Source organism: Hemicordylus capensis, chromosome 1 (assembly GCF_027244095.1).
Source record: "Hemicordylus capensis ecotype Gifberg chromosome 1, rHemCap1.1.pri, whole genome shotgun sequence".
In the NCBI taxonomy this organism is placed as follows: Eukaryota; Metazoa; Chordata; class Lepidosauria; order Squamata; family Cordylidae; genus Hemicordylus; species Hemicordylus capensis.
In genome coordinates, this window is record NC_069657.1 from 277,743,216 (window position 1) to 278,031,573 (window position 288,358).

General features: G+C 44.7%; 1 protein-coding gene and 2 long non-coding RNA genes across 7 annotated transcripts; 2 read left to right on the top strand and 1 right to left on the bottom strand.

The window, feature by feature from the left end:
• The first annotated feature begins 39,781 nt into the window (after positions 1-39,781).
• Positions 39,782-150,471, top strand: LOC128340423 (uncharacterized). Of its 3 annotated transcripts, XR_008313704.1 has the most exons (4): positions 39,782-39,858; positions 93,938-94,050; positions 149,158-149,263; positions 150,203-150,471. It is a non-coding gene; the product is annotated as an uncharacterized LOC128340423 (long non-coding RNA). The 3 variants fall into 3 exon arrangements; XR_008313706.1 differs by lacking the exon at positions 93,938-94,050; XR_008313705.1 differs by lacking the exons at positions 39,782-39,858; positions 93,938-94,050 and adding an exon at positions 127,483-127,621.
• Positions 150,472-151,556: 1,085 nt separating this feature from the next.
• LRATD1 (LRAT domain containing 1) lies at positions 151,557-153,854 on the bottom strand. Of its 2 annotated transcripts, none has more exons than XM_053308807.1 (2): positions 153,714-153,854; positions 151,557-152,889 (listed from the first exon to the last, which is right to left on the bottom strand). In XM_053308807.1, exon 2 carries the CDS (start codon positions 152,850-152,852, stop codon positions 151,986-151,988), a length of 867 nt encoding a protein of 288 aa, XP_053164782.1. In that variant the 5' UTR covers positions 152,853-152,889; positions 153,714-153,854; the 3' UTR covers positions 151,557-151,985. The 2 variants fall into 2 exon arrangements, with proteins under 2 accessions (XP_053164782.1, XP_053164874.1); XM_053308899.1 differs by lacking the exon at positions 153,714-153,854 and adding an exon at positions 153,349-153,489.
• Positions 153,855-156,555: 2,701 nt separating this feature from the next.
• Positions 156,556-180,237, top strand: LOC128341036 (uncharacterized). 2 transcript variants are annotated; one of them, XR_008314157.1, is made up of 4 exons: positions 156,556-156,612; positions 159,576-159,659; positions 171,658-171,814; positions 180,067-180,237. It is a non-coding gene; the product is annotated as an uncharacterized LOC128341036 (long non-coding RNA). The 2 variants fall into 2 exon arrangements; XR_008314158.1 differs by lacking the exon at positions 180,067-180,237 and adding an exon at positions 172,067-172,186.
• Positions 180,238-288,358: the final 108,121 nt, after the last annotated feature.

Sequence of the window (288,358 nt, forward strand, 5' to 3'; positions counted from 1 at the left end):
ACTGTGCTCCCAGTTGATGGAATTTGCGTATTCAAATCCTCGATTATGGGTCTAGCCAATAAACGTATGCTACAATAAATGTATTATGCTTTAAGTGCTGAAGGACTATTGTTTTAGCCATAGCAGACCAACATGGCTACACTTCTGGAATAATTCAAGAATAAAACTGTCTTGGTTGAATAATCTGGAACTATTTGCTGTCTAACTATGGCACATTCCAGTGAGCTGATCCATACATATACATTAGCCTTATTCACATATAGCATATTATGTTCAAAACATGTACAATCGGTGTCCAGTTTACGCATGTACAGATTTGCATGCATGTGTAGTTAGTCACACAGTATGTTCAAAGCATGTACATCAGTACACTTCCTATTTCTACCCCACATTTGTGAGGGCCTGTACTCAGGCTCAATGCATGAATAGTCATTCACACAAAAACATGTACATGTGTACAGACACCTGTATGCATGTACAATGTAATGTCTGAATAGGCTATTCATCATTCTATATCTCATCACTTAGTTATTTGTGTGACCTACTTCAACTGAAAATGTGATGTGCTGTTTCACCATCAAGTAATTGCTGGATGTTGCAATAAGTGTATGATGAACATGGAGGTATGAATCACCCCAACGTCAATATGAAGCAGAGAGAGAGAGAAAGAGACCTTGTGATGGCTCTTTTAGCGGTGCTTTGGACAAGATTGGCTTTTTGTTCCAACATTTGTTCCTTCCAGCTGTTTGAATAAGATCCTCTCAAGCTGTAAAAATGGACTATCATACATTTCTGATAAGGTTCATTGTTGCATGGAAGCTGGTATCTTTCCATCAAAGGGTAGATATAGATCGTTTTGTGAAGAAGAACAAACCACACCTTCCAGCCTTTATGGATGGCCAAGCAGAAAACTATATCATGCCTTCTATTGCGCGGCAATAGTTCTGAATTTGCTCTTTGGAGATGACAATGTGTAAAATGGAAAGTTGAAAGTAATTTATCTCCCTTTGCACTCATTTGAGCTAATAACTTGTTCTTGCCAACTTTGTGGTTGGAAAAATACAACAGAGTTTCATGGCTTGATATACTTTCCCCCATTTTTCTTAAAATAGATGAATGTTTCCTTCTAACATAGCTTAGAAGACATACCAGACCTTAGATGGTCATTCATGTCTTTGTATATTGCTACTGCCTTAAAGTTAAACCTGCCTGCTTCAGAAAGATATGTTGGGTAATATTGTTGATGCTCCCCAAAATTGATGAGCATACTCAACAATTTCTCATTTTGCTTTTCTCTTGAGAACCAAGCTTGTCAAAAATATAAACTTTGTTTTAACAATAATAATATTCACTTTTTCATTTTTGCTGTATTCATGTTCTTCTTTGAACAAACATCCCCTCTCCCCCAGCACTATTCATCCTAGCAATGGAGGATGTGGGAGTCATGGTCACCATCCAGCTAACATTTAGCATGTGCTTAGCTTTCTCCCAATGGAATTAATGGGGCTTAAGCATATTTGGCAAGTTCAGTCATGTCTTATATGTTTTATTGTTTTGTAAACATTCTCTTTTTGAACACTTTCATTGAACCACTTGGAGGAAAAAAATCTTTGTCCTGATGCAAAATCTATGATGTAACATTCATTACGTTTCATGCTAAGTTATTCTATTCTGTTATGTTTACTAAGGAAAGAGCCTTTAATTAACAGAAAGGAAAACAGTGCTGTCCTCTTCAGCCAGAGATGCAGGGTTGTATGTCCAGGGGCAGATTAATATTTTGGCTGGCCATAGGCAGTCAAAGATTTGCTGCCCCAGGGACAAGAGTAAGGGGGCTTGTGGGGGGAGGGAAACTTATTTCTGTCTTTTACCTTTAAAAATGCTGCTATGTAGTGGTGGAGGCTCAACCCACCTCCTAAACCATCACAGGAGGTGAGGTTGGGCACTGGAGGAGGGCAGCGAAAGAGGTCCTCCCTCAAACCTGGCTTACTCGCAAATGAGACAGAACAGGCAATTTCGGGCCTCTGCGCATGCATGTGCACTGTGCAGAGGCCCAAAATCACCTGCTCTGTCTCATTTGCAAGTAAGCTGGGCTTGAGGGAGGACCTCTTTCACCACCGTCTCTGCTGGGATGGGGCCGCAAGAAAAGCATCCCTCCACCATGTGAACTAACTGCAGGAGACTATGGGATGGTAGTCTCCATGCACTCCTCACCTTGGCATTGGCATGAGTTGGTCATTAAGCCCTAGGCAGAGTCTGGCAGCGTGCCTTCAGGTTCAAGTGTCAACAAACTGAAGAAGGATGTGCTTACGCCTCCTCTAACGGAGGTAAAGCTGGCTGAATAGACCTCTTGAAAGCAAATTGTTCTGGGAACCAATACTCCGACCCCTGAGATGGCAGTTGGAATGCCTTGCAAAAGAAACACAAATATGGTCATTTCGCACCCCATTAAAGCTGATTAATTGATTAACAAAGATAAGGGATGAGCCACTCATAAGCCAATAGAAAATGTGCCTCTTGCACCTGGGGCATCATGGTCTTGAGACAGCAACCAAACTTAGCTCCATTATCCTTATACATATGGGCATTTACATGAACCTGCCTTGCCTTTGTCCACAACTGCAATGATTCATCCATCCCTCAACTGGACACTTTTGTTTTGCAAGGATCTCCCTGCCCCACAAGGTGGGATATCTATCTATCTATCTGATTTATATACCTTCCTTCCAAAAATGGCTCAAGGAGGTTTAAAGGAAAAGTGTGCCATCGAGCTGATGTCGACTCCTGGCAGTCACAGAGCCCTGTGGTTGTCTTTGGTAGACTACAGGAGGGGTTTACCATTGCCGTCTCCCACGCAGTATGAGATGATGCCTTTCAGCATCTTCCTATATTGCTGCTGCCTGACATAGGTGTACCAGTGGGGATTCGAACCGGCAACCTCTGGCTTGCTAATCAAGTCATTTCCTCGCTGCACCATTAGGTAGCTTCAGGGTGTTTCACATCAAAATAAAAAACAAAACAATTACAATCAAAACTAAACCAATTAAACAATTAAAATCATTTAAACATTAAAACCATTAACATTAAAATCATTTAAAACCAACATTAAAAATTTAAAACCATGAATCTAATTAAAGCCTGGGTGAATAAATGTGTCTTCGGTGCCTTTTAAAAAGTTGCCAGAGATGGGGAGGCTTTTATTCCAACAGGGAGCGCATTCAAAAGTCCAGGGGCAGCAACAGAGAAGGCCCGTACCCAAGTAGCTGCCAAACAGCTAGCCACATGATTGAATCAATAGTTGCCCCAGGGCACGTTTTGCAGTATATTTGTCCCAAGAGAGCCACATGGAATCAGAATCTGTCAGACCTTTGGAGGCTGCTAGCTACAAACTCTTACACACAGACAAGTTGCGGCTGCTACCCCTCGCCTCTTCTCCCCACTGCATCCCGCTCTCTGCGCATGAGGAGGAACCTTTCCTGACCTTCATGCACTGGATACTCCGAAGAAGGACAGGTCATACTAACATCTCCTTCCATCTAGCCGTAAGCTTCCTCGCCTCTTTCTCTGCTTCCCTCCCTGCTCTCCAGGCACTCTTTATTGCATGCCTCCAATTAGACTCTCTTCTAGAAACGCTAGCCAAACTCTTTTGCCTTCTGTATTTCCCCATTTTTACCTTAAATAAAGCCTTGAAACTAGAACTAGGCCTCCTCATTTCCCCAATACACCAGACTTGCCTAAATTGGATACTGTGACAGAACTGCATTTGAGAATTTGAGTTGATTTCCCCACTTTAGCCCCAAAGCATAGCCAGAGCACCTCGCCAATCACTCCTGTGCAGTCCTGCTAACAAAGGATTCAGACTGAACAGCCTGGATTCCAGGTGGTTTGGGGGTACCAAAGAGAGGGATTTGGCACATTGATGAGCATTTCCCACCCCCCTAGCCATCTCTATAACTTTATCCAAGGTAGATTTCAGCTCCAATAGGAGTTTTTTCACCTGGTTTGGAGCAGTTTGTTTTCATAACAGTCTAATCCATGCTCAGTTCATCAGTAAAGTTAGCAAACTCATAGGTTACACTTAAGGCATGCAATGCTGTGACATATTGATTGATAGATTCACCAGGCAGTTGGGCCCTAAAATAGAACTTGTAATGTGCAGCAATCACATTCAAAGTAGGGTTGAAATGATCATCTAAGGCTTGTAGAGCAGCTTCATAAGAATTGGCATTCCCTGCCAACTTGGCAGGAAAGGGCAAATGATTATATATTATCTGGCCTTCACGGCTCAGGCAGTGAAACAATATAGCCGTCTGCTTTGCTGGAGTAAGATCAGGGTTCTGTATAGTGAGGATGTAATTGCAGAAATAGGCCTTCCATTGTTTCCAGGGAAGAGCAGTTTCTCCTGGGGTGGACAAGAAAATGGGGGGTGGGGGTGGGATTTGAGCCATGATGCAGTGGGCATCCAGTGAACAACAGCATTCAGGACTGGGAAGGGAAAAAGTACCTTCAGGTGTCGTGTAGGTCAGGAAGCTGGAGAAACAATCAGCAGAAGCAATAGTAGAAAGCAGGGCAGGAATGTAGGCCCAGTGATACAATAAAATGAGGTTGCAGGAACATTCACAAGTTTTGCAGGCTCACATGCATAGTTCAAAATCTCATCCCCAAATGTTTACAGCTGCTTCCCTCATGCACACAAGGACATCTTATGTGGATTTAACTAAAGGTTTATACAGCAACAACTCCATTTTCTCCTTTTCCTCCCTTTTCCTTTCTGAGTCTTCCCCCACACTCTCTACAGGATCCCCTCTGGGACAAATGTCCAAACAAACTTCAAAATATAACTGAATGGGATAAAATCACATCCATGGCTGGTAGCAACAGCTCTCTATTGATTCCAGGCCTGCTGGTTCTCTGTGGCTTCTAGAAAATGTGAAAGGACCCACCTAGCCAGAAAAGCAAGGTTGAAGAGGTCTTTTCTCCTCCTACCTTGGTTAAGAGAATGGTACAAAATCTGGGGTACCCTGTTTTCAGCAACCTGCATTGGTGGGATTTTCATGATTTCACACAACCATGCAAACCAGGATACAAGGCTGATTGGCCTTATTTGTTCTTAAGATAAAATAAGACCTTATTTGTTCTTATTTGTTTGGCCTTATTTGTTCTTAAGATAAAATAAGACAAGACATGTTAAATATAACAAGGGTGAATATAAAATGGAAGAATGTCTGAAATGGAGAACGCATCAGAAGTGGGAAAGAAATTACAAAGGCTAAACATTCATTAGTTTTAGGGCATTATTCAGAAAGTTGCAGTGAGATTTGTATTGAATTATTTAAAGGTCTTTTCCATTGTAGAACCTAAGATGTATGACCTCAGTCCTCTCCAGCGTTTGTGTTAATTGACTATAAAAATAACTCTCTTTACTGGGGGAGAACTGAATCACTTCTTCCAAGCAGGTGCTCCTCTGACTGCAGCAGGATACAGATAGTAAAATCTTCTTTCAGGGTAAAGAGAGAGGAGGCGTAAAGGTTTCTCTATAAGTAGTGCATATTAACAATGATCTGATGCAAACCAGCTGCTGCCATTTTCTTGTAGATAGTCATGTGGTGGGTAATGTAAGGATTTATTCTGATTTAGTGCATGGGGGTTTGCAGTCAGTTTCAATTCTTACTTTCTGCTCAAATTCAATGCTGAGGGGGTCTACCCTGTAGCTGCAGTGCCTGTACTCAACTGGGTTTCCTCAGGTTGCTTTTGCTCTAGAAAGTGTGTGATTTTACAGTAAGAGGGAAGAGAAGATTTTGTGACTTCTCTGTTCCACATTTGAAGTGGAATAATCTAATTTGGGAAGTTTTACATATTCATTTTTTTTTTGCTTCTTTAAATACTCTGATCCCAAGCCATTTAGTGCTTTCAAGGTAATGACCAGCACTTTGACCTGAGCTCAAAACCAAGTGGAAGGCATGACAGATTGATGCTAGGGATCTTACAGAATTCCTCTCCTTCCAAATTTGCAATGGGGTACGTTATGGGGTACAAGATGATGTTGGAGATGGACTTCCAGTGCATCAACCTTTTGCACCAACTGTCCTAATGACCACTAAGGGCAGTGAGTAAGGGTCTCCCTATCTGTCCCTACTCTATGACCCCTGAGTTGACTCTTCCGCATTTCCTGTGCTGAGTCGCAATCCTTCCTTTTCTCCTTGAGAGCAGATGGAAACATCTCTCTCTCTCCTTACCTATCCGTTATGTAGTCCTTTAGATTAGATATAGGTCTTTCCTATCTAAGTGTATTTAACCAATAAACAGTTAGTATTCAGTTATACAAGGATCTCCATGTGTTTTCTCTAAATAGCTGCAATAACTAAACCATCCTCTGCTACCCACTCTGTAACTGGAGTGTGTATGCTCATTCCTTAATGCTCTGCTGTTTTACCTATTGAGGGTAAAAATTGACATCTCTAACAGATGATGCCTTCTGAGAGCCAATTCATGTTACCAGTACAGTGTGATTGCTGCTTCCCCATGGCAGGATCCCCTGCAGCCAGCTGGAAACCTTTGCATTTTTAAAATGAAAATGGCAGGGCTATATTTGTTTGCATGTGGTGGCCATTTTACAGATTGCTCTGTGCTGATGCATATTCTAAAATCAAGTTATTCTGGTGGTTGAGGCAAGGGCAGTAGTCAGTGCCTGTGGTGACAGCAGATGGAGGGAGTCACTGGCTGACATCCTGATAAATGAAGCACTGGTGCAACAGGAGAAGCTTCTGAAAAGTTCAACTTGTTGCAGAGTGTGTTCTGTCTATGCAGAGTACAGAGACCAGAGTTCAAATCCCCATTCAGCCTTCATACTTTTTGGGTGACTCTGGGCCAGTCACTTTTCTCTCAGCCTAATCTACTTCACAGGGTTGTTGTGAGGAGAAACTTCAGTATGTAGTACACCGCTCTGGGCTCTTTGGAGGAAGAGCGGGATATAAAATGTAATAAATAAATGAATAAGTCACTAAGAGGTCAGTAGTACAGAACTTGCTCACTCATACACAAAGAACAGGATCAAAACAGGAACAGGAAGAAGAATAGAAATTCCTAGCTAGCCCAACCAATACAGAAGAAAGTATAGTGCCCCCCTGCCCCATCTTTATAGTAGATTTCATGCAAACTATACAGCAAGCTAAACTGAAGCTATTGCATATTCCCAACACAACTAATTGAGTTCCACTGCTGTTCAGTAGTGAGGATAACTTCCTCTTCCACAGGAAGTGCTCTATGCCACCCAAAAATATGTCCCTGAGGACATATTGTGCAGCTCTCAGGGTCATATCTTCAGGTGACACAGAGGGCTTCCAGGGAAGGGGAGGCCATTGCAATTCCCCACATGCACATGCAATTCCCCACATGCACACACACACACAGGCACAGGCACAGGCACAGGCACAGGCACAGGCACAGCATTACTTTAGAACGCTCCAGAAGTACTGGTGTTTCTCCTGTTGTACCAGTGCTTTGGTAGTCAGGATTTCAGCCACTGACTATTATACAAATGCACTAATTGCAGGCGTGCATTTAAAATTAGGGTGGTGGTAGTTCTGGTGACGGAGGCAGAGACAGCAGCCCAAAGCAATGGTGGGAGCCTTCAAATGCCAGGTTGGGGAGTCAAGCACACACAAACACAGCCATCCTTTAGCCCCAGATCAGAGACCTTACCTGATGCTGAATTTATCAAATTATTTTTCTGGGACTTAAATAATGATTACTAATTTGCCATGGATTCAGGATTTATTTGTATGTACTTTGGGGAAGGAGATTGAATTTCTAAGATCAAAAGGGCAGAAACCAGACAGTACACAATTTGTCTTCCTCTCTTCCATCGAAAGTTTAAACTAGCCCTAAGATGAATGAACATTGTAGCACTTTGTGGCCATTCAGTTTAAGCAATTCTATTTCCGATTCTTTTGTGAAGAAGAAATCATAATATGGTTCAAAAGGATTTTTTTTTTTATCAATCCATTTGTTCAATTGGCGTTTGGTGTCTGGATAATCTGGAAATTAATTTGTTTGTTCTCAAATGTGGCATTTGCAGCCCACAACAATGTTTTCTGGAGTTGATTTTCCAACTCATCTAAATAGATGAATGGCTGCCTTTAAGGTGAACTCCACTTGATTCATAGGTAGAGTGTCAGCTTTCATGAAAAGAATGGCAAGGGAGTCGGAGCACCAAGGATAATTGCTCTGAGATGGGTACTCGACTCCAAACTTGCTTTCAGAATTCAAAAGTAAAGATTAAGTCCAGAGGGGATAAGAGAGGAGAGTCACTGCATACTTGTCAGATAGCATAAGCTCGTTTCCCCTCCAAAAGCTAAAAGAGTGACCTCTAAAATACAGGTGAACTCCTTGCGCTGGGAGCTTTCAGATCAAAACGCTACACTAGTGCAGAGGCAGAGAAGCTGCAAGTTAATTCATCACTAAGAAAGCAAAAGTTGCTGAAATCAGTGTGGCAAAGGACAACATATGCCTGCTAGTCCTTTTCAGATGTTAAAGAACCAGGTACAATATACATATGTAGAATGCCAATGAGAACATGCTGCCAAGTCCTGCTTCCTGCACCAATCTATTCCTTTACCACACGTCTGCTCCCCATGCATACAACATTTGTCTGCAGAGATAAAGACTCGGCTCAGAGAGAGATCCTCCCCATGACTTGGAATGCTGGGCATGCTTAATTACAGGCTAGATCTTGCCCTGAGTAAGGCTGGTCTCTGTAAACAAATACGGTATGCATGGGGATTGAAGGGGATCATGGCTAAGGAGCACATTGGTATGGGTACAGGGCTTTCTATTGACACCATATAGAATGCCTGAAAAGTGCTATTGTCCATTAATTAAGCAGCACTCAAATAGTTTGTGAGCTCACAGCACTTTCTCCATTAATCCACTCCAAAGAAATCCTGACTTGTACATCAGAGAGGAGAGTTGGTCTAGAGAGGAGAGCTGGTCTTGTGGTAGCAAGCATGACTTGTCCCCTTAGCTAAGCGAGGTCCACCTTGGTTGCATATTAATAGGAGACTAGAAGTGTGAGCAGCACTGTAACATATTCCCTTTAGGGAATGGAGCCACTCTGGGAAGAGCATCTAGGTTTCAAGTTCCCTCCCTGGCTTCTCCAAGATAGGGCTGAGAGAGATTCCTGCCTGTAGCCTTGGAAAAGCCTCTGCCAGTCTGTGTAGACAATACTGAGCTAGATAGACCAATTGTATATGGCAGTATATGGCAGCTTCCTATGTTCCTATAGTTCCATTATTATTGTTGTTTTATTAAAATAAACATATCCCATAAGAAGAGAGAAAATGCTTAAAAGAAAGAGAAGAAAGCATAGCAATTGAATAAATATTATAATGTTATTCCAGTAACAGATTAGCATTGAAGTTCTCCATAAATGTGTCCAAGAATCAGCTTACTAGCTGTTCGAGATGCATCTCTGATGGTATTGACTCTTAGCACCAACAACCCTATTGACCACTAGGGGCATTGGGGTAGAGATATGTAGTTAGGGCCTTCCCCTCTGACCATGTGTTCTCTACTCTGATTCCCCTTTGTTAGATTGATAGTCTCCAGTTTTACATTGAGAGAGAGAGACTTCCATCTTCTCCTCTTCCCCACTTCCTGTGTGTACCTAGCAACCATGCATGTAGGTCTTATCTATCACCTGATGGATTTCCTAAATAAACTACTTTATTTAGAATGTTAACTCCATATCTCCAGACCATATTAATTAGCAGTGCTCTGCTTACCTGTGCATTTCTGCTGCAGCTGGGGTAGATAAAGAAATCTCCCCTCCCAGCTCTTCCATACTAGCATCTATATATTTTGTGCAATACGAAATAGCATATAATTTCTGTTTATATTTTTCACCTTTATCTTCTCTTTTATGAGGAAGGATGCTTCTAAAGACACAGTTCTGACACTTCCCTAATTACTAACTGGGGCATAGACTGAGAAAAAGATTAAACACATTTCTCTGGAGAAACCTGAAGGCCTCTTTTTTCACAGATGCTATAGCCATAGAAGCATCTTGGTGAAAACAAAACAAAAGGAGAGGAGAGCTGGTCTTGTGGTAGCAAGCATGACTTGTCCCCATAGCTAAGCAGGGTCTGCCCTGGTTGCATCTGAATGGGAGACTTGATGTGTGAGCACTACAAGATATTCCCCTCAGGGGATGAAGCTGCTCTGGGAAGAGCGTAAGGTTTCAAGTTCCCTCCCTGGCTTCTCCAAGATAGGGCTGAGAAAGATTCCTGCCTGCAACCTTGGAGAAGCCGCTGCCAGTCTGTGAAGACAATACTGAGCTAGATGAGCTAGACAGACCAATGGTCTGACTCAGTATATGCCAGTTTCCTATGTTCCTATGTTCCCACTTTGCATGTGTATGCTTCTGAATGGTTGGGAGCTCTAGCCAGAAGCTGAAGAGCCACTTTCTCCAACATGAAGCTGCCCACCCACTAAGGTTACCAGTGGAGGTCCTCTGCTCTGTGTCTCACCCAGGGATGGTCCAAGGTAGTGTGGTATATGAGGCAAGCTGCAAAATGCTGCCTTGCTCCATGGCCCTGGTGGAGGGGGGAGCCCCCTTTCAAAACAAATCCTTGCAGGCTTTGAAAGTGCATGGAGCACTGGGAGGAGGTAAAGTTTATAGCCACCTCCGCTTCTTTTCTTGTGTTTCTTGCAAGCTTTGCAAGGAGTGTGAAGAGAGGCACTCCTGCCAAAGTTTGCATAGAGTAGACCCGGTTGGTCTGAAAGAACTGCTCTGACGACAAAAGCAAGGGGCACCTTGGTGCCCTAATAATCTTATGTCTGAGATGACTGCCTCACTTGCCTCATGAAAGGTCCCACCACCATCAGAAGTATAGATGGTGGGGGCATAGGACAGAGACCATTCTTGTCATGGCTTCCAGATTCTGGTGCTCTCTTTCCTGTGGCCTGTTTGCCCCTCTTATTCTTTGCCTTTCAAAACATTGTGGTTTCATTCTGCCTTTGGCTTGGAATAGTTTTTCATCACGGCTCAAATGATGGTAACTTTGTGCTGTTGACCTGGTTTTTATGCTGCTAAAATTTTGTTTATTTTTATCAACATGCTTAATTTAATTCTTTTAACATACTGATTGTTTTAGTAAATTATATTTTCATCATTCTGTTGTACATTGCTTTGGGGACCCTTCTCATGCAGAAAAGAATATGAATTTAAATATAAATAAAGCTTTCACCAGATGGACTAGTCATTCCCAACCAATGTGCTTGGAGCGTACACTAGCATGCTATGAGAAATGGATCAATTAAATAACTTAAATTCAAATGTAAGTCATCACAATGGGCGATGAAAAGAAATGGTAACACTGCTTTACAAAAGACAAACAAAATCTTCAGATAAAAATGCAGCAATAGCTGGACAGAAAGATTGGACTAGCAGGAGGTATATTGACAGCTAGTGTGGTGTAGGGGTTAGTGTGCTGAACCAGAAGTGCAAAAATCCAGGTTCAAGTCCCCATTCATCCATGATGCTTATTGGCTGGCCCTGGGCAGATCACTAATTCCTAATCTAATTTACCTCACGGAGTTGTTGTGAGGATAAAATAGAGGGAGGAGAGCACAGGTTGACCTCTAGACTAAAGTATTCCCGAGAAATTAAAATAACAAGTTGGGCAATTTAATGTCAATAGTACTACTCTGAGTAATTTTCCACATCATGTCAGCCATTGAAATTAAGTAGTCATTGAGCATAAATCGTATAGTACTATTGAGTAACTTAGTCTGGGTGTTCACCACCTCTTAATTCCTTGGAAGTAGAGCAAGATAAAAATGGTGGTTGTTTCCATTATTGTCACCAAATAATTAAAAGCTCCTGTACTACCAAAGTCACTCCCCAAAGAGATGACTGGCCCCTGAATCTCTGCCTGATTCACTGTTCTGACTTTGCCTGCTTCAAACCAGCTTCTGCCATATCTTTGCATGCAGATAGATTGGAAAATGTAATCACTACTTATTCAGAGACATACCAGAATTACTCACTCACAGAAGAGGCTGCCCACCACTCCTCTGTATGAGTCCCTATCATGCCTAGGTTAGTGACTCATAGCAAGGGCAGGTAATTCTCCCTCTTACACACTCTAGGGTCAGACTGCAAATGATTCTAGAAGTGCTTCTGTCATTTTCTATACATTAAAATAATAGTCATAGGGAGGGCAGACTAGGATTCCGACGTTGAGGTGTATGGGGGGCAAACCAAAAATCTCCCCCACAAAGCTGCTATAAAATACATTAAATATTAGCATTAAATACCCCTTTCTCATACAGCAGAATCCTTCCCCACCTTGGTGGCTACATTAGTGAAAAGAAAAAGACATACTGTAAGTTCTAAAGATGCTTCTAGCACCATGTGTTGTTTGGCTGTAAAAGTAAATCTTTTGTGGAACGGTGGGGTGGGGGGAGTGATTGAAGTGTTCCTGCAATTTGAATATAGAAAACAAACAGACCTCACCTATCAGGAGTCTGGAAAACATGTAGTTAGACAAATGCTTGCAAGGCAGTCTGCCATATAAGATACACTTAGGTGTTAATTATATATAATTAATCATCAACATGACTAAATAGTATTATGTTAAAAAATCTTCCAGGAAAAACAGCATTAATAGAGCTGCAGCAACTGGCAGTTTGATGGAGAAACTGACTAAGATTTATCATGAGATTGAGGATTTGAAAACAACTTTGATGCCAATGAAATAGCCTTGCTGAGCAGCTGAATGCAAAGATTGCTTGCAAAGAACTATGGGAAAGAGCTTTCTATATCTTCAGAGACAGGCCTGAATCTGTAGAAAAGGAAAGTCCACAGAATCATCACTATAAATATTTTAATTTGTGCGTATGGAGCAGTGGATGACCATATTTCATGCCTCCTAGGCACAGGCTCCATGTTCTGCAATTGAAATGCATAGACTGTACATTGTAATGCTATGCTTTCTACTTCACATGCTCAGCTGCTATGGCTTTTGAATTAAACTACTGTAGCAATAATATCAGTCCCTGTGATCTTACACTAGAATCCCAGGAAACAGCCAGTCTGAACTATATAAAAATGAACCAGGTATATAACATGGCAAGGCCTTGGCCAGATAAAAGTATATATATGGACATTGTAAGATAAGATACATGTTTTCTCTTCATTCCTTTCATATACTCACTCCATGTTCCTGGTTGAAAAACCAAAGAGCTGTCTTGAAGTGGGGGTTTGGAGGTGGGGAGTGGTCAAGCCAGTAGATAAAGTATGGATGCCATGTCTCTTAGACAAAGTGGCATCATACTGACATACAGGCAGTTCCTCCAGCACAGAAAATCAACTTTGGGCTGCAAAACCAACAACAGCTGCTGAACAAATGGATTTGTCAAGCCAAAATGAATAAAGCTAAATTGATCTTCTCCCAGATAAAGACACATCCCAGAAGACTCAGAAAGAAAAGTGTTTGACCTGAATGACCACAGCCAAAGCAACAATATTTATCAGAGTTCAGATGTTAAACTAGGGATGGGCAACAGAAAACATGGGGCCCTAATTTAATCCCGAGTAGATCGCTGAACTCAAGGGAACCAGCCAGCACTATTAGGCTCCTCATCTGTTTTCACTGAAGCCGGCACTTAAAGCAAGAGGCTAGAACTCTGCCCAACCCACTGTTCCAATTCACTCTAGAGGGGAGGGAGAGTAACAAGCCCTTTGCCTGTTTCTTGGGTTGCATGGGAGTGGGTCAGGAGTCCTCTTCAGATGTTATGGCTGCTGCTGTGTACAGCCAAAGAGTGGAGGGTTCAGACTCAGACTGGGCAGAGTTCTTCTCAGTCACAAGAAGGATCTCTCCCTGTGTTCAGTGCTGCCCTCTGCAGACTCTCTGCAGTTGCTGAATGTGGGACATCCGGGGGCATGGCTAGCTAGCGGGCTCCCTTTTGCTCCTCCTCTGATAATTCAGGTGTACACAACAGCCATTACATCCGAAGAGGGCAGCTTGCCTCTTCAAGCAGTCCCAAATGTCACCTTTGCTATAAATTAGTTGCCTATTAGGGCCTCACGCCTTTGGCAGTGGCAAGATTCAATCTTGTTCTGCCCACAAATGGAGGGGACTATTGGGCTATTATCCATGGTAGATTATGTCCTCTTCCTTATAATCTCTGATATTCTGTTAATGGCTTAGGACTTGCTGGGCTGATGTTTTGAGAGAACGTGTCTCAGTGGGCATGATCCAAACACCACGGGCACTATACACAGCCCATAGAAATGTGGATGTTTGCAGTTTCCTCGCTGATGGTGAAAATTATGTTTGCAGTTCTGCTGGATCACTGCCAGTTGCTCCCAATCTTCTATCCTTGAATGGTAATGGCTCATTCACAACCCAATGCTGATGCAGCTGACTGCATCAAATGATGTTTTAAGGTGAGTGATTGTTACTTAGCAAACACATATGGCTAATGAAGTCATACAATGTCTTTTGAAGACCAGCGTCAGCATTACAAAACCCAGGCTTTCCTAAATGTGGAATCCCACAAAAGTGACTGTGAAATCATGATTTTAAAAAATAATAATTTAGGTAGGTAGATTTTATTTCCGTCATTGACCTGTAAATGTAAATAATTTAGAACTATATACCTTTTGATCTTGTCACCTGCTTCCCTGTAGTTTCAATAAAAATGTTTTCAATTTGTGATGGAAGCTTAAACTTTGACAAATCTGCACAAAAGTATTATGGACACATTGCTGTGTAGCACCAGCATTAGATACGCTGGGATGCAGCATTAAATCCATAAATGCAGCATTAGATTCAAAGCATAAGATGCACTAGTTCAGGGATCTTTCCTGTTTTTCAAGTGGGGGGTGGGTGTCAATTTGGCAAAGAAAACCTTCAGTGTGAGAGCCACTTCCCACAGTGCTGACCTCTACAGTACAGTACTGAGCTTTTGTCAGTGTTTGCGGGGCCCTTGAGAGAGACAGAATCTTTATTTATTTATTCACTCATTCATTCATTCATTCTGTTTCTATACCGCCCTACCAAAAATGGTTCAGGGTGATTTACACAGAGAAATAACAAACAAATAAGATGGATCCCTGTCCCTAAAGGGCTCACAGTCTAAAAAGAAACTTAAGACAGACACCAGCAACAGTCACTGGAGGTACTGTGCTTGGGGTGGATAGGGCCAGTTAAGAACTCTTAAGAGTTCTTCTCTTAAGAACTCTGTGTGGAAAGCACTGGGAAGGGCTACACTTCCCAGCACCCCATGAATGCCTTCCAAGATGGTGCAGGAGTTCAAGGGAGCTCATTTCCCCTTAAATGAGCCCCTGGTGGCGCAGTGGTAAAACTGCCGCCCTGTAACCAGAAGGTTACAAGTTCGATCCTGACCAGGGGCTCAAGGTTGACTCAGCCTTCCATCCTTCCGAGGTCGGTAAAATGAGTACCCAGAATGTTGGGGGCAATATGCTAAATCATTGTAAACCGCTTAGAGAGCTCCGGCTATAGAGTGGTATATAAATGTAAGTGCTATTGCTAAGTGCTATTGCTATTAAATACAAGTACAACAAATATTTATATACTGCTTTTCAACAAAAGTCCCCAAACTGCGTGCACTCTCTCTCTTTCTCGCCCCCTGTCCCCAAAGGGCTCACAATCTAAAAAATAAAAATAAGATAGACACCAGCAACAGGCTCTGGACAGTTGCTATGCTTGGGATGAAACAGGTCCCCAGTGCTAGGAATGTGTGAAACTTTGGCTAAAGCTGCATACTCTTGGCATCATGCAGAAATGACCATTGAGCATCAGCAACTCTTTCTGATTACCAGTGGTTTGAAAAAATGAATGATCATTTCTTTATTTTTAGAAAGAAAGCATTGGGGTTGCTGTGATGTCACCTTGGTCATGGCATTATATTAGCACACAGATTGTGGCACCTGACAATCTCCCTAGGGGCCAGGGCCAGATTAAGCTAGTGTGGAGCCTGTAGCATATGTTATAAAGGGGCCCTAAATTAAAAAAAAATACACGTAAATTATTTACTTGCACAGTAAAGTAATTCAATTTTTTCATTTGCTATATTTTGGAGTATGGGAGACCAAGCCACAAACTCACACTTACTACAACATTATATACCATTTTAAAATCAAAATTCTCAAAGTGGTTTACATAGAAAAATAAAGAGTGGATAGATGCTTCTCCGTCTCCAAAGGGCTCACACTCTAAAAAGAAAAATGTGGTAGGCACCAGCAACAGCCACTGGACAGATGCTGTGCTGGGCCTTCTCTTAAAAGGCACATTTAGCAGGAAAGGGATATTTTATCTAACATGGACCAAATAAAACAGGTAAAGTTTTAACTTTAATTCCCAGTTGGAAGCTGGGCGTGCGGGGCCCTCAAAAACACAGGGCCCATAGCAAATGCTACATTTGCTACTATGTTAATCCGTCTTTGCTAGGGGCAGATGATCCTTAAGATGGTCTATCCTTGGTGAACATTAATCTAAGTAGTTTAGTAATGGATGTTCAGGGCTATTCAGTAAATGCCTAGGTAAATTCTTAGAATGATGGTTTGTCCTTGGTAATCAGCATAATAGTTCTCTGGAGTTGTCTGCTTTGATCTCAATGGAGTCCAACCCTTCCAGGGTAACTGAAGGCTATGAAATCGATGGCTAAGAGCCTAAGAGTGCTCTTGAGAAGTCATCATTAATTTCATTGGGTCTTGCATTGTGCCCTGAAGTCTAGCACTTCCAAGTGGAAACAAGGACAAGAAGCATTTGGTTCTCCAAGACATCAGCAATGGTTGGTAGTGATGTGAAAAATATTTGTTATGGCACAAGAGATTAAAATGCACTTTGGGAAGAGAAGGAAACAATGTATAAAACATTTTCTTTCATCCTCAGGGATTCTTTCAGAAAGACACAAACAGGGAGCACTCAGGAATGATTCAGATCTGTTCTTGACAAGCTATTTAATGTTGCTCAGGAGAAAGTGTCCCCATTACCTTTGTAGACTAAGAAAATATAAACATGAAGAGAAACAGAAGATGTTTTTTGGTGCTACCCACTGGCACACACTATTCTTCAGCAGAGATTTTCATGATGAAATTTCCCTACATTTTTGAGGTGCTATACAGAAACATAGAAATAAAGGAGGGGTCCTGTAAACTATCCGATTTACAGATACTTGATATTCTCAGTATCCTTGCTTGATGTGGGATATCCAGAGCTAGGGCATCTCTATCAGACGGTTGCTTGGCCTCTGCTTACAGACCTCCAGCGAGGAAGAAACCTCCCACCAGGTGATGGTTTTCCATTGTCAAAGTGCTCATACTGTTAAGAGGTTTCTCATACTGTTCAGCTGAAATCTACCTTCATGTGACATAAGGCCTCTTGGGCAGTGTTTCTCAACTGCTTCAAAGTCGCTCTTCTGTGCCCTGTGTGAAAATACCGTAATCACTACTAACTTGCCATTTTGTTGGTCAGATTGACCAAAATTTGGTTGGTCAGATATTGATCAAATTTTTGATAATTTGAAATTAATAAATTTTGATCAAATTTTGATCAATAACTTAGGATGCCTAGATGATGTTTTCTTAATGGGAGGCATTGATTGAGAGATCTCTGGAGCTCTCTCGAGGAATAAGCCATACCCTTTCAGAGATATCCTATGTAGGTCTTATCAGAAGTAAGTCCCACTAAGCTCTATGGGATTTAATCATGTAAGCGTTCTTGAGATTATAAGTTTAAGGTACTATTGAATTGATAACAAGGTATAGAAACTAACATACAACGTAGATTTTCAAGAACTGACACTTTAAAATGGTAAACTATGTGAGATATTGATTTTAATTGTTGGTGTTTGGGCAAGTGTTTTTTAAGCAAGTTCACAAAGTATTATTTTAATCAGCCTACTTTAGACCACTTTGAACAGTCTGAGTTTGAATAACAGCTCACGTATGACAAAATGAAATCTAAAGAATCTTGTATTCAGTGGATGGAATAAACATCCCCTCTGCACATGTACTGCATCCTCTGGGTATTCAAACATGGAAGATTAACTTCATACATAAATTAACGGAGCCATTTGACATTTCAAACAATCCCCAGTTGCCTTGCCTTGTCACTTCCCAGGGCATGTGTAATAAAAAATAAACAAATTATTAACTTGTTAGCTGAATTAATTGAAATGTTAAATGTTTTCTAAAGTTCTTTCTAAGTGCTCTGAGAATATCTCTATGTATTTCACTACATTCTGAATGATTCATGAGAAAACTTGCACATTTGATGAAAAAACCTTCCCATTTCCTTCCTTATCGTCATTTTCCTATGCATATGAGTGATTATAATGAAGGCTTGTTGTTATTGATATGAAAAGCTGAAAGTAAGTTGCACTAAAACCTCAAATTTCCTTTTTTAAAATGAGAAAATAGAAGCCTTTTAAGCTTTAAGGACATTAAAATGCAACAAGCTGGATTTATGAACGGGCTTGTCACTGACAAATTGGCTAAAATTTCAAATAGAGAAGAGCCTTCAGAAGCTATACGGAGGGTGGATTTACACAGTTATTTTCTGTTGATTCCTTGAAGCTTTGGAGAACAAAACATGATGGTGCTCAAAGGATTGAGAGAATCTATAGGGAATATGAAAACCTACTTCTGGTTAAATATAATACATAACAGGCGTTGCTCTTTCGTTTCTATAGGGAAGAAACGTTTCTACTTTTCACATGCAAGTTTGCTGATCATAATGAAAAAATAACTTGGCAGTGGAAACCAATGGTGGACAGAATATCAATTTATAATAATTCAGCCACATAGCCAAAATAAGGTACTTCAGGGAAGTTCAGGGAGGCAGTTATATGAGGCTATTTCAACAAATCCTGAGGTCTTCTCGCTCTTTCTTTCTTTCTTTCTTTCTTTCTTTCTTTCTTTCTTTCTTTCTTACATTTATAAACCACCCCATCTTAAAAGACATAAAACCCACAATTCAAACACACCGCGAAAAACAATATAAAAACAATTCAAAAACTGGAGTCTAAGCACCTGCTCTCTTTACTTCTTTCTGCAATAGGAGCAGGAAGGAGAAAGAGGGTGAACTTAGAGATGGGCTTCTTCTCCTATTCCCTTTTTTTTGTGTTTGGCTTTAAAAGAGGGAGCAGCTGGGTGCTAATGATCATCATATGACAGCATTCTATGAGGAGAGGTCATATGCTGGGTGCAGAGGGGACCTTGAGTGAGTCTGGGAGTGTCTTTCCACTTATATTGTGCAAATATTGACCATGCAATGGCTTATTTGTCCATTTTTCTGCTCATTGCAATAGTCAAGCCGGGAGGTTATCAGCTGATGCACCACTGTTTTGAGGTCATCCTCTTCAAGGAATGTCTCTAGGCCCAATTTTCCTGAGAAGTGAGAATGTTGATGAATATTCCATGACAACACAGCAATTCAGCCAACAACTTTGATGGGCTCTGTTCAGTAAAAGGAAATGAAACCATCTCTGTTTTAGAACTCCTTCCGCTTTGGATCGGAGGGGTGTGAAATCCCACCTCAGTAGAATGCTGCTGCCTTCTGTTGCTCTTGCCATATGAAGCTAAACATTTATTGAAAGAAATATGCAGCACTAATGGTGCTGATGGAGTAGATTCCTGGAGAATCCAAGTTGCTCCCTAGCGCATTCTGCATTGACTGCACCCCATCATTTTGGTAAAAACATTCCCCAGAAGATATAGTGGCTTTCTTCCCCTCTTTCCCTTTCATCCTGCTCATTTGGTGGATGAGTACCAATGAATCAAAGCTGTTGTCTCTGCTGTGACACTCACGAAGTAGCTGGAATGTAATACTCCTTTCCCCCAATAACACTACTGCAGGAAAGGGATCACAAGCTGTAAATTCTTCATGCAGATCTGCGTGGATGATAGAACTACACCAACATCATGTGGAAGGAGAGCTCACTGGCACAATTTCTAAGTCCCTTTCTATTTTGCTAGCACAGCACATAGCTGGTTGGTGGACCTACCAGACATTGAAATGTCAATGTCTAATTTATTCCACTAGATATTATCATTGTGCTAACACTGTGAAGGTCAGGATGACTTACCACAGTTATTACTCTGTGCTTCCCTTTGCTGCTTTGTTTTATGTTAACAAAGCTCCCCAACATAGCTTCAAGGCTGAATACTGTTGCTTAATAGGAAATTGATAACTACAGTGTGAGCAGCAGGTTCTGATTTTGAGAACTGCCCATCCATGAAGTGATAAGCAAAATCTACAATATCCCTACAACTAATGCAAGTGAATTCTGCTAAGGTTCACTGGGCTTCTGGTCCAGTGTGCAATCATTTTCAGATGTATATTGATGGGGAAACACACAGGGCAATGGATGGTTCAGTGATCTGTTTATGGAATATAGGCCAGGACATACACCGTGGCTTCCATTTCAAATACAGAACATAGTTCAAAGATTTGATACTTGCTATTTATCTGTAATCCTACATGAAGACGTAGCATCTTCAGCTCAAAGTTTTATTTTGCAGTGTTCCCTAATTAACTATTCAGCCAGCAATTTTAGGGATAAGCCAAATGTCCTTCAGATCCAAAGTATCCCCAAATCGGCGGGGGGGGGATCTAATATTGTGGGGCATTATTTTGAGATGGCCAACTATCTAATGTCTGTATCTCTGGACAATTTAGTGAGGTTAATGAGGTGTGAACTTGAGCATGTATTGTTATATTGTACTTGGTTGTGAAAAGTACACTTCATTTGAGGATGAAGACTAAGTGAGGGAATTAAGCAAGGGCTTTAATGAGCTAACTTCCTCTTCTGTGCCATGCACTCATGTCACTGTAAATACTAGGAGATATATTCCTTATACCACGGAAAGTGCCAGTATTTTTATGTAGAGTCAGTGCCACATCTAAATGGCACTCAGAGCCAGGACAAGGCATTTGTGCACAAAGTCTGAAAATTATGCCCCTAGTGAAAGTATGAAATGCACAATTTTACCTCCCAAACCAGTTCCTGTGCCTGTTCCCGACTCCCGCATGACATTCTCCACTCAGATGTCATCGACATTTGAAGTTGGGTGGAGAATCTTAGGAAAAAACCAGACAGCAGTTGGGAACCTCACAGGAACCAGAGGTTGGCAAGTTCAGAAGACATGTTTGCCGGGAGTGTGTACTCCCTGGGAACCCCTGGTTCCCATCCTACATATCTGCAGGTGGTTGTGTGAACCAACCCTATACAGTATATAACAGGATCCTGCTATCCCTTCCTGCCATAAACAGCATGTTTATAGTTTTCCAGAGAGTTTGACCGTGCATACATTTCAGGCTGTAGGATTCATTAAGTAGTGTTGAACGGAGGATGGGATCCTTGTTTCACACTGTAGTTATGTCCGTTCACCATTTGTAATGGTTCAGGTGGTTGGAGGCCCTGCTTCAGTTGCATCATCTGTTTGCACCTTCTATCCTAGTGACCACTAGGGGCATTAGGCATCGAGGTAGTGAGGAAGGATCTTCCTCTTTATTCCCCTTCTTCTTCTCTCTGCCTCTGCTCTGGCTTTCTCTGATTAGTAGACTGATATTCTCAGGGGTCTCTCACTTCCTCCTCCTTCCTCTCTGCTCTGCTGCCATTCTCCATTAGCCATGCAGCTTCTTTCTCTCCGTCTCTGCTCTACACTATGAAGATTGAAAGCTCAGGGACACAGGTTTTTCTATCCAAGTATATAACTTCCCCAATACACCTTACTTGCTTATTTGTTTCGCGTATCCACGGTAGGGTGATTGACACCTGACCTCAACAAGTGTGTGTGTGTGTGTGGGGGAACTGGACTCACAAGGGGTTAATTCTGCATACCCATGGAGGTTATTTCCAGCTGCCATTATGTGAAACGGAGCCATTTTGTGGTTCATTTACTTGAAAAATGAGCCAGCAAATGTGGCTCATGGAAAAATGTGGAAAAATGAACCTTGCCCAGCTTGTGGGGGGGACAGGCATTGCTGGATTACTGGAGGCCTGCAGAGCACCATAGGGCACTTTATTTTACTCCTTTAAACTTTTTTTACTTTTTTCTTTGCTTTGGGGGCAATTTTCGGACCTTCGGGAACCTAAACCCTGTGATCCCTCTGCCCCAATGACCTGGTATTCAGGGTTTCTGTATCTGTGGTAACTGCAGAGAATGGAACCCCCATAAATACTGAGGTTCTCCTGCAGCACTTAATAGTTAAAATTGCCATTCATTGTGCCCCTATGTGTGCTATGCCCTAGGCAGCTGCTTTCCCCGCCGACCCCATGTCCTGGCTTTGATGGCACTTATATATTCAGAGACGGGGTGTGCTTGGCTCATGCAGGATGTCAGACTCCACAATCCACACATGTGGGGTTTTTAGACTCTGAAGCCGTACATACTGCATAGTCCAGATGGTGAGTTTCCTGCTCTTGGCACATGGATGCTTGAGGAGGAATGGCACCTACCTTGAGCAGGGACTCTTGGCTGTACTCACTTGAAAGTGAGGGCCCAGCTGGCAGCTGCCTCTTCTATGTGCCGCCTTGAGTCTCAAAAAGCTCAGCCTGTGATTTTACAAGAAACACACAACAGGCAGTAAACACAAGAGTAGAAAGTTAAAATGTTACAAAGATGTAATATGGCAAACTGAAGCTTACTGGATAAAATGGAATCTGGGCTCACAGTAGCTGATCCTGGCTTGGGCCAGAGTAAGACTCCTCCTGCATGTTGCCTTTAGAAATATTTTCCCTCTCTCAACTTTTTCAGACAGAAAAGGAGAGAAGGAGAAAAAGTGAACCATACTTTGAAGAGATAGATTGCCATTGTAAGGCGAGGCAGGAAGAAGTGTTAATTATCACATACAAAAGAGCGCGTGACAACCTGTAATTTAAAATGAGGATAAATAGGGCAGCTGCCATGTCAGTATAGGCAAAAGGCAGAAGTGATCCTGGCTTTGGTGTCAGAGTGAGAATTTGTTTGCAAAAAAACCCACACACAATGATCTAGGAGAGAGAGAGAGAAACAGATTGGGCTTCTACTGTAAGGCACTTTCCAAGAACTCTGAAGAAAGTTAATAGAAAATGCAAATGGAGACCAGCAAAAATGGAGAAACATTTTGTCTGCAGGTCCATCTCTGCACACTTTCTCCATGGTCCTGTAAGCAAGCTCCATACAGAGAGACACCCAGATCTTATTCACAGATACTTGCTCACATCCACACAACCCATTCTCATACACACACCATTCACTTCTCCAGTTCTGCATTAACACGTGCACGCATGCACACACCATTAACACCACTCACAGCAGTTATTCACATGCATCCCCATGCCAATCACATGTTCAAAATTATACCCATGTTGCATTCTTACACCTACATCTGCTCCGTTAAATTCTATGGAAAAACAAAATAGTTAAGGAAAACCATAAAGAGTTTTGTCAGGGGCACAGTTATTCCTATTCCCAGACCCTGTGGCCCCAAACATATCTAGTGGCACCATAGTGTTCCTAGTTGTAGATCTCTTGCTCTATTGGTTTATGTAGAAGAAGAAAGGCCTACAATCAGGAAAACAATTGAGGGGAAATCGCACCGACTCTCCATCCCAGACCTCCACCCCTAGGCTGGAGCCTACAGATGATGTCCCTCTTTTGTCTTCCCTTGCTGGCCTCCCATTCTTGGGCACTCTGCCTGCCTTCCTGCCCATCTATCCATCCATTGCCTCCATCTCTTTTACTGTGGGGCAATTTCAGACAGGAACCAACATAAAACAGAGGATTGGTTCACACTGACATGGAGGTCACATGGCTGGGGCCCTGCTGAATATTTAAACTGGCTGACATGTTGCACAAGGCACCCTTGTTTCCAGTGGACATAGCACTGTGCCTGCATGCTATTTTTCACATTTGCAGCAACCCTGATGGGTTAGAAATTGGGATGTGCATGAATTGATTTTTTAAAATTTGATTTGTACTCAAATTGAATCACCCTCAGTTTGGGTCTGAATCACACACACACACACACACACACACACACACACACACACACACACCCATCACAAATTAATCTGAATCCAAATTAATCTGAATCAATTTGGGACAAAAAACGGGTTCCAGGGGCAGAAGAGTGGCGTGGGTGGTAGTTCCCAATGGGTAGAAGCTACCACCCAAATTCCAAAGAAATTGGCCAAAGGGGTGATTTTTTAAAAACCCATGTTTGAAGTTTGTGCATCTTTAAGGTTTTCCCCATAAGGAATAATGGGGGTTTAAGCAGCCAAATAACTCCAAGTGGATGGCACCAGGGTGGGCCAGAACAGGTTGTGGTGTAGTGCACATGGGGTGCCAGCCACCCCCCCCCCAAACCACAAGTGTATGGGGTACTGGGTTCTGTTATTTTCTTTTTTTGCAGCATTCTGAGTGGATTCTTTGATGCAAAATGAATGATAAATGACTAAAGTATCCACTGTCAGATGCATGTGTGTATGTGGTGCTTCAGTCACAATCCTTCCATGGGGGGAAAGAAAGCAAAGCAAAGTCGCATACAAACATTAAAGAAACAAGTGCAAAACCACATTACAAAACAAAATGCAAACAACAAAATCAAATCATCAATATCATATATCATATTCATCGTTTTCATATCAGCATCAATTCAATTAATCAATGAAATCAATTCTTTCATATCAGCATGCATTTTCTTCCCAGCCAAAAACAAACAAACAAACAAACAAACCAAACTCTCCTGCCAGTTCGTCCCACCACACCACAGCCTCTGATGGATGGGTGCTGCTGCTGGGCCATGATGGTGTCAGGCCACCACCCACCCCTGTCATGGGCCTCGTGGTGTCATGTGTGATTTTTGCAAGACAAATCAAACAATATGTAATTCAACATTAAAGGGAAACCAAACCAACCCCTCTGTAATTGTGCTCACATATCAGCAGAAGACACTAGAGCCTTTGTTTTAAATTTTGAGATGGGGCATATGTGACAAAATGGGAAGAGAGAGCTGGAGGCTTTTGCTTTTTAAAAACTGCAAAAGACTCTTTGGGCGGGGGGATTGGAAAACACAGATTTTTAAAAAAAAAAAACCAAACCACTAGGCTAGGCAACTCTTCCCTTTCCTAAACACCTAAGTACTTAGCTAATATGGGGATCCCTCCCACAGACAGAACCCCTGTTTAAACCTCTTTTAAACTAGGAAAATAGGAACTTAGAAAGCTGCCATATACTGAGTCAGACCATAGGTCCCTAGCTCAGTATTGTCTACACAGACGGGCAGCAGCTTCTCCAAAGTTGCAGGCAGGAAACTCTCTTAGCCCTATCTTGGAGATGCAAGGGGAGGAACTTGGAACCTTCTGCTCTTCCCAGAGGGGCTCCATCCCCTGAGGGGAATATCTTACAGTGCTCATACACCAAGTCTCCCATTCATATGCAACCAGGGCAGACTCTGCTTAACTAAGTGGACAAGACATGCCTGCTAGGACAAGACCAGCTTTCCTCTCCTTATACCAGATCACCTCTCCTAACTCAGCACAACTTTTAAAAAATGCAAGCCCTTACAATACCCAAGTCAAACCTCCCTCCAACCAGAAAAAACCATAATTAAAAAATACACAATTCAGTGTGTGTGTGTGTGAGAGAGAGAGAGAGAGAGAGAATGGGGTATTCACTCAGTCTAGGACTTCACTCACATTGTGTCCAGTTGTCCACTTCTGTATGGTCTCTGTTCTGTTCTCTTTAGTTCAGTCTTCAGTCTTCTTCTCTTTCAGTCTTCAGATGGGGAGCAGGGGGGCAGGGGCAAAACCCTGGGAAATAAAAACAATAAAAGGGAGGGGCTGGACAGATGGCCAGTGGCCACAGGCTCTGGGGCTGGCTGGCACAGACAGCTGGCACAGGAAGTCATTCTCTCAGCAGCAGTAAGGGGGTGACAAAATGATCTTCTCTTTATCTCAATGAGAAAAACAAGAACAAAAAGCAGAGAATCCACTCCAGGCAGCAGGCAAGCAAGGCAAAGCAATGCTCCTATGGTACACATTCTCTCTCCCCCCACCTCCCATGAGGCAGAAAGGCAGAATGGTGGCTGCCTGCCTCCTTAAGTACAATTGAAAATCCCTCCTTCGAGCTCCCCCCACCCTTGTCTTTTCTTTGACCCTTCCTCTAGCCAATGCTGGGTCGATCATGCCATGGCAACACAAGATTTGAATGGAAATGAGCCAATCTGGAAGCAGGGGGGAATCACCAGCCAATTGTTGCACATTGTAAGTCACCAATCTGAAACTTTGTAAGTCACATTGTAAGTCACCAATCTGAAACTGGAGGGCGGAATTGAGAAAAAAAATCCTGACACAGAATCAAGAGAGATCGCCACAAAACAGAGGTCTGAATCTATGAATTTGGGGGGTCTGAGATCCGGATTATTTGTTTTGGATCCAAATCTGGCCAGCTAGCAAAGGGGCAATTTGTTTTGTCCACAAATTGCCCCAAACAGGTAGATTCGGGTAGAAATTATTTATTTATTTATTTATTTATTTGATTTATATACCGCCCTTCCAAAATGGCTCAGGGCGGTTTACTATTAAAACAAACCACTAAAACAATAAAGAGCTAAAACAAATTAAAAGCAATATCACAACAATTAACAATTTAAAAACATTTTAAAACAACAATTAAACAATTACAGTGATTAAAAGCCCCAAAATCGGGTTAGAATATTAAAACAGATTTTAAAACCCTGGAAAGCCAGGCCAAACAAATACATTTTAAGGGCTCTCCTGAAGGCTAATAGAGAATTCAAATTGCGGATTTCCACAGGGAGCGCATTCCACAGCCCCGGAGCAGCTATAGAGAAGGCCCACCTCTGAGTCGCCACCAGACGAGCTGGTGGTAACTGGAGACGAACCTCCTCAGATGACCTTAATGTGCGGTGGGGATCACGCAGAAGAAGGCGCTCTCTAAGGTAACTCGGGCCTAAGCCGTTCAGGGCTTTAGAGGTAATAACCAGCATTTTATATTTTGTCCGGAAACATATCGGCAGCCAGTACAGTTGTTTCAAAATAGGCATAATATGGTCTCTCCGGGTTACCCCAGAGACCAATCTGGCTGCCGCATTCTGAACTAATTGAAGTTTCCAAACTACGTACAAAGGCAGCCCCACGTAGAGCACATTGCAATAGTCAAGCCTGGAGGTTACCAGCTGGTGCACCACTGTTTTGAGGTCATCCTTCTCAAGGAATGGATGCAGCTGTCAAATCAGCCAAAGCTGATAGAAAGCACTCCTGGCCATGGCCTCCACCTGAGAAACCAGGGTGAGGCCTGGGTCCAGGAGGACTCCCAAGCTGCGCACAGGCTCCTTCTGGGGGAGTGTAACCTCATCCAGCACAGGAAGATCTAACTCACTCTTCAGATTCTGAGCCCCGACAATGAGCACCTCCGTCTTGCTTGGATTCAGCTTCAACTTGTTCTCCCTCATCTAGCCCATTACTGCCTGTAGGCAGGCATTTAGAGAATGAGTGCCATTTCCTGAAGATGAAAGGGAGAAGTAGATTTGGGTGTCATCAGCATACTGATAACACCCAGCACCAAATCTCCTGATGACCTCACCCAGCGGTTTCATGTAGATATTGAAAAGCATTGGTGACAGAATGGACCCCTGAGGGACTCCATATAACAGCTCCTGCTTTGAGGAGCGACTGTCACCAAGCTCCACCATCTGGGATCTACCTGAGAGATAGGAACAGAACCACTGCAGAGCAGTGCCCCCTATCCCCAACTCCCCCAGGCGACCCAGAAGGATACCATGGTCGATGGTATTGAACGCAGCTGAGAGATCCACAAGGACCAACAGAGTCACACTCCCTCTGTCGATTCCCCGGTAAAGGTCATCCATCAGGCTGACCAAGGCTGTCTCAACCCCATAGCCCATTCTAAAGCCAGTTTGAAATGGGTCTGGATAATCAGTTTCCTCCAAAACCACCTGGAGCTGGTTAGCCACCACCCTCTCGATTACCTTGCCCAGCCAGGGGAGATTGGAGATTGGCCTATAACTATCCATCACTGCAGGATCCAGGGAAGGCTTCTTAAGAAGCGGTGTAACTATTGCCTCCTTCAAACAGGGAGGCACCCTACCCTCCCTCAGAGATGCATTTATGATATTAACTAGGCCATCTCCAACAATCTCTCCACTAGATCGAAGTAGCCAGGTTGGGCAAGGATCCAGAGAACAAGTGGTAGACCGTACCGCTCCAAGCAGCTTGTCCACATCATCAGGAGTCATGGATTGAAACTGATCCAACCTAACACTGCAAGAGAGATTGCGGGATACCTCCCTCACAGACCCTGAAGAAATACTGGAGTCCAAGTCGGCCCGAATACAGGAGACATACATTTTGTACCTGAATCGATTCACACATCCCTAGTCAGAAACACCAGTGTTGCCTTGAGCAACATGTTGGCTATTATCTCCACAGAAAGGTATCATGCTTAAGTTGAGTTTGAACAATATGAAAGTTCTGTCAGTGGTGATTAACCTGTGATGGCTCACTCGGACATGGAAGCCATCCCTTGATGATTTAGACAAAGCAAGCTCCTTGGTAGGAAAGAGGGCTTTGCCATCCTAGAGATGCATGTGTGATGCAGCACTTAAGCCTGTTCCTTTGTGCTGATTTGTCTAGAATAAAGGATTCTTTAATTTTGCTCACATTGGTAGCTGAGGCACATGATGCTGTCTGCCACCAGAGGTCCACTGCTATTCTAAACACAAAGGACAGCCCCACAAAGGCTCAGTTCCATGTTTGGTAGTCAACCACCCTGCTCCCAAATGATTGCATGCTCTGAAACATCTTTTCCAGCAGTCATAGCCTCCAAGTATCTTTGGCTGCCTACCAAACAACTGCTAATTCAGTAGTAGCATGTTGTCAATCAGCACAGGTTGTGCATTCCACTCAACTAGTCAATGCAAGCATAGTGCAGTCCTGCCATGGGCTCCTTCCTCTGCTAGTAAACCCAAGTGCACCAAGCCTAAAAACACTAGATTGTTCTACTGTGCTGCTAAGAACCCTGGATTTCCTCAGAATCTTATCATGCATCCTCCGATAAGAACAGAGGCGTAGCTGGGGGAAACGGCGCCCAGGGCAAGCTCTGCCCCTGAAATTGCCCCCTCACCCTGCCCCCCCCACATACCTGCGCCCTGGTGGCCGGAGTGAGCGCAGCGGTGGCGGGCGGCGGCGGATCGCGCGGTGGCAGCGGGTGGCAGATTGCACGGCGGTGGTGTGCGTCGGCGGATCGTCATTGTGTGCCCCGAGTGAGCGCGGCGGTGGTGGGCGGCGGATCACGCGGCGGTGGCGGGCAGCGGCGGATCGCCGAGTGCAGCAGAGCGACGCCGAGGCCTGCCATCTGGCCCGGCGTCACTTCCCAACTGCGAGGCGCACCTGTGCAGTTCATTCTATGAACTGCGCAGGTGCGCCTGTGCAGTTGGGAAGCGACGCCGGGCCAGACGGCAGGCCTCGGAGTCGCTCTGCTGCACTCGGCGATCCGCCGCCCCCCGCCACTGCTGCGCTCACTCCCGCCGCCGCCACCGCCGCGCTCACTCGGGGCACATGATGATGATCCGCCGCTGCCCGCTGCCGCCGTGCGATCCAGGGGGGGATCGGGGGGGTCGTGGCACTTTTTTGGCCCCCCCCACGTTGCCCACCAAAGTGGCGCCCAGGGTACGTGCCCTGCCTGCCCCCCCTATCGTTACGCCCCTGGATAAGAAGCCCAGTACTGGAGGACAAGCTTCCTTGAAATATGTCTCTGAAATTGCACAGAGCATCAGGTTCATTGGGCCATATCAGTTCCCCACATGAACTGAAAATGTACCCTAAAACATATTCCAGAACCCACTGCAATGTTCAGGGCTTCAGTGTCACTAAAGTTCCTCAGCAAAACTATGTATGTGTAAATGGTTATAACAGAGCTTGGGCACACAGTGCAGCCACAAAATGTCTTGGCTCAGCCTTGCCTAGGAGTAGAAGTGGAGTGGAGCTTCCAGGAGCCCTGCCTCTGTGTGTGTGTGTGTGTGTGTGTGTGTGTGTTTGCAGCACTGCTGTATCCATCTGCCATTCAGTGCCTCCACCACAGGTCCCTGCCTGCTAGCCTCCGTGGCCGCTGCTCACTGCCTCCATTGTGGCTAGCTTGCTTCCCTTTCTTGCCACAATGTGGTATAATGATGTCATCACCAGGCACCTATTATCCCTGGGGTGGACTTTGTGCCAGGGTGCTGACATCATTTTACCACATCGCAGATGGCAAAGAAAAGCCAGCTGGCTTTGTGGGTGGCAGTGAGCAGAGCCAGCCTTTGGCAACTGGAGCAGGGGCGTATCTAGGGTGGGGCAGGCAGGGCACATGCCCCGGGCGCCACTTGAAGGGGGCACCATTTTTAAAAATTAAAAAATGGCCACCAAAAACAAAATGGCCACCGTGCATGCTCAAATGGCCTCTGTGAGTCCCTAGGCCATGCCAGGCCTTGCAGAGGCCATTTGACCATATGTGGAGGCCATTTTGTTTTCAGCCATTTTTTAAATTAAATATTTTTTTAAATGGCCACTGCACATGCTCAAATGGTCCCTGCGAGGCCCTAGAGGCCAGAGGGGGGAGGGGAACCTTTGCAGACCCCCTCATGGCCTTTAGGAAGCCCCTCAAAGGGGCTACAGGTGATTTTTTTTAAAAAAAATTAATATAATATGTCACTGTACACATATTCAGATTGGCACTATGTACAGAGAATCAGGGCTTGTGAATACTGAGCTGAAGCTTATGAGCTAGGATTGTATTCATTTGCTCTTACTTTGCTTCTTGTGATAAGTGAGTTAAATATGATGTCTTAATAATATGGCTATTAATGGTGAGTTTGCCTTTGAATCAGTGTGAAATCCTTAGTTTTAAGGCCCACTGGGAGTTTCTTGCTCTCTTTCTCTCATTTTAACTGTCTGAAATACTAGAATATATTCCAAGCAGTGATACAGTTTACTCTGCATATCCTTTAATTATTTTCAGAGTATCTGGGAAAAGTCAAATTCTCCATTGATTTTTAAAACTTATGTAATAGTGATGCTACAGTGCATAGTAGAGAGTTAGATAGGCACGTCTGTTTAGTTTTCCAAGTATACCTCCACATAGTATTTGGGTATTTCATGAGCTCCAGCATACTGAAATTTGTAGTTTTCCAGCATTTTTTGGTCTGGCTATGTCCACTGCCATATAGTTTTTGAAAGATTAAAAGATTAACAAGCTTGACATGTATTTTTCAGCTGATATTATGGTAAAGTTATCTGAAAGATGGGTATCAGAATTTTGGACAGGGGGCACAATTTCAGTGCTTGCCCTTGGCGCTATTGTCCCTAGATACGCCTCTGAACTGGAGGCATGGTGGGTGAGCGAAAGACAGCAGAGGCCCTCGGCGGGAGAGCTGTGGTGGACGCAGCCTGCAAAAAAAATTAGATATGGGCTGCTGCAAGCATCGTTATGCCACTGGGAGAAAGTCTGCTGCCTTTGCTCTGCTGGATGCCACAAACAGAAAATGTGTCCCATCTAGTCAATGTCAGCCTCTTAAAAAGAAATCCCTATTATATTCACATAGATAATCATCACTCAGTTGTGGAGCTTCTTATGATTCACCAGAGCAGCCACCAGACCTCTGTACAAGCATGGTCTGATTCAAGCTGTTCTGATGAGTCAGAGCTAGCAAAACAAACAAATAAACAAACAGACAGACAAAACAAGCAAGCAACAATTTTCTACAAAATGGATTCCGTTCCATCAGTAATGGTGGTGATGCAGCAATAACGTTGGCAATTTTGACAACAAATATTTAGTGCTTTTGCTGTCTTATGTCCCAGTAGGTAGAAGAAAATTGGTATGAATAGGGGGGAAATATTTCAATAGAAAAACACCTACCACAACAAACAACTGAAGAGATTTGCAGATATCATAGGGAGTTATGTCCACTAAAGTCTGTTGTTTAAACAATCTTCCCAAGAGGTTTTAGAAAGCAATAAAACCAATGTTGGATGCACACAAGAACTCAAAACACTTTTATAGTACTACTGTAATTTTAACCATCAGAGATGGCTTAGGTTTGTGCAAAACAGTCTGTATATTCAGGTGCCTAGCCATACAATTTGTTATAGTAGCCCACTGACATGATGAACTAATTTTTGTTGGGGTTTCCTGAAGCGTTGTATACATGACCATCATTAACATCGAGAGACCCAATGTGTGTTTTAGGTTTCTTCCTCATGTTTGAAGCTTGTTCAGCAGAGATTCAAAGCATAGTGTAATATAGACATCAAATTAACAACAACAACAACCACCTCATCTGATGTCCACAACAATCCTGTGAGATTGGCTAGGCTGAAGTAGCCACTTGCCCAAAGCCACACAATGAGCTGTATGTAGATGAATGTGGGGTTTGGACCACCATATGTAAACCCAGCATGTCATTCTCCAAACCAGGGCTGCACAACTGTGGCCTTCCAGCTGGCAGCTGTTTTTGGACTACAACCCCCATAATCCCCATCACAGTGGCGACTAGTCCAGGATCATCGGAGTTGGAGGCCAGCATTTGCAGGAGGGCTGAAATTGTGCAGTCCTGCTCCAGACTATGAAGGTACCTTATACCAAGTCTGACCATTGATCCATCTAGTCCAGTTTTGTCTTCTCTGACTTCAGCAGCTTTCAAAGATCTTAGACAGAGATCCCAGTCCTATTAACTGAGATCTTTTAAAATAGAGATCTATTAAAATAGAACTGCTGGGGGTTGACCCTGGGTAGACCTTCTGCATGCAAAGCATATGCACCCACGGAGCCCGTTTCCACTGCTTTAGACCACCCGATATAACTAGGAGACACAAAATATCATGAGGCTATTCTCACGATCGACTAAGATTGGGCTAGGGGAGCCTAGCCCGATTTTAGCAGAACGTGAGAACCACCGGGATCGCCTGCAGTTGCCTCAAAGTGGGTAGCCTGCTTGCGAAGCCCTCCCCTTAGCCCAGGTTAGTGGAGCGAGTGCTCCGCTAACTGGGTTTTCTGGATCGTGTGTTGCCATAGTGTGGCTCCACAGCACGGCAACTCATGAGGAGGCCCCCGACTGGGAGGCTAAAAAGCAGCCTCCCGGCTCAGGGGTCTCACCAGCATGCTATGAGTGATCACGGAGAGCATGCTGTAACTTCTGGGGGCCGCATGGCCCCCGAGCTCACAAGCCCACACCAGAAGTCGGCAGTCATGTGGGCAGCCAATCCAGCCACCCAGGACTTCCCCTCCGGTCGTCTGCAGGGAGAGTGGGCTAAGCCCACTCTCCCCGCAAACCCGCTCTGGGTGAGTCTCACCGATCGTGAGACTTGCCTTCATATGTCATAAAAATGTTTTTGGAACTGTTTGTACTTGATCTTATTTCATGGTATGCATGATCTGCAAACTTGAGTTGATGTCAGTATATATTGCTTGTCCCCCTTCCTCATCTTGTTGGGTTGGCCATAAGGTTCTTGTACTTTCTTTACAAGGACCAGGAAGTTGGAAGCAGATCATTCTGTTACAGTGGCTAACATCCATAGCAACAGGGCACTTAACTTGGTCTATTAGCTTTTAAACTTTTATTATTTTTATTGTTTTATATTTTATAGTTTATTGTATCTATTTTGTTTATGTTGTGAGCCATCCCGAGCAGTAGTGTATTGGAGAGGTGGAGTATATATATTTAAAATAAAATAAAATTAATGTGGAATGAGCGAATTTGCACTAGTGTGAGAGGTTAACATAGCTGCACTAAAACAGGGGTATGTGCAAGATTGCTTCTGTGCTATACTGTTATTGTGCAATAGCTCCCATTAAGACACATGAAGTGTGCCACCGTTGTGCAACTGTTGACAGCTGTAAGCATGCTTGCAATAGCACAACCCTAGTCTGGAGCTCAAGCTGTTGACTTAGCACAACTAGCTAATGCAACGGTTTTGTGCTAACACAATGTCATCCTCCAAGAACTCTGGATATCAGCCACTGTATCGACAAGAGTGGAAATGTGTGAGTCCTATACATGGGACGTGTGCCAATGTGTAGCTTACCCATCCGATACGTACTGTACTGTAGTTGGTAGTACATCAGATGCACATCAATGCACAGCCAAGCATGATATACTATAAATAGCTGCAATGCTGCAGTTGCTATCTTGGTGTTTGCATTGTGCCAGGAGTTGCTTGTGTCAGGCAGCATGATGCTGTAACCATGTGGCATCAGATGGGAGACTCTTCATCTCCTTGCTGCACTGGAACTGTTGCTCCCAAAGATGCTGATACAACCTATGCTAGACACTCGTGTTCCTTGTGGTGGTGGTGGGGGGGCATCCCTCTGAGCCAGCTCTCAGTGCTGTTCTATTTTTCTTAGATTTCAGTGGCAACTAATGGTTATATATTACTCTATGCTCTTATTTTTAACTTTTGCGTGTGTTCGCCTTTTTTTTTTTAAGCCCAACTCCATCTGGGCAAGCTACGTATTGTGGCAGAGGGAGGGATGCTTAACTTTCTCCAATGGTGGTGGTTGTTTTAGTTCACAATCACCCAGCTGCTTTTTCACCTGAAGATGCAAAAACCCATGCTGTTGATCTTTTCTCCAGCTGAAGAAGTAGCAGTTTGAGAATGGTGATTTTTAGTCATTACATACCGGAGAGGAAAGGGTTAAGCAGGCTCCCTCTCTCCCTCCAGCCTTACTGCTCAGACTTGATTTTCTTCTCTTCTTAAAAAAAACCAAACCCAAAGCCACTGAATGTTCTTTGTAATGTGCAGGTGGAGTCTCACAAACAGACTTTGAAATAGTCCCTAGCTTGCCACCTCAGCTGCCAATCCATAAAACCCCATCATTCCAACCCATAAGGGTGCCGAGGAACATAGGAACATAGGAAGCTGCCATATACCGAGTCAGACCATTGGTCTATCTAGCTCAGTATTGTCTACACAGACTGGCAATGGCTTCTCCAAGTTTGCAAGCAGGAATCTCTCTCAGCCCTATCTTGGAGATGCCAGGGAGGGAACTTGGACCCTAGATGCTCTTCCCAGAGCGGCTCCATCCCCTGAGGGGAATATCTTACAGTGCTCACACTTCTAGTCTCCCTTTCAAATGCAACCAGGGCAGACCCTGCTTAGCTATGGGGACAAGTCATGCTTGCTACCACAAGACCAGCTCTCCTCTCCCAGAGGAAGAGGGTAATGTTGGATCAGATAAAACACGAGGCAATTGAGGAGCGGGGTAGCAGGTACAAATAAACAGTTAATGATTCAGTGCAATTTCCCCAGGCTGCTCCCTACTTTGTGGAGTTGCTGTGCAATCAAGAGTCATAAAACCAACCAGCTGTCCACTGGTGGTCATTAAAGCCTTCCCCAAACAACACTTGTGTCCAGTTAATGGTCAAGTGTGAGTAATAACCCCCTTTGATTTTAAATTAGGTTTCTCTGCCTCTCATGCTTTACTATAGGGATGCATTGCTGCTGTAGCCTGATAAACAGCTCCAATTTCTCAACACTTAAATGGCTGTGCTTAATTAATTAAGAAAATTGTTTATACTGAGATGATGAATAATGTGTAATGAAAAAGCCAACCTTTGTAGGTATCTGTAGTTCATTGGCATCCCCATGGCTTTATTTAAAACAACATTTTAAAAAATATCACACAGTGCTTCCCCTTCTGCACTTCACCTACAAGAGCGACAGGGAAATGTGTAGCTCAGTTGAGTGCACTTTTCCATTTAATTCAATTGGCAAACAATTAAATTCAAAGACAGCTGCTGAAGGCAAACCTACCCGGAAAACACGACCCCAGCCTTGGATCTCTACCAATCAATTTTCACGTGTGTGAAAGCAGACTGCAGCTATCCAGTGGTTAAAGAAAGGCACTCTGTGCATGCTACAATGTGCCGTCAAAGTCAGTTTTTGACTCCTGGTGCCCACAGAGCCCTGTGGTTGTCTTTGGTAGAATACAGGAGGGATTTACCATTGCCTCCTCCCACATCATATGAGATTATGCCTTTCAGCATCTTCCTATATTGCTGCTGCCCGATATAAGTATTTTCCCCCATAGTCTCGGAAACATACCAGCAGGGATTCGAACCGACAACCTTCTGCTTGTCAGTCAAGCATTTCCCTGCTGCCCCACTTGAGCTGACTGCTACATGGTATCAACCTATATATCACTGTACATGTTTGCTTCTCTGAGCTCTTTAGTTTATCAGAGGATGTACTAACAAACATATCTGGTTCAGACACTCACAGACCTGGTGCTGAAGTTCATGTACTGAAGAAGTACATAGGAACACAGTAAGCTGCCTTATACCGAGTCAGATCACTGGTCCATCCAGATCAGTATTATCTACACTGACTGACAGTGGCATGCCAAAGTTTCAGGCAAGGGTCTTTCCCAGCCCTACTTGGAAATGCCAGGGACGAAACTTGGGGTCTTCTGCATGCAAGCAGATGCTCTACCAGTGGACTACAATTCCATCTCCTAGGGGAATCTCTTACAGCAGACAGTGCTCACATGTAGTCACCCATCCAAATGCAAACCAAGGTGAACCCTACTTAACAAAGGGGACAGTTCTATGTCGGAAAGGATGGTGACCCTTTTCAGCATTCCAGTTTAGGAGTGTGGGCGGGCATGCCTCCCTTCCACCATACCTTATGACACAGGTGTTCCAAGGGAAGATTTATTTAGGCCAAGTACACACATCACATGGTCCCTGAGGTTGCTATGAGCTGCTGCAGCCCCTGGAGTATGCACAAGCCCTACTTTTGGTTGTGGTAATGATATGCTGAGCTTGAGCTTGACGTATGAACCCACCAACTCTGGCATATCCTACCCTACTTGTGGCAGGAGACCAGTCACTTCAGGTTGAAGTTACAGATGTCTGGTTTCTTGGTGCAAGTAGGGTAGGATATGCCTGGTGGACCTGTACTCCATGTCCAATCTCAGCATATCGTTACTGTGACAGGAAGTAGGGTTTGTGTGTGGTCTCAGGGCTGCAGCAGCCCATGGCAATGTCAGGTGCTGCATTATGTGTGAACCCAGCCATAGGCTTGTCAATTGATTCTACCCTCTCAAACCAGTGAGGAGAAAATTGCATTATCAGGGCTGTGTGTGGAGCACACTTTGAGGCGATTCTCACGGGCTAAAAAAAAAAGCAGGCTAAGGGAGTCTAGCTCGCTTTTTGGCGGTTGTGTGCTGCAACGGGAACCGTGCAGCTCCCAGCAGCAAACTCCGCTAATTCCCCCTCCCCTTAGCCCAGGTTAGCAGGGTGAGAGCTCTGCTAGCATGGGGTTGCTCTGCACTGCAGCAACTCATGAGGAGACTCCAGGGCTCGCACACACACTCACGGGGGGCATCCTGGAACTTCTGGGGGCCACGTGAACCCCAATCCCCGCTAGGAGTGTGCACGGTTTTGGTCTGGCACAATAGAAAAGACCTCCGGACCGGTCCGGCACGGGGGGGGGGACTGTTTCTTTAAGCGGGGTGGTGGTGGTAGTACTCCCCCCCGCTCTTCCCCCTCCGGCGCTCGTCCTTTGTAAAATCTTCTTGGGGCGGCAGAGTTCTTCCCTGCCGCCCCTGCCCCCGTCGTCTCTGACGCTGCCGCGCGCGCCATGACGTATGCAGTGCGCGCGGCAGCATCAGAGACGAGCACGCGCCGAGGAGGACGCATGCGCGCCGCTAGCGCTCGTCTCGTTAAAGCCTTAACTAACAACGACGGGGGCAGGGGCGGCAGGGAAGAACTCTGCAGCCCCAAGAAGATTTTACAAAGGACGGGCGCCGGAGGGGGAAGAGCGGCGGGGGTGGTGGTTTAAGTACTACCACCCCCCCCGCTTAAAGAAACAGTCCCCCAGTGCCGGACCGGGGGCCCACCGGACCATGCACACCCCTAATCCCCGCAGCCCCCGCTGGCTCCGTAATGGAGCCAGCACTCCGTAATGGATCCAGCCGCCGAGGTTTTCCTTCCTGCTCGTCTGTGGGGACAGTGGGCTAAGCTCGCTCTCCCCGCAACGCCCTAGAGGCGAGTCTCACTGATCGTGAGACTTGCCTCTTTATGTGCATGGCAGAAGGAGAGTTGGTCTTGTGGTAGCAAGCATGACTTGTCCCCTTAGCTAAGCAGGGTCTGCCCTAGTTGCATATGTGTGAGACTTGATGTGTGAGCACTGTAAGATATTTCCCTTAGAGGATGGAGCCGCTCTGGGAAAACCATCTAGGCTCCAAGACTTGATGTGTGAGCACTGTAAGATATTTCCCTTAGAGGATGGAGCCGCTCTGGGAAAACCATCTAGGCTCCAAGTTCTCTCCCTGGCATCTCCAAGATAGGGCTGAGAGAGATTCCTGCCTGTAACCTTGGAGAAGCTATTGCCAGTCTGTGTAGACAATACTGAGCTAGATGGACCAATGGTCTGACTCAGTATATGGCAGCTTCCTATGTTCCTATAGGGGGGCTGCACCCCTCAAACTGGAGCAGATGAGTGCCAATTCAATGTCTGAACTGAGCCACTTAGCAAATTTGTCCAAAGGTATTTATGTTGTCTTCTAAAGTGTCAACAAAGGGCGACCAGCTGTTTTATTTTTTAAATAGACAGAAGGTCTCTTAATGGGTGCATGACAGACAGAAAATCCACAGGTGATGTTTCACTTTATCTTTATCCTGGGAAAAGTTCTTCCTCCTCTTCTTCTGCCTCCATGCATGTGTTAAAGGGACAAAGCCCTTGCCCATAAACAGGTGGAGACCCATTCCAGCATACTAATTTAGGAGAGAGGGAGTGTATAAACCTGACGTGGTACAATAGCAGCGATCTCTCAGTTAACACTGTGCTGTCCTCTGCACTTAAAGATGAAAAGAAAGAAAAAACAAAACCAAAGAGTTTTATACAGTTCTGCTCACATCAGACACAAGCCTCATCTTTATCAATTTCCCCCCTGTTAATTGTGTAGTAAAATGGTGCAAAGTTATAAAAGCTTGAAATAAGGTCAATCAACTTTCTTAATGGTGCAGAAAATATCCATTTTCCACAGTGGGGAAAGAATTACCTGTTTTTACTATTGCTACGCTTTGCTTATGGAGCTAACTGGCTGCTGCTGCTACTACTAATTTGAGTGCAACAACTCTTTTTTTAATGGTCACTTGTTATTAAAATGTTGCAGCAGGAAGAAACTACAAATTATACTCTTCCATACTGAAGCTAGAGATGTGCACGAACCAGTTCAAAAGTCCGGTGGTTCGGCCTGTTCAACGGTTGGGGGTAACTTTAAGGAGCAGGGAGGGTGCTCTTACACACACACACACACACACACGCTGCACGAGCCACTTCTGGTCTGATGCTTACCAGGGCAGCAAGAGGGTATGCTGCCACCCTGAGTCAGCGATTTTAAGCACAGCACTGGTGGGGGAAACATGGTGGCCTTGCCCATTACCTCCTCCAGACAGGCATTTAGGGAGGTTATGCCCATAGGTGGAACTGGGGGGGCAGGCAGGGTACGTGCCCTAGGCACCACTGAGGTGGGGGCACCATGCCAGTTCCTGCCACCCCCACCCCATTGCCCACTTGCCCAGTCCCAGGGCCCCTCAGCCACTTGCCTCCAGCTCCGGCCTAGGATCGGAGCAGCCAGCAAACTGCAGAGCTCTTCTCTCCCCGCCTCTCAGCTGATCGGCGGGTGGGCAGGGCTTCCAGAGAGGCCTCCCTGTAGGCCTCCCTGAAGCCTGAACTCGGCAGGCCCCAAGAAAGGCAGGAAGGAGGCTGGCCGAGCTCCCTGCAGCAGACCAGACCATCCAGCACAGCCTTTGCAAGGTAGGCTGTGAATTCCTTTTTGTGGTTACCCCCATATATAGGGATCTGCTTGCCATAGGGCTTTGATATGGGGGGTTGGTGGGGCGAGACTGAGAAGTCTCTGAATATTTAATTTAAAACAGACTGAAAAATGTGCTGGCTTTAAAAACAAAAACTATCTAAGGCATATAAGTGGCTTGTTTCATGGCAGAAAATTACAAAAACTTCTGGAACAAATATTTATTTATTCATTCATTCTTTCATTCATTTATAAATGCACTTATGTTCAAGTTGTTTTGCAACCCAGAAGGTCTGAGTGAGAACTGTGAAGCATGTGTTGTGCTTTTATTTTATTTATTTTTTCTTGTGTGTGAACTGCTCCCCAATAACTTGCAGGGACTTCAGGGTAAATCTGGCCAACATGTGAATGCAGCACCTCCATTCCAGAGGAGATGTGTGTTAAAGGGCTTTAAAAGCCCCGTGTGAAAAACCTCCTGGAATCAAACTTGACTGAATTTGTTCAGAATTCTGAGAAAACAAACATAGGCTCACCCTGCATGGTTGAAAGTCTCCTTTGCTAATCTGCAGCGAGGGGGCCATTTTAATAATTAGCGTTGCTAGTGTGTTCTAGGCATTAAAAGTAGCACAAATATATAGTACTCAATGTATATCACTATATACTGTGAAGTGTGCATGTGTATTCAGTGAAATGTATTTCCAGGCATCATACTTATTTTGAAATCTCAGACTTAAATCCTTGGGGGCCTGGGGTGTGTGGAGGCCCTGGACTTTGAGGGGCTGGGAGCCCATTTTAAAATCTCATCTTGGCCCATTCCAACCTTGCTATGCCCCTGAAGGTCACTACACATGGGTTTCTGCACAACACCTGCACAGAAGAAACTTCCATGTAGAAAATGTGTCTCTTGTAAATTGACCCTGAATTTTCCATCCATGACTGGGATATCTGAGAGTCAGAGTCAATAATAAAAGAACAGCACACTGCTTGTGACAGGAAGGGGCAAATTACAATGATTTCTTAGTCTGGCAGGGGCTGGTTTTGGCCCTGGCAGAACTTGGCTGTCTGCTCCTGTTGCAAATGCCTCTGTCTAGTGTGGCAAACTAATGTATCCTGCTCTCTCTTGGTGTCAAAGTAAGCACTGGTGTGGTGAATGCACATATACCCCATCATGAGCCAACAGTCATCATAAGACAAAGGCTGGCAGGAATCATTCACTGGTATATAGACACCCCCCCCCACTTCTTCTTCCCCTATTTTGCTAGTGGCTATTTGGGCAGGTGATCCTCTAGGACAAAGTCATGTTTTTTAAAAAGAATGAGATGAGACAGAGAAAATGACACTTGGAATCCTCGCATAACTCCTGACTGTTGTTCTAAGTCTTTTATAGAGATGGCTCATGTTTTCAGGTTTTGATCAACAACCATGTCTAGATGGTACAGTGTTCCTTTTAACAAGGATTTCCAGATATTGTTGACTACAAGTCCCATTATTCCTGTTTGGACAGGGGCGCAATTTCAGTGGTTGCCCTAGGCGCTATTTTCCCTAGTTACGCATCTGGTTATGCCTCCTCCCGATGATGTTGACATGGAGAAGCAGATTTGGGTGTCATCAGCATACTGCTAGCACCCTGCACTAAATCTCCTGATTATCTCTCCCAGCGGTTTCATCTAGATGTTAAACAACATTGGAGACAATATGGAGCCCTGAGGCATACCATACAAAAGTTCAGATTTTTCAAAAGAACAACAGTCTCCATGTGACACCATCTGGAACCTGCCTGAGAGATAGGAGCAGAAACACCACAAAGCATTTATAATCTCTACTAGGCCTTCTACAACAACCCCGCTGCCAGATGGTATAAGCCATGTCAGGTAAGGGTCAAGAGAACAGGTGGTAGGTCGCACCGTTCCAATCTGCTTGTCCACATCCTCGGGAATCACAAACTGGATCTGATCCCACTTAACTACACAAGAGGAGTCGCTGGATGCCTTCACATTAGACACTGAAGTAATTGTGGAGACAGAATCTACGTCGGCCCGAATACGGGAGATTTTTCCAAAAAGAATTCATTAAACATGTCACAGTGGGTAATCGATGGTTCCAGAGTCTGATTAAATGGAGGAGGGGCACATACTAGCCCTCTCACAACCCTAAACACCTCTGCTGGACTTGAACTTGTGGATGCAATACGGGCAGAAAAGAATAGCTTCTTTGCCGCACGTATCGCCTGAGCATAGGTCTTCAAATGTGCTCTATGTCGGATTTGAGATGAGTCTTTTTCCACTTGTGCTCCAGTTGTCTACTTCACCACTTAAGCCCCCGTAGTTCTTCCGTATACCAAGGGGCCAATTTTGAAGTGGGTTGGAGAGGACACTTAGGAGCGGTCATGTCTACTGCACCCGGTGAGTTTGCTGTTCCAGTTTTCCACCAGGGCATCAACAGGATCCTCAGCAGAGCCAACATTAAATCCCTCCAAGGCTTCTTGAAATCCTTTTGGATCCAATAACCTTCTTGGGCGGATCATCCTAATAGGTCCCTCACCCCTGCAAAGGTGGGAAGTGACTGTAAGTCCAACCTTAACCAGATGGTGGTCCGTCCATGACCATGGGGAAATCACAGGAGTCCCCACCCACGGAACACCACCCTGATCAGAGTGAAAGACCAAATCAAGTGTGTAACCTGCAATGTGCGTCGGTCCTGGGATAGGCCCATAGTTGCCATGGCCGTTATGAACTCCTGAGCCACCCTGGACAATTTGGTCCCAAAATGAATATTGAAGTCCCCAGTACCACAAGCCTGGGGGACTCCAACACCAAGCCCGAGAGCAAGTCCGTCAGCTCAGTTAGGGACCATGTTGAGCAGCGGGGCGATTGGTACACCAGCAGAAGTCTCAGTCTATCCCTGGTCTCCAAACTTAAGTACAAACATTCGATATAGTCTGACACCTCAACAGGGATCCTGGTAAGGGATATATTGTTCTTATAGACCACAGCCACTCCACCTTCCCGCCCACAGTTCCTCACCCGCTCCTCAACAGAGTACCCTGGAGGGAGAAGCTGGGACCAGACTGGGCCACCAGCCTCCCCCAACCAGGTCTCTGTAATACGTACCAGGTCGTCACCTTCATCCAGAATCAAATCATGCATGGAGGGTTTCTGATTTGTTCTGGGCCGACCTGGCATTACAGAGGAGCAAGGTAAGGTTCCAAGGGTGGTCAGCACTGCTCCCCAAGAAGAGTGGGAGCAAAAAGCTCCACAAAGAGCTGGCAGGACAGCCTGAAGGGGAAACAGCTATTAGATTTCCAAGTCCCAATGGCCCACTGACCTGCCAATGTTACTTTTAGGAAATGATATGGTCATATTAAGTTCAATTTTAGTTTTAAATTAGGTTTTTTTTTAAAGAGAAGTTTATTATAGTGGTCCCCCCCCCCAGCACACACACACTTGTTGCAAATGAAAGGAACTGTGGGATTGCTGCTTTTATAGCATCTTGTCAGCAACAGTGGTGCCACCGATTCTGTCAGCAACAGTGCCCTGATGCCTTCAGTTGCTAGTAGGCTTGCATATCATATCGGTCAATATGTTTTATTACATGTTATACTTTTAAAAATAATATTTCCTATTCCCTGCTCCCCTCCCCCTGTGCCCACTGTTCCTCTTCCTGGCTCTTGCCCCTCTTTGTTTTCTTCCCTCCTCTTTCACTATCCCCTGGGCTGGAGCCTAGAGATGACCATCCTCTTTTCTCTTTCCTTGCCAGGCGCACTCTGCCTGGCTACCCATCCGCCTGCTGCCCTGGGGTCACCATTTGCTTGCCTGACTGCCCCTCCATTGCTCACTGCCGCTTGTCCCCCAGCACTGCACTTCTCCATCTCTTCCATCCAGGAGGCTTTACACACAGAGCTTCTACCCCAAATCTCCTTCAGAAGATTGCCTATGCGTTCACATACCAGCCAAACTTACCCCAAAGTCCCTTGGAGATCCTTGGACCCACTCCACACACAGACTGGGCTTTGTGATGCGAATTCTAGCTTATCTTGAGGTATGTCCAGGTTTTTAAAATGCTGGTTTTAAGCTACTTTTTCTGAAAACACATACAGATGAGAGAGGCACTGATGTAGAATCATTAGCATGATAAGGGGCATGCTCTCTTCAGAAATGCAGATCTATCTCTGCAGGAGCTCGCTCTCTCCCCCCGACATTGGCTAGATGGAAAACACAGAGTATGCCATGTGGACTTGTTTCAAAACAAAATCCGAGAGCAGAGAGGAGGGACAGCTTCCTTTAATGACGTGAGTGTAGTTCGAAGTGGCTTCACTCAACATTTACCCCAAAGCATGAAGCCAAGTGCAAATAAATCCCAGGCATCCCATAGGAGCTCCAAGGAAAGGACTCACAGAACTGCAGTGCTGGGGAGACAAGAGGCAGAGAGCAACAGAGGGAGGGATAATAAACAGGTAATGTGGCAATAAACTGTTTTACCTTAAGAATGGGCAGCAAAGCAGTACAGGCTTGCATCATTTCATCAGTTATCTTTGTAATAACATGACAAGGGATTGAGATCTGCCCTGGCCTCCTCCCCCCCCCTTTTCTCAGATCATTTTCTAATTTCACTCCTAATCCTAAAAGTCTGACTCAGTGTTATGTTGAACAGGCAGCAACCAGAGATTATAAGATTATGGAGGAAATGAAATTTGAAATCAAATGAAACTTCAAACATGACATTTGAAACTACCCCTTGGAGTTTGACGCAAGATTTGAGTTTGTAGGAAAAGGTGATCACATTCTAAACAAGTAAGCAAACAAAGCCATGTTGGTTGATTAGTTGTGAGCTCAACTGTTTTAGGTGTAGCCAGGGTGTCTGGCTGAAAACAAAAGCAAGAGGGGACAGCAATGCAAATAATAAATATGTAGACTGCTCCAGAGAGTGCCAGCCAATGAAAAAGGGGAGAAAAGGGAGGTTGGTGACAAGTAGGAGACCAAGATGGAAAAGGAGGGAAAGAGAGGAGCAGAGGAAAGGGAAAGAGAGGAAAAGAGGAGGAAGAATTACACCCTCTCACCACGAATGAGGTGGGGGGGGATTTGCATGGGGAAATGAAGAGTGGTTTAAAACAAGAATTATATCCTCCAAGGAGCCCAGAGTGGTGTACTACATACTTAAGTTTCTCCTCACAACAACCCTTTGAAGCAGGTTAGGCTGAGAGAGAAGTGACTGGTCCAGAGTCACCCAGCTAATATCATGGCTGAATGGGGATTTGAACTCGGGTTTCCCCGGCCCTAGTCCAGCACTCTAACCACAACACCACGCTGGCTATCAGTTGGAATGCTGTACATTTTTGCCTCTTGGATGTCTTTGCAACAGGTGGGAGTATGGTCTCTCTCATTTGTTTGTTTGTTTCGGTCTTAGACCAGCATAACAGCAATAAAACATAACGAGATAAATGACATAGTAAAGGCATATGATAGAGAGGTGAGTGACATATGGTAAAAACATATACAATCCATATATATAAGAGAATGAAACCCTTCTGGCTGTGCTACCCACTTCAACTTGTGCAGAGCACTCCCAACCACAGCCCTTATCCTTTTAGCAGCCATCTTTATCTCTAGTTTTGTGGTTACCTTCCGTTAATCACTTGATTCAATTTAATGGTTCAGGTTAAACATTGATTGTGTGGCTGAGAATAGTGGGCAGGGGGATGGAGACAAGTTCTTGATTGTTCTCCTCACTTGGCCTTTCACCCAAACATTTATGGTCATCCTGCCAGGCTGTGGAATGTGGTGCCACTACCAGGCAGGAGTGCTGGCCACAGTGCTAGGTAGGGCCATAAACTGCTCCCCAGCTTCCTCTTGTCATATCAGATGCAGGTTTGGTGCTAAATTGAGACTAATCTGATGTTTATAAGTATTCTAATAAAATTGGGTTAGGCTGCTGCCTGCACACCTTCAATCCGTACTTTGTCTCCAGCTGCTCATTTTCTCCATGCAAAAGACAGAGATGGAGAAACAGCAGTGAGCTTCTGTTCCTGACTGTAACAGAGAGTGTCTGTTTAGCCCAAACAGCTGTGAGATATCCAAACTTTTTCAGTAGTCAACTGTGAAGCAGCAGAGCAAAGAATACACATGCACACACAATTTAAACTTGATGTGATTGAAAACTGTGAGGATAAATACATTTGATCCGGTCGGGAAAGAAGAAAGGATCTGAAAAATATTCCATTTTCCACATTATTATTGTTTCTACAGGGAACAAGGGCTCCAACAGCATTTGCAATTTCCTTTCCGTTTCCATTTCTTGTTCATGTCAATGGCTGTCATGAGTAAAATTACTCAAAGTAGTCCCATTGAAATTAAAAGGACAATTTAGGTGCAGTCCTCAGGGACATATTCTTGCAAGTGAATAGACCTTTAGGACGGAGGTGGAAGTAGCAAAAATTGCTGCTTCCCCCACCCATCCTTCATTGCTGCTAGGCTGCAAAAGAAGGAACAAGCACTGTTAGTTTCTAGCCGCTTTGCATCCCTATGGGGCTTTTTCCGTTGTGGCACTGTGTGGGATGTCAGCCACCAGAATTTGAGACATTTAACTGTTCAGATGCCTTTTACTTTGCCATGGCATATGTCATGTTTCAACTATGATGTTGACTACATAATTCATTTTGACTTAAAATAAAAGCAAGAGGTTCTGGTAAGTACTAATCTACCTACTTTCCTTTCACTATAATCTTAAGTGATCATTATCAACTTCTGCCTCATACATTCATGCATCTGCCATCTTGAACTGAGGTAGATGACATCATCACAGGCATTGAGGTGCCCCTACATGTCCTTACAATTGTATCAAATTGAGTTCAAATTGGTTCCACTTGCACCTCAAACATTCACACGTCCACCATTTTGAATTGGGGTGGATGACATAATCACAAACTATGCTATTGAGGTGTCCCTATGTATCCCTACAGCAGTACCAAATTTGATTCAAATTGGTTCAGGCATTGCAAAGTTGATAGAGAGACACACATACACTCACATGGACACACATACATAAAGCTAGAGGACCTCATTAACTTACTTTCCTTAAGGAAAGTAGGCTAACAAAGATGATATTTGTGTTAGAAATGGCAAGGAGTCTGTGATGAGCTATAGATGTACTTTGGATTGTATAGAACATGACATCATACTATAGAAAACTTTAAAGAACATTAACTATCAACTGCTTTTTAAATTTATAAATATGGATTAAGCAATGGGCTAGAATACAGTGAGATTCCTTTTCTAGAAAACTGAAGGTAGTGTGGAAAAGCAAGAAGCAGCATAGGATTAAGCACTGGAGAATCTCATTTGTTAATGAATTCTCAGTGGAGACATCTGCTGGTTAAACTTTTCTCTCAGCTGCAGCAATTAGCATAATCACAGCAACAGAATGAAGAAGTACAGAATCGGCAGACATGTTGGTATAGCAATTCTGATGTATATCGGATTTCTTAATGAACTTTGAAGATTACAGTTGCTTCACAAGGATTTCTCAAAAGGGACATTTGGAAATGTAATTTCTGCAAGTGGGTTGACTCTGGTTCTCCTACATATATTTCAGACACTAGCAGTGATGTGCATATGCACATCTCTGACCTGGATAACATCCCTGACTCCCCTAATTTCTGTGCAATGGGCCTAACCCAGTGCTGCAGGGATTTTGATTTTGAACAACACAGTTTCATGCAGCAGGATTAATAAAACAGAAGCTCTAGCTTCTCCCAGTTAAGAAAATGACACTGAGATCACTTTTAAATATAGTATACTTCTTTGCCTTTTACAGTGTTTAATGAACTTTAGTGTGTTTTCAGTGAAGCTACTGAGTCTATCAGGTAATGAGTTAATGGATGTGGTGATTGGTTCCTTTTATCGTATTATGCTTATTTATTTGCAAACTTATGTGGGCTGCCATGCCTATGGGTTTTTTGAGATGGCAATAAACTGTGGGATGTTAAAAGCTTTCACAAAAGTTCCAAGTGCAGTCTTACTCTCTCTCTAAACACTGCAACAAGCTTCCATGTAACTTCCCAGCATGATTTAACCCTCTACATACAAGCCAAGCAGCGATATTATGCAATGTTTGCAGTGGCACCTGCTGGCCAGCTCTTGTATTCTGAGAAGAACTCTTTGTACCAGTCAAAAAGTAATGAAAAGGGTGTACTCTGCTCAGAATGCAATAGCTGGCCAGCAGATGGGGCTACAAAAATGTGGAGTATCTCTGTGTTGGGGTTTGCACGATCCAAAAAAATGCAGTTTGGCTCAAATTCAAATCAAATTTTGAATTCTGGTGCTGCCAGACCAGTTCGGTTGAACTGACCGGCCGATCCAGTCCGTTTGACCAAACTGGTTTGGCTTTTCAGTGGCTAATACTTGTAAATGGGGATCTGGTTAGGATTCTCCTTTACAAGTAAAGGGATGGGGGTCCTAACTCCTGTTAAGGGGCAGCTAGGGGTGGCGAGAGAGGTAGTTAAAAGGTCTTTTTACTGCCCAGTGCGGCTGCTGACACCACTGCTCGCCCTGCCCCCATGCAGCCCATATCTGAAGCGCGTGCAATTCTCCCTCTTTGACTAAACCACCTACATGGTGGTGGCTCCGTTCTGGCCTCCGCACATGCGTGGGAGCTGGAACTGAGTTGCCACTGCATGGGTGGTTTGGTAAAGAGGGAGGATCATGTATGCTTCAAATATGGGCTGCATGGCAGGAGGAAGCAGCAACATGAGCAGCCACACTGGGCGGTAAGAAGACCTTTTAACTATCTCTCTCACTGCTTCCCTGGCCACCCGTTAGGCACCGAACTGGTCCACCTGAACCAGGCTTTGATCAGTTCAATTGTGGACTGAACTGCCCTGGTTCGGTCTGCAATTGAACCTCCAAACTGGCCCGGTTCGAGGCACACAGGTTTGGCACCAAACTGTTCATGCACAACCCTGATCTGTGTAGACCAGGGGTGGGGAACCTTTGCCCTCCAGATGTTTTTGAACTACAACTCCCATCATCCCCAGCCACAATGGGATGGTGGGAGTTGTAGTTCAGAAACAGCTGGAGGGCCAAGGTTCCCCACCCCTGGTGTAGACAGAGGGTCAGCTCACACTGGGAAATAGCAGCAGCATGTGTTCGGAGAGGGAAATCGTGCTGGGAACCTGTGCATAAGCAATAAACTCTCCGTTTATTGCCATCTGGGAAGACCTTATGGTGGCGAAAGGGAGGTAGAGATCATTTAAAATAATAAATAAACTGTAAGTGCCTGCTGCACAGGGCTTGGAATCCTGAAGGGATCTGAGAGAATATTCAGGAGTTCATTATAAAATACAGGCCCTCTTAAATGATAACTGCCCTATACCTCTTATTAGCCATCCGATTGGCTCAACATTTATTTTCTTTGCACTTTCTGCACCTGTGTAACTGGACTGCCAGAACGTTGTATACATAATGAAGCTGCTTCAGCTGGCAGTGACCCCAAAATGTATATAAATTGTGCTGGAAGCATTTGCTACTGGTGAACAATCGTTAGTTGCATATACTGCATACAACTAACTCTACCTGCAAATGTATAAAAGGTTGCCAGTAGATGAAGAATTACAGAGTTCCATATGGTGATATACACTTCTTCTAAACCATGTTGTTCATCAAAAGCACAAGAATCTCTCAGTACAGTGAGCTTCATTTTTTAAAGAGTTGAGACAGTAATCACACTTTCATACATTAGCTGGAGACTCTGGCTTGCATTCTGCGAAGTGCTCCGCTGATCCAAGAGCAGAGGACATGTGCTGGTTCCACACTCCTCCAAAGCCTGTCGATGCTGCTAGCAAGTGCAGAGTTGCCCCTAAGAAGTGCATCCTCGCGGTAGCACTTCATTCTGCTTTCTGCATCATTCCTAATGGGAGAAACATCCCTACAGCAAGGATATACCTTTTAGTAGTGAGGAGCCTCTCCATGCTCACTAGCAGTGTCAACAGGTTTTGCAGGAACATGGGACCAGAACACACACAAGCGCCCTCCCACCGCCCCCCGCTACCATTGGATGATCAGTGGGGCACTGCACAGAATGTCAGCCTCTGATCTTCTGCCCTATCTCCATTTGATGCCTTCCCCCTGTACACATGTCCAAATCCCACCCACCAGACATGCAGTAACATTGTTGGTAGCTTCTGGCTGCTTTACTCTTAAAATCCTACTTGAATCAGGGTTCTCAGGCAAGTGGTTGGAATCAGCTGTAGGAATTCTGCTGCACTGGAAATATGCAAATACAGAAGCAATTTCCCCCTCTACTTTTGCATTATTAATGTTTGCTAGGCTGCAGTTTAACAAAGTAATTAATTGCCAATTAATGAGCAGATTTTTAGGGACGTTCAGCTCTCTCTGTTAACTTAATGGTAAATTGGCTGGGCCTCTGTGGCCGGTTTATAACTTGCTTTCCCTTCTGTCGCTGACTTCTGCATGTCTGCCAGGAGTTTCTGCTGCTCATGCTAATTTACAGTTTACAGAACGGGGTGTGCATGTGTTTGTATTTGCAAATCTCAGCTAGAATCGCATGGAATGACTACTTCCCAGATCAACTGTTTGAGTTCTACCGTGTGTGTGTGTGTGAGAGAGAGTATATAAACTATATTTATATAGTTGCAGGGGCCTATAAATGTGCACATGTTCTTTGGAAGGAAGGAACCATCATATCTATAAATTGTCCAAAGCCTTTTATTCACATTTATAGCTCCAGTCCAGAGACAACATTGGGACCAAAATGATTTGTTCTGTGTACACTTGAGCCAAAACATCTCAAAGAGCATCATATCTTTTATCTTTTGCATAGCAAGGAATGAGTAGTAAATGACCATTCAGCTTTAAGTATATATTCAGTTGCTGTTTTTAACATTTTTGTTTTGCTTAGATAGACAACACTAAAAACACAACTATAACATTCAGAGATGAAATGCTAGGATTGTGCAAAGCAGTCCTGCTTCAATTTGGGAGCTGTCTCAGTGTTTTTTGGTGGGGCCTAATTCGATTTGTGTCTGCAGGTTTCTCACTTAATTTTGGCCAAATTCAGAACTGAAGCTTTGCTCTGAAGCTTAAGAATTGGGCTTCCTCCTCCACTGGGCCACTCTGCCCTAACTCCTGTTGGTGCTTACCAGAGATAGGCAAGAGACAGGTTGGTTCATTTTTATCTGAGTTCTGCAAGGTAGCATTTGTTTGTTTGTTTGCTTTCTTTCTTTTACTTCTTTCCTGTTCTGGGAATGCCACAGGATTCCCTGGGAATTGTGGTCTTTTCTGGGGCAGATACAGTGGAGTGCTAGAAAAGACTACAATTCCTAGGAAACCCTGTGCTTTTACAAGTGGAGGAAAACCTGCTTCCAGGATCATTTTAAAATGACACTGCAGAAGATACTGCTACATCACCAAGATCAGAGAAAAATAGCAATAGAGCCAGCCTGTTTCTTGCCTGTTCCTGGAAAGTACCTACGGGACCTGGCAGGGTGTGGTGAATTGGAAGAGAACAACTGAAATGGCCAGTTAACTAAATCAGCCATAGTCTGCCAGTTCAGCCATCATCTGCCAGCTTGGTTCAGAACTGATGTTTTGGTGGCCAAATTGGACCAAATGACTGAATCAGCCTCTGAAGCTTCACACAGCTCTATTAATGTAGAGTTCACATTGGCCTAGTTCACACAATAGTTCAAAACTAGGTTGTATGTGTTTTTTAAACTACATTTGCTCAGATGTGTGGCTATTATCATGCTCTGAGATTATGCTTTTGAGTGGTGTGTGGGAATTAGTTCAAATTAGGTGCAAACATGCATACAAGATGTTGTTTTTAAGATCATTGGGAAGCTGGTGATGGATGAAGGCAGGGTCAGCTTTAAAGTTCTGAAAATGGAGCAAAAGTGTCAAGATGGGTTTCTTGAAAAACAAGGATTTGGTTTATTAAAAGGCAGAAGCACACAAGTTTAAAGTGGTAGTTGGTGACTACCAACAGTAAAAAAATGAACAGTTTGAGACTTTCCAGCATGGATACTATGAGAAAAGAGGGAAGGGAGTCTGATCTCAGGAGAGCAACTGGAGAGGAATTTGATCTTGCCTTCAGTTTTTATCTCACAAATGAAGCTGATGCAAGTGATGGACAATTATCAGAAAAATTATTTTCTGAAAAATAATACCAGAAAAAAATCACTAGCAGCTCCTGTGCCAGAGACCCCAAGAATTAGGAGACGTGTGTATGGCAGGAGACCACCTAAAAGACTTTAAGACTTTGTCACTAAATTTTAAATGAATTCTATTATATTCATTATAAAGGGGAAGGGATGTGATGAATTCTGTATAGGAATCTTTTGTTTATTAGAAGTTTGTCCCTGTGGGGATTCTGTAGGGAGTGTGCGGGGAGGGGCATGGAGTGAGAAAGGAAAGGAAAGCAGAAGGTGAAAAAATGGAATTGTTTCTGAATAAATTTAGTTAAACAAACATAAGGTTGCTTTGTGTTTATGAGGAAAGCTGCTATAAAACATGTGGGTGGAGCTATATGTGTCCAAGGCATTGCTTTGGAATTCACTTTGAACTGAGGAGAGCATGGTGGTGGACAGTGGCTGTAATGGGTGGAGCAAATGGCTTGATTTGTAGGGTGGTGGCATTACACTGAAAAGACCTTAAATCATTCCATCAGTTTGGTTTGTAAAGTGAGCTGTGCAGTCTAACGAGCTAAGAAACTGAATTTAATAATGCCCTTGCATCGTTCTCGTTGACAGTTCAAAGTAGTCGGTCTGTTCCTCACATCTAATTAGTATTTAAGTACTATACCAGAAGTGAAGGAAAATGCATATTCCATGTAAAAAGCACTGACTACTGTGTGTTTGCATCACAGCTGATGTTTTAGACTTTGTCACCCATGTAGTTGCTACTAGCCCTTGGCCTCCCATTGAAACTAGCAAAGGGATTTTGAGACCCCATGCAAGCTTTCTGAATCAGCTTGCATAACACTTCAAAAAAGCCTCCACCTGGAAGCCATTTTAGTTTGCCATCCACAGCCTATCTATTCTGGGAAGCCTGATTTTATCCCTTGGATTTCAATCGGGGATGAGAGACACAGAACTGGAGTAAATGTTTTATGGACTGCAGCCATAATGACCTTCTATCCATGCCGAAAATTTTAGTGATAATTAAGAACCATCCATTGTGGAACTGAAGTAGATCCTGCCAAAAACTGGAACGACATTTTCCAGATGTGCTTTACACTTTGAGGGAATTATTTGCAGCTGAGCTATAATGTCATCTTTTTCACACTTGGGATGAAAACACTGCACTAAAAACACACACCTAATTTTAATGCTTTAAGTAAAAAGCAGTGTCTGATATATTTTCTCACTCCCATTAAAAAAAACAACAACACCTAGGTAACAGCTATTTCTGTATTTTCAATTTTTAAATTTCTATTGCAATGTTTACATTGAATATGTACTATTAGTTTTGCTAGCACATTTGTACATTTACAGTCCTCTGCTTCTGTGTGATTTCTTCAGCAGCTCAGGAATGATAGTACTTCCCATAATGAGGGAAGACCTATTTGTTTGTGGCATGGAGGAAATGAGGATTTCCCACATTAGTTGTTGGCCTACCCTTGGTCTGATATCCATAGGAGGAGTTTTTACTGGCCTGTTTCAGATTCAAAATTGGTCTATTGCTGGCTGGCAAGGATCTGTTCTTTCTCATCAAAGTAGGAAGGGTTGCTGTGATTGCTGATAAATTCACCGAAATATTTTACATGATGATGTGATTAGTTGGAGTAGTGTGATGTGCTTTATGTAGCTTGATGGGAACAGGCTGATTTATTCACATGTATCAATATGGATGTGGATATTTGCCTTTTATGGCCCTCTAGTCCCAGATGACATTGTAGCTTTTGCTGAAGTGATATATCAAAGCTGAGCAAAAATGGCTGGTGCCACCATCACTCCCATCACCAGCAGAATAATAGGAACATAGGAAGCTGCCTTATACCGAGTCAAACCCTTAGTCCATCTAGCCCAGTATTGTTTACACTGACCAGCAGTGGCTGTCCAAAGTTCCAAGTAGGAGTCTTTCCCAGCCCTACCAGGAGATGCTATCAGGGATTGAACCTGGGACCTTCCGCATGCCAGGCAAATGCTCTGCCACTGAGCTATGGTCCCATCCCATCATTTATTCATGAAGTCACTGCAATGTGTTAAATGCTGATTTAAAACATCGTCAAGATTTTATCTTCAAAACATCTTCAAGATCCTGTTGCAGATAAATTACTTATCCTTTGTAAGTAATTGAACAGAAAGCCAACTTTAACTGAGAAACCAGAGTTTGATATAGATTACTTACTAAACATAGGCTAAAAAAATCCACAACCAACCAGTTGACAGTCTCTTATGCAGAGAGAGGGAGAACCTCGCAGTTTGAATTCAGGACAGCAAGTGAGGAGCAGACAAACTGTGACTCCACCCTCAAGCCATAGATGTCTAGACATAGATTACAATGTCCATGGAAAAATCCTGACAGATCCTGCCCACGTACTTAGAATCTAAAAGGATGGATCATAAAAGGGAGGGGGGTTAAGCACCGGGCTACAGAAGTGGGTGACCTGCTTAGGAACCACCGGGCTTGTAGCCGAGCCTGGTGGTTCTCACGGACTGTAAAAATTGGGCTAGGCTCCCTTTTTTTTTGCAGACCATGTGAATAGCTCCAGTAACAAGCCTAAGATCAACCAAAGAGTGAAGTGTGATTTTACCCAAGTCTCCCCTCCCTGGACTAGTCCTAGTTCAGTATAATACTAGCGATGAGCTATTATAGCATGCTGGTTAGCCATGGTTCACAACAGAAACACTTGCAAGATTCAAAAGGGTCCCTTTTCCAGTGGTCACACTTGCAAGGGGGCTTTGGGCATGTATTCCATTAACAGAAGCCCTCCTCTTCTGTGCTGCACTAGAAACCAACTTCAAAACATTGAGGCAGTTCAGAAGCAGTTTGTGGCAGGACACAAAGCGGTAGCAAAGAAATAAATAATACTACTTATGTGCAAGTACATAGAGAAGGGGAAAGTAACTCTTGGGATGCCAGTCATGATGACAATGAGAGTCAGAAAGATGCACAAATCTTGGGCAGGATGCAGAAAAGCAAAAAGATCATTGTTGAGTTGAGTTGAGTTGAGTTGAGTTGAGTTGAGGAGTTGAGTTGAGCAGCCAGTGACCTCCAAAACTACTGGAAATATCCATCACTCCAGCACAGCACTGGAGACTAATTTTGCTGATGGTTTTAGTTTTATGTTGAAGAGACTCAGGAGGAAAGCAGGCAGTCAAGATATTTATGGTAATCCCCAGTTATTAGGGGATGTCTTCAGAATTCCATAAATCCGATGCTCATTTTAAACTAACAGAATATTTGCCAAGGAAAAGGTTGCCCCACTGTCATTTTCTGTTGAGTTCCAAATGCCAGGATCAGCTTATCAGTCAGTGTATGTTTGCCTAAGCATTTCCTTGTGATAAGGAAAAGAGAAAGCTGCAGACGTCCACTAAATTAAAGGGGTATAATATAGTAAAGCATGATGGATAGATAGCTATCTGTGTCTGTAGACATGAAAATGTAAGTATGTTCCCCCCATTTCATCTTAATCCCATCCTACCTCCAAGGATCTCACAGTAGTACATGGGGTTCTCCTGTCATTTTACCCTCACAACAACCCTGTGAGATAGGTTAGGCTGAGAGAAACTGATTGGCCACATAGAGCTTCATCATTGAGTGGGGTTGGGTTGGATTGCAGCTTTCCCTGATCCATGTCTAATGCCCTCTCTACTTCACCTTGGTGGCTCTTAAGAATCTTGCTATTTCAGACTTTTCCATATATTTTTAAACCCCCTCCCTATAATGTAATCACTGCTGACTGGGCAAAAGGCACCTTTTTAAAAGTTCATTTTCTCTTGTATTTAGCAGGGGGAGAACAATTATCCATATTTAGTCCTAGCACAGCGTCTCTCCCGTGGCTGTTGCTGGCATGGTTTCTTTTTAGAATGTGAGCCCCTTTGGGATAAGGATGAAACCATCTTCTTATTCCTTTGCTATCTGAACTGCTTTGAAAACTTTTTTTGCGTTGAAAAGTGGTATGTCAGTAAGAAGGTAATGCACACTTTGGCCATTGAAAAGCTCTACAACTGCTATGCAGCCTGCAGAGATCATCTGCAATATGCGTATGCTAGGATAGTAGCTTGACATAAAATGTGAAGCAGGAAGTCACAGTTGGATTGGAAGTATCACCTTTTTCCATACTCTGACCAATGCATATGATATATGCAGAAAGAAGAACATTGAGGGATGAGTTCAGTTTCCAAGTAAGACTATAGGCAATGAAAGAAGCAATTGCAGTGTTCAGAACTGATTGATTAAGGGCCTGTAATTAGAAAAGAGTTATGAGACTGAGAGATAGGTTACTGCATTTTGAATTACTATGGAAAGTTCTGGGCAACATTCAACCAAAGTTAAGCACTTCACATCTCATTGGGCTGCATCCAAATAAAGATAGTCAAGACCAACTCATCTTGCTGATTTCTATGGTGCTTAGGCATGACTAACATTCTCTAGATTTGACTGGAGTCCATTTGGATGATACGTCATCTGTCTGCCCTAGATCATGCCATTAGGATATGCACACCCTGTGAGCACATGTGTCCTCCTCTTTCCCAGTATGCTGAGCTCTTTTTCTCTCATTGCAGAGGAAGAATGGTTCCTACATGCCATCCATCTACATGTGCTAGAAAAACTAGTGTAGTTAGTTTGTAGAGGAGCAGTCCAGCTGAACAACCCTCCCATGATTATGGAAAGGCACCCCCATGCATTGGGCAGGGGGTGGGGGGAGAAGTATGTATACTCTCATGACACTGGCACATCCTTATCTCATGTTCTAGTTAGAGCAAAGCATCGTTTAAACTGGCCCTTCTTGATTTAAGTGGGAGAGTTGAGCATGCACTTCATCTGACTAAGTAAAAGTAGACATAATAGAAGGAACAAGCTGCCTGCCCAAAATGGCACCCTTTATCGTATGTGGTATCACTTATTCCATGATGAGATTATGCATTTCCTTTGGCACCGTTGGCTGCCACTGGTGGGGGTAGGGAAATTCACTGCGTTGTGAAGCCATAATGCAGGGGGTGGGCAAACTTGTCCCTCCAGTTGTTGTTGATCTACCATGGCTGGGGATGATGGGAGTTGTAGTTCAATAACAGCTGGAGGGCCAGGTTTGCCCACTCCTGTCATAATGTGAGGGGGAGGGAGGGAGGGAGAAATCAAAACAGGATGCCATGAAACTGCCTATGTATTATTTATTTATTTATTTATTTATGATGATTCTCAGAAGCTCTTTTCTAGCCACCCCTCCCCTGCTGCCATCAGAGACAAGGCAGGTGCTAACAGGAGATTAAGCGTTGGGGTTGCAGCAGTGCCCCTTCTCTGGAACGCCATTCCCGGTGTGGCCTTCCTTGGCATCTGGTGTTAAAAGAAGACTGCTATTTCCCTAGGCCTTTGAGCTCTATCCGGTTGATTTGTTTTTAAATTTAATGCTGGCATTTTATCTGCATTGTTTTGCATTGTTATTTGAGTTCTTTGTGCAATTGTGATTTTAATCTTTTATGTAAGCTGCTCAACCTTGTTGGCTGAGGAGCAGAATAACAAGTGCTTTAAGCAAACAAGCCAGGGTTGTGGTAGCACTCCTATAACAAGCAATTCTGCCCCCACCTCCCACCCCACAAATGAATTCAGTGCCCTATTGCAATGGCTTCCTTTAATGAACATAAGCAGCGTCGTCTCCATGTTAAGGGGAAGCGTGCACACCAGGCCAGCAGTCACTTGTTGCTTACTGGGCCCAGAGCTTCCCAGGGGGCCAGGACAGGTGTCCCGTATGCCCTTACTCAGCCATTGGTGACTCATCAGCTGCCCAAGAGTACTTTGTACTGATTCTGGTCCCACATAAGGGTATCCCGGGGGTGTGTGTGGAATGTGGACATTTCCCTAGCCCACTTCTTGCATTCCTAGCTCTAAGGGCCTGCTTAGAGCTAGGAATGCACAAAGGACCTGCTTTACAATGCCAGCCCAATGCTGTATAGCAGGCCTGCTCAACTTAGCCCTCCCCAGCTGTTTTTGGACTACAACTCCCACAACCCCCAGCCACGATAACTAGTAGCCAGGGATTCTGGGAGTTGTAGGCCAACATCTGCAAGAGGGCCGAAGTTGAGCAGCTTGGCTGTATAGCATAGTACTTGCGTTTTCAAGGTCTTAAAAAAGGACTTGTAACTAGAGATGCCAGGGATTGAATTTATGCTTCGGAGCCCCTGTGTGCCACTGCTGAACGATGACCCCTGCACTTTCTGGGGATGTAAGAAACTGCTGTCTAGAAATGCCCTTACAAGTGTACAGGTGAGCTAACTCTGAAGAGCTTTTGCCTGCCCTCCAAATCTCTGCAGTGATCAAAGTGGGATTCTTCCCTCAGCCCATTTCCCCGGCAGATTCCACATCATGCTCTTCCCCTTCAGCATTGTACAGAAAGCAGCCGTGTTCTCTGCTATTCCCTTCAGCAGCACACAGAAAGGGTCCATGAATGATTAATAAAGTTTTAGGTCCAAAAAAGCTCTAAGTAGCTATGTAGTTGCAAGTTTTACAGTGTGATCTGTTACCAGGGAATGTACCTTTTGATGTTTCATTTGCTGGCTATATTGTGCTGCGAACTGGATAAACCTTTCTGATTCCACTTCCCCGCCCCCACCCCCTTTCTCTGCAAAGTTATCCGTTGAACAGACAGAGGCGGGAAACAAAATACTGCTGCATTAAGTGGCATTTGCTGTCGACAGTGTGCTACCTTTCTGCATAGCCTGTTGAATTGTGTGTATGTGAAGAGAGGGGAGGAGTGCGCGTGGAGATGTGAGAAGGAAAACAGTCTGTATGACTTACTTTTTTTTTTTAGGCTGTTTCTTCAAGTATGCTGTAATTTGCATAATTTACCATGACAGCCTTTTCAGATGCTTTATTAATAACCTTTTAGAGAAGACAGAAACACTCATCCTGGGTAGCTTTGGTTTGGAAATCCCTTGTCATGATTGAGTTGTTGAGGCTGAAAGTAAAGGATGAGTCATAGCAACACGTAGAGTGCAGAGTAATCCGGCTGCAGAAACAAATGGAAATATGGTAGAAACGGGGGAGGTTTAATAGAAAATCTTCGAGACAAGCCAACTGTCACAGTGTCTGGTAGCACAGAAAGGGGAGGATTATCTGTGACAATCTTTTTAGCCACTTTTTTTTTTAAGCCACTTTTCCAGATATAATAAATAATGGCGCTTTTTTTTTTTTGGCTTCTGGGAATATCCTTTTGTGATAAGATAGCGTGATCATTTATTAATTTAGGCAAGTGCTGCAACTGCCTATATTTATCAGGGATTGTCACTATTTTGCCAAGTTGAGGAGGTCTAGTTAAAAAAAAGGGTTATTTGAGGGTTTATTTTGGCCTCAGACCCTGTAGGTTTAGTGACATTATGTAGTTAGATCCTATATGTTGTTTTTCAATGTGACTAGCAGGCATGGTGGCCCTGATCTGGATTGTGACTACTGCATGAGGGGAGGGTGGGCTTTAACTCTTTCCCCCTGCATGGTTCCGATCTGGATCAGGGAACACGGCCATCTGCCCCAGAGGGGAGCTGTCACTGACTCCAAAGGCACTTTCCCTCCCAGGACAAATAGTGGCTCCATAGTCCATCCAGATCAGGACCATGCAGAGGGAAAGAGTTATAGCCCCCACACTGCCCTGCAACATTGCATGGATGAAAACATGGACACACCTCTTACACTCCTATACTCATGTCCTCGTGGATCCCTGCCCAAAGCCTTTCGCTGACAAGCCACTATGTACTGTACTGCTGAAGGCTCTACTCCATTTGCTGTATTCATTTACTCCACAATAGCATTTTCTTCCCTGATTTAAACACCATACTTAAAAGATATACATGAAAAAGATGCTGTATTTTATCAACAAATAGAGTGGCAGTATTTAAAACCATAGACTACTGTATGTGCTACATTTCATCTTAGTGTGAATATGCAAGCATATACCCTACAGCAGGCTGAGCAACTTCAGCCCTCTAGCTGTTTTGGATCTGTAGGGGACTCAAACATTTTCTCCCTTATTAAACCACGTATGCATTTCTCTTAAGCTTTCAATAATATCTATCTATGTGGTAGCTAAGAGTTGCACTCGATCAATCACTCAATCAATCAATAACAAATCATAAAATTGAAGAAGAAGATTATAACCAAAATGAAAATTAACATTTTGGGAAAAGATGTCTGTCATCCTTTTGGGTGGTACAAAACTACCAGGAAAAAAAGAGTACCCTCATGATTAAATTATGTGCCTTTGGGCATGCATTGGGACCTGTGTGGAATTATTAACTGCTGAATTTACCTGAATCCAAGAATAGGTCCCGTCCCCCCCCAAGTTCTTTGATCATAGAAATTGGGGGGGACATCTTAAATTCAGAGTCCTCTTTCTTTTGGGTAAATATTGGTATAATTTCTGTTTAACCTCTGTTTTTAAGGGGGTTGTCTTAAATTCAGAGCCATCTTCTATTCGGTAAATACAGGTATCCCATTTTCGACCAGGTAAGTAGGAAGAAAATAAAAGGGAGACCAGAGATAGAAAGGTGAGGATTGGGGGTCAAGTTCTTATTAGATGACTGAAACATGAAGCATAGCAAATCTAGCAACTCAAATGAACAGCATTTCAATGAGGTACTATCCACAAAAGGCAAAAATACACTCTGGGTTGGCTGGACAATTAAACTAGTATTTGCACTGTGTGCAAAGGCAGTTACGCCTCCCCTGTGATTAGAGAAAGGCACCCTGGTATACCAGAGAGAGGGACGGGTGTGGATGCTCATGGCACACACACACCCCTAGGTAATTTTGGTGCCGGACCTGAAGGGCTTTGGAAGCCCCCTCTGCTGCGAGGCTCCCCTTAATTTTTTTTTAAAGATACCATTCCTCCCCTGCCACTGCTCCTGCCTCCTGGGGGGCCTCCAAATGATCTGGGGGCCTCCCAATCGCCCTGCAGCTCCTGCCCCACCGCTGCTCTGCTGTGCCGCTGCTGCAGCCCTGCCGCCCCACCGCTGCTGTCCCACTGCTATTTTCCCCTTCTCACCACTGGGGGGTGGGGGTGAGCTGATCAGAGCGGGACACAGTCACCTCCCTATAGCGGCGGCCACAGGTGGGTCTCCTCAGGTGGCGCGCCAGCGCAGATTGAGTGTGGAGAGCTGCATGCCCATCACACTGGCCAAGGAGGCCCACTTGTGCCTTCCACTGCCATGGGGTGGTGGTGGCCGTGGCCTGCTCCACTCGGCTCAGCCTACACCCACCCCATTAGTGACGAGGGGGAAATAGTGGTCGGGTAGTGGCGGCAGGGCAGAGCAGTGCCAGGGCAGGAGCAGTGGGGCTATGGGGAGGCCCCCCCAGATCATTTGGATGCCCCCCCCAGGAGGCAGGAGGCCACGGACCCAGTCCCCAAGGTCCATGGCTAAATGCGCCTCTGCACACACATCTAAGCTCATGTGCTAGGAACAGCTGACAATGTTGGCTGCTCATGTAAAGCATCGGGATCAAGCCGAATCCTGGCGCTGCCTCGGCCCCATGCCCAGGAATTTATCCCAGGCTTTAAACTGGGTTTCAGGGTGTGAGTTTGCCCTTAACCACAAGTTCAGGGTTGTGTCTGTGCGTGGGCTGCAGGCAGGCCATGCTCTTGGTGCGATGCATTGAGGGATGCTGGAGGACTTCCTGCTCCGGCTCCCTGCTCTGCCACTTTCTGAGGCTCCGATCGCAGCAGAGAATGGCAGTCACTTGTATGTGGGGAGGCACATACTGCCTGCGTGTTTGGTCATGTGCACGAACTTAATGTGTAGGTGATTCAGGCCACAATGATTATTCCCCGCCAGGGGTTGTGATCAGAAAATAGGCAGAATCAGAGCAGATGCTAATCGGGATTGCCAACTCTGACTGAAGCTATTCCTGGAGATCCCGCCCCCCGCAATATTTTCCCCACTACTTTTCATACTTAAGGGAGCGCCTTCTCTGTCGTGAACCTTGTCGTATATTAAGATCATATGGACAGGTCTGGTTACAGTTGCCACCAACTTGTTTGGTGGCAGCTTGGGATCAGGCCTTCTCTGTGGCTGCCCCAGGGCGTTGGAAAGCACTCCCTGCTGAAATAAGAGCATCTCCTTCTCTGTTTGCTTTTAAGAGGACCTTGAAGACATACCTGTTTCCCCAGGTTTTAACTGAAATTTAAATTGTAAATTTTAATGTGTGTTTCTATCTATTGTGATTTGTATCTGTTTTTATGAACTTTAAATGTTTTCTACCTGCAATCCTGAGCATGTTTCTTAGCATGCAAGTGTCAATGAGCTCAGTGGGACTAAACAAACTTAGAAGTTCAGGCTGGTGCTGGTGGCACAGCTGGAATGTAATGCAAGCTCACTTAACAGCATGGGTGCCTGCCGAATGAAAAGGTCATGGGAACAGGCCCAGATTGCCTGCCAGCTATACAGGGGTACTTTGTTTCCTTTATACGGGTTTTTAGAAAAATCTGATTAGAATCCTGTCTGTGGCCTTAGTGGTTAGCTCAAAACAGTCACTTTGCTACTCTTCTGCAGTGTTTTCTATTCATTTGCTAATAAGATAACACACTTCTGTGTTCAGAAGGTAAGATAACATTAAATTTTGTTCTTCAAGTTCTCGTTAGCAAAGCTGTTTTAATAGCTCTAGAGGGGTAGGGACAGCACTTTTAGAACTAGTTGCTGTACCTTTTAAAACATAACAACATAAGAACAGCCCTGTTGGATCAGGCACAAGGCCCATCTAGTCCAGCATCCTGTTTCACACAGTGGCCCACTAGGTGCTGCTGGGAAGCCCACAGGCAGGAGTTGAGGGCATGCCCTCTCTCCTGCTGTTACTCCCCTGCAACTGGTATTCAGAGGCATCCTGGAGATGGCCTATAGCCTTCAGACTAGTGGCCACTGATAGACCTCTCCTCCATGAATTTATCCAAACCCCTCTTAAAGCTATCCAGGTTGTACATATAAAAGTATCCTCTAGATATACAGTACACAAAATGGACAATTTGACAGATATTCATTCATTCATTCATTCATTCACTTGGAATATACCCCAACCCTCCAGTACACTGCTGATCAGGGTGACTCATAAAATCAATAAAACAGATAGTACAAAAGCAACATAAAACTAATAAAATTAATAGAAACTAGAAACAAGCCTCATTTAAAACCAAATTTAAAATTACAAGTTTAAAAAATTTAAAACCCACCGAATATAAGCTGCAGCTAAAATGTTAAGACACCTCTCTAAAGAGATGGGACTTCAACAGTTTGTTAAAGATCTGAGGGAGGGAACATGACCCAGTGAAAGAGATACTGGTACAACTTTTCCTCCTCAGTGATGGGGGAACCTAAAGAGCACTTTTTAGTAGAAACTCCAGAGTGAAAGAAACTCCAGAGGGAGTTAAGAATCCCCCTTCCCCAATCTTGCAGGTCAGGTTGCAATTTCTGGGGCAAGGAAGGGGAGGAGAAAGCAGGGAGGGAAAGCAGCACATGACAAAGCATCATATATAGTTTGACCTTTATTCTTGAATCTCAGTTATCTTAGTAGATTTGTATGTGCTGGGAGTATGTGGTTTATTCTGTGACTGTTGGTATCACTGGAGCTATTTCTCTGAAGAACAGTAAATTGTGTGTACCCAGTGTACCAATTTCAAGTACCCCATAGTTCTTAAAAAGGCAAGTCAAAGACAGTTTGCCCACAGGAACAAAAATGGCAATACATTTTTGCTCAGCAGGTACCAATTGTTGAGCGATCTTCCCAAGTCAAACCCCCCCGCAACGGAATTGATGACTGGAGGTATACAGACAAATGTGTTCCTTTACCCTTTTCTTTTTCAGACAGAAAATTGTATCTTTTTTCTCATGCTCAAGTCACTCAAAAAAAGCTGGACTGTTTTTACTGAAGCTTGCCAAACATTCTGCCTTCCAGCAGAGATCAAACATGGTACATCTCTAAGTGTTAAATGGGACAGGGGAGGGATCAGAAAAGTTGTGGGTGGCTGAGAATGAATGCAGAGAATGAAAACTTTACATAACATATCATCTAATATAATAAGAAAAACTTTCTTTTTTGAAATCAGTACTGCAGTTGTCTACAGATGTTCCTCATTACCAATCCTTAGGTGGCAAGTAAAAAGATGTTTGTTTTAAAGAAGGTGTTTTCTGTGATTTTAAACTGCACAGAAGTGTGTGTGTGTGTGTGTGTGTGTGAGAGAGAGAGAGAGAGAGAGAGTGTTTGTGTGTGTGTGTGTAACCAGTCTGAGTTAGGTTGCTCATGTGGAGTGCTGGGATTGCTCCCTATCCTGGTGCTCCCACCCTGCCTAACCCTACTTTTTGCCCTGGTCTTTAGCCAGGGTTAAGGGTGAGAGCCCGCCCTTAACCCCAGCAACAGGGCCATGCATGAAAACATACAGAGAGCTGGGCAGTGACAGCACCCAGCTGAGGGAGGATCCCTCAATGCTCCTGGTGCAGTGCATTGAGGAATGCCAAAGGACTTCCTCCTCCAGCTCCCTACTCTGCTGCTTGCTGCAGTGTTGCCTGTGTGTCATGGAGAGCAGCAGAGCAAAGTGGGGAGGGAGAGAGGAGACAGGCAGGACCCTGCCTTTCCACCAGCCTTCCCCATCTGCCTGGGAACCGGTGGTGTGCCTGACCTCAGAGAGTCTTTTAAGCTGCTGGCTTCTATTGTTGTTTGGTTATGTTTGTGTAGTTATGTATGGCTTGCTATTTTCAATGGCTAACATCCAGACTAATGAAGCACCGGTGCTTCTGAAAAATTCCAGTCAGCTTGACTGCTGGCTCAGTGGTTGGGACAATTTTCAATGATTCTCCTTCCCAAGGAAGTGCTCTGTGACACCCAAAAATGTGTCCCTGAGGATTGCACAGCCTTCAAGGACATATTTTGGGGTGGCACAGCATGTTTCTGGTGGAAGGGGAGGTCATTGAAATCCACTCCCACACAAACACATGCACCAGTGCAGTGTTAATCTGGAACTCTTCAAAAGCACTGTTTCTCTTCGGTTGCACTGGTGTTTCATTAGTCTGGATGTCAGTTACTGTTTTTAAAATGTCTGCTTCAGGTGCCATAGGTAGAGAATGGGTCTAAACCCAACCACCCCCAAATGAATAAAATTGTTCATGTAGGAAGGTTTTCAACCATGAAGTACTACTGTGAAGCACTGAAGGTGAATTACACTGCGTCATTTTGCTTTCTCAACTTTTTTAAAAAAAATTCTGTATTTCCAAAGATCTTATACAAATGGGCTTATGAAGCTGTCTTCTTCAAGACATGTGGCCTACCATTGAGCTAGGACCCCTCCCTGCTTCTCTTTTTTTCTTCATATAAAGGGATGCATGCATCGAGTTTCAGCTTCACTGAAGTGAATGGAGCAGCTGGACTCATTCTTGTATCTCCTGTTAATATTGGCAGTTGTATCTGATATACATGATTGTCCTTACTATGGCAGCTGCATTTTTTCCTCAGCCAGGGACAGCTTCTTTTGCTAGTGGGGATTGCCCATCTGACTTGTTTGCCATAAACAAAAGCTCCAGTTTTGCATGCCACTATACTCTGAGGCAGTGTGTCCGCCTCATACCATGGCTCCTAATACATGTGTGTGCCAACCAGTATGTACAGAATTAAGCATAAAATGGGTTGTAGCACTCAGTTATTAGGGATGTGAAAATTGATTCAGGTACAAAATAATGTGTACCCAAACTTGCTGATTCGGGTGATTTGTAGACAGAACAAATCTCCCCTGTGCTCAGTTGCCCAGATTCGGGTACAAAACAAATCGCTTAGATTCAGAGCTGAAAAAAATTGGAGAGTTGGACCTCCATTCTGTGGCCACATAGGGTTGGGTGGTAGTGTCCAATGGGTGGAAGCTGCTACCCAAATTTCAAAGAAATTGGCAAAGGGGTGATTTTCAACAAATTTCTGAGGTTTGCGCATCTTTGAGCTTTCCCCCATAGGGAGTAATGGGGATTTTCAGCAGCCCCATAACTCCACATGGGGGCACCAGGGTGGGCCAGAGTAGGTTGTGGTGTAGTTCACATGGGATGCCAACCACCCCCCAAACCACAAGCCCATGGGGTATTGGGCTATGTTGTTATTTTCAATTTTTGAGGTGTTCTGAGAATGGATTCTTTGGTGCAAAATGATAGTGAATTCTCTGGTCATTCATCATTTTCCACCTTTGTTCATTCATCATCTTTGGATTCTTTGTTCATTCATCATTTTGCACCAAAGAAGATGAATGAACACCTTGGAAGCAGGTGACCATTCAGATATCTGGGGCCCAAACCACTAAGGGCTTTAAAGGTCAAGACCAGCATCTCAAATTGGACCTGGAAACAAAGTGCAGCTCTTTCAGAATGGGTGTAATATGGTCCCAACAGGCTGCTCTGGATAAAATTCTAGCTGCCACATGTTGCACTAGCTGTAGTTTGTGAATATTTTTCAAGGGCAGCCCCATGTAGAGTGTGTTACAGTAATCCAGCCGTGACATGACTAAGGCTTTGGCAACTGAGGAGAGCTGGTCTTGTGGTAGGAAGCATGACTGGTCCCCTTAGCTCAGCAGGGTCTGCCCTGGTTGCATATGAATGGGAGACTAGAAGTTTGAACACTGGAAGATATTCCCCTCAGGGGATGAGGCTGTTCTGGGAAGAGCATCTAGGTTTCAAGTTCCCTGCCTGGCAGCATCTCCAAGATAGGGCTGAGAGAGATTCCTGCCTGCAACCTTGGAGAAGCCACTGCCAGTCTGTGAAGACAATACTGAGCTAGATAGACCAATGGTCTGACTCAGTATATGGCTGCTTCCTATGTTCCTTTGTTCCTAACTTTAGTCAGATTTGCCTTCTTACAAAAGGGATGCAGCTGAAGCACTAGCTGAAGCTGTGCAAAGGCACCCCTGGCCACCGCCTCCACCTGAGCTTCCAAAAGCAGAGCCAGGTCCAGCAGTACTCCCAAGCTGTGCACTTGCTCTTTCGAGGGGAGTGAAACACCATCCAGAGCCGGTTGAATCCCTTCATCCCCTTTGGCTCTCCTACTGACTAACAGCATCTCTGTCTTTCCCAAATTCAATCTCAGTTTATTAGCCCACATCCAACCCATCTTGGCTTCTAGCCCTTGGTTCAGAACATCCACTGCCTCTCTAGGATCAGGTGATAAGGCGAGATAGAGCTGAGTGTCACCTGCATATTGCTGTCAACTCAGTCCAAGTCCCCTCCCAGTGGTTTTATGTAGAAGTTTAACAGCATCGGGGACAAAACCAAACCCTGCGGAACCCCACAGGCCAATGGCCTTTTGGACTCCCCCCCCCCCCGCAAAGGCCCAAAGCCACTCCAAACTGTGCCTCCAATCCCTGCACTCGAGGTGGCCCAGATACCATGGTCGATGGTACTGAATGCCACCGAAAGGTTCAGCTGAACCAACAGGGACTCACTCCCCTGTCAAATTCCTGGTGTAGGTCATCCACTAGGGCGACCAAGGCTATTTCAATCCCATACCCAGGATGGAAACCAGACTGAAAGCGATCTAGCTAATCCGTATCATCCAAGTCCCTCTGCAGCTGAAACACTGAAACGCCACCACCTGCTCTATCACCTTTCCCAAAAAGAGAAGGTTAGAAACAGGTTGGAAGTTGTTGAAGTTGGAGGGGCCGAGGGAGGGCTTTAAAAAAAATAGTGTTCTTACCACCACCACCTTGAGGCATGATGGCATCCTGCCCCACCCTTAATGTCACATTGATTATAGCCTCCAACCACTTGCCTGTACCCTCCCTGGCAGATTTTATTAGCCATGAAGGGCAAGGGTCTAGATCAAATGATACTGCTTGCACACACTGCCCAGGATCTTGTCCATATCTTCAGGCTGCACTAACTGAAAAGAATCCAACACAATAGGACCAGATGGTACCCGAGGCAGGTCTGCTGGAACTGCCAAAACCCTGGAGTCCAAATCGGCACTGATGCAAGTGACTTTATCTGCAAAGTGGCATGCAAACTAGGGATGTGCATGAACCAGCAGATGGCCAGTTCAGCAACAGGGGAGGTTAAGGAGGAGCAGGGAGGGTGGAGGAGCAGGCTGGGGAGGCTTTAAGGAGCAGGGAGGGTGCTCTTTCCCCACCTCACACATACACCCCACCGTGTTTCACCCGCTGGCGCTTTCTGCAAAATCACTGGCTCAGGGTGGCAGTCTACCCTCTTGCCGCCCCAGTCAGCATCAGACCAGAAGAGCCCGGTGTGCGTGCGCGACATGCACTTTAAAATAAGCAGGGGGCGGGGCAGGAGAGAGTTCATTTATAATGCCCAGTGTTGCTGTTATTATGCAGGAGACAGACTATGGTGTCCTCTGCTTCAAACCTTCTTTCATTTGTCTGCAAGTGATTATTTTTCTGTTTTCTTCAATATCTATCGTTCAGGCTACAATCAGGTTACAGGTGCTGCATGTGCAACTTCAGGCTTAGGTATTGTGGCCCCTGGCCTTTGAAGGCATCATCTTTACTGATTCATTCTTTGGCTTGAGCTTCTTCGCCACTCTCTTTATGAAAAATAATCTGACCAAGGCAAAGACATTTTTTCTGCTGCTTTGCTTGTGTCACCTCAATACTGGATATTAAGATTTCACCAGCTAGGAAGAAAAGAGGAGATCACTGTATTCTTATACACTTCTTTATATTATTATACCTCCCATCAAAGGTGTGTGTGTGTATCTCTATCTCTATCTCTATCTCTATCTCTATCTATCTGTTTGTGTATCTATCTATCTATCTATCTATCTAAGTGTGTGTAGATATATATATATATATACACACACATACATATTATGTATATATATACACATATACATATATGTATTATATATTATATGTATAGAATTATAATTATATTATTATATATCATATCACATTGTCATATTATTATATATGATATATTATTATATTAATATTAATAATATCAAAGGGGGTATATATTATATCATGTATACCTCCCATTGAAGGGGACTGACAATAAGACACAATTAAAATACAATAAAAGTGTGTGTGTGTGTGTGTGTGTGTGTGTGTGTGTAAGGGATGCTGACTCATAAAAGGCTCTGGGGAAATGATGTTGGGAAATGCCCACTCCCACGGCTTCAGGTGCTGTTTTGCTGTTGCTCTTCAGATATTCTGCAGTGACCCAGGGGAGAAAATAGTCCACCTACAAGTCTGCTAGCTAGCAATTAGGTCCAGGTAGCACCAGATGCTTTTCTCCTGGTGGGAGGCAAGACATTTTCTCACCCAGGAAGCTCAGCAGTCTGCAGCTCCTGGCTCTTTCCGGTGGCATGGTTGGCTTATGAAGGCTGTGAGAAAACAATGATGGCAAATGTCCACTTCCCTATGCCACTGCATATGAGTATAAGTAGGTGATCTGGGCTAAGCAGGACACGTATCCAATAGCAATGGTCAGACTTCCTATATCTTTTGTATATAGCCAGCGTGGTGTAGTGGTGAGAGTGCTGGACTAGGACCGGGGAGACCCGAGTTCAAATCCCCATTCAGCCATAAAACTAGCTGGGTGACTCTGGGCCAGTCACTTCTCTCTCAGCCTAACCTACTTCACAGGGTTGTTGTGAAAGAGAAACTCAAGTATGTAGTACACCGCTCTGGGCTCCATGGAGGAAGAGCGGGATATAAATGTAATAATAATAATAATAATAATTAATAATAATAATATCCTTCCATGTCAGTTTGGCAGAAACTCCCCCAAAACTCCCCCATGGCTGTTTGGGGGAAAGTAAGCCAGGGAAGATGGGGTGGGGGGGTGGCCTCTGAACTACAATGGATTCAAAGCTTCCTGTGAATGAGTTTTCAAGGCTCCAGTTTAGGAGACTGGGCATGATATTCCAGCCCATTCAGTCTCTTTGTAGTAGAAAGGGTACTTCATGATGCACTGGGCCTTGAGTGGTCCAGAAGGCTAACAGTGCCCTCTGCAGGTCATAGTGGTATGTGCAATATTTACAGCTTGTTCCCCAAAGTGTATGAGTGTCCCAGAGAGGGGGATATTTTTCTTTACTTCCCATGCTCTTGGTTGTGAACCACAATGCAGGAAACCATCACCTAGGTATGCTCTAAGGACAGTGTCTTCTGGAGTCTAAACTGCAATCATAGGGGCTCAAAACACACTTTACCCCCAAGAAAAATAAAATGCAAGTTGTCACCAAAAGGTAGGATGCTATTAATTGCTACTCCATGGTTTGAAAATTAAGAATGCTGATAGTGCATTTAGTGCATTTAGTCTTAATTAAAAGGCTTCAGCACTTTTGTAATTTAGCAAAATGGATGATGCTGGTGAAAGAAAGATTATAATAAGGTTCAGCAATTTATACCTCCAAAGGCATCATAACAATATTAATGAATATGGCACGCTGGGGTATGAAGGTATTATGCTTCCCATTTACAAGATGTGTTAGCTGAAGAACTGAGATGTTGTGTTATTAGCCCTAAGGCACAAAGCAAATTATTGTAGTTGTGAACAACACTAAAGGATCACAGGCAGGGTCATTTTTTCCCCCAAACAACAAATGAACAAGAATAAAAAATTAAAGGAAGCAATATCTATCCTTTCATCTAAGAGTTTCCCCCAAAATCAGTTTCCTTTCATAGGTGTAGCTATTCTGTGAGCTTATCTTTGAGTCATTCCCTCCTTCCAGTATGATCTAGATGGTGGGGGTGGGGTGCGGAAGGCAAGGAGAGAAATTTGATATTTACACATCCTACTATCTTCATGTATGTGCCTTTCGACTGCTTCTGACTGTGCTGTAGGTGTTCCTAGTTTAACCCTACTACTACACAGGAAAGGAAAGATTGTGCCGTTGAGTCATTGTTGACTCCTGGCGACCATAGAACCGTGTGGTTTTCTTGGTAGAATACAGGAGGGTTTTACCATTGCCTCATCCTGCGCAGTATGAGATGATGTCTTTTCAGCACCTTCCTATATAGCTGCAGCCAGATATAGATGTTTCCCATAGTCTGGAAAACATACTAGCGGGGATTCGAACCAACAGCCTCCTGCTCTCTAGGCAGGTTGCTTTCCAACAGCACCACACACACACATAAATAAAGGGTGAGGCACTCCCATTGGTTAAGCCAGTCTCAAAGATACAGTCGTTAATGCTCATTGTTTTGCTGAGAAAGATTTCTGTTGGCTGGTTTTCTCTTCAATTTCTCTCTCAAAAGGATTTGGTCAGCAGTGAGAATTCTTTTTAGTAATTATAATTTTATTAATATCCACTTAGAAACTATTGTTACAGGATGATGAAAGTATTATTCTACATTAAAGTAACAGAACAAGAAAAACAGGGTAACAAGAATAATGGTTCAGTACTACATTGCTGGAGTCCTGTAACAGGTAAGAGCATGAACTATGAAATCTCTGATTCAAATCTCCCCTTAGCCACAAGTATACTAGATGGTTTTAGGCAAGCCACTGTTCTTTCAGCTTCAAATCCTCGCTGCCTTGCATAGGCAACCTGGGGAAAATAATACCGTCCCTCCTTCTAGGTTACTTTGAAGATTAGCAAGAATAATGTATTGGAAGCACCTTTTTCACTATGGGCCAAAATACATCCCTTATGAGGGCTGACATGATGGTTCTGTGCAGTCTAAAAAAGGTTGGATCCAATCTGATGACGTGACAGAAAAGTTATAAGGATAGCCAACATGTCCCTCCCTCCACAATTGTCATGTTGTATCAGAAATCTAATATTGCCCAACATTCCAGTGAGCCATTTAACTGGGGTTCATGAGGAATGTCAGAACTCTGGCAGAGTTCAGACGCAACAGCAGGGCTAAGCCAGACGTGTCAGTGGTTGGGGCTCCCTGCTATCTATCTGTCTTATCTCATTCCAATAGTGCCTGACAGAGGGCATATCAGATCTAACATGCCTTTCAGACCAATGTGCCTTCGCAGCCTTAGTAAACAGCAGCTGTGGGGGGCCCAGTCCAGATCAGGACCTGGCATGGGAGGACGGGCCATCCCTTCCTCCTTTTGCCCCATCCAGAGTCCTTGTCCAGGTTGCACACCCCCCCAGCTGCTATATACTGAGGGGAAAACAGGCATATCAGCCCTAATAGTTGGCTTAATGTGATGTGTAATTTTGCCCCAAGAAAGTGCTATATGAAAGCTATATTAATGTGCTGTATGTGGGGCTGGCCCAACAAGTGTTTGGAAACTACAGCTAGTCCAAACTGCATTGACTAGGCTGTAGTTGGGAGCTTAACACAGAGATTGGGTGATTCCCCTTCTGTACCATCGTCATTGGCTTCCGATTCATTTCTGAGCACAAAGTGCTGGTTATCCCCTTTCAAGCCTTAAATGGCTTAGAATGAGGGTAACTGAAAGACTGCCTCACCCCACAGGAAACTGCTTCAACACTGAGATCAGTGGGGCAGGCCACTGCTCAAGGTCCCACCACCCTCAGAGGCTGGCATTGACCAGGGACAGGGCCTTCTCAGTGATGATGTAAAGCTTCTGGAACTCCCTCCGCCTTGAGACCTGGCAGGCTTTTGCCTCCACTGTGATTTTAGTGCTCACACTGTACTCCCAACTGGAGTACAGGATATTGTATTTTTAAAATAGGGTTTTAAAATATATGTATGTGTCATTATGCCAGCATGGTGTAGTGGTTAGAGTGCTGGACTAGGACCAGGGAGACCCGGGTTCAAATCCCCATTCAGCCATGAAACTAGCTGGGTGACTCTGGGCCACTCACTTCTCTCTCAGCCTAACCTACTTCACAGGGTTGTTGTGAGGAGAAACTTAAGGATGTAGTACACCGCTCTGGGCTCCTTGGAGGAAGAACACGATATAAAATGTAAATAATAATAAATTGTGCACTGCTAATGTAATCATCATAGAGGTGCATTGTAGTTGAGTATGTGGGGGAGTGCTACCATAGTTTACTTGCTTTCCCAACTGATTTGAGCCTGCCTTTATTTCCTTGGCCCCTGCTTCTTCTCTTTCTCTGCCCTTGGGACCACTGTCTCTATGTTTTGTTTAATCCTCACTTGTATCTCAGGCCTCTGCCTCCTTCCCTCCCTCATTATCCTGCTATATTCCATCTCTGTGGCAGTTCTGTTTGGGGAGGGGCGGGGAGCATTGCCTTTGTGATGTCAGCAGCCAATCCCCACCATTGTCTCGTTAGGTGTGTTGTCTGAAGCAAAGCAACTGGAGATCTTAAATAAAGAGATGGGAATACAAATGTACCTACCTTTCAGTACAGAAGTATATTTTGTCGCTAGCTCTCTTTCTCCTGAAAATGGTCTTCTGTGTGTAGTTGAAGCATAGGTACCATTGGGGGGGGTTGCCTGTACACTTGGCATTCCTTAGGCTGTGCTCAGAATGACAACAGCTTTGTTGGCACCTATTTGTTGACTGAGTCGGGAGCCAGGGTAGCATTCTGTAAATTATATACCTATTTTTAAAAATTCAAGTCAATTTCATCAACAATTTGAATGGAGATTTCCAAGTTAAAAAAAAAACAAACCCTCAAGAATGCCCCAAGGGTTGTGTATGCATAAATCTGACTTGTAGGGGGTGGGGGGATCCTAGCCTTGTGAGCAATCAACTAACCAATTAAAAACATTATCAAATCAATCAGTTTAAAGAACTGGCAATTTTGTGCATGTGCAATAATTACAAGCTAGTTTAGAATGCTAAGAAATATCTGATCTTTCCTACCCTCAAGCATTTTCTGATGTGCTCATAACTGGTGACCCATTTCCAACCTGAGCCAAGGGAGTTCGTGTGCTAAGCAAAGAAGACTGAGTTGAAAGTTAAGGCTGCAGATGCCAAAACAACACAACAACAACACCAGGCTTCCAAAGGAATTGTCCTATTTGTCCTATAAACTACCCTGTATTTGGGCAGTTTTCTCAGAGATGAAAGGTCACAAGTACCCATACACATTCTGCTAACTTTCTCAGCCTCTCAGCTTAAAGACTGTACTTCCTCCATCCACACTGGTGAACATATATATGGAAATTCTCTGCACATAAAAGAACTAGATCTCAAGCTTGGATAGAAGACTTGGCTAGAACTACCCATCTCCCCAATATCTGGGAACATAGGAAGCTGCCTTATACTGAGTCAGACCATTGGTCCATCTAACTCAGTATTGTCTACACAGACTGGCAGCAGCTTCTCCAAGGTTGCAGGCAGGAGTTGTTCACAGCCATGTCTTGGAGATGCTTTCTGCATATAAGCATGCAGATGTTCCTCCCGGAGCAGTCCCATCCCCTAAGGTGAATATCTTACAGTGCTCCCACATGTCTCCCATTCAAATGCAAACCAGGATAGACCCTGCTTAGCAAAGAGGACAATTCATGTTTGCTAATGCAAGACCAACTCTCCTCCTAGTTTCTCAACAGTGTGTTAAGTAGGCCCCACTTCTGCTGGACTGATGCTATAGAGGAAGTGCCTTAGGGACTCTTTCAATATTGTAATATCGTAAATACTTTGTGTTCTGATGCATGCTACATGTCACGTAGGATGGTTACACCCTTGTTTCTCAGGAAAAATCAATGTTGGAATACACCCACTCACAGCAAAATGCATGTACTATAGTCTTTCTTAATTGCATCTTTGCATGTATATGAACACATGAGCAGTCATCCCATAGAGAATATCCATGGGGAATGCATTCTTTGCAATTAGACTGTCTTTTGATTAATGGTTCACCACATGACTCTCTCAATGTACCAGCAAGATGACTTAAAAAAATTAGGTTTGCAGGATGTGTGATAGTCAAGAGGTAGGAAGTGTGAAGGCAGCCTGTTGCTACCAATGCATGCTTACTTAGAAACTAATTCCATGGATTTCAGTGGGGTTTACTCCCAAATAAGTGTGCAGAGGATTGAAATCCTTCCATCATAAAATCAAGCCCCTGAGCACAAAGTCACCTTGTGGAGAAAAAATAATTGTGTGAATTGATCTTATATGATAGCTTCAAAAGTAACATGGAAGAAATTCACCTGTAAAACAATTCACTACCCTATTAAGCTCAAACAAAAGAAGTTTGAGGGGACTGAGAGTGCCAGAACAGCCAATGGGGTTTTAAAAATCATTTTTAATCCATATTTTCCCACCAGCCTATGTCTGAGGCTGCTGTTGGAGTGGTGTGGTCCTGTAATGTCACACAGATTGTGTCAAGCAAAAGTCCTGCTGTATGTATCAAGTAAAACACCTTTGTTTCAGAACTTCTCTTGCATAAGCTCCTCCAGAAGCCTTGCAGGAGAGGAAAAGAACACCTGCTTCATAGGCAGGCCAGGGTGAGATCCTATGTAGTTGTCTGTCTGCTGCTGCTGTGTGCCGGCCTCTTAGCTGCCCACTGATGCCTGCCACTCAGGGGCGTAACTATAATAGGGCAAGGGGAGACAGTTGTCTGGGGGCCCACTGCCTTGGGCCCCCCCCCACCCGAGGCAAGTCACATGACTGACTCCCCCAGCTGTGCACCCGTCCGGGCTTACTTCAGTTGTATTCATCCTCTGAAATGGATGTGAGTGTTAAGACCTGGAGCTCCCAGAACAGCATGTCTTTCTCTAGTACCATTAAATGACTTGCATCGTCCACAATTTACAAAACCTTTAAAAAAATAATTCAGGATGATGATGTTCTATTCCACCACATAGGGGAGATAGATAGATAGATAGATAGATAGATAGATAGATACACAGAGGGCGGGGGGGGGGATTTTGGTATGCTTTTTGTTACCACTATTCAGCCTAATTTAAGATTTCTTTATTTAATGAGCTAAGCTTTGGGTGGGGGGGGAGCATTTTAAAATCTTGTCTCTGGGCCCACTCCAACCTTGCTACACCCCTGCTGCCACTTGACCTGTGGGTCTGTGGCCACTGCTGCTCTGTGAGAAATCTATGCAGGATTGGAGCCCTGCACAGTGAGTCAGCAGAACCTAGATACCACCTGCTCAGACTAGCCAGTTCTGGGCCTATGTAGGGACTCTGCCTGTGGTGGTGGAATTGCTACCAAATGGGACTGTCCCTTTGGGGGTCAAACCTTTTGGGGATAGCAAGGGCCAGGCTTCTTGACCTAGGAATTTGCATGTGTGTGGTAGTTGTGGGTGGGTATTTTATGTTTTGGCTTCTGTTTTAGGTTCTGGGTAAGATTGTTTTATAATGTGTCTGGGTTTGTCTGGAGATGGGGAGACGGGGGGGGGTGAATCCACTGATTATGGGGCGGCTATTCTGGTGGTGGTGTCGAATAGGAACATAGGAAACTGCCATATACAGAGTCAGACCCTTGGTCTATCTAGCTCAGTATTGTCTTCACAGACTGGCAGCGGCTTCTCCAAGGTTTCTGGCAGGAATCTCTCTCAGCCCTATCTTGGAGAAGCCAGGGAGGGAACTTGAAACCTTACGCTCTTCCCAGAGCGGCTTCATCCCCTGAGGGAAATATCTTGCAGTGCTCACACATCAAGTCTCCCATTCAGATGCAACCAGGGCAGGCCCTGCTTAGCTATGGGGACAAGTCATGCTTGCTACCACAAGACCAGCTCTCCTCTAATAGAAGAGAAGAAGTAACGTTGGCAAGTCAGCAGGCAATTACAGGGGAAGGGAAATCAGAAATCTAATAGCTGTCTTCCAGCTGACCTGCCAGCCCTTTGACCTTAGGGAGCAGTGCCAACCACCCACAGAGCTTTACCTTGCTCCTTTGTAATGTCAGGCTGCTCCAGAATAAAGTAGAAATCATCCATGATCTGATTATGAATGAAGGGGCCGACCTGGTATGTATCACAGAGACTTGGTTGTGGGAGGTCGTTGGCCTGGTCTAGTCCCAGCTTCTCCTTCCAGGGTACACTGTTGAGGTCCAGGTGAGGAGACATGGGCAGGGAGGTGGAGTGGCTGTGGTTTATAAGAACAGTATATACCTTACCAGGATCCCTGTCTGAGCACATGACTATATTGAGTGTGTGTACTTGAGTCTTGGGACCAGAGAGATATTGGGACTTCTGTTGATGTAATGATCAACATTATATTGTCCACCTGACAGAATCCCTAACCAAGCTGTCAAATTTGTCTGATGGTGGCCAATTTTGGTCCCAGCTTCTCCCTCCAGGGTACTCTGTTAAGGAGCAGGTGAGGGGACATGATCACTCCTAGGAGTCCTCTCCAACCCACTTCAAAACTGGCCCCTTGGCCTGTGGAAGAACTGCAGGGGCTGAAGTGGTGAGGTAGACGACTGGAGCGCAAGTGTAGAAAGACTCAACTTGAATCTGACAGATTGCAACATAGAGTGCATTTGAAGATCTATGCTAAGGCAATATGTGTGGCAAAGAAATTCTTTTCTGCCCATATTGAATCTGCAAGCTCACACCCAGCAGAGTGCTTCGGGTTTTGAGAGGGCTAGTGCATGCCCCTCCTCCCTTTAATCAGAATTTGGAACCATCAATTTCCAGCTGTGATGTTTTAAATAAGTTCTTTGTGGATAGAATATCTCGTATTCGGGCCAACTTAGATGATTCAGACCCTACAATTACTGCAGTGTCTGATGCGGAGGTGTCCAACAACTCCTCTTATGTGTTTAGGCTGATCAGTTTCATTCTGTGACTCCTGAGAATGTGGACAAGTTGCTTGGAGCAATGCAGCCTACCATCGGTTCTCTTGACCCTATGGCTTATACTAACAGGCAGGGAGGTTATTGTAGAAGGCCTGGTAGATATTATAAATGCTCCTCTGAGAGAGTGCTGGATGCCTCCTTGACTTAAGGAGGCAATCATTAGACCTCTTCTGAAGAAACCTGCATTGGATCTCTCAGTTAAGCAACTATAGGCCTGTCTCCAACCTTCCATGGCTGGGCAAGGCGGTGGCCTCCCAGCTCCAGGTGGTCTTGGAGGAAACTGACTATCAAGAACCATTTCAAACTAGCCTTCAGGTGGGTTATGGGGTGGAGACTGCCTTGTTTGGCCTGATGTATGATCTCCAATTGGGAAATGACAGAGTGTGACTCCGTTGGTCTTTTTTTATCTTTTGGTGGCTTTTAATATGGGCCCCTGGTGGTGCAGTGGTAAAAACTGCCGCCCTGTAACCAGAAGGTTACAAGTTTGATCCTGACCAGGGGCTCAAGGTTGACTCAGCCTTCCATCCTTCCGAGGTCAGTAAAATGAGTACCCAGAATGTTGGGGGGCAATATGCTAAATCATTGTAAACCACTTAGAGAGCTTCCAGCTATAGAGCGGTATATAAATGTAAGTGCTATTGCTGCTATTGCTAATACTATCAACCATAGTATCCTTCTTGAGTGTCTGAGGGGATTGGGGGTGGGGGGCACTCCTTTGCAGTGGTTCTGCTCCTAGCTCTCGGGCAGATTCCAGATGGTGTCTCCTGGAGACTTTTGCTCTTCAAAATCTGAACGCTCAGGACTCCATATTGTCTCCATTGTTGTTTAATATCTACATGAAACCACTGATAGAGATCATTCAGAGATTTGGTGCAAGGTGTTATCAGTATGCATATGCATATGCATCTATTTCTCCATGTCAACATCATCAGAAGAAGGCATAACCTCCCTAAATGCGTGCCTAGAGGCAATGATGGGCTGTAAAAGGGATAACAAACCGAGACTGAATCCAGATAAGACAGAGGTACTTACTGTGTGCCACCTAATGGCGCAGCGGGGAAGTAACTTGCCTAGCGAGCAAGGGGTTGTTGGTTCAAATCCCTGCTGGTATGTTTCCCAGATCATGTGAAACACCTATATCGGGCCACAGCGATATAGGAAGATGCTGAAAGGCATCATCTCATACTGTGTGGGAGATGGCAGTGGTAAACCCCTCCTGTATTCTACCAAAGACAACCACAGGGTAGAGATGTGGAAAACGTTTCAGGTGATCTGCCTGTTTGGGGTGATTTGTGCACAAAACAAATCGCCTGAATTTCAGAGCTGAAGGTTTTGTTCTTTCGGACCTCCATTTTGTGGCAATCTCCATGTAGTCTCCATTTTGTGTTTGATGTCTATTTGAATTTCCCACCCTTCCAAGCTTCAGATCAGTGAACAAAAGCATAGGCTGATCTGCTGATGATTCCCTCCTGGTTCCAGATTAGCTCTTTTGGTTCTTGCCACTCCTTACTGACCCCACATTGGCTAGGGGAAGGGTCAAAGAAGGGCATGGGTGGGGGGGGGAGGTCAAGGAGGGATTTTCAATTAGATTTAAAGAGGCAGCAGCCACAATTCTGCCTTTCTGCCTCGTGGAAGATGAGAGAGAGAGAGAGAAAGAGCTTTGCTTTGCCTTGCCTATTGCCGCTTGAGCCCAGCCTGCCTGCCCCTGCTGCTGCATGCCAGCCGGGTTCCTGAGGTGTCAGAAACAACAAAACCCAGTACCCCATGGGCTTGTGGGTATGGGGGTGGTTGGCACCCTATGCACACTACACCATCACTTGCTCTGGGCCACCCCAGTGCCCCCCAAGTGGAGTTATGGGGCTGCTGAAATCCCTATTATTCCCTATGGGGGGAAAGCTTAAAGATGCACAAACTTCACTAATTCTTTAAAAATCACTCCTTTCACCAATTTCTTTGAAATCTGGATGGTAGCAGGCATCCATTGGGGCACTATCGCCTGATTCACTCTTCTGCCCCCAAACCCCCTTTGTGCCCTGAATCTGCCCCAAAGACATGCCAATTTCAAAAAATTTAAAAAATCAGCCCTTTGCCCAATTTCTTTGAAATCTGGGTGGTAGCTTCCTTGCACCCATTGGGCACTACAACCCACCCTGGGCCACTTTGGTGCCCCCCGCCCCCGGGAAGTTATAACTAAGGCTGCTGAAACCCCCATTATAACCTATGGGGGAAATCTTAAAGACACGTAAACTTCAAACATTCTTTAAAAATCACCCCTTTGCCCAATTTCTTTGAAATGTGGGTGGTAGGTTCCACCCATTGGATGCTACCACCCCCACCCCACTCTTTTGGCTCCAGGACCCTTTTTTGATCCAAATAGATTCTGATTCAGATTTGGAAAATTCGGGTACAAATCGAATCTGTGGTGATTCGGAGTGTGTGTGTGTGTGTGTGTGTGTGTGTGTGTGTGAGTGAGAGAGAGAGAGAGAGAGAGAGAGATTTGGGCTCAAAACAAATCAGGGGTGTTTCAATTCATGCACATCTCTGCCACAGGGCTCTGTGGTCGCCAGGAGCCAACACCTACTTGATGGCACTTTACTTACTTATTTTGTGGGGTCGGAATTCAGGAAATGATTTTGATCTGCCTGTTTTGGATGGGGTCACACTTCCCCAGAAGTAACAGGTACAAGTCTGGGAGTCCTTCTGGATCCAAACCTCTCCCTGGTGTCCAAGGTTGAGGCGGTGGCCAAGGTGCTTTCTGTCAGCTTCAGCTGATATGCCAACTGCATCTGTTTCTTGAGATAAACAACATCAGAACAGTGGTACATATGCTGGTAACCTCCAGACTTGACTACTGCAATGCACTTTATGTGGGGCTGCCTTTGTATGTAGTCCAGAAACTGCAACTGGAACAGAATGCGGCAGCCAGGTTGGTCTCTGGGTCATCTTGGAGAGACCATGTTATTCCTATATTGAAAGAGCTACACTGGCTGCTGGTAAGTTAACAGGCAAAATGCAAGGTGCTGGTTATAACCTATAAAGCCCTAAACAGCTTAGGCCCTGGGTATCTAAGAAAATGTCTTCTTCGCCATGAGCCCCACCACCCATTGAGATCAACTGGAAAGGTTCATCCACAGAAGCTCCTCTGATGTCTTCTCAGGGAGAGGCCTTCTCTATTGCTGCCCAAGGGCTTTGGAATGTGCTCCCTGCTGAAATAAGAGCCTCCCATCTCTGACAACTTTTTAAAAGGTAGTTAAGACACATTTGTTCACCCAGGCTTTTAATTAGATCTACAGTTTTTAATATTGTTATATTTTAAAATATGTTAATGTTTTAATATTGTTTTAGTTTGTATTTTGTTGTAAACTGCCCAGAGACATCAGTTTGGGGCGGTATACAAATTTGTTAAATAAATAAATAAAATAATCTGTCATAGCTCCTACAACAGCTTGGGTCAGGCTGGTGGCTCAGTTGCCTCCTGATTTACAGAGCATTTACCTAGAATTATAACCTTGATTAATCACCCCTTATTGTTCCAGTACTGTCAGACAGTCCAAGCTTTTGCAGCTAATACTTGGCTGGCATTGGTCCATTCCAGTGATGGGCCTCCCTTGCAATAACTTCTCTCATTTAGAAGCCAGTCCAATTCCCATTAACGTCTATGAAAAGACTGTTAATGACTCTAATAACAATTGGATGGTATCCGAAATGTTGATCGTTTGTCCTGGACTCTTTGCATTCAGTCATGCTTGAGCTCTATTACTCAGTTTGCCCAAATGCTAACCACAAGGCAACAACACCCTTTCTTTATTATTTTCATAAAACATTTACCACATAGGGCTTCACTTGGCATGGTGTAGTGTTTCTCTCTGTGTGAATCCGTCTAACGAGTACCTGCACAAAACATCCAGTCAATCTGTGCTGAAAAAAGGGTATGCATGAAAAAACTGCAGATGTTAATGGAAATGCTATAGATCTGAAATAAAAAGCAGAAGACAAAGCTGAAGTCCATACTATATATGTTCAGCTCCTCATTGGCCTGTAAGCTAATCACAGGAACTGGTTGCTCTAAAAACATCCAGTTCTATCTCTTTTTAATGTTTGTTTTCTCCTGTAGGGTCATGATTCAACAAAGCTCCTAATTTATATATGTTTGTTGTTTTCTTTTCTGATGCAGCAGTCCTGCCCTTTCCCAACTCTTCAAACTGCTTTTAAGTTTGGTGGATTTTAAAACATGATCCTGTCAGTTCCTTTTAGAGGAGGGCTACTCTCAGGAAAGACACAAAAGCTATTTGGGTCAAGATAAACCCTTTAAAGTGATGGGTCTCTTTTAATGAGCAGTGAGATAGCAGTTGTCCCTAGCCAGCACAGCAATGGCTGTTGCTGGTGTCTCCCTTGTGTTTCTGTTTAGGCTGTGTCCCCCTTTGGGACAGGGAACCACCTTCTCATTCCTTTTGCTGGGAAACCACCTCGAGAACTGTTTGCTGTTGTTGAAGAGTGGTATACAAATGTTCTAAATAATAGTGGTGGCTGACATGATGCGCAGCCCTACATCAATGTTAGCGTGCTGCAGCACAACTTGAAAGACAGACCCCATGGAGCATGAAGGAGCTGCTGTGAAATAACTTAGAACAGCTTCTGGGCAGCCACTCAGTGCTCCATCAATAGGAAACAATGGAAGGAGCACCACACGACTGTTCCCCCAAATGAAGTCATTCTGCAGCAGCCCCCCTTGCGCTACAACACTGTGGCTGCTTTCAAGTTCTACAGCAGCCCCGGTGGGTCCCTGATATCAGTGTAGGCTGCCCATCATGTTGGCCAGTAATTTCACATGTATTTAGCCTAGAATATGACTGGTAGAAGACTGCCGCCCCAAAGGTCATACAAAACAGATCAGATTTCATTGTGCCTTTTCCCTCTTGCCCTCTATGCAAGTGGATGATTAGGGCAGAAGGATAAGTAATTTTTGTTTCTTGTGTAGCAGAGGAACACTTTATTATGCACTGGTTGAAGTTCCAATTTATGGATCGTAGCAGACTTCCATTGCTATGGCTGTCAGAACAATTAAACTTCCCAGAAGTCTTATGTAACAACTCTCATTGCTCACTGTGGTTTATCCACTGCAGAGCTGAAATTGAAGGGTCTGTCTTGGGCAAGCTCGTTAGTTAAAATGGGCACACAGACATGGGCTTGCCAACGAGATCTGGCAATGTCTTCCACATCCTGCTCTGCCCTGAGGCTAAAATTCTGTAAAAATGTGCCCATTAATTGGGATGCTACTTAGCTGCTCTTGTGCAAAGGATAGATGGACTTGATCAGCCCAAATAATTCGGACAACATTCCTGGAAATTTGCTTCTATAAAACTAGCTATGTCTTTTGTTTGGTTGTGGCTGAAGATTTGCCATTGCTTGTGTCATTAAACTTAACTATGTAAAGCTAATTCTAAATGATCTTTTATGTTGCCCTAATAGAAAAGAATTAATAATTAAGAAGAGAACTTTAATGAATGGCTATTTTTACTGTCATTCATTTTATTGTTTATATCTAGGGGTATAAGATATGCCGGTAGGGGTACTAATACTACTAGTAGTAACAACAACAACGCTTATACATTCATATGCCACAAGTATAATAGTGGAATTTAAATATTTGCAAATATATGGACAAAAATTGTCTTTAAAATTAATAATTGTACAGCTATTCCTGTAGCATCAGCAGAGGAAGCAGTGGTAAATTGCCTCTTTAAAGAGGCCATGCATAATGTATAATGATGAAAGAAGGCAGAAACATGGGAAATTTCATTTCCATACTAACTGCAGTAAGGTCATTTACCTCATTACACCTTCCACAGCTGTCCTTTTCTGGCTCTACTTTCACACTTCCACAAACTTCCAACCTTCTAACTTCCACTTTCAGTACTTCTTCTTCTTATTATTATTATTATTATTATTTCAATTTCTATACCACCCTTCCAAAAATAGCTCAGGGTGGTTTACAAAGAGAAACAAATAAGTTGGATAGAGTAGGCAGAGTCTGGGTGGATTTTTTTTTTTGGCCACGATTTGTGGGAGAGCATTCAGAAAGGACTGAGGCACAGATGGGGATGGAAGTTAAATAAGAAGCAATAATTGCACTAAACGAGTGCTGGCCATCTGAAGTGATATCCTCACTCCCATATAATAGAAGGAACTGGTGATAGCTTTGCTTGCCTAGGGGTGGTATTTTATTTTATTTGAACAGTATGCTGATTTAAAGCCATAATGGTTCACAAATCAGTTCACAAATAGCAAAATAAGAGTGATGGATAGATAAAATTGCCACGACAATGACACACAGTGCTGAAGCTCAGAGGCAGAGCATCTACTTTACATGTAGAAGGTCCCGGGTTCAATCCCTGCAATCTCCAGGTAGGAATGGGAAAGACTTCTGCCTGAAAACTTGAACAGCCCCTGCCAGTCAGTGCAGACAACACTGAACTAGATGGAGCAAGAGTCTGATTCAGTATAAGGCAGCTTCCTACGTCCCTACACCAGGTGCTGGTGCTGGTGTCAGACAATAACTCTAGCCCTGCTTCTGTACCGTTGAAATGTGATAGTGACAATGGGAGGTATTATGGAGCAGATATTCTTCAGAATCCTCTCCCTTGTCTACTAGATTGTCCCATTGCCACTATTGCTGCTGCTCTTAATATTATTATGATTTTTTAAGGATATTTATATACCTCTTTTCAACAATAACAAAAGTTTACAATGCAAATTACATAGCAAAAATAATGAGAAGATGGTTCTCTGTCCCCAAAAGCCTCACAATCTAAATAGAAGCACAAGGAAGACACCAGTAACTGCCACTGGGAGGGATACGGTAGAGATGGGCAAAATGATTTGAACTTGAAATGATTCAAGCTCAACAAAGCTGTTTGGAGCGCAAAATGAAATATCTTTTAAATAGAGGGCCTGTTTTGAGTTCAAAACAAAACTACCCCATTTCGTGCTCAAATTGTTTTGAGCACCATTTTGGAGAGGAGGTCTACTGATTGGGGTCAGCAGGTAGACCAGTCCTCTGATGTGCAGGCTGAAGTGCTAAGTCCTGAGCAGACACCTGGTCTACCCACCTCATGCAGTGGATAAACCAGGTCTCTGCTGTGGACTTAGCATGTCAGCTCAGCTCAGAGGATTGGACTCCCTGCTGACCCCAGTCGGCAGACTACCTCTCCAAATTGGTGCTTGAAAGAAACACTCAAAATGGTTTGAGCGATTTGTTGAAACAGCCGGGTTGGCTCCTGTTTTGAAGAAAAATTTCAAGCATTTTGCATTTTGTTTTTAGCTCAAAACAAAATGCAAAATCCATTTCATGAAAGTGACAGTTGGTCTCCCCTGCTGCCATTTGCTTCTTTTCTTTGTAAGCAGAGGTCATCTCTTTTTAGTAGATGGTTTCAACAGCTCCTTGCTCTTTGAACTCTCAGGCACATATCCCCAATAGCTATTTGGAACAGCCTTTTTAAAAAAATGGCCAGAGATACATCATCAGATGGTGGCATATGAATTATGAAATTGATATGAAAATAGATATATTGTATATGCATATCCCTATTTCATTTGAAATGCTGAAGAGTGTAGTATTTGGAACTGCCTATTTCTCATTTCTGTATATGTATTTTCAAAGTCTAATTATTTCAATCATGACTTGAATTCGGGTCAGGGAGCAATTAAAGCCCAGTGGTAGTGCTCATGAAGGTTCAGGGTTCAATCTCTAGCATCTCTAAGTAGGGCTTTGGGAAAGTTTCCCCTCTGAAGCTTCAGAGAGCTGCTGTCAGTCAATATAGACAATACTGACCTCTGTGGACCAATGATCTGACAGTAGAAGGCAGCTTCATATGTCTGCAAGTAGGTGGGCAAGCTGAATATTCATCAAAGAGGTTCACCTAAAGGAATAGTGGGATGGCATGTTTCATTATGGTCTGTTCCATCTCATCAGACCCTTGAAGGGGTAAGAATCAGTTTTTCTTCCTGGCAGGATAGTAAAGATAGATTGCAAGAGATGCTTTTCAGCAACCATGGGATTTCATGTAAAGCAAAGTAATTGGATTTCTAGATCATTCTGATCCACCATTTTCTGTAAGTCGGCTACTGTCCAGTAAGGGGTGTGCACAAAATTGGATTTTGTGGTTCTGGCTGAGTTAGAACTGGGCTTGAACCCCTGGTTCAAGTTCCAGTTTGGTCAATCCAACCCCGTGGTCTGGTTTGAGCTCGAACCATGCTCTAATGGGTTCTAAAAGGTTCTGCCATAAGAAATAATTGGGATTTGAAGCAGCCCATAATTCCCTGTAGGTAGTGCCTAGGGACACCAAAATGGGTTGGGTGGTAGGGCCCCATGGATGCCAACAACCACCCAACCCACAAAGCAATTGGAGAAAGTGGTGATTTTAAAATAATTTTTCTGTATTGTGGTTTCTTGGTTTATAATGACTTCCAGCCTCAAATTGGTATGTTAAGGGATGCCAAAGGACAGATAGTAATTGATTCAGAGAAGATCAAACAGAGATGGAAGGAGTATACTGAAAATCTGCACAGCAGGGATGTCAACATCCAAGATACTCTAGAAGATATTCCCTACTTGCAAGAACCTCTAGTACAGGAAAATGAAGTTAGATAAGAGCTCCAGTCATTACCAAGTTGGAAGGCTACAGGAACTGATGGAATAGCTACAGAAATATGGCAGGCAACAGAAGAATCAGTTAAGGCTCTAACCAAACTATGCCAGCAAATATGAAGAACACCACAGTGGCCAACAGATTGGAAGAGGTCAGTCTACATACCCATACCAAAGAAAGGAGACTTAACAGATTGAGCAAACCATCGCATAATATCCTTAATTTCACATGCTAGCAAAATAATGCTCAGGATCATCCAACGCAGATTAGAGTCCTACATGGAAAGGGAAATGCCAGATGTTCAAGCTGGTTTCACAAAAGGAATAAGAGACATCATTGCTGATTCACGCTGGATGATTGAGAAAGCCAAATACCACCAAAAAGGAGTCAATATGTGCTTTATTGACTACAGAAACACCTTTGATTGTGTTGATCATGTCAAGTTGTGGAATGTCCTTAGGAAAATGGGCATCTCAGAAAACCTAATTGTTCTCATGAGAAACCTATACACAGGACAGGAAGCCACAGTCCAGATGAAACATGGTGAAACAGACTGGTTCCGGATCGACAAAGGTGTAAGTCAAAGGCTGTATACTTTCTCTGTATTTATTCAACTTATATGCTGAACATATACTGAGAGAAGCTGGATTAGAAGAAGATGAGCGTAGTTTTAAAGTTGGAGGAAGAATGAGAATGTGGATGATCTGAAAGCTCTAGTAACGAAAATCAAGATGACAACTGGTACAGCAACCAGCCTCAGGATTGATAATGAAGACATTGAACTGGTGGATAGCTTCTGCCTTTTAGGATCGACCATCAATAGTCAAGCATCCAGCCATCAAGAAATACGCCGCAGACTAGCACTTGGTAGGGTTGCAATGAAGGCCTTGGAAAGGATATTTACTACTACTACTACTACAATATTTATGTACCACTTGTCAACCAAAATCCTCAAAGCGGTTTACATAGAAAAATAAATAATACATTAAGAAGATTGTCCCCTGTCCCCAAAAGGCTCACAATCTAAAAAGAAACATAAGGCAGATACCAGCAACAGCCACTGGAGGGAAGCTGTGCTGGAGTTGGATAGGGGCAGTTGCTCTACCCCTCCTAAATATAAAGAGAATCATCACTTTAAAAGATTCCTCTTTGCTTAGTTAGCAGGGGTGATAGTTAGTTAGATGCCATGACGTGTCTACACCTACGAAGATTAGAATTGTTTGGACGATGGTTTTCCCACATGACACTCTATGGATGCGAAAGCTGGACTTTGAAGAAGCAGGTTGGAAAAAGCATTGACGCTTTTGAACTCTGGTGCTGGAGAAGACTTTTGAGGATACCATGGACAGCCAGGAAAACAAACAAATGGATCCTAGAACAAATCAATCCTGAATTTTCACTTGAGGCACAAATGACCAGGCTGAAACTATCATACTTTGGACACATTATGCAACAACCCAGCTCCCTTAAGAAGTCCATAATGCTTGGAAAAGTGGAAGGAAAGATTAGATGAGGACGACCAGCAGCAAGGTGGATGGACTTGATTATGACAAGAATGAATGCACCACTGAGAGACCTTAAAGGCCAAGTTGAAGACAGATCATCCTGGAGATAATCTATCTATGTGGTTGCTAAGAGTCGAAACCGACTTGACAGCACTTAATCAATCAAATGACCTCCACACTGTGGATTCCACAGGCCTCACTGTGGATGCCACAGGCCACACTGTGGATTCTCAGTTTGTAAAGACTTCTTCATAATGCAGTTCCCTATGAAGTCATTACTTGACATCTTTTCCCCTGCTCACTTGTGCCTTGTTGTGGATGCAAGCAGCATGTGTGGGGGCACTATGGCAGAGCTCAAAGTGCTTCCACACAGTGCTGCTGGCAGCAGTCTTTGACCCTTTGGGTGATGGCAGTTCTAATGGGCCTGCTAGCTGCCCATCACCACCACACTCACCACCGCCCTCCTCTTGGGGCCGAGAAGGGCCAGGCTCAACAGGGTCATCCTCAGCCCCAGAGTAGATGGGGCTCTCAATGAGGGGTGGGATTATTGGGGAGGAGGATGGAGAGAGGAACCGTCTGGCTAGGCTAGCAGCCGTCAAGCCCTCTTCCTCCACACCTGCCACAGAAAGCGCAGGGCCAGACTACCAGACTGGTAGGGGAAAGCACAGGGCCAGAATCTTCCGCATAGGAGAGCCTGCATTCCACTTTGCTGGGGGCGAAGAATTGGGGAATGGGTGGCTGCCTCTCCTGCCTGTCTTGCCCCTGTCCCCCACCCTGATAATCAGGGAGACCCCTCCTTCTTACCACCACTCTGGTCCTAAACTTGATCGGGATCCGACGAGTGTCGACCATCACTCTGTGGGCTTTTAGTTACATTTAAAATAGAAATACTAAAAAACCTAGCATCTACTGCAACCTAAGTCCTAAACCCTTCCCCTATACTAGGCTGGCGCTATTTAAAATCCCAAATCTAGCAGGGCAAGAGGTAAAAAAAGAAAAGAAAAAAGGACTTACCCTCAGGCATCTTCTTTTGCCATCTTCAGCTGGAGTCCCTGACCGGGAGTTGAAGGCCCAGCTCAGCAGCACACACTGGCTGGCGCTCATTCATAGTTAGGGGCTGATGGGGGCCAGCAAGGCCACCCACTCACTCACCCAAACCAACAACAGAATTGAAATAAATGAAATATAAGCTATATATATATATATATATATATATATATATATAGAGAGAGAGAGAGAGAGAGAGAGAGAGAGAGAGAGAGAGAGAGAGAGAGAGAGAGAGAGGGGCACTCACTCCTCTATTTTAAAAATAAAAGCAGCCAACCAGAGGGAAATAACAACAACAGCAACAGACTGACTACAAACAAAGGCATGACAAGGTAGCAGGGATGATACACTGGAACATCTGCAAAAACTACAAGCTACCTATAGCCAAAAATTGGTGAGACCATAAAACTGAAAAAGTTGAAGAAAATGAAGATGTAAAAATATTATGGGACTTCTGACTACAAACAGACAAACATCTGCCATACGATACACCAGACATAACTGTAGTTGAGAAGACAGAAAAACAAGTTAAAATAATCGACATAGCAATACCAGGGGATAGCAGAATAGAAGAAAAGAAATAGGAAAAAATCACAAAATACAAAGATCTACAAATTGAAATTGAAAGGCTGTGGCAGAAAAAGACCAAAATAATCCCAGTGGTAATTGGCGCCCTGGGTGCAGTTCCAAAAGACCTTGAAGAGCACCTCAACACCATAGGGGCCACAGAAATCATCATCAGCCAATTACAAAAAGCAACTTTACTGGGAACAGCCTATATTCTGCGACAATATCTATAACAACAGCAACAACATTGCTAATAAAATTCAGCTATCCCAGGTCCTTGGGAAGGACTCGATGTCTGTATAAAACAAACCAGTCAATAACACCTGTCTGACTGTGTAAATAAATAATAATAAATTAATAGAAGAATCCAATCAGCAAGGCAGGCAAGCATTCTCAGAGCAGAGCACAGACTCCACTCAGCAGATCAGCCAGCTTGCCTGATCTCTCTCCTCTCCAGACTCCAGACCACTCCGAGGAGCAGTGATTTTCCTAGGCCAGGGGCTGGCCTTAAATACAATTGTATTCCCCTCCTTTCTGCTTCCCCAGCCAATGGGGGTAGCTTTGCCCCAACACACTGATTAGCAGGATGGCAAGTCAACTGGGGAAGAGGACATCCCTAGCCAAACAGAAGCCAGTGGCAAGAGAACCAATCGGGCATTGAGAAAGAAAGTCACCTAAAATGGCTGCCGCCACTGCAGGAGCTGTGAAATGGCAGCTGGCACTTTAAATTGCTCTAAATGGCCTCTGAGCCATTTGAACTAGTTTGAACCAACTCAAATCAAACTCAGACCATCCTTATTTCTATGGGACTGGGCCAGTTTAAACTCATACTGGTCGAACTGGGGTGGTTCGACACTGAGACCAGTTCTAATTGAGCTGGCCCACACACTCCTGCTGTCCAGTCCTTACCCTGAGTCACAGCTGTATTTGATAGAATCAGTAGGCTGGAAGAAGAAAGGATTAAACCGTACTTGCATTTTCTGACTCATTTACTCAGTGACTAATCCTTATTTGAATCCTAAAGCTATAATTTTGTATAATACACCCTCACTCTTCACATCATGCATGTACCCTCCAGACTCAGCAGTGCATTCCTTAAAACCTGTATGATTATTTTAAATCTTAAGTCAGTACTGACTCCCAGGAACAAGTAAAGAAAATCTCATAGATATTATTTTGAGATTTCATTTTCTTTATTGATGGCCCTGGAAAATATGTTAGTTGGAGATGGGTATGGGAGCAGGATGAACTTCTGCCTAATAGAGAAAATGTATGCAAATGAACTCAGATTAAGCACAATTACTAGATAGAAGAGTCTATATTCAGTATTGTAGAAACTTGTAATATGGCAACTCCTTCAAATGGCTCCTTGCTGCTGCTTGCACTCATTTAAGCTAAGAAAAGAGAGGCAGAACCAGAAGAAAACCAGGCACTTAAAAGATAAAATGGAGGATAAAACAAGCCATGCATGTTTTCAGACAGCAGTTCAAATGTAAGTCTTCAATGGGAGAGGAATAGAAACAGGTTAAAATATGAGAGGTGGCCAATCTCTATCCTTAGGCATAATAGAGGTACACATATATGGTGGTATATAAATATGATAGATAAACAAACAAATAAATATGGTTTCAACAGCACAGCTACCACATTTGGAAAGGTGCATATCTGTGTTTTGTTTCTTTTCATGCAAACATATTTTTACTATGTTTTAACTGTTATATTAGCGGTTAGGAAACATTTATAGTATAAAAACATTTTCCTCAATAAAACCATAATTTAAAAATCATGTCTGCCCTAATGCCTTCCAAAATACAAAGTTTATAACAATGATCTACTTTACAAGGTTGGTGTAAGGATTACTGAGATTAATGGAATAATGGATTACACAGGAAGCCAGATACACACACAAGGGATGTGGGCTCACTGGCTGTGTGGCACTCAACAACATGTGGACACTCCTAGCAATGGTGGAGGAGGCTCTAGTCTGTACATCCTAAACACTGTGTCAGAGCAGCTGAAACCTACTCCACACTCCTAGCAGTGGCAAGTAGGGGTGTGCAGAATTGGTTCGATTTGATCCAGGTTCAACTTGAACTGGGCCGGTTTGACCAGTTCGTGTTCAAACTGGACTGGTCCCCCAAAAGAGGGGGGCCGGTCCAAGTTCAAACCAGTTAGAATTGAACTGTTTTCTGTGTTCTCTTTACAATTTTTCTCCCTAGCTGATTGGTTTTCTACCACTGCCTTCTGATTGGCTAGTGCTCTCCTTTCTCCTGGTTGACTTATTGTTCAAAACAGTGCATTGTCAGGGCAACTTTGCCCCCATTGGCTGGGGAGGAGGGACAAGAGAGGAAGGAACAACAAGGAGGAGTTTTTACTCTTCCTCTGGTGCCTGAATAAATGCCTACTCTCTCAAAAAGCACAACTAGACATTATATAATTAGATCTATGGTCACATCTCCCACTGTTTTTTAAATGTTTAATAGAGGTTGTGCTGTAGTGTAGCAAATCCAGTTTTGACCATGACACTGGGGGAGAGGTGTTTAACTCTTTCCCCCTGCACCATTGAGGTGAATCACCTGATTGCCCAATTGCTTTGTGGGTTGGGTGGTAGATAGCACCCATCATGCCCTACCACCCTACCCATTTTGCTGTCCCTAGGTGCTGCCCATGGAGAATAATGGGCCAAATCAAATCCCCATTATTCCCCATGGCCTAACTGATTCAAACTGGTTTGAGCCTGGTTTGAACTAGACCAGTAGCCAGTTCAACAAAACTGGTACTTGAACCAGTACCAAAACTAGTACTCAGCCCCAGTCCAAGTCTGCTTCGAATTTGAACTGAACCGCTGGTTCTGGTTTTGTGCACACCCCTAATGGTGGGGGAGATCCTGTGCATCCTAAACTCTGTGTCAGAGCAGCTGTAACCTTCTCCCATAATTCCCATGCTCATAGCGTGCAAGGAATGCTGGAAGCGGGCTGCAGTCTGCAGATAACAGAGGCCAGCTGTTCAGTCAGCTAGCAGAAGGGAAGGAGGAAGGAGCTGGAGCTTGCTGCTGCCGCCCACACAGCAAGCTTGAAAGTTAAAAAGGGGGCACTGTGACTCTCTCCTCCTCACCCCCTCACCCTCCCTCCAGCTGCAGCCAGCCACCACTGCCATGCCTCATCCCAGCACCAGAAATCTTTAGGGGCAAAAGGGAGAACTTTCCCCTTGTCCAGCCGCCCCTCCCTCCATGCAACAACGCAGCAGCAGTTTTTTTTTTAAATCAAAGTAAAAGGGGGAACTTTCCCTTTGCTCCCACTCCCTGGAGCTACTGCAGCCACTCCTCAAATTTTGCTGCTGTAGGCAGATGCCTCCGCTGACTCTGCATTAATCCGTGCCCCCATTTACCAGGGGCATGTCAGTGATGTAGACATACCCTGGATCTGTAAGGGCCATGTCATTATCCATATCCCTTGGGAGTTCCAGTCCACCTGCAGTTGTTACCAGAGTTTGTGCAATAACTCAGAGTTGGGCCTGCTCCACTGAGCTCTGGAACATGCTTCCGACTGGAAGCATGTGTCTAACATCTCTAGAAGTTTTTAAGAAGGCCTTCAAAGACATTTTTTTAACCAGGCTTTTGGCAGATGTTGTAATTGTTCTTAATTGTTCTGTGTGGGCGTAAACTGCCTTTAGAGTTTATGATTTGGAGATATATAAATGTCATAAAAATAAAGTGCTCTTGGTTTCATCAGACAACTCAAAAATGATGACAAAGAATGCAGAACAAAGCTATTACTGCAAGGGAACCTCCTAAAGACATGCTTAAGCCCACATTAATCAATGTATGTCTAATAGTGTGAGTGTTAAACACATATTTAAATGTGTCTCATTGAAATCAGTGGAAATTAAAAGTAGTTAACTTTGGCTTAAGTTTCTTAGAAACATTTTCTAAGTTTCTTTGCAGTGATTGACAATTTTTTTGCAATTCAAAATATGCAAAAATTATGAAATGAAACTGGCTGTGATAGCAAAGCTTGATGTTTGCTTAACCTTCCTGATGTCTGCTTAATCAATGTCTATAATCAATCCATACAAAGTTCAACTAGTTAAAAAAAAATCAAAGGTGATGCAAATATGAATCAGGGCATTAATGGAATTTGCCTCTTGTCCTTGAACGTGATTCATGGTTCTAAAATGCTCTCTTGTTCCTTTCAGCTACAGTGTTCAACTGCAGTTAGAGTCTGGTCAGATATGTTGACAATATGGTCACCTTCAGACATAAGGCCAAAGTGGAGGCAACCATGCCAGAGGTTCAAGATTGTGGTCATCTGAATGCATGAACCTGTGGTTTTGTCCCTGATCCATGGGTCAGTTTTTACTCCAAACGTGAATTTTAGCCTTTGGTCAGCATTGAGTTTTGCCACTGAAACCTCAGGTCCAAAACTGGCATCGCGTCATCCAAATTCTGTGGACATGTCCTCCAAGCCATGTGGAGCTTGCAGAAACCAGAGTTAAGGGTAGGAAACTTCTTCTTGATTGTCTATTGCAGCTTTCTTTCATGCAAAGGAGGAAGCCCATGCAGCTAGTTCTTCCCCCACTTGCAGACTTCCAGACTGCAGATCGGGATCGTCTAGAAGCACGGTGGGGAAAATGGAGGCAACTGTGAGTCTGTTGGTTTGCCATTATGTCCGAAAAGTAGCCTACAAGTTGCTTTACTCTGAAGTTAACACATTTTGCAAGACTTTTGATCCTCTCCTCTTTTCTTGTCCTTGAAAACCTATACTTTCATGAAAAATGCAGTGCTACATCTGTTTATTTTCCTAATCAACATTTGCTCTGTCATTCTTCTTCATACCTGACCTTTTGTTGGGAATTTACCTTGGATAGTCTGGCTCTGTTGCCACTTGAAATGTGATGATGAGCATATGTGAAATCTTGCAAATGAACAGCAACAGTAAAGGAAAGGAAGATCAAATTCCTCAGGCTTCCTGTCGCTTTATTCATACTTCCCATTGTTTCAGCTTCATGCAAAGCTGAATTTTTATATTGCCCCACCAGTCCTCAGGAGCTGTAACCAAATCTCTGCATTAGGACCTTGGTTAGAACAGGGAGATGTTATTTCTGACGGCAGAGAGATGCAAGGGGACAGGAAGCATGAGCTTCTTGTGCTGTATGTCCCTTGCAGCAATATCATTACACTGGAAGCTGCTGGTGGTCAGATTATCAGTTCTAACTTTTTCGCTTTTGCAAGCTCTAAGGTTTCTGTTAATGCCAACAGTGTTTTGGAGCCTAGAGCTGATCCGGTTAAAAAACAACAACCCCAAAACAAACAAGGATAATGCCATCTTTCCGAATTACATGGAACAAATGCTTCTTGTGACTCATACTCCTAGTCATCTTTAATGCTGCTCTCTTATTTTTGTTCAGAAACATTTCTACAACAGTTCTATAGAAAGAGTGCACTGAAAAGGCTGATTATTTTGTTTCTCCCCCATTTGGCTTCTTTTAGCAGCAGTCATTGTTTAGTAGCCATATTCTCTGCTGAGTTATATATATTTAAAAAACAAAAACAAATTCAAAGCTGACATTCCGAGGTAGACCAAGCTGCACATTATATGAATGAATCCTAAAGTAAAGATGACTTAATTATTTATTGATTTGAATGTCTAACTAATCGGCACTTTACAATAGGTAGATCATCTCCTGAAAATAACAAAACAAAAGCAAATGGAATGTTTTCCTGTGAAGGTCATAATATAAATACAACTTGCTCCCCATGTACACTAAATTTGTCAATGAGATTCATCATCTTTCCCTATAAGAAGGCAGAAAGGCAGGCAGAAAGGCAGGCTGAAAGGAAGAAAGGAAGGCAGGCAGAAAGGATGAAAGGAAGAAAGAAAAGAGAAAATCATGATTAGAAATTCTATCCACTCCAAGTTAATCTACAATGGCCTGACTGTTTGTTAGGGCCTAAATACTGTACATGTGCCATAGGGAGGTCCATGCTATTTTTTTCTATAGCAGTCATACCCCCAGTTCAGTGAGGACAATGGCACTGCAGGAGGGTGGTTAACCCTTTCCCTCATTGTGCTTTCCCTGTGAAAATCATCTCCCCAGTTGCAATACCCCATAAGCATCTGTATGGTTTCCCTTGCAGGTCAAGTGGGGTGGGGGAATGATTTTCATCAAGCAAATGGTGCAGGGGGGGAAGGGTTAAACCCGTCTCCCCCATGGTCCCAGTCAGATTTGCTACACTACACCACAACCTCTATTGAATGTTTAAAAAAGCAGTGGGAGATCTGACCATAGATCTGATGATGCCATTTTTATTAGTGCTTTTTGAGAGAGTGGACATTTGTCTTGGCAGCAGAATTATAGAAGGTGCTGAGCATATGATTGTTCTGGTCTTGTGGCAGCAAGCGTGAATTGTCCCTTTTGCTAAGCAGGGACTGCCCTGGTTTGCATTTGGATGGGTGACCACATGTGAGTACTGTCTGCTGTCTGGGGCCATAGCTTAGTGGCAGAGCATCTGCTTTGCATGCAGAAGATCCCCAGGTTCATTCCCTGGAATCTCCAGGTAGGGCTGGGAGAGAATCCTGCCTGGAACCTGGGAGAGCCACTGCCAGTCAATACTGAGCAAGATGGACCAATGGTCTGTCTTGGTGTAAGGCAGCTTCCTATGTTGCTATGCTGGGAAGGAAGGACATGAGAGTGAGCCCACTAAAAAGAGGCTGTGGGGAGGCAGAAGTGTAGTTTTCCAAATACGTAACAGTTTCTGGACTAGACGTTTTGTATTTCTGGTACGTTCTTATTATGGATGAATTCAACTCTTGGCAAAAGATCCAGTAGCCTTTACAGTAATCTCCTTTTACTTGCCTTGTGCTACATATAACCTATTATTTAGGCTTCATGAAGGGGCTGGAGACTAGGATGGCTTTTCACACATACCTTTTGTCATTAGGATTTTTATACAGTTAAGCACTAACTTCATCAGGGGAATTGTGTGCGTCTGTGCATTTCTTCCTGTGGTGATGTGTGTTCATTTGCTTTTTAGATGGAAAACTGTCACTGATGATGTTTTATGTGTGATGCAAGATCAGAGATTAAATCAACACAGTAAAAGAGAACAGCCTAGCCTAGTGAGATGAAACCTACCAACGCTTTATGTTAGCGACCTTGGGTGATAAATATTAAGCTATCAGCAGCAAAGCAATCCACCAGCTAGGCAGAAAGGAAATAGTACCACAGCACTTTGCTCATCAGCAACTCCACTGTCCATCAGAAAATGAAGGGGGCTAATTCACTGAGATTTTCTCTCTTACTTGCTTGCACAGGTGTTCCTGAACGAATTCAGAAGTGTATGATTGAACCAACAAAATACTGACTGTTGGTTCTATAATAGAACCAACAAAATCCAGAACAAAGCCCCACATATGCACTGGGAAGATGCATCTGCACTGTGGAATATTTTTCCACTGCTTCCATGCGCACAGCATGGAGGAGCAAATTTCACCATTCTGCTACCTCCAGAAGTGCCCTGTGTTACCCCAAAATATGTCCCAGAAGGTCACATAGCCCTCAGGAACATATTTTTTTGTGACACAAGGTAATTCTATAGGCAGCGCAAATTGGCATGCTGGATACTGTGTAGCTAAGAAAGCTTCTCACAGCACAGATGTGTCTTCTTGGTGTGTCTGCAGGGTGTTGCTCTGGATTCCAGCCACTGATTCCACAAAGAATATTACATTCAAGAAATCTTCATCATGAGAGAGAGGAGGTCAAACTAGACAATACTTTAAGCATTAGTGGGGGGTGGTGTCACATGGTTGTTTTTATTCAATAAACAGTAGATAGATCAGATCCCTTAAGAACCAGGCCTGTTGTGTGGGAGGAAGGCTTAATCCTCTGCCCTAGTCACTGTCCCAGTTGGACCCCTCATGGCTGTTTGCCCAATCTATGAGGGCCTAATCTAGCTGCTGTATCCTGAATAAACAGCAAACACAGTATCCCCAATCATGTGCCTAAAGTAAATCTGATCTAAAGATGGTGGCTTTCCCTAAAATTATAAATCTTTCCAGATGATCTTGGACATGTAAAACAAAGAGAAAGAGCAAGCAAAAGTGGTTCCCTGTCCCTTTGCCCCTTCCTCACCCCAGTGATCAAAAGGGAGTCATGTTTGACTACAAGCACTATGTGGCTTGCTGTGGGACAGTGCCAGGAGAGGAATCCTGATGCCTGATCCTTTGCCTTCAAAAGACTGGACACTGAACCTTAGCGGTGGACTCTATGCGTTGCACTAGCCATGGGCAAACTCTCCCAAGTTTGATTTGGATTGGCACCAGCAATGACACTGCACATCCTTGGAAAAAAATATTGTTTTTCTCTCAAGACTTTGGGGTGGGAGGGAGGGGTCCTCTCTGAAATCCTGGAGAGCTGCTGCCTGTTAGGGTAGATAATACTGAGCAAGATCGTCCATAAGTCTGCAGCACCCAGAAGCTTTCTAGTTTCTATGCAGCTGTATCAGCCCCACCTTACCTAGTGGTTGCTGCTGCTTCAGTCTCACTGTTTGATGGCAGGGAGGTCAGGGTCTCTTGCCCCCACCATCCTCTTTCCCCCGGGTGCACAAAACATGGTTATGGTAGGTGCAGAAATCTGAAGCATTTCCCAGGGCATTGACATCCATTCTAAGGTCACTATTTCCCCCATAATATCATTTCAGATGCCAGAGAGGGGAGGGAGGAGAAGGAGAGGAAGGGAAGAGAAACCTATGTTCCAATCAGTGTTTTCCCCAGCAGCTGCAGCAGCCAGATGAGTAAGGAGGATGGAAGGCTGGAAGTGAAAAGTCTTTCTTAGGCTCTTGTTAAAATCTGAAGAAAAGAATAACTTTGGGCCATTATACATCTCAGGGCGTAACTATAATAGGGCGAGGGGAGACAGTTGTCTGGGGGCCCACTGCCTTGGGGGGCCCCCTCAGAGGCAAGTCACATGACTGACTCCCCCAGCTGCGCACCCGCCCGGGCTTCCTTCAGTTGTATTCATCCTTCGAAATTGATATGAGTGTTAAGACCTGGAGCTACCAGAACAGCATGTCTTTCTCTAGTACCATTAAATGATGTCCACAATTTACAAAATCTTAAAAAAAAAATAAAAATAGAATGATGTTCTATTGTGGCACATAGGTTTTATATAAATTCTAAATTTTACTATGCTTTTTGTTACCACTATTCAGCCTCATTTAAGATTTCTTTACTTCATGAGCTGAGCTTCAGTGGTGGTGGGCATTTTAAAATCTTGTCTCTGGGCCCACTCCAACCTTGCTACGCCCCTGATACATCTATCTATAATGTTTTAATGTTGTTTTTAGAATATTGTTTTAAAATTTTAAATTGTGTTTTAAATTACTTGTTTTTAAATTTCTTGTTTTTGTTTTTAATTAATGATTTACTTTTTTATCTTGTTGTAAACTGCCAAGAAATTTAAGTTTTGGGTGGTATAAGAATATGTTAAACAAACAAACAAACAATCTATCACCTACTTCATGTAAACAGGAAATGAGGTAATAAATCTGTTCCTCAAGGATACCACCTCAAACTCTGTAAGGTTGTTCACATGAGCGCTGGGGCTGGGGAGAAGGCAGAATCCTACCTATCTCTCCCCACACAATCCTTGCCGCTCATGGGCTCCACCTTGCCATGAGCCCATATGAGTGGTGGTGTGGTGAATAGCACAATAAGCGAGAGGTGTGGGAAAGGCAGCTGGACTACCAGATACCCCACAATGCACCAGACAAGCAGCGTGGTGCACTGGGATATATTTGGCTTCCAGGCCACTCTTTCCACTGATGTCTATGGGCAAGATGGCTGCCAGCAGCCCAAAAGGAATTGCCAGCAGCTCACTCACCCAGATGACCAGGGGTGAGGTAGGAAGCATGTGTGTATCTTCCTACCTAATTTTTAGCCTAGGTTTCAAACCTGGGCGACCTGACAGAGGAGTGACAGGATCAGGAGTGATCCTAGTAGTTCTCATGATCAGCTCTACCCAGGCTAGCACTGTCCAACCAGGATAGGTTGTGAGAATGACCTCCTTGTCTCTGTGTGTGACATGTCTAAATTTATATATTTATTGTTCAGTTCTATACCACCTTTCATAAGACATCCCAAGCTGGTTTATAAACATTAAAATACAATAAAGCTCCAAAAGAAATCACATTAAAAAACATTTCAAACTATAAAACTATAACACACCAAAACCTGGCAGCCCTTAAGGGGGTAAAAGCCTGAACAAATACAAAGATATTCAGTTGTTTTTTTTAAACAGTCACAGATGTCAAGTGGCGGGCACTCACTGGGGGAACATTCCAGAGCGTGGGGGCAACAAAAGAGAAGGCCCTGTCCTGCGTGCACAACCATTTATCCTCTCTCAATGTCAGCATGTGGAGAAAAGCCCGCTCTAAATGCTTCTTCATGATACATTTCACTGTAAATACAAAGCTAGCATAGTGGGGAGAACACTGAGACTCTTCCCCAAACATCTACTTGTCCACCTTAATATAGATAGATAGATAGATAGATAGATCGATAGATCGATATGGAAGAGCATCCAGCCATTCAATCTTCCGACCAGCAGTTTTGGAAGTTTCATGTTCCCATTCATGCGGGAGCTTGAAATTCTATGAAAATGCTGGGGTGGAGGGGCTCATCAGTTTTGTGATGGTGGCAGTATATGTTCTCTTTTTAAAACAAAACAAACAAAACTCCTTCCTCTGCAGGCAGTAGCCTGTGCCTCATATTTAAAAAACAGGAAACTTGGTTGTGGGTGGCAGTGGTAGCAGTGTTTGAAGTGTTGTTGCTTTCCCCAGTAACTGGCTCTTACCCATCTTTAACCACCACCACCCCCGCAAAAAAACAAAACTCAGGAGTGCTCCAAGGAATTATGCTATATATTTCCCAGTGCATACTGTAGAAAATGGCACACACACAACCCTGTGTGTCCAGGGGTGTGTGTGTGTGTGTGTGTGTGTGACAGTTTTTAAACCCAAAATATGCTGGGTTATGCTGTAATGTAGCACAATTCCCTGGTGAATTATGCGTAAAAAAGGGAGAGCTGTCAAGAGCAAGCCATTGGAGAAGCCTATCAGAACATCAAGTGCTGCTACTCCTGCTCCACTCTCTGAGGCATGGTGTAAAGTGGTTAAAGGAAAAAAGAGAAGACTCACCATGACTGCTGCCACTAAGCTCTGGTAAGTCTCCCAGGCACTTTCCAGACTAGACCCTACAACGAGGTCAGGACGTATCTCGGAAGTGTGCTTCCACACTTCCTGTGTTGTGACACCACAGTACCTACACGGACAGCAGGGTGCCATTCACATTTCCAATGCCCTGTTGCAAATTCAGTTGCTGCGATATAGAGCAAGGATGTCGTACATCCGGCATGAAAAGGTTACTTTTTCTCCCGGGTTGTTAGTTGATGGAAGACTACTCCCCCTGCTTTTTACGTTCCGAATTCGACTTGCCTGAATGGAGGCATTTTGCTGCTGTTTCAGCCACTAGTCTGGAAAGTGCCCCAGTGAGGTTTAATTTAGTGTTATCTCTCACCCCTGAAAGGTGCCCCTTAAACCTCCCCAAACTGTATTTCAGTTCAGCATTTTAGTTTAACTATTGGTTTGTATGAACATATTGGCAGATTGTATTTATTAATGTGTTTGTTTATCATATTTATTATATACCAATGCCTTATATGTGCATCACTAGGCAGTGTACAAAATTTAGAACACAACAAACATAAAACAGAGTAAAAACAGTTTAAAAAATTTCACAGAATAAAAAGTTAGAACAATGTCATGAGATAAAAACAAATTAAACAGTTTAAAATTACAGTTAATTGAGCGGGTGGTGGCCTCTTAGCTCCAGGCTGAGAGGAGCTTGGCCCATTATTTTTCTACTATTTTCCACATGGGGGCACATTCAGAAGAAATGTTTTACATTTGGTGAATGTTAAGGGATAACTATTATTCATTTTTGCCACCCTGTCCAAAATGTACTGTTCCATTTATGTTCAGCCAGAATTGACTGGCACCCAATTTCCAAAAACCCAGCAAAGAATGCTACTTAACACCAACTGAATGCCTAATGGGCTCCCCACTGTCACTTTTCACATTGTTGTTTTAAATCCATAGAAGTGCTCTGAGAAGCTGTCACCTTAAAGGTTAATTTCCTTACTTTTAGGAACAGCAGCTTTGGGTCAGTAATTGGCATACTTACACTGAGAATTATTAGCTCAATTAAAAAACTGATTGCTTCTTTTTAAATAAATAAACCTTGTACAGTCATCTTTCTTTTGCAGTGTCCAATGAACAGAGAGATTTGCATAAATAAAACGGCTAGCATATGAGGATAATTAAAATACAATATTTTTTCTGAGTGTTTATGCATGTAACCATAATGTTTTCTTCTTATGAACAGCCATTTATCTGGTGCTGGGTGCATTAAATGCTGTTTGAATAACGCCAGTCTTCACGGAATGGCATGTGATTATTTATTTCTTTGCAACAGATGCAAAAGACAGGTCTCTGTCTCAAGAAGCATACAGTTTAACTGAGAGTGTATGTGTGTGGAGGGAAGCAGTTTGTTGTTGTCACTTGTCTTGGAAAGTCCCTGCCAGTCAGCATAGGCAGTGACCAACATTCTGATTAAGGAAGCGTGTATGCATTTGCTGTGTTTCAGAGTAAAGCAGTGTGGCTGCTCTCATGCTCTGGGGGATGATTTTCATCTCTATCTCCTTCCCTTTGAAACATTCAATTACTGCCACTGCAAATGATCCTGAGGGTTACAGAGCCCTCAGGGACATTTGGGGGGGGAGGGGTGTGTGTGTGTCACAAAAAGCTTCAGAGGGAAGGTGAGATCAGAGAAATCACCCTCCCAAGTAGGTTCCCATCCTACTTTCTTCTGGAGAACAGCAAATGTCTCTGTGCTTCTTCTCCTGTATGCATGCTTCATTAGTCAGGATGTGTCCAGTTCTGAGCTAGGTGAGTCAATGTTCTGATAAAGCAGCTCCATGTGGTCAAATCTTCCAAGATCTAGCAAGATCAGGTGTGTTTAGGGTGGTATGGCCAGAGGCTATGGTAAAAGCAGAAAATGGACTTTTCAGGGATTAGACACAGCAGAGTTCATATAGATATGAGAGTATCTGGGTTGTCATGGGATCAAGAATCCCATCGGTGTCCAATATTTGGTGTATTCACAGGTCCTTGTAATGCAAATGAAATTGCATGAACTGTCCTTCAATAAACAATTCTGACAGTGCTTGTTAGCAATAAGGACTGTAGATCAGTGGGAAAGTATCTTCTTTGCATGCAAAACACCCCAGAATCAATCGCTGGCATCTCCAGCTAGGGCTGTTTGAAGCCCTGGGAAGCCTCAGTCAGTGCAATACTGACTTGCAAGCTTCAGTCCGACCTGAAGCTGCCAGTGATTGATCCGGGGGTGTTCTGCATGCAAAACAGATGCTCTTCCTCTGATATGAGCTAGATGGATTTATACCAGATTTGGTATAAGACAGCTACCTAGGTGAAAATAAACTACAGGAATGCATTGAGTATCAGGTATACAAGGCTCATGCAACCACCTTATGAACAGAGTATTTTCTGTGCCCCACAAGCAGCTGTGTTGTTCTGTCTCCTAAACTGCCATTTTGTGACTGGCTCCAGCTGGTCAAAGCCCGTGCTCTGCCATCACCATGTGACAGAGGAACGTTCTCTGATCTTGTGGGAGATGGTAGTGATGAGGAGCTGAGAAAGAAAGATGCATCACTTCCCTGCCTGGGAGAATGGGGGGAAAGTCCAACAGGCATTCTGGAATTCTGACAGCATCCTACAACAACCAAGGTGAATTTGCAGGGCAGAGTTACCCAACAACAAGGATTTCTGACTGTCAGAGATCCCTCTTGTTGTAGTAGAACTCATTCTGATAACACCCAGCATCATGCACCACCATGCTTCATCATATGAGAAGCAGGTTTGGGGCGGCATAGAAATATTTTTAAATAAATAAATAAATAAAATTATAATCCTCCATGTATAGAAGCACAGCAAGCTTCATTAGCACCCAATACAAAATCTTCCCTGTTACCAATCTGGTAGCAATGGCTGTGCACATCCCTAAGGGAGGAAAAACCCACTTTCCATTCCCATTTAAATCCCACGCTGCTCCAAAAGACAGGTGGCTTGCTAGCTAGCTGTTCTGCCCCAGGAGCAAAGAGGACACTGTGTCTGCCCTCTTCGGCTTCACATGCAGTCCCAGATAAGGGAGGCATTCCTGTCCCAGCCCTGGTTTTTGGCCATTTCTCCTCACCTTTGAAGCCTGCCAAGGCCCACCTTTCCAGTATCATAGCCTTATTCCTCCAGTGGTACCACTGTGATCTTCTGAAATTCTGAAGAGTTTCCTGCTTTCAAAAGACTCCACTCCTTCTTCCTTGCTATCTGTGATGCTTAAACTGCTTCACAGTACACATTTATCTCTTCTATCAATCCCTTCTTGAAATCTTTGGTTTCATCCCTTAGGTTTCAACCACAGCTACATCAAAGACTTTTAGCTCTTTTCTGAAGCTACTCTCCTTGCATCCAATGAACATTAGGAGAGTCATTTCTGCTCCTTCTTTATTACCTTTGCCCATACCTTCCCCTTCTTCTGTTGTCTTCCACCCTTCCCCCAAAAAGTAAGATTTGAAGCTCCTTGGGGCAGGGACCTACCTTTTACGTACGTTCCTCTGGCTCCCTGCTAACTGGGCAAAGAGGCACCTTTTACCGTGGTGATTCTCTTTATTTAGCAGGGGGGAAGTAACTGGCCCTATCCACCCCCAGCACAGTACTTCCAGTGACTGTTGCTGGTGTGTGTCTCAAGTTTCTTTTTAGAATGTGAGCCCTTCGGGGACAGGGAGCCATCTTATTTGTTTTATTTCTCTTTGTAAACCGCCCTGAGCCATTTTTGGAAGGGCGGTATAGAAATTGAATTAATAATAATAATAATAATAATAATAATAGACCTTGAAGAGCACCTCAACACCATAGGGGCCACAGAAATCACCATCAGCCAATTACAAAAAGCAGCTTTACTGGGAACAGCCTATATTCTGCGACGATATCTATAACAATTGACAATAAAATTCTGGCATCCCAGGTCCTTGGGAAGGACTCGATGTCTGGATAAAACAAACCAGTCAATAACCCCTGTCTGACTGTGTAAACAAGAAATAATAATAACAATAATAATAACTACATGGTAGATACATGTGTATAATAGTAGCTGACAACCTTTTCAAGGGAGGAGGCTGCTTCCTATTGGAGGGGGAGGGCTCTTTACCCTTTCCCATCTCCAGATTGTTCCCCAAGTGGCTTTTTCCTATGGTGTTCTAAAAACAGGGTAGGGAAGACAGTTGGAGCAGAGAAATGGTTAGGCACCCCTTCCCACAACTGCTACTCTGCACCCAAACATGCTCCACCCCTTGGAAGAGGGTCTTCTTCTTTGAAAAGAGCCACTAGGCTAAGCTTCCTTGACACATGTGGGTTTCAGCAGACCAGGGCAGTATACAAAAAAAACTTTCTATTTGGACTTCTGTCTCAGGATTGCTTGTCCCATGGCAGTGCCAAGACAAAATATTTCCTTCCACCATGGAACGCATTTACAGTAATGGCCTCCAGACTATAGTGTGGGTTGAAGCCTTGTTCTTAAGTAACTCACTTTGAGCCAGCCTTATCATCAAAACCACCCCTCATACCCTCAGGTCTCCATGAGGGAGAGTGCAGTAGTACCTCATGGTAGCCATGGTAACCACATTGTAGTCACTTTTAATTTGTGTGAAGGTTTAAACTTGTCCTTACCAGGGAAGATAGCCAGCTTCTTAAAAGGCAATATAAGTGTTAATATATGAAATGAATTAAAGGTCATTCTATCTTTACACTTAGGTTAAAACACACAAAAAACCGCAGCAGCTTCCTGGGGTTTCAGAGGGAAGTTTGCTCTCCCAGCCCTACCTGGAGAGGTGAGGACTGAATCTGGGACCTTCTGAATGCACATCAGATGTTCTGCCACTGAGCTTCAAGCCCTCCCCCTAGTCCTCTTCCAGCCTCTCTCACTAGTCCTCTTCCAGCCTCTCTCTCTCCCACTGCCTGCCTGTCTGTCCACCCTCCTTCCAAACATGTTTTATAGCTGCTTCCCTCATACACACAAGGAAATCTTATGTGGGTTTAATTAAAGGTTTGTTCAGCAACAACTCCATTTTCTCCTTCTCCTTTCCCTCCCTTTTCCTTTCTGACTCCCACCACAATCTCTACCGGATCCCCCTTGGGACAAATGTCCAAACAAACCGCAAAAGATAACTGGATTGTATCCTAGTAACTGGCTGGACTTGGGGCAGTGCAACTTCCTTCTTCTCTGCTGCTCTGCATCTAGGATGAATCCAGGTACTGCCCAAAGCAGAGCTGACAGCTGACTGGGCAGGCAGAAACTGGTTCCAGTGAGAGAGGGGAGTTGGAGCGCGGTAGGAATTTCAAGCTGCTCCCTGCCAACTCTTTTTCAGTACAGGAAGCCATTATCTATCTATCTATCTATCTATCTATCTATCTATCTATCTATCTATCTATCTATCTCTCCCCCTTGGAAACTTTTGTTGAAAAGCAGTATATAAGTACTTGTCATATTCAAATTCATAACTCTGACTGAAGTGATGGTTGGAGATTCCACTCCACCCTCCCCATTTCTTCTAACACTTTTCACTATATCAAGCCGTTAACACCTTCAGGAATGCTTGCAATAGTCACCAGGATGCCAAATCCTGGAGACCCCAGGTCAATGCTGCCCTATCTGGAGGCTCCCCCTACACCCCCTTGCTTCTGTTTAGGCTGCGATGGAGGGCTCAGAGCCTTCATTGATCACATTTCATTTAATGCAATCTTTCTTCCTTGCTGCTCCAGAACTAAACTCTGTACTTTCCCTGTATGCAGATATTTCCTTTTGCTGAATTTGTAGGGTTGGGATTTTATTTTTTCATTAAAAAAATATTGCTGGATCATGCTTTACTAGATGCACCCCAATCATTTCTGCCCAAAAGGGTGAAGGGAACTTTGAGAAGGAATGGTGGATGAAGCAGTCACATGTAGCTTCTGCTAAAACTAATTAGCAAGGGATCTATTGGGAATAGGCACACAGGTGTAATGATGCATATTCAAGAGAGAAAAGAAAGGGAAATGCTGCAGCAGTCAGTTTTCCATGATGGCTGGGAAGAAGATAGTGTGAAATGCTTTTGAGACGTTGTGCCATTATCAGTAGCTAGCAGATCATGCCCAAAGCAACTTGCTTACATACCCTGAAGACTTGTTCACACCATGCACTGCTCTTCTAGGAGAAAAAAACAAGCTGCTCCCTCTTTACCCCTTATTCTATGGAAATGTTCTGCTGTTGGCTTTTGAGAAGGTGCTGTTTGCACCTGAGGGGAACAGAAGAATTATTGAGCCTGAGGTTCCCCCACATATGTGGGGAGGGCTTTAGGCTTGAAATGGCAAGATAGAGCCTTCCCCCAATGAACTCCGTTAAGAACATAGGGACATAAGCAGCTGCTATATACCGAGTCAGACCATTGGTCCATCTAGCTAAGTATTGCCTACACAGACTGGCAGTGGCTTATCCAAGGTTGCAGGCAGCAGTCTTTCTCAGCCCTATCTTGGAGATGCCAGGGAGGGAACTTGTAGTGGTGGATTTAAGGAGAGGCAAAGTAGGCACTTGCCTAGGGTGGCAAGATTTGAGGAGTGGCAAATGTTGCCGCCCTTCTCTGCCCCCCCCCCCTTTTCTTCTAAAAACCGCTGCATGGCAGCAGAAAGGGGGGCAGCAAATGTGGCGGTGGGGGTGGCTTTTACCCTCCCAAAAAACACCAATGGGCGACGAGGGAGAGGTCCTTCTAGCTCCCCTCCTCTCTCCCACTGCACACCCCTATTTGAGGCCATTTTGGACCGTTCTCCAGACATGCAGAGAAAGGCCCATAACGGACTGCAGAATGGGGGCGTGCAGTGGGAGGGAGGAGAGGAGTTAGAAGGACCTCTGCCTTGCTGCCCCTCAGTGGTGTTGCTTCTGAATGGTAAAAGGGGTAACTTTCCCCTCACCTCACCCCCACAACAGCTGCAGCCACTGCCATCCCATCCCATCCTGCCGCACAGCAGTGTTTTAAAGGAAAAGGGGGAACTTCCTCTTTACCCCCTGCCACCACCTATGTGCGACCTTCGCAGACTCAACCTACGCAACTGCATATTGTCTCCTTACAAGTAGCAAGGGTACTTATGATCTCAGTGGTGCAATTAAACATTTCAGTCCTGCGGACTCTCTCATACGTTGGTGCTCTGGCATACCAGCAGGGTATGGTGTAAAGCTCCCTTGTTCAATCAAACATTCAATTAACTAGTGTGTCAGTATGTCGGTCCTTTGTGAGACAAATAAAGGCAGTTAGAGTGCACTGAGCCATCCCGACGGACACCTCTGTAATTAATATTTGTTTTGCATTTATTGTAAGGTGTCCAGATGCTCTAGTAAAAGCTCCCTAGAAGCCCCAAGAATATTTCAGTGTGTTCTGTACACACACAGGGCTTTCTCTTTGTGCAGTTGCAATTTTGCAAACAAACAATACATGATTTATTCAGGGCTTCTTTAATTATTTGCTGATCTCCTCCTATGAACTGTTTCCCCAAATGCACATTTTGTTTATAAACTGCCCACTACACCATTTGTACAAGGAGGTTACAATTTTCTATTTACATCTACTTGGATTATTGGAGAGTCATTACACAATTGATCACCTAACCCATATAACTTGGTTGTGTGCTCTAACGAAAAACATTTCCAAATAACAGATGATAGACTCGGCTTAGAATGTGGCACCCAAGGAAAAGTGCACATAAAGAATACAGGCAGGAATGTGTAAAATTATTTCATGTCTAGCTTTGTATACATTCCTTAGTCACAATCCAGAACAGAATTAGGCCCTATTTGGATATTAAATTGTGCATGTGCGTACAGATGCACTATACATGCACATGTTTTTGTGCAAATGCATGTACATGTGTTCAGTGAGTGTACAGGCCCTCGGAAATGCAGGGTATAGACACAAAGTGTCTATTGAATTTGCCAGGACAAACTGATGAATTTTATGTCTCCCTCCTGCTTTCAGAGGTCAGCAATTACCTTTAATGTTGCTTAATTTTGCACCATGGCATGTAGAGTCTGGCAGGAGGGAATGTCAAATTCCAACTATCTTTTTTTCGCTGTATAATCCTAGTAAGCTAATATTTTAATTTTAGTAATTTAAAGGTGTTTTGCTATATTCTAGGTTTTTTTACCCGCATTGTATTGTGTTTTAAGCTGGTCAAAGACTGAAATAAAATATCTGTCTACCTAGACAGGAAATATACTATTGTAAATGCATTGAACATAAAATGTGAATAACTGTGCATGTGTACAGATCTGTATGTGTGTACACTGTAGACAGATTGTACATGCATTTAACGTATTGTGTGACAGGTTTTAGATATGCTTGATTTCAAAGGGCTTGAACTAATTCTGTGTTAGATTGTGGTCAAAATTCTGTGTTAAATTTCTGGACATATACCTGATTTACTCATTCAATACATGGCCATTGTGATGTATGTATATAATGCGTAAATCTGGATATTTAGGCTAACTTAATATAAACCCACTTAGATGTGGAGGGAATATGCACTCCTGAAGCTCATGATGTGGAGCCAAGTTTCAACCAAGGTTCTGCATGATATGGGAACCAGCTCACTCTTTTTAGGGTGTCAGGCAAGCCTCTCTGCATTTATCCAAGCTATCTGAGTCCCAGAGCATGGTCTAAGGACACATGATACAGCGACCTTGGTGTGGTCAATGCCTGGATGGTAAACCCACATATGCCACCTTTGGGTATGAGACCATAGCTCAATAGTAGAACATCTGCGTTATATACAGAAGGTCCCAGTTTCAACTCCCAACATCTGCAAGTAGGACAGGGAATGACTACTGCCTGAATCCTTGGAGAAGCTGCTACCAGTCAGTGTAGATGACACTGACCTAGATGGACTAATGGTCTGACAGTATAAGGCCAACATAGGGTAGTGGTTAGAATGTTGGACTAGGACCGGAGAGACCCCAGTTCAAATCCCCATTCAGCAGTGAAACTCATTGGGTCACTCTGGGCCAGTCACTTACTTCTCAGGCTAACCTACCTCACAGGCTTGTTGAGATGACAAACATAACCTTATATACTCTTCTGGGCTCCTTGGAGGAAACGTGGGATATAAAAGAAAAAATAAATAAATAAGGCAGTTTCCTATGCTTTTAAAAGCTTTTTTCAAAACTAAGCAGTGATTCTGAGGAAGGGCTTCTATTCACAATACATTTGTAGCAGTGTGGGATCTGTGACAGTGAGGCTTCACATGTCACGCAGGAATATTTATTTGTTTGTTTGTTTGTTTGTTTTATTTAAAATATTTCTATACCTCCCAAAATTTGTGTCTCTGGGCAGTTTACCATGACAAAAACCATACACCATCCTGGAGGGATCTAGACTCTTCCTTATGCCACTGTCCCAGGAGGGGCCACACTGGTGTGGGGAATTGATGCAGCTTATCTTCAGGAATCATTTTTACCCAACAGGAGAGAGCCGCACTCCAGCAAATTCCACACTGTGAATATATATGATGTGGGCTGGATGTGCCTCTGCACTTTGGTTTCTTAATCTGAGAACCTGAAGGTACTCAATCTATTGTGTGAAATAGGTTTGTTCAGTATACTGTATGCCAGGGCCCTCCACTCATCATCTCAGGACCTGCTCATGGCCCCGCCACTAACAGAGATCCAGTTGGCGGGTACTAGAGACAGGGCCTTTTTGGTGTGGTCCCTCGGCTTTGGAACACCCTCCCTGTAGAGCTTTGTCATGCTCCCTCGCTTAAAAAATCTCCCTTTTTAAGGAGGCTTTTTAATGTTTGATTTTTTGGTTATATCTGGCAGGTTCTTTAGCTTTTTATTTTTTACTTTTTAGCTTTTAAAATAACCTTTAGTTTGAACCTAATAATGATTGTGGTTTTTAATCTGACAACATTTTTGTTTAATTTAGTTAATTTTATTACTTTTATTGTATCTTGTATCTATCTTATTGTTGTGAGCCGCCCCAAGCAGTAGTGGACTGAAGAGGTGGGGTATAAATATTTTAAATAAATAATAAATAATATGGGGACTGTGGTTCTCAAGGGCAACTCAGTGGACTATTCACATGACATTTGTCTACCCTGATACATTGACTTGCTGAAGGGGCAGAAGATATGTAGTTAACTTTTCATCTGAGAGCTACAGTGTGGTGTTGAAAAACTGGATTGTCTGCTTTCGAATTTTTTTCCATACAAGGTCATGCTGGAGAATGTATCTTTGCCAGCTAAAACAAATAAAATCTTTCTTTAGTTACAACAAACTAGTGGAATGTCTTGTTAGACAACTTCTGCCAGTCTAAATTGGCCCATCAAGGGTAGTTTCCGTGTTGCTTCAAGGAGAATGCAAATATATGGCTATTATAGTTTTGAACAATGTCTGTTTTGTCAATATGAATTTTCACTGCGTTCATGCTCTTGAATGCTTATGTAAGTAAAATACAGACCAAACCTCCCTGATTGTTTCATGCACTCTATTTGGCACAGTAATGCATTAAGGTAATATTTGGTGGTAAAGCCTCTGTGTGTAGCACTACAAGCAAAAAACAAACAAACAACTGCCTGAAAGATATCTGCCCACATTTATATTGGCTGAACTGCTCCTGCTTTGATGCTATGGAATATTCATGAACATTCTAACTTGGGGCTTAATTTTGCTGCAGAAATATTGGCATCTGTGAGGGAAGTGAAAGTTCAGTTTGGCTGGAAAAAACATTGCATGCATGGTCCAAGGACAGGGTTGAAATGCTGAATGAGAAGATGTCCTAAGTGGTTTGGAAGCTGGGGCAGAGGCAAGGTGGCTGAAAGAAGAAGGAGAGCCAGCAGTCAATGGAGAAGCAGAAAACAAATGAATAGGAACAGGTAGAGTTTGGGAGATAAAAAATGTAGAGAGAATAAGAACTGATGAAAGGAAAGCAAAAACAAACACACAAACCCAACCCACCCAGTCTAAGCAGCATAGGAGTTGGTGGAAGCCCCAATCCACTAGCATATCTTCAAATATAACTCTGCTGTGACCATGACATCAGCACAACTTTGTAGATACAGCAACAGAATACTATGCCATCATAGCCTTAGTTTTCACTTAAGTCCCACCCCCTACACACCCATATTTAATATCTGTGCTCACGCATTCCCAGCTTAGCAAGACATAAATGTTGCCATGATAGATCAGACTGAAATTCCATCTACCATTGGAATCTGACTCCACCAACCTGCAAGTTATCCCAGAGAAACTCAATCATGGCAAGAGGGTGAGAACGATTCCTGTTTCCTCCCCAGCATTCAGCAATCAGAAGTATACAGTGACTGAACATAGAGATTAAGAAGCTTTAAGATTTGATTATTTGATTTGCCTAAGAACAATTGTTCTCAAAGGGGCACAAGAGCAAGAAACTTTGAAAATGTCAGCAATACCTAGCCTGATTATTCTATCACCCACACTCAGAATACTTCAAATTGCTGCCTATAGCAAATCATGCCATTATCAAGACAAACAGCCTCACTTTGACTCTCATCTGTTGCCATGGTATAATAGAAATTGTTACCATGCTATACAAAGAGGAGACCTTAAGAATTATTGTTCTTTCCCTTCAATACATATTTGAATTCTAATAGCATTCTAAATTTGTATGCAAATGCTTGGAAAAAGTAAAAACCAACATATTTGAATTTCATAAAAAATCCATTTTTACTTTGTGTTTCCAGCTGCTGTATGGAAACCAATTTCCCTACATTGCCCTCCTTTTCTTCAGTTCTAGAGTTTCCTCTATATACCCGTATATATCTATGTCATCTCCAAAATGATACTCAAGCCCATATTTACTCCTATAATACACAATTCACTCCACTGTTCACAATAATGTCTCCTTTGTCTTGGACCAGGCACACTTTTGTGGTCTCACAGTCAGGGGTGGATTCAGCCTTTTGCAGCCCGTAGGCAGCCAAGGATTTGCGCCCCTAACGCCATGGCAAGGCAAAAGTCCCCCCTTTTTTCTTCTAAAAACTGCTGCTGCGCGGCGGGATGGGGGCAGCGAAGGTCGCACATAGGTGGTGGCGGGGGGTAAGGAGGAAGTTCCCCCTTTCCCCTTAAAAGGCCGCTATGCAGTGGGATGGGATGGCAGTGGCTGCAGTGGTTAGGTTGGTGGTGGAGCGAGGGGGAAATCCCCCTTCTACCTTTTAAAGCAACACTACTGTGGGGCAGCAAGGCAGAGCTCCTTCCAACTCCCCTCCTCCCTCCCACTGCACGCCCCCATCTGCAGTCAGTTATGGGCCTCTCTCTGCACATCTGGAGAACGGTCCAAAACGGCCTCAAATAGGGGTGTGCAGTGGGACGGGGAGCTAGAAGGACCTCTCCCTCACCGCCCAACGGTGCTTTTGGGGGAGGGTAAAAGCCCCCCCCCCCACAGCCACCATTTGAGGGGAGGCAAAATTTGACACTCCTCAAATTTTGCCACCGTAGGCAAGTACCTACTTTGCCTCTCCTTAAACCCACCACTGGCTCAGTTTTTTTAAAAAAGGAAAGGCACCATCAGCATCATAGTACAAGATGTATGCATGACTTGTCATTAGCATTTTCTTGTATGTGGCGATGGTGTGGGATGTGATATTATTATTAATAATAATAATAATAATTTGATTTCTGTACCGCCCTTCCAAAAATGGCTCAGGGCGGTTTACAAAGAGAAATAAAACAAATAAGATGGCTCCCTGTCCCCAAAGGGCTCACATTCTAAAAAGACACATAGGACACACACCAGCAACAGTCACTGGAAGTACTGTGCTGGGGGTGGATAGGGCCAGTTACTCTCCCCCTGCTAAATAAAGAGAATCACCATGGTAAAAGGTGCCTCTTTGCCCTGCAAAACAGATTGGGCTATAGACAATAATGAAAGAAAAGAAACAAGAATACATAATGGTCCATCACACTGCACTCAATGTCTTAACAACTACTGTCTAAAGACTGAAGTTTATAGCACCTTCTGTATCTCTGGCACATGCTATATTCCTTCCTCTATAACAAGCTGGAACCTTCACTTGAAAAATGGTGGCTTAAATGAAATGAAGAGGCATATAACAACTGCAATGGAAAATGTCTGAAAATGATTTCAGTATCTTCAACTGACTTGAGAGTTCAACTGATCCAGCAGTGAATTCTGTGTCTAGTGGACTCCAGACTGATTTTATTGACTAGGCCTTACAAGTAGTAATCGCTGAAAGAAAAGCATATAACCTGTTGGATCCCTAATACAGATGCTATGGAATGGTTCAATCATTACATCACCAGGAAGGATGCTGAACAAAGGATGAATTTTGTCCAGGTCAAAATACCTGCTTCCATCTTCATCATCAGCTACGAACCATCACTGTTGGAAATAATTGCATACTAGGGTATATGGCTCTTAAGGGCTAGCATGATAGTGAAAAAACTAATCTTGCAACACCGTAAGATTCCTATCCCCATATACTGAAATCTGGAGAACTTATTGGATTTGGCAGTTAGCAGCATTTAGAGTTTAAGAGACAGGATCCTAGTGCCAAATGTAATAATCTGTGTTGGCTGACATTCAGTGCAGTGTTATATCTCCATAATGCTAAGCTTCAGAGGTGATGTACCTTTCAATGCACAAGCACTTCCACAGATTTCTCCATTGTCTCAATTTGTGGAAGCCCATCCAATTTGCACAGCCCCAAGGCTGCCTTTGAAGGGCACAGCAGACCCACAGTGCTGTAACACTGTGCTGGATGTCAGCCATTTCGAATGTGGGGAGCCTCTGGGACATGAATCCCATTCACACATTATATTTAATACTTATACAACAAGTGTACAATGTACACACAGGTACAGATCTGTACACAAGTAGTTATTAACGTGTTATGTTGAACGCAGGTATGGCAGAACACTCCCTATTCATACCATACATTTGAAGTCTGTGTACCCAGGTACACTTTTTAAATGAATGCACATACCTCATTCCTGCCCCACCCCCGCCACAAGTCCTGCTTGCATGTACATCGGAGGGGGGGGCGTGATGTACAAATGCATGTACATCATCCCACCCCCCCACCCCAGGTCCTGCTATGCTATCATCGTGGCAGTGGGGAGGGGGTGTTCCAGGGAGGGATGAGAGAAGTATGCCGGGAGGTATACTCCCAATTGGGTCACCCATGGCATGAAGGTCATCCCAGCTGCCCAGTTAAAGCAAGCAGGCACCTATATTGCACAAGAGCGATATAGGAAGGATGGTCACTTTAGTGACAATGACAATGACATCATTTCATATGGTAAGCCACTTCTGTATTTTACCAAGAAAACCACATGGACAGACAAGATAGAATGATTGTCAATGTAGTGCCAGATGATGGGCCGCTCAGGTCAGATGGTACTCAACATGCTACTGAGAAAGAGCTGAGGATTTCTCGGAGTACCGATGGTGTTTATGACGTTGTTAGGCTAAAGCCTTTTCGATGTCTAACAGCTGATATTGCCATGCAGGAGAAGAAAATCCGAAGCTGCAAAGACAGAATTACAATGGGAACATGGAACATAAGACACATGAATATGGGAAAGCGTGACACAGTGAAAGATGAAATGAATAGTCTACAGGTTGATATCTTGGGCATCAGCAAATTAAAATGGACTGGAATGGGACACTTGCAGTCAGAAAATCATACCATTTACTACTCAGGACACGAAAAACAAAGTAGGAATGGTGTTGATTTTATAATCAGGAAGGATATAGCAAATTGGCAATGACAGTATTTGGGTACAATGTGGTCAGTGACAGACTAATATCAATTAGATTTCGTGGACAACCCTTTAACATGACAGTTTTCAAAATCTGTGCTCCAATGACTGATACAGAAGAAGAGGAAGTTGATGAGTTTTATGCTCAAGTTCAGTCTGAAATCGACATAGCATGCAAGCAAGATGCGCTGCTGGTGATTGGAGTTTGGAATGCCAAAGCTGGAAATGTTAAGGAGGAAAACACAGTTGGACTGTATGGCTAAGGAAACAAAAATGAAGCAGAACAACTTATTAGTTTCTGCCAATCCAATGATCTCTTCATTACACATTTTTCAAACATCCAAAGTAGTACCTATACACATGGACATCACCAGATGGAGTACACAGAAATCAAATGGAAGAGCTCAGCTATAACAGCAAAAACATGGCCAAGGGCTGATTGTGAAACACATCACGCTCATGTGCAAGTTCCAAGTCAAGCTAAAGCAGAAAAAACAAAGCTATCCAGTTTCCGTGATAAGATCTTGAGAATGTACCCACCATTTTCAAGGAGAACATTAGGAACTGCTTTGAAGTTCTGAACCTCATTTATAGGGAACCAGAGGAACTGTGGAATGAAATCAAAGATGTTGTTAAGGACGAATGTGAAAAGAGACTGCCAAAGACCAAGAAACAGAAGAAAGCAAAATGGATGTCAGAACTGTTGGAAGTTAAGGACTTTGCGCTGTCTCTTGTCTCAGACAGTGGAGGACAGACTAGTGAGTCAAAGGGCTAGAGGGTCAAGACATTGGTCATCCGTTCTCTACTGCTCTGACACTATCCCTTTTGAAATGTAGATTGGTACTCTTGGGGATTAACTTCCTCCCTTTCTTCCCTATCTGTTCCTTCTACCTTGCAACATGGCAAGCTCCTCTCCCTGCGCCATGTGTGCAGAGAAGATGCAGAATCCATCTGCATCCAGCTAGATAGATAGATTAGAGATCCTAACTCCTCACTTTCCTATCTAGAATGGAGTACCTTAATAAATGCCTTATATATTGATTTAAAACTATGAATTGGCTCAAAGTTACTTTACTCTCAGCATACACGCATGCCTATGTAAATTCCGCTGTGTTGTGCCTCTGTGCACTCTGCTGTAATGAAAAAGGGATTCTCTTAGCACAGAGAATTCCCAACAAGAACAGACAGTGGAAATTGCCCAGAAGATGAGAGAAGCCAAAGTCAAGAAAGATAAAAGCCTCAGGAAGGAACTTAATAGGGAATTTCAGAAAGCTGTTAGAAGAGACTAGGAGCAGTACTGCAGTGACAACTATAAAGACCTTGAGGATGGAAATAGACGCAGAAAAACAAGGCCTCTGATCTCTGAACTCAGAACGAGGTTCCAACCTTGAATTGGTATGTTAAGGGATGCCAAAGGACAGATAGTAACTGATTCAGAGAAGATCAAACAGAGATGGAAGGAGTATACTGAAAATCTGTACGGCAGGGACGTCAACATCCAAGATACTATAGAAGATATTCCCTACTTTCAAGAACCTCTAGTACAGGAAGATAAAGTTAGATCAGCACTGTGGTCATTACCAAGTCGGAAGGCTACAGGAACTGATGGAACAGCTACAGAAATATGGCAGGCAACAGAAGAAGAATCAGCCAAGGCTCTAACCAAACTATGCCAGCAGATTTGGAGAGCACAGTGGCCAACAGATTGGAAGAGGTCAGTCTACATACCCATACCAAAGAAAGGAGACTTAACAGATTGCACAAATCATCGTGCAATATCCTTAATTTCACATGCTAGCAAAATAATGCTCAGGATCATCCAATGCAGATTAGAGTCCTACATGGAAAGGGAAATGCCGGATGTTCAAGCTGGTTTCAAAAAAGAGTGAGGAACAAGAGATATCATTGCCGGTGCATGCTGGATAATTGAGAAAGCCAAAGAATACCAAAAAGAAGTCAATATGTGCTTTATTGACTAGTGAAAAGCCTTCAATTGTGTCGACCATGTCAAGTTGTGGAATATCCTTAGGAAAATGGGCATCCCAGAACAGTTCGCATGAGAAACGTATACACATGGCAGGAAACCACAGTCCAGTCGGAACATGGTGAAACAGACTGGTTCCAGATCGGCAAAGGAGTAAGACAAGTCTGTATACTATCTCCTTATTTATTCAACTTATATGCTGAACATAAAGTGAGAGAAACTGGATTGGAAGAAGATAAGCATGGTTTTAAAGATGGAGGAAGAAACATCAATAACCTGTGCTATGCTGATAGCTGAGAATGCGGATGATCTGCAAGCCCTAGTAATGAAAGTCAAGGAGCATAGTGAAAAAATGGGACAATGACTAAATGTCAAGAACACTAAACTAATGACAACAGGCACAGCAACCAGCCTCAGAATTAATAATGAAGACATCGAAGTGGTGGATAGCTTCTGCCTTTTAGGATCGACCATCAACAGTAAAGGAGCCAGCAGTCAAGAAATATGCCGCAGACGAGTACTTGGTAGGGTTGTAATGAAGGCCTTGGAAAGGACATTTAGATGCTGTGATGTGTCTATACCTACAAAGATTAGAATCTTTTGGAACCATGGTTTCCCCACAACACTCTATGGATGTGAAAGCCCTGGCAGAACAATCCAGCCAGACCAATCACAAACCTGCTGCAAGCCGCTTGCTGCCCAGTGGGCTATCACGCTCATGAAAGGGCCAGTCTACTGGGGATAAGGCTGTGTTTGCTGTGCCCTTCATCCCCACCCGCAGACTGTGTACTCATGAGTTGAGCCACCTACTTAACCACCAGAGAATCCAAGGGGGCCCCAATATCATGGGGTTGCCAACTTTCTCTGTTAAAGAATAGAAAAGAATCCCCACTACCTCCCTCTCCCCAAATCCCTCTGAAGCCTTGTACACACCCCAGAGGACATCCTCATACCCCATGTACCGTAACCCTATGTGCCATAGCCTGGGCACATGCATTGCTGTGTAGTGGGCCAACAGGACAGTACATCTACTCAAAATTAAAAATCCAGGATCTGCTCCATCTGTGCACAGTATGCAGATGAGCAAGTGCTGGGAATCATGGGGGAGGGCACTTTCTTCTGCTCCCCTGACCCCAGGACAGCAAGGTCACCTATAGGGGCAACTGGCAATGGCACACTTGTGCATAAGTGTGAATGGCCAGGCAGGGGGCTGGCACCTTGGCCACCATCCCCAGGAGCAGGAAAACAGTCTCAGAGATACCTTCACCCACTGCTTCCCAACACACAGCAACACAACTCTACTTGGAGCACTCATAGCCTGACACTATCCTGAGCGGGCATAGTCCATGTGGTCATTTTGTGTCCACACTCTTCTTGATGAGGAGTAACTAGGGCCTTGCTCATGAGTAACCAGGGTTGTAAACCTCCCCCCAGGGGAAGTGGCTGGGCCCCACCCCCACCCTTTCTTTGTAAAGAATAGAAAAGATTCCTCCAAACCCCCTTCCCTTCTTCCCTGGCAGACTTCTGCACTTACCCAGAGAACATCTAGATGCTCCATGTTTCATTGCCCACATAAGAGCAGAGGGGTTAGGGTTAGGGTTAGGTCTGGCCTGTGTCAGACCTGGCCATGCAGAGGCCCACTGGGAATACTTGGTGGCCTCCAAAATGGCCACCACCATAGGAGGAAGGGCCAGAATGCCCCAAAAATGGATCAAACCAGTCCTTTTTAGAGTGGGAGAAGGCCGGTGGGGGGAGAGGGAGATGGCAGACACACACACACCTCTGCCGACCCAGACCTGGTGGTGAGTCTTTCATTTAAACAAACAAACAAACAAACTTGGAACCCCCAAACCAGCTCGAATTCAAGCTGAGCCAGGAGTATGTTCACAGGACACAAAACCGAACATGCCTGGTTTGGTTTGAGTCTGGTCCGGACTCAAGCCAAACTGGGCAACCAGTTTTGTGCACACCCCTATTGATGTCCTGGCACGAGGATTCCTGGGAAAGGAGAGTCCCGGTTTCCAGATGCCCCAGGATGATGGGCTGGCCCTTTGGGGCAGTGGCAGTAGCTCACACCCACACATGGATATGCGGACTGGTAGGGCAGAAGGTTTGACAGGGGCTTGGCAGCAGTTACAACCTTGGCCAGCTATGTATAACCTTGGTTATAGTGTACATGTGAACCCGGCCATTATTTGCTGGAGTAAATCCTATTGAAAAGTAGTAGTCTTTTGGAGTAACCCCTGGGTAGCACTGTTGAGTACTTGGGTCAGGATGTTAGCCAATGTGGGGAAAGGAAGAGAACTATAAGTTTGGGATTTTTTAAAACATCATTGTTTATCATTTGTAACAATAAATACTTTGCTGAAAGTAAGAGAGAGAGAGAGTTGTCCAGCAGAGTATATATATAGTCTGTTTCCAGAGTGGAAACCCTTTAAGCTCAACATTCTAACTGTTTCTTCTCTCTGTTTTATATGTAGCATATTAAGAAACCTGGGCAATTCTGCCACATTCTGTCTTCAATCCAACCCTACATATATTTACTCAGAAGTAAATCCTACTGAGTTTAGTAGAGCTTACCCCCAAGCTAAGCATGCATGGGATTTCAGCCCTAAGCATTCATTTGTGAGTAACATTGCACAAATGTAAATATATGCAATATTACTCAGAAATAGTAAAGCTGTGGATTAAAAGCTGTGCAGCTTCTGCCAGGCTAATTCTAAATATGTGAACAAATCAACCATGTAGCAACTCTTGAACTCAGAAATGAGGCAGGGATTTGTCACACAATAATTGGAGCATTTTTAATAAACTGGTATATTACACTTGTACTGTGAAACATTTCAAATCTGCTGCTGTATTCCTTTAAAGTGGTTTGTTATTAAACAACAGCTGTTGCTAAGTAGGCAGTGTGAATGATAATAACGGCTGTTGATTGCCTCCACCATGTTATGGCAACTCAGTTATTTGATGCATTTTTCCTATCCTTAATAGCAGCTGATTATTCTCAGTGACCATTTCCATGGTACATTTGAACAAGGAAACCATTGGCATGCACCTGCCAATGTCAGTGCATGTGAAATTGCAAACAGGAATCAAATTGTGTATACAGCTTATGCTAGTCTCAGACTCCATGCCCCACAACCAAGTTTTCATGAACATATCGGTAATGTGTACACCGATCTGTCGCAAACATCTCTCTTTCCCTACCCTGTTGAATTTTAGAATTGTCCATTATTAGGAATACAGTGATTCATGAGAATGGATAGTACTTCAGTAGATATTCTGCTTATCCAGCTGAAACAAGGTCCCTCAATGGTATGTATAAGTTGATCACCTATTCAACTTGTGACCTTGTGACAAGCGAAAGAAAAGCTCATTGGCCACTGTATGATGGCCTACCAGCCTGATAAACCTTTTGTTTATGTTGCCTGTCTATGGTTGCAGAAAGCCAGGACAGTCCAGGACATAATAGATGACAGGTGGTTGTGTTGTTTTTGGGTTAATCCATTCCTTGATTCAGGCCATCTTCTGAATGGGGCTTCAATTACTTGTATTCCGGTTCTGGGGTCGAGGTGGGACTAGCAGCCAGCAGCAAGAGCATGGAAAAGGAGTTGGTACATTCTCTCTATTTCATTAAACCAGAGGTGCTCCTTGCCATGGACCTTGGGGATTTGCTCCATGGCCTCCTGCCTCTGCAGCCAGGGTAGGGGGGAAGGAGAAAGTCCCCCCTTTACATTAAAAAATTCCACTGCGTGGTGGAATACTTGTGGGGAAAGTGTGGGGAGAGGAGGGCAGAGTTGTCTTTTACCTAATGATTTTCCATGACCCAGGGAGGGTGGGATGGGGCACGGTGGTGGTGGTGGCAGCTGCAGGGAAGGTGGGGGCTGAGGAGGCGAGAGCTCCCCCTTTTACCAGTACAGGGGGTGGTGAGCTCCTTCCAGCTCCCCTCTCTCCTTCCAAGTGACTGCACAAGCCTCTCGCCTCTCTGCTTCCTTCACATGGAGGAAGGCCGGAAACAGACTGCACAGCAGAGAAGCTTGTGCAGTCACTTGGAAGCAGGGAGGGGAGCTGGAAGGAGCTCACCCATCCCAGTAAAAGGGGAAACTCTCATCTCCTCATCCCCCACACAAGTACTGCCGCTGCCATGCAGTGGCATTTCTTTTAAATATAAAAGGAGACACTTTCTCCTTGCCCCCCACCCTTGCTACAGCTGTACCCCATCCCAACACTGGCAGAGACAGGGCTCTGGGGAGGGCCCCCCAGAACATTTGGAGGCCCTCCAGAGGCAGGAGCAGCACTGGCAGGTATTGATTTTTTAAAAAAAGACTTAAGGGGAGGTCCTTGTGATGGGGGGGGGTGTTTCCTCACTGCGGGGGGGAGCTTGGGGGGGCTTCCAAAGCCCTTCAGATCTGGGTTTATTTTGGACCTAGATGCGCCACTGAATCAAACTATTAATATTCCTGATTCAACCCCACTGCCTTGTCCTTGCATACGACAACTCTTTCCTTTGGATTCTACAGTGGTCTGCATTCCTTTTGGGTACACTAGTTCTGCTCTGCAGGGATAAAGAAAACAAAGATGTTGCTGATCCCAAACCTCTCACTGGAAGGATAAATAACACCACAGGAAGGTCAAAATCCAGTCTTGGGCAGTGGTCAGCTCAACATCTTAAGAGGAGCAGCCATGTTGTTGAACTGCTCTTTTGTCACTTCGTACTTACAGATCCGCTGCTTTAAAAAAGCTAAGGTGAACATACCCTCTGACAGCTAGGGCTAGTACGCAATCACAATGGCTGACATGATGGGGAATATCACTCGAAGTAGTCCCACTGAAATTAAAAGTTAGGCAATAATCAATTTGGACTTTTAATTTCAATGGGACTGCTCTGAGTGATTTTTGGTTTGGGATTTGAAACATTCAGATAGAAGCTCGAAATTCTCGGGGAACCTCAGTTAGCTTTTCTGGTAGAAATGAGGTATAAGAGCATCGTTCCTGAAGGTCCTCTGTCCACTTCATTAGTACTCCTTGGCGAAGTAACTTATGATCCTTTTCTCACTGCTCATGGAAACAGGCTACTCGGTTAGTGGGGAGGAAGCCCTAAAGAGCTTACTTCTCAGCAGACAATCATTCCACCATCCCTGGGTGGGTGGATCACCCACCCACACAAGCACTGGCTGCTGCAGGTAGTTCCAAGGGCTGGGGTGCATTGCCCAATGCAATGGGCAATCCCGATGCATTGCCACGCTTTGCCCTGCCCCCCAGAGCTCCACTAATGCACCATATGAGTGTGCGATGCATTATGGGGACCCCCCTCCCCTCGTCTGCCAGCTGCTCAAAGAATTGGGGTGAGGAGAGTGCTCGCTCTCCTAACCCGAAGAGTGGCTCCGTAGGTGGGTTTGCCACCATGGTGCCATCGGGATCACACACACATTCAAAACCAGGCTGGACTCCCTTCACCCAGTTTTGCAAGTGCATGTGAATAGCCTCAGTAGGTTAGATTGTGAGCAATGCAAACCTATTGAAAAGAGCAAAACCAAAGCTCAGTTGTAAAACTTCATAGCAGCCTTTGTGGGGCATTTTTATGTTAAGCACTCAGATTTTCTTTTTAAAATATTCTGTCAGCTGTGTGCAAAGCAGGAGACAACATTTTGTGATTTTAACAATGAGGTTATTATATTGTTTACAAAACACGTATTTATTTCGCCCTTGAAGAGAACTCAAGTTATTTGAAAATTTCCGTATTAGAGATTTCAATCTAAACATCCCACCAGTGTTACCCATCCATACTGATGCACTGAAAATATTCCAGAATAGTAAGTATCTGTGCTTTGTTTTCTTTGTTCTTTTCTGGTTAGAGACCATAATAAAGATGATTCTGATTCTGAACAGTGAGAATCAGCACAAAAGTGCTGACATGAGCTAATGATGGAATGTAACTAACTAGAGTGTTGTAACTGCAAGGGGAGAATGTTGCATAACAGGGGGAAAAGTATCAGCATATGGAAATTCCCTTTTCAGTACATTCAATAAAGGGATGGAAAGGTATTTCCTTAGAGATTTTCAAAAGATACACAAGTTAGTATCAATGTTTTTTATTGTAAAAGCACTTAATTGTTCTCATGGAAGACTCCTAGGCCACAAGCCAACATAGAGTTAGGCTCAAATGATTTATGTGGGCTTAAGAACACCATGTTCTATGTTCGATAATGACCCTGGTTATTTTGCCCTCCTAAATCAACAGTATGCCAAGGACCATATTTCATTTGCTTCGTATGATTTCTGCATACCTTGAACTATAACCTTGAAATAAATAGTATTCTTAAGAATCTGAATGTTTCAGACAGAGATTACACACAGAAATGGTATACCCTTTATAGTGACTCTAATGCAGGCCTGCTCAACTTTGGCCCTCCTGCAGATGTTGGCCTGCAATTCCCATAATCCCTGGCTATTGGCTGCTGTGGCTGAGAATTATGGGAGTTGTAGTCCAAAAACAGCTGGGGGGCCTAGGTTGAGCAGGCCTGCTCTAATGAAATAACCAAAATCATGTTGGGAAATGTAGTTTATTATACATCTTCAATATAGTCAACCAATTTTTGCAAATATCTGTTGATTGTTTAATGAACATAAGAACATGACAACAGCCCTGCTGGATCAGGCCCAAGGCCTATTTAATCCAGCATCCTGTCTCACACAGTGGGCCACCTGATGCCTCTGAGAAGCCCACAGGCAAGAGGTGAGGGCATGCCCTCTCTCTTGCCATTGCTCCCCTGCAACTGGCATTTAGAGGCATCTTGCCTCTGAGGATGGAGGTGGCCTATAACCAACAGCCATTGATCTGTACTCCATTAATTTGTCTAAGCCCCTTTTAAAGCCATCCAAGCTAGTGGCCATCACCACATCCTGTGGCAGAGAATTTCATAGAGTAACTATGTGCTGTGTGAAAAAGTACTTCCTTTTGTCGGTCCTGAATTTCCTGACCTTCAGTTTCATGGGATGACCCCTGGTTCTAGTCAACCAACCAACCAACCAATCAATCAATCCATCCATCCATCCATCAATCGTTATTACGGTCTTAGACCAGCATAAAGTAAAAGGGCTGATTACATAAAAGAACAAATATTAAAAGCTTGTGGATAAATGACTAAATGCAAGATACAAACCTATTTTAAGTCGATAAAAGGCCAAAAATAGAAGTAAAATGCAAACTATGGTTATAAAGAAGTAAATATTAAAAGACTGTGGGTGAATAACAACACAAGCATATACTAAAAAGCTATAAAAATAAAATTAAGAACATTATAGAAAGAGGCAAAATTGCACTATAAAGTCCTATAAGAGGCCTTTAAAAAGTTATAAAAAGGCATATACAGTGCAATCATACAGGGGCAACTATAGTCATGATAGAAGTTTTAGGGCAGGGTAACAAGCCAGAACGCTGTAGAGTTGTAGATCTGTAGGAGTGCAGGGCTGCTATGAATCGCTCTAAGGCAGCAGGCAGAGGGCATGCTGAAATTAGTCCATAAAGTAAGTTGCTGGACAGGAGGACATCAACTGCTGGATTTTAATCGCTGCCACGCAGAACCTGGCAACTCGGTCGGTGATATCAGAGTTGGAGTCGGAAAGCAGCAGGGAGGTGTAAAATTGGTCCGTATGATCTAGATACTTACATAATAGCAGTAGAATGAAGGTGGAGTGGATATCCCTGTAAAACAAGCACCAAAGGAGGATGCGCTCAGTTGTTTCTACTTGCCCAGATTCACAAGGGCAATGTCATTCTGGAAATGGGATCTTCCTGTAATGTCTCTCAAGTACTGCTTGAACATGGCAATGTGCCAGCGTGAAGGCCCTCCTGTGCTTTGGAACTTCCAGCTGAGTTAGGTGTGCCACAGGAGGGGCAGAATATCTACATCCCTCACTAGCGAGGAAATTCAGAGCCCTGCCTATATCAGTTTGACACTATGTCTGTAATGCCCTTTTGATGAGAACCTTGGCTGGATCATAGCCCATTCTACCTATGAGGTGAGGTGGGATTGGCCCAGGGACAATATGTTAGTCCATATTGACTGTTTCCAGCTGGATTTGAAGTCTTCACTCAGGGTTAGGGGGCCAAGACCAAAGGGGCAGTGAATTAACCTGAGCCAGTATTTGCATATGCTAATCCAGACCCTTGCCTCCACTTTCATCAGGCCAGTCTCCAATCGCAGGGTAACATTAAAGACACATCTTGGGACTTGAAGGGTTACTCTTAAGAACTATGATTGCACATGCTCCAATGGAGTGACGTTGGAGAAGGGACCCAGCTGGATACCACAAAGAAGCAGTGCTAGTGGCTTGGCTTTGTACAGTTTAAGCACTGTGGGTTTGTAGTGGCCACCTCTTGTCTGAAAAAACTTAAGGATGGCAGAAGAACTCCTCTGTGCGTTATAGCAACGTAGTCCCCATGTGCCCTTCTAGTGCCAGTAGAGTGAAGGACTACCCCCAGATACTTAAAGGAAGGAACCTGTTCTATCTTGTGCCCATCTATATGCCAAGAGCGAGTCTTAGGCCTTTTGGCAAAGGCCATGATTTTGGTTTTGTGGTAATTAAGTTCCAGCAGATCTTCCTTGCAGTATTGCACTAAGGCCCTCAGTGCTCGTTTAAGACTATTAGGGGTCCTTGAGACTATTGCTGCATTATCTGCATATAGTAGGATGGAAATATGGGCTCCTGTTAGTTTTGGGGGGTGAAACTCTAGATTGTTGAACCGGCCCACCATGGTGTTGATGCAGAAGTTAAATAAGAGTGGGGCCAGTATCCAGCCTTGCTTTACACTCTTCCGTGTTTCAGTGGCCCCTGTGAGATGTCCCTGAGAGTTGCACCTTAACTTGAACATCGTGCCAGTGTGGAACATGCAAATTAGATATAACAGTCGCAGGTCAATCGTGGAAGCTTTCAGCTTCTCCCACAATTTGACTCACGAGACGGAGTCAAAAGCTGCTTTAAAGTCTATGAAGGCTACATAAAGGGAGGGTGTTTTGCAGGATGAGTATTTTTCAATAAGGTGCTGGAGTACTAGGCATTGGTCAATCATGGACCTTCCTTCCCGGAAGCTGACTTGTTCCTTTGCCAGCAAATTTTCCTGCTTCAGCCAGCCTTGAAACTTCCAATTCAGATGTCTCACATAGAGCTTGCTAATTGTATTGAGCAGGCTAATGGGTCAGTAGTTGGCAGGGTTGTCCCTTCTGCCCTTTTAGAAAATGGGAACAATAATGGCTTATAATTGCTGCCCCAAAGTCCTTGGGATATGACCATGTGTATCAATGAAGGTAAATAGGCCAGGATGGGGGCCCACCAGTCCGGATTATTTTTGAAGACCCCAGGTAGAACCAGGTCATCATCCCCCGGGGTCTTTCCTGATCTCAGTTGGGCAACAAGACTCTTCACTGCAGATGTTGTCACTGGTGGCCACGCGCTCGTGTCCTCTCTGGCTTGCCCAGGGCATCTGCTTTCTGTGGAAGAATCCTAAGAGAGATCATAGAAGTGTTTTTCCCAGATCCCCGGGGGGATGTGGCAATCTAAATGGACCACACCGTTGCCATGGCTGCTTATGGTGACCCTGGTTCTAGTGTTGTGAGAGAGGGTGAAAAGAGGGTGAAAACATTTAACAAAAAGGGCATGTAAGCAATTTTCTGCTTCATGGGTGGATTTTAGTAGCCTTTCTGTCATTAAGCAGCTCTTTATCTAAGGAACATTTTCAGGAAAAGAAAGTACTTTTAGAAAAATAAATAAATAAATAAATAAATTGTGCAGTGTGATGTACATCTTGCTTGTGGGCAGAAAAAGAGCCTGCTGCAACCAAGACTGTGTGTGTCTTCCTTAAACTCAGGGATCAATCCTAACTCCATTAGCAATAGTTTGGCATCTACAGAGCAAAACTGAATTACTCCCAGTTTACAAGGTTGTACTGTCCTAATCCAGGAATGTTAATCAATACATTTTTTGCCATTGACTTCAGTGGTATTCAGGGTGATGCTCTGGCTTAAGTTACGTCATGAGGAAATGATGACGCGAATAGAACTGTTTATGTGTCTAGTACTGTGATGTGGCAGACATTGGAATCCAGCCTCTCCTTCTAACAGTCAGGGATACCACAAAAAGCCAAGGACCCATAGATGTCTGTGGACAGGTAAATAGGTTGATTGTGTCCCACACCTCTGTGAGCCTGCCTGCCTTCACCTTCATGTGTGGGACTGGTACCACCAGAAAGTTGAGAAGAAAGGTAAAATAATAGACTGGATTTTGAAAGATAATAGACTGTATCTACAGCTTTTGGTCTTTCATTGTGACATTGGTCGCTGGGAAATAGCACTGTTGCTTTCCACTGCTATAGGGATGCATCAGTGCCCTTTTTTCTAGTGATGGGTGAACCCCCACCAGTCCATCTTAATATGTTTGGTTTCCTAAAGACAGTCCTGTGCATAGCAACTATGTCTTCCAAACTAGCAACTCAATTTGGGATTATTATTTTTTAATCTATATATATAATTCTCCTGGGTGTGCCTTTCGAACGTGCATACCAGCAGCCCAGCTGATTGGCTGGGCTGCGGGGGCGCCTGATAGGTCCTGGTGCACCCAGGAGAATTGGCTGGCTGGGCGGCTGCGGAGGCAAGGCGGCGGGCCAGGCTGCGGCAGAGGCAAGGCGGCGGGCCAGGCTGTGGCACGGGCCAGGCGGTGGCGGCGGCAGGCCAGGCCACGGTGCGGGCCAGGCGGCGGCGGCGGACCCCAGCCTGGCCGCAGATGTGAGGCAGCAGGGGCGGCCTGGCCCGGTCCGGCAGCACGGTGGTGGTGGCGGCGGGCCCGGCTGCGGGTCGTAGGCGGGTAGAGGCGTAACTAGGGAAAACGGCACCCGGGGCAAGCACTGAAATGGCGCCCCCCGCGCCCCCCAACATACTACATTATACTTAGGTTTTTCCTCACAAGCGCCCGCCGCCGCCGCCAAGCCAGGCCACTGACTGGCCGCCAGGCACCAGCAAAGCGGGGGGGGGGGCACGGGCGGCGCGGAAGGGACCGCTCGTGGGGGAGGGGGCGCCGACTTGCTCCCTTGACTGCTGCAGCGCTGCTGCACTGAGCAGGAAACATTTGTATTAACAAAAATTTTTTTAAAAAATTAATTTTTTGTCATGGCGGCGCCCCCCACGTGACCAGAAAAGATGGTGCCTGGGGCACGTGCCCCCCCTGCCCCCTATAGTTACGCCTCTGTAGGCGGGACTCGGCCCGGCTGCGGTGGCGGGACTCGGCCCGGCCGCGGCGGTGGCACTCGGCCTGGAGACGCAGATGTTCTGCGCCCGGGCCCACTAGTAATTATTATTCCTTGTTTACACAGTCAGGTGTTATTGACTGGTTTGTTTTATCCAGACATCGAGTCCTTCCCAAGGACCTGGGATGGCTGAATTTTATTATCAGTGTTGTTGCTGTCAATATTATTATAGATATCGTCACAAAATATAGGCTGTTCCCAGTAAAGCTGCCTTTTGTAATTGGCTGATGGTGATTTCTGTGGCCCCTTTGGTGTTGAGGTGCTCTTCAAGGTGTTTTGGAATTGCACCTAGGGTGCCAATTACCACTGGGATTTTTTGGGTCCTTTTCTGCCACAGCCTTTCAATTTCAGTTTGTAGACATTTGTATTTTGTTATTTTTTCTATTTCTTTTTCTTCTATTCTATTTATTTTTATTTATTTTTATTTTTTATTATAGTTTACACAGTCAGACAGGAGTTATTGATTGGTTTGTTTTATCCAGACATCGAGTCCTTCCCAAGGACCTGAGATGGCTGAATTTTATTATCAATGTTGTTGCTGTTATTATTATAATAGATATCGCAGAATATTATTGTTGTTGTTGTTTACACAGTCAGACAGGTGTTATTGACTGGTTTGTTTTATCCAGACATCGAGTCCTTCCCAAGGACCTGGGAAGCCAGAATTCTATTATCAATGTTGTTGCTGTTATTATAGATATCGTCGCACAATATAGGCTATTCCCAGTAAAGTTGTTTTTTGTAGTTGGGTGATGGTGATTTCTGTGGCCCCTATGGTGTTGAGGTGCTCTTTAAGGTTTTTTGGAATTGCACCTAGGGCACCAATTACCACTGGGATTATTTTGGTCTTTTTCTGCCACAGCCTTTCAATTTCAATTTGTAGATCTTTGTACTTTGTGATTTTTTTCTATTTCTTTTTCTTCTATTCTGCTATCACCATATTGCTATGTTGATTATTTTAACTTGTTTTTCTTTCTTCTCGACTACAGTTATATCTGGTGTATTGTGTGGCAGATGTTTGTCTGTTTGTAGTCGGAAGTCCCATAATATTTTTGCATCTTCATTTTCTACCATTTTTTTCAGTTTTATGGTCCCACCAATTTTTGGCTACAGGTAGCTTGTATTTTTTGCAGATGTTCCAGTGTGTCATCCCTGGTACCTTGTCATGCCATTGTTTGTAGTCAGTTTGTGCGATCTTTTTACAACAGCTGATTAGATGGGCCACAGTTTCATCTGCTTCTTTACAAAGGCGGCACTTGCTGTTTGTTGTGGATTTTTCGACTTTTGCTCATATTGCATTTGTTCTTAGTGCCTGTTCTTGTGCAGCCAATATTAGACCCTCGGTTTTTTTCTTCAAATTGCCATTCTTAAGCCATTGCCAGGTCTTGGTGATGTCTGATTTTCCACTTATATTGTGCAAATATTGACCATGCAATGGCTTATTTTTCCATTTTTCTGCTCTTGTTCTTTCTTGTAGACTTGTTCTTTCTTGTAGGTCTGCTTTGTTTCATTGGTGTTGAATAGTTTCTCATTCTTGACCATTTGAAGTGCATCTTCTTCACTGTCCTTGATATATTCTTCAAGGCCTCTTTTCTCCTCCTCTACTGTTTGATGGACTTGCAGCATTCCTCTTCCACCTGAGCTGCTAAGGAGGTATAGCCTATCTACATCACTGGGTGTGTGTGTGCAGTGATATAATCATCATCAATCATCATCATCATCATTAATTATAATCATCATTAATTATTTATTATTATTACATTTTAGATCCTGCTGTTCCTCCAAGGAGCCTATAGGGGTGTACTTCATACATAAGTTGTGAAGTAGGTTAGGCTGAGAGAGAAGTGACTGGCCCAGAGTCACCCAGCAAGTATCATGGCTGAACAGGGATTCGTACTCAGGTCTCCCTGGTCCTAGTCCAGCACTCTAATCACTACACCATGCTTGCTGGGTTATTTGGTATAGAATTAATCAGGATAGTTGGAAGAATTTTAAAAATGTAGATGGAAACATAAGTGACGTCTGATGATCAGTAGGAGCCAGTGAGGCAGTTTGCCAAGGCAGCTCTCCACTCAGAAACGGTGTGCTTGCATGATGCTGGAAGCAGCATCCCCTGCCTCTTTGGCCATATACTAAAGGTGCCTAAAGGTAAGGGTGGGGACTCCCCTTCCCACTTAATATTCAAACTGCAGCCTTCAGTGATTTTCTCTCATGAGCTGCTTTACTAGCTGCCATTGCTGATCATGATATTTGTGCTCATCAGGGGTGCAACTAGAGAGGAGAGCTCAGGGTGCAACTCAGGAGAGGAGAGCTGGTCTTGTGGTAGCAAGCATGACGTCCCCTTCGCTAAGCATGGTCCGCCATGGTTGCATATGAATGGGAGTCCACATGTGAGCACTGTAAGATATTCCCCTCTGGGGATGGAGCCGCTCTGGGAAGAGCAGAAAGTTCCAAGTTCCCTCCCTGCCATCTCAAAGATAGGGCTGAGAGAGATTCCTGCCTGCAACCTTGGAGAAGCCACTGCCAGTCTATGTTCCTATTATTGATCAGGGTGGGGCAAATGTCCCTGGACCCTCGGAGGGAGGGGGCCCACTTCTAGGGCGACAATTGCTGCTGGTTCCTGACTGGAGGATTCATCTCAATTGTCCTGTCCAGGAGAGGAGAAGAAACGAGTGCTAGGAAGCATTCCCAACTCCTCCTCTTCTCTTGACTGACTGGCTAGTGCTCATGTTCAACCCACCTCTTCCCAGAGGCGTAACTAGGGAAAACGGCGCCCGGGGCAAGCACTGAAATGGCGCCCCCCCCACCATGCCCCCCCCTTAGGTTTTTCCTCACAAGCGCCCGCCGCCGCCACCAAGCCAGGCCACTGACTGGCGGCCGCCAGGTGCCAGCAAAGCAATGGGGGGGGGGTGCAGGCGGCGCGGAAGGGACCACTCGTGGGGAAGGGGGCACCGATGCGCTCCCTTGACTGCTGCAGCACTGCTGCACTGAGCAGGAAACATTTGTATTAACAAAAAATTAAAAAAAAAATTAAAAATTTGGTCATGGCGGCGCCCCCCATGTGACCAGAAAAGATGGCGCCCGGGGCACGTGCCCCCCCTGCCCCCCCTATAGTTACGCCTCTGCCTCTTCCTCAGCCGGACTGACAGAGAAACAGCATGCTGAGAATATTTTGTTTTTCACCATGTCCTTCCAGTTCTTCTGAAGAAAAGTCTGGGCAGGGAAGAGAGAAAGGTGGGGGCGGGCAGGGACTCTTCTTCTCTTCTTGTCTTGGGCCTACTCCAACCTTGCTATACCTCTGGTACTCATTAGCTTTTATATAGTATTGGATGTTCTCCAGCTCTTCTGGATCGTGTGTGTTGTCCAATATCGCTCTGCTGTGATTGGAATATATCTTAAAGCAGGTCTTGAATTCCATGTTGTTGTCCTGAAACCCAAACAAATTGCGTTCCATTTCTATAGACTTCCATTCCCGTTGAAAAATTTCAGACCTAGGTGGAAAGTCTCCAATTAGAGCAGGATGCTATTTTACACGAACAGTTCTCACTACATAATAACCCCTTAATTTGCTTCAATCTTGCATACACAAACAAGGGGCAAATGAGAGGCTGGTGCTTCTTAAAAAGCACAAAGGGAGATCTAGATTCATTGGGAGCTCTTGAAGTGCATTTCCCCCCTTCTTCTTTTAAAAAAACCCCTTTTTATTGTTTTTCGACAAAATAACAAAAACAAACAAGAAACAGTAAACAATAAAAAGGAAAAGAAAAAAAAGTAATTTTACAATTAGCAGTTCTTGGACATCTCATAATTGCATACATCAATTGGGAGGTCCAGCAGCCTTCTAAGCTCCCCCTTCCAAAAGAAAGAGACCCACCCACACAAATCCACCCTTGCCAAAAATTATTAGGGGGAAAAAAGAGAAACAAACAAAAGAACAACACCAAAATAGCCATATATTCTAGAAAGAAAAGCCAAATCTTGGAGGGGGTGTTTACCCTGTGCTACTTTGTAAATTATGAAAGGCTCCCAAGTGGAAATAAATGTTTTATCTGACGTGTTCTGTAATTAAGCACTACCCTTAGCCATAGAGGCATATTCCCATAATTTTAATAACCCCTCATCTACCGCCAGGATTATTTGTTGTCTCCATTTAGCCACATAGAAGTGTGTTCTTTTGAGGAATAGCTTGTATTACTTTTAGATTGTATGCCTGCCAGCAGGAATTGGTCTTTTTAACTCAGTCATCATACAGTGCTTAGTGGCTGAGGTGCTGTATAAATCATAGATATTATTATCATGTATAAAGTGCATGGAACTGGTTGAATTTCAGAATTCTGTTTAGTTAAAGAATGACTGAAGAGGGGCTCAAGAGGGTAAGGGTGGCATAGTTACTATTCATATAAATATAGATAATTACTTTTGGGATAAGAATCTCTAATGCTTGATGGTGTAAACCAACCCTTTATCTCTATGAGTCTGCAGCCCTTCAGTTCACTAGGCAAAACCAATAGTAACCACCAGCAGACCAATCAAAGGCAGAGAGGAGAAGTCTCACACTTACCTTTAGGTACTGGGTAGAGGCAGGGGGCTCTGAGTAGTTATTAGGAACCTAGGAAGTTGCCTCATACCAAGTCAGACCATGGTTCCATCTAGCTCAGTATTGTCTTCACTGACTGACCATGGCTCTCCAAGGGTTTCAGGCCAGAGTCTTTCCCAGCCCTACCTGAGGATGCCAGGGAGTGAAACTGGGCCCTTCTGTATGAAAAGTAGATGCTCTGCCACTGAGCTATGGCCTCATCCCCAGATTCCTACTGAAGTTATTAGCCCACCCCAGGGCAACTATTCAATCAGAAATGATACACTTGAACAGTTCTGGCTACCACACCCCCTGCCTCTGCCACCAAAAGGTAAGAGCAGACATTTTCTCTCCTACCCCCAAAGCTGGAAACCACTCAGTTGCCATGCCGTAGTTGCTGGTGCTTTCACACCACTTGCTGCAGCCACATCTCACTGGTTTTTGCAGATAACCTTTTTCCTATCAGTAAAATACATCCGGAATGAGACATATTGCTGTAGATGTCTTTTCATCCTGTTGTGTGTGCAGCTCTTAAGCCATAGTTGAGTTGAAGAATCCTGATCTGTTCATCATGCTTGAAATCAATATAATTACATACAGTACTATAAAGATCTATATCAGGTCTAGTAGAGCTCTTTTACCTTTCAGCTAATCTCTCTTATACTGCCTTTTAAAAGCAGTTAACAGCAGAAATTAGTCAAAATAAAAGTCTTTGTGGCACCAGCAGGATGAGAGTGCCTCATTATTGCTGAAGAATTCTCATTTGTGGCATGGTCTGCCAAGAAGATACAGTGTGCTCTTGGACCAGCTTTTTTTTTTTTTTTTTTGATTAAAACATTTTTATACCGCCCAGAATTTACGTCTCTGGCCGGTTTACAACATGTTGGTGCAAGCTCATCTTGATGAAGGGGTGAATCACAGAAGTAGCAGCTTAATGACTGCACATTGCCAAGAGCTTCCAGCCCTTGTGAAATACAACCTGTTTCTGCCCCAGAGTCAAATGTAAGCAATCCAGTTCCAGCTCTAATGGGATATAAACATGGTGCTGATGTGGATGGAGCTGTGCAACTGAATACATGCTGGAATATGTATCTCATTCAAAACAATGCAGGACGAATAGAGTGACTACATCCTCCCTTGGATGGCCATGCAGATGTACATTTGAGTTCATTACTAAGGGGAACCCTTCTCAGGGTTCCACAATGTGTGGAGCAAACTGCCGTCCTCCGCCCCCACCTTCGGCATTGCCCCTCCGAAGACACGGACCAAATCCACATCCAAACTTTAACAAGAAAGGGCTTACTATGCATTGCCAAAAGGCAGTGTGAAAAGGAGGCCTAAGCCAACCACGGGAGAGAAGCCCTACCCTCTTGTCCCTGTCCACACATTCACGGAATCTGGGGAGACTAGAAGGAGGAACAAGCCTGCTAGCCATTGCCCCTGATCTCCTCTCCCTCAGCTGAATGCACAACAAAGGTGTCTACACAGGTATGGGTTTCCATGTGATCAGTCACTTGTGGGTCCTGATCACATGACAACCCTGGCACATATACAACCATATGTGCATAAAGGCCTTTACAGATGTTGAGCTGCATGTGGCATTGTGGGTTGGGCAGCTGGCCAGTGGGCGTGTTGATGCTGGGGTGTTTCCAGCAGATGTGGTTCTACTTCCCTCTCCAGGGGTGGCCCAAGGCGTTTCAGTGCCTGAGCCAGGGCTGCCTTGCAACATCTCACTCCCCTCAGGGAGAAATGTAAGGTGTGGACTGGATGATCACCCAGATGCCATGTGAAATGATAGCCTCAGGTAGAGTGTGTGCCAGGCGGCAGCATGTGTGGGGAGACACTCACCCACCCTGTCCCCACTGCTGGCATCACCCCCTCCCAACTTCCAACTGCTACCCCTGGCTCTTCTCCACTGCTAAGTGCTGGTGCTGGAGTGCTGGTGCAAGCAAGTGCTGCTGCTAGATCAGGCCCTACTCCAGCTCTTTTTGGACTACAACTCCCACAATCCCCAGCCACAGTGGCCAATAGCCAGGGATTACAGGAGTTGTTGGCCAACATCTGCAGGAGGGCCGAAGCGGAGCAGCCCTGCGCTAGGTCCACAAACGGGGCATGAGCGGGAGATGTGGTTCCATCTTGCTTTCCATGCGTTTGGTAGAAAGGAATGGCTGAGCAGGGGTAGGCTTTGAGCGCTTGCTGTTGTGCACATCTTCCTAGTCTGTACTGTACGTTTCTACACTGTCTGCAGTTTGGGGAGCTGTACCCATGGTGTGTGTGTGTGTGTGTGTGTGTGTGTGTGTGTGTGTGTTTTAATTTGCACATGCAGTGCAAGCCACCACTTCCTCCAGGGGACAAATGCAAGATGATCACCCAGCTGGACAGCAGCAGTTGCAACAGCTACACTGTCAGCAGCTCCCACAATCACTGGACTCACCAGGGGCCACTCTGCCCCAAGGCCACATAAAACAACAGCCTCAGATGGCAAGTGTTGTGGGGGGTGGCATGTGTGGGCACCCTGTCCCACTCTCCCCTGCTGGTGATGTCCCACTTGGCCTCCTTGCACTGTCCGCAGCTCCTCTCTACTTTTGAGCACTGGTGCTGGAGCAGCAGAGGGAGTGAGGAGAGGCCACCAAGCAAAGCTAGATCCACAAATAGCAGTATAAGCTGGAAGCAGAGCATGCCCACAAGGTGAAGCCAATGGTGGGGGAAGTGGGGCAGTGTTGGGGGCACAGGGGTGGGTCAACGAGGACGATGGGCAGTGTCAGTGTGGGTGAGGCAGCATGTTGCCTCTGCCTCAAATGATGAAAGGCAAGGAGCCAACCCTGGGGTTTGCTCCTAACCATATCTATGCTCACACATCACCCACACGTTACATTTGTCCAACCAAAATATACCTGGGCCCAGTCATGATTGTATGGAGAAGAACTATTGACTGTGTGCTCCAGCTCTTAGTTTCAGTTCTAACTGCAGTGTTGATTCTTCCCTGCCAATGTATCAAGCAGTGCACTGCTCAAGAAACATACATACTGTGCCAGAACACCAACACAAATGGATATAAATATAAGCACTCCCAATACAAAGTCTAAGGTACAAAGCCCTCAGCAAAACAACATTTACGCTGCCAGGTTTTGAAGTTGCATCCTTAACAGCACTTTGATCTTCAGCGACTACCAGGTGATAACCATTATCTGCATGCCATGGGAAGCTTTGCCTTCTACGCCTTGCATATTGAACTGCTCAAAAGGCACAAGAGCAGGCCAGACTGCTGCTTTTCCTGGCTGCTTGGCAACTCAGTTAGGAAAGGAACCGAAAACATCCTCCCCTACAGCTCAGGATACTGCAAGTTCATTTTTTGTCACCTAACCAAAAGAAAACCACAGGCCTCTGTGGGTGCCAGGAGCCAAAATCAACTTGATCGCACACTTTACCTTTAAGCACACTGCAGTTACCAGCAAATCCCTTGCAGTGCTTCGGTCATATTCCAAAGACACCTGAGAAACAATAGCCCTAATTGGATGTTAAAAATAAAAGCACTGCACACATTTACAGGGCCAAAAGTGGGTCAGAAGCCCCGCCCCAGTGTGACACGGACACCCCTCACCATGCTGCTAATGGATAGGTTGAAATTTGTCTGAAGTGGCAAATGCTGTTAACTGTGCTTCTGTGACTGGCAGCCTAGATTGCTCCAGACTACTTTGGCACAGCAGGGAAATGCTTGACTAACAAGCAGAAGGTTGCTGGTTTGAATCCCTGCTGGCACTATATTGGGCAGCAGCGATATAGGAAGATGCTGAAAGGTATCATCTCATACTGTGTGGGAGGAGGCAAGGGTAAACCCCTCCTATATTCTACCAAAGACAACCCCAGGGCTCTGTGGGTACCAGGAGTCGACACTGACTAGACGGCACTTTACCTTACTGATCCTGGAAGGGCCCACTCTCACAGTGATAGCATTTCCCTCTTCAGACAAATGCTGCTGTAATTATGAGGGGTTCTGTGGAGGGCTGAGTGATGTGCCAGGGTGGGACTTCTGACCTGCTTTTGGCACTGGAAGCATGTACAGTGCTTTTATTTTTAACATCCTAACATCTTATGCACCTGAAAATAAAATAGAAATGCCATTGGCTTTATTCAACAACAACAACGACAAAAAAACAAAGTTGAATGGAAAGTGAGCCATACAAGGTAAAATTTTGATAGTCTGAAATCTTCTATCCCATTTCAGTATTAGTATTTGGCCACCTCTAATTTGACCTTCTTAATAGTACATCTATATAGTTCATCTGTGAAGATCCGTCTCCCTCTAATAATGTGGAGTAGTAATGTGATCTAAGGGACTGAATGCATTTTCATCAGACATGGTTATTTTATAAAGTCTCAGTTTAAAAAATGTATTTTGCTGCTTTTTAGTTTGTAAGAAAACTTGAAAATAAAAAAGATTTGGGAAAGTCATTTGCTGACAACCTGACTAATTACGCACTGGCACACTAGGAGAAGCAGTGCTGTAGCTACTGGTGTGTGTGTGTGTGTGTGTGTGTGTGTGTGTGTGTGTGTGTGTGTGTGTGTGTGAATTTCAGCCATTTCCCCTATCCTTGAAAACACTCTACGTCACTTGAAAATATGCCCCTGAGGGATGCACAAACCTCAGGAACATGTTTTAGGTGGCACAGAGAGCTTCCTGGGAAAGAAGAGTTTATCAGAATTTGCCCCCAGCACTGAGCCAGCAACAGAGCTGAGTTAGTTGAACTTTTCAGAAGTACCAGAGCTTCATTAGACAGGATGTCAGCCTTTGTTTTACAAAGCCATATACCTTTGTAGTATAAATAGATATGCCCTGCACTTTATTGATTCATTTTTTAATACCAGATTAAATATAAATACCCTGCAAAGAATCCTGTGGGTTGTAGTTTGGTGAAGTGCCAAGTATTCTTTGTTAGAGATGTACAAGTGAATAACCATTTAAACCATTTTAAGCAAGTATAGCAGAGATATCCTTGGAGTCTGGAAATGCAAATACCTCTGAGATAAACAGATGTCAGATGCAGGGTGTGTGGCTGGAGTGCCAGGTGTAGCCCCTGACTGGTGGCAGCCAGGGTTCTTTGAACCTGTCCACTCAATGGTAGCTCCGCCCCGATCTGCACATGCCTTCATGTTAAAAGTGTACAGGTCCCTTAAATGCATGTACAGATCGGAAGTGTACTACAGTATGTAGATTGAACATAATGGGGCTATTCACACAGCTGTGCAGGTGGGTGGAAGGCAGGGTTCAATCTACTTTCTCCAATCATAGGAAGAACACAGGAAGCTGCCATATGCCACTGAATCAGACCACTGATCTATCTAGCTCAGTATTATCTTCACAGACTGGCAGTGGCTTCGCCAAGGTTGCAGGCAGGAATCTCTCTCAGCCCTATCTTGGAGATGCCAGGGAGGGAACTTGAAACCTTCTGCTCTTCCCAGAGCAACTCCATCCCCTGAGGGGGAATATCTTACAGTGCTCACATTTCTATTCTCCCATTCATATGCAACCAGGGTGCACCCTGCTTAGCTAAGGGGACCAGTCATGCTTGCTACCACAAGCATGCTCTCATGCTTGAGAGAAACCAGCTCTCCTCACATAGGAGAGGAGAGTTCTCCTCCAATCAATGGTCTCTTCTTTGGCAAGCAAGTCACACACCTACATGACCCATACTGCCAGGAACAGTGGGGATCAACAGAGGGTGAGACTCATTTTCCCGGCCTCCAGATATCCCACAAGGCACTGTGCAATGAATGGAGTGCCTTGGGGGATTCCCCCTTAAGATGGGTACTCTAGACGCACCCGTGGAGCCCAAAGAGACACATGAGCCCGGCAGCCACGTAAAGGGAAAGCTTGCTCCCTTAACCTCGGCTAAGAGCCAGGCTTGGCTGCTGGGTTAGGCTGGCTGAGTGGGAGAGCCGGGACCCATGTGGATCCTGGCGCTCCATACAAGCAGCCTAGACCAGGGAGGCTGCTGTAGCCTGGGCTATGCTGCTCGTGAGAACAGCCTCACTGTGTGGAAACTGTATGTGCACACAAATCTATACATGTATACACTGAATATACATTGTACCACATCGAACATGTGTGAACACACAACACACCCCTATCATTTCTAATGTTGCTGGATTGTATGCTGCCATCAATGCAGTGGTTTTGCACTGAACCTGGGATTCCCGTGAAACACACAGAGCTGCTTCCATCCACATCAGCATCTCCGCACATTTCCTTGAAGACACGTACCCCTTCCACTGAAGAGCATGGGGAAGCCTAAGCATGCAGGAGCTCTGCGTACGCATACCTTATACATGGCGCTCCAGACTGCAGCATTCACCTGTATAGTTAAATCAGTCTTGCTTTTAGAAGCACATCCTTTGCGAGACAAAGTCATCGCAACTGAATTACTCTCTATAAGAAATAATTTATTGTACAAGGAATCTCAGGATTGTAAACACATCCCCTCAGGTGTAATTTGGCAATAACTTTGTTGAAGGACTTGGAAGTCTTAAATCACTCAAGTCACTGATCCTGATAGGTGAACATAATAATACATCATCTTTGTGTTTTAATCATCTGCCTCACTTGCTGCAGGCTTCCAATCACTGCTTCATCAACACGGCACTGCAATGGAAAGCTAGTATTTATATTCTCTGAGGAAGCTGCTGAGTTTCCACAGCCAGCCAGCCAGACGACAAGACTTGCCTTCTAGATGGCAAGCTTTGCCCTCTAAACCTTGGAGCAGGGGCAAGGGTGGGAGCTGAAGTTACGGAAGGAGTGAAGAAAAGCAGTTCTGTACCTGGTGAGAGTAGGTCTAGCCCTATTCTCACATGCTGTTTAACACTCATACAACACATGTAGGCTATACACAAGTAGAGATCTGTACACAGGTGCAGTTATTAACACATTATGTTCAATGCATGTACACTTCCTCTCTGTATCATGGATATGAGGGGTATGTACCCCAGTCACTTTTTAAATGAATGCAGGTATAGTCATTCACACCAACACATGTATGGCTATACAGCCATCTGAAGACAGGCCAACACAATGACTGAATAGGGCTTCAGTTTGTTATTATTCTTCCACATTGGCTAGGGCGCACACCTGCTTTTGAAAAGCTGAGTACTCCCACCCTCTAAAATTTGGCTCACATGAAGCCTGGAGCATTGCCTGTACTTCTAACCTTTCCCTTCCAGTTCTTTTAATTGTCCCATTTTTAAGGAAGCTTGAAGAGCACGCACGCCTAATAGATCCATAGTCCAAAAAGAAGGCTGCACCCATTAATACAGAAAAAACAAGGTGGCAAATAAGAAAGGTATCGACATCTGTAATATGGCAGCATTTGTCCTGACCCATTTCAAGCCAGATACACTCTTCTTTAAAGCAAAGTGTGCTGTTCAGTCGGTGTTGCCTGCCAAAGACAGCCCTGTGGTTGTCTTTGGTAGAATACAGGAGGGGTTTACATTGCCTCCTCCCACACAGTGTGAGATGATGCCTTTCAGCTCCTTCCTATATTGCTGCTGCCCAATACAGCTGTTTCCCATAGTCTGGGAAACATACCAGAGGGGATTCGAACCTGAAACCTCTGGCTTGCAATTCAAGTCATTTCCCCGCTGCACCATCAGGTGGCTTTAGGAGATGTGATTTAATGTTTTTGCTTAGAGCCAAACCACATGATAAGTTTAGAGCAGTGGAGTTATATTTTCATCGGAGCAGCTGCAGCACTGGAGGAGGGAATGTTTAATCCAAAAGTACATTTGTTTGTCTTCTGTGCGCAAACAGCACCTTTAGATGGAAAAAACAAGAAGGAAAATGGTTCAACATCCCCTTCTCCAGTCATCAAAACTGAAGATGACCTCCTCACTCCCCATCTTGAATCTCCAGCACCATGTGTGGTTTGGTCCTAAGTAAGTCATAGACAGGGAGACATATTCACACCTGAGAGGTCAGAAGAAGAGTAGGAGTATTTCTGACTGAAACTGCATCCAGCTAAACTGCCTTCTGTGTGATGTTACTCACATTGCACTTTCATGCTTTGCCACTTGTTGCTGTTTGCATTCTAATCCCACATGAATCAGATTGTTTCTCTTGAGGGCTTCAGTCCCAGCGCATTGGAAGTCGATGTGCTTCTGCTTATCATCGGCAGGACCTTGAGAATCTGAGTTCTCACACCCCAGTTTGGCCACAGCCATCCATTTCCATCAACTTCCCATCTGCAACATGATGAATAGTAATGGTCTCTCTGTTTACACAGAGGCCTTGGGCATGTGTAAACAGCTAGGGGCGTGTGTGTGCAAAAAAACAGGCAGCACATGCATGGATCCCAAGTGGCTTGAAGAACCATGGATGCAATAGGCACTGCTCTGTACATGACTTGAAGCATATATATTCAGAAGTCAGTCCCCTAAATTCAGTGGACCTTCCTCTCTTCTTGTGAGCCACTCTGAGAATATTTATGCAAAAGGCAGTATATAAACAGAATTAGCAAGTAATAGTAGTAAGTACATTTAGGATTGCAGCTAAATCATTAAATTAATTTCTTCCATTGAGTTCAGTGGGACAGGTAATACAAGCCTCAGTGGGGTTTACTGCCAGGTAAGTGTGTGCAGAATTATAGCCTTCACAATGACTAGCTTTGGCTGGAGTGGGGCACTTTAAATGTTAGAAGTATATAACAATAGCATAAGTAGTTACCACAGTGCCAAACACTTTAAAAAAAAAAATTCACCATCTTCCAGTCAATAATTTTAGCAGTGTCCAGTAATACTACACCCCATGTCTGACTGAATATTCCAATAAAGAGTAGACTATCAGAAATTCACATTATTCTGGACATTCATATTAATAACTCACCTTTGAGCAGTCTTTCCCAAAGTAACATTTTTATATCTTATCATATTTTGTAAAAGGTGAAAACAAATGAAGGAAATCCCCTCTCATTTGGAGGTTGGCCTGCAACACTACTTTCTAACATAGCAAGTTATAATAGTAGACAGCTAGATCAGGAACAATCCAAAGATCATGAAGTCTAACTAGGAGTGTGTTTTTTTTAAAAGGTGCATAGCAGACAGATGCCAACTGGTGTGGCTTTCCCAGACATGGCAATGCAATGTTAGGGAAAAGCTTTAGTTGCAGCAGTTAAAGGAACAGAGCCTGAGACATACAAGATAGCTATCCTAAACTCCATCCTGTATTCTACTGCAGGATCCCCACCACCACTGTCCAAGCTACACTCACAACATACATTAACACCCCAGCATATGATTCCCAACCACATATAACCTCATTTCAAAAGTGCACATGCTAGGAGCGTGCCCATGGTAAACAAGGACCAACTCACTCCAGCAAGCGACGTGTCATTCCATAACCAGGTGCTAGAAAGAGGGGGAAAGAATCAATGTTGCTTTCTGATCTGAGTCTTGAACCCTCTTCCCAGTCTTCAGATGGAACCAGGGTCCTCCCCTCCTTTAAGGATAGCACCATACAATTATATGGAGATACATCTGAATGTGTTTTCCTGTCTTCTCCATTCAAGGGAATTGGGCCTTCCTAACAGCATAGGGGATCTGTTTGCACAGTAGAACCCTTGCAGCCAGTTAATAGCTCATGAAATTAATTTGAAGCAAAGATCATCCACTTAGCTTCTCCAAGGGGCAGCGGGAGGAAGGGGGTCCATACTAATAGCTGAGATCCTGTATGGGCTTACCAAGTGCCACTGTGGGATTTATTTCTGGGTTAAAGCATGCACAGGTTTGGGATTTTAATGTTACATCACTACATGACCTATTACTTCAGTTAAATGTATGAATGAACTCCACTGAAGACTATGGTGTCTGAGATAACATGAAAGCTCTGACTCTGGTGTGGATATGATATGGCTGCCTCACATTAAGGGTGCACAATTCAATTTGGCCTCAAATAGATTCGGATCAAATCAGGGGCAATTTGCAGATTTGAGCACAAATCACCCTCAATTTGATCTGAATTGATTCAAACGATGGGCCTATTTTGAGGCCCATTTTGCTGCAAAAAACAGGCCACACAATGGCACTTTTTCCAGAGGAGAGCTGGTCTATAATTTGGGGTTGGCAGGTAGACCAGCCTTCCGCTCCAGACTTTGTGCACCTGCCCGCCTCAGAGGACTGTTCTATCAGGCAGACCAGTCCTTTGAAGCGGGCTGACATGCTAAGTCATGGGTTGGTTTACTAGCCCATCACAATTGGTAGACCAGTTCTCCTTGGTGAAAAACACCATCCAGCAAAACAGGCCTCAAAATGGAGCTTTAATTACACAAATCAATTCAGGTGACTTGAGGGTGATTCATCGAGACAGCCAGCCAGCCAAGCCAGCAGTTTTCAATGAATCAATTCAATGTTTCTGTGATTGGAATTGAATTGTAGGATCTGATTTGTGTACACCCCTACTTCACGTAGACTGCAGTCTGTAGCCCAGTTCAGACATTATGTTGTACAAGTGTACAGATGTGTCTACATTTGTACATGTTTTTGTGTGAATGTACCTGCATACATATAAAAAGTAAACTTGGGCACAGGCTGCTTCAAATTATCTGTACCTGTGTACACTCGTACGAGTGTTGAACATACTGTGTGAATAGGGCTTGTGAGTGATGAACATGCAGATATTACCTTGCTAAAGAGAAGCAGCTGTATCTGTATGAAAGTGTCAGTGCAGGTCTATTGCAAACATTTTTTTAAAGTTACATAAGCTTTTGTACTGGCCATCAAATGTTGCAACTACTTTCCCCAAACATTTCCATTTTCAAATAAAACCATGTTTGTTTTTGCTTTCAGTATTCTGATTTTGAAACTGTACATCACTCATCATTTCACATTTTAACCCAAGGGCAAATTAAACAATAAATATAAACATTTGCAGATATGTTCAGAAATTCCTTCCTCCCCACTTTTTTTCAAGAGTGCCAACTGTTTATATGGGGGAATGGTGGCGCTGGCAGATGGAGACGATTGCCAAATGTTATGAATCACTGATAACATATTGTTAATTATTAGTGTATTGATAATTAATTCTTCGTTTGTATCCCGGTTTTCCTGCAAGGAACGTAAGGATATAGTATAGAATACACATGGTTACCCCCATTCATCATAACCATTTTGTGAGGTAGGTTAAAACCGGAGAAAATAATTGTCCTAAGCCCCTCCAGGGAACCTCATTGCTGAGCAGGGATTTAAATCTAGAGCTCCCTGCTCTAAGCCCAATAAACTATCCACTACATAACTTTAGTTCTACAGATCATGTTAATGAGGCACCAGTGCAACAGGAAAAGCACTAGTGCTTCTGAAAAGCTCAACTAACTCTGCTCCACTGCTGGTTCAGGGTGGGGGCAAATTCTGACAAACATCTTTCCCCCAGGAATCACTCTGTGTCACCTGAAAATGTGTCCCTGATATGTCCCCCTGAAGGACATATTTTCAGATGACACAAAGGGCTTCTGGCGGGAAGGGGAGGTTGTTGAAATTCTCTCTCTCTCTCTCTCTCTCTCTCTCTCTCTCTCTCTCTCTCTCTCTCTCTCTCTCTCTCACACACACACACACACACACACACACACACACACACAGAGGCAAGGTGTAAGTCTGGAACTCTTCAGAAGCCCTAGCACTACACCAGCACTTCTGCTGTTGCACCAGTGCTTCCCTAGGATGCCAGCCATTGTTTTCAGAAAAGCATCAGTGTTGAATTGCCAGAGAGTCAGCCTAGAGGAGCTCTTTGACTTTTCTTTTCTTTTGCAGTGTGTGGAAGTGCTTTAGCTTGTTGACCTCAAAAAAACCTACAGAAGGCACTGAAATCCACAAGAGTTCTTTAACATCACAGTGCTTGTGGTTCACATAACATTCAGCCACTTCCTAGGAAAAAGCAAGCATCATAAAGGGCCTAGTTAAGAGATTAGTATCTCAGAGTACAGCTGGTGATTATTCCAAGGGTGGCATGTTTAGGCTTCAAGCAGCATCAGCTATAAGAATCCTGGTGGCAGGGAAGAAGAGAGCCTCTGCCAGTTATTGCAGTAATCTTATTGATTCCTATGATGTGACAGACTGGAGTTTTTCTATGCATCACCACAGACTTATATTCACTACTTGACAGACAAGATAGTAAGGCAGACAATTTTTTATCCTGGTGCATAAAACATTCCTTGAATAGCTAAATTGAGAATTACTTTCTAGACATGATTAGAGAAGTGTGTGGTTGGGGGTGGGAAGAGCACAATATTTTAATGCTGGCAGTCTTAATATTTTACTGAGGGAGATTCGAGTGGTGGCGGCGGGGGGGGGGAGCCTCATCAGGATCCCCAATGGTAGTAGCATGAATTTATTTAGCACTGGGGAATTAAAGTCAAAGGCACTGCCATATCCAGAAGTCCAAAACTATGACATTTGGAGTCAGGGGCATGATCATTATTTTCTAATTTTGTTATTTTCTTAAAATGAAAAAAGCAACAAAATATCATTTAAAAACAAAACAAAACACCAGACCTAGGGTACAATCCTGCCAAAGTTAAGACAGTTTTAGAGTCCCACTCTTTTTAGTAAAGCTATTAAACACATGCTTAGCTCTCCTGTTCAAATCAATGGAATTGAGACCCGTGCCGCTTTGGCTGGGTCCTAATTCTCTAATAGATTATCATGATTTTATCAATTCCTCATGTTCCTGAATAATTCAGTTCCATCTTGTGCCACGAATCTGAGAAATATAGAAGGGGTCTGAATAATAATCAGTGGTTTGGGGAAACTTGGTTGCTGTTTCCAGACTTAACTAATCAATCAGCTTAACATGCAGGTGGGCACAGGGAACGTGGCCCCTTTCCCATAACCGTGGACCTGCCTTTAGGAACTTTTAAAAACTCCACCCCCACCCTCAGATGTTTCCCTGTGGGTGGTGCTTGGGAGTTTTACACACAGCAGGCTTTACCGCAAGTTTACTGGGAGGTAAAGTACTGCGAACTTGAGGTTGTCACCAAAAACCGATGCAAACAGTGGATTCTTTTTACCCCAGATGTACATCGGGCTACACTCAAATGTGCAGTGAAAAACCCAAATTGTGTGCAAACCGCTTCCTGATAACTCGCATGAACACTGGGGTAAATCTGGTCAATATGTGGACGTACCCCCTCCATTTCGGAGGAGATGCGAGTTAAAGTGCTTTAAAAGCCCCCTGTGAAAAACTTCCTGGGGAACCCAATATCAAGAGTGGTGGTCCAGTCTTGGTCCCATTGCCACCCTCAAGTGTAGTACTTTCACTCCTAGATGGAAAAGAAATGGCAGTAACCCACTGTAGGAGAACGTTAAGGGTTGCATTAAAAGACATGATTAGGATGGAGGCTCAACCTGTTCCCTGCCCTTGTTAACCGCATAAGAATCAAACCTGTTTCAGTCTGCACAGCCCAAGGGACTCTGCTTAATAGCCCTGTGGTTTTACAGAGCATCTGGTGGGCTGCTGGGCTATATTTGGCTTGGTGAGTCACCAGTTGTGCCGACTTGGAGATTTTTTAAAAATACACACACACACGCAGCCATATTTCAATCACTCCATAAGTTGAAGTGGAGAGAGGAGGTCAGACTGAGGGCTCAAATTAAATATGCACGCTTAGAAATTAAGCACACAAGTCCACTCCAAAACCCACGTAAACCAGAGAACTTGGATTTATGCTGATTTAGTGCTGCTGAAGTCAAATGAATCCAGTGGAACCAAGCTGTCTAGCCTGACTTAACTGGAGTGTGGTGAAGTAAAAAGGATGCTCTTCAAGTTAGGCATAAGCAGAAGGACTGCACCGAGTGCTTCTTTTTCAACATTAAAAAACAAACAACAACAACAACAACAACAAAACAGGACCAGAGGTGCATTGTGTATTACAATCAAAAATTGTGGGAATCTGCTTCTGGCCTCACAACAATCTTGTGAAGTAGTCAAGACTGAGAGAAAACAATTGGCCCAAACACACCTTGCGAAGTGTCATGTCGGAGTGGGAAATGTGAACTTGCATTTCCCCCGTCCTAGTTTGACACGAACGAATACAGCACACTGATTCTTCATACTTTGTTCTTTAAATCCCTCTGCTTCCCATTGCAAAGTTTTGTCTGGGATTTTAATCCAGATCCTTCCATACCTGAAGTGTGAATCATGCATTTAGACTGACAAGCCTCAGTTTTCTTCACAGGAGTGGCTTTCAGGGGCACTCCCATGAATGAAGACCACCACATAGTCAAGTCTGTGGCTCCAGAAACAAAGCCAAAATAATAATAATAATAATAATAATAATAATAATAATAATAATAATAATAAAGTAAGTGTGTCCATTCTACAGTTGGAGCTGCCATCTGCATTTGCACTGCAAAATATTACTCCTAAAAAGATCTACTCCTGTAAATCTTAAGACCACTTAAGACCACATGCTTGAACTGCAGGATAACTCATATATCCGATCCTAAACACACTTACAAAGAATAAGTCCTTCCCATTGGCTACTTGGAAGCAAGTTACATGGTAGGGGAATGATTCTTAGTGCTGAAATCCTACAATGGCAACGTAATCAGTACAGCAATGGAAATTTCCTTAATGTATTAAATCCATCACTTTCTCTTGAAAAATCTAAGCATCCCAACATACTGATAGGCTGATGCTGCAAACTCCACCAGCCATACCAATATTCCTCCTCACTGCTGAGGTGGAAGAAATACTAGATCACAACAAACTATAGCAGCTTGATTATGGACAGTACACAAACTCTCTGCTTCAAGACCACCTAAGATGCTACAGAATGGAAATGCTTCTGCTTTTCTTTATTAAAAGGATTGCTGACATTAGCCACTGTCTGTGATCAAACTGAATGCAGAAATATTGGTTGGAGGTCTAGTACTGGACACTGTTTAACCCTATAATAGTCTAGGATGCTGATCTGACAGGGGTAGACAGTTACACGTTTAAAAGCATTCTCCCACTTAAAGAGTATTATGCACACTCAAGGGCAGTTCACATATACACATTCATGTTGAGGACTACAGCATCCAGAGATAACTTGTATGTCTGAATGGGTCATCACAGATATAATACCACAAATAAATTATTCATACCATCTTAAATACAATGCCCTCCAATAGTCAATTTACATAATCAGTTATCAAAAGGTACAGTCACTGAGGATAAGACATCAAGTGATGTACATGCATGTGAGAACCAAGCCTGAGCTGTCAGCTGTATGTGCAAATGGACTCCGTTGAAAAGCACGGTGTCTGATGGAGTGTGAAGAGTCTACACCACAAATCCAACTTTTCAAATCTGTAATAATCTAGTCACACACGGAAGTGAATTGATCAGGTCATCCACATACATACATGCATGAACCAGCCCTGCCTTATTGAATGCAGTGGGAATTTAATATAATGCATAGGATCAGAAACCCCACTTCTAATTTTCAGCCCCCTACAACTACCTCAGCATACCAGAAAGTATGAAAAGCAGTTAGCCAACAACAGTTTAAGGCAGTTTCACCTCTTCCCACAATGCTCAATGCAGACACCTTCATAATAGTATCAAGGAAGCTAGCCATTCAAATGACCAGCAATATACTGTTGCAATCATGTGTTTCTTACAATGTTTGTTAATAGCAAAAGAAACATTACATCAGAGAAAGGGGAGTGTATGGGCAGAGACATTTATATTTTTGCATGTTGCCAACTGCTGCTTAAAGATTTTTTTTTAAGTATTTTAAAAAATATGTTTTTGAAGTATTGGCATACTGAAAAGGAGGTTTTATCAGTGCTAAATATGCAGCTTGGCATTAATACAATTAAAGCACATGTGACTCTGTATTTCAGGATATTTGGTCATCTTTGATGTTCCAGGCTTTTTTTTTTTTTTAATCCATTCTAGATTAAACACTGAGCAAACAGACTGAGGATGCAAAATGCAAAACAGCAGCAACATATGAAGAAGCTCTTTGGGGATATTTCTGGCCTTATAAACTTAACTAAATCAGGTTGGTAATCGATTTGAGTTTCATGTGAACTCAGCGACAATCTATTTGCAGCTTTGTCAAAGTGGAACTATAAATAATGAACGGCTATTGTTTGGAATGTACTCACCTCCATCTGCTTCTCTGCTTAATGTTTTTATGCAGGGAAAGGAGAGTAGAGCAAAAGACAGTGCTCTTTGCACAAGGGTGGTGCAATATGCTGTAATCCAAAACTGCAGCCACCCTCAAGCAGAGTGGGCCCACTGAAGTCAGAAGGCTGCTCTGGAGCAATTGCACAGAGGATTTAAAACATGTTTGCTGGAAAAGCACATGGGGGATGATCATTTGAGTTCACTTTGTTGTGCTGCATGTGTCTACTCTGAAATCCCATTGTATTCTAAGTGGGTATAGGACCACCTCCAGCCTCAGAGGCCTCTAAATATCAGTTGCAGGGGAGCAACAGCAAGAGAGAGTGCATGCCCTCACCTCTTGCCTGTGGGCTTCTCAGAGGCATCTGGTGGGCCATTGTGTGAAACAGGATGCTGGACTAGATAGGCCTTGGGCCTGATGAGGGCTGCTCTTACTGATTCAGTTAGTATCTCCTACAGTACACCCATATACAGGTTTACTCAGAAGTCCTACTAAATGCAATAGATTGCAGCCTCCTCCAATTAGAAGGGTCACATCTTGCACATTAGACATGTTCATTTGTAAAGGATGGCATCATCTCCAGAAAATGGGGGGGGGGGGATCCAGGAAAAAATATCGAGAAGGGAAAAAAGAAATCCAGGGGGAAAAGAAAAACGGTGTGGGGGGGGGGAATCTCAAGAAAACAGGCGGATGACCAGCTCTTGATCCCACCCCCATCACCAAGCAAGAAAAGGGCAGTGCTAAAAGCCACACTACATGTGATGCTAAGTATATGCTTGGGGCTGAGGTGCTGGATTTTCCTTCTCTAACTAGCAACCCTGCGGGGGCCCAATCTGGATTGGGACCATGGCATGGGAGAAGAGGGCTTTAACCCTTTCCCTCTCCAATCTGGACTGCCCCCACCATGCCCATCATTTCTCCTGGGCAAGACGCTTCCACTGGCACCAAGTCTGAAGTGGCAAGGAGCAGACTACACCGCAGAACTAAAAGTCAACATCTTTAACGTATCGGATCCCTTTCCGTCAGAGAGGCACAAAATATAAGAAACCAATAAAGGAATAATCCTGTTGCTATAAAATTGATTACAGTTTAAGGTTCTGTGTGCTTCATTTTACAAAAACTAGGACGTGCCCAAAGGCGTTTCCCCTGCCCCCCATCTGCCTATACCTCCCCCTCCCCCCCATGCCAAGCATACCCTGGTCCAGCTCCCACTGCACAGTGTAAACTGCTAAATATAGGCATTGTTTTGGAAGGATATTCATTAACAGAAGAGACTGTACCTTATTTTAACTGAAGGTGGTGGAGGGGGGAGTTGTGTATGTGACGCCAGAGAGTACATTTAAGGCACTTTCCCCCTGGCTTGCACAGCTGAATCCTCAGCATGAACTACAACATTCAGCAAGAAATCCAACCCCCTTGCTTTGCCCCTTGTCTAATAATCTGACACAGGAGGCCACCCTTGAATTTCACATTAATTAATCCGGCATAAATACCATCTCCTGGCTCTCACAGTCATTAATACAAATTAGAATCTCCACATCTCCCAGAAGGAGCACACATTAAAAGGGTGGGGAAAAATTCTTCCTATGCAATTCTTTTAACAAAAGGGAAGTTGAAGGTGTGAAAGGGTGACTTGCAACTTTATCCTATTCACATTTGCTCAAAAGTAATGTCCTACTGAGTTTATGGTGGTTTGTAGTGTGCTAACTGTGTACAGAACTGCAGTCATACAATGTGCAATACTCTGCTGGGTTATACAGAAGCATTTCTCATGGTGTTCCACTCACATAGTCTGCAATCCCAAACACATGTATTTCCTCCTAATAAATGTGTTTAGAAGTGCATTTTATGTCTGCCATTCCACACACACTTATTTGGAAGACGTCCCACTGAAATCAGTAGGGTTTACTTCCAAGCAAACATGCACAGGATCGGGCTGCAGTCCATGTTAGAAATACCTTAAGCACTAGATGCCTTGAGTAATCATAGTGCATGGGCATGGGGGAGCCTAATGTAACCAAGAGCTAGCTAGAATTGGAGGGTGGCCAAGGATTTACACTTAGTTTAAATAAATAAATAAATAAATAAATAAATCCTTGGCCACCCTCCTCATGGATTAGAGCCATGAACATTTTTTTTTTAAAAAAGAACTATATATATATATATATATATATCAAATTTGTAATTTTATTAAGCACGGTGGGAAATATGATGAACATCGATAGCCAGGAGTGACTTTTGTCCACACACTTTGCTAACTGCATCGATCTTTCTCTCTCTCTGCCCCACCCCCTTCTCTCTGTCTGTCATCGGGATCATTATTACTATTAGTGTTAGTCGAAGGCGAACCAATCACCGGCCAATAGAAGGGGGAGGAACAATGCTGGTCTGGTTTGGAATGTTGCCATGGTTTTTCCTCGAGGAATGGAGGAGAGGGATGAAAGAGAACGAGAGAGAGAGAGAAGGGAAAGAGGGCGGCCAGCCACGTGGGCTAGTGAGTCAGGCAGGAGGGCGGACTGTGTGCAGCACACCGGCCCGGCTCGCTCGGGCTGGTCAGGTGCTCTCCTCCCCCCACTTTAGCAAGGCCCCCTCTTTTTTATTCTTTGCCATCCACGATCGCCAGCTCTTTGATCACCCTCAGTTTGCCGCTGGCGTCGATCCTGCGCTTCTCCCTGATTAGGTCCTCCAGGCTTTGGAACCGCAACGTGTGCGCTTTGTTGTCTGCCAGGTGGATCTTGAGATAGTATTGGTGCTGGGGCTGAGAGCCCGAGGCAGGCTGCAGCTCACCGCCCGCTTTGAACTCCCTTTTGCCGAAGCGGCACCAAGCGGCGAAGCTCTCCGAGTTCGTCCAGCAGATCTCGTGGCTTTGTAAGCCCAGGTGGCTGCAGGCGTTCTGCACCACCAACTCCGCCACCAGGGGGCGGTAGCGGTACCAGCTACTCACCACCCGGCCCACGTTGCCCGCGTCCGCCTCGTACAAGCTGTCCTGGCTAATCTTGCCGTGGTTCAAATGGATGATCTGACCGCTGCCCACATAGACTGCCCAATGAGGGGGCAGCGGAGGGTGGTCGGACGGCCCCAAGTAGAGCAGCTCCAGTAGATCTCCTGGCTTGCATAGGGCAGGCAGGGCCGACACCGGGTAGACGCTCAAATCTCCAGCCTGGGGGTCGCCGCTCACCTTGGAGAAGATGCATTCCTGGCCGCGGAAGGCGGAGAACTGGGTCTCGCTCAGCACCAGCTGCGGCGGGTGGTGGTGGTGGTGGGTGGGGGTCTCTTGGGCAGGGCTGCTGGAGCCCTTCACGCTGTACTTGTCCGGCTGCCCTCTCTCGTCCAGATCCTCCTCCTCATCCGAAAAGAAGTAAGCCACCCCGACGCGCAGCTCGTCCTTCTCGATCCCCGAAGGGTCCCCGGTCGGCAGCTCGCTGTAATTCAGGTGGGTGATGCGATCCAGTTGATTTCCCATCAATGACAGGGCGAGGCGAGAGCAGGAGCAGCCGGATCTGAGAAAGAGAGAGAGAGAGAAAGAGCGCCAGCCGCGTGGAAGAGAAGAAGGAACAACGGGGAGATTAAAGCCGTGGAAAGATCACAAACACACAACACAACACAACCAGGCGCACGCCTAAAGGGATCAGGTGGGGTCCATTCTCCACGCCTCATCCTTCGGCAAAGGAGAGGCGGCTCGTCTTGAACTGTCTCTGGCGGAGCCTTGTTCCTTCCTTCTCCTCTCCACACACACCCACCCACCCACCAGCGCCTCTCAGCTGCAAGTCCCTTGGCATGGGCAGGGGCTGCTCCCTGGCAGCCAGATGTTGCAGCTGCAGAACTGCCTAGGCGGCTGGGCTGCCCCGCTTCCGCCTGCCCGATCCGGCTGGGGCGATCCCTGGAGACTAGCAGTGCGTGCGCGAGCGAGCGGCTCCGAGGTCACTGCCTGGGACACGCAAGCAGAGACTACCACCTACCCAAGGAGTGAGCGTGGGGTGCCCGGGCAGCAGCGCCGAGGGAGAGGGGATCGGAGGGTTGATCCCCTTTGTTCCAGCTGTCATTCCCTCCGTCCCTTTTCCCTTCTCCAAACCAGGGAAAGCCACTTCTGCAGGAGAGCTGGGGAAGCTCCTAGCCGCCTGCGCCCCACGGGTTACAAGGTATTCTCCGGAGAGGCTGATCCGCGGGTTTGCCCTTCCTCTAACTCCTGACCCAGGGCAAATCCCCCTCACGACCAGGCGAATCCTTCCTGCCCCGGCAATGACCTTCCTGGGAAACCGACAAGTAGCCAAGATGGTTGGTGGGGGAAACGAGCGGTCCGGATCCCCCGGTGCCCTCTGCGTACCCGGAATCGCCCAGATCTGGACAAAGCCCCCTAACTCCTTTAAAGTAGGCGCCTCGTCGCCATGGGTGCCGCGGAGGAGGCGTTGAGCCAGGTCCTCCTCAACATCCGTCGTCCAAGCGCTGGCGAGGCCGGCTCCGTCTGGCATGCGCGCCCGCTTCTTGCCTGCGCCCTCCACTTGTACAGTCCCGCTCGGCTCCGAGTCTGGGCTCCCCTCAGTAGCACCGGCGAGTCTAAAGTAGCAGCTGCTCCTGATTCCAGGGCCCGCCCTTGGCCGAGCTCATTGGTTGCTCGGCTCTGCGCTTGGAAAGCTCGAGCCATCCTCTGGGGTGTCAATCACCGCCACAAGGGTGGGATTCCAGACGCCCGCCGTCTGCTCGCCTTCTGCAGCAGCGCGGCCCCTGGGCTACCCTCCAAAGCCTCGTGTAGCCGGGGGCGGGGTGGGGGGGGGGAGAGACGACAAGCCGTTGCTGAGTGAGGAGGGAAGTCCCCGCTTCACACACACCCCGGCCCCCATATTCTGCTTTAAACACAAAGGCAGGGTTTCGTCTCAGTTAAACTCTGGATTTTGGTTGTTGTTTAAATGCCGTGGCTCCTCTTCAGCATCACTGTTTGTTTTGGGAGATGCCGTGTGTGTGTGTGTATTAGAACTGAAATTCCTCCACTGACGGTCGCATTCGTTTTTTTAAAAAGGACGGGAAATGTAAGTCCATATTAACGAAGGAAATCCGCCTGCATTTTCCGAGCATTTGAATTAAGAGACCTTTCTGAGGCAGGACGGCGCAAGGCGCTGGCATGTCCTGCCCTTGTGCTGTAATAAATGCCAGTGGTGGCTGTAGTGGTGATGCGTTGGCATTGTGTGAACCCTCTTAACCTAGAAAACCTCATAGAGGGTGTGTCTGGGGTGTGTGGAGGAGTGCGGAGCCATCCTGGGGGTGGGCTGGGGCTGCACTCCGTGAAAAACCCAAATTGTGTGTGAACCGTTCCCTGATAACTCGCAGGGACTTCCGGCTAAATCTGGCCAACATGTGAATGCAGCACCTCCATTCTGGAGGAGATGCGAGTTAAAGGCCTTTAAAAGCCCCGTGTGAAAAACTTCCAGGCAGCATTTATGCTCCAGGCTGGCAGCAAAGGGAAATCTCCTCACTGCTGCTGCTGCTGCTGCTGCTGGAGTGTGGTACCTGCCTGCCTCCCGCAGCAGTGGCTGCCTTCTAATTCAGCTAGCACGGTGGTTTGCTGAGAAGAGCATGCCGCAAGGCTCAGCCAAGTTGGAGGACAGCTGCTGCAACAGGCGGGAGCCATGCAGTGGCTAGTGGCAGCGGGGAATAGCTGCACGGCTGCTGCTGCTGCTGCTGCTGCTGCTCTGGCCCGCAGCCACCCTCTCAGCCCGCCCGCCCTGTGGTGTGCTCTGGGTTGCTGAGAAGAGCATGCCTGGGGGCCCAGGCAAGTTGAAGGGCAACCACTGTGACAAGTGGAGCCTGTGCTCTGGGCCAATGGTGGTTGGAAATCGCACTGCCATGCTGGCAGGGCACAGCTCCCACCTGCAGCAGCAGCAGCAGCCCTCTGACTCAGTAAGCCCCACGGAGCACTCAGGTTTGCTGGGTAGAGTACACTGTGGGACCCAGCTGAGTTGGAGGACAGCCGCTACAATAGGTGAGAGTCATGCTTCAGGCTGGCAGTGGTGGGAAATACTTGAGCCTACCACCACCCGCTGCAGTGGCCACTCTTGGACTCAGCCTGCCCCACAGTGCACTCGCAGTGGGAACAGGAATATTCCAGCCTGGAATTTCCCAGTTGCTGCTGCTTGCACAGGGCTGGAGAAACTCAAAGTGATGCCCCACCCACCCCTAAGGATGGCTCTGAAGTGGGTATAACCCCCAGTTGCCATAGTCACAAGACCTAGCAATTCAGTGCTAGGTCGTGCAAACAATATCTGAAAATGGCATCAAGGATAGGCTATCATGCAGAGAAGAGGTCCTTGGGGTTTCTGTACACATTAAGGTCATTCACAAGACGTTCTGCTGGGCCAGGGAGCGTGGGTGGAGGGAAGGCAGGAAAGCACCTACCTTCCCGCCACCGCCCCCCGACTATCCAATGGTGATCCCAGCCACACAGCTTGTGCACTCACACAACCGGCACTGCCACAAACCGCAGAAAAATGCATTCTGGCCTCCAGATATCCCTCAATATACCATAATAAAATGTGTGCACAAGTCCTCATACTCTTCAGTGAAATCTCAGTGAGCTGATTCCCATGCCGGTGGCCAGCAGTTTGTTTGTGGTTACAGACCCCACACCACTACCTTTGGAATGTCCCAACTGAAATAGATTAAACTGTGCACTCGGGGTAGGTGGGTTTGAGGACCAGAGCTTAAGCTGTGCCTAGTTTGTAATTAGTTCCCTGTGTCACTTGCTTTCTCTTGTGGTATTAGTGGATAGAATGCCTTTGTATAGAGCTGGCATCTCATCAGACACTTGCTTCATTTAGATTACTCTTTTAATTAACTTTTAGAACTCTAGCATCAGTTCATCCTCAGCACCCTGAAGATGCACATAGCTGCCAAATAAACAGACTGCATTTCAATGTCAGAATGGTTCAAGGTGCACACCTATCAGCTACTGAGACAAATGGGCTGCTTAGCAGTTAAATTAGTCTTGTGTTTGATTTGAAAGACCCCTTTCTCTTTCCATCCCACAAAGCGAATGTTTACACTTGGCATTCCAATTGCAGTCGTATTTCCAAAATGCGGCACCCACAAGCTGCTAATTAAAAGCAAGACTCAAGTAACCCTAGCAAGGATGCTGATGACAAGAGCAGGCTAATTCCTGATGTCTATCTGTTCTGTTTAGATAGCAAACCAGAAATGAGAAGGGAGATAAAGAACCGGGTAATAAAGAACAGGTGAGTGTTTTTCCTGACCTGTTACTACCCAGCTAATACCCAATCCTAAGCCCACTAACTCGGAAGGAGTCCCATTGAAATAAACAATAAACACCCCCCATGTGCCAGTTTCCCTATTTATTTCAATGGAGAGTGATTTCAAGCAAGTGGTTTAGGTGTTCAGGCATATAATAATAATGGCTGTTAACCTGCTGCAACCTGTTTGCCTTTCTTTGCAGTGCCTCTTAATATACATACTCTTACAAAACAATAAGTTATTCTTACTGTACTTGAGTACAGTAGCCTCAGGGTTCATGGGAGTATGATCAAAGTCTATGAGCTTTTTTGAGGGGTTGGGAAGGAAAATTTTCACATTATGTGGGGGCATAAGAGAATACCAAGGCACTTGGAAATGTGAAGTAAAGGTAAAGTACCCTGAGTATATGCAGAATGCTTCTCCCTCATCAGTGGGATGTGGCACTGAGAGCCACATCCCAGTCACACCTGCCTCTGGAATCATACAGGGAAGGGCATCCAAGTCAGAGTAAGTGGATTCTCAGCGCACAAGCCCTGACACCTCCCAGCTTAGAACTTAGCCACTGAATTACTCCATCAGGTCAAGGGAGAGTTGAGAGCACCTAGACTGGCACAGAAGCTGTAGCTCCCATTCTATAGCATGAGAAGGGCTATAGCACAATGACTGAGCACATGCATTGCCTGCAGAATATATTACTCACTCATCACACTCCTACCTTTTGCTATGGAAGGACAACGTCCCAGCCTCTACTGATAGCATTCTCAGGCATTGCTGTTTCTATTAGCTAAGAATTTAAACCTAGGTATAAGCTAGGACATGGTTTCTTAACCTTGGGCCCCCAGATGTTGTTGGACTACAACTCCCATCATCCCCAGACATGGCCTTTTTGGCTGTGGATGATGGGAGTTGTAGTCTAACAACATCTGGGGGCCCAAGGTTAAGAAACCCTGATCTAGGATCTACAGTTTCTACCAGGTGCAGGCAGCATATATTTAGCTAAGTCAGGTTTCCCCCCAAATATTGCCATGATCGCGGAAATGACAACTGACTGCTGCTGGATCGTTCTATGTACCATGCAGTTCAGACATTTGCCCACATAATCTCATAGATAGGGTCAGTTCTGTGGGGTTGCATGCAGGACAAAATGTACATATGAAATTGCCTTTTATTGAGTTAGACCAGAGGTAGGCAACCTTGGTTCTCCAGTTGTTGAACTACAACTCCTATCACCCCCAGTGGCTGGGGATGACAGGAGTTGTAGTCAAGCAACAGCTGGAAAGTCAAGTTGTCTACCCCTAAGTTAGACTATTTGCCCACCTGCCTCAGTGTTGTTTTCTCTGGTTGGCAGTGGCTCTCAAGCATGAGGGGTTGTTTGTAGCATTGTTACCTGGGAGATCTTTTAACTGGAGATACCAGGGATTGCACCTGAGACCTTCTTCATGCAAAACATGTGCTCTGCCCCTGAGCTAGAAATCTCCCCTAAAATGTCAGTGTATTAACTGGCCCTAAGTTGCAATTTAGGTTTGAGTGGCAGGGTTTCTCAGGCAGTGGCTCTAATATTTCCAGGATACTTTGGACCATGCAGGGTGGTTGGCAGTGGTCGCACAAGCGCAGCATTGGGGGCTCTGTTTTGAATAAAGTGAGCCACTTAATGACACAGCAGAGAAATGACTTGCCTAGCAAGCCAGAGGTTGCCAGTTCAAATCCCTGCTGGTATGTTTCCCAGATTATGGGAAACATCTATATCGGGCAGCAGCGATATAGGAAGCTGCTGAAAGGCATCATCATCTCATACTGCACGGGAGATGGCAAGGGTAAACCCCTCCTGTATTCTAGCAAAAGACAACCACAGCGCTCTGTGGTTGCCAGGAGTTGACACCGACTCAACAGTACACTTTACCTTTACCTTTTGAATAAGGTATGTAGGACCTTTGGAGATGATCAAGATTCCAAAGCCTTACTTGAAATGAATGGAAACCCTAAAACTAAGTGCATATGTCACAGGATCAAGACAAAAGCATAGCAAACTTGAGGGTGGGGGGAAGACAGTACATTTGATTTCACAGATATCTTTGCAAAAGAATGGTGGGCTTGGTAGATTTAGCACGTCACACACTGAGAGAGTCTCAGAGTCAAGTTACACTTTACATTCAGTGCAGATATGCCTAAAAAGGAGGGGAATCTGGATTGGGACCATGGCAAGCAGGGAGATGCATGCCTTAACCCTTTGCCTCCTCCACAGTCTTGATCCAGATCAGTTTCTCTGTGGCTGCTATTTGCACTGGAAGCAAAACTCCCATTGGCAGCAATGGGAGCTTTCTGCCTAAGGCAAATAACCACAGGGGAGGATCGGAATCAGGGCAAAGGGTTAAATCTCCCTCCCCTCACATCTGATCTAGACTAAGACTAGGGGTACCCACAGCTCCTATTTAGTAAAAAAAATAATACCCTCAAGCACATCAGCTCTAATGACAAATTTGAGGTTAAGTGTACTTTGGCTCTTCCTAGAATGTGAAATGTTGGGCAGATTAATTTTCATGCCTTGTGTTAGGTTTTCCACAATATTCTAAACACATCACCACCGTGAATTAAAAATATTATGTGGAGGTATGCTCATAGTAATGTATATTTATTTGTATTGAAGTTTATAATTACACATTTGTCAAAATTACTTGGAAATATATGTGAATGGTTACAGTGATATTCACTGGCCAAGAGATCTTTGTTTTCTTCCTTTACATTTTGTGGCCATGCCTGCAGATTGCTAATCCAGTTCTGTTTTTAAGATACATTCCATTTCTACTTTCTTTGCTTCTTACACCCACATCTCACATGTTCAGGTCACACTTCTCACATTGATTCATAATCAAAAAGGTGATTACATAGGACTTTAACTGAACAACTACATGTATACAAAACGAAATTATTATCTTCCTTTTCCCCCCAGGAAAAAAGCCTGACAAAGATTGCCAAGTCTAAAGCAAGAAGAAATAGCTACAAAAAGAAAGGGATGCCGCTTCGCATATCACAGGTTTGCGCTTCACACTGGATCTTCACAATTTTGGTTACTCAATAGCCTGCCTCTTCCAATCTTTTTTTCAGGGAATAGTTTAGAGCTACACAGCAGTTCCAGATCCAGGTCCGGCACTCCATCTACTGGATCACAGTGACCCTATAGAGCAGGGGTGGCCAACCTGAGGCTCTCCATCTGTTGTTGGACTACAAGTCCCATCATCCCCAGCTACAATTTATTGCAGATGGGGGTGATGGTGGTTGCCCAACAAGAGCTGGAGAATGTCAGACTGGTCACCCCTGCTATACAGCAGGGCTGCATAACTTTGGCCTTCCAGCTCTTTTTGGACTACAACTCTCATCATCCCAGCCACAGTGGCCAGTTGCCAAGGATGATGGGAGTTGTCATTCCAGTAACTGCAGAAGGACCAAAGCTGTGCATCCCTGATTTAAAGGCTTCCTAAACTTGTGATGCAAGTGCAGCCATCAGTGTATTAAATGATGAATGTAAATTAAGTCACTACAAGTTGACATTTACTGATGTTTTTGTATGGTAAACATCCTTTTGATTCTACTCCACATAGTGAAGCATTATTATTTTTCAAAATCCTGGAGAGCTTTCTTTAAGTGCTAGAAATCACCAAAGTGGAATCCCGCCCCCATTCCCTCCCTTTCTTTCTAAAATATTTGCTAGGTGAAAAGGTCAAGGGACAGTCACCTTGTGGAGGCTTTGTCATGTTAAAAATAAATGAGACAATGGGCCTAACAGAATTCTCATAACACTGGTGGCCTCTCAGCATTGCTTCAGAAAAAAAGCATCCAAAATGTACAAGACAGGAAAAGGTGGGCAAAGAAATTTTGTGTTTTTGTGACATGATGATCAGTTCAATAGTGTGCATGCTTTGTGCCAAGTCCCTATAATTCTGCTTTTTCAGATAGGAAGTGAGATTTTTTGTTTACTTGAACAATTTTCTGTTCCACCTATGTTCTGGATTATGTATTTCTAAGAGTTCCTATTAGCTAATGTAAAACAAACTGCAATCCAAGAATTCTAGTAGGAGAGAGAAGAGGATAGTTGTTTTTTTCTTTGAATACACCCAAGAGATTTCTCCCTGCTAGACACACCCACACACCCTTCTCCCTAACTGCTTACTCTTCAATAAATTTTATATGGTCTGTATTTTTGCTTTGAAAACAGTTCAAAGTTTGCCCTGGGTAAACAGATCTAGTTTACTCTTTGACCTTGATTTTTACTCAGAATACTTGTAAACTTCACACACAGACATTGCTGCAGAAGGAGCTGAGGAGGACTCATTTAAAGAACAACATAAGCAACTGATTTTAATGTCTAAGCACATTTTAATGTCTTTTCAGAACTCTAAATGGCTAACTTTTTTTCTATCTGTTTTAAGAAACTTTAGAACTAAACGATGCAGGCCGTGGTATAAAAATATAAATTTGTGAAGCATCACCACCAGCCTAAGGCTTCTCAATCCTATTTTGAATATTTATTTGGCCTAAACCATAAAGCGTGGCTCCACGTTTCTTTGGCAGATCATGTGGTCTTCCTCTGGAATCTTACCTTTCACAACCACAAGGAGAGCAAGTTCACCTGGATGTGTCTGTTACTGTCAAATACACATTAATTTGGAAATGCCAGGGTTATGGCCATGCTGCCCTGCAGTTTGAATCTTTCTCAAGCTTTGGCTTTGGCAGGAGCTATGAATGCTAATTAATGGGAAGGGAAGGATAGCTAGGAAATCATGTCACACCTACCTGCCAGGAAGAGGGCGAGGCCAGAGTTCTGCCTGGGAGAGTGGATGCCAAGAAAAGAAACAAGAAGCAGATTTCTCTCTCTCTCTCTCCCCTAAAGAAAGAAAATGAGCAGTGAGAGAAACACCCTCATTTTAGAGCTGGCTGGAAAGGGTTGCTAAGTGATTTCTGGCTAGTAATTTTTTGGGGGAAGATGGGGAGTCTGCAAGGGCTTGCTGCTGCTTTGGGGGCCTAATGCTGCTGAAGAATAAATACTATGTGTCTGGAGAGACAGAACAGTGCTTGCTTCTCAGCCACTCAGTCTCTATATTTTGTAAATAGACATGTCTCACAACACATGGTAAGTCTCTAGTATTCTCTGTCTCCACAAGGATACTGAGCCTGGTAAAGCTACCTCTTTTGTGGAAATGTACCGAATGAAACACCGGCCGCTGTTGGGCACACTCAGTTTATGAGGGTAAGATAAGGATCATAGCCCAGGGAATCTCATGATTAAATTATGTCTTTACTCTAAGGTTAAAAACAGGTTTCAAACTAGTTTCCCTCATGGAAGTCTGGGAGGGCAGTTCTGTAGTTGGGCTGCAAATGCTATATTTGAGAATTAGGGCAAGAGTGAGGCATCGGAGGTAAAAACAGAGGGAAGTATGTTAATTCCTCTAGTGGCAAGTGCCCAGAGAAAAGTACAGGAAGCTTCCACCTGCAGAGTGAAACTTAGGTATATAGGAAGCTGCCATATACTGAGTCAGACCATTGGTCTAAATAGTTCAGCATTGTCTTCACAAACTGGCAGCGGCTTCTCTAGGGCTGGAATCTCTCTCAGCCCTATCTTGGAGAAGCCAGGGAGGAAACTTGAAACCACCTGCTCTTCCCAGAGTAGTGGCTCCATCCCTTGAGGGGAAGATCTTATAGTGCTCACACTTCTAGTCTCCCATTCATATTCAACCAGTGTGGATCCTGCTTAGCTAAGGGGACAAGTCGTGCTTGCTACCACAAGACCAGCTCTCCTCTCCTCTTGCTAGCGGTGAACAGAAGTTCACCGCTAGCAACCACAGTCCCTATGATAACTAATAAGCTACTTTGAAAACCCAAGAACTCAAAGAGCCGGGTCTCACGGTCTGTGAGACCTGGTTTTGCAGGGAGAGCGGGCTAAGCAGCACCGCGGCTACTCACGATCAGATAGCCCGGGTTTGCAGAGTGCTCGCTCCGCAAACCCGGGCTATGGGGAGGGTGACAGGAGTGGGTTACCCGCTCAAGAACCACCGGGCTCGCAGCCGAGCCCGGTGGTTCTCACGATTAGCAAAAATTGGGCTAGGCTCTCCTAGCCCAATTTTTGCTAATTGTGAGAATAGCCCCATACTCTAATAAGCTGTAATTGGGGAAATGCAGGGGACAGTGCTGCTGTTTTTACAGAATTACTCAATACCTGGGGGATATGTAGTAGCTTTCAGGTTGCTAAGTAAACCACATGAAGGCTGTTCACATGACCATACTTGCTGGGGCCAAGGAGGATTGAGGGGAAGGCAGGATTGTACCTACCTTCCCCCACATGACCGGTGCTGTTCCTGGGCTCTGCATGCCATGCACACACATGATTGCTGCTGCAACCAGCGGCATGGTGATCTGGAGGGGATGGCGGGGTGAAGCCTGGCTGCCAGGAATCCCACAATGCACCACATGAGCAGTGAGCCAAGCAGTAAGCAGTCCCCCCGCCCCAGTCTCTATGGTCAAGCTGGCTGCCGGCAGCCTGAAAGGAGCTGCTGACAGCCCACTCACCCACATGACCGGGCAGTGAGGTAGGAGGCATGCATTCATCCTCCTATCTCATTTTTAGCCCAGGTTTAAAACCTGGACTACTCGGCAGCAGAACACCAGTATTGGGAATGATCCCGGAAGTTCTCATGACCAGGCCTACCCAGGCTAGCACTACACTATGGGTAGGGCTGGTTGTGCAAATGACCTCATTATTTGTTTACATTCGAATCCACCTTAATATGTGAAGCAAGGTGTCAAGGACATCAGAAAGTGCAAATTCAGTTTTGAAATATTTTTAGATGACTAAACTTTGAGGCTCTCCACACAAGCAGTGTGGAGAACATTACCGGGCTCTGTGCTTAGCCTGCTCTCCCCGCAGATGAGTAGGGAGCCATCCCTGGGCGGCCAGATCAGCTGCCCACACAATTACTGGCTCCATGATGGAGCTGGTAAGGGCGGTGGGGATCGGGGGCCACCAAGCCCCCGGAAGTCCCAGGATGCCCCACGGGAGTGCGTGGGGCATTCCAGGAAGACCCCTGTGCCAGGAGGCTGCTGTAGCCTCCTGATTGGGTGGTTTACCCATGTGTCGCCATGGTGCAGAGCCACACTGCAGTGGCACACGATCGGCAAAACGGGGTTAGCAGAGTGCTCACTCTGCTAACCTTGTTTAAGAGGGAGAACTTAAGCAGACTAACGGCCGGGAGCTGCACAGCTCCCGGCGGTTCCCACAACCGCAGGAAAGCGAGCTGGGCTCCCTTAGCCTGCTTTCCTGTGGTCGTGAAAATAGCCTTTTTGTCTTGTAACTCAAATTTGTTTAAGGAATGCACATGATCAATAAGTATAATATGCTTGACTCTACAGTCTCCTGGTCAGTATGTTACATAAATGAATAGTGTTGAATCAATAGTAGATGGTATCATCTGGGAAGATGCAGGTTCAATTCCCACTCGGGGTTGTCTTAACCATGTTACTATCTCTCTACCTAATTTATATTGCTGGGTTGTTGTGAATATAAATTAGAATTTGCCAAGGTCTGCCACCCTCACCACACAGGGGGATAGGTGGGATACAAATGGATATACAAATTCCTGAATTCACAACTGAATTCATCAATTTTCTTTTCTCCTTCATTTATGCAAATTTAATTGGATCTCAAAATACTCATAGCAGTTATCAGTTGCTTCCTATTTTAAGAGGGATTCCAACTTGTTTTTTAAAAATGCCTGTCAACTCCACAGAATTATATAATTTTTATTCTACAGATTCATGGAGTCAAAACATGAGTAAAGCTTATGTGACAATCCAGATTCTGAATTATTCTTCTGTGTGTGCTTTTGTAAACCAAGTGGAATAGTTTGCTGAAGTATTCATTGTTGTACATTAATCCATTTTTGTGAGCTAAGCAAGTTATTGAAGTGCTTGCGGTTATAGTTCTCTAATCCATTTTTGCAAACCAAGTAGAATATATAAGTATTTAAAAAGTCAATGCAAAACTAGACATTAAGACTGCTTACAAGTCATTGAAGTTTGGAATTGAGTAGCCATCCTTCTAAACTTTACTGAACTTTGTTCGTCTTGGGTCCAATAAAACTGATAGGAGATATGCATGGATTAAAAGGATATTTACTTAAAATTATGTATTTATTTAAGAATATTTAGATACTACTTTTTAACATCACCTCCAGCCTTGGAGGCAAGATAAATAGGGATGTGCACAAAACCACCTGGCCCGGTTCAATGTGAGTATGAACTGGACATGAACCAGACTGGGCCAGTTTGGTTTTGCCCCCATTGAATACTGCCCTCCATTTGATTAGGTTCAGGGAGGTTCGTTGAACTTTTTTTAAAAAATTTTTTTTAGCTTACTCCCTCCAGGAGGCTTCGCCAAAGTGGTGGTGGGGGTGTCCACATAGGTTCTGCCTCCCCCGCCAGCCTTCCTTTTTGTAAACATTGCCCAGTTCGGGCATCTTCAGCCCTTTCCAGGCCTATTCTCCAGTGTGGCGGCCATTTTGGAGGCTGCCGCACCTGCGCAGTGGACCCTGCACGGCCTTGGACATTTTTTAAAAAGGCTCGATGAACCCCCGAACTGGGGTGGTGGTGGTGGTTCGGTCCGGGGTCAAGCTGAACTGGGGTGCTTGGTTCAGCTCAACTCTGAACCTTCTGCGAACCTGTTTGTACACCTCTAAAGATAAATATGAGTTGCAGGGGAGCAACAGCAAGTGAGCTTCTCAGATGCATCTGGTGGGCCACTGTGGGAAACAGGAAGGTAGACTAAATAGGCCTTAGGCCTAATCCAGCAGGGCTGTTCTTATGTTTCAACAACAACAACAATTCTCAGAGCAGTTTACATAGGAAAAATAACAATAAAAAGATGGCTGCCTGTCTCCAATTGGCTCACAATCTAAAAAGAAACAAAGTAAACCCCAACAACAGCCACTGTCGGGAGGAACATTATGCTGGGCTGAATAGGAACAGATGCTCTCACCCTGCTAAATATATGAGAACTGCCACTGGAATGGTGCCTCTTTGCCCAGTTAGCAAGGGTCATTTATCCATTTGGGACTGATTAAGTAGACACTTTTGTATCTACTAAATATTTTGTATCTACTAAATAAATACATAAACTAAATATTTACTTTATGTCTGCTGAAGTCAAGTTCCTCAATTCAACACCAGTAATATGGACTCTGAAACAAGTGATCTTTAATCAGACATAGTGAGTGCATAAAAGCCAAGTGGGTTTGTGGTGGGAACATCCCTACATCCAGCAATTTGCAGTGAATGCTCAGCATAGATGTCAGGAGGTGTGGATTTTGCGCTCTCAATAGCAGATTGCCACATTGTGATTACTACAGCTAGTGCTAAGTGGAGGTGTTTTGTGTTTTTTTGGCCAGGTTCAATTGGTGATCTGATACCTCCTATCTGACTGGAAGAATGTTTCACTGGATAACATAAAAAAACATAAGAACAGCCCTGCTGCATAAGGCCCAAGGCCTAACTAGTCCAGTATCATTCATTCATTCATTCATTCATTCATTTGATACCTTTCTATACCACCCAAAACGCAAGTTCTCTGGGCGGTTTACAAAACAACTGTGTTTTACACAGTGGCCTCAGGGGCGGACCAAGGTAATTTGGGCACCTGGACCTGAAGGACTCTGGAGGGCCCTCCCCCCACTGTGAGCCCCCCCTGCCGTGAGGCCCCCCTTAAATTTTTAATGCACACCATTGTCAGGCCTCCTGGGGGGGGCTCTGTCCTGGGGGGCCTCCTGCCGCTTCTTGCCCTGCTGCTGCCCAAACCCCCTGCCACCACGCCGCTCCCTGCCCTTTTTGTGGCCACCATGTGCACGGCCTGGAGTGGGGTGGGGGTGAGCCTAGCAGGCCTTGGCCTCCCCCTTGGTGGCAGTGCAGCAGCTGGTGGGCCCATCCATCTGGGCCTTCAGTGCCTGCGCAGTGGGACTATCGAGCTGTTGCAAGGTGACCAGAACTGTATGCGATACTCCAAATTTGGCCGCACCATAGATTTGTGTAAAGGCATTATAATATTGACATTTTTACTTTCAATCCCCTTCCTAATAATCCCACTCGTGGAATTAGCCTTTTTCACAGCTGCCACACACTGAGTCGACACTTTCAATGAGCTGTCCACCACGACCCCAAGATCTCTCTCTTGGTCAGTCACCGACAGCTCAGAGCCCATCAGCGTATATGTGAAGTTGGGGGGTTTTTTTGCCCCAGTGTGCATCACTTTACACTTGCTTACATAGAACCGCATTTGCCATTTTGTCACCTATCTCCCCAGTTTGGAGAGATCCTTTTGGAGCTCCTCACAATCTGTTGTGGATTTCACTACCCTAAATAGTTTAGTGTCATCTGCAAATTTGTCCATGTCACTGCTTACCCCAATTTCTAGATCATTCATGAAGAAGTTAAGAGGCATTGGTCCCAGTACAGGGGGACTCCACTTCTTACTTCCCTCCATTGTGAAAACTGTCCATTTATTCCTACCCTCTATTTCCTGTCCTTCACCTAGTTATCAATCCACACATGAACCTGTCCCTTTATCCCATGACTACTAAATTTACTGAAGAGCCTTTGGTGGGGAACTTTGTCAAATGTTTTTTGTAAGTCAAAGTACACAATGAGGCGATTCTTACAATCAACAAAAAGCGGGATAAAGGAGCCGAGCCCACTTTTTGTTGATCGTCTGCTGCCACGGGAGCTGCGCGGCTCAGGCAGCAAACCCCACTATTTCCCCCTCCCCTTAGCTGAGATTAGCAGAGTGAGTGCTCCACTAACCTGTTTTTTTAAAATCGTGAGTTGCTGTGGTGAAGCTCCGAGCCACAGCAACTCACAAGGAGACTTCTGACGGGGAGGCTAAATGCAGCCTCGTGCAGGGCCCCCGAACTCCCCAGCCCCCAGTGGCTCTGTAACAGAGCTGGCAGTCTTGTGGGCAGCTGGTTCGGCCGCCTGCAGCTGACTGATGGGTCATCTGCGAAGAGAGTGGGCTAAGCCTGCTCTCCTCGCAAACCCCTCGCAAACTCCTCGCAAACTGATCGTGGGAACTGCTTCAATGTCAACCAGATAACCTTTATCTGTTGACACTCTCGAAGAACTCCAAAAGGAGAGTGAGGCAAGACTTGCCTTTGCAGATGCCATGTTGGTTCTCCTTCAGCAAGTCCCATTCTTCTATGTCTTTAAGAATTTTGTCCTTTCCATCAATTTACCTGGCACCAAAGTTAAGCTAAACAGCCTGTAATTTCCGAGATCTCCCCTGGATTCCTTTTTGAAAATCGGAGTTACATTGGCTACTTTCCAGTCCTCTGGTACAGATCCTGATTGTAGAGAGAAGTTACATATTTTTGCTAAGAGATACGCAATTTCACATTTGAGTTCCTTCAGAACTCTCAGGTGGATGCCATCTGGCCCTGGTGATTGGTTAATTTTTAGTTTTTCAAGACAGTTCCAGCTGAGTAACTGGGCTCAAATTGGCCAAGTTCCGCAGCCACTAAACCTGAAAAACCCAATTCTGGAGAGGGTATATATAGTAATAATAATTATTATTTATTTTTTACATTTATATCCCGCTCTTCCTCCAAGGAGCCCAGAGCGGTGTACTACATCCTTGAGTTTCTCTTTCACAACAACCCTGTGAAGTAGGTTAGGCTGAGAGAAAAGTGACTGGCCCAGAGTCACCCAGCTAGTATTATGGCTGAATGGGGATTTGAACTCGGGTCTCCCCGGTCCTATCCTCTGCCATGAAGACAGAGGCAAAGTACTTATTCAGCTTCGTGCAATCTCCTTATCCTCCTTAATAATCCCTTTCACACCCTCGTCATTGAAGGGTCCAACTGCCTCCCTGGCAGCTCAAATTGGCCCAGTTCTTCAGCCTCCAAGCCTGAGAAGCTCAGTTCCAGAGTGGGTATATGGTCAGTATGTTTGCATCTCATTAAAAAACACCACTTTCCATTCAAAAAATATTGGTTACTCTTTTTTTGGCCCTTTTCACTGAAATGATATCCTTGGTGAGCAGGAGCATGAGGCATTCGTGGAGCTGGATCCCCTGGAACCTTTGCTGCTGCCATAGCAGCCTCTGAGGTCATTCACACAAGCAAAAACTGTTCTACCTGGGTTTGGGAGCTGTGCGTGGTCCCAATTTTGAGTTGTGTGGAAGCAACGTAGGAGGGGAACCTGTGTAGAAATGATTGTGTGGAAGCAAGATAGGAGGAAAAGCAACCCAGGTTTTCCTGTGGATCAAGTCACCAAAGTCAATTTGTGTGAATTTAGGTCACAATGCTGTGTTTTGGTCTCTTTTCTGTACTATCAAATGACTCCGCAATCTCTTGCATGGCAGTCTGGAACTTCTGGATTTAGTCTGGACACCCCCCATCTCTTTTTACTCTGACTTCAGCCAACAGTTATTCAGCACTGCAAGTAACTTCTGCTCTTCAGTTCTGACACACTTTATTTATGAGGCTGGAGATTTTTTCTGCACTCAGGCTGCTCTGAGAGGGCCCAATGGCAATGAACATAGTTTGCTTGCAGAAGATCCCAGCCTCCATCCCTAGCATCAACTTTAAAAGGGAACCTGCATTTCATTGAGCTGTCACAAGGCAGATTCTTATGGATCAGATAGCCAAAGGAGTTTGCAGTTCCTGAGATAATTCTTAGGTTCAAAATATTGGCCTTTCTATGTCAACTACCATTTTGCATTGATTTAGGATTTATATTAAGAGCTACACTTTCCAAAGCCCCTCACATTTGTAAATAATGAATTACAGACACATCTTCAGAATCTGAGCACTGTGAATTGGTTGAGTGGAAACATTTGAATTCAGTGGCATGGAACTCTCCAAAGAATTCAAATAAAAAATGGATTTTCAAACTAAATTCATGAATTTGAAAAGGCTGTCTCATTTTGGCTGTGCTTTCAGTGATTACACTAATGGTGACTTTTACATCCAGACAAAGAAAAAGTTCCTTAACTTTTACTTCCATGTTAGCAATTGTTCTAGTTATGTCTTCTTTGGCTAAGCGTTCATGACCAGTTTCATACAAGTATCAGGATGTTGTGCCTGTTTGTTATTTTTGGTAGTTCAGGTTTGAAGTGCATTTAATGGTGCTGGTTTGTAGAAAACATTCAGCCAAGCTGAGTGCCCTGCATATCAAGCATCTTTATGCTGGTTAAAGTTAAATGCTGAAAACCTGAGCAAGTTACATCAGTGGATGGCTAACCTGTCTATATATTAGCATAAGATTGCAACTGAAACAAATAAATGGAACTCCCTATGGGATAGGTACATTGCTGGGCTGTACCACTTTTGGACTGAAACTGGTGCTGAGTAAAATATTGAATGCTCATCCACATAAAGTGCTTCCTAAGCATACAAAGCATATCAAGGTGACAGTCATGCTAGTTTTGTATATGCAACAAAGTGCTGACAGGAAGGATAAAGCGTTTGAACATTTGACCCTCCTGCTCCCCAAGTGCAGTCTGAAATCACACAGCCCAGGGGGAAAACTGTGAACCACAGCAGGAACTGTTGGTCTGTTTTGGCTCAGATTTTTTTTTTATTTATTTAAAAATATTTCTATACCACCCCAAACTCTGGGCGGTTTACTTATATATAGCCTTGTCAGATGATCCTGGTCTGACTTGCACACTATTTAACAAATTTATTGACTGCCTGACTTCCATAGACTCGAGGCAGTTTACATAAATTAAAACAACAACAATGAAAACAAGAGGGGGAAAGGGGAAAACAGACATACACACATTAAAAACTCACAGCCTGGCAAAATAAATAAATTTTCAAAAGCTTCTTAATGGACAGAAGGGAGGTGGCATTGTGAATCTCAGGGTGTGAATCTCAGGGAGGGGGCTGCAACAAAGAAGGTCCTCCCACGAACCCGGGCTCCACGTACCTCCCCTGGGCCCAGGACTCTGAGAAGGCCCACCTGAGATGACCTCACGGGATGACTCTGTAATAGTACTGACAAACATATACCTACTTGTATGCCATTACTGCAGTGCATGTCTGATGACAGCCCCAAGTGAACAGTGTATATGCAATGCTTGCTCCTCAACTCATGGAAATAAATAATATTTCTGTAGAGTTCAGTTATTGTAAATAACTCTTATCTACATTTGACAAAGCACCTGATTAGTGTGTGCATCTTGCTTTTCTGCTATTGTTTTGCACAGTCACTCATAAAGCTGTAAAACGTACATAAGTGTGTTCCTGTTCTTGCAGCTGCTAGCCTTTTTCACACTGGGGATGCCTTTCTTGAAGCAGAGCACATCTTTTGTGCATGCTCCTTAGTTCACAGGAACATAGGAAGCTGCCTTCTACTGAGTCAGACCATTGGTCTATCAAGCTCAGTATTGTCTACACAGACTGGCAGTGGCTTCTCTGAGGTTGCAGGCAGGAGCCTCTCTCAGCCCTGTCTTGGAGATGCCAGGGAGGGAACTTGGGACCTTCTGCATGCAAGCAGGCAGGTGCTCTTCCCAGAGCGGCCCTATCCTCTGAGATAAATAGTGCTCACACATGTCATCTCCCATTCTAATGCAACCAGGGCAGCCCCTGCTTAGGGGACAATTCATGCTTGCTAACAGAAGACCAGCTCTTCTCCTTTTATTCTGATGAAAAAGGTCACCATGGGATGCCAGCATGGGGAAGAGAGGGGAAGAATGGCAAATGATGGAGGAGCTGTGTTCAGAAAACACAGCCAGCCCTCTCCCAGGCTCTGCTCCCTTGAGAGGCATACAGGGGTCATAGGCCGGGAACTCATTTCTCTTGCTCTGGTGCAAAAGGGATTTCTTCCCTGATTGTGCTATGCTATAATGCATCCAGTTTGTAATATTTATGAAAATTACATATTTTATACAATATGAATGGGAACTCTTTCCCCTCCTTTGAGCAGATACTTATTTTCTGCCCGTTCCCCCCCCCCCTTTATCTGCTGCTCTTTGATTTTCACTTTTTCCTCAGATTACCATCTCAAAAATCATCTTCTAAATATAAATAATAATAAATACTTTGGCATTGGACGAGAAGGAAGGAAAACAATCAGACTGTGACAGTCCTGTTTCATAAAGCAGCATGGCATGAAGGCATGGGAGGGCTACCTGTTATTGGGAACAGCCAGGTATGTTGTTGCAATAAATATTCCATAGACTGATTCTATGGTATATGTATTTTTTCTAATCAGGCATCCATACTTGGTTCCAAAGAATCCAATGTTCCTTCTAGCTTCCAGTGTTTAGAGGAAACCATTAGTCTGAATGCAGTTATTGAAAAAGTGAAGTTTGTGCACACTTTTTGTTACAATGTGGAATCCATTTTAAAAGAAAGAAAAAAGAGCATTTACTTGACCAGAAAATCCATCTTTTCACTGCAGGAAATAATTTGGAGCTGAATTACAGCCATCTATGCATGGAGCTGAATTACAAGAAATTCTGACTGTAACAGTGGTGGCTCAACAACTTTACTAATGCAACATATTCTATATGAAATACCAGACATACAACTGAAAATGAAAGAGTAACTTACTCCTTCACAGTGCTTATGGCTATATTACTGTTATTGTTATTATTAAGAATATTTGTTAAGGGTGGGCGTGACTACAAAGATCAAGATTGGATCGGGTTGGATCCAGATCCCCAGATGTTAGTTTGGGCCTTTTGGGGCCCTTTAGAAGGTCAGGGTTAGTAAAATTGGCCAAAAAAACCCACCCCAAAACAAAACAATCCCATAGAAATCTGTGGAGAAAGAAAAGAAATTGCTGGAAAGAAAAGACTAACCTGGGAGGTCTGAAAGCTGGCACATGAGCAGCTAAGGGTGGTCAGATTCCATTTTTTTTAAAGAGGTAACTGGGAATTGTATCCACCTTGAAACCCAGAAAAAAATTGATGTAAGATCTGAGAATCTAAGGGGAAGTGATGTAACATCAGAGAACCACAGGGAAAACCCAGAAATCAGCTGCTTTATTTTTAAACTGTAAAAACAGAATAACAAACTTTACAAAAGACAAAAATAAATGCATGGGCTGGCTGGCTGGCAGGCAGGCAGGTAGATAGAGTACAGAAGATGTTCTTCCCCACCAGCTGCAATCATGGGGGGGAGGAGACCAGTTCCCTAGGTTGGGGTCAGAGTATCCCTGACTCCCTCCGACTTGGCCCATGACCGACTTCCCCATCCAACCTTGCACACCCCTAATATACACAAAACAGCTTATATTCTAAAAGAGATAAGAAAATAGTTCCTTGTTCACAAAGCAAGTACAAAATACAATTGAAAACCAAAAGAAAAGTCAAGTCATGGGCCAAAACATAGAGGGATGTTGGATGGGAGGAGGAATAAGACAGTCATATCACGGATGTTTGAGCTGCAGAAGAGCAGAGGAAAAATAATCTTCACTTTACCATCCTGGTACTTTCTAATTAAGGACCATATTGAACTTGTTGGATGATTAAAAAAAAAAAAAGCAAAAAAAAAAAAAGCAGGCATTTGATAATGTCAGGGTAACCCAATAATGGTGTACTTTTTAATTTTTGATAGATTTATTCTTTCAGAGATTGAGTTATATTCTGTGAAAACAGGGCAAAGAGCTGTTGAAAGAAGATAATGTGTGATCCTCAAGAAAACCTTAGAATATTTTTCTAAAGCATAAAACTTGATGCCTTTAGATACATCTCATCACTGTTAGTCTGTGGGTTTTTGCACCAGTCCACACATTCGCTAGCTGCTGTGCATCTCAGTTTGAGTCTTTTGCGGCAACAATACCCTGCAGGACATGACATCCACCTGTTGTACAACCACAGGCTGATGTCCGAGCTTTAAGGTCTTTTGTTGTCATCAGTAGAAGCAACAGCATGCCTTAGTCAATTTGCCATCCATGTTCGGCAGGACTTGGAATCTGTGGATTTGCCACCATTGTATTTTGCCAAAATAAGGTTTGGTAGTGGGCTCGGCAGATGTGCTATTAAGTCCTCTCCTTCCCCTTTCGCCACCAGGTGTGTTTTGCTATGTCAAACATGCAACAGTGTCCCAGGTTATTCTCAATACTGTGAGACTATCCTTTGCTTCCCTGGTTGCAGCACCAATGCAAGGAGTTGTTCTTATCTGAAGCGTTTGGTTTTAATTGGTTACAAAAGTGTTTTCAATCTGCAGTGTTCTGGCTTATTTTAAATATTGCACAATGAATCAAATCTTGGAGAATGAAATGCTTTGAAATGTTTGGAGAACCAGTGTAAAAAGGAAATGATTCAGCCAACATTAAGCCAAGCTCTCTCCCCGTTGAGATCCCATTATATTATCATCTGATTGTTCTTATAGCTCATATTTGTACAATAATGCATTGGATGAGTCATATTTTTGGCACTTTCTGTTTTTTAATATTTGTTCATATGGATGTTTTTAGAGTTGCTTCTGAAGAAGGGTGTTTGTTTGTTTTAATCAAAGTTCTTTGGGCGATAGCATTTTTTCAGCATAAACCATGTTAGGGACATAGGGACATAGGAGGCTGCCTTATACTTAGTCAGACCATTGGTCCATTTAGCTCAATATTGTCTATACAGACTGACCGCGGCTTCTCCAAGGTTGCAGGCAGGTTTATCTCTCAGCCTTATCTTGGAGATGCAAGAGGGGGAACTAGGATTCTTCTGCATGCAAGCATGCAGGTGCTCTTCCCAGAGTGGACCCATCCCCTAAGGGGAATATCTTGCAGTGCTCACGCAGGTAGTCTCCTATTCAAAAGCAAAGCAGGGTGGACCCTGCTTAGCAAAGGGGACACTTCATGCTTGCTGATACTACTGCTGCTGCTGCTGCTGCTGCTAATACTTATATACACTTTTCAACAAAAGTTCCCAAAGCAGTTTACACAGAGAAATAAAAATAAATAAATAAAGATGTCCTCAAAGGATTCACAAAAGAAAGACACCAGCCAAAACTACTGGAGGGAACGTTGTGCTGGTGTTAGGGATGTGCATGGAACCAGCTGGCCTGGTTCGGTTCAGTCCACCCAGACTTGAACCTGACCAGGCCAGTTTGGTCAGGCACCCCCTTGAACGCCCCCCCCCTGTTCATTTCGGTCCGGGGTGTGTGTGTTCATGGACCTTGGAAAAAAAATGGGGGCAGTACCTTTACTCCCTTCGGGGGAGTTCCTTGAGGTGGCGGGGGGGGCATGGAGGTTCCTCCCCCCACTGGCCTCAATGCATCCCAAACCAGCCTGTTCGGTCATGCCAGGCCTCTCAGAGGCCAATTGCGCAGGCGCAGTGGCATCCAACATGGCCACTGCGCCAAGGGAGAAGGCCCGAATGGGCCAAAGAGCCAGCCAAATGGACCAGTTTGGACTGCATTGAGGCCAGTGGGGGGCGGGGACCCCCTGCCACTTCAAGAAACTCCCCTGAAGGGAGTAAAAGTACCCCCCCAATTAATTTAAAAAAAAAAACCATGTTCACGAACCTCCGAACAGTTGGGGGATATTTGGTCTGGGGTCAGACCAAATGGGATGGTTCGGTTCAACCCCAGACCATCAAACCAAACCGGCTTGATGTCAAACCTATTCGCTGTCGAGACGGTTTGCACATCCCTAGCTGGATAGGGCTCTCCCACTGCTCAATAAAAAGAATCACCACTTTTAAAATGTGCCTCTTTACTCATTTAGCAGGGGAAAGACCAGCTGGTTGAGGGTCTCTTCTATCTTGCTTCTTCTATGCATCCGTTTGCCATCCATGTCCCCCCTCCCTTAAGACAGTGGTCTTGTGGTAGCAAGCATGACTTGTCCCCTTAGCTAAGCAGGGGTCTGCCCTGGTTGCATATGAATGGGAGACTTGATGTGTGAGCACTGTAAGATGTTCCCCTCAGGGGATGTAGTTGCTCTGGGAAGAGCAGAAGGTTCCAAGTTCCCTCCCTGGCATCTCCAAGATAGGGCTGAGAGAGACTCCTGCCTGCAACCTTGGAGAAGCCACTGCCAGTCTGTATAGACAATACTGAGCTAGATGGACCAATGGTCTGACTCAGTATATGGCAGCTTCCTAAATTCCTTCCTATCTTATGTTCCTATGTACAATTCATGACACATTTATTTATTTATTTACTTATTTATTTATTAAACTTCTATACCGCCCAAACTTTTGTCTCTGGGTATCGTTCAAGTTTTTCCACATTGAAGCTGACTGGTCCAGGAGCTACAGATTTGGATCACCAGTACTAAATAGTTGGCATGAATGTCATTTCCCCATGCATTGCCCCTTTCTAGAATAAGATCGACCAGCAGCCATAATATGTGTGTGTCTAATTGCCCATAGAGTGACTTTAGACCTATTATTATCTTCCTACTTATTTCCCCCTACATTCCCTGGTCCCTATAGGCATCTTGGGCAAAACGCCGTCTCCAGTCTAAGTCATCAACTTTTCATGGATTTCCTCTTTCAGCATGGCAAGAACACCCATTACGCACAATTTTGACTCAAAAGCTGCAGGCAGTGAGGACTGCATTGTTGCTTGGTTAGCTGGCTGCTCAGCCTTCTCCCTTCCTTGTGTAATGGGATCCTTTATTAAATCTTTCCTCTGTAATTGTGTTGTGGTATAATACCCTCAATTTGTAATATGTATGAATTGCCAGCTGCCCTCAAGGACCCTCATGAAAATTACATATTTTATAGAATATGAATGGGAACTTTTTTCTTCCACTCCCTTGAGCAGACATTTATTTTCTGTTTCCCCCCGCCAAACCCTTTCATCTACAGCTCTTTGATTTTCGTTTTTTCCCCAGACTACAATCTCAAAAATCATCTTCTAAATATTATAAATAATAATACATGATTTTAGATTGAATAACAAGGGAGGAAAAAAAATTCAATCTCTATGACAGTTGCATTTCATAAAGCACTCAGGGCTGCATTTTCAAGGTTTATGATGTTTGCAGAACCTTTCGACTGATTTATCGAGTAGAATTCAATATGAGAGTCATTACTCTTGATATAACTACCATTTTTGCTGTAATTTGTATTTTCCTGTCTCAGACCGATGGCCCAGTCCTTCACAAAGCTAGGTCATCCAAAACTCTCAAAGACTTCCATAACAGTTCTATCTGTATTAGCTCACTGCTTGGTTTACAAGATGCAAAGGGATGCAATCATACGTATGCACACTCCTCTTCACAACTAGGTGGGTAGCACAGCTAAAAATGTGATCTTCTCTGTTGAAAAAGAAGGCAGATTTAAGCCACATTCAGGCATTATACAAAGTAGGGATGTGGTACTTGCATCAGCTTTGAGACAGGCCTTCCAAGAGACAGACATCCCTGAGGCTGTGCTTGGAAGTTCTGCACCGCTGTTCTGAAGCACTCTGAATCCCTGCCCCCCGCCCCACCACCCTCCGTGCTTACAATGATTGTCTGAAAAGCCTTAGCATTCCACATTGCAAGGAGGATTTCTCCATGAGTATAGCATCTGTCTTTTCACACAAAAACTGTAAGCGTGGAGAGTGGTGGTGGGGCTGGATTTCAGGGTGTGTCAGTGTGGGGGCAGGGCTTCCCAGGGATGCTGTTTGTGAATACAGCATACCCACACTGTATAATGCCTGAACAGGGCTGTAGAGGCTGGCCAATCCTATGCATGTTCACTCTGAAGTAAGTCCCACTGAGTGCAAAGGAATATCTTATCTTCCCAGCTGGGAGAGAACCTAGTACATAGGATGGCAGCCTTTATTTAGGAACATAGAAGCTGTCATATATTGAGTCAGACCATTGGTCTATCTAGCTCAGTATTGTCTACACAGACTGGCCGCGGCTTCTCCATGGTTGCAGGCAGGAGCTTCTCTCAGCCCTATCTTGGAGATGCCAGGGAGGGAACTTGGGACCTTCTGCTCTTCCCAGAGCTACTCCATTCCCTGAGGGGAATAACTTATAGTGTTAACATGTGATCTCTCATTCAAATGCAACCAGGGCAGAACCTGCTTAGCTAGGGGAACATGCCATGCTTGCTACCACAAACCAGCTCTCCTCTTCAACATTGGTTTCCATGGGAAATATTTAAGCAACAGTGTAACACCCCCACTAAAAGGATGGGACTTAAACTTGGGCTGGCTTGTGGGCTGGATCATGCCCATATTAAGCTAAAAGAATGCTATATGAGATGGCACCAGGCTGGATCAAATTGACTTAACATAGATTGGCTGATAAAATTAAGAAAAACTGAACATTGGACTGAATGTTGTGGTTTCATTCATTCTGAATCCTATTCTGAAAAGTCTGGTGACCATTCAATATCCACTGTTCTTCTACTGAATCTGTCATGTTCTTTCTAGACAAGGAAAGGGGTGATTCAACTGTAAAACAAACAAACAAAAACAAAACACACCTGCCACAGATAGCCCCAATCTAAAGATTGTTAGTAATGCTTACAGCCCATCAAATGAATGGAACTTAACCTAGTTGTGATGGCTTGTCTCATTCATTTTAGTGGGAGTAAAGCATTACTAACATTCTTTGGACTGGAGACTCTATCTTTCCCCCTCAGCAGTTCTGCTTTCAATGCTTCTGATTTTGCACTAAAGAATGAGGATACAGAGGCTGCTGATACAGGCATCCCTTCAGCTGTTTATGTACATGGCTTTCAATGTGAAGTTGGAGAGCCAGAGGTCTATCCTTGATGTAGAGTGCAGCTGGGAATAATGGGAGTTGTAGTTCAGCAACAGCTGGTGAGCCAATGTTGCCTACCTGTTCCCTACACCATGCTTGTACTGGTGATTTCTCATGTTCTCATTTTGAACACTGGAGCCACTGAAACACAATACATTTGTCTTTAAATAGGAATGATGTTGGATGGTTTAACCCTGTGATTGACACTTCTGAGATTGTGCAGAGCCTGTTTGCCACAATGATCCTATGAGAAAAGCCATATGCAAAACAGACGGAGTCAAGTTGGATATGGATAGGAAGCAGAGTAGACTGCAAGAATGTTGTCTTGCCTGGAGTAGGTGCATTGTTCTATTCCAGCCACAGCAGACATGGCTATTATATCAGCTGAAGCCTCCACAAATTGTTGCAATGTTGATTAATAGCCTGCACTGAAATGTTGTTAGACACAGGACCCAGCAGCATTGACTAATCACGCAAAGAAAATCTACACAGGAAGCTTGTCCTTGGTTTGCAACAACACAGCTATGGAGGCCCGCTGAACCAATTTTCTGCATCAAGCAAATGTGGCACTGATGTCAATGCAGATCTTGAGTGACAGTGATACAGTGTTAGAATGAAACGATGTGATGATAATGCACGTCTGTGGTGGAGAACAGCTCACAAAAGGAAATGAAATGGAACCAATGCAGTGGGAGGGGTGAGACTGAGTTCTGCGTAGTTAGGTTTAACCTGAATTAGAGCAATATTTTAGAAATACTAAGCACCAAATTAAAGTTAAGGCAGTCACTCACTATATGGGGTGGTGGCAAAACCAGAAAGCTTTCTGTTTTATTTATGGAGGGTTTCTCAATGGGTTTCAGAAACAAAGGATGCTTGGGAAATATGTTGGCTTTGTGGAAGCCAATGCACAGAAGTATTCTGAAATAAGTAAAATGGCAGACAAATTTGGAACTTCCATGCTTCTGTGTTTGAACACTATTTCTTTCTTCTTTAATTTTAGTGAAGAATACTTATTCAATTCACTATTAATCTCTGGCGCAACAATACCTTTTCATTATTTATCCTCACAGCGAGGCAGACATTTAGTGGGGAAACAAATCTCAGTATGTAACACTGATTTCCAAGACTGTTCATTTCAATCTTTATTATGGGCAACAGAAATGGAAAGCAGCCTGACCAGCCAGCCATATGGGAACATTTTAAGAACCATTGGGATGAACTGCAATTCCTTTCCTCAGATCTGGCTGCCAATATATTGCTATTGCATGGTTTTGCCAGTCCGTCACTGACGAGCTTATCTGCAAAGGTTGTGGCGGAATACTCGGCATTCTCAGCATGCATCATGTTGTAACACAAGCTGCCACAGAAAATATTCCTCTGTCATAAACAGAAATGTGAAGTGTTGTATCTGGACACTTTCTGCTGGGATTTGATGAAGATTAAGTAGAGAGCAATTCCAATGAGATGATGAGCTGTAGAAGAGGCAATTAAATGTTCCACTGATTATGGTTAATGGGGCCAATTACAGAATGTATTTTGAAATCCAAATGCCCATGTCAGTGGGGAAGGGAGAAGCAAGAGGAGAGGGAACGGAGGAGGATAAATAAATGACTGCATGGGGACCATCCATAAAGTTTGTTGCTCTTTTAAAAGGGCCTTTTAACCCCTCCCATCTCTTGTTACACTTTGTCCCATTTTTTGTAGCCTCTGTCCAAGCTCTCCTTTCTCACAGTGTTGCTATGCTTTCTGTCCAGGTTGATGAATGATGTTCTTAATGGAGACTCTTATCCATGACTCTTATGTCAGCGAGCTGGATGGCTAGAAATGCTGCTTTCCTCTGCTGCATTGTGCTACAATGCATATAATCTTGTGATGACTTTACTGCCCTATTGTGCAGAACAGCCACACTGAAAGAACAACAAGACCTATAGGTAAGCAGCAAGAAGTGGGAACATAGATATCTATGGGTGGCTTCACATGGCCACCGGCAAGTCTTTAAGTGGGGAGAATGCTGGAGAATATGTTGGGAACTGGGGGCATGCATTCCCAGAAGGCATGACTCTGAACCCACCTAAGTCTAGTTTCCATGCTCTCCACCCAACATTCTCCACACAACTTCCAAACCTTGGTTACGGAAGTCAGGCGAATGCCAGGTTGAGACTCCTGGGAACCAAACTTGGGTGGGTTTGGGCAACACGCTCACTGGGGGTGTGTGCTCTTGGTTCCCATCATATCACCAGCATTTCTCCCATTTACTTGTTGGCAGTTGTGTGAAGTCGCCCAATGTATGCACCCTTAACTAAACAGCAGGACTAACTGTTTAGTTAGTCACCCTTAACTAAACAGAAGGAGAGAGAACTGGCATGAGCTGTATCAAGGGACAAGGAGTTTCACCACTTCCTTGAGTATCCATCAGGATTTATGTTACTCCCTGCAGATTACAGGCCATCATTTTACTTTATAATGTACCATTGTAGTGATCAGATTCAGTCTCCCCTCCCTCTAAAGAGTTAACAGGGAGTGAATCCTTGTCTCAACTGACAGGCTGGTGAAATCTAGGACAGCCACTCAGTACACCAAGTGGGTGGGACCTAGAGCATGGTTGCTGGGAATTCTGGGAACAAGAAGGGTGGTCTCTGTTGGAGAGAAGCATGTGCGGGAAGGCTTAGTGAGGGGCATGGAGTTTTTGCTCACTCATGGTCAAAGCCAGCATGGAGGTTTCTCACATGGAATAACTGCAGATCCTTGAAAGACAGGATTTCAGAAAGCTTGATTCTCATCAGGTGTTGGGTGAGTTTTCAAGGAAAAGGGGATTCAGCATAGGGAATAGTTTGCTAGATGGTTGCCAGGAGTTGACACTGACTCGATGGCACACTTTAACTTTAAATGCAAACTGCAACTGAAGCCTATTGTTGTAACATACTAAGTATTTTTGAATGTATCTAAAACTAAAAGCCTCAGATGGAAGCAGTCTGTAGTAATTGAATAAAACTTTTTTTGTTCTTTTCTTTTTCTAATCCTCTCAGAGTTGGCTTTTAACTCAGGAAAAGGGGCGGGGGCAGAAAGGGGGATTTCTCTGGTGCAAAAGCATCCTCAAGTGCTCAGCAGCTATCAGCTTTTTCTCATCCCATGTAGGCATACACATGGAAGGTTTGTTTTTTTAAAAAAAATTGCCCAATACCCAGTTACAGAGGAACCTTGGATTAAAGCATCAAATTCACTGGTCCGGTTCTCTACAAGCTTTAGGGTGCTTAGTGGTAGCATTTTAATTCTACCGGAAATATAGATTAGTTTTAGGAGAAGCCTAGCCAGGCAGCTTGCCAGGGATGATTCAGCATCCCACCCCCATCACATGAGCTGCTCTGAGTCAAAGGCTGCAATTTGCTACAACCATGATGTGTGCAAAAATGTTCCTTTTCAGTAGGATACAATTGACCAAGCTACCCTGGGTAAGAGAACTCACTTCTGGGTAGCTTGGTTGTTTATATGGGTTCATAGTCCTTATTCCTTTTGACATGCATCTCTTGTACCCAGGACCATTTAATTGCTCTTAACAATAGTCATTTAGGGCAGATTCTTGCAATCTTTTCAATGTCTGCATACCAGCAAATCCCAGATTGCCAAACCCCATGTGTTCCTGTGAAGCATGTTGTGAGAACCTGGAATTTTTTGCTGACCCTGCATTGGCACTGCAACCAACTGATATTGAACCAAGATTGACCAACAGAGTTCAGATGAACAATCCAGATGAACAATCCAGGTTAAATGTTGGTTGATCGTGGTGCCAACTGGGGTTTGGTGAAAACTTTCACATTCTCATGACTTGCTCTGTGGGAGTGCAAGGGGCTCAGTGATCTGTGATTTGCTGGTAAGCAGACATCAAAATGATCATGAGAACCTGCCCTTAGTGTGTAGAATCAGTGAGGTGGCTAGAGATAAGGTGCTGCAAAGAAATCATCACATGTGGTCTGAATCACAGGGGAGGGGATATGACCTCTTACCTCTTAAATAACATCCCTGATTCTCCCTTATCAAAGAATAATTCTTGAACTTTACATTTCAAGAGGAGGGTCCTCTTTTCCCTTTCCCAGGATGCATCTGTTTGCTCAATTAATTTAATGTACTTGGCAGTTTCAAGCCTGCTTTTTGACACATGTTCTCAAAGCAGGTTACAGTAAGAAATAAAAATTCCAATAAAATCATAGCAATAGCAATAAAATATTACAACAGGAACAGATTAAAACAAGGAAGTGGCAACAAAGATGATAGCTAGTTATAAAAAGCCTGTCTGAAAATAAAGGTCTTGGCAGAGCATTTAAAAGGGTGTAGCTCACATATCTGTGGAGGGAGCCACAACTCAGTGGTAGAGCACATGCCTTACATGCAGAAGGTCCAAGGTTCAATCCCTGTCACCTTAAGTGGCACAGCAGGGAAACGACTTGACTAACAAGCAGAAGGTTGCTGGTTGAAACCCCACTGGTACTATATCGGGCAGCAGCGATATAGGAAGCTGCTGAAAGGCATCATTTCATACTGCATGGGAGGAGGCAATGGTAAACCCCTCCTGTATTCTACCAAAGAAAACCACAGGGCTCTGTGGGCGCCAGGAGTCGAAATCGACTTGATGGCACACTTTTACTTTATCTCCAGGAAAGGCCTCCTTCCAAAACCTTGGCTTTGAGCAGAAGGCAGCTTCCTATATCCATCCGTCAAAAACTTAACTTAATAAGGCTGTCCACACAACGTAAGCTGCCTGGGGTAACCCAGGCAGCTTGTGTCATCTGGAGCCAGTTCTGAGCAGCCTGACTTTTCTACCTACCTCTTTATGAAGGTAGAGTGAACCGATGCTTCATCCTACCTTTGCAGACAATTGTGTGTGCGATCACTCCGGGTAGCTGGGCTTCCCACTGGCACACCACCATTTAGGCAGTGACCTGGGGAGATGAAGTGGAGAGGAGCGACTGCACTACTGAGAGCAACCACTCTGCTGCTCCCCTGGTTCACTCTGGGATGCAGGAGGACTTTCTCCTCCCAATCGCACCTCAAGACTCCGTCACTGTGCCTCATGTGGGCATGTGGCACGATGGACTCTGAGGGAGCTGCTGATGTGAGGAGGAAGGCAAGTAATCTCCTACCTTCCTCCCAGCCCTCCCCAGCCCCACAGCTAAGGTCGTGTGCACAACCTTAGTAACTGATTCCAAAGCTTCAAGCCCAACATAAAAAAAGATTATTCAGCTTGAACCATCAGCCTCACAGATTATGAGATTGCCAAGAGTTTTCCTCTCTAGATTCCAAAGAACTGGAAGGTGCTTCTGGAGAAAGGCATTCCCTCTTGTGTCCTGAGCCCAGACTTTAAAGGTAAGCACCTTGAATTTAGCCTGGAAGCAAACTGGTAACCCAGTGGAAATCATGTTGTTGTTGTTGTTTACACAGTCCGACAGGTGTTATTGACTGGTTTGTTTTATCCAGACATCGATTCCTTCCCAAGGACCTGGGATGACTGAATTTTATTATCAATGTTGTTGCTGTTGTTATTATAGATATCATTGCAGAATATAGGCTGTTCCCAGTAATGTTGCTTTTTGTAATTGGCTGATGGTGATTTCTGTGGCCCCTATGGTGCTGAGGTGCTCTTCAAGTTGTTTTATTACTGCTACTACTACTACTACTACTACTACTAATAATAATAATAATAATAATAATAATTCACATTCTATACTGCCCTTCCAAAAATGGCTCTAGGCGGTTTACACAGAGAAATAATAAATAAATAAGATGGCTCCCTGTGCCCAAAGGGCTCACAATCTAAAAATAAACATAAGATAGACACCAGCAACAGTCACTGGAGATACTGTTCTGGGGGGTGGATAGAGCCAGTTACTCTCCCCCTGCTCAATAAAGAGAATCACCACATTTAAAGGTGCCTCTTTGCCCAGTTAGCAGGGCATTATGACATATGACATTGGCATTATATGCTTCCCAATTAATGCTACAAATGAATCTGGCTTCCATATTCTGAGGCTGACTGAAGTTTCCAAGCTACCTTTAGGGATTGGCAAGCACATTGCAGAAGTCAAATCAAGAGGTCACCAGGGAATACACGACAGTGTTTAGATCCTTCATTTCCAGAAAATGAGTAATTCAGCCAAAGCTGATAGTCTCTTCCTGGTCAGCTGGAAAGAGACCCAGATCCAGGAGTGCTCCCAAGCTAAAACGTATAGCAACTTGCTTTTCAGGAAGCAGAGCCAAGAACAGCGCTGGGATTTTTCAACATGACTAAACATGACTCTCTTCAGGAAAAACAGCATTATGCACTCCTTAACACATTTGTCATAGTGTAGAGATAACTTTTGTCTTCCCCAATGAACCATGCCAGAAATAGCTAATAGCGTATATTTATATGATTACAACCTCAGTGGATGCATTGATCTGTTTGTTCTTCACACTAACTTTGAATTTCCTCATGCTTTGATTGTTATGTGGAGGGTGGAATGCAAATGGAATGGAAAGTTCATGTGTGATTACTAATTGAAATAGTCATGTTTAAATAGACACAAGAAGGTGGTTACATGGTGGTGAGAGATTGTAGTGGTAAAGCACATGCTTGTGAAACAGAAAGTCCCATGTTTAATCCTTGGCATCTCTCAGTAGGAAAGGGATATGGAGAAACCCTCTGAGAAAATTTCCCAATGTTTTCTCTTGAGAGGAAATTCTTCTTTAAATTCCACTTTGGAGAAATTTCAGTTCCAACCCTAGAAAAGACCCCTTTCTCAAATTTGAGACAGCTGCAGGCAGTTGGCATAGATAATATAAGGTGATATGGACCAATGGTCTGATTCAGTACAAGGCAACATAATATGTTCATGGTTCTATAATAGGAACCCTGAAATTCATGGCTACATATGCCACTGAGATGTAAGTGATCAGGTGAAGAAGAGCAAGATTATTCTTGCAATTCTTGAGGAGAGCTGAAACTTGGCAGTTTCATATATGTGTACAAATATGAATACGACAAATATTTTCACATATATTAATATATGTGTACTCACATGCCCAGGTAATATCTGGACAGTTCCAGTTACTGGGCAACTTCCAGACTAGTTAATCATGATTCATAACCACTGAAATCAGTGACACAACTTAGCCATTGTTAAATTTAATCTCATTAATTCCCACGAGACTTAGTCTGGATCTTGCCCACTGTCTCCTTGTACATTTGTGCTCACGATTGTAAACCTATGGTTTATATAGTTTTACCAGTTCTAGTGGTCTTGTGTATGTTTTTAAAAATATCCTGCAGAGAAAAAGCATTAGTACTGAGAAGGCTTTTGGATAAGGGAAACTCACCTCACCTGATTAGCTCATGCTTACTGGCTGATATACTGAGCAAGAGTACATCAATCTACTAACACTGCATTTGCACAATTTTCATAAGTTGCATGAGTTGTGCAACTAAAAAAAATTGCTCAAATTGCATTACACAAGAGTAAAGCTGTTATTTCCAGTGGTCTTACTCTTGTGTGATGCAGTGTGCAACTTGCACAAATGCAGCCGTTCTAGGCTGCCATACTCTTGCACAGTATGTTAGCCTCTGATTTTATTACACATTTGGAATTCCCACCAAAGTCAGTGAGAGGTTCTAATATCAAAGCACTCACAAAACAGTAATGCTCCTGCTTATTCTTTCTATATTTGGCATTTCCATTATTGGAAACTACACATAATCTTTATTGTCATTTAGCTATCCAATTAGAGCCGAATATTTAGAGGCCTTTTAAAGGAAAGATGTTTTTGTCTGCGAATAAATTAATAGTAGCTTCTCTTATTAATCCAATTACCCCAGATGTGTTGCATAGAGTAGCACGGTTGGTGTAGCTCTCTGAGAAAACTGAATATGAATTAAAAGGAAATAAAAGAGCAAAAATAGGCTGGATTTCTGGATAAAAATAAAATTGGGGATACACAGAATCAGGCTGAGAAATGTTGCTAATTTTATGAAAACCCTTTGCGCTTCCTTGAGATTGTGCAGCTTTTATCCTTCTCCACTGCTTTACCTGAAGTTGACACCACCTCTCCCATCTGATTACATCTTACTTTATCAGAATCTGCGATCAGTTAGATGTGTGTGGAATCCCTCTGAGAAATTGCACTACTCTTCTCAAACCTCTTTTGACTTCGCTCCAAATCTCTCAGATGTCTTACCTGAAGAGTAAGAGTAATCCCGTGCTCAGAATTTTGCTTTAGGTGAAATTTCTGTGGCAACTGTAGTAGGCCCAGGATCTTCATAGAAACATATTCCTTAAAACATACTCCACTGATATCGAGCATAAATACTCCCCTAACCATCTCTGCCATTGTAAGAAAGCTGAGCTACACTGTTATAGATACATAAAATATATGAGGCACTTTGAACATTTAGCAAATGTTTGGCCTACCACCAAGCAAATCATACAAACAAAACAGCTGGAGCAGAGCTTATGAGCACACAATAAGGCATTCATGGTTACAAACAGCAGCACAGCCATTTGGTAAGCAGCACGGTTTGTCTGATGCACAGGAGTCCATGACAAAGACTGATAGAACTGGTCTAGCAGGCTAATCTGGTATCGGTCTCACAAGCACTGTAATTGGTTTAAACTAGCAGTGCCAAAGATAATTTTGAAATGTTCTTTGGAGATTTAAAATGTCTCCACTCTCCAAGTTTTCTCACGCTTCCTGAAACCTGCGGCAGTATGTTGGCTCAAGATTTATTCAGGACTTTGGGGAAGGCAAGTGTCCGTAGTGTGTGTACACTCCTTGGCTCACATACTAAAGCCCTCTTCAGATGCTGTACCTTAATACAGTGTCCCTGGGAGTGTACTGAAGCCCTGCTCCTGTGCTGATGCTCGCAGAAACCTGCCTCCCCACTGTTTGTGGTTATAGCATTTTCTTCAGAGGCAAACACTGGCTTACGTTCTGCACAGTGCCCAGCTGAGCCAAGAGCAGGGTGTGTGCACTGATTCTGTGTTGCTCCAAAGCCCATCCACACAGCTAGCAGGCACTGAGAGGCTTCATGGCCACTAAAAATTGCATCACTGCTGTAGCAACAATTTTGCCATTGGGAATGATGGAAAAATCATCACTATAGCACTGATGCAGTTTTTAATGGCCACAGAGCCTCTCCGCGCTCACTAGCACGGGCTTTGGAGTAGCATGCTAGGGATGTGCACTGAACCATTTTGTGCTCCATTCTAGGAGTGCCAAACCAGTCTCATCAATCGGTGTTGGAGCCGGTTCAGAGGGCAGGGGGTTTCTTTAAGGAGCAAGGGAGGCGCTGCCTACCTGCCATCCCCGCCCTGCCGCTTTCCCCCTGTTGGTGCTCTCACAAAAAATGGGGGAACAGGGTTGTAGCATGCCTCCTTGCAGCCCTGGTTAGCATGCTGCAGCCCTGCACACCCACTTTTTGCGAGAGAGCCGGTGGGGGAAAAGTGGTGGGGCAGGGACTGGCAGATAGGCAGTGCCTCCCCCACCCCTTAAAGAACCCCCCACCCTCCTGGGAGTGCACGAAACTGGTTCAATGCACATCCCTATAGCACACACTCCACTCAAAGAATGTAAGCCACTGCACTTCTTGTCAGATTTTCCCTGTCATCAGAATGCTGAGTACCCCAGTGTTCCACTCACAGGCAAAATCTGAGCACAGGTACAGTGTGTGTCTCTGTAGAAAATGTTGTAACTGTGAAAAGTGTGGAGGCAAGTCTTTTGACAGCATCAGCACAGGAATAGAGCTTCAGAGGGCATTCTCAGGGATGCTGTACTTGCATATAGCATCCTCAGTTTTCACATCTGAAGAGGGCTACATTGATTCTCTGCAGAACACAGACAGTCACTTGAGGTACCTGAAAAGCTCTTGCTGGGGGTGGATGAACTTGGCAGCACTGTGCTCTGCACCCCAGTTGGCTGAAGGGGAGTGGAAGAAACACCTGCTCCCACTGGCTTCTAGGCTTTCTCCTCTCCCCTTGCAGTTGCCAGTGTTGCAGGCTGTGGAATTACTTGAGGGTCCTTTGACCTCCCAGCAAGGGCTTTTCAGGAAGCTCAGAAGATTGCCTGGGGAGGAGGCAATGCTTGTGTGGACCTGTGTTCTGCAGAGCATCACTCTGTAAGTGAGCCATTATTTGTATTCCGCCATTATGTCTCATCAAACAGGTTTTGCAGGTTTTTTGAAGCACTGCAAAATAGGGATGCGCGAAACGTTTCGGGTACAGAACGATCTGTACCCGAAACAGTCAATTCCGGGTGATTCGGATCTGAACTGAATCACCCCTGAAGAACCCCAAAAAATTTCAAATGTTTCGGACCTCCATTTTGTGGCCTTCTTCCCCCACCTCAATTTTGAGCAATGACGTCTATTTGAATTTCCCACCTTTTTGCCTCCCATTGACTTCAATGCAAAAAGGTCTGATGTGATGTCTGCTCGAATTTTGGGTCCCAGGGGCAAAATAGTGGGGTGGGGTGGTAGTGCCTAATGGGTGGAGGCTACCACCCAAATTGCAGAGGGATTGGCCAAAGGGCTGATTTTTGGTGAATTTTTGAAGTTTTCGTGTCTTTGGGGCAGATTGGGGGCATAACGTGGGATCTGGGCCAAAAGAGTGGGGTGGGGTGGTAGTGCCTAATGGGTGGAGGCTACCACCCCAATTGCAGAGTGATTGGGCAGAGGGCTGATTTTTGGTGAGTTGTTGAAGTTTACGCATTTTTAAGGTTTTCCCCCATTAGGTATAATGGAGGGTGTATCGCTTCACGTCAGGGGGAAAGGGGTGGCCTAGAGCGGTGTGGGGTTGGTGGTAGTGCCGGGTAGGGGCAAGGAAGCTACCTGAAAATTTTCAAAGGATTTGGGCAGAGGGCTGATTTTTGGTTAATTGTTGAAGTTTACGCGTCTTTAAGGTTTTTCCTCATAAGGTATAATGGAGCTTTCAGCAGCCCCATCAGTGCACTTGGGGGGTGCTGGGGTGGCCCAGAGCGAGTGGTGGTGTAGTGCACATAGGGTGCCAACCACCCCCATGGGTTGCTAACCCATGGGGTACAGGGTTCTGTTGTTTCTGAGGTATTCTGAATGTGGATTCTATGATAGCAAATTAGAGTGGATTCATGGTGTCTCATTGAAAATCTCATTTGCTATCATAGGGTGTTTCGGTTCGGATCCGAATCGAAACACCAAAAATCAGAATTGCACACCCCTACTGCAAAAACCTGAAAAGCCTGTTTGACTAGAAAGCAGTGGGCCAGAAAAAGATGAACGTACACACTGCAGGCAACAATGGCTCCATGTATGACTGACTCTCCGAAAAATACTATCCTCTGTCTCTGTGCCAGTGGAACCACAGCCATCTTAAAAAGCAAAAGAGAACAGCAGGTCATCTCTCCCAGGTCATGATGATGTCCTTTTGAAGTACTTTTCAGAATGTGGAATGGAAAACCTGCCTGCTCTGCAAAGGGAGTTTTTATGCACAAGGAAGGTTTGTTAATATGAAAACATTCAAAAAGAAACCTGAAATCTGAGCCTGAGATATGTGAAATGAAATGTGCAGTGTGTACACACCTGCCTGCTAATCTTATCATCAGTGCCAGAGGTGCAAATGGTTTTGCAAAATCTAGGAGCCAGTGAGATTTTCTAGGTGCACAATAAGAAACTTGCTTTCTTTTCTGTTATATGCAGCAACCCAGATGTCAATTGTCAAGCCCAATGTGCTTACTGAGTGCCTGGACTTTTGCATGCCTGACCAATGCAGTCAAATATGACCGCACCAGGTCCTTGCTTGGAGCGTGAAAGGGAACTTGGATTCAGTCTTGCAACACTTAGGACTGCATGTACAGACCTCAGTGTGGTGAGTAATCCATAAGAACTGCACATGCAGGGCATATTTCAACACATAATTCCCCATCCAGCAAAAAGGTCAGTATGTGTGGGCTGCCTTTGCTGAAATGCAATAGTTCTCTATGAAGAGTGGTATGTGTATGTGCTTCTGACATCAGCATACACAGAGTGCTAGACTTGCAACTTCCAAAATGCAGATACTCTTTTGCAAAAGCTGACATTTCCCCACCCTCTCCTTCCTCTGGGATTTGCCATGGATCAAAGGACTCTTTAACTCATGGAAACATGTCCCTGACAGCTGTGCAACCCTCAAGGACATGTTTCCAATCTCATTATCTGCGGACTCTGTATCCATGGTTTCACATATTTGCGATTGGGTCTTAGGGACCCAGTTTCATTATCCATGGGTAGAAAAATAGGTGGAATCTGCCTATCTGTGGTTTTGAGTGGATGGAAATGACATCTGATATCATTTCTGGCCACTGTTTTCCAGCAGATATTCATTTTTGTGGTTCTTAAAAAAATTTTTTTGGCAAATATTCAGCTGTTTTGGGAATTTGGGGGCACATTGCTGGAGAATAAAGTACTGTCCTTTTCTTCTCTTATTTCTCCTACCCCCTTGCTTCTTTGCCCCCCCCTTTTGATTAGGAACCTAACCCTCCAATTCCCATTGAAACCACAAAGGTTTCATTATTTGTGGTTTCCATATTCATATCTATAGGCGAGAATGGAATCCCCATGAATAATGAAGGCCACCTGTACTTCCAGAAGCAAGAAGAGGGTGAAGAAAATCATCTTTTTTGTAACAACATCTGTGCCTTGGAAACCAGGGTGGGAGGGATGGCTCAGTGGGGTCCTTTTGTTAGAAGCACTCATGCACCATTAGTGAGGACATTGGCCAATATAAAGTAAGAATAAATCAAATAATTAATGCAAATCCAGTAGCATGACTATATCATGATATTTATTTATTTATTTATTTATTTATTGATTTGATTTGATTTGATTTGATTTGATTTGATTTGATTTGATTTGATTTGATTTATATACCGGCCTTCCAAAAATGGCTCAGGGCAGTTTACATCAGAATAAAAGCAAAACAATTACCATAAATCTAATTAAAAGCCTGGGTGAGTAAATGTGTCTTCAGTGCCTTTTTAAAAGTTTCTACGGATGGGGAGACTCTTATTTCAACAGGGAGTGCATTCCAAAGTCCAGGGGCAGCAAAGGAGAAGGCCTGTTCCTGAGTAGGCGTCAAACGAGTTGGCAGCAGCCGCAGACGAACCTCTCCAGATGATCTTAACAGGCGGTGGGTCTCATAGCGAAGAAGATGTTCTCTTAAATACCCATGTTAATGGTGAGCTCCGGAGTAACTGACTTAAGTAGAGTGTTGGTGCTAGCTGCGCATATGGAAACAACACAAACCCGATTCACATTAGCCTGATTCAAACATAATGCTGCACAGGTGCACCAATGTCTTGAGCATGTGTTTGTGTGAATGACTGTACTTTAAAAGTGAACCTGGATACAGGCCCCTCAAATGAATGATACTGATAGGGAGTGTACTTCTGTATCTGCGTTCAGCATTACATGTGAATGACTGTACCTGTGTATAAATCTGTACCTGTGCACACTGTACACTTGTGAGAGATGTGCACAAATGGTGGTTCAAGCACATTTTGGGAGTGGGGCCTGGGAGCTTTAAGAAAGAGGAGAGCAGGTCCTTACCTGCTCTCTGGCGCCCCATGCAGCTTCCTGCTGGGGTGGCATATGTCCCTAGAAGCCCTGTCTGGCATCAGCATGTACATGCATCTGCGCATGTGCAGGTGCCATTTGCATGGTCAGCATGGTGTTGCTGACCATGAAAATGGCACCCACGAATGCATGGATACCATGTGTGTGCTGACGCCAAGCGGGGCATCTAGGGATGTGCACTGCCCCAGCAGAAAGCTGCATGGGGCAGTGGAGAGCAGGTAAGGACCTGCTCTCCTCTTTCTTAAAGCTTCTGGGACCTGCTTCCAAAATGTGCTCAAACCACAGTTCATGCACATCCCTAACACTCATTGGAAATAATGTGTGAATGGGCCTATTATGTTCAGCACATGTACAATCTGTGTACAATATACACACATACAATTATTCACACATTATGTTCAATGCACCTACAGTAGTACACTTCCTATCAGTATCCTGCATCTGAGGGGGCCTGTCCCCAGGTTCCCCCCAGCTTGATTGCAGATGCCTCTAAGCTACTCTCCCATGAAGGCTATGGGAAAGGTTTTCCTTGGTGGCAGTGGAAGTAGCAGGAGCCTTGGGCACTTCTTGGCCATTCTGCTGGCAGCTTGCACCACTGTTTTCCAATAACGCAGTCCCCCCACCATCACAATGATGGAATGGTAGGAACATTGCATTAGCGATGAGCTAAAGTGGACAGCCAGCGTGACTGTCCTGCCTTCCCATTAAGCCAGGCGGGGGGCACAACGGTACTTGGCAAAGGGCCCATGCAGATCTGGTGCCAGAGCTGAATTGTGCTCATATAAAGTTTACTTGCATCCCTGGAGTTATAACTTTTGCAACTTAACACTAGAGACAAATACCAGGGGCAGCTGAATCTTCATAAACTCTTTGTGAGTTCCCCAAAGAGGATCTGACTGGGTACAGTGGAAAACAGAAAGCTGGACTGGATGGTCCTTCAGTCTGATTGTGTAAAGGCATTTCTTATGTTCTTGTGATGCTTCATAAGTTAGTAAAATTGTATGCTAGAAAGTTATATCTGTACAAATACAGTATGTAGGATCAGGTTATTTGAGCAGTAAGCTCAGCAACATCAAGGCTGTTAATGTTAATGCTAAGAGTCCATATATTCTTCCTTGGGAGCAAGTTCCAGTGAATTCTGTGGGACTTCCTTCAAAGTTAAAATGCACAGGAGTAGGCTGCACTAGGACAGAGTCCTAGAACAACACTAGAATCAGGGGTCATCCCATGAAACTGATGGCCAGGAAATTTAGGACTGACAAGAGGAAGTACTTTTTCACACAGGACATAATTAATCTATGGAATTCTCTGCCACGGGATGTGGTGATGGCCACTAGCTTGGATGGCTTTAAAAAGGGCTTAGATAATTCATGGAGGACAAGTCTATCAATGGCTACTAGTCTGGTGGCTATAGGCCACCTCCGGCCTCAGAGGCAAGATGTCTCTAAATACCATTTGAAGGGAAGCAACAGCAGGAGAGGCCTGCCCTCAGCTCTTGCCTGTGGGCTTTTCAAAGGCATCTGGTGGGCCACTGTGTGAAACAGGATTCTGGGTAAGATAGACCTTTGGCCTGATCCAGCAGGGCTGTTCTTATAGAGTCAACCATGAGACAGAGAACTTTTATTAGAGAGAACTTCAGACATTGAAGGAAAAAAAAATGAGATGAGAATATTTTGTGTTGTTTTAGCAGTAATATAAATTTCATGAAGGGATATTGGTTCTAAGTGGGAATGTAGCATTTCCCTGTGTCTTCATTGAAATTCAAATGACTGAAAGAACAAACATAAAGAAATCAAAAAGAGCACTGTCACTACCCTAGTGGTAGTGAGAGTCTCCAGTGAATAGATTGGAAATAAAACAGAGCCTCTGGATTAAAGGATGATGGTGCTGCTTGTTTCCTTTGAGTGAGGGTGCCTTAAACTCAGCCCCTCAGAGGATACCATAACAAGAATCTCAGAAAGCCACAACTTGCCTGAAGAAGGTTGTTAGAGCCCCTCCGACATGGGCTGAGCGATGGCTGTGGCTCTCCTTGGGGGCTTCATGAGATCCACGTTTTTCCATCTCAGTGATAAAGTTGCATTTTCTCTGTATTTAATGGGTAATGGTGTCCTTTTGCTGTTAATATATTTTATAGCTACTTCCCTCATGAACACAAAGTAATTTTATATAGATTTAAAGGTAGGAAAGGAAAGGTTGTGTCATCAAGTCAGTGTCAATTCCTGGCGACCACAGAGCCCTGTGGTTTTCTTTGGTAGAATACAGGAGGGGGTTGCCATGGCCTTCTCCCGCGCAGTGTGAGATGATGCCTTTTAGCACCTTCCTATATCGCTGCTGCCTGATATAGGTGTTTCCCATCATGGGAAACACACCAGCGGGGATTTGAACCAACAGCCTCCTGTTCTCTAGGCAGGTTGCTTTCCCCACTGTGCCATTAGGTGGCTATATAGATTTATATAGATTTAACTAAAAGTTTATTCAGAAACCAATCTATTTTCTCCTTCTCCTTTCCCTCCCTTTTCCTCTTTGACTCCCTCCCCCCACTCTCTACAGGATCTCCATGGGCCAAACATCTAAACAACAAAACATAAAAGATACTGGCTAGAATACAACAATATGCTATTTTCATTTTTAGTATCTACATTCAAAAAAGGCTGGTGGCTGTGGGGTGTTTTTGGTTAATCCATTCCTTGATTCAGCCCATCTTTTGGTTGGGGCTTTAGTTACTTGTATTCTAGTCCTGGAGTAGAGGTGCGGCTGACAAACAGCCAGCAGCAAGAGCACTGAAGGCAGACTGTACTTGCCTCTCTCTGTCTCATTAAACCATTAATATTCTTGATTCAACTACACTGTCTTGTCCTTGCATACCACAACTCTTTCCTCTGGATTCTACAGGCTGAAATCAGGGGCACCATTTCAGTTTTCAGAAGAAAGATGGGGTGGGGGAGAAGGAGAGGTATATACAACAATATTCAAAAGCCTGTTCTTGGATATATTCAAGATTAAATTGCAATAAAATTATGTGTTGCTTTTTTATACCACATAATAATTATAGCAATGATCAAGACAGGTCAAACAATCAATCACATAACATTTTTAAAGTATTATGGCCTTAGTGTTAGGATTGGCACCAAAATTTCAAAAAAGTGAAACTCAAAGTGAAATCCAGGATTCCTCCCAAGGAGATACATTTGATAATATTCAAGGGAAGCCAAAAGAGTTAATTGAAGAGAAGGGAAGTGTCTCAGGGGGCTTCTGCACATCCCAGTTCCATGTATAACATAGTGAGTAGATAGGCCCACAACATTTTTAAAAGCCACAATAGCCAGGTTTCCACATAACATGGAACCTACTTGAAATCTCAGTTACCCAGTTGCCCATGACTGTGTGAACCCACTCTGTGGCAGGAATCACACGTTCCCTTGGGAGTGGAAAACCTAGAGGTGTAACCAAGAATTGAAGCTGACTTGCCAAACCAAATGCAGCTCTCCCTGAGGTTCACACAACATCTTAACCTATGCTCTTCCTATGCAAGTAACCTATGCAACTTGGTTACTTCCAATAAACTGAGACATGTGACCATCAACTGTGCCATCATCAGGTTTCCTCCAGATCACAGGGTGGGGAACCTCACTATGTGTGAACCTCCACATATTTCTGGTCATTTGAGCTCCTGAGGAATAATCACATGTGGTCTGAAATGGTGGGGAAGATTCCTGCCTTCCCTACGTGGCATCCCTGGATTAAATGTTCCTCAAAATATAAGGAACATCTTTGTGTTTCAATGTGGTTGCTGTTGGTGCTACTTCTACAATCCTCTTTCATGGCCAGCTCTGTGGAAAGTGGTGGCTGTGATATTATCCTTCTTCACAGCTACAATATGCCCAGGGACAAAGTCCTCTGGCAGATTCCCCCACCCCACTAGGATTTCTAATAGCACACACAAAGCTCCTTTCCCAGTCAACAATTCCACGGACTGCTGACTGGAGAAGCTCTTCAGGGGCTGACAGGCCCCATCCCCAGTATTGGCCACTCCCCCTGCATCTGACGTGAGAATCAGGGGGCATGGCCACTGCCCTGGAGAGGGTCCATATAGACTCTCTCCCATCCTATCCAGTCAGTGCTTCACTGAAACACTGGCTGGCTCAGCTTTTCTCCCCAGCCCAGCCAGCATTTCAGTGAAACGCTGGCTGAGGTGAAGAGGGGAGTGCTTCATTCACATTCACCAGCTGGGTGTGGGAAGGGCAAGGGGGCACCTTGATGCCCTCTGACCCTGGTGACCAAGGGATGGTTGTCTCCCCTTGCTCAATTGTCCTCACACCCCTGAGTATGCCCATTCAGCCTGGTTTCCTTAGAGCTTCCCAAACAGCAGTTGGATAAATCCATTGTCCATGCCTTGGACAAGGACCAAGGATACACCCATTCCCAAAAGTCATCAAAAGGGCTAAGGCACAAAACTATAAAATGAGATGGCTTCACTGCCTGGTAGGATCAAATAATGTAAAATCATTTGCTCTGCTGATAGGTTATATCATCCATAGCCTATATATCATAATCGTACAGCAATGTCTCCCAAACAGTGAGCTTTGGAAAGAACCATGGATACAACTGAAGAAATGGATACTACTGAAGCTTGAAGAAATGGGAGTTGAGAATAATGACAATACAGCACTTCACATTATGTTACCAGATTAATACAGCATTTGTTCCTAATTGCTCAAAGCACTCCACATACATTATCTCGGGGATGATTCATCTGTCACTGGGGTGGTCTAAGAGCAAACATGTAGATCAGACCACTGATGTTGTTATTTCATGCCAAGATGATACTTCCCTTGGCGGTTTCCCATCTTGCTGGGGAAGTAAGCTTGAAAGAGCATGCCATTTCACATAGGAATGGCTTCCATAATATAAATATTGGCCCTCAATAACCTTTACAACATCCAAGCAAGGTAAGTCAATATTATTATTGCCACATTGCAAGCGGGCTGAGGCTGAGAAACGATATCATTCTTATTTATGCAAGTTCGTGGCCAAGCAGAGATTTAAACAGCAGTGCTCACATTATAGGTCCGACCCTTTGGTGACAGCATTTGGTGCTACAGCATGCTTTGCTACTGTTTGTAGAAGACTATGCAAAGCACAGTTTAGCTGATCTGGGGAGAGTTAGGGAGTAGGACTTATGGGGAGAGAAGTCTCCCTCCTTCTTCAACCTGTAAGGCCCTGGGGTGTCTCAAGCCAGAGACTCTGTAGTAAGTGCACCATAAGGAAATCTCTCAGGAATCCTGATCTCTGTAGCACTGCAGGTCAGCCCTTATATTAGTCAGATCCAGTACTGTGACTCTTCAGCCAAGTGACCTGAGGAACCAGTATAGGTCTGGCTGACTCTGTATATAATCGTCACACCAGATATAGTTTCACACAGTCTGAGCATCTCTTTCCAAGCAGCAAAATCGCCTTGCCTCATCTCTGATCCTCAACCATGTCTGTTGTCTCTTGTTTCACATGCCTGCTCTAGAATTGGACCCCCCAGCTATAGCTGGTGTCAGAACTTGGCCAAGGCCTGATTGATTAATTGATTGATTAAGTGCCATCAAGTCAGTGTCGACTCTTAGTGACCACATAGATAGATTCTCTCCAGGATTATCTGTCTTCAACTTGGCCTTTAAGGTCTCTCAGTGGTGCATTCATTGCTGTTGTAATCGAGTCCATCCACTTTGCTGCTGCTTGTCCTCTTTCCTTCAACTTTCCCAAGCATTATGGACTTCTCAAGGGAGCTGGGTCTTCGCATAATGAATCCGAAGTTTGAGCCTGGTCATTTGTGCCTTGAGTGAAAATTCTGGATTGATTTGTTCTATGATCCATTTGTTTGTTTTCCTGGCTGTCCATGGTATCCTCAAAAGTCTTCTCCAGCACCAAAGTTCAAAAGCATTAATGCTTTTTCTATCTTGCTTCTTCAAAGTCCAGCTTTCACATCCATAGAGTGTCATGGGAAAAACCATGGTCCGAACGATTCTAATCTTTGTAGGTGTAGACACATCGTGGCATCTAAATATCCTTTCCAAGGCCTTCATTGCAACCCTACCAAGTGTTAGTCTGCATCGTATTTCTTGACTTCTGGATCCTATGCTGTTGACTAAGGATCCTAAAAGGCAGAAGCTATCCACCACTTCAGTGTCTTCATTGTCAATTGGCCAAGGCCTGACATCCCCATAATTTAGGCACTGGTGAAGTCCCAGCTCATAACGCATGCTGGATCAGCTCTCTGGATGTACACCAGGCTCTGGTGGTTGCTTCCCTCACTCATGGAGCTTCAGTTCATTGCATATTTATTATGCTGCCACAAACCCACTTACAGAAGCCTTAGGTGTCAGGATAAATGTGTTGTGGTCTGCTATCTGGCCATGGTATGAAGCAATAATATAGCCATTGTAGGTTGCCTGTTATGTCTGCTGAGTCATCCCTATGAAATGTGCATTACTTATAAAAACCATTAGCACAACATGAGTTTATGGTCACAAGCTTAGATTGTATCAGCCACAATGGAAGCTCAGGGCAAATACCTCTGAATACCATGTACCGAGAACAAACAGCAAGATATGGCTACTGCATCATATGTAATGCAAGCTGTCTGTGAGCATCCCAAGCCATTTGGCTGGCCTTTGTTGGTGACAGAATGCTAGCCGAGACAGACTCTTGATCAGATCCATCAGGGCTCTTTTTTTACTTGTGTCAAATTTACACAATCCTTTTTGAGGTAACCAGCGTGGGCTGAGTCAGTGCAGTTTCACACTTTCAGATTCTTTCAGGGTGTGTGTGGAGAAGTTGTTCTGAGACTGCCCTAGCTTGTGTGTGTGTACCTCATGCCACTACAAAGCTTCCATAAATGGATTTGGGGCAGCAGCAGGGGGCAGGGGGAGCGCAGTAGAATGTGGCTGGCTGTGCATTGTCAAACAGGAATCTGAGTACATGCTGAGAGGTTAGAACTGCCAAGTGTTTTTTTTTTAGTCCCTGCTCCTGTGCTTTTAGCAGCAACATCTGCAGATGTACACATGTTACAGTGCTGATCTCCATGCCATGAATAACTTCACTTGCTGATTTCAGGCTGGGGTTAAAGGCACAGGAGCAGGCCAATCTAGTTTTGTCCTAGTCAGTTGGTAATCCTAGCTGAGATTGTCTCAAAACTATTTCATGAAAGAAAAACTTCAGCCACAGGTATACAGCTCATATTTCAGTCTAGCTTGCAACTGTCAGGTAAATGATTCAGCTGGCCTTTGTTTTCTACAGGATAAAGGTACACGTAAAGTTGTGCTGTCAAGTTGGTGTTGGCTCCTGGTGACCATAGAGACCTGTGGTTTTCTTTGGTAGAATAACAGGAGGGGTTTACCATTGCCATCTCCTGCACTGTATGAGATGATGCCTTTCAGCATCTTCCTTTATCGCTGCTGCCCAATATAGGTGTCTCCCATAGTCTGGGAAACATACCAGCAGGGATTTGAACCAGCAATCTCATGATCCCTAAGCAAGTAACTTCCCTGCTGCACCAATAGGTGGCTTTCTACAGGATATCTATATCTATAGCTATAGCTATAGCTATAGCTATAGCTATAGCTATAGCTATAGCTATCTATGTAGATATCCTGTGTGTGTGTGTGTGTGTGTGTGTATATGGTATGTGGCAAGCCCTGCCCATGCACAACTAAGCACATGCATGGTGAGAGAGAGCTGGGGCAGCATGATGGCAGTGGCCAAAGTGGGTGGCTCAGGGGTGGCCAGGGAACTTTAGGAGCCCCACAGGGCATCTGAGGAGGAGGCAGAGGAGCAAGAGCAGGGAGACCCAAGGTAGAGGCAGTGCAGGGAGGGAAAGCTCACTGCCCAATTGAGACTAATAGGATTAAATTGGGGCCAGTTTGCTTTGGCCCTGATTCAGTTGCTGAAGCTTTGTTTTGGCCAGTTTTCCCCCTTCCTTCACATCAACACTCCCCTGACTCCCCTGACAGGGGCAGAAGGCAGCCTGGATGTACTTAATCTTGCTCCCAGCAGCAAGGGAGCAGCAGCTGTGGCAGAGGCTTCACTTTTTAAAGGGCTTCCAGCAAACTTAAAAAAAAAAAAAATCTCCTTCTGTCTTTGAATTCTGTGGCCCTGAATTCAAAGTCCCGAAGAAAACTATAATTCCCATGAAAGCCTGCATCTTTCCCAAGAAAGAAGGGGAATTTTTTAAAAAAATATCTGCTGGAAGCCTTTTTAAAAATGAAAGCTCTGCTACAGCTGCTGCTCCCTTACTGCCAGGAGCAAGATTAAGTACATCCAACCTGCCTCCTGCCCTCTGCCCAATCTGGTATGTTCAGGGGTCAGGAGAGTTGTGGGGAGGTGAGGCTGTTTTATAGCTGCTTCCCTCATACACATAAAGAAAACGTATGTAGATTTAACTAAAATTTATTCAGCAATAATTCCATTTTTCTCCTTCTCCTTTCCCTCCCTTTTCATTTCTGACTCCACTGTCCACCCCCACCCACATACTCTCTACAGGATCCCCACTGGGACAAACATCCAAACAGCAAAACACAAAAGATAACTAGATAGAAGACAACACATCCCTCCCCTTTATAACAACCAAAATTGAATTAATTTAAAATGTAGTAACAAAGTCTTGAAGTCTTTTAGGTGGTCTCCTGTCACACACACCTCTCCCAAGACTTGGGTTCTCTGGCACAGGAGCTGTTTGTACTTCCGGCACTGAGGATTGTCCATCATGTTCATCAGCCTCATCTGTGATGTCAAAACTAGGGGCAAGATCATATTCCTCTCCAGTTGCTCTCCTGAGATAAGACTCCCTTCCCTCTTTTCTCATAGTATCCATGCTGGAAAGTCTCAAACTGTTCTATTTCTTTCCATTATCCACTATGACAGAATCTCCTCAGATTTCAATTATTTGTTTTGGTCCAGAATATCATGAAAATCCCTTTCTCACTTTATAAGGCAGCCATACTTGAACAAAGTCCCCCACCTGAAAGGTTCACTGTTTTGTACCCCCTTTCTGATCTACATACAGTTTATATTTTTGTTGCTTCTCCCTTACCTGACCATGAATCTCTCATCCTCAGGGTGAGATGGCATAGAAAGCCCTATCAGTTGTTGCCATTGGGTACATTTGGTGTTAGCTTTGCATCCTCTCAGCAGCTCAAAAGGTGATTTTCCAGTAGTAGAATGAGGAGTAGTTTGATAAGCAAATAGAGTTTCACAGATTGCCTCTTTCCAGGGTTGTTGTTGCATAGTAGCCAGTTGTAAAACTTCCTTCACTAACCTGGTAATTCTTTCCACTAAACAATTCCCTCAAGGATGGTACAAGGAAAGAGTCTGTGTTCTATCCCATAATGATACAAGTATTGCTCCATTTCAAATGAGGTAAGCTGTGCCCCATTGTCAGTCAGAATTTCTTTAGGAAGACCTTCTCTGGCAAAAACTGTTGGAGCTAGGACCCTGGCAGCATCAGCTCTCAGCTGCAATGTCTCATAGTAACCACTAGGGGGGCAGTTAGGGTCATGGATAAAAGTGCTGGATTCCTCCTCTCTTTGTTCTTCCAGTGTTAGTCTCCATTTTGTTTCTCCAGAGATGGCTGTTTGTTTTTGGTCGCTCTCTTCAGCCAGGAGCTACACCTGAAATAAGCTTCAGGCTTTTCCACATTTGTTTGTAACCTTCTTTAAATCTGTCCTTCTTGTTCTTCAGACTCAAAGAACTATCTCAAAACCTCTTGCTTTGCTGCTTTCTGACCAAACTGGCTTTGCTCTGCTAATGCAAGTTGAACTGCCATTCTTCTCCTACAAAAACTGTTGCCATGAACTGGATCACATTGTTTGTGGTAATGTTTTCAGCAAATGAAACTTCACCAAATATTTTATAGCTGCTTCCCTCAAACACATAAATAAAACTTATGTAGATGTAACTAAATATTTATTCAGCAATGACTCAATTTTCTGACTCTCCCCCTTCCAACACACACATACTACAGGATCTTCACTAGGACAAACATCCAAACAACAAAACACAAAAGATAACTAGATAGCATACAACAGAGGCTTCTGGCCAGATTTGAAGCAATCTGGCCTGAAGCTTCAAATCAGGCCAAAATGAATCCGAATCCATTGGAAAACACCAAATCAGATTGGGAGGGCCTCCAAAGCACCAAGGTGGGCCTGCAATAGAATCAGCACTGCTTCACACAGCCCTACTGACCACCTACCCAGTAGACTGAGCATAGTCTTAATCGAGGAAGCCATGGATGCTGGCAGCTAGGATCCAGTCATGGGAACTGTATGTTCTGCTGGCTGGATGATTACAATGAATTCTGTGTGGGATTGCTCTTGAACACTGTTTTAGTCAGTTCAGAACAGAATATAGCAGCTCAGCTCATTTTCTGATGGAGATGAGTTGCCAGGAGGCAAAAAAGTCCACCACTAGGGATAATGAATCAGTCAAGGAACTAATTTGTATACAAAAGTGAAGGATAAAAATGCATGTTGCAACAGAATTACATTGAATAGCGCCCAACATATTAATCCATAATAGGCAAGAGCTCAAATACTGAAGGCTGCTTTAGCTGGCTCTTTCAACCAACTAAAAGGTTTTTTTAAAAAAATAACCACAACAAAAAGCAGTATGTGCTTGTGAACTTTCCCAGGTTGTTAAAACTCTCAGGTTGCTACCAATACAACTGGCCCCTTTGGCACTTAATGCATTTTCCAAGAAAGGATGTAAGAATCTTGACGCAATTAAAAAAAAGTTAGATTCCTTTCTAATTTTGAAAATTTAATAAACCTACTGCCGCTGGATCATTTTGTAATCTGACAGGAATATATTCCTTTTGCAATAAGATGAAGATATTAAGCTCCAGTTTTAATCTTCAGGCCATTGGCTCTAGAACTGGGTGGGAAGGAGGTGTTTTCCCTCTTAATTGGGCTGAGACAAGAATTTGTGTGCCTGAGAAACTATGAAATGGTGGGACATGCAGTTCTTAGTGCCAATTTCAACCCATTCTTTCCTATTAGCTTTCCAAAACGAGCATGAGGGAGGAAAATAAAGGTGCCGAGAAGCCCATAGCAAAATAATTATCAAGCTCTTTCATTAATTTGCCCTCCAAGTGATATTCTAAACAGCTCCTGGGTCCATTTAGATTAATTTATTTATAATAAATCCTTCTTTCCCTTCGTCTTTGATACCTCCAGTGTAAAGCAGAACATATCAGTGCAGTAAGTTGACAGGAGTGGTTTATTATTTCTTTTTTCCCAAGCAGCGTATACATGGCAATTAAAGATAATTCTGCACTCAAATATGAACAAAGGGAATGCTAATATGTCTGTCAGTAACGGCAGCTGAAAGAAATAAAAGGGGAGAGACATCAAATAATGAAGTCATTCTTCCAACTGTGTGCTTTAATTTTTTTTTTTAAGCTTCAGAACTTGTACTAGCAGAACCAGCTACTAGATGTCACGGTTCTTCCTCTACCTCCCTCCTCTAGCTCTTCCTGTTTGAAAGGAGTTTTATTACTTGGTAGTAAAAATTCCATTCTGGCCTAGCATTTTGTATCCAAAAGGCCTAGCTCAGAAGGGATTTCATGTCCCTTTTCACAATTTATCAGCAAAAATAAATGTTTTCTCCTCTTTGAAAGTTGAACAGTGGGTATGGGGATTCATTTTTGCAACAAATGTTACTAGATACTATGCATGGGTGCTCCGATTCCATTCCTTCTGAAATGAATGCACCACAGACCAAACAGGACAATTGGCAGTGAATGGGGGTTTCAAAAAGGAAAATGAGAATGAATTAAAAGAAGGAACTAGTGAAAAACAACATGAACTAAAATGATGTGAATGAAAATAAAACAGTTCCCCCCACCTCACACCTCCAGTTTGAGATTTTAGAATGTTTTTTTTTAGATTGGAGGTTAAACAGAAAGGTTGTACAATCAGCAACATTCAAGGCCTTGAAGCAATTTATCTGTATCTGAATATATGGAAACTGATTTAATTGACACTCCTTTTCTTTAGGGAGCCTAGGGCACTGTAATTTGCAAGGAGAATCTAGGGATTTCTAGCAGCACCTTCACCAAACTACAATTGCCAGGGTTCTTGTAGAAAGCCATGGCAGTTGAACAAGTATAAGTCTGCCTTGTAGGCATTCCCGGAGGTGGAGCGGAGGCGTGGGGGGGCTCACCACAGTTCCCAGGTTTTGTCATGCTGCTGCCACCACACTTCCTCAAAAGAAGGTGCATATTCATGAGCATAAAGCAAGGAGCATGAAGATCTGGAAATGAATCTTCATAAATGCTTATCTCTGTGTTGAGCTTTTCCCTCTAGCACTGATTATTGGATTTTATTGTATCTTAACTGAGAATTGCTCCCAGATATTGTAACCCCTGGCGGGAAAATGTAACATGTTAATCACTCTTAGAGCCACAGATACCTGATAACTCTTTGCCTGTTTTAAAGCTTTGTACAGATAATTATGTATCTGGAAGAGGAGGCAACATGCTTGTATTTCTCTCCTAAATATGATATCAAGCAAGGAAACACAGCAAGGAAATCAATCAATCACCAGGAAAACAAAAGGGAGAGGAGAAGCTAAGTTTCTTAGGACTGGTAATTTTCAAGGGTTTAATTTCTGGCTGGCTGTAAGTGTTTGTGTCTTTGTCAGAGGGGTTAGCCTGAGTGGGGGATTCAGTCCAGGTGAGTGACATTCCAGCTTATGGGAGGGTCACATTCCTGAGGAGAGTCAGTTTGCCTGCTGATCTTGGGCTCAGTCCAGAGGAGTTTTGCTCCCAGGAAATTTGTGAACAGGTGTTCGCAAACAGATATTGAAGGAGTTTAGTGGGAGATTGGTGGGGGACTCTGTGGGGAGGCACACAAGTGGTGTGTCTCTATCACAGAGGATACACCCAGCACAAGAATAAGGTGAGTACTACCCGACTTTTGTACCTTTCTTGGAGGACATGCTTAAAACGCTTAATTAGCTGATAACTACACCCAGTACATAACTTCACCCAGTACATCACCCTCCTTGGGTGATGCACCCATATCTTCTTGCACAGAGGATACTCCTGCGGGGGGGGGGGGGGCTCCTAGTAGTGGGTGATTCAATCTTTAGAGGCATAGAGAGATGAGTCTGAGATCCATGTGTAGACCACATGGTGACCTAACTTCCTCGTGTGAAGGTTGCAGATGTCACACTGTATCTAGTTAGGCTGTTAGGCAGTGCTGCAAAGGAGTCAGCTGTTATGGTGCATGTTGGCACCAATGATGTTGGGAAATGCACTTGGGAGGTCCTGGAAGCCAAATTTAGGTTGCTAGGTAACATACTGAAGTCCAGGACCCCCAGGGTAACATTCTCTGAAGTGCAACATGTTCCATGTGCAGGGACAGCAAGACACGCAGAGTTCAGGGGTCTCAATGTGTGGATAATGTGGTGCCAGGAGGAGGGATTTAATTTGTTTAGATTCTGGGATACATTTTGGGGCAAGCGAAGCCTGTACAAAAGGGACGGGCTCCACTGGAACCAAGATGGAACCAGACTGCTGGTGCTTAAAATAAAAAAAGGTCGCAGACCAGCTTTTAGAATGATGTCTGGGGGATTGCCAACAGGAACTGGGTGGCACCTGATTTGGCCAGCAAAGTCCCCTAAGGTGCGGGGGTGCACATGTTTCAGATTTTTTTCATTCATTCATTCATTTATTCATTCATTCATTTAACATATTTTAATACCGCCCAAAACTTACATCTCTAAACCAGAAGGGGTTAGAGCAGAGCCAGGAGCTGAGCAGAAGGCAACACATGACAGATTGCTTAAAAGGTCAAAGGCAGGTAAGGGGGATATCACACGCCAGCACTATGTGAGGGAAATGGGAGGTATCTGGTTCGGCCAGCAAAATCCCCTAAGGTGTGGGGATGCACATGTTTCAGATAAATCAGAAGGGTACAGAGTAGAGCAAAAGGAAACACATGACAGCTTGCCAAAAAAGTCAAAGGCTTGTAAGGGTGATAGCACATACCAACACCAGGTGAGGAACCAATGTCAAAAGCCTCTGAGCAAAGATGAGTTAGCTGGAGTACTTGGACCAGAGTACTTGGATCTATGAAAACATAGATATAGTGGGTGTTAAGGAAACCTAGTGAAATAGTGAGAACCAGTGGGACATGGTTATTCTTGGATATAAACTCTACAGAAGGGACAGGGAGGGGAGGATTGGGGGAGTAGTAGCACTGTGCATCAAGGAAGGGATAGATTCCAACTGCTAGAAAACCTAGGTAGACCGGAGTCCTCCACAGAATCATTATGGGTAACATTAAGAGGATTGAAAGGAAATATGTTACTAGGGATGTGCTATTGCCCTTCGGATCACAACACCAAGAGTGACCTAGAGTTGGAGAAGCAAATTAGAGAGGAGTCAAAGAGAGATAGGGCTGTAATTATGGGTGACTTCAACTACCCAAACACAGACTAGGTAAATTCACATTCACGTAATGAAAGAGAGGCCAAATTTCTAGACATGCTAAATGACTGTGCCTTAGAACAGTTAGTCGTGGAACCAACCAGAGGGATGGCAACCTTGGACTTAATCCTGAGTGGTGCCCAGGATCTGGTGTGAGATATGTTTCTGGGCAAAATACAAGGTTTTGGCTATAACCTATAAAGCCCTAAACAGCTTGGGCCCTGGGTATTTAATAGAATGTCTTATTTGCTATGAAGCACACTGCCCACTGAGATCATCTGGAGAGGTTAGTCTGCAGTTGCCACCGGCTTGTTTGGGGGCTACTCAGGGATGGGCCTTCTCTATTGCTGCCCCGATGCTTTGGAACACACTTACTGCTGAAAAAAGAGCCTCCCCATCTCTTACCACTTCTAAAAAAAGGCAGTCAAAACACATTTGTTCACCCAGGCTTTTAATTAGACATTGTTTTAACTGTGTTTTTAATAGTTTTAATGTGTTAAATTTTAATTGTTGTAATGTTTTAATCTTTTAATCTGTTGTTTATATATATATTTTTGTAAACTGCCCAGAGATTTGCATTTTGGGCGGTATATAAATGTGTTAAATAACAGAGTTGCAGAACCATTGGGTCGCAATGACCATAGTGTGATCCAATTCAGCCTATATGCGAGCAGGGAATTGCCAAGGAAGTCCAACACAGATAAGTTGGACTGCATAAGAAGAAACTTCTAAAAAATGAGGGGACAGGTAAAAAGCAAGTTGAAATGGAAAGTCAAGAGAGAAATCACTCCAGAAAGCATGGAACTTATTTAAAAACACAATTCTAGAAGCATAGTTAGAATGTATAACATGAAGGAGCAGAGCTACTGTCAAGTTCAGGAGGACACCAGCTTGGCTAACAGGAAAGCTATAAAAGGGAAGAAGACTTCCTTCAGAAAATGGAAATCCAAATAAAGAGAACAGAAAGGAACATAAACTCTGGAAAAGGAAATGCAAGGAGATAAAAAGGGATGCAAAAAGAGAGTTTGAGGAGCATATAGCTGGAAGTGTCAAGAGGAATAACAAAAACTTCTTCAGATATATCAGAAGGAGAAAACCTGCCATGAAGGTGGTTGGCCCTTTAGAAGATGAGGGCGTGAAAGGGATTACTAAAGAGGATAAGGAGATTGCAGAGAAGCTGAATGAGTTCTTTGTGGCGTAGGATACTGACCTTATACCCTCTCAAGAATTTTGCTTTTCAGGTTTAGCAGCTGAAGAACTGGGACAATTTGAGGTGACAAGGGAAGATGTTCTAAACTGTCTTGAAAAACTAAAAATTAACAAATCACCAGGGCCAGATGGCATCCACCCAAGAGTTCAGAAGGAACTCAAATGTGAAATTGCCGATCTCCTAGCAAAAATATGTCCCTACAATCAGGTTCTGTACCAGAGGACTGGAAAGTAGCCAATGTAACTCCAATTTTCAAAAAGGGATCCAGGGGGGATATGGGAAATTACAGGCTGTTTAGCTTACCTTTGGAGCTAGGTAAATTGATGGAAAGCATACTTAAGGACAAAATTGTTAAACACATAGAAGAATGGGCCTTGCTGAAGGAGAACCAGCATGGCTTCTTCAAGTGAAAGTCTTGCCTCACTAACCTTTTGGAATTCTTTGAGAGTGTCAACATGCATGTGGAAAAAGGTGATCCAGTTGACGTAGTATACTTGGACTTCCAAAAAGCTTTTGAAAAAGTTCCCCGCCAAAGGCTTTTGAGTAAACCTATCAGTCATGGAATAAGGGGACAGGTTTATGTGTGGATCGGTAACTGGTTGAAGGACAAGAAACAGAGTAGGAATAAATGGATAATTTTCACAATGGAGGTAGATAGGATGTTGGTTCCCCCAGGGATCGGTACTGGGACCAAAGCTCTTTAACTTGTTCATAAATGATCTAGAAGTTGGGATGAGCAGCGAAGTGGCCAAATTTGCAGATGACACTAAACTGTTTAGGGTTGTGAAATCCAAAACAGATAGTGAGGAGCTGCAAAAAGATCTCTCCAAACTGAGAGACTGGGCGACAAAATGGCAAATGTCATTCAGTGTAAGGAAGTATAATGTGATGCACATTGGGGCAAAAAACACCAGTTTCACATATACGCTGATGGGATCTGATCTGTCAGTGACTGACCAGGAGAGAGATTTTGGGGTCGTGATGGACAGCTCATTAAAAGTGTTTACTTAGTGCATGGCAGCTATGAAAAAAACTATTTCCACGCTAGGAATCATTAGGAAGGGTAAAATAAAAATGCTAATATTATAATGCCCTTATACAAATCTATGGTGTGACCACATCTGGAGTACTGCATACAGCTTTGGTCACTGTATCTTAAGAAGGATATTGTAGAACTGGAAAAGGTGCAGAAGAGGGCAACCAAAATGATCAGGGGCCTAGAACACCTTCCGTATGAGGCTAGGCTACAGCATCTGGGGCTCTTTACCTTGGAAAAGAGGGAACTAATGGGAGACATGATAGAGGCATAGAAAATTATTCATGGGGTGCTGGTCTTGTGGTAGCAAGCATGACTTGTCCCCTTAGTTAAGCAGAGTCTGCCATGGAAGTATATAAATGCATCCTGGATGCATATGAATGGGAGACTTGATGTTTGAGCACTGGAAGATCTTCCCCTCAGGGGATGGAGCCGCTGCTCTGGGAAGAGCAGAAAGTTTCAAGTTCCCTCCCTAGCTTCTCCAAGATAAGGCTGAGAGAGGTTCCTGCCTGTAACCTTGGAGAAGCTGCTGCCAGTCTGTGAAGACAATACTGAGCTGGATAGACCAATGGTCTGACTCAGTATATGGCAGCTTACTATGTTCCTATGAGTGGAGAGGGTGGACAGAGAGAAATTTTTAACCCTATCTCACAGCACTAGAATCAGGGGTCACCCAAAGAAATTTAGGACTGATAAGAGGAATAAGGTTGGGAAATTTAGGACTGATAAGAGGAAGTACTTTTTCACACAGCACACAATTAATCTCTCAAATTCCCTGCCATGCAGTGTGATGATGGCCACCAGCTTGGATGGCTTTAAAAGTGGCTTAGACAGGTTCATGGTGGACAGGTCTATAAATGGCTACTAGTCTGGTGGCTGTGGGCCATCTCCAGCCTCAGAGACATGATGCCTCTCAATGCCAGTTGCAGGAGAGCAACAGCAGGAGAGAGGGCATGCACATACCTCTTTCCTGTGGGCTCCCCAGAGGTATCTGGTGGGCCACTGTGTGAAACAGGATGCTGGACTAGATAGGCCTGATCCAGCAGGGCTTTTCTTATGTTCTTATGGAAAAATAAGAGCAGTTTCTCTCTTTCCTCTACAACGGTACTAGCTCCAATGCAGCATTAGTAGCATGATAGCTGTTCAGATTTTAATTGTTAGTGTACTCACTGTTGGGGAAAAGTCTGTTTCCCTTATTACAGCTAGGGCCAGTTCAGATGATACTTTATCAGTCCACCAGATTAAAGGGGGTATGCACCTAGAGTCTGTGCCCATCCCGTGGTCTTTCAGGGACATCCTCCCAGCGCATTATTTTATTGCATGGGGGTGTAGTTCATTCAACTTGCTGTTCTACATGCAATCCAAATACTGTATTAGTTTGAACTGATTCTGATCTTTACTTCTTCCCCCTTACCCAATGTGCATATGCTGTGTGGTCTTTGATTGAACTAGACTATGAGGCTCAAGACTACACTCCCCACAGATGATCAGACATTGAGCCCTGGATAGCTGGATCTGCCGCCCACATGACTACTGGCTCCGTCACGGAGCTGGTAGGCATGGCGGGGATTGGGAGACCCCCAACACTAGGACCTTCAACACCAAGAGGTTTGTTGTTGCCTCCCGGTTGGTGGTCTACTTGTGTGTCACTGTGGCAGCACCCTATCACCAAAACGTGGTTAGTGGAGCACTCACTCTGCTAACCTCATTTAACCGGGGGCGGGGGTCAATTAGGCGGGCCACGCAGCTGCTGGTGGTTCACATGTGTGGAGGAAACCAGGCTGGGCTCCCTTAGCCTGGTTTCCTCCATGCATGAGAAAATTCTTTATATCTTGTTTGATGATATCATTGCATAACCAATATTTTTACCACTTCCCCGGTTTGGTTTCCGCATTGCACTGATACAAGAACTGTGTAAAACTGCCAGTCATACAAATGATCTGGTGACTTCCACACCTCCATCAAAGCCACCAGCACTGGGCACAGGAAGTGCCCATATATATATGACTATGTGGATATGACAGATATGTATATAATACTTTTCAACAAAAGTTCCCAAAGCAGTTTACACATACATACATACATACTGCTCCCTGTCCCCAAAGGGCTCACAATCTAAAAACAAACCTAAGAGCACAGCCACTGGAGGGATGCTGTGCTGTAGGGTTGTGTAACCTGGCTCGAATCTGAAGGGAGCCAAAACCAAACTGGCCTGGTGCAGTTCAAGCTCGGTTCAAACTTGAACCGAACTGGGCCAGGTGGTTTTGTGCGCACCCCTACTGTGCTGGGGTTGGATAGGGGCAATTGCTCTCTCCCAGCTCAATCCTTTGCTAACTCTCCTTTGCTAACTGAGTAAAGAGGCACCTTTGATTGAATCACCTTTGGTGATTCTCTTTATTTAGCTAGGAGGGAGCAACTGCCCCTATATTGCTGCTGCCCAATATAATACCAGTGGGGATTTGAACTGGCAACCTTCTGCTTGTTAGTCAAGCATCTTCCCACTGCACCACTTAAGGTGGCCCCCCCAGCTCTACTCCTCCCTATTTTCTTCAGTATATCCCTCACTCCAAGGGGCTGCTGGGAGAGGAGCAAACACGGGCCCCCTCTCCCCTAGCTATGCCTCGCTTGAGTCCTTATTAGGACCTGTTGTGATATTTTGTTTTACCACTCTTCATTACAAAATACCACCACTGTCTCATTTAATATGGGCAAGGGCATATTCTAGGAATTGAAAGGTAATATGGACTTGACCATTTTGAGAGGAACCAAGGGAAGAAGCCAAACCCATTAATGTTGAAGACAGCCTAACCATTCCTGGTCTTAGGGAATTTGGGCTGACTGAAACCCTGATTACCATGAGGTTTAACAGTCAGCCCACATTCCCTAAGGCCAGAAGTGGCACTAACTAATTGCATCGTTGCATATATCACCACATACATATGTTCCTGGTTAATACAGATTTCAGTGATTGTCTTGAATCACGTAAAGAGAGTCAGCCGACGAAGAGCTGGTCTTGTGGTCCGGTTGCTTATCTGGTTGCTTGACCCTTTGCTAAGCAGGGTCTGTACTGGTTTGCATTTGAATGGTAGGCTACATGTGTGAACTATTTAAGATATTCCCCTCAGGGGATGGGGCTACTCTGCGAAGAACACCTGCATGCTTGCATGGAGAAGGTCCCAAGTTTCCTCCCTGGCTTCTCCAAGATAGGGCTGAGAGAGACTCCTGCCTGCATCATTGGAGGAGCCGCTGCTAGTCTGTGTAGACAATACTGAGCTAGATGGACCAAGGGTTTGACTCATTTCCTATATTCCTATGTAAATTAGGGGTGTGCAATTCGGATTTTCGGTGTTTTGATTCAGATCCGAACCGAAACACCCCTGTTCTGCTTTGTATCCAAATATGGCCCATCCGAATCACCCCTGATTCGATTCGGATCCGAATTAATCCGAATCCAAATCTGAATATATTCGGATTAAAAACAGGTCCCAGGGGCAAAATAGTGGGGTGGGGTGGTAGTGCCCAATGGGTGGAGGCTACCACCCAAATTTCAGGGGGATTGGCCAAAGGGCTGATTTTTGGTGAATTTCTGAAGTTTTAGTGTCTTTGGGGCAGATAGGGGGCATAACGTGGGATCTGGGACAAAAGCGTGGGGTGGAGTGGTAGTGCCTAATGGGTGGAGGCTACCTCCCCAATTGCAGAGTGATTGGGCAGAGGGCTGATTTTTGGTGAATTTCTGAAGTTTACGCATTTTTAAGGTTTCCCCCATTAGGTAGAATGGAGGGTGTATCGCTTCACGTCAGGGGGAAAGGGGTGGCCTAGAGTGGTGTGGGGTTGGTGGTAGTGCCGAGTAGTGGCAAGGAAGCTACCTGAATTTTTTCAAAGGATTTGGGCAGAGGGCTGATTTTTGGTTAATTGTTGAAGTTTACGCGTCTTTAAGGTTTTTCCTCATAAGTTATAATATAATGGAGCTTTCAGCAGCCCCATAAGTGCACTTGGGGGGTGCTGGGGAGGCCCAGAGCGAGTGGTGGTGTAGTGCACATAGGGTGCCAACCACCCCCATGGGTTTCTAACCCATGGCGTACAGGGTTCTGTTGTTGCTGAGGTATTCTGAGTGTGGATTCTATGATAGCAAATTGGAGTGGATTCACGGTGTCTCATTGAAAATCTCATTTGCTATCATAGAATCCACACTCAGAATACCTCAGCAACAACAGAACCCTGTACCCCATGGGTTAGAAACCTTAAAGACACGTAAACTTCAACAATTCACCAAAAATCAGCCCTCTGCCCAATCACTCTGCAATTGGGGTGGTAGCCTCCACCCATTAGGCACTACCACCCCACCCCACTCTTTTGGCCCAGATCCTACGTTATGCCCCCTATCTGCCCCAAAGACACTAAAATTTCAGAAATTCACCAAAAATCAGCCCTTTGCCCAATCCCTCTGCAATTGGGGTGGTAACCTCCACCCATTAGGCACTACCATCCCACCCCACTATTTTGCCCCTGGGACCCGAAATTCGAGCAGACGTCACATCAGACCTTTTTGCCTTGAAGTCAATGGGAGGCAAAAAGGCGGGAAATTCAAATAGACGTCATTGCTCAAAATGGAGGGGGATCTATTGGCCACAAAATGGAGGGCCGAAACATCAGAATATTTCGGATCCGAAACAGGGATGATTCGTTTCAGATCCGAAATTATTCGGGGATCGTTCTGTACCCGAAACGTTTTGCACATCCCTAATGTAAGTATTTCAGTTTCCTCAGCTACCTAATGGCACAGCAGGGAAATGGCTTAACTACCAACTCAGAGGTTGCTGGTTTGAATCCCCACTGGTATGTTTCCCAGGCTATGGGAAACACCTATATCGGGAAGCAGTGATATAGGAAGGTGCTGAAAGGCATCATCTCATACTGCGTGGGGGGAGGCAATGGTAAACTCCTCCTGTATTCTACCAAAAGACAACCACAGGGGTCTGTGGTCACCAGGAGTTGACACCAACTTGATGGCACACTTTACCTTTACCTCTTCTTTAATAAAACTTAGTAGGTTTTGAAGTTAGCTGGGTAGACAAGTGGGCAAGCAGAATCTGCTTTGAAAAATGTGTAATGCTTCTAGATGAGCCTTGAATGGTGCTCACTTATTAAACTATAGATTTCTTCATAGGGGTTAAAGGGGACCAAGGGTGTTTTTGAGCATTAAATGTACAGTAGTGTTAATAGGATGAAGCAGCTGCTATGGTAACTGCCTTTGGATTGTGTATTAAAGTAGATGCACAGGAGGTTTGCCTGTCTTGGGAACTTCAGCTGTAGATCTTAAGTCTTTTTTATCACTATTTCAGGCATTCTTTCTTGGAAACCCTCTTTTTATTCACAGGATAAAACACTCACAGTGGAGTTGCTCACCTTTTGGTTAGGGGCTGTGAAAGAGGAAAACAGAACAGAGGCTTGTGAAATAGAAAATAAATTTATTAAAATGTACAGATTTCCAAACAGCTCCCAGTGAGCACATTCTTAGTAGAAACCTGAACCAGAGTTCATCTGTGGCCTCCTCAGCTAAACAAGTCTCTGCAAGCTTTCGTTGATTCAAAAGAAACTCTGTGCATCAAGCTAAAAGTTTGGGCTACTGCCAAAGCCCTGCTTCTTTATAATAGAGACTCAGTCTAGAGGCTGACACTTGTGAAACTGGGGGTTCTTAACCTTCCACATTCCAGAACACTTGGGAATCAGATTTCTCTGTCTCCTGTCCTCTCTAACATAACACTGATAGCCAAGTTTGGGTGCAGACAATGAGGCTGTTCGTACGATCAGCCAAAAGAGGCCCAAGAAAGCCAAGCACAGTCTTGACTGATTGCAAGAACTGCCGGGAGCCAGTGGTGTGGCAAACCCACCAAAGAGCCCAGACCCTTAAGCCGGGTTAAGGGAGCGAGTGCTCCCTTTGCCCCATGTTTAAAAATCATCTGCCAGAACCAGCTGCTTGCAGCCAGGGCTGGGAGACTGCGGGGCTCCCGACTGGTGCACTCGCATGGTGCATTATGGGGTTTCTGGGGGCCAAGAATCCCAGCCCCAACCTGAGGCACTACAGGGGAAGCCAGTGTCCGTTAGGGGTGTGCACGGAACCGCCAAACTGCGGTCCGGCACTGGGGTGGCGGTTGCTTTAAGAGCGGGGGAGGGTTTACTTACCCCTCCCACCGCTTTCCCGCTCTGGCCCCCATAACTGTAGTAGTAATCGGGGTGGCAGGATACCTCCCTGCCACCCCTTTGCCCCTTTCGCTCTTCAAAAGCAAGCAGGAGTCCTGTGCGCGCGCGCGCACTTCACAGAGACCTCCCTGATGCCCCTTCCGCTATTCAAAGCTAGGGAGCTTTGAATAGCAAAAGGGCGAAGGGGCGGCAGGGAGGTCTCTGTGAAGTGCGCGCGCACGCACAGGACTCCTGCTTGGTTTGAAGAGCGAAAGGGGCAAAGGGGTGGCAGGGAGGTATCCTGCTGCCCCGATTACTACTACAATTACGGGGGCCAGAGCGGGAAAGCGGCGGGAGGGGTATGTAAACCCTCCCCCGCTCTTAAAGCAACCCCCCCACCCGAACCGAACCGCCCAGGGCCGGACCAGACTGGACCGGTTCGGAGGCCTTTACAATGGCGCCCGGACCAGTCCGGGCACATCCCTAGTGTCCGTGTGCCCCCATGGATGGAGCAATCATCTGCAGGGGTGGTACATTTTAACAGCCTTCCTCCCCACACATTCTAAGCCCTTTCTCAATGATCATGAGAAAGGGCTCAGTGCAAAGTAATGGGCAGAGGAGCTTTTTCTGTGACCCCCAATATAGCTCCTGATCCCCACCTCCTCATAATACACACCTCAGCTGTTTTCTCCCATGCAAGTCAGGTCACAGGAAATAAACTATTTTAACCCCCCAGCATGTGGCTTCGCCAGAGCACTTTTCTTGTTATGCACCCCAGCTAATAATTTAGGGCCACTTTATACTTTCAGCCGGATCAAGAAGGAAAACTTTTCCTGGACTGTATCACTTCATGCTACAGAGAAGGTGGGGCATAGGCAGCTGCATGTTGATCTCCCAAGAAGAAAATGCCTTGCACATAGAAAAACATCACATCATGGAGTCTCTCTAACATGTTAGTTTTGTTTTGAATATGAAGAAACATGTAAACATAAGATTCCCCACCTGTAGCTTGATGTAGTATAGTTCACCAAAAATGTATCAGGGGCGTAGCAAGGTTGGACTGGGCCCGGAGACAAGATTTTAAAATGGGCCCCCGCTCATTGAAGCTCAGCTCATGAAGTAAAGAAATCTTAAATGAGGCTGAATAGTGGTAACAAAAAGCATAGAAAAATTATATATGTGTGTGTGTGCGTGTGCGTGCGCGTGTGCCACAATATAACATCATCCTAAATTCTTTTTAAAAAGGTTTTGTAAATTGTGGACGATGCAAGTCATTTAATGGTGCTAGAGAAAGACATGCTGTTCTGGTAGCTCCAGGTCTTAACACTCACATCAATTTCGGAGGATGAATACAACTGAAGAAAGCCCAGGCGGGTGCACGGCTGGGGGAGTCAGTCATGTGACTGACCTCTGGGGCTCCCCCCAAGGCAGTGGGCCCCCAGACAACTGTCTCCCCTTGCCCTATTATAGTTACGCCCCTAGTATCACTAGATCCTGCTGAATCTATCATGGTTTGAGACAATGGCCTGCCTGGCCACTGAAGCCCAGTTCTTTGCCACCACAGAATGCCGAGGAGGGGAGGGAGAGACAGGAGGAGGGGGAGCACACTCACTAGCTAGCCATTGAGGCCATGGCTTGCTGCTGCCCAGGGGAAGCTAAAGACTGGGGGTTGTCAGAGCAAAAATAGTGCATGGTCGGCATCCTGCCTCATCCCAGCAGCACTACTCTACTGGATCTAACACACTCAAAGTCTATTCACACAAGCAGCCTAACCCAGGCTGGGGCAGCCCAGCCTGGGTTAGGCTGCTTGTGTGGAGCAGGATCACTCCCTGGGTGGGAGCACCAGGAGCGCTCCCACCCAGGGTTAAGGGTGTGAGCACATCCCTGACCCCAGTGCTGGGGTTGTACATCAAGTTGGGCATCAAGAGCTCCTGACTGAGGGAAGACTCCTTCTGGTGCAGTGCATTGAGGGATGCTGGAGGACTTCCTGCTCCGCCTCTCTACTCTTCCACTCGCCACAGTGCTGCTTGTGTGCCACAGCGAGCAGCAGAGTGAACTGGGGTGTGTGTGTGTGTGTGTGATCATGTGCAGGGAGGCACCTGCCTCGTCACAAGCTCTTCCCGGTTGCCAGCTGGTAAGGGCGAGTGTATGACTTTACAGTCAGAGGATGTCCTGGGAGCACATCAAGAGTCTACTACTGTAATTAAACAGACCTAGCTTTGTAGGCTCCCTGAATGGGAGACACACTCTGGGACTGAGCTTATTCTGAATTCCTTGGAAGGAGCAGGATATATGCAGGACACATCAATGAACAGGTGCAAAACTGAGAAATGGAGGCGCCATACCATTGTGAGATTTCACTTCACTATTATCCACATGAGAGGTCTAAAGTACATGTATGGCAAACCTGCTTTGCTCATTTTGTATAGACGCCTACAACCAGCTCATACTACCAAATGTCTACACAACCACCAGATGGAGAAAGGCTAGTGTGAAACAAGCTATACATTTGAGGACAGAGCAGCCATTTCCATGATTGTAGCTGCTGGAAAGGGCACATCTTGACCATGTGCTTCCTCTGTCTGTCTGTGCTTTGTGAAATGTAAAGTTAGTCCAATGCAAGGGCCTGATCTGCCTTATGTACATCCTACCCTCTTATTTTGACAGATCCTTTTAGAGCACAACACAGATTCCAAAGTATGAAATGCTCTGCTTAAAGGTCACAAGAAAATGAACAAAAGGTTTTAAGGGACACATAATTATCTAAAGCAGCAAAGTGTGGGAAGCTCACTGCAGATTTTAGTCAGGACTTAGTGATGTGAAACCATAAGCTAGTCAGACTCTAACTCTAAAGACAACAGCAAATAGTGCTTACAGGCCTGTTTGAGTTCTGTGACTAATGTGGGGGAAATGCATCTCAGATAGCTTTGAGAATCTGATCTTTAAAAACAAACACATATCAATTAAATGCATCTGTTTCTAACTCCATGAAGGCATACTGTACCATCATATGTATTAAGCAGTGCTGGCCTAATTTAGTTTTATCTAAGTTATACTTACTGTATGATATGTTCAAAACATCTGGGCGTAGCATATGGTCCTCAGTCCACCTAAAGTTAAGGCCTATTCAAGTGTTATACAACTGAGTAGAGTGGCTGACATCCAGATCAATGTTGGCCACTGAAAAATGTTGCATGCATGCAATTGGGGAGGAGAAATTTTTACTGATCTCCTCTTCTGAAGCCCACTGTGCCCCCTGAAAATATGTCCCCAAGTATCCAGCAACCGTCAGAGACATAGTTTTTGCGAGGCACAGAGGTCTGCAGAGGAGAGGGGAGAGAAGAGAAAAACATTTCTCCCCTGTTGCACATGTGCAGCATTTTTGGTGCATACAACATTAGCTATCAGATGGTATTGCTGGGCAAAGCAGGCTAATCCTGGCAGGCTAATCCTGCCTCTGGTGCTGATTGGCTCCAGAGGCGTAACTATAGGGGGGGCAGGGGGGGCACGTGCCCCGGGCACCATCTTTTCTGGTCGCGTGGGGGGCGCCGCCATGACCAATTTTTAAATTTTTTTTTGTTAATACAAATGTTTCCTGCTCAGTGCAGCAGTGCTGCAGCAGTCAAGGAAGCGCGTCGGTGCCCCCTTCCCCACGAGCGGTCCCTTCCACGCTGCCTGCGCCCCCCCATTGCTTTGCTGGCGCCTGGCGGCCAGTCAGTGGCCTGGCTTGGCGGCGGCGGCGGGCGCTTGTGAGGAAAAACCTAAGTATAATGTAGTATGTTGGGGGGGAGCGGGGGGCACGGTGGGGGGGGGGCGCCATTTCAGTGCTTGCCCCGGGCGCCGTTTTCCCTAGTTACGCCTCTGATTGGCTCTTTGGCCACACATTCTGTGCTCCCTCCACTCACCTATGCAGAGAAAGCACTGAACCCAGGGAAACGTTTTCCCCCACATTCTAGAACACTGGATGGCTAAGGTTTTAGAGAGGAAGTCTCCCTGAGTTTTTTCTCTGCACAAGCGAGTGCTGGATGTAAGGAGAGCAGGAAGCCTGGACATGGAGTGTGTCAGGACCATAGGGTGCGGCTAGCCAGTGTGCTCTCACTCGCTGCTCTACTAAGATGCACAGTGCCCATTTTGATAAGGCATGAACAGGGCTTATGTCATGACTAAATACTCTGGAACTCAATAATCACAAGTAATGTTAGCTGGACCGGGGCTATGACGAATTTCAAGCAAGAGTATTGATAAGGCAGGTAAAATTTCTTGGGATTATTGAAAAAGGACACATATAGAAGGAAGACGTGGAGTCTTGGAGTGTGTGAGAGATATGTCCTTGTTTTCATTACAGAAAGGCTTATTTCCAGTTTCCCACTGGTTTTTAGTGGGAGATCCAGGTGCTTTCCTGATGCCAGTAACTTCTCTGTTTTCCTTCCAACTGGCATGAATTTTTCAGGCATTTGACTACCACTCCCTGCAAAGGATAACATCAGGCAAATTTCAGACAGATAGGAAAAGTGTCCATACTTCATAGGCAATTTTTAAAAGGGACACACCCTAGTAGCTACTATATCTAAGCTAATTGTAAATAGAGCTGAAAACAAAGGCATGCCAGAGACTAGCCAGGCAGACAGAACTTGGCACAAGGCTAAATCACCAGACACGGTGGAAGAACAGGTGAATGGGCAGACATAAGCATCTGGCTTTGTCAGCAACATCAGCAAAGGAACAGGAACAGTGACTTGGAGAGGTGTAGGAAGAGATGTGGAGAGACGTTGCAAGGGCTCAGGAGCAGAAGGTTGTGGTTGGTGCTCAGGAATGGAAACAGGTAGCTCAGGAACAAAGACAGGTGGACAGTGTTGGCACTGCCAGAGATGGAGAGAACCTGTGGCTCAGGCTATACAGCTGGGAGAGTGAGAGGGGAACTTGGAGTCTTCTTCTCCCATCTCCACCAAAAATAATCCCTGTTCAGCTTTCTGACTGGTATGGGATAGTTTAATACTGTGGCTGAGGTACCCCAAGTCCAGTAAATTTTATTTATCTATATATATAATTCTCTAAGGTATACATGTGGCTAATCCTGTGTGTGGCAGCTCTCGCAAGAGTTTGCAAGTAGAAGCACTGTGGTGATTGGGCAGTGGGGATTCCATATGCAGATAGGGAGGAGGAGTCTGTTATGGTTAAAGTCAGTTGGAATGCAAATGTTCCTGGTTGGAAGATGTTCTTATAAAAGGATAATGGGCAGGGGTCTGCGAAGAGAGGGGTTGTGAGGGAGGAAAGAGCCCCTTCAGGAGAAGGAGGCTGCCATGGTGTGAATTAGATGAGGAAACAAGGTGAACAAGTTCTGTTAACTCAGGAAGGGAGGAGGGAGGGAAGGAGGGAGGGAGAGGAAGAAAGACAGGGGAAGAGTGAGTGGAGGAGAGAGAAAGAGAGAAAAAGAAGGGAGGAGAAGAGAGAAAGAAGGAAGGGTGAACCAGTCAGCTATTGAGGAGAACGAGCAGCCATGGTGGTGGCAGCAGTGAGGAAGGGCCTGGTCAACCGCTACTGCTGTTGCTGCTCCTGTGGGGAGGAGCAGGAGTGGGGCTCGGTGAGGGTGGGGAGGTCTCTGGGGCTAGGGGGCTGCAGCTTGGTCAATAGGTGCCAGCAATGCTGCAGCCACGGCCAAGAGGGGTGAGAGGGATGAAGTAAAGGGATGGAGGAGTCACCAAGAGGGGTGAGGGGGGTGGAAGCAACAGGATGGAGGAGGAGGAGCTGGAGTGTGGCTCAGGTGAGGGTGGAGGAGAGATCTCTCATGTGAGGGGGGATGTGGCAGTGGGTAAGGGGAAAAATTAAGTACTAGCGTGCAGATGCTCTGTGTGGGTTAAGCTAGTTTATTTTATTTAACATATTTGTATACTGCCCCAAACAACAAATAAAAAGATTAAAGCATTACAACAATTTAAAATGTTAAAACTATTAACAATAATCAAACTATTAAAACAGTATCTAATTAAAAGCCTGGGTGAACAAATGTGTCTTGACTGCCTTTTTAAAAGTTGTAAGAGATGGGGAGGCTCTTATTTCAGCAGGGAGCGTGTTCCAAAGCCTCAGAGCAGCAATGGAGAAGGCCCATCCACAAGTAGCCACCAGATGAGCCAGTGGCACCTGCAGATGAACCTCTCCTGATGAGCTCAGTGGGCAGTGCGGTTCATAGCAAAGAAGATGTTCTCTTAAATCCCTCTCCCCAGCCTGTTTTTTCTCCCAGAGCCCTGGGAAATGTTTTCTACCAATTGGGGAGGGTAGACTGAGCACTTGTGGGGAAGAATTGGAGGGATACTCTCACTGATGTTGCTACTTGAAAATCACGTTTGTTTAGTGCCAGCCGTGGCTTTTCCTGCTACCTCCTTCTCAGCATTTTAGCACTAGGTGTACAAAGCTTGGCACTCAGTTTTGGAGAGGGCTTGGTGCTAGGTGGGTTGGCAAGATGGATGTCTTTCTTGCTGCCTCCACTGCCTTTGCCATGTCCTTCATGAGCAAAAGTTTGTCTGTGACTCTAGCTGCAAATGGACAGATTTGCCATCAGGCAGAAACTGTTCTTAACTGGAGCATGTGTGTGGTGGTGGTGGTGGGGAGGCAGTAAGAGAGATACTGACAAATATAACTATCATGTGTCACCAGGTTTGCGCTGAAGTGTGGCAGTTACCACCCTTTGCGACTATCTTCTGACATAATGTGGGGAAAGTAACTCCAATAGGTGCAAACCTGCGTACAGCCAAATTATAAACCAAGGCACTGCAGAAGGGAACCATGGTAGAATACACTTGTGTTAAAGAACTCAGAAGAGTGCAGTAGAGTTTGTTCCTTGAAAGCACAGGTTAGCACCTCAGCAAGGTTGCTGGTAATGGTCTTCCCTCAATGCTTTGAGAATGGTACTGAGTTACCTCAAGTAGTACACATCCAAGAGTTAGTGCTCGAGGATAGGGAATAGAGTTGTGGGTGCTAAGAGAGGGAGTGGGGAGTGATAGAGGCAGCGGTCTACAGCTACTTGCTCCTAGGCCAGGGGTGTGAATTTCAGGGGTTGCAGTTTGCAGGCTTTTCTTGTAGGAGGTTGAGGCCTTTTTGGAGATGGGGCTGAACGGAAGACACTCTAGGTCAAGGCAGAGTGCCTAGCAAGGACTGAGCTTCAGTCACCCAGTGGGGTGCTCCAAAGGTTCTTCCCAGGAAGGGAAACAAACAAACAAAAAAGCAAACATGCCCCAGAGCAAGAGATTAATCTCTATGTGCACTGGCAAAAGATGAGATGCCATTAGGACGGTGGGGACAGCAAAGCTGACAGAGTGCTGTTCCCAAAGCCCTTCAGAATCCAAATTGCACATGTCCGTCACCTCCAGTGTGGGGAGGCAAGAGGTAGTCTTTATAGCTTCAAACTAGTCTGAGGGCATGATACTGGGTGCTTCCATTGTTCCATGGATGGTGTAGTCTTAGACAAAAGGTAGGGATGATGACCGGGCTGTGGGTGCTCTCTTAGACGTTTATCTTAAAACAAAAGGCTCCTCTCCCTGGGGAGGCAACTGGAGAGAGAAAGAGGACACTAATTTTCAGTATGACTCACTTGATTCTTATTGGTGGTAGGGAGTATGCCCTTGTTTCTTGGCTTATCTGGGTATCTGCTTGTTAAAAAAAGAAAACTACATTCCAATCTCAGTGTTCCAAAGCTTTGTCTATTTTGGCACTTTCTGTGCATGTTCAAGGTCAGTGGCTATAAGAGCAGTATTTGCTAGTCCCTTGCAATCATGCTGATGACCTGGGGACATAAAGAAAATGTCACTAGAATGACCCTTTTCCTTGTCCTTAAATTAGAGGAATGCAACCAGGTGGAGGCTTCCTTCTTAGCAGAAGTGGTAATATAATCATCACAGACAGCCAAGGTTTGATCTGGGGTGCACTAAAGTGCAACCAGGACAGGCAGGCATGGCAACACATGAAGGTGTGTGTGTGTGTGGGGGGGGGTGTCACATGAGGAAAAGTTGTATTTCAGATCAAATGCTGTTATTAAGCACAAGCATCCCAAAACACTCTCAGAACAATATGAGGAAATAAAAGAGAACTGGGTGGGGCCAGGGGAGAGAAAATGAAATGAAAATGAAATGCTATCACTGAATGCAAGCTCAGACAAACTCAGAGAAACACAAAGGGCTGGAATTAAAATGCTAAATGGAACTGAAAGAGATGATTGAGATTATTCGGAACCATTCTTTGTACAAAAGCAAAGCAGGGAGAAACACGCCATTCTTGACAAAGTAAGAAGAACAAACACAGGATAAAGGAACCACATTTTTGCCTCTCTCTTTTATATTCCTCCACATTCTCCTCATGATTCTGTGACTGGAGGTTCCTATGTGGAAAGAAATCCTATCAGATGTATGGACAATGTGTTTGAGCTGAATGCTAGTGAGTTTAAATGTCACCCCTACTCTTTAGCCCTATTCACATGTGATGTTCAACATTTGCACAATCTGTGTACACTGTACACAGGTACAGATCTGTATGCAGGGACACTGGTGCAGCAGTACGCTTCATATCTGCATCCTGGATTTCAGGGTCACTGGGCCCAAATTCACTTTGAAAATGAATACAGGTGCAGTCATTCACACAGAAACATGTACATGTGTACAGACATCTGAAAGCTGGTGCAGCAGTATGTCTGAAAAGGGCTTTCCCCCCCTCTTTCTTCCTCCTCTTAGCTTCTGCTGGCCTGGAGAACTGAAACAAAGAAAGAACAAAACAAAGGAGCTATGAATGGAAACAAACAGATTGCTCTTAATTCAGGACTCAGCCCAGAATGGGTAAAAAATGACCCAAACCAGGCCATTTTGAGACCGGAGGAGGTAGGCAGGGGGAGAGGGAATCACCAGAAACACACAGACACCCCGCAGCCATGGCGGCATCCCCAGAGGCAGTGAATTCTTTTTTTAAAAAAAATCTTAAACATTAGAACCCCTGGACTGGCTGGGGTGGGTGGGGCGGCAGCTTTCGGCTCGATCTCGAGCCGAACTGGGCTTGGTTTGGCTCGTGAGTGAGCCGGGGGTGAGTCCTCAAGCTGGCCAAGTTTGATGCAAGCATCCCTAGGAGAAACTGAAATTAATTCTGAATTTCAAGAGTTCTTCCCAAGGAGAAATTTCAGAGAATTTTCTCAGATGGTTTCTCCAGGACCTTGCATGGTTGTGAAGCACATCAGCACCAGGGGCATGGTTCGCTGGTATACTGTATCCCCTTATAGTCTGGTATAAGGTATCCAATTTCTGACCACATCTCAAGGAGGTCTAGGGTTAGATTTACATTTCTAAAGTTGAGATACGGGTGGCCCTCATTACCCACGGTTCTTTTATCTGCAGTTTCGCATATCTGCAGTTGGGAAATATAGACCCTACCTCATTAAAAGCAGTATGGCATTTTCACATATCTGTTGTTTTTGGCACACATCTGTGGTTTTCGTTTTTTCTCCTTATATAGGCATCCTGTATTTATTTATTGTTGAATTTATATACCGCCTTTCATTAAAAACAATCTCAAGGCAGTTTACAAAAGTTAAAAAACATACAATAAAATGACAATAAGAATATTAAGCTAAAAATATAAAACAAACCAAATTAAAAACCTATAAAATACAAGCATAAAAAACTATACACAGGTAAAAACACATAGAAGCAGCAATAAAAACAATCATGTAAAAGCCTGGATAAAAAGCCAAGATTTAACAAGTGGGTATGTGCTCCTGGGTTGTGAGAGGAGTTTGGAGAAGGACGGAGGAGTGCTTTAGTCTGCGTTTCTTGAATTTTTTTTGCTTCCAAAAGCCTTTTTTTGGCAGCCTTGGGTATCTCTTGGTATCTTTGGGGAGCCATTGGGAGCATTTTAGGAGCCATTGGTGTAGAGTTTTTGGAGGCTTTTTGCAGCTATTTCTGTTGAGCCTTTGCAAGCCTCTGGGAGCCCTTGGGAGCTGTTCTTGAGCTATTCCTGTGGAGTTTCTTGCAGCATTGTGCAGCCGTGGGAAGGTGTGGATTATCACTGTAATAAATTCAGTTTTAATTTTGATAAAGTTTTATTTTTTAATTTAAAATTCAAATTGAAAATTCAGCGTTAATCTTGATAATTAATTACAGTATAGTACTGTACTGTATAATTGTAGTTAATGTCAATTTCAATTTCAACTGACTTTAAGTATCCATTAAAAATTGCTTTTAAATACTGTATCCATTATAAATCACCACCTAATGGGGCAGTGGGAAATGACTTACCTAGCAAGCATGAGGTTGCTGGTTCAAATCCCCACTGGTATGTTTCCCAGATATTTTTCATTGATTTTATTTATTGTTAAATTTATATACTACCTTTCATTAAAACAATCCCAAGGCGGTTTACAGCAAAATTTAAAAACAAGACATATCGAGCAGCAGTGATCTAGGAAGATGCTGAAAGGCATCATCTCATACTGTGTGGGAGATGGTAATGGTAAACCCCTCCTGTATTCTACCAAAGAAAAACCACAAACCGAGGCTTTGTGGTTGCCAGGAGTCAACACCAACTCGAGGGCACACCTTTATCCATTATAAACTGATTTCAAATACTGTACAGTATCCATTGAACATTTATTTTAACTATAAATTACTATACTGTACTATACTGTATCAATTTTGTGGGGGGAGGTTGTCTTGCAAAATTACTGTGCTGTACTGCACAGCATTTTGTAATTGTTTCCTTCCCACAGTCAAAATAAGCATGTGCACAGCCGAGAGCTCTGCTGAGGGGAGTGGCAAAAGGTCTCGCAAAGTGTTGCCCTTGAGAAAGATGGTGAAGCTGCTGGACATGTTGACTCGTAGGGACAGCGCATCATCTGATGCATGCCATTATGGCATCTATGAGTCCAATGTCCGCTCCATCAAGAAAAGTGAAGGCAGTATCTGTCCGAGTGTGGTATATGGCACATCTCAGAGTCTTAAGTTGGTGCTCCATCTACGCAACCCTCCACATGGAACAGATGGGAAAGTCTGTGGATAGAAGACCAAGCCCAGAGGAACATGATACTGAATGAACCAGTCATTTGTGAGAAAGTGCTACGGATCTACTGGTGGTTTGTGGTGGAAAGTGGTCAAGTAGCAGCGACATCTGAAGAGGCTGAGTGTGGATTCCAGGCAAGCAAGGACTTGTTTGAAAGATTCAAGCACCCCTACAGCCTCCACAATGTCAAGCAGGCAGAAGTATCAGTATCAGTGGAACTACGAGGCGGCACAAAGATTTCCAGCAGAGTTCCAGCAGCTGATTGAGTCCAGAGGGCCCAAGCAGGTCTTCAGTGCTGATGAGACAGGCTTATTCTGGAAGCAGATGACATCCTACTCCTTCAGCAGAAAAGAAGGTCCAGATTTCAAGGCAGCCAAGGACCACCTCACTTTGCTGGTATGTGGCAATGCTGCAGGGGACTGTGTGGTCAAACCCCATGTTACTGTACCAAGCAGAGAACCCTCCTGCCCTAAAAGGGGAAAATAAAAAACAGCTTCTCTCTTCTGGAGAGCCAACAGAAGAGCATGAGTACTGCAACGCTTTTCTCTGACTGGGTGAACAACTGCATGAACATGACATGCAGAGATATCTGGCCTCCAAGAACCTGGCCTTCAGAGTCCTCCTGGTGCTTGACAATGCCCTTGGCCATCTTGAGACCCTGCAGTTTGCACACCCGAACCTGAAGATCACCTTCTTGCGGCCCATCACCACCTCCTTGATTCAGCTGAGACTTGTGTTTTGAGCAGTATACAAATATGTTAAATAGAAATAAATAAACTGATGGTCCAAGTTCTGATTGCAACTTTCAAGACTTATCACACTCGCTGCACCTTCAGAAGTATGCTGGATCTCGTGGAAGCTGATCCCTCTATGTCGGTCAGTGATTGCTGGAGAGGTTACAGCATCGCTGACTGTATTGAGAACATCACAGCATTCCTTGCAGAGATCAGATCCCACACATGGAATGCAGTGTGGAAGAAGTTGTGGCCTGGGGCAGTCATGTCTTGATCTGCTACAGCCATTCCGTCAGTAGCTGATGAAGAGGAGTGGATCATCAACCTTGTGTGCACCATGGGTGGAGAAGGGCTGCAAAACATTGAGCCACATGAGGTGGAGGAACTCCTCTAATCCCATCAGGAGGAGTTAACAGAAGCAGAATTGAAGGGCATCATACAGGCAGCTCCTGGGAGTGAGGAAGAAGAGGGAAAGGATATGTTTCCAAGCCCTTCACCACAAAGGGGCTGTCTGCAGTTGGGGACTGACTTGGCCAACATAGTCTTCAAATCTGATCCCCCGATGGAGCAAAGCATCAAGTTCAAGAGGCAGCTGGAGGCTGCTTTGTAACCATATACAGACATCTACTGAGCTTTGCAAAGCAGGGGGAAGCAAAGGACCATCACCAGCTATTTTGAAAAGGTAGCTACATGCACCACAGCAGCTGAAGAGTCATCATCAGAAAGCAACACCTCCATTTTCCACTGCTTTGAGGAGGAAAAGGATGATGATGATGATGACAAGAATGCCGGCAGCAGGTCTGCCTCTGCAGGGCCTGCTTCTGCTACCTGATCTGTGCTCCAAGCAGAAGACTAGAGATGGTGTGTTGCAAACTACAGTGGTAGAGTGAAGTAATTCCACTAAGAAAATCTAAAGTCCACACAAAATAGGTTGAACTGGCCCCAATAACTTTCCAAAGCAATTATCTCACAAAACTAAGAAGGGAGTGGACTTCATACTACACACCCACAAACAATGGCCAATATCCTTACTAAGGTTGCACATGTGCTGCAGAAAGAAATGCCCATGATGCCTAACTACCGTAGCACACCAGCACTTGCAGGGAGGAGATTCGCTTATCTTTCCTTTCCCCAGAAGGGTCTTGTGCCAGTGCCACCCAAAATTACGTCCCTGACTGCATGGTTGTGCAGGGCATAATTCTGGGGGAAAGCGCAGGCATTTCTGGGGGAAAGGGAGATTGTGAAATCCCCCCTTTTGTGATTGTTGTGTTAGAAGCAGCCTTTTGCTGCACAGACACATCTCATGTAGCATGCATGAAGGATGTTGGCCAATGCATAGAGTGAAAGTCAGGGGTAGTGTAGCCATCTGTGTTCCCACATGTGTTGGTAACACATGCCCCCATGCCCCGAGAAACTAAGAGCCGCCACCACCTCCTGCTCCATCTCCTTCCTCATCTCCTTCCTCCTCCTTCCTCTTTCTCCTCCAGTCCTCCTCTAGCTGCCGGCTCCCCCATTATGGGGGGGGGGATGCCATGCATCCCATCCCCTTACTCATGGCTCCAAGAGCCTGCAGTGAGTTCCCAGCAGGCTCTTGGAGCTGCAAGTGAGGGGAAGAGATGCAGAGTGAGAGAGACATGGCATCCCCACTCTCCCCCAAACAGTGGGAAGCATAATGGATCAGTGGGAGGAAGCAGGCAGTGTGGCAAGGCAAGGCAGCAGGTGGTGCAGAAGGGCAAGCACTGACCCACACAAACAATGGGGCTGGTGAGGGTGGGGGGGACACAGGCTTGCTACACTACTGGTGAAAGTGATTCAGCACTCCACAGCAGCCTAAGCCATACCCACTAGAGATGTGAGAATCTGTTCAAGTTTGAATCAATTCAAGATTGAAATGGGCTGTTTTGAATGATTCGAACTTGAAATGAAACACCCTTAAAATAAAGGGCCTGTTTCAAGTTCAAATTGAAATGACCCCATTTTGAGCTCAAATCAATTTGAATGTTTCAAGCACCATTTTGATGGGCTTTCCCCCCTTGCTGATTGGTTTTCTGGCATTGGCTTCCAATGGTTTTGAGATGTTCTTGCTTCTTGGATGGTTTGTTATCATATAACTCAAGTGCTGTCATAGTCAACTGTGGCCCCATTCTCTGGGGGTTTGGGGGAAGGAGGAGGGAGGAGGAACAAAAAAGGAGAGAATTTCAAAATGTTTTCAAAGGGCCTGGGGAGGGGAAGCAGAGAGAACCCTTAGTGTGCACTACTACTACTACTACTACTACTACTACTACTACTACTAAACCACTTTTCAAGAAAAATTTCCAAAACAGTTTACATAGAAAAACAAATAATAAATAAATAAAATGGTTCCATGTCCCCAAAGGGCTCACAGTCAGAGGATACAACAGGAGAGGAGAAAGGAAGGAATAAATAAAGGTTTGGTTTTGTGGTTTCTCAGCACTGAGTGTATAATAGGCTGTGCTGTTGCTGCTATATTATTAACTATCTGGTTTTGCTGGATCTCAGATTGACAAAGGCAGAACATGGGTGCCTGCCATCCTTCCTTGAGTTGTGGTTTGTTTTGTTTTATGAGATAGTGAAATGAGCTCCATGTCTGCTGGCCTTGAGACTAACTTGTGCTTCATTCACTGCTCTGGTCTGTTCTGCAATCTGCATTACAAGGTGTACTCAGTCAAAATGAGGCGAAGTTGCTCTAGTTGAGCTTATGGCTATGCTTACTGTTAAGGAGCACTTTTTACCATCTGTGATTGATTTGACAACTCTGCTTGTTCCTTGAGGAGAATGACCTGAAAACTGGTACATCAGCTTGAAACCTCCAGGTTGGACTACTGCAATGCACACTATGTAGGGCTGCCTTTGTACATAGTTCTGAAACTGCAGTTAGTTCAAAATGCAGCAGCCAGATTTATCTCTGGGGTATCCCGAAGAGACCACATGACGCCTGTTCATAAACAGTTGTACTGGCTGCCAAAATGTTTCTGGGCAAAATATGAAGTACTGATCTATTTCGGGGTAGCATTTCAAAGCACTCCTCTATTTGATGTCTCAGCAGCACTACATTGTGGGCTCAGGATCAGTGAACATTTCACCCTGCCTGAACGAAAAAGGCAGTATTGCATTCACAAGTGGTCGCTTGCATGAGCATGTGTGGGGTAATGTGCCTCAGGTCAAACTAGCCATCTGACTGCATAGGATACCTCCACCCCTTTCTCTTACAGAGAGCCATCAGCCCACAAGCAGACTCTATTTCAAAGAAATAAACCATTCAGGGAGGAATTTTCTCACCTAGTCAGACAACAGTTTGAAACACTCCTTCTAGGAGTAGCAAAGATGTGGTACTTTTCCCAACTTGTTATGAATAACAAATTGCCTGGTGAGGACTTAGTGGAGAAGTGACCCATAGAAATTAGCAATGTAATAGGAACATAGGAAACTGCCATATACTGAGTCAGACCATTGGTCTATCTAGCTCAGTATTGTCTTCACAGACTGGCAGCAGCTTCTCCAAGGTTGCAGGCAGGAATCTCTCTCAGCCCTATCTTGGAGAAGCCAGGGAGAGAACTTGGAACCAAGATGCTCTTCCCAGAGCGGCTTCATCCCCTGAGGGGAATATCTTGCAGTGCTCACACATCAAGTCTCCCATTCAGATGCAACCAGGGCAGACCCTCCTTAGCTAAGGGGACAAGTCATGCTTGCTACCACAAGACCAGCTCTCCTCTCCGATCTTTTACATGTGAAGACATCCCTATCTTGGGATATGCAACTGAACTCAGCTCCATTCACTTAATGCAGCACATCTGCAGAGCTTTATCTTTGCCTCTTGTGGGTCAAAATCCACTCAAAGTGACTCAGTCCAGCTAGCAATGGACGTCTTTGTTTTGCCCAAACATCCTTGCCCTCCAGGGAAGGAGAAGCCCCCTTGATTGCTTCAGTGCAAGCCTCAGGTATGATTTTCAGTGTTTCTGCTCTGGCCACACCACACATGATCTGCTCATCACACATCCCAGTATCGTGGGACTATACACATAAGTTGCAGCCCTTTGCTCCTCACACACCTTCTTTGTGCTTCGCTGCTCACGAAGTGACCATCATGTAACAAACACACCATCTTTACCTAGGAAGGACAGGCAAAACTCACCTCTTGCGCTCCTAAGTCTCCTCATCTCTTTGCTCTCCTCTTTACCTCCTTCTCTTCTGCTCAGGCACTTTGTAAAGTAAACCTTTCGCTGGGCTCTGAGTTAAAACCTTAGCCAAACTCATTAGAACTAAGAATTCCATTTAGAATACTAGCTAAAGATTTATTGCATTTGCCGAACCAGCTCTTTTTACCTTCTGTACCCCATTTTATCCTTCATACAACTTTTAAACTGTACTTCTGCCTCCTCATCTTTTCCCAAACACCAAAACATGCTTGAATTGATACTGAAGCCAAACTGCTCCCCAAGCCAAGTTAATCTCCCCACTTTAAACCAAAAGCATAGTTGGAGTGTTTAGCCAGCACTCTGAAGCTGTTCTGGTAAAAGATTCCACCAGTTCTTCTGGTGGCAACCTAGGATTGGGTCTACTAAGTTGTTGCCTCTAGGTTGTGAAACACGCTCCTTGTGGATGTAAGAGGATTATCTTCCTTGGAGGCCTTTAGGAGAGCCTTCAAGACCCATCTTTTTAGCCTGGCTTTCAATGATATCTAGTTTTAATTTTAATTTTAATGAGTTTTAATCTGGTTTAAATGGTTTTTTTTAATTTTTTAAAATTGTTTTATTAAGTGTTTTTGACTTGAATGTAAACTGCTCTGAGCCACTTTAGGAAGGGCAGTATATAAACAGAATAAAACAAACAAAAGGGTGCTGTTGTGGCAACTGTTGCAATGGAGTCATAATTGTGTGAGAGAGAGCAATTTGTGCCAATGATGTTACTGCAGCACTGGCACTGTGGCTGGCAATGGATTCTGGGTGAGTGGTTCTTCTTTGGCCATTTTTGGACTGTGTTTGAAAAAAATGTGTGTTCTGTGTTTAGAGGGACAGATTTCCTTTTACTGTGTGCTTCTAATCTGCAGTGTTTTGCAAGGCAGGGATGCAAAATGCATTGCAAGTTGCAATACAAAACTTGTCACATGCACTCTCTGAGCGCAGCTTGTTTCAGCTACCTTCTCTCACTACAATAGACTTTCCTTGCTAGGGGAGGGCATTTCAGAATTGTGGTTGTCAGTAATGCAGTCTGCAGTTCTTGACTTAGGTAAGACTTTTGAAATTACCATGCTCCCAGAGGAAACGCTTTGCTGTTCTTTTTGTAAAGTGTTCTCAGAATAGCACCAGTATATTCATTTCAATTGGTTAATTAATCAATCAATAGAATTAGAAAAAGAATCCACTTCTCTGCTGTGAGTTAAAAACAAGCAAACCAGTGTTGTGGAGTAAATGAATGTTCCAGCAGTTTTGTAATGCTAGTTGCATTTCTTAGTTTGCATTGTCCCTACTCCCACCCCACCCCTCATTTCCCCCCCTGAATGTTTATAACTTGGCTTTCCCAAGAGGCCAGTTTAGGTTGCTATGTCTGCCCTTGGCTGCCCTTGAAATCTATGAATGTATGATCTATAAGGAAATCACTTACAACTTTGATCTATGGCATTCAGTATTTTTAAGAGCATCTGCTGCTGCTACAACAGTGAAGCACATACATGGTTTCCAGCAGTAATTTCATCTCATTTTAAACTCACGAACAGAAACCCAAAGTCCTTATGTTGCTTGTTGATGTGAGAGGGTTTTCTTGATCAAAAAGAAACCCTGGTAAAATCTGTAGGTGATACCAAAACAGTTGAGATGAAAAACACACAGTAAGACAGGGACCGAGCAGAACTTGATCTACACATGCCTTATCTGGGAAGCAGATGGGCATACATATGGATACTGCCATATTTTATCCAAAAGCAGGGGCTCATAAAAGCTGCAAAACAAATCTTACTGTTGGTCTTTAAAACGAAAATGTGCCTTTTCTTTCTTTCCGCAGAGAAAATAACCAAGTCATTTTCAGTGCAGTGGTATTCATTCAACATTAAACTATTCCTATAGCCATTTTGCAACTTTTTTAAAAAAGAGGAATGATAGGGTGATACCAAAACTCCGCTTTTAATACAAAATGATAGTCTCCATAAAGAAACAGAACATCAGTTGCAGCTAGAAAGATAGCGGGCATGTTTCTCGTTAAATGCGGTCTCCAAGGGCAGGGAAGAAGTTCAGCCTCTGCCCTAATCGTGCGCTCCCAGGTGACCCCTTTACTTTCCCTCTCTCATAACAGTGAATGGTTCCCTTTCATTGTGCACTTAGGGACTCGGATGCAGTGAGTTCAAAACGTACCCTCTACCCCTGAAACCGACTGGGTCAGAGCAGTTCCAGAGGGGAGAACAATATCGCTTTTTGCATAGGGGTTCTTGCAGTGTAAGAGCCTTTCCCTTAAGCATACATGGACATTTTGCTAGTCCTAAACAAATGATATACAGGTGGCCCTTGTTATCCATGGACTCCATATGCACAGTTTTGCATATCTGAGATTAGATCTTAGAGACCCAGTTTCATTATCTGCGGGTAGAAAAATGGGTGGAATTCACCTATCTGTGATTTTGAGTGGCCGGAAATGATCCAGAAATGACTTCTGATGTCATTTCCTACTGCCATTTTCCAGAAAAGAGCCATTTTATGGTTCTCATTAAAAAACTCTTTTTGGGGGGTGAGCCAATATTCAACCATTTTGGGGGGTTTGGGGGGCATTGCTGGAGAGTTGGACAATAAGGTACGGTCTTTTTCTTCTCTTATTTCGCCCCCCTTGCTTTTTTGGCCCCTCTTTATTATTATTTTTAGAATTATTTATTTATTACCCCCCGCAATTCCCATTGACTCAACGTTTCTTTTTTCACAGTTTCTATATTTGTGCCTATAGGTAAGAACAAAACCCTCACGAATAACGAGGGCCACCTGTACTGTTACCAAAATTCACTGTAAGAGCACCTAACAATATTAACTTAAGGATGACATATGGCCATTACATCTATATATTATATATACCCAGAAGCACACATAATTTTTATCAGCTTCAGCTGATACATCAGCTATGACCATTTCTAGAGGTGATCTTTAAAAAGTGGTATGTATGCTGGTAACCTACAGGCTGGACTATTCTAATGCACTTTACGTGGGGCTGCCTTTGTATGTAGGCTGGAAATTACAATTGGTACAGAATGGCAGCCAGATTGGGCTCTGGGACAACACAAAGAGACCACGTAATACCTGTTTTAAAAGAACTGCACTGGCTTAAATGAACTGCACTATGTTTCTGGGTGAAATACAAAGTGCTGGTTATTACCTATAAAGTCCTTAATGGCTTGGGTCCAGGCTATTTAAAAGAGTACTTCCTTCGTCATGAACCTTGCCACCTGATATGATCTTCTGGAGAGGTCCAGTTACGGTTGCCACCAGCTCGTTTGGTGGCGACCCAGGACTGGACTAGCCCTCTGGCTCTCCCTGGACTTTGGAATATGCCCCCTGCTGAAATAAGAACATCTCCTTCTCTGTTTGTTTTCAGGAAGACTATCAAGACTGTTCTCGCAGGCTTTTAATTAGAATTAATTTTAATAATTTGTTTTAATAACATTTTTTTGGCTATTTTTATTGTGTCATGTATTTTAATCTGTGTTGACTTTTAAATATTTTAAATTGTGTACACCACCTAGAGATGTACATATCAGGTGGTTTAAAATATGATGAATAAATAAATAATAAATTTTTAAAAGTCACATTTTATTGCAATAAAGAAATGGATTCATGAACGAAATCCACCAAGTAAATATGCTTTAGATCACAATGGGTCTTCCAGCAACGGAGCACAGCTTCACTAGACTAGATCCAACACACAATATAAGCTTAATTTATTTTTAGCAGTGCATTAAATAGTGGTAATCATCAAAAAAAGGCAAGAATTGTTCTGAGCCAGTGTTCTTTGGATTTACCACGTATATTGCCATGTTAAAAAATTTCACATATTGTCATCAGCAACAGCTCATAGAAGATCTAGAGCAGGGATTCTCAACATTGGGTCCCCAGATGTCATTGGACTTCAACTCCCAGAATCCCCAACCAAAGGCCACTGGGGCTGGGGATTATGGTAGTTGAAGTCCAATAATATCTGGGGACCCAATGTTGAGAATCCCTGATCTAGAGGGCATTCACATAACACTGCCTGGTTACCCGAGGCAGCTTGTGTCATCTGCAGCACCGGGAACCCTCCACTCCCAGCTGCTCCAGACCCGTGGAGCCTCACTTTTTTGCTTGGCATTTTACAGAAGTAGAATGAACCATGGGTTCGTTCTAACTCAGCAGAGATTGTCTGTGCAATCACAGCTGGGTAGCTGGGCTTCCCCTTGGCCCACCACCATTTTGAGCAGCGAGACGGCAGCGAGGAAGGAGTGGCCTCAACAAGCAGAGCGGCTGTTCTGCTAAGAGCAGCCACTCCATGGCTGGCGCGGGGCACACTAGGATGCCGCTAGGATGCCGGAGGACTTCCTTCTCCCGATACCAGCTCTGGACTCTGCCACAGCACTGCTCATGTGGGCACATGGCACAGCAGAGCCTGAGATGTCTGCTGCTAGTCTGCGGGGGAAGGCAGGCAAGCTCCTGCCTCCCCCCAGCCCTCCCAAGCACACAGTTGAGTGTGCCTATCACCCACCCAATATTCGGAATAAAATTGGCAGAATTATCATGAATGTCAATGAACATCTGACCTTGCTCAACAACATCTCCTCAACAGAAGGGGCAGCGAATAAAAGTAGACAGCAAAGATGCTTGAGGTACAAAAGTCTATAACATCCTTTAAGGTGTGTTGGAACAGATCCCTTCCAGCCCATTTCGCCTCTAAATGTATTGGAGGTAGAACCTGCACTCCTGGTCAGTTTGTACAAAGCCAGAGACTGCCCAGTAAAACTGGTTTATCAAGATCAGGTCTGGATATAGGCCAGGTGCTCAGCCCATATCTCTCTGCCTTGCTATCTATGGGCCGCAGCTCTGACGGATAGTCTGGAAAGATGTGGGAAAGCTAAATTAGCAGCATCAAGCACAGTATGTATATGATAAATGCCTTACTAAATTGGATTCTAAAGGAAGAAGCAATATCCTTCAGCCTGAAATGATTCTGCCTTTCACTGATTGGTTTACTATAGGAAACACAGAACCCCCCATTAAGTCCTTGCCAGAAGCCAAATTAGAGATTCTGAGGAGGCTAGCCAGGTAGGAGTTTTCCTAGAAGATTTCCTTGATTTCCAAGACAATTGAAAATGAAGCACTAGCAGGGCTAAAGAGGAATTGGTTCCCTCCCAGCATCTTTACAACCATAGGAGAGAATCAATCAAGGCAACTTTCTTTTGGGTTACCTTCTCCCCCACCCTCGCCCCTCTGAATGGAAAATATTCCATATCTATCGAAATATTTTGTTATTCCCATTCAGTTTTTGGTATATAAGCCCTGGCCCTAGAGCAGTCAAACCATCACTAGCTGCTCAGAGAGATAACATCCATATAATCTCTCCCAGAGATTCTTGGCTGCACACGTCTCTGTCTGCTAGCTTAGAGAGCTCTTCCACATTTTTTGACCACTTCACTATCTCCAAACTCCAGCCTAGCCACCTGGAGCTCCCTTTGCTAAGTGGATCTCCAATCGTCTTGCTTGCAGTCAGGAAAACTGCACAGAAAGGACAGATATAGTCCCCTTCTTACTAGTCCCAGTCACCAGGTCTATCTCTTCCAGGTCTTGATCTCTTCCTATCCCCCTAAGAGTTGAAGGTGCAGCAGCATTCTGAGTTAGGGATGTGTAAAAGATTTCGGGCAGAGATCGATCTGTGCTTGAAACGAGCAATTTCGGGTGATTCGGGTCCGAACCGAATCACCCCCGATATTTTTCGGGGCCGAGCCGAATCACCCCTGATTCGTGCCCAAAAAATTCGGGTGATTCAGGATGACGTCTCTTGGAATTTCCTGCCTTTTTGCCTCCATTGATTTGAATGCAAAAAGGTCTGATGTGACGTCAGCTCAAATTTCGGGTCCCAGGGGCAGAATAGTTGGGTGGGGTGGTAGTGCCTAATGGATGGAAGCTACCACCCAAATTTCAGGGGAATTGGGCAAAGGGCTGATTTTTGGGGGATTTTTGAGGTTTTAGTGTCTTTGGGGCAGATCGGGGGCATAGTGTGGGATCTGGGCAAAAAGAGTGGGGTGGGGTGGTAGTGCCTAATGGGTGGAGGCTACCACCCCAATTTCAGAGTGATTGGGCAGAGGGCTGATTTTGGGGGAATTGTTGAAGTTTACGCGTCTTTAAGGTTTTCCCCCATAGAGAAGCATTGAGGTGTCAGCAAATGTATAGCTTCACACGGGGGGCAAAGGGGTGGCCTAAAGCAGTGTGGGGTTGGTGGTAGTGCCAGGTAGGGTCAAGGAAGATACCTGGATTTTTTCAAAGGATTTGGGCAGAGGGCTGATTTTTGGGGAGTTGTTAAAGTTTATGTGTCTTTAAGGTTTTTCCTCATAGGGTATACATGGAGCTTTCAGCAGCCCCATAACTGCACTTGGGGGGTGCTGGGGTGGCCCAGAGCGAGTGGTAGTGTAGTGCACATAGGGTGCCAACCACCCCCATGGGTTCTGTTGTTTCAGAGGTATTCTGAGTGTGGATTCTATGATAGCAAATTAGAGTGGATTCATGGTGTTTCATTGAAAATCTCATTAGCTATCATAGAATCCACACTCAGAATACCTCTGAAACAACAGAACCCTGTACCCCATGGGTTAGAAACCCATGGGGGTGGTTGGCACCCTATGTGCACTACACTACCACTCGCTCTGGGCCACCCCAGCACCCCCCAAGTGCAGTTATGGGGCTGCTGACAGCTCCATGTATACCCTATGAGGAAAAACCTTAAAGATGCATAAACTTTAACAATTCCCCAAAAATCAGCCCTCTGCCCAAATCCTTTGAAAAAATTCAGGTATCTTCCTTGACCCTACCTGGCACTACCACCAACCCCACACTGCTTTAGGCCACCCCTTTGCCCCCTGTGTGAAGCTATACATTTGCTGACACCTCAATGCTTCTCTATGGGGAAAAACCTTAAAGATGCGTAAACTTCAACAATTCCCCAAAAATCAGCCCTCTGCACAATCACTCTGCAATTGGGGTGGTAGCCTCCTCCCATTAGGCACTACCACCCCACCCCACTCTTTTTGCCCAGATCCCACGCTATGCCCCCGATCTGCCCCAAAGACACTAAAATCTCAAAAATTCCCCCAAAATCAGCCCTTTGCCCAATTCCCCTGAAATTTGGGTGGTAGCCTCCAACCATTGGGCACTACCACCCCACTATTTTGCCCTGGGACCCATTTTTCTTACCCGAATCAATTCAGATTCGGATTTAATCCGAATCTGAACCGAATCAGGGTGATTCGGGTAGCCCAGATTCGGGCACAGAACGGGGGTGATTCGGTTCGGGTCCTGAACCGAATCACTGAAAACCCAAATTGCACACCCCTTGTCTGAGTGCCCAAGTGTCAATAAATGATTTTCCCAGCTGCCTTGCAGATAAAAATCCCTCCTCGCATGTCTTCTACAAGTTTTCTTACTCTCAGCTGCTTTTTCTATTCTTTAACCTAGCGGTTCTCAAACTGGGGTACCAAGATGTAGCTCAACTACAACTCCCATCATCCCCAGTGACAATGGCCTCCATTATGAGGACTGCAAAATGAATGCAGGTATAGCCATTCATACAGAAATGTACATGTGTGTAGACATTTGAATGCAAGTACAACATCTTCAGCTCGATCACATGACTTTTAAGTGGGCAGGACAAGCATCTTACCCACTGTGTGTGCTCCCAATTTTTAGTCATGTTTGAGTTAAAAAGTAGGCCTAAAGAGGTGAAAGTGACCATGGGAAGTGGGTGCAGCCTCTGACAGCATTTCCTCTTACCTTAGTAATGTGCTTCGTAAAAGTGCTTGGTCAGACCGCACCTTCAGAGCCTGCACCCGTCTCCTACATGATCACTTTCCCCTCCTCCACCTAGTTTTTAGCTCACACATGACTGAAAATTGGGAACACACACAGCTCCTAACTGTGGGTAGGACACTTGTCATGTGAACAAGCCTCTTATGTCATAGGTAAAGGTAGAGTGTGCCGTCAAGTCAGTGTCAGCTCCTGGTGACCACAGAGCCCAGTGGTTTTATTTTGAGGAGGGGTTGACCACTGCCTTCTTCCACATAGTATGAGATGATGCCTTTCAGCATCTTCCTATATTGCTGCTGCCTGATACAGGTGTTTCCCATAGTCTGGGAAACATACCAGTGGGGATTCGAACCAGCAACCTCATGCTCGCTAGGCAAGTCATTTCCCGCTGCACCATTAGGTGGCCACTCTTCTATAATACGTGTGTTCAAATATACATGTACGTGTTTGTGGGTGAATGACATTTACAATTTTAACAAGTTGTTCTAGTAAGCACTAATCAGCCTACTTTCCTTTCACTGTCTCTACAACTGGACTAAATTTGGTTCAAATCAAGGTCCACAGGTTAGATCTCTTGCACTTCGAATGATCAGGGTGGATGCATCATCATTACAAACATGATTACAAACTATACCACTGAGGTGTCCCTGTGTGTCACTCACTATAACTGTATCAAATTTGGTCCAAATGTGTTAGACAGTCCTCAGGTTAGTACACTTGCACCTCAAATGTTCACACGTCTGCCATTTTGAATTGGGGTGCATGACATCACCACAAACTGCACCATTGGGGCATCACTATGTGTCCATACAGCTGTAGCAAATTTGGTTCAAATCGGTTAGACAGTCCACAAGTTAGTGTACTTGCACCTCAAAAGTTTACATGTTTGCCATCTTGAATTGAGTTGGATGACATTGTCACAATCTACACTGTTGAGGTGTCCCTATGTGTTCCTACATCTGTAGCATATTTGGTTAGAATTGGTTAAGCGGTTCATAAGTTAGACCACTTGCGCCTCAAAAGTTTGCGTGTCCATCATCTTGGATCGGGGTGGATGACATCATCACAAGCTACACCGTTGAGGTGTCCCTATGTGTCCCTACAACTGTACCCAATTTGGTTCATATTGGTCCAGGCTTTGCAAAGTTGATAGTGGGGGACACATGGACACACACACACACACACACACACACACACAAACAAACACAATGTTGGGTGATCTCATAAGCCTACTGGAAAGTAGGCTAAAAATGAACCTGGGAACAAGACCCCTAAAATTCAGGGTACAGATAAGAAATGTACTGCTGTGCATTCAACATAGCATGAATGACTGTACCTGCATACAGATCTGTATATGAGTGACATCCTGACCAACGAAGCACCAGTATAATGGGAGAAGCACCAGTGGAGCTCCAGTGCTTCTGAAGAGTCCAGACTAGCTTGGCAATGGTGCTAGTGTATGTTTGATTGGTGGGGGGTGGGGCTACATGTCCCTTATGGACAAATGTTTGGGTGCCACAAAGCTTTTCCTGGGGAAGGGGAGGTCATCAAAAATTTGCCCCAACTGCTAAGCCAGCAGTAGATCTGAGTTCGTAGAACTTTTCAGAAGCACCAATGCTTCTCTCATTGAAACGTTGCTCTGTTAGTCAGGATGTGAGTCAGTGTATTCAGACTGTATACATGTTGAAAATAATGTGTGACTAGGGCTACAGTCATAGGAACATAGGAAGCTACTTTATATTGAGTCAGACTATTGGTCTATCTAGCTCAGTATTGTCTGAATAAATTGGCAGCAGCTTCTCCAAGGTTGCAGGCCAGAATCTCTCTCAGCCCTATCTTGGAGATGCCAGGGAGGGAACTTGGAACCTAGATGCTCTTCCCAGAGCAGCTCTATCCCCTGAAGGGAATATCTTACAGTGCTCACACATGGAGTCTCCCATTCAAATGCAGACTGGGGTGGTCTCTGCCTAGCAAAGGGTCATGCTCATTACCACCAAATCAGGGCTAGTCTAGTCAAAGTAGCTGGCAGCTTCCTGTAATTACCTGTAATCACCTCCTAGGCTCATACTTTCTGGCCACTGAAATCCTACAGAACAGTGTATGTTGAGAAGGAAGAAACACAATATGAAACTGTTCTGCTGACATCTTCATCTCCCTTCTTACCTCTGACATTCCTAGACTGGGTATAGGATTTGGAGAAGCAGCCAAACCAGCCCTCAATCCTGTCCATAAGCTCAGAATCGCACTGAATCCTCCCCGCTCCCATTCATATTCAGCACACTGTAAGGTCAAAGGTCCCTGGCTTTAGCCTTACTGTTCAGTTAACAAGAATTACAGTTGAGATGTGGGTACATGCCTGCTAGACTCTGAATCTGAACACAAACTGATTTCCCAGAGGCCAAAAAACATCTGCTAGATGATAAAAGCTTTTAGGTCACTACCAATCCTGAGAAGATTCGGACTAGAGACACAGAGGAGAAAGACGTCGGTTACTTTCTTTTCCCCTTGAAAGTTTGACATTAAAACCAACAGCAAAAAATGTTGATCGCTGTTGGAATGCACCAATTAATACAATGGTGTTCATAGAGAACTTCCTCCACTCAGGCATTTGCCAAAGAATGATGCTTTGTAAGCCTTTTCACAGGAGACTTGCTTTTGAGGGGACCAAACAGGATTAAATGGTTCACTTGACTTTTGCTTGCCTACCCTGAAACTTCACGATGACTATATAGAATAAATCATAAAATACAATTAATCAGAAGAGGCTTTTTGAGACAGAAGATCATGGCTCAGAATCCTCACCTCTGTGGCAGCAGTCATTGTGACAAAGAAATGATCTCCTTTCGACAAGTGCTTCGACTCCAATGGGGGCAAGACCAAGAAGAACAAAACTCAAATAAAAGCCAGTCCTAACACTGGTGGGGACTTTAACTAACTCCCAGTGTCAATTTAAAGTCAACTTGCCACTCTGTGAAAGGGAAGGTGTATGTGTGTGTGGTGAGGGGGAAAACCTGTTCTGTTGACTGCTGTTCAAACCAATGAGCAATTGTGCTTCTACCTTTTAAGCACAGGGCAAAAACCTTTATAGGGATGAAGAGCAAGAACTGGTATCATGATCAGATGGGAATACATTGGAGCTGCAAGGTCGCCACTCAGAAAGTAAGGGCAAATTTCACTGCTGCTGAAGCACCTTTATACTATATGCTCAATCAATACCTCTGAGTGGCTGGCAGAAAGGAAAGGGGTGCATTCTCAATGTGAGGTCATCTGCACACCATGTAGCTTTCGTTTCTTAGGGCAGGAGAGCAAGGAAGTTGTTATGTAACCGTAAGATCTATATCAAGCAAAGATTCCTCAGGTGAAGGGACAGAATCTGCAGGATGTATAGGGGGGAAAGTACCCCCACCCCAATAATGGCCTTGAATATTGTTTGAACATATATATATTTTTCTTTGTATACTTTGGATGTTGTAGTCATTTAAACAAAAATCAGTATTTGTTAGCTGTTACAATGCTTTACCTGTGTGCACACATAAATACAACAAAAGTCAATGTCACTCACTACCACATGTATCATGCAGACACAATGACAGGGAGCTGTGACTGTCTTTAATTCCTTGTTGAGTATACAGTTGGTGGCAACTCTGAGCTGATGCATCTTCTACATAATAGAGGAAATGCCCCTAAATTGCAAGTGGATCTATCCCACATGTGAGTTTAAAAATATATCATCTTGTCACAAGGGTGCGTCTGAATCCACTCTGACTGTGCACAGGATTCCTCTCTAAGTGCTGCCAGAATCAGTTGTAACTTCTTGCACATTAAGAACGATGGAGTGGAATTTCTGCCATTCAGCATCCAGCCAGTCTGAAAAGACGAGTGGTTCAGCTATTTAGTGCAATCCTGGGGTACTTTGTTTTTTTGTTTGGTTGTAAATGAGTCTCTAGCCCCTCTGGCATTTTTGAAACCTGTTTACTCAGTGTTGCTGTCATTTGTCATTTTCTTCTTCTGTCCCTCCCTCCAGCAATTAGTACATATATTTGAACTATTTCTCCTTAATGATCTCTAGTGGTGATAAACCTGCCGTGCTTGAGAATGCTGAAAAGGCATCTGTTTTATTAATGCTTTTCAAGTTAGATGATCCCTGTGCGAGTCTCCTTCCTGCACACTGCTCTGAAACAGCTACCTGGTGAATTTCAAGTAACAAAAAGGCCAGCACCTTAGCTAAGCTCCTGATCTTTCAGATGTTTAATATGCATGAATTTGCATTGTGTGTTGACCCAACTTTTGATTTAAGGTGAGAAAACCCAACATCCAAGACACATATTGGCTGATATCCTAACTAATGCTGTGTATGTGCAGTCAAAGAATGCATTCCTGCAGCAGCTGCACTCCTGCTTCAGCAGCATGGGCAGTCACATGCAAGAGCCATGATTTTACTGATCTGCCTTCCCCTAGAAAAGCTTCGTGCAACCTGCAAATATATCCCTGAGGGTTGTATAGCCCTCGGGGACATATTTTCAGATTGTACAGAATGCTTCTGGGGAGGGGGGGATTGCAAAAATCGACACAGACACACACACACACCCATGCAACCACCAATGCTTCTGAAGTGGGAATGCAGTTGCTGTGGGTATGCATACTTTGGCTGCATGCACACAGAATTAATTAGGATGTCAGTCATATCTCATCCATTGTTTTCCTTCCCACAATTCTTTTTTTGTGTGTGAGGCTGTCATGTGCACCACCTCAGAGGGTGGTGGTGATGATCAAAAACACCATCAGTGGGTATGTGTTTGGTCTTTTCCAGTTCAAAACTATGTGCTTGCCTATCACATTAGGAAGGTTGTGTCCTTGGGTTTTACCCCATGTGTTTAAGAAAATACAGTATATTGACATCAACTGTTTACCTTGTGGCTAAGCACAATTACACTAAAATGTGCATAAGTGATCCACTCCTTCTCCCTTGGATGTTGTTAATGTGTTTTAGATGGTTTTGAAGATATCACCCCACACCATAGTTATACAATATACTGTATGCAATAAAACTAGACAAATGAACATTTTTGTAGTCTTTTGTTTCCTATCTTCCATTGCCGCCTATCTTCAAACAGAGTAAATAGCTAAGAAAAAAGGCTTGCAGAGGTGCGTTAATTATAGGGGCAGCACTGTTTACATCCTGTATGGAGTGCCCTGCTCTGTTTGACTTGGCAGACTTGAATGTACAGATTGTAAGCTGGGCTTTTATATCCTTGTTTTTAACAAAAAGTGGCCGGATTAGGAGATTGCTCTTTCTTCTGTCCATTTGGCCCTGGTTTGTTTAAACTTTTGCATATATTCTCTGCCACTTGCATCACTGTGTCTGACTTCAGGAAAGACTTTCTCACTATTTCCAGCTGTAACAAGAGCTGACAAAAATAGGCAAGAAATAGAATTTCAAGACTGCCAGTTTGGCTTCCATAAAGGTTTCTAACGTATGAAATTCTTGAGATGAAGGAGGGGAGGAAGTCAGGCACTTTTCTTGGTCCAAAGGCCAATGTTTTGTTCATGTTAATTTTATTTATTTATCTTTATTTATCAAATTTGTACACCGCCCCAAACTTTTGTCTCTAGGCAGCTAACAATAGCACAAAACAAGTTAAAAACACATACAAAAACTTAAAACAATTTAACAATTTAAGATAAACCAGATATTAAAACCTAAACAATTTCAAAAAGCTGAGAAAGCTGTTTACTTTGTGGCTAAGCACAATTACACTAAAATGTGCATAAGTGATCCACTCCCATTTTTTTTAACCTGTAGCCCCTTCGAGGGGCTTCCTAAGGGCCACGGGAGGGTGGGGTGTCTGCAAGGGTTCCTCCTCCCCCTGCCGGCCTCTTAGATCACTGCTGCAGCCTGTCTCGGGCTAATTTTCAGGCCTGTTTGGGCCTACAAAGATCAGTGCGGTGGCCATTTTGGAGGTCGCCGCACATGCTCAAAAGGCCACTGCGAGGCCTGGCAAGGCATAGGACAGGGACCATTTGAGCATGTGCAGCAGCCATTTTAAATTTTTTTTTAAAGGCTGCTGAAAACAAAAATGGCCACCTCATATGCTCAAGTGGCCTCTGCAAGACCCAAGTCTAGATTTTTCCCTGATCTAGGGAGTCAGAAGAATGCAAAGTTGTTGGCAAGGGACCCAAGCATTTAAAAAACAGATGTAAATGGCACGAAAGTAAGTGGACAAAACATCCCTTAAAAAGACAGTGTTGGTTTAATACCTTGTAAGCTGGCAAAACTGAAGGGTGGCAGGGAGAGGCAAGGAATAAAATAGAAATATTCACTCGCATGCCGTTTAATTCTCTATACAGAGCTCTATCTTTATCCGAACATTTGTCAAACAATCTGATTATAAGGTTTGTGGGATTTCAAACCTGGAAAGTGCCTGCCTTTAACTTGTGTGGTGCTTTTTAAAAAACCAAAAACCTGAATATCACACTGTTTTGCTGTTCTGTGGCTAGTTGCAACTTCCACCTTCTTCCTGATCAGGCTGCTGGATCCAAGCCTATTGTAAGCTGCTGGATAATTTCAGATTGTTTGGGGCCCCTAGGGTTTCCCATTGCAGCCATCTCCCTTTAAGGCAAAAGCCGTTTGGACAGAAAAAAACCCATCCCTGAATTTCTTGGAGGCAGCAACCTGTAGTGAGGGGTGTGCTGAGGTGGCAGAGCATTTGCTAAAGAGAGCTTTCACTGCTTAGCTCTATGGAGGCATGCCCAGCATATGGATGTGCTGTGTTTCCTTGGGAAGGCAACTGGCACATATGTGCCACATGTGTGGTTGTATGTGTGTGTATGCATGTGTGTGTTGCTTACCACCTGTTTCTCCTGAAAGTGTCTGAACTTGTATTTTTGAGCTGATATTATGGTAAAGTTATCTGAAAGATGGGTGTCAGATGTTTGGACAGGGGTGCAATTTCAGTGCCTGCCCTAGGCACTATTTTCCCTAGATACGCCTCTGCTAGGACGTGCAAAGTACAACTTAATTAAGAGTGTTTCAAAGTTGTGGACTGGGCTACACATGTCAGTGCTTAAAGCTTAGGATGGCTAATTGACTTGCCACCTCCACAGCTGGTACACCTCAGCAATTCTCCCCTTGAAATATCCCCCCATATATCAGATCCAAATCATGATTGGTATAAAGTTCCGGAATGTATTTGCTCAGTTTGTATAGGATATTTTGTTGTTCATGTTAACAGTGATTTGGTGGGTTGCAGAGTGACTCAGTGAAATGAAAGGCTTATCACAAGCTGTCTTTTTCGCAGTGACATACCACCTAAGCGTGGCATGCCTCAGTCAATAAAAGCAGAATGTGATGTGCCTAACAACTCCCTGACAGATTTTCCTTAAAATTCTACAGTGCTCTGTTCTGCCTCTGATAGTTTGTGTATTATGATATTCTCTTACAGATAACGGAAGAATATTAAATTTTCATTCAACTCAACAGAGCCAGTATGGTGACTCAGCATAGAGCTAGTGTGGTATACTGGACACTGAGCATTGGGGCTTGGACTGGAGAGACCAAATTTCACTCAGCCATAATGCTCACAGGCTGATATCGAGCCAATTATTTTCTCATTTACCTCACAGGGCTGTTGGGAGAATAAAATGGGATAGCCACATAAGCTTCCTGAGCTCCTTAGTGTGTGTGTACACACACACACACACACACACACACACACACACACACACACACACACACGCTGGGTCGGGCACAGATCATCTGCACCTCTGCCAGCCTGCCTGGCCCGCTTCTCCCCCTGCCCAGCTACGGTTTCTGTCCTCCTGCCCACCACTGCCTCTTCATCCCAGCGGCCGTTTTCTCCTGTGCCCGTCACTAGTCCGGCAGCTGCTTGCGAACTCTTGCAAGAGCGGCCACGCATGGGATATATATATATATAGCTATGTAATGAAAAATAAAATATAAATATTTAATTTTGGGGGAGGGGGAGACATCTTTTTAAAAAAGATATGCAATTTGAATGCATTAATGCCACATCCTCCAGAATTCTGTCAGTTATATTCGACAGCTGACTGGACAGAACAAACTGTAGTCTCCAAATATTCTTTCTGCATCAGCTAGCATAGCAGGAACACATTTTTTTTTTTGCACATTTTTGGTATTTATATTGTTTGCCTCTCTAAGCAGTGAAGAATTGCAGGTAAATTATTTGTGATGCAGCCATATTGAGAACATTATGCACACAGCCTGGAATGGAGTGAAGACACAGGACTGTGAATGGAAGTAACTATGGGCCATGAATTTACTGAACAGAGAAAGATTCTACAGGCAGATCACACACTACAGCAACTTCCTTTTAAATATACCTATACCTATTCCTCCTGCCCTTTGTCCTGGCACCCTACTTCACTTAACCTCACCAGCAGTGTGGATTCTGAAGTAAAAAGCAAGAAGGACAAGTGTCTCCATTTCTAACTTGCCATGGACAACTCCACTTGTCTCCAAGCAGTGGATCTGTCCATGAACTGATTTGTGTTCCAAATAGCCTGCTTATCCGGATGATGTGCTGAAGATTTACCCGACACTCTCATCTCATCCCAGCCAGTCAGCCTATATGTGACAAGGTTTCTAGGTGCCAAAAAAGCACCTCTCCCATTTACAATGGAGCCAGCTGGCAGAAAGAGATTGCTTACAAAAGCTTGTGTTCACAATCAGATGCCTTAAAGTCTTCAACACCATAAACTAAGCCTTATTTCCCTCCCAATCTTCTCTGAACCAGCCCATCATGACCAAAATGGTCATGATGAGACCAAATCATACAACAGTCATTTCTGAACAGTCCGATTGGTGTAAAGTAGAGCTAAAAAGATGTTTCCCATGGCCACTCAAGAAAGTTCCCTCAATTCCTATTCAGTGAACAGTATCCACACCAGCAAAGGCTAGCCCTACAGCGATGAACCACAGGCAGGCAGGCAGGCAGGCAGACCTGCTTCAGGGAAAATTCTTCTAGGAGAGTGGTGGCACTTGCTCTCCCTGCCTGAATAGGTTATAATCTGAATGAGCCAGGTATTTCTGACCAGCCAATCATTCTCCATTCATCATATAAAATACAAGTCTTCAAAAAATCAAGCAAGCCAAAGTTTAGTTAGATTAGCTTTTTCTTGTCTTCATCTGAGAAGAACAGGTTATGCTTGGGCTCAAAATAAATGCAGGAGAAAGGAGAACTATCAGTCCCAGATAGTCCCAGAACTATCAGTCCCTTTGTCTGGCTCAAGTCCACCTCATGTTATTCACTGGTCACCTGGGGAACATTGGTGGGGTTTTTTGTGTGTGTTGTTGTTGTTTTGCCTGACTCTCTGATGTGAAAGAGCAGGAGAAGTTTTCTTGCCTCTCTCAAAAGATGCTCTCTGTTTCTATTCACTGGAACAACAATAATAAAAGCCACACTCTGAATGGGTTTGGAGGTTCAGGTTCAGTTCGGATCTCTGTTTAGAATTGCTTCACTTTGGTTGAATCATGCCCATGAATTTCTATAATCAAAGAAAAGCCAAGAGTAAAATGTAGCTTTCCCCCCAGTAAATGTCCAAAACTGAGTTACTAAAACACTGCTATTCAAGAAATTTATTAGAAAGGCTTTTAAAGATACATATGAAAAGACCTGCACACACTGTATATATTTCAGAAATGAAGATAAGGAACTTTTTCAGTCAATACTGTTCATTCACCAAATACTTAAATCTCTATCAGTGCAAAGGAGCCACATATTCATGGCACCATTAGGAAGTGATAACTCCCAGTCATTAATGGTTTCAGCTCTGAATTGCCAAAAGAATTCGATGAATGTTCCTAATAAGAAAATCTATTTCCAGATCCAGTGAAAGAGATATGTCATCAAGCCGCTCATTATTGAAAGCAGGCATTATTGAGGTGCTTTTGGTAATGTTGTGCTTTCAAGAACTGTTTAAATATTTGAAAACATATTTTAAAAATCATTTATCACCAGTGGCTCTTCCCTTTTCATTACATCTGACTGATTGATTTTTTAAAAGCTTAATTTACTTAAATCCAGTGTGATGACACACACAGTGATTCAGAGGAGCTCTCTGCTCATTCATACATTGCTGACTTTGGGATGATACCTTCTTTTTCTCAACTGTTAACCAGAGTCCCAAATTCAGTTGATGCTTAGCTTACATTCTATTAAAATGAAAGGACTACTCATTAATGAGTACTTGCATAACAATTGTTCTCCATGAAGTGACTAGAGACAGACAATAGTTTTTTAAAAGTTGAAATTTGCTTTGTGGGAGGAAGGCCACTCCCCCTGTTGCATGCCAAAAGTGGGGGTGGGAGGCGGGGTTGTGCACAGGAGGAGAAAAAACTGGGTCCATTGGTCCATGTATTTCGCACGGCCAGTCAGGAGCCTTTTGCAGCTTCCCAGCCTGCTCTCTCACTCAGCCTTGGGCAAACATGGCACCTGCCTGTCCACTCTTGTCTAAGGGAGGAGAGCTGGTCACCTACTTGGGGGCCAAGTAGGAATTTTTGGCTCCTTGCCTGTTTGGCCCTTGGCAGGGGTTTTCCCCCCGCCTAGTCTCCTTTGGTTCCTTGGGTCTGGCATGTTTTGGAGTGTTGTGCCACTGAATGGTTAGTTTGGTCACTCTAGCAGGTGGATGCGGGCTGGGGTAGGTAGTGATCTTTACATTGGTGTGTAGCCGGAGGCACCTTGTGGTGAAGGGGGATTCCATTGGACAGCCTCTCAGGGTTTTTTGGCTCAGGGAATGGATCCCCTTTGGGGACTTGCTCACCTCACCCACTCAGAGCTTTGAGGCTCAGAGGGTGATGACTCAGGCAATCCTCCCTCAGCACAGAACCTGTGTGGTAAGAGGCGAGCCAGCTGATGGAAGGAAGTCGGCAACCACCAAGCCCAGCTGCTTCACCCTTTGGTGGGATTATAGCTGTCACTAGGAAGCTTGATCTCATGGAGGAGTTGCCTGGACTCAATTTAGGGTTAACTGTTTTTTCTTTGTTGTAGTTACATTAACTACAACATTACATGTTGTACAACATTACATTATACAACATTACATTATACAACATTACATTAACTACACTTTATTCAACTTACATTAAGTGGCCCTTGTTTAAATCCATCTCTTGTCTTTCTTGGGTCTCTGGGTGTAATCCCTTCCCACTGTAGATGCACAGCTCTTTCATCACACTGTTGTCTCTGGTTGGACAGGTTTTGAAACATACAGAAGCTATTCAGATGAGCAGAAAACAGGATTACATTCTGAAAGCAGATAGAACCCTATTTTTACCTCATAGCAAACAGACTGGTACATGCTGCAAACCCAGCAGGGAGTATGAGTGACAGACGATTAACTTTTTAAGGTTCTCTCCAGCCATTGCTGGAATTGTTGGTCTTCCAGCCCCACCCATGGCAACAGCAGTCCGTGAGTGGACAGAGCAAGCACATGAGTTCTTGCACTTCTTGAGTTGAGGTGGGTGGCAACTGAGGACAGGCCCATTCTGATTCTGGTACCTCAGTTATGAAACTGTCTCACCCTGCGCATTCTCTTAGCACCATCTTTGATGTCTTCCGTACACCAATTAGAAATGGTGGCCCACATCTTCTACAGTGCTACGAGAGCAGAAGAGGAGAGGAAAGCAGAGGTCACTTCCCCCTTTACCCATGCTGGGCTGCAAAAGCAGCCTTCAAAACACCTCTTCTCCTGCCAGTGTTCCCTCTAACAGGGATTCCCAGATGTTGCAGACTGCAACTGCCAGAATCCCCAGCTGCAATGGCTTTTGCTTGGGGATTCTGGAAGTTGTAATCAACATCATCTGGGAATCCCTGTGAGAGGGAACACTGTCTCCAACTGCTCTGTGATTGTATTGCCATTCTTCTATCCTTGTTGCACTGTGAAAGATCCAGGCCACTTTTCTTTGTACACACTTTCAATGGGTTTAGTACCTCTTAAGTATATTTTTCTTCTGTTGGTCTTCAAATTTATTTTCATGCTGTTGATAGATATTTTATTTTTATTTTGCTCTAGTGCTGCTTGTACTCTTATTATTCTTTGTGTGGGTTGTTTACTTCCCCATGGGTTGAAAGCTTTTAAATTGTACTACTTAAATTATGTCATAAGCCACTTTGAAGACTGAAATTCAAAATATAAATACAGGCACTCCCAGAGTTTCAAATATCCAACTTACAAACATCCATCCATACAAACAAAGCTTCATGACATATTTATATTAAGGAAGTCCTCGACTTACAAATGCCATATGAACAAGTCACCACTCTTGAGAACTATATGCGATCTGAGTTATGAACATCTGACTTGCAAACAAGCTTTTCAAACACAACCTTTTTGTAAGTTGGGGACTTCTTGTATTTTAAATAAATAAATAAATAAATAAATAAATGCCCCAAAAGGATGCCTAAAATGTATTTATTGGATAAGCTATATGAAAGCTCTATATTGGATAAGTATTATGGAGGATATTGACATTTTCATGTAAATACATCATATTAGAAATACTATTTTAGTGCCATTTATATAGCTAAGGCAACACACAATTCCTATTTTCATGGAGGGAAATGGCAAGAGCCATTGCAAATAAGGCTGAAATATTTCTCCCCCCCCCATATAAAACAATGAAGCTATTCACATGAGCAGAAAACAGGGTGACCCCATGCATACAACCTTAACCCTATTTCAAGCCTCACAGCAAACACACGTACATTTGGTGAAGCCTAGGCAGTGAATATGAGAGACTGACGATCGACTTTTACAGGGTTCTCTTCAGCAGTCAGCCACAGCTTGCAATGTTGGTCCTCCAGCCCCCTGAGTGGCTAGGGGAGATCACATAACCCAAGGAGTCCACTCAGAGGGCTCCAAGCTGCAGTCCCGCTTTGTAGCTCTCTGACTGGTGGCCTCAGTTAACCCTTTCCTGGCAATTGCAGCACTGTCAAAGGAACTGAACTCCATCCTGATGCCCAAAAGGAGAGAGAAGACTAGAGCAGCTGCAGCTGCCAACCAGCCCCAAAGGAAGAGTCACCTCCACCAACGCACTCCTCAGATTCAGGAGGGACACAGCAGATGCCCCCTGGAGTAATTGCCAGATGCCGATGAGAGCAATTGCCAGATGCCTCCATAAGTAGCCCAGGCACAAAGCACATGCTGTACACCATACAGCAGCATGGTTTGGGAAGGCAGAAGGGGGAAGCCTCCCTCGTCCGCTCACCCTCCCAGCAGCTGTCGCTGTCGCCTCCATAGCACCCCAGTGTATAGTGTGTGTAGATGGTAAAAGGGAGGGGGAAAAAACCCCACTGCCGCCGTAGCCAAGTGGCGACTCTGCCTCCCCATCAATCCGCCACTGCCACCCCTTGCTAGCCTCTTTGGGCATAAGAGGGTGGGCATGTGGGGGAAGGTGTCCCCATCACCCACCTGCCCTGATGCTGCCACTTGCCACTCTTGAAGTGCCAGCAGGGTGGGAGACTGAGTGGCAAAGTGTCGCCCACACCTGCCCACCCTCATTGGCACCATCTTGATGATGGTGCAGTGGGTGGGCAGGTGGGTGCAGTGTCACACCAAGGCAAATTGAGCACCTGGACTGCCCCTGCCGTGAGGCCCTCCACCGCTGCTGTGAGTCTCCTGCTGCCACCGTGAGCCTCCCCCCCACTGCCATTGCCACCATGAGGCCGAACCAGTGACCCTTGCGCGGACAGTGATTCCAGCGGTCGCTCCAACTCCACCAGCAGATGGAAGGAGGATCCGGCGGAGCCCTGAGCGGTGTACTACATACTCAAGTTCCTCCTCACAACAACCCTGTGAAGTAGGTTAGGCTGAGAGAGGAGTGAATGGCCCAGAGTCACCCAGCAAGTATTATGGCTGAATGGGGATTCGAACTCGGGTCTCCCTGGTCCTAGTCCAGCACTTTAACCACTACACCACGCTGCAGGCAAGGGTAGCTGCAGGCAAGGGCAGGGACACTCCTGCTCTTGTCCAGTCACTTGCAGGGGACAGGAAGGAGCACAAAAATCACCATTCAGCCATGAGACTTGCTGGGTGACTCTGGGCGAGTCACTTCACTCTCAGCCTGACCTACTTCTCAGGGTTGTTGTGAGGAGGAACTTGAGTATGTAGTACACTGCTCTGGGCTCCTTGGAAGAAGAGTGGGATATTCTATATTATTAATTCTTCTAGACGGACCATGCGCCCTGCAGGGTGGCTGGAAAGAAGTTTGACAGTTGGATCGGGGGCGATGTGAAGCAGCAGGGAGCTCGGAGGCTGTCAGGCGAGCAGGCGACAGTCCCTGGCAATGGCAGGGGGGATCAAGGACTGCAAGACAGAGATAGAAAGACAGAGGACAGAATAAGCACGAGACTTGTGGGGGGAGAGCGGGGGGTGGATAGAGACTTGCAGGGGGTGAGTGGGGGTGGCGAATTTGAGCGAGAGCATTGCGGCAGTGGCGAGATACTTGCAGGGGGTGAGCGGGGGTGGCGAGAGTGAGCGAGAGCGTTGCGGGAGTGGCGAGAGACTTGCAGGGGGAGAGCGGGGGTGGCGAGAGACTTGAGGGGGGTGAGCGGGGGTGGCAAGAGTGAGTGAGAGCAAGTGAGAGACTTGCGGGGGGAGAGCGGGGGGTGGCGAGAGACTTGCGGGGGGAGAGCGGGGGTGGCAAGAATGAGCGAGAGCGTTGCAGGGGGCGGCGAGAGCGAGCAAGAGCGTTGTGGGGGTGCAATGCCACAGGCTCAGTGCAAGACCACACAGATGATCTGTGCAGGGTCAGCTAGTAAAATGTAAAATGAATTAATAGTATGACATCTGTCTGTGCAACTATTCCCCTTAGGGGATAGGGCTGGTATAGGAAGAAGGATTTGAGCTCCCTGCCTGGCATCTCCAGGTCGGGCTGAGAGGAAATCCTGCCTGAGAGCCTCAGGGAGCCACTGCCAGTCTGTGTCGATAGTACTAAGACAGTACTAAGCTGGATGGACTAATGGTCTGACTCAGTGGAAGGCAGCTTCCTATGTTCATATTTTCCCTTGGGCTCATTTGCAAGATGCTTGCCACTTTAAGGAAGCTCAGTGCTGTTTGCTTGACAGGCTTTCCCCAAGCAAACTTCTGCTTGCTTTGCAGCCCACTCTGTTATCCAGTCTCTATGGTATCCCCGGGGAGGGAGCCTCAAGCAGGGTCCCACAGCGTTCCACACGGTAGTGCTAACCCCGCCTTCAGACCTCAAGCCCTGTTTTTGCTGGTCGTGAGAATAGCTTCACAGAAATCTACAGCTTCTATTTGCCAGAGGCAAAAGTGAGATAAGTATACAGACTGTAGGCAGACTCACATAAAAAGGAAGTTCTACCAACCACCAGTTCTCCATGAGTGTGTGCTCCTGGCATGAGCTGCTACCTCCACAGAGGTCATGTAATCCAAACCTGGATATGTCAGCTTCTCCTGCAGCTCTCCTCTCTGGCAACCTGGCATCTGGAACCAAGGTTTGAAGTTGGTTACAGATGCCAGGTTTTTGGAGAGAAGCTGACACTCAAGGTTTAGATGACATAACTGACACAGAAGTAATAGCGCACACTGGGAACACTCTCTCACAGGGGATTGGCATTTGGGAAAACCTCAGGTGGCACCATTATGTGTGAAACCACTCTGTGAGGCTACTCACACGATGGGAGAAAACTGGGCTAGCAGAGGCTAGCCCGATTTCCTCCCATCGTAAGAACCACCAGGCATGGCTGCGAGCCCAGTGCTTCTTAAGCGGGTCACCAGCTTAAGTACCCCAGCACTTAACCCGGGTTTTCTGATTGTGAGTTGCTGTGGCATGGCTCCACACCACAGCAACTCATGAGGAGACCCCAGGAGGGGAGGCGAAAAGCCACCTCCCAGCTCAGCGGTCTCTCCAGCATGGCCTGTGTGCTCGCACAGGGCATGCTGGAGCTTCTGGGGGCCATCTGGCCTCCGAACTGCCAAGCTCCCGCCAGCTCCATGATGGAGCCGGCAGTCATGTGGGTGGCCACTGCGGCCACCCGGAGCAGACTAATGGGCTTAGCCCGCTCTCCCCTCAAACCCTCTCCAGGCGGCTCCCACTGATCGTGAGAACCACCTCTATGAGTAGCAATCTCTCTTTTAAACCACATTCAGCACTCTGGGGAGAAAGTATATGGCTTGTCTCCAGTCTTTCTCATCTGCAATGATGACTACATGGCTGGAGAGTGCTCTTTGTCTAAGGTTGTATTGGTTCTGAGTTCTATAGCAGCTCTATACAAGCTGAGGAAATGTCCCCTTCCTTTTACATGATGTGACAATGTCACCAAGCCCTTGAAAATCAACAGGCTGGCCACAATGGGAACCAGAAGTTGACAGGATAGAAAAGAATGGGTCTTACATGAAATCTCAGAGACCTTTGGCTTCTTTGGAGAGACATATAAAATTACAAGCTAAGGATATGTGAAATCTGTCTTTGTTTTCTGGGGAAGTTGCTGCTTTTTTCTCCCTCACTGGCACTGCATGTTCAGGACACCGACTGACAAAAGGAGCTATGCTGCTTTTGTTACAAGGCTCTGAATGGTTGTGCATCACATATGTATTATTATTACCTCAAATATGCTTCACTGCTCCTTGTGTTCCACATGCCAAATCATAGACACAGATCACTCATGCAGATCTCAATTACTGTTACATCAAGCACAGTTAAGTGTGCATTGCCTGACTCAACCAGTCATTGGTTGGTATGGTTTTTGTGTGTTTGGATTCAAAGGCAATATTCTCAAACCTGCTGCCGATTTAGGACCTATACAAGCAGTAGCAAAGCAATATCTGATATTCAAACTGGGAACATAAAATCACAGGGAGCAGAAAAATGGATGTGTGTGGCATATTGCCCCCAACAACCCAGAATGTTGGGGGCAATATGCTAAATCATTGTAAACCGCTTAGAGAGCTCCGGCTATAAAGTGGTATATAAATGTAAGTGCTATTGCTATCTCAAGTCAATCTTATGTGCCTGTGGCCCATTATGAATGGCCTGGACTTTAAGTGCCAGACTTAAAATGACCAGGCACAGAATCCTGCTTTACCTGTGCAAGTCACATTCAAACAGAGTTTTACCTGTTGCCAAAAAAATAAAAATGAAAATGAAAAAATTGGCAGGACTCTGTACCATATCCACAAGATGAATCCAGTTTTCTGCAACAGAACACAAATAGCCCTTGTGCTAAAGTCAATAACTGATTTAGAGGCACCTCTTCTATTGTTATTACAGGTAACTGAAGACTGCAATTATACAGACTTTTCATTTGTTTGTAGAGTACAGTCCAAAGAGTGATCACATGAAAATACAGCTCACGAAGCAAATTTGGAAGGTCGCTCCAAATATCTAATTGTTGCAGTGGGTGGGGCGGGGGAGGAAACGTTTAGGGGAAAGTCAAAAAGTTTTGATAAGAATAGTGAATTGCTTATGGGGATTTCACACATTCAAAACCTATGTCAATCTTTTTTTGGTTCAGACAACATTTTGTGCATATGTTATCTAACAAGGTCACAACCTCCTATTTCAGATTTCTATTAATAATACTATGAGAGATCATTCCAGACATTCTGGTTGGATTCTGTTTGGGGAATATTACTCAGAAAAATTCTGAGAATCACTGATCCAAAAAGAGAATCTAATCAAATTAAAGTGAGTTCCAGATCCAGATTATATTGCAGATATATTTATCACACTCACTCACAATATACACATGCATACTATGGAGTTATTAATGGTTTGGTCCAAAATAATTCCCATTTTCTACAACATATGGAGATGGGCAAGAAGCATAAGGCCTGCCAAGTAGAGTAAGTGGAAAATCAAGTGTGAAATTGGTAATTTTTTGAGTCACACACTAAGATCTGGGCTTTATTGTTAGACATGAAGTAATGGGAATGAAGGTGTTGAGGTTATGTCATTCATGCAATGACTATTTATCATGTCTGGGAAAGAGGGTTAACCTGGCTTTGTAGAATGCTCAAGAGATTATGATTTAATTGACAAGAGACAAGATGTGACCAAGAAAAGGGTTATTGGTTAGGCCAGTGGTTCAGGAGCATTACCAAGCACTGGTACAATAAAATATTGCTTGCTTTGATTTCTTCTGGTAAAGTACACGCATAGGCAGGGCACTCTCAGACATGACAGGAAGCAAGAAGTGGGGGCAGTCTTTCTCGTGCTGTCTTGTTGCCATGTCTGCACAGCTTGCAAAAGGCTTTAAAGCTAGAGCAAGACTAGACCACATTGGAGAATTGCTGAGGAAAAGCCAGAAGCAAGGAAAAACAATACAGGGATTTGGCAAGTGATATTTTAATTATCTTACTAGCACAATACTTCATCATTATGATGGGTGGGGTGGGTGTATGGTAGGGATGTGGAAACAGGTTCGATGTCGAACCAGTTCGGTTCAACCATTTGGGGTCAGACTAAAGCATCCCCTGTTCGGTCCAACCCCGAGCAGAACACCCCCCGACTGTTCGGAGGGTTCATGAATTTTGTTTTTACTTACCCCCTCTGGGGGAGTTGTTGGAGGTGGTGGTGGTGGGTCTGCGGAGGTTCCCCCTGCCGGCCTCCCTTGATGCTCACACTGGCCGGCCGGCCGGGTCTTCAGCCCATTTGGGCCTTCCCCTTCTGGCGCGATGGCCATTTTGGAGGCCACTGCACCTGTGCAATTGGCCTCTGCATGGCTGTGTGCATCAGCAGTGAGAGGGGGCAGGGCTTGCCAGCATAGTCTCATGACCATGTACCTGGATTGAATGTACATATATGATGAACAGTAAAACAGAGCTTCTGGAAAATAGAAAACAAGGGACAGGGAGAGAAAAGATATTGGCCTATTCAAACATCTAACAGGCTTTTAAAAAGTATTGGGGGAAGGATTAGAATCAGCGTGTGTGCTGTGAGGTTAGCAACATCTCCCCTATGGATTATATTGGGATGTTTCAAGAGGAAAGGAAATGGCATCAGACCCCTTCCCCCTGCTATACAGCAATGAGTAACTGGATTGGTTTAAATAAACCTGTTTGTACTCAATGCCTCTTTGCATCTTCCTGGCCCCATGAAGTACACAGAGACCCCATATTGATGGAGAATACAGTAAACATTCCTCTCAAAATATGACCAGACAATCCTAGATATGAAGAATGCAATTTTTCTTTTAATTAACTTCTAATTTGCCTCGAACAATATACAATTAACTGTTCTTGAATGTTCTCACTGCTGTGACATACAGGCAGAAATGTCATGTTTTGGGTTTCATGTAGCATTCCACAAAACTCATAATGCTAAGTAAATTCCTGCTTAGATTAATAAGGAAGCTCATGGATCAGTGCAGAATTGCAGACTACACTCAGCTTTGTGTATAACTTGACATTCCAGGCGGACACACAGAAAGTACATGTTAAACAAAAACTCCCCTTTGTCTGGTCTTCTCTCTCTCTCTCTCTCTCTCTCTCTCTCTCTCTCTCTCTCTCTCTCCATAATATATTCTGTGCCTGATTTTGTAAGCATTAATCAGCAGAAGGTGGACTGCTACTTAATTAGTATATTAGACATAAAAAGCCTATTCATACGACCAGCCTAACCTAGGCTAGGGTAGACCAGCCTGGATTGGGCTGCTCATGTGCAGTGCCAGGATCTAGCCCTATCCCGGCGCTGCCCTCCCATCCAACCTGACCTTTCTAACCCAGGCTTTAGCCAGGCTTAAGGGCATGAGTGCACCCATTACCTTGGCACCAGGATCATGTGTAAGCTTGGGCTGCACATTCACAGAGCCAGGCAGCAAGACGCCTGTCTGAGGGAGGATCTCTCAATGCACTGCACTCCTGGCACTGTGTATTGAGGGCTGCCGGAGGACTTCCTCCTCTGGGTCCCTCTCTGCTGCTCTCCGCAGTACTGCTCAAGTGTCATGGATGGTGCTGTGTGTGTATACCTCGTGAGCGGCAGAGCAAACAAGAAGCTTTTCACACAGGGCTTTTACAGCCCTTTATCTCACATCTCCTCCGGGATGGAGGTGATGCATTCACATATCGTCTAGATTTCCCCCGAAGTTCCTGCGAGTTATTGGGGAGAAGTTCACATACAATTTGGGTTTTTCACTGCACATTAGAGTGTAGCCTGATTTATATCTGGAGTAAAAAAATATCCACTATTTGTGTCGGTTTTTGGGGACAACTTTGAGTTCGCAGTAAAGCCTCCCTATAAATTTGCAGTAAAATCTGCTGTGTGTAAAAGTCCCTGAGGATGGTGATTATGTGCGGGGAGGCAGGAAGGAGCCTGCCTCCCTGCCAGCCCTCCCCACCCACCACGGATCTGGGTTGTGTGCACAACCTTAACATCTTTTTAAAAACATCAGTGATATTCTTCATAGAGAAAAGATCCATTGAAATATATGATCAGATGTGAAGAACAGGTGAGTGTCTTGCAGAGAGGCCAGGCATCCTGGCGACCATATTGCTGTGTTTTGTGGTCTTACACTGGCAGTTTTCTAATAGCCCAAGAAAAAATAAACATAAAAGGCTAAAATAATCTGAGCAACACACATCCATTACCAGAAAGCAGATGAAAGATCACAGCAGTTCATACTAAAAAATATACAAGCCACACAGCAAAGAGAAGAGACTAAAGTCCACAGCTTATATGAAACCATCCCATGTCTTTAAAAAGAGACAGTGCCCAGTGCAAAGGGAAACGATTTCCACTTCCAAACTCGACAATGCAGGCCATGGGTGGTGGTGGTGGTTTCCTTCAGAGATTATTGTTGCTAACGTATTTCTATACTGCTTTTTAGCAACAAAAACAATAACAAAATGTTCACAAAGCGATTGAGGTAGCAAAAGGTATGAGGAAATTGATCCCTGTCCCAAAAGGGCCCCATGTCCTTAAAAAATAAAACAACAAGCAAAACAAAACACCACACACACAAAGGAGACACCAACCAACAGCCACTAGAGGGACACTATGCTGGGATGGATGGGAACTGTTGCTCTCCCCGGCTCAATACAACTGTATGGTAAAACAAAACCTGCCAGTTTAAGACAAGCTCCACAATGCAGGAAATTGGAACCCAAGGCTGATGCTTTAGCAGACGTGCCACGTGATCAGTAATGATGTTGTACAATGTAACAAGTTGTGCTCGCTTACAGCTAGCTGCCATGCACTCACACTTCTCCTTGGTCTTTGAGGCTTAAATCAATATGAGAAAGATGGAATGCCTGGTGCCAGGAAGGATGCCCTAGATTGTCCCTGTGGGTGCATGGAGAGCCTGTTGTAAGCGTGCTTATGATACCCTGAAAACCATGATTTGTTTCCCCAGGATTCAAATGAGCATTTCTGTACAGCTAGGTATGATATGGAACAAACACTGAGGCTGTTCTCAAGCACAGGCAAAAATGGGTGAGGGAAGCCCAGCGCAGTTTTGCCTGCATGTGAGAACCACTGGGAGTTGCAGGGCCCTCAGTGATGGCATGACAGCAAACCTGCAGGGGAGCCTCAGCCCGTGTTATAGGCACAAATGTGCCATTTGCCTGGACTAACTGATCGTGTGTCGGTGCCGCACGGCTCTGTGTGGTACCCACACAACAGCAGCCTCCTGGCCAGTGTCAAATTGCTCCCCATAATGCACCACATACTTATCTGGTGCATTATGGGAGTTCTGGGGGCCTCAAGGCCCCCAAACCTCCCTGCTGCCGGCAGAAGCTGGCAATCATCTGGGTGGGCAATCCGCCCGCCCAGCAACAAGGAAAGAATTGTCTGTTGGGGAGGAAAGCTTTTCAAGCCTCCCTCCCCTCCCTCCTTCAAGCTCCTCTCACGGAGCACGAGAAAAGGCTCATGATCTACACAGACTGGCAGTGGCTTCCTGAGGCCCTCAGGCAGGATTCCCGCTCAGCCCAACCTGGAGATGCCAGGCAAGGAGCTCAAACCCTTCTTCCTATAGCAGCCCCATCCCCTAAGGGGAATAGTTGCACAGACACATATGTCATACTATTCAATCATTTTACATTTTACTAGCTGACCCTGCACAGAGTATCTTTACGGTCCTGCACTGAGCCTGTGGCATCCCACCCACACAACTCGCTTGTCACCCACTGCAACTCTCTCACCCGCTCTCACTGGCCCCCACAACTCTCTTGCCTGCTCTTGCCGGCCCCTGCAACTCTCTCGCCTGCTCTCGCTGCCCCCACAACTCTCTCATCTGCTCTTGCCGGCCCGCACAACTCTCTCTCCAGCCCCACAACTCTCTTGCCCACTCTCGCCACCCTTGCAACTCTCTCGCCTGCTCTTGCTGCCCCCACAACTCTCTTGCCCACTCTCAACCGCTCTCGCCACCCCCACAATGCTCTCGTCGCCCCTGCAACTCTCTCTCCTGCTCTCGTTGCCCCTGCAACTCTCTCGCCCACTCTCGCTGCCCCCACAACGCTCTCATCACCCCCTGCAACTCGCCTGTTCTCGCTGCCCCCCCAAATCTCTCAGCCGCTCTCGCCGGCGCCTGCAACTCTCTCATCGCCTGACAGCCTCCGAGCTCCCTGCTCCCTGCCGCTTCACGGCGCAGCTCAGCGAACCGCCTGCTGCCCGCAGCCCCCAGACCCAACGGTCCAGCTCCCAAATCTGCCCCCAGCCTCCGAGCTCCCTGCTGCTTCACGGCACCTCCGAGCCAACTGTCAAGCTGCTTTCTAGCCACCCCACAAAACTACCTGCTGCTCCGGCACTCTCTCTCCCACTGTCAGCCAATCGCCTCATTTTCCCCACATCCCCACGCATGGGCCGTCTTGAAGAATTAATAATATAGAATATCCTGCTCTTCCTCCAAGGAGCCCAGAGCTTCCTAGTGCCAGTGGGGCGGGGGGGGGGGAGTGCTGCTGCTGCAGCTGCTGCTGCAGGGAACCAGTTCAAAAGGAATTGGGCTAGAGATGCGCTCAGCAAAGGAAGGAGCAGCCCAAGAATCAAGCCCCTGCCCCGCTCAAAATCCAGGGAAAGGCAGGGCAGGGAGCAGCAGCAGTCTTGCCAGCGCTCTCCTCCTCCCCAAGCAGACGGCGGCTGCTCCGGGTGGGTCCGAGAAGGTCTCCAACAGGCAAGGAGTGGATGGGACAGCTGGCCGACCTTCCCACAGGCAGGAGAGCCCCTTCCCAAAGGACAACGGGCCCTGCTGCGCATCCCACCTCCAGAGGCTCCCAGCGGTTCGGCCCACTGTTGCTCTCGCTTCCAGGCTGGGCCGGTAGACCACGGTGGTGGCAACAGTTGGGCACTGCTGACCAGGGCCATTCTGTGGCACTCCTGGCTGCTGGAGGATGGGGCTCTCCTCCCTGGGTGTGCTCCTGCCCCCTCACCTCACAGCTGCACAAGAGGGAGCCCTTCGCACCCTGCGAGTGGATGCAAGGATGCGCTCTGTATGGGGAGAGTGCAGGGCCCTCGAAAATGCGGGGCCCGTAGCATATGGCAAGTGGACGGGGTGAGTGGGCAGATGTTCAGCATCACCCGCCCGACCGGAGGTGCTCTTAGCCCCAGACCATGGGGCCCTTGCCCATGGCCACCACGGTATGGGGAGGCATTGAACGGCTGCTGCGGGGTTGTTTGCCGCCTGAACAAGGCCAAATTACTGATCGTTAGAAGTATTCTAGCCACCATGTGTGCGGCCAGGGGCGGGGTTGGGGCAGGCCCCTGTGGTGGCGGCGGGTGGAGTGGGAGCGACCGCTGGAATGATTGTCTGCACAAGGGTCACTGGTTCGGCCTCATGGCGGCAATGGCAGTTGGGGGGGGGGCTCACGGTGGCAGCAAGGGACTCAAAGCAGCAGTGGAGGGCCTCACGGCGGGAGCAGTCCAGGTGCTCAATTTGCCTGGGTGTGACTCTGCACCCACCTGCCCACCCTCTGCACCATCATCAAGATGGTGCCAATGAGGGTGGGCAGGTGTGGGCGACACTTTACCACTCCCACCCTACTGGCACTTCAAGAGTGGCAAGTGGCAGCATCAGGGCAGGTGGATGATGGGGACACCTTCCCCCACATGCCCACCCTCTTATGCCCAGAGAGGCTAGCAAGGGGTGGCAGTGGCGGATTGATGGGGAGGCAGAGTCGCCACTTGGCTACGGTGGCAGTGGGGTTTTTCCCCTCCCTTTTACCTTCTACACACACTATACAGTGGGGTGGGGGTGGGGTGTCATGGAGGCCACAGCCACAGCTACAAGGAGAGTGAGCGGGTGAGGGGAAGCTTCCCCCTTCTGCCTTCCCAAACCATGCTGCTGTATGGTGTACAGCATGTGCCTTGTGCCTGGGCTACTTATGGAGGCATCTGGCAATTGCTCTCATCAGCATCTGGCAATTGCTCCAGGGGGCATCTGCTGTGTCCTTCCTGGATCTGGGGAGTGTGTTGAAGTGTGTGTGTGACTCTTCCTTTGGGGCTGGTTGGCAGCTGCAGCTGCTCTAGTCTTCTCTCTCCTTTTGGGCATCAGGATGGAGTTCAGTTCCTTTGACAGTGCTGCAATTGCCAGGAAAGGGTTAACTGAGGCCACCAATCAGAGAGCTACAAAGCGGGACTGCAGCTTGGAGCCCTCTGAGTGGTCTCCTTGGGTCATGTGATCCCCCCTAGCCACTCAGGGGGCTGGAGGACCAACACTGCAAGCTGTGGCTGACTGCTGAAGAGAACCCTGTAAAAGTCGATCGTCAGTCTCTCATATTCACTGCCTAGGCTTCACCAAATGTACGTGTGTTTGCTGTGAGGCTTGAAATAGGGTTAAGGTTGTATGCATGGGGTCTCCCTGTTTTCTGCTCATGTGAATAGCTTCATTGTTTTATATGGGGGGGGGGAAATATTTCAGCCTTATTTGCAATGGCTTTTGCCATTTCCCTCCATGAAAATAGGAATTGTGTGTTGCCTTAGCTATATAAATGGCACTAAAATAGTATTTCTAATATGATGTATTTACATGAAAATGTCAATATCCTCCAAAATACTTATCCAATATAGAGCTTTCATATAGCTTATCCAATAAATACATTTTAGGCATCCTAAAATACCTTTTAGGTATTTACCATAAATACCTTTTAGGTATTTACCATAAATACCTTTGGGGTATTTATTTATTTATTTATTTAAAATACAAGAAGTCCCCAACTTACAAAAAGGTTGTGTTTGAAAAGCTTGTTTGCAAGTCGGATGTTCATAACTCAGATCGCATATAGTTCTCATGAGTGGTGACTTGTTCATATGGCATTTGTAAGTCGGGGACTTCCTTAATATAAATATGTCATGAAGCTTTGTTTGTATGGATGGATGTTTGTAAGTTGGATATTTGAAACTCTGGGAGTGCCTGTATTTATATTCTGAATTTCAGTCTTCAAAGTGGCTTATGACATAATTTAAGTAGTACAATTTAAAAGCTTTCAACCCATGGGGAAAACAACAACCCACACAAAGAATAATAAGAGTACAAGCAGCAGCAGAGCAAAATAAAAATAAAAATAAAAAATCTATCAACAGCATGAAAACAAATTTGAAGACCAACAGAAGAAAAATATACTTAAGAGGTACTAAACCCATTGAAAGTGTGTACAAAGAAAAGTGGCCTGGATCTTTCACAGTGCAACAAGGATAGAAGAATGGCAACACAATCACAGAGCAGTTGGAGACAGTGTTCCCTCTCACAGGGATTCCCAGATGTTGTTGACTACAACTCCCAGAATCCCTAAGCAAAAGCCATTGCAGCTGGGGATTCTGGCAGTTGCAGTCTGCAACATCTGGGAATCCCTGTTAGAGGGAACACTGGCAGGAGAAGAGGTGTTTTGAAGGCTGCTTTTGCAGCCCAGCATGGGTAAAAGGGGAAGTGACCTCTGCTTTCCTCTCCTCCCTCCAGAAGAAGTCCTTTTTACTTGAAGAAATATGTTTCTGAGAATTATGCTGCCTTATATTACTAGAAGTGCTTTTGGAGGGAGAGGAAAGAAGCTAAAATCACTTCCCCCTCCACCTGTTTGGGGCTGTGGAAGAAGTCTTCAACACAACTATTCTCCAGATGCTCTGCAAGTGTGCTGCCTTTTCTTCTGCTCTTGTAGCACTGTAGAATATGTGGGCCACCATTTCTAATTGGTGTATGGAAGACATCAAAGATGGTGCTAAGAGAATGTGGAGGGTGAGACAGTTTCATAACTGAGGTACCAGAATCAGAATGAGCCTGTCCTCAGTTGCCACTCAAGAAGTGCAAGAACTCTGCCAACACTGATGTTTTAAAAAATGTAGCTCTGTTTTTGCAGTCCCATTTGCAGGTTGTAAAATGAGGGGAATTCTGGTGATTTTCAAGATGGAATTCTGGTGATTTTCAAGATGGAAGGGTTGGTTTCTAGTTTAGGGTGTGGGGCAGAACTCACCAGAACCCCTCCCAACTCCCATCAGCCGGTGACCACCCCTTCGCCCAGAATGTTCCCAAATTATGCTATGTTAGTCATTAGCTGACCCCCACCCCCAAAAGCAGCTATCATTTGATAGCAGCAGTTGGGAGGAGCTCCAGTGAGATTTGCCACTATCCCTGAAAACAACTGCACCCACTCAAAATGTAAAAGAGGTGAGGCAGTTTCACCTCTGCTTTTGCACCCAACACATCAAATTTGGGATCAGGATCTATTAAAAATTACAAGAATAGAAGTAAAAGAGGAAACTTGGGTCAACATCTTGACAGAAGAAAACATGGAGAACATTATGGGCCTGAGAAGCACTAGATTTACCCTAACTATCATGCAGAACAAACAGCTTAGACTTCTACTTTCTAGTCTGTTTATCAGTATTAAATAAGAGGAACTGAAGAGTTCTCTAAAAAGCTCCCATTACTGGAAGATCTCTGAGATTCCTTACAAGTTTACACTTTCAAATAATACTTGATTTTTCACAAGTCACAAACTATTCAAAATATTGAGGCTATTCACATGATGGGAGAAAATCGGGCTAGTGGAGGCTAGCCCGATTTCCTCTCATCATGAGAACCACCGGGCTCAGCTGTGAGCCCAGTGGTTCTTAAGTGGGTCACCTGCTAAAGTACCCCTGTCCTAAGCCCAGGTTAGCGGAGTCAGTGCTCCGCTAACCCGGGCTTTCCGATCGTGAGTTGTCACTCGGTGGCAACTCACGACTAGACCCCCAACCAGGAGGCTGAAAAGCAGCCTTCCTGCTCGGGGGTCTCTCCCGAGCAGGCGACAGCATTGCGCAAGGCATGCTGGAGCTCTTGGGGGCTACGCGGCCCTCGATCCCCCCACCCCCTGCTGGCTCCATAACGGAGCTCCTTAGCCTGCTCTCTCCGCAAACCCCATCCAGGCTCTTCTCACTAATTGTGAGAAGAGCCTCATTGTGTTAAACTCCATAAGATATTAGATATGAGAGGTTTGCAAAGGGGAACTGTGATCAAGGTAAGCATGCTATTTATCCCCAATTTTCCCATTTAAAAGCTCTCACACCATATCTATGCTTCCCAGTGCTTTTTGCATGAATGCAGTGGAGGTTGGAGAATAGATTGTGTCATTAATTTGAAATTATGAATGTAGGTTTGCTGATATAATCAGTTGCAGAATCCAAAGATGAGATAGGGAATGACATTTCCCTGGCTTTATATTTATGAAAAATGCTCAATGTATATTTTGACATTTTGACCATATAGCTGAACTATGACAGTGGCTAATTGCTTTAGCAAGAATGCTTGGAAAGAAGATAAAAAGATTTCAAGCCTTAATGTCCAAGACAGAAAGTAGTAATGTGTATCATGAATCAACTCAGACATGACCCTAAATGCATCATTTAAACTTCTGGTGTCCCCCCCACCCGCCCCCGCCAAATGAAAAAGAGCAGGGTGGGAAGAGGAATCAGGATTGGGGCCACAAATCCTGGAAGGGGGAATTTAGCCCCTTCCCTCTACACTACAGTCCTGATAGAAATCACATGCCCCAAAGCAGCCATTATCCTTGGGAGGGAAGCTCCCATGGGTGCTCTCCGCCTGCTGTCGCTTATAGCAGGCTTAAGGGGAGATTTTTTTTATCACAGCCACAGCAGCATAGAGAGAAGGGTTTAAATACCCACACCCTGTACTGCTCTTTAAATGGAGGGGGGGGGAATAGATGCTTGGATGACACATTTAACATCACATCTGGTTTGACTCACATAGACAGGTAGAAGTATCTTGTTACTAGAATCTACAGTGAACTATCGAGAGAGAGAAAATTCGAGAGACCATCCAGAGAGAGCGTGTTGCTTTGATCCAATGTGGCAATTCTTATTCATGCATTTTCTTACTTAACTTGACTCAACACCAAGATTGATTTTGGCAGCTGGAAATTATAGGACAAACAATGCTCATCATTACAAGAAAAATTATTGCATGGTGCTTCATTAACTTACATGCCAGTAAATAGCATGTAAGCCATTTTCTTTCTATAAACTGAGGGCATGTGTCTTGTAAAATTAATTTCTACTCACTTTTCCTGCAAAAGCAGGTTACTCTACAGATCAATAAAATATAAGAGCTACCTTTATGAAATTAACTCCCAGTGCTACCCTACCCTTTTAAAGGTGTCTTCATCTGATGACATAGAAGAGAAAAAAAGAATGAGAGGAATGGAGGAGATATTTGCATGAGGCAGAGAGCACAAAAGTGCACTGTAGATATAGAGCTTGAGACTTTGACATGGATACTTTAGTGCTGTGCAATCATATATTCTAGTGATTATACAGAGTAATATCAATGTCAGTACCTCTCATACTTTCCCTTCTGCTAGTTGAGTTTTATTACATGCTACATGCTGTGGTTCACAGGGATCACAAGATTCATATCTGTACAATGTAATGATGCAGGTTTTTTTTTTAAAAAAGAGTAAACCCTATTTACTGTAACTCTGTAGGACCTACTTCTGGGTAAACGTGCATAGAATCAGGTTCTAAAAGCAGATATCCCCAAACTAGTGGTTTGCACACACAAGAAGCTCTGAAGAAGAGGGGGAGGTGGGATCTATCACACTTGCTCTTTTCTGCTAAGAGGCTAGAGGGAAAATAAGCACCTTAAGAAGGATATTGTAGAATAGGAAAAGGTGCAGAGAAAGGGTCACTGAAATGTAGGGGTGTGCACAAAACTGGAAAACCTGGTTTGGTTCAAGTAGAATCGGACTTGAACTGAACCAGGTCTGGTCTGGTTCTCTGCACACTAGAGCCAGGCCCAGTCCACCTCTAATAATCTGAACCAGTTCGGGCACAGCTCGAGGAGGTGGGTGGGATTTTTTTTTTTTTTAATGAAAAATAATAGTGGACTAAGCACCATTGTGGGGTTTTGCGGGTGCTGCAATAGCTATGGGGGGTGTCTTCTGATGTTCCCCCTCCCCCCTGCTGGCCTCCCTCCCCAGTTGTTTTCAGCCCCATTTTGGAGGTTGCCTCACATGCACACTGGCCATCTGCATGGCCAGGTCATGACCTCAGTCACCTAGATGGCAAGTGCAGCTCAGGGTGGTTTACACAGAGAAATAATAAATAAATAAGGTTATTTTATAAATAAGATTAAATAAGACTAGCCTTGGTAACTATACTTCAGGAGCTACACTCTCCACATCAAAGGAGAGAGGAGCTGGTCTTGTGGTAGCAAGCATGAATTGTCCTCACAGGCTACATGTGAGCACTGTAAGATATTCCCCTTAGGGGATGGGGCCACTCTGTGAAGAGCACCTGCATGCCCTGTATGCAGAAGCTTCCAACAAACCGCGCTGGCATCTCCAAGAGAGAGCTGAGACAGACTCCTCCCTGCTTGAAAACTTGGAGAAGCAGCTGCCAGTCTGTGCAGACCAGTGATTCTCAAACTTGGGTCCTCAGGTGTTATTGGACTTCAACTCCTATAATCCCCAACCAAAGGCCACTGAGGCTGGGGATTATGGGAGTTGAAGTCCAATAACACCTGAGGACCCAAGTTTGAGAATCCCTGGTGTAGACAATACTGAGCTAGACGGATCAATGATGTTATTCGGTATAAGGCAGCTTCCTATGTTCCTATGATCATAGGATCAGAGGTGGTATCATTTGAACACCCGGTGCTAGGGAGCACCAAGGGAGGGGGAAATTGCCCTCTTCCTCTGACTTGCATGCTTCCTGAATGTACCTGGTTGGCCTCTGTGTGAGGCAAGATGCTGGACTGGTTCATCAGGGCTTTTCTTATGTCTTTATGTAAAATAAGGCTGTCACAGCTGAAGCAAGGATACAACATCTCACTGCAAGGATGAGGACGATGGGTGAAAAGAGTGATCTTGCTGGTGCCCAGATAGACCCCTGTGCGTGCACGTGCTTGCGCGCGCACACACAAACACACTGAAAAGAAAGAAGAGACAGCTCTGCATCTCCTGGAACGTTAGAGCACTGGAGTATTTTTTTTTCTTTAAAGATAATATAAATGATAGAGTTATACTTTATTCTTGTGCAAACCAGCATATTAGAATTTTCAGAGATACCTTGAGTGACCTCTTGCACCTACCAAGGATTATATCAACACTGGGAGTGGAGCTGAAGATTGCCTGAACACTGTACATCTAGAGTAGATGGGGCACAGCAGGGTTTATGCAAAAAGAACATGTTAGAGCCACCCAAGAGTGGAAGCTGAGTTGCAATTCTGCAAGTAACTTAGGAAAGTGATAGGTCACTAACAGCCCTCAGTCAGAAGCACCCTTACATGGCTCAATGAAGCAAACAGACCACATCAGAAAGTTCACAATACCTAGGTATCCACTACTTTTCTTTAAGAGACTGGAAGAACTTATACATCTGTTATTTCCCTAAGAGGCGAAGCTCTGGAAAAAGCCACTAAAGCTTCTGCTGCTTTTTTGGTTAAAGGGATGGGGTACTTGCTTTTAAAGCTTCAAAAAGGATTTAAACCTACATTATTGCCTGGTTATCATTAGCAATAGCTGTACCGCCTTCAGGAGGAAGCTACAGCTTGAAGAAAGTTTAAAAACGGCTGTTCGTGATTCTTGATAATGTATTTCTGAAAAATACTGCTGGCGAAAGGGGAAACGATTACAGCTAGCAAGAGAGAAAATGAAGAGAGAAGAAAGAAAGTGCATATTTAGAACCAGGCAGAAATGGAACAACTGTGGTAACATAAATTACTTCTTTAAAGGAATCTTTTCTGCTACATGATTGCTTGTGCCAAGTTTATTCACTCCCTCTAATTCACTCCTGTAAGCAAATACAACCTATCTCTAGTCTTCCTAATGATACAACCTGAACCTAAGCCTGTAGAAACACCCTGTATTCTTAGTCCTCTCAAAACAGTTCTCTGGTACATGATAATTTAAGTCTTAAATGTTAAGACATAGAATGTACCAATAGTCGCATATTCCAACAATTCCAGTCTTCTTTGAACTTTGCCTCCAATCTCGGTTTCTGTTTAGACTCTCGTCTAATATCAAATATTTGCAGTTTCAATATTTCCTTTGCATAATAGATGCAGCCAAACCAATAACTATTATTATTATTATTATTGGCAAGAATATATTGTATTGTATGGAGAGAAGAGCTGGTCTTGTGGTAGCAAGCATGACTTGTCCCCGTAGCTAAGCAGGGTCTGCTCTGGTTGTATCTGAATGGGAGACTTGATGTGTGAGCACTGCAAGATATTCCCCTCAGGGGATGAAGCCGCTCTGGGAAGAGCAGAAGGTTTCAAGTTCCCTCCCTGGCTTCTCTAAGATAGGGCTGAGAGAGATTCCTGCCTGCAACCTTGGAGAAGCTGCTGCCAGTCTGTGAAGACAATACTGAGCTAGATAGACCAATGGTCTGACTCAGTATATGGCAGTTTCCTATGTTCCTATATACCACTTTTCAACAAAAGCAGTTCCCAAAGTAGTTTACACAGCAAAGAGAACGAAAAGATGTCCCAGTGTCCCAAAGGGGCTTACTACAAGGGAGATGCCAGCAAGAGCCACTGAGAGGGACACTATGAGGAAACAGATAAGGGACAATTGCTAATTGCTTTCCCCAGGCAAAATATGAGAGCCAACACTTCAAAACTGACTGCTTTGTCCAGTTAGCAAATTACCCATATTGCCACAAGCAACCCACCCTGCCAACTCATTGCCAAATATTTGTAACTAGCGGACTTGATGCAGAGCATCTGTGCTCCTAGTTCTTCCTTTCTCTCCTCCCCCTTCAGCCCCATTTTGTCCCCCCTTCAGCCCCATTTAATTCTTGCCCCCCCCCACCCCAGTTCATTCTCCCTTGGTGGCCAGGCTTCTTCTCCTTGCCGGCCACCACTTCTCCCCTCTCCTTCTCCCCGGCCAGCCTGGCCTCTAGTTCACAACTGCTGCCATCACCATCTTCTTCCCCGCCCACCTCCACTGCCATTTCCACCTCCACTGCAGACCCCCTCTGCTTCACCCACATGCCGCTGTTGCCACCATTTTCTTCCAGCTAGCTGGCCTCTTCCCCCCACCCGCCAGCCTGCCAACCAGACAGCCTCTTCCCCCCACCTGCTGGCCACACCACTGGTCGCCGGCATTTTGTTTCTCCACCAGCCAACTGCCACCACCATTCCCCCCCCACTCCCAGCCGTCCCATCGCTATCCTGAACTCTCGCAAGAGCTGTCACACATGGGAGTAGCGTTGGATATGCCTAGGAGGAAGATATATAAAGATATTTTAATGCTGTTTGGTGTGTTTTTGTTCCATTCACTGCCGCTTCTCCTCAGTGACATCTTTCTTCATATTCTTTGCCGAACTCTTCTTGGCGTCATTTGCCATCACTGCCATTTGCAGTTCAATCCTACTTATTAGCGATGTGAAAAATGTTTTGACGTTGAAACGTTTTGACTAGAAATGCCACGCTGCTGGGGAGGAATGCTGGTTGGGCTTAGAGGAGGCACCGCCGCTGAGGAACCACCACTGCCAGCACGCCACCAACAGTAAGGTGTCCTCTCGCCCACCCTCCCTCCCTCACTCTTTGAACCTCTTTAGAGGTAGGAATCCCCTTTGCTTGTAAATTGGAATCCGGTATAAGCATAAGCCCTCAAACCAGGTCGAACTGGGCTGAACTGGTTTGACCGCATGAACCAAACCACCAGCCAGTTCTAATGAACCAGTTCATGGACCAGCAGTTCAGTCCATATTAAAACCAAATTCAAACTGAACCACTGAAAACGGTTCGGTGCACACCCCTAATCCCTACTATCCATATTTACTCAGAAGGAAATCTCATTGTGTTCAATGGGTCTTACTTCCAGGGAAGTGTGGATCTGACTAATGGTGTCAATCTCCATAATTTTGTTTACATGGACCAATGTACATGTCAATATTGCATACAATGTAGTACTGTAACATCATCAACATTATCCAATCCGATGAAATGGTAGCAGGGCCAGTGAGGACAAAGAGGAAGAAAACAGCACTAAGAAGCAGCCACTGGAATATATGGACACCAAACATTTAAACACTTTGAATATTTCATGACTACCAAAAATGGCTGAAAAAATGAGGCACTTTTCAACTCTCAATACAACACTGGGTAAGGAATTTCATTGCTGTTCTCACTTAGGCTTCTATAAACATCTGAACATTTTGGGCACGACATCCATCCTCCTAACCCACACACTAGACCTTCACACTAGAGCTTTTAAATCAGAGGCTAAATGGTGTCTCCCCCAAAAAGCAATTCTAACCTTGAGCTACTGTTTTCTAGATCACGCCCTGTGACAGTTAAGTGCTTTTAAGAGCCATTTCAAACCCAGAGAAGAAAATCTGTGTTTATGACTGCCTCATGTAGCGGAGGGAGCAGCAGCCAATCATGGCTCCCTGACGAGGATGCCTGTACAGTACAAATTGGGTGAAACCATGTAACACGTTTTACATTTTAAAGTGTACATCTTAGGGGACAGCTCAGTTTGAGCCCATTCTGTTTATGAGGCCCTGGACTAATGGCTGATGAAAAGGGAAAGGTAGCTTTAAAATTCACTTTGCCTGCCTGCAAATGGAACAGAAGAATTGCCACAAATCCCTTTCAGGATAAACTAGCAACTTCTTTCCCCTGGCCCTTTAAACAGGATTTAATTAAGTGAGGCTGCTGCAACGGACTCAAAGCCTATAAAGAACCAAAATGAATCCAAATTCCCTGAGGTCTACAAACAGTCCCACACTAGTATGCCAGATGTTCTTGAGTGTTTTCTCTGTTTTGGTGCTCCAGACCTGGAACTGGGGAAAGTATCCTACTTTCTCTCTCCTTCTTCCTCCCCAATTTGTCATGGACAGATTCAGCAGAGACCAATGAATGAGATGACTTCAGTGATGATTGTTTCGCTGCAGCTCACGTACAACTAATGTGTGAATAATTTAAGCAGTGCAGTATTGAATTTGTATTTGGTGGAGGGAGAACACCAGGAGAGGTTTCACATATAAAATCATGAAGCAGAGGGAAAGTGGGAGAGGGAGGCTAAAGAGAAAGAGAGAAGGGTTCGATTGCACATATTCATATTATTTGGACAGACTCAGGATACGAGCTTAAGTGTGCTCAATCCTTTAGTTGCCCAGGTGACAAACCACCTAAATACAAGTAACTGCAGTACTCATTCATTGTTACCCTGGGCCCTTGAAATTGCCCCACTATCCCATGATTACCCCGCCTTGCCTTTCTGTCCTCTCCTTCTATTTTCTGTCACTGTCAAGTTTTAAATTGTAAGCTCCTCCTGGAAGTTTTTCACAGGGGGCTTTTAAAGTCCTTTAACTCCCATCTCCTCCAGAAAGAGAGGGTGTGTTCACATATCGGCCAGCGTGGTGTAGTGGTTAGGGTGCTGGACTAGGACTGGGGAGACCCGAGTTCAAATCCTCATTCAGCCATGATACTAGCTGGGTGACTCTGGGCCAGTCACTTCTCTCTCAGCCTAACCTACTTCACAGGGTTGTTGTGAGGAGAAACTTAAGTATGTAGTACACTGCTCTGGGCTCCTTGGAGAAAGAGCGGGATATAAATGCAAAATCATCATCATCATCATCATCTACCCCAAAGTCCCTGCGAGTTATCAGGGAGCAGTTCACACACAATTCAGGTTTTTTTTTACTGTGCATTAGAGCGTGATTTATATCTGGGGTAAAAAAATCCACTATTTGTGTGTGTGTATGTGGGTGGGGGGTGTTGGACAACTTCAAGTTCACAGTAAAGCCTCCCAGTAAATTAACGGTAAAGCCTGCTGTGTGTAGAAAAATCCATGGTGGTACTTTTTCTTTTGCTTATGTTGCTCTGCAGAGCACTTTGTATATTGATCATTCTATGTAACAATAATTTGATTATTGATTTGCTTTTAATAAATCTTGCAGTTGCTGCTATTTTAATTCTTTTGCTGATATCACGAACACATACACACAGAGTATATAGTTATGTATTATATTGATGTATTTTTGAATTACAACAATATACTTTTATAATAGAGATAAAATATTTTAAATAATTTGTAAGCAACCTTCTGAGACTATGCTCAGAAAGGCAGGATATGAAAATGTTTAAATAACACTAAGTAAATGAGAAACCCCTTTGAACAGGGAAGACCCAAATTATACCTTCCCTGCTGTGGCAGCTCACTGGTTTGGTGCAAGAGTGCCTAATGTAATTGCGGAGATTCCTTTGGCTGGGCTGCCTCTTTTATCTTTAACTCTGTCTCCTGCCTCTTACTATGCCTCAGTAGAGTGGTTGGGAGTGCCACCCACATCATCTTCCACCTGGGCTATGCTCCTCCAGCTGAACTCCTTTCCAGGAGTCTCAGCTATCACCAAAGCAGCATCCTTGTCCTCAGCATCATAACAGAATGGGCTAAATCTAGCCCCATATTAGCCCTGCAAACCCCAATAGTAGGCCATCATTCTCTCATGGATGTTCCAGTTACACACACACACGCCCCATAGCCATATTATTCACCAGCTCATCCACACAAGCACAGTTGGGCAGCTGCCCCACTGCCCCCCACCTCCCTGGTCAGCCCTTGAGACTTCTTCCCTCTGTGCTCCTCCTGTGTCCCCTTCCTCTGGCTTTTGCCTAAATAGGGACATCCCTGAGCCTCAACAGTTATGAACAACAAATTGGGTCTTTGTAAACACGCCAAAGGCACAAAGAACTTTCCTTAAAAAGAACGAGGGTGAGGGTGAAGAATGACTGTTGATCATATTGACCAGTGTTAATAATACTGCTATAGGAAGTTTGAGGTATAAAAAAGTACCACAACACATGTTTGAAATCTACTGCTGTTGTGCAATATACAGATATACTAATGTTTACCCAGAGATAAGCCCACAGAGTTCATTAGGATCTACTCCCCATTTAAGTGGGCCTTATCGGTCAATATATCCAGAAGTTGGCCTTTGAACTTTGCCTCCTCCCACCAAAAGCTCTTAGCCTTCCCCGCATAGGCGTAGAGTCCAGTGGACAAGGGAGAGCAAATAACCCTGGGCCTGGAGGGTCAGGGGTTCTACAAGGGGCCCACAAGCAGAGGCCTCCTCCCTCCTGGGGGCCTCCCAGTGATCTGGGGGGCCACCCCACTGCTGCTGCTTCCCCGCTGCCACTACCTCTCCCCCCCACTGATATTTCTCACGTTGGAGCTGAGCAATTAGAGCCCTCACATGCATCTGCTTCCTTTCTCTTTTGCAGTGGGGGGTGAAGCGGGGGCACCAGAAGCTGGTGCGGCTCTTTCTGTTTGGAGGACACAAAGCGGCAGCTCCACTGACAACTGTCCAGGGTTTGGTAAGGGCTGCATTTCCCTCCTCCCTTCTGAATGGAAGCACTGTTTTGTAAAGCACCCTTGGTTTTACGATCTCTGGACATCACGGCGGAGAGGAGGAAGAGGCAAGCAGGTTGCCCCACCCCCTTGTGTCTGATGTCAGATGCAGGGGGCGTGGCTTGGGGCGCTGGGGCGTGTGAGCGCGTTTTGTGTGTGAAATAGGGGCTCCCTTCTGCTCTTTGTTCCCAGGCCCCAGGGAAGCTCACTACACCCCTGCTCACCCACCATTGAAACCCGAAGTGGTGCTCCTGCCTGTAAAGTGTCCAGCTGAGGATTTTTTGGTCTCATGCTGACCTTCGAACAAATTGTTTCTTCTTTAAAAGTTGTTTGCATCTACAGGAATTAAACATAGCTTTTCAGAACTCTTTACAAGTCGGAGCGAAATTGCTCTGAGACTGGCCTTCCAAGCAGCATTCCTTTTATTCCTTGTTCTTCTCCCTCCTTTTAAAAATCATTACTTCATTTAATAGCACATTAATGGAATACAAGATAACAGCCAAACAGTTCAATACCATGAAAAGTAACACACTCAAGGTTAAATGTCCATGACCTGGCAGTTATTGTGTGCAGAGACTGAGAAGAAAAACCTCAACTGCATTGTGTGAATCTTTTAAACTGCGAATGACTTGGAAGGCAGCCAGAGTCTGGCGGAAAGAAATCATACACAGGGCATTTAAATAACAAACAAGACCTCCATAATTTCAGTGGCATTGATGTTAACCACATCACAGTTAATCTATACAGCTATACATCACCGATGCAAAGCAACAGGATAGCCCTGTTCAGGCATTAAGGAACGAGGGACAGTATTTCTAGGTACGGGGTGGGTGGGTTGATTGATTGATTGACTGATTGAATTTTTGTACCGCCTCACCCAGATGGCTCTAGGCAGTTCACAAATATAAAAACAGATAAAAAACAAATAACTCATTAAAACAAAATTAAAACCAGTTTAAAATTATTTTAGTACTCACTAAAGGCCAGGCTAACAAGATATGTTTTTAGGGCTCTTTTAAAGGCTGCGAAAACTCTTAAGCCTCTGATATCCATAGGGAGCGCATTCCAGAGCCTAAAAGCAGCTACAGAGAAGGCCTGATCACAAGTCATCGCCATGCCTCCCAGGGCCAACAACATGCTACATAAACACATACCCTACCCTCTGTGGGTTCAACGCTCATTTGCAGATGCAAGCACTGAACCCAACAAAAACTTCTCCACATGATTTGGGACTCTGATACTCTCCCAAGGGCACTTTCTAGATTAAACCCTGCAACAGTGTCATTATGGATCTGATAAATGTGCATCCATACTTCCTGTGTTGTGACACCACAGTCCCTGTGCTGACAGCAAGGTGCTGTTCATATTTCCGATGCCTTATTTTGGATTTTATCTTTGGGTTATAGTGCTACAACATAGCAATCCGTTGCAGAAAAATAGCTCTATTTTCCCATTGTAGGAGTTTGAGATTCTGGGGATTGTTTTCAGTACAATCTTGCCAAGCTGGAGCATTTTACCTCTGTTATAGGGTGTAATCTGGAAAGCGCCCAAGTTAAGCACTTGCTTCCATCATCTTGAACAAGATGTGGACTCAGCTCACAGGAACATAGGAAGCTGCCTTATACTTAAATGAAAAACAGATGCTCTTCCATTGAGTTACAGCCCCATTTGGCTGAGGTTAAGTACTTGGTAAATAGGTTTGTACATGCATTTGTGACCCAGCCAATAGAACTGAATAAGACCTCAAGTGTAACCCAACCTAATCTCTACCAGTATCAGGATTCATTTGAACATAAGAACATAAGAACAGCCCTGCTGGATCAGGCCCAAGGCCCATCCAGTCCAGCATCCGGTTTCACACAGTGGCCCACTAGATGCCACTGGAAGCCTACAGGCAGGAGTTGAGGGCATGGCCTCACTTCTGCTGTTACTCCCCTGCAACTGGTACTCAGAGACATCCTGCCTTTTAGGCTGAAGGTGGCCTACAGCCCTCCAACTAGTAGCCATTGATAGACCATGAAGTTATGCAAACCCCTCTTAAAGCCTTCCAGGTTGTTGGCTGTCACATCTTGTGGCAGAGAATTCGACAAATTGATTATGCATTGTGTGAAAAAAATACTTCCGTTTGTTGGTCCTAAATTTCCCGGCAATCAATTTCATGGGATGTCCCCTAGTTCTAGTGTTATGTGAGAGGGAGAAGGATTTCTCTCTATCCACTTTTTCCACACCAAGCATGATTTCATAGACCTCTATCATGTCTCCCTGCAGTCATCTTTTTTCTAAATGAAATAGCTCCAGGTGTTGTAGCCTTGCCTCATAAAAAAGGTGCTCTAGGCCCCTGATCATCTTGGTTGTCCTCTTCTGCACCTTTTCTAGTCCTACAATGTCCTTTTTTAGATGTGGTGACCAGAATTGTACTCAGTACTCCAGGTGTGGCTGCACCATAGTTTTGTATAAGGGCATTATAATATTAGCCGTTTTATTTTCAACCCCCTTCCTAATAATGCCTAGCACAGAATTGAACTTTTTCACAGCTGCTGCACATTGAGTCGACACTTTCAATGAGCTGTCCACCATGACCCCAAGATCCCTCTCCTGGTCACTCACTGACAGCTCAGATCCCATCAGTGTACACTTGAAGTTGGGGTTTTTCATCCCAATGTGCATCACTTTACACTTGCCAACATTGAACCACATTTGTTATTTTGTTGCCCACTCCCCCAGTTTGGAGAGATCCTTTTGGAGCTCCTCACAATCCGTTTTGGATTATAATATCTGAAAGAGTTTGGTATCATCTGCAAAAATGGCCACCTCACTGCTTACCCCTACTTCTAGATCATTCATGAATAAATTAAAAAGCACCGGTCCCAGTACAGATCCCTGGGGGACCCCACTTCTTACATCCCTCCATTGTGAAAACTCTCCATTTATCCCTACCCTCTGTTTCTTGTCCTTCAACCAGTCAGCAATACACACATGTACTTGTCTCCTTATTCCATGACTGCTAAGTTTTCTCAAGAGTCTTTGATGAGGAACTTTGTCAAAAGCTTTTTGGAAGTCCAGGTATACTATGTCAATGGGATCACCTTGATCCACACACTTGTTGACACTCTCAGACAACTCCAAAAGGTTTGTGAGGCAAGAATTACCTTTGCAGAAGCCATGCTGGTTCTCTCCCAGCAGGGCCTGTTCTTCTATGTGCTTTACAATTTTATCCTTGAGGATGCCTTCCATCAATTTGCTGGGAACAGATGTTAAGCTAACCAGCCTGTAATTTCCGGGATCGCCCCTGGATTCCTTTTTGAAAATCGGTGTTACATTTGCTATTTTCCAGTCCTCTGGTACAGAGCCTGATTGCAGGGATAAGTTATATATTTTAGCAAGCTGGTCAGCAATTTCACATTTGCATTCTTCGAGGACACTTAGATGGATGCCATCTGGCCCTGGCTATTTAGTAGTTTTCAGTTTTTCCACTTTAGAACATCATCTTTTGTCACTTATATCTGACTCAGTTCTTTAGCCTCCATCCCCGAAAAACCTGTTTCAGGAATAGGTATATGCTCAGTATCCTCTGCTGTGAAGAAAGACACAAATAACTCATTTATCTTCTCTGCAACCTCCTTATCCTCCTTAATAATCCCCTTCACTCCCTCATTATCTAACAGTCCAACCGCCTCCCTGGCAGGTTTCCTGCATCTTTAATTTCAGGTGGCATTACCATATAAGTAAGTGAACCACCTTAAGTGGTGGAGAGGGGAAATGCTGGACTAACAAGGAGAAGGTTGCCAGTTCGACTCCTCACTGGTATGTTTCCCAGGCTATGGGAAACACCTATATCTGGCAGCAGCGATATAGGAAGATGCTGAAAGGCATCATCTCACACTGCGCAGGAGGAAGCAATGGTAAACCCCTCTTGTATTCTACCAAAGAAAACCACAGGGCTCTGTGGGCGCCAGGAGTCAAAATTGACCTGACGTCACACTTTGCCTTTACCTTTAAGTGAATATGCAGAGTATTTTATGATGCTTTCGTTCCACTATAAGAACCTGATAGTTCCAATGAATTAAACAGAATAAATGTGGTTAAGTAAAGACACACAACCCACTTTTTCAGAGATAACACTGAAAAATTCAGAGCCGATGTATACATTTAACAGAATAAATGGTGGACTAAGGGGAGGGGATACAATTCTGGATTGTACCACTTCAGATTGCAAATGGGATAATATAATTTCAAACCTCCCAACATAAGAAGCTTCTTGTATGCAATAAATTAGCACCAGTCAGGAAGAGGACTGTGCTAAATCCTTCTCTCTTTCTTATACTAAATGTTTTTAACATGGGGAGCAATCAGAAATATCCTACCTTCACCCACTGACTGAATTGGTTCAGGCCAGAATTCTACTTCCACAAATTACTGCCTCATTCATTTTCTGCAATTTGCAGATGGGTTCTCACGTTCCCCATTTCCTTGTGGAAAGAGCACTGCAATTCGAAACACAATTGCTAGGAAGTGTCCAATCTAACTTAGTGTGTTTTACTTTTGTGTAAAATAGGCATAGCTTTGGCCAGCACATCAGGAAAAACAACCCCAATAAATTTCCATACCATGAAGTGCATTTGTAAAAACAACACCACCACAACACCAACAGCAAAAAGAGAGATGTACATCTCACCCAGTATTTTCCTTTTAACTTGCACACTGATAGCTGTGCCTGTTGTTCTTCATCTGCTCAGCCATATATCCTTTTGTTTCTACTTGCTCTCTTCACAGTCTTGCAGGTGCCAGCAACATAGCTTGCCTATATATATCCCTGAAGACTCCTCAGACTCTGTTTACCTTCACAATGCCTTTGTTTCTTTCTCTTCCTAATGTGCCCCTTTCTGACACCTGAATTCTAAGTAGGGTTCCCAAACATGCCACGTTTCATCTCAGGTTATAAAACATCTCTGATGTTCATAATAATAATGCAATGGATTAATATCAGCACAAGGCAAACCAGATTAGTGAATTATAGCTGAGGTTTGCAGAACAGCTACATTTAAAACAACAAGTGAACATAAGAACAGCCCTGCTGGATCAGGCCCAAGGCCCATCTAGTCCAGCATCCTGTTTCACACAGTGGCCCGCCAGATGCTTCTGGAAGCCACAGGCAGGAGTTGAGGGTGTGCCCCCTCTCCTGCTGTTACTCCCCTGCAACTGGTACTCAGAGGCACCCTGCCCTTGATGCTGGAGGTGGCCCAAAGCCCTCTGACTAGTAGCCATTGATAGACCTCTCCTCCATGAAGTCATCCAAACAACTCTTAAAGCCATTCAGGTTTTTGGCTGTCACCACATCCTGTGGCAGAGAGTTCCACAAGTGGATCACGCATTGTGTGAAAAAGTACTTCCGTTTATTGGTCCTAGACCTCCTGGCAATCAATTTCATGGAGTGACCCCTGATTCTAGTGTTGTGTGAGAGGGAAAATAATCTCTCTCTCTCCACTTTCTCCACACCATGCATGATTTTATAGACCTCTATCATGTCTCCCCGCAGTCGTCTTTTTTCTAAACTAAAAAGCCCCAGGTGTTGTAGTCTTGCCTTGTAAGAAAGGTGCTCTAGGCCCCTGATCATCTTGGTTGCCCTCTTCTGTACCTTTTCCAGTTCAACAATGTCCTTTTTAAGATGTGGTGACCAGAATTGTACGCAGTACTCCAAGTGTAGTCGCACCATAGTTTTGTATAAGGGCATTATAATGTTAGCCGTTTTATTTTCAATCCCCTTTCTAATGATCCCTAGCATGGAATTTGCCTTTTTCACAGCTGCCGCACATTGAGTCGACACTTTCAACGAGCTGTCAACCACAACCCCAAGATCCCTCTCCTGGTCCGTCACCGACAGCTCAGATCCCATCAGTGTACACTTGGTTGGGTTTTTTTGTTCCAAAGTGCATCACTTTACACTTGCCAACACTGATCTGCATTTGCCATTTTGTCGCCCACTCCCCCAGTTTGGAGAGATCTTTTTGGAGCTCCTCACAATCCGTTTTGGATTTCACTACCTGAAAGAGTTTGGTATCATCTGCTAATTTGGCCACCTCCCTGCTTACCCCTACTTCTAGATCATTCATGAATAAATTAATAAGCACTGGTCTCAGTACAGATCCCTGGGGACCCCACTTCTTACATCCCTCCATTGTGAAAACTCTCCATTTATCCCTACCCTGTGTTTCCTGTCTTTCAACCAGTTTGCAATCCACACATGTACTTGTCCCCCTTATTCCATGACTGCTAAGTTTCCTCAGGAGCCTTTGATGAGGAACTTTGTCAAAAGCTTTTTGGAAGTCCAGGTATACTATGTCAACTGGATCATCTTGATCCACACACTTGTTGACACTCTCAAAGAACTCAAAAAGGTTTGTGAGACAAGATCAGGGGTGTAACTATAATAGGGCAAGGGGAGACAGTTGTCTGGGGGCCCACTGCCTCGGCCCCCCCGAGGCAAGTCACATGACTGACTTCCCCAGCCACACACCCGCCTGGGCTTCCTTCAGTTGTATTCATCCTCCGAAATTGATGTGAGTGTTAAGACCTGGAGCTACCAGAACAGCATGTCTTTCTTTACTACCATTAAATGACTTGTATCATCCACAATTTACAAAACCTTTAAAAAAATAATTTAGGATGATGTCTTTGATGAGGAACTTTGTCAAAAGCTTTTTGGAAGTCCAGGTAGACTATGTCAGTGGGATCACCTTGATCCACATACTCATTGACACTCTCAAAGAAGTCCAAAAGGTTGGTGAGGCAAGATTTACCTTTGCGGAAGCCATGCTGGCTCACTCCCAGCAGGGCTTGTTCTTCTAGCTGCTTTACAATTTTATCCTTGAGGATGCTTTCCATCAATTTGCCTGGAACGGACGTTAGGCTAACCAGCCTGTAATTTCCTGGATCGCCCCTGGATCCCTTTTTGAAAATCTGTGTTACATTTGCTACTCTCCAGTCCTCTGGTACAGAGCCTGATTTCAGGGATAAGTTAAATATTTTGGCAAGGAGGTCGGCAATTTCACATTTGAGTTCTTTGAGGACTCTTGGATGGATGCCATCCGGCCCTGGTGATTTGTTAGCTTTCAGTTTTTCCAGACAGTTTAGAACATCGTCCCTTGTCACTTCTATCCGACTCAGCTCTCTAGCCTCCATCCCTAAAAAGCCTGGTTCAGGAGCAGGTATATGCTCAGTATCCTCTGCTGTGAAGACAGATGCAAAGAACTCATTCAGCTTCTCTGCAACCTCCATATCCTCCTTAATAATCCCTTTCACTCCCTCATTGTCTAATGGTCCAACTGACTCCCTGGCAGGTTTCCTGCTTCTGATGTACTTAAAGAAGTTTTTGTTATTCCCCATGATGCTTTTAGCTAAATGTTCCTCAAACTCTCTTTTTGCCTCCCATATTGTCACCTTGCATTTCTTTTGCCAGAGTTTGTGTTCCTTTCTGTTCTCTTCGTTTGGACAGGCCTTCCAATTTTGGAAGGAAGTCTTCTTCCCTTTTATGGCTTCCTTGACAGTACCCATTAGCCATGCTGGCATACTCCTGGACTTAGTGGTACCTTTCCTCTTTTTGGGTATACAATCTAACTGGGCTTCTAGTATTTTGGTTCTGAGTAAACTCCATGCACTCTGGAGCGAAGTGACTCTCCTGATTTCCCCCCTCAGCTTTCTTTTCACCATACTCCTCATTTTGGAGAAGTTTCCTCTTCTGAAATTCAAAATATCTGTGTTAGACATCCTTGGTGATTCTCTCCCTGCCTGTATGCTGAAACTGATGGCACTGTGGTCACTGTTCCTTAAAGGGTCGATGACACTGACATCACACACCAGGTCCTGGGTGTCACTCAGAATTAGATCCAAGGTCGCCTTCTCTCTGGTCGGTTCCATGACCAACTGTTCTAGGGCACAGTCATTTAGCTTATCTAGAAATTTGACCTCTTTGTCCTGACTTGAATGTGAATTTACCCAGTCTATGTGTGGGTAGTTGAAATCACCCATAATTACAGCCCTGCCTCTCCTTGACGCCTCCCTGATTTCCTCCTGCAACTCCCAGTCACTGCCGGCATTTTGATCCGGAGGGCGATAGCACGTCCCCAGTAGTGAAGTGAAGGCATTCAAAATGTCAGGTCTCAGTAGCAATTGCTATTGAATTGCTGTGGCTACATTTCTGTTTTGCAGATCAGCTGACAAATATGTATTCATTTTTTGAATTTGTCTTTATACTGATATTAGGTCTTGATTATTTCTAATAAAAATGCATTGCCAAAAAAAGCCACTGTCAACTGGTTCAATAGTTCCAGAATCTCCAGAAGCATGTTATATGCTGCTTCAAATAAATTTGAGGCAAGCAATTAAATTAAAATATGTTGCATTTTTCAGTATTGAAGATCCCTAATCATAAGCCTTCAGATTTTCTATTACTAGTGTAATAAATACAACAAGAGGCCCAAGGGATAGCTCTATAAGAATCTTTTTCAAGGATAATGACCCCCAAGGTCCATTTACCTAAACAGTCCTCATCAGATCACCTCGGGCTCAGTAATGCATTTTATCATCTGCATACCTCTATGAAGTAAAAACAAGGCTGACCATACCATTAAACCAAGGTAAGTGGATACACATCATGTGGCAGGTCTGAGATGTCATTAAAGGGCAGCAAAAGGTCGGTTTCTGTATTTATTTAGTTTATTTTTTCTCTTTTTACCACCATGGGGGCACTTTTTTGTCTTTGGTAGACAAAACTAAGCTACCTAATGGTGCAGTGGGGAAATGCTTGACTAACATGCTGAAGGCTGCCGGTTTGAATCCCTGCTGTATGCTTCCCAGACTATGGGAAACACCTATATCAGGCAGCAGTGATATAAGAAGATGCTGAAAGGCATCATCTCATACTGCACAGGAGGAGGCAATGGCAAACCCCTCCTGTATTCTACCACAGAAAACAACCACAGGGATCTGTGGGCGCCAGGAGTCTAAATCGACTTCATGGCACACTTTACCTTTAGACAAAACTAAAGACTTTGGCAGGGGGGTGGTGGTCTTTCGTAGAGATGTGCTCGAAACTATTTGAGCTTGAAATGGCCATTTCGAGTGTTTGGAGCTCGAAATAAATCACCCTTAAAATAAAGGGCCTGTATAAAGCTCAAAACAATACTACCCTGTTTCGAGCTCGAATGGTTTCAAGTGCCATTTTGGAGGGCTGTTTTTTTTCTTGCTGATTGGTTTTCTGGCAATGGCTTCCGATTGACTTCCAATCTCCTTGCTACTTGGTCGGCTTGTTAGCATCCAAATCAAGTGTTGTCATGTGCAACTGTGCCTCCACTGACTGGGGGGAGGGAGGATTGGCCAAAGGAGAGATTTTCAAAGTGTGTTTAAGGGACTAGGAGGCCAAAGAGCTCTCTCTTATAGTAGAGGAGGATCAGCACAGCAGCACAGAGTGAGACTGGTGGATTGGGGCCTGCCAGCATGGCGGGGGAGGGGGAAGAGAACTCTCTCGCTCTGTTGGGTGCCAACTGCTTCTAATATTTTTTATTTAGAATTTTTATATACCAGCAGTCCCAGTGGCTTTAACTGGGTGCTCCTATGGATTACCCCCTTGTGTAGATTTCTTCTTCTTGTTGTAGCCAGCCCCCAGTGGTTTTAATAACTGGGGTGCTGTGCTGCGACTTTCCCCCCCTTTTGCAGCCCCAAGCTGCACCACCTTTGCTACTGCTGCGGTGTGCCTTTTTCTTTTTTGATTTTTGGGGGGTGGGTGGGTGGCTGCCCTGCCCTCCCCCTCGCTGTTGAGTCCCAGCGTGTCTGCTCAGCCTGAGTGCCTCTGAGAGTGACAGTTGGCCAGAATCCAGCAGAAGATATGGTCGCTGAAAGGTAAGCATGACAACCTTGGTCAGGTTAGATTTCTTTAAATAGGATCTAGTAAGGATTAAGTAAGGGATTAAGTACTAGCCAGGTTGAACATGTAGGACAGGAAACACAGTAATCCCCTTTCCCTTCCCTTCCCTTCCCTTCCCTTCGACTTACCCTATTGTTACTCACTCCCCTCAAAAAAGCCCCCCCATAAAACCTACTTCTTTATGGGGGGTGTGTGTGTGATTACATTTTTCCTAGCTTCTGTGTGTGCATTTCAGTGTTATAGATCGCACTGTGTGCAGCATACACAGTATAAATAGACTACTCTCCTTTTCAAAATACCCACCTTAAAGGCACTTCCTCTCCACCCGCCATCAGAGTTGGGGCTTCAGTTTTTAAAACCCCAAGATGTCTGGGAGGGTGCAATGCAGATCCTGGGGCAGAATGGCAGGGAGAGGGAGGGGGCGGTGTTACTGGTCATTGTGGGCAACAGCGAGAGGGGCCCACTCACCAAGTTGTCCCTTTTGCATGCAGGCTCTCCTTTTGGGAGAAGGGTGATCATGCAGCACAGCCACAGCCATTAGTGGGGGAAGTCTTTCCCTCTCTTGGAAGAAGCTCTTCCTGTGGCAGCAGAGGAGGAGGTGATTGTGTCAGGTGCTACTAGACCAGCCAGATCACTCTCACCATCCTCCCCAATCCCCATTGACATTGCACCCCACCCCCCCGCAATCTGAGACTGAGGAGGAGTAGCTTCCTGGGCCCTGGACTGAGGGTGGTGTTGGTGGTATACCCCAAAAGGACCCCACAGCTGCAGTAGTCACCGCCAGCCACTGAAATAGTCCCAGACTGATGGCAGCATGGTGTGGGAGCAATTGGAGCTCTGCCATGGTGATACACATCATGCTGTCTGCACCCACTCCGGGGCACAGGTCAGCATTGGGAAGGACCCCAAGCTTCTTATGACATCAGGGATGCTGCTGCACCTGCTCACTTCTCCTGCTGGTAGCAATAGGCTGGGTATGCCCTTGACTAATGGCAGCAAGGCACCTGCCCCTGCTCCCAAGCAGGAGGTGCAGTTGGTGGGCAAGTGATCTGGTCACCCAGGCCCCTTGCCAAGATGATTGCTTTGGACGACCAGCCATTCCAAGTGGTGGAGAACACCGGCTGCTGATGGCGGCTACTCCTACTGCTTGCCCCTGACTTCATCATAGAAATCAAGTGTTGTCGTTGGCAACTGTGCCCCACTGGCTTGGGGGAGGAAGGGGGGACATAAAAGGAGGGAATTTCAAATTCAAAATATATCCAAAGGGACAAGGCAGCCAAGAAGAGACTGAAGCAGCCATTTTCACAGTCAGCACCACCATGCTGATGACGCAAATGACTGCCATGGATGTGAAGAGACCAGATGAGAAGGGGCAGCCTCTGTGCGAGATACCAGGCAGGGCGCCACTCTTCGCAGGGTCTGCAAAGTGCAAGAGGAAACAAAGGTAATGATTTTAAAAGCCACCTCCCACCATCCCTTGCCACCACTCCTGGTGCTGCCCCCCACAGGTCAGTATCTTGTCCAGTATCTTGTTTCCGGCAATGGCCATCCAGTTGCCTCTGGGAAATCTTCAAACAGGAGATGAAAGCAATAGTAAGAGCAGAAAACAACGACTCAAGAAAAACTTCCAGTCCTCCAGTGCAAGTTCCATTGGGAGCAACTCTTCTTGAGAGCTTTTAGAGAGGTAACTGTGGTATGAGAGACCTATTGCTGATTATAATGTGAACACTCATCTTTTAGTTCACACTGTGTTGGAGCAGGCATTCACTTTCCCCTGATTAGAGGATAAAGGCATGGAGGAAGTTGGCTTACTAACTGAGTGTCACACACATGGTTGTGGTGCAGCAGCAACAATGATCAAGCTCTAGCCACACTTCTTCCTAGTAAAAGGTCTGCCATACATGGCCCTGCTTTAGGGCACTTTGAGAAAGCACTGAGTGCCTCACAGCTATAGATCAGTTTCCGCCCCCAGTGCTTTGACTTGTGCCAAAGATTACCAAAAGTCCTAGCATGTCCCCAGGAAGAGCTGCTCTCAGTAGAACTTGCACTGGGGGACTGGAAGTTTTGCTTGAGTCATTGTTTTCTGCTCTTACTTTAGCATGGCTGAGGGAAAATGGGGAGTCTCGTGACTTCAGCCTTACTTGTTCTCTGCATCTTGAGGGTTTAGTTCTTGTCTGAGCAGCCTCAGATTCTGTGGTTGGTCCAATAAGCTCCAACATACCTCATTCAAGTTATACTTTGCTTCAACCAGAGCTTGTTTGAATAAGTGGGGTGGGATTTGAATGCCCTCTGCCACTTAATATGAGGTAGTCTTCCAGGGTAGTTCTAAATTTCTGAATAGGAGTCAGAGATGGCCACTTTTTAGCTGATGGACATACTGGGATCTTTCCTCTGCACCGTCACATTACTAAATCATCACCAGGAAAAACCTAGTAGCTCCTGACTTGAGGAGCTATGTACTTACCCCACAAGAAGGGTCAGCATAACACTGTCAAGATTCCAGTCAGGTTCAGCCTGTCTTGAGGCTCTACTGAAGTCCAATCCCTGTTGCAGAAGTTAAAGCAATATCACCTGTCTGATGTTTTGTGTGTATATCAAGGTAGGAAAGGTCAGAAAGTGAGTCAAGTCAACTACAACATCTGGTCACCAGTTCCTTTCTCTAACCCCACCGAGCCCACTGACAGCAGGAGTTGTCCTTATTTACATGTCGGTTCAATAATTTATATACTAGTAACATTTTTGATGTTGTGTTGTGTTAATTAAATACAGAAATGTGGAAATGTGTCCCAAAGGGGGGTGGTGGATTATAACTAGCTAATGTCTTGAGGACTGCAGCTGTGCTCTAATTAGAGCAGATGCTGAATTCCCAGATCTTGCCTTGCTAGTATAGAGCTGAGTCTTATTTGGTATGAAATGCAGGAGTTTGCTATGCCATATTCTTTGATATTGAGGGGCCTGAGGCTTTCAGAAACTATAAATCCCAACATATCAAATTATCAAATTAATCCAAGATTTATGGATTGACAGGGGAGACACAGCATC

What these genes read in the sequence shown, in the direction of transcription:
- LRATD1 (XM_053308807.1), bottom strand. Translation starts at nt 152,852, where the DNA reads ATGGGAAATCAACTGGATCGCATCACCCACCTGAATTACAGCGAGCTG.